The 284,609-nt window shown below is 45.3% G+C and overlaps 7 protein-coding genes, 1 long non-coding RNA gene and 6 gene segments (V, D, J or C); 4 read left to right on the plus strand and 10 right to left on the minus strand.

Moving 5' to 3' along the window:
* The first annotated feature begins 5,592 nt into the window (after positions 1-5,592).
* MMP14 (matrix metallopeptidase 14) lies at positions 5,593-30,032 on the plus strand. The gene is made up of 10 exons (XM_081836592.1): positions 5,593-5,970; positions 15,308-15,456; positions 20,181-20,303; positions 21,184-21,491; positions 21,980-22,141; positions 22,662-22,825; positions 23,500-23,638; positions 24,021-24,171; positions 26,046-26,161; positions 27,683-30,032. The coding sequence occupies exons 1-10, from the start codon at positions 5,872-5,874 to the stop codon at positions 28,003-28,005; spliced, it is 1,734 nt and encodes a 577-aa protein (XP_081692718.1). The 5' UTR covers positions 5,593-5,871; the 3' UTR covers positions 28,006-30,032.
* A 5,492-nt stretch (positions 30,033-35,524) lies between these two features.
* On the minus strand, positions 35,525-39,749 carry MRPL52 (mitochondrial ribosomal protein L52). Of its 2 annotated transcripts, none has more exons than XM_081836622.1 (5): positions 39,601-39,749; positions 38,317-38,401; positions 38,080-38,147; positions 37,319-37,383; positions 35,525-35,685 (listed from the first exon to the last, which is right to left on the minus strand). In XM_081836622.1, exons 1-5 carry the CDS (start codon positions 39,641-39,643, stop codon positions 35,539-35,541), a joined length of 408 nt encoding a protein of 135 aa, XP_081692748.1. In that variant the 5' UTR covers positions 39,644-39,749; the 3' UTR covers positions 35,525-35,538. The 2 variants fall into 2 exon arrangements, with proteins under 2 accessions (XP_081692748.1, XP_081692747.1); XM_081836621.1 differs by lacking the exon at positions 39,601-39,749 and adding an exon at positions 39,441-39,471.
* Positions 39,750-41,465: 1,716 nt separating this feature from the next.
* On the plus strand, positions 41,466-58,229 carry SLC7A7 (solute carrier family 7 member 7). 3 transcript variants are annotated; one of them, XM_081836596.1, is made up of 11 exons: positions 41,467-41,894; positions 42,034-42,269; positions 43,047-43,580; positions 49,331-49,456; positions 49,960-50,104; positions 51,293-51,416; positions 51,752-51,855; positions 53,692-53,788; positions 55,393-55,542; positions 56,425-56,608; positions 57,854-58,229. In XM_081836596.1, exons 3-11 carry the CDS (start codon positions 43,049-43,051, stop codon positions 57,934-57,936), a joined length of 1,545 nt encoding a protein of 514 aa, XP_081692722.1. In that variant the 5' UTR covers positions 41,467-41,894; positions 42,034-42,269; positions 43,047-43,048; the 3' UTR covers positions 57,937-58,229. The 3 variants fall into 3 exon arrangements, with proteins under 3 accessions (XP_081692721.1, XP_081692722.1, XP_081692720.1); XM_081836595.1 differs by lacking the exon at positions 42,034-42,269 and having other exon boundaries at positions 41,466-41,894; positions 43,025-43,580; XM_081836594.1 differs by lacking the exon at positions 42,034-42,269 and having other exon boundaries at positions 41,473-41,894.
* A 1,587-nt stretch (positions 58,230-59,816) lies between these two features.
* Positions 59,817-71,715, minus strand: OXA1L (OXA1L mitochondrial inner membrane insertase). Its single transcript, XM_081836603.1, has 10 exons — positions 71,594-71,715; positions 68,145-68,288; positions 67,813-68,002; positions 66,261-66,404; positions 65,873-65,958; positions 65,329-65,493; positions 63,366-63,470; positions 62,681-62,843; positions 61,496-61,576; positions 59,817-59,951 (listed from the first exon to the last, which is right to left on the minus strand). The coding sequence occupies exons 1-10, from the start codon at positions 71,681-71,683 to the stop codon at positions 59,848-59,850; spliced, it is 1,272 nt and encodes a 423-aa protein (XP_081692729.1). The 5' UTR covers positions 71,684-71,715; the 3' UTR covers positions 59,817-59,847.
* Positions 71,716-76,965: 5,250 nt separating this feature from the next.
* Positions 76,966-109,991, minus strand: LOC309327117 (immunoglobulin heavy constant mu-like). The segment is given in 5 exons: positions 109,842-109,991; positions 107,861-108,079; positions 93,572-93,790; positions 78,285-78,503; positions 76,966-77,416 (listed from the first exon to the last, which is right to left on the minus strand).
* Positions 106,546-107,854, minus strand: LOC309327125. The gene is made up of 2 exons (XR_014150419.1): positions 107,536-107,854; positions 106,546-106,992 (listed from the first exon to the last, which is right to left on the minus strand). It is a non-coding gene; the product is annotated as an uncharacterized lncRNA (long non-coding RNA).
* Positions 109,992-122,584: 12,593 nt separating the features above from the next.
* LOC309327120 (uncharacterized protein) lies at positions 122,585-142,341 on the minus strand. Of its 4 annotated transcripts, none has more exons than XM_081836197.1 (4): positions 142,204-142,341; positions 133,792-133,869; positions 123,886-124,104; positions 122,585-123,028 (listed from the first exon to the last, which is right to left on the minus strand). In XM_081836197.1, exons 2-4 carry the CDS (start codon positions 133,823-133,825, stop codon positions 122,769-122,771), a joined length of 513 nt encoding a protein of 170 aa, XP_081692323.1. In that variant the 5' UTR covers positions 133,826-133,869; positions 142,204-142,341; the 3' UTR covers positions 122,585-122,768. The 4 variants fall into 4 exon arrangements, with proteins under 4 accessions (XP_081692323.1, XP_081692320.1, XP_081692321.1 ...); XM_081836194.1 differs by lacking the exon at positions 142,204-142,341 and adding an exon at positions 136,095-137,958; XM_081836195.1 differs by lacking the exons at positions 133,792-133,869; positions 142,204-142,341 and adding an exon at positions 136,095-136,398.
* Positions 142,342-159,564: 17,223 nt separating this feature from the next.
* On the plus strand, positions 159,565-199,824 carry LOC309327121 (uncharacterized protein). Of its 8 annotated transcripts, none has more exons than XM_081836198.1 (5): positions 159,565-159,935; positions 164,979-165,056; positions 173,447-173,524; positions 197,872-197,949; positions 199,149-199,540. In XM_081836198.1, the coding sequence occupies exons 1-5, from the start codon at positions 159,830-159,832 to the stop codon at positions 199,433-199,435; spliced, it is 627 nt and encodes a 208-aa protein (XP_081692324.1). In that variant the 5' UTR covers positions 159,565-159,829; the 3' UTR covers positions 199,436-199,540. The 8 variants fall into 8 exon arrangements, 4 of the variants coding, with proteins under 4 accessions (XP_081692324.1, XP_081692325.1, XP_081692327.1 ...); XM_081836200.1 differs by lacking the exons at positions 159,565-159,935; positions 164,979-165,056 and adding exons at positions 169,065-169,395; positions 171,428-171,652; XM_081836199.1 differs by lacking the exon at positions 173,447-173,524 and having other exon boundaries at positions 159,572-159,935.
* Positions 199,825-207,651: 7,827 nt separating this feature from the next.
* LOC309327116 (vomeronasal type-2 receptor 26-like) lies at positions 207,652-214,291 on the plus strand. The gene is made up of 3 exons (XM_081836192.1): positions 207,652-210,544; positions 211,624-211,750; positions 212,829-214,291. The coding sequence occupies exons 1-3, from the start codon at positions 210,392-210,394 to the stop codon at positions 213,725-213,727; spliced, it is 1,179 nt and encodes a 392-aa protein (XP_081692318.1). The 5' UTR covers positions 207,652-210,391; the 3' UTR covers positions 213,728-214,291.
* Positions 214,292-231,088: 16,797 nt separating this feature from the next.
* Positions 231,089-235,483, minus strand: LOC309327124 (immunoglobulin heavy constant gamma 4-like). The segment is given in 3 exons: positions 235,000-235,483; positions 233,445-233,581; positions 231,089-232,439 (listed from the first exon to the last, which is right to left on the minus strand).
* A 925-nt stretch (positions 235,484-236,408) lies between these two features.
* On the minus strand, positions 236,409-249,166 carry LOC309327119 (immunoglobulin heavy constant mu-like). The segment is given in 5 exons: positions 249,098-249,166; positions 240,769-241,068; positions 238,973-239,305; positions 237,903-238,226; positions 236,409-236,896 (listed from the first exon to the last, which is right to left on the minus strand).
* Positions 249,167-254,543: 5,377 nt separating this feature from the next.
* On the minus strand, positions 254,544-261,220 carry LOC309327122 (immunoglobulin heavy constant gamma 2B-like). The segment is given in 3 exons: positions 261,005-261,220; positions 256,810-256,946; positions 254,544-255,384 (listed from the first exon to the last, which is right to left on the minus strand).
* A 178-nt stretch (positions 261,221-261,398) lies between these two features.
* LOC309328514 (Ig gamma-2C chain C region-like) lies at positions 261,399-277,289 on the minus strand. The segment is given in 6 exons: positions 277,202-277,289; positions 273,217-273,279; positions 265,809-266,111; positions 263,531-263,863; positions 262,878-263,201; positions 261,399-261,854 (listed from the first exon to the last, which is right to left on the minus strand).
* A 6,685-nt stretch (positions 277,290-283,974) lies between these two features.
* LOC309328515 (Ig gamma chain C region-like) overlaps positions 283,975-284,609 on the minus strand; it is a 6,827-nt gene continuing 6,192 nt past the window's right edge. Inside the window, exon 5 of the C gene segment in view lies at positions 283,975-284,448.

Here is a 284,609-nt window from a genome sequence, read left to right on the forward strand (position 1 = left end):
TTATCTACTTGCACTTTGACGTGCTTTCAAACTGCTAGGTTGGCAGGAGCAGGGACAGAGCAACAAGAGATCACCCCATCGCGGGGATTCAAACCGCTGACCTTCTGATCGGCAAGTCCTAGGCTCTGTGGTTTAACCCACAGCACCACCCGCGTCCCTAACGCAGTGGTGCCAGCTTTGAAAACCTCTCAGCCAGCTAGCTCCACCCCTTTTTCCTTTGACCACACCCACTTAGCACTGCATCACAAGCTTGGCCACACCCTTTCTGCGGGAAGCGGTTGTATATCTGGAAGTAAAGGCAGCCTCTGAGAACACACAGAGTGCCACCTTCTCAGCCTCTGCACACGTATTTGCAATTAACAAGTGGAGCTTCTGGAAGGTGGGAGAAAGTGCTTTGAATGTGCTTTAAGCATGTTCACGCTCCTGTCTCAGTGACGTCTACCCTGGCTTGGTCATGTACACAGAATTGAAGAGGGCAGGATGATCCCCAAGGACGTGCTCTATGGGGGGCTGGCTTCAGGCACCAGACCAATTCTGCGTTACAAAGATGTCTGCAAATATGACATGAGTGCTGGCAATATCAACCTGGCTGTGTGGGAATCCCTTGCAGATGACCACAGAACCAGGAGACAGACAGGCAAGTTGTGTACCTACAGTGACCAGAGGAGGAATGACTGCTGGGAGGAGCGCAGAGAAAAGAGATGCTGCAACAGCGAAACTGGATGTCTTGATCTACCCCGGCTGCAATAAACATGTCTCTCCCGTATTGGTCCCTACAGCCACAACAGGCGCCGTAACTCCAATAGTTTCACAGCATCCCCAAAGGCGCACTTTTCCATTGTCTCCCAAGGCAGACGGACGCCAGCTCTTGTCTGCAGCCCTAGCATTAGGAGAGAGGGAGAAAAACTGCATTTACATCACATTTCTAAACAATACCAGTAGCACTGTAGAACTGACTATATGTGCTGATTTTTACCCTTGGGTTATGAAGGTGATTTCTTCCCTTCCTTTCACCATAGAGCCTCAGGGTGGATTACACGGATGTATAAATGTAATGTTAATATCAGTTAAAAGCAAGTTGCAGGTGAGATAATAGGGTGGGTCATCTATATCCCTATACCTATTTCTATGTAGTTTCCAAGGCCAGAAAAAGCAAAGACCTCCATCTTCGGCATACAACGGAAAGTGCATAATGAAAGGGCCAGGACACAACTCTTTGGGGAGGAAATAATTAAGAGCAGGTGTCAGCAAACTTTTTCAGCAGGGGGCCAGTCCACTGTTCTTCAGACCTTGTGGGGGGCTGGACTATATATTGAAAAAAAATGAATGAATTCCTATGCCCCACAAATAACCCAGAGATGCATTTTAAATAAAAGGACACATTGTACTCATGTAAAAACATGCTGATTCCCGGACCGTCCGCAGGCCAGATTTAGAAGGCAATTGGGCCAGATCCGGCCCCCGGGCCTTAGTTTGCCTACCCATGGTTAGGAGGCTGCCACAGACAATGCCCTCTTCCTGGGCTGCTGCCCTCCCCACCCCCCCAACTTCTGAGGGCAGTGGAACTGCCACCAAGGGCCCAGATCCCATCTAAACTTAGTTCTTGGAACCAAAGTTTCAGCTCAAAGGTGTGTGTGTGTTTCATGTGTGGGTTGATAAAGCGATGCCAAAGTCCACAGCACGCATACCTGGAATTACCCTTCCAAAACAGAGTTGGCTTTGCCCTAGAAAGCAGGGCAGAGCTTGTTTTCCCCTCTGCGGAAAGAGAGACCCTCTTAAAAGAGGCAGAGTGGTGAGAGATGGTGGGATGTGGGCTGCCTCAAATGGGAGCGGCCATCCTATAATCCTCAGGTGTGGTCTTAAGTAGGCACAGGGCAGGCCTCACCGGAGAATTCCCATGCCCAGAATTTGGCAATCGCCCAGTGCTGGCTGGCTGCTGCCACCCAGCGCTGCTGAACAGTCTATCCTTATCAGGAAGGAAGCCCCTAATGACTTCATGTTTCATATCCTCCCGCAAAGCGGATATTAGGAATATCTGGGTTTGTGCAGACCATTCGTGCGTCTGAGTCACCGCCTCTCGTAGACAAGATGCGCCCACCTGTCTGCCCTGCTAATAAAGGCTGCAGTGCAACTTCTGAAATAGACGGTGCTCAAGCAAACCTCCAGGGCAGAGCAGCTGGAGCAGAACCTCGCCAAGTAATCCTCGCATTGTAACATGTTTGTCTTAACAGCTCGGCAGAACACAACCCCAGGAAGGTCCTTTGGCTCCAACCATTTCCTCACTTTCTCTGGAAGCCAAGACCACCGGTTCGCTCAGCCCAGCCCTCCTCTCTGGTCTGAAATCTGGGTGGGGGTGAGCTCTGGCTTGAAGCGCATTGCACCCGGAGGTAGACGCAGAGTCCCAGGCCATAGTAGTTTTTTGTTCACTGGAAAAGAAACCAGCATCCCAGAATCGCAGCGCCAGCTGTGGCTGCAGAGACCAGTAACTCATAACTGCTGCCTCCCACATTGTTTTTACTGTTTTAGCAGCACCCACCGACCTGTTTGGGATGCAAGCCTGGGCAGTGGAGGTCCTGGACTGGCCAGACAACAAGGCACACACACACCCCTTGCCCCGGTCTCACTTTTGTGGTCCAAACGAAAGCAGAGCAAGACATTTGGCACCAGCTTGGCTGCAGGAGTTGCCGGAAGGAGGCATACAAGACATCATCCAACCCCCTTAGGGGGACCACTCCAGATCTGAGTAGGGTTTAAGATCTCCCACAAGACAGAGGGTACGGATTTGTCCTCGGGGTTGACTCCTAAAGCCCTTTCTCTCAAATGTGTATAGACACAAGGCAGCGGAGGTTTAGGATCAGAGTTTTCCTTCTCCTAGAAGGGCTACGTTCCCAGGTGGGCGAGCCCCATCTGCCCCTCGCTTCTCTCTACAAGACACGCAGAAACTGCTTTCTTGACCATTGGACCCACTCTCGGTCTCTCCTCTCCATCCGCCAGAGCCTGTCTTCACCTGCAGAGGAAGTCCCTAACTCACTGAGGACTTGAGACCCATCGGCTACCCTCCCCTGCGGTCACTTGAAGCTGTTTCCTGGGGTGTGGCCACTGTCACCCTGTTAAGCTAACCTGCTCCTCCTGCTCCAACCCTTTGTTCCATAAGTAGAACTTCCTGTCTCACCAGAGTGGCGCATGCTCTGGTTATCTCCCGCTTGGACTACTGCAATGCACTCTATGTGGGGCTACCTTTGAAGGTGACTCGGAAACTACAACTAATCCAGAATGTGGCAGCTAAACTGGTGACTGGGGGCGGCCGCCGAGACCACATAACACCATTCTTGAAAGACCTACACTGGCTCCCAGTACGTTTCCGAGCACAATTCAAAGTGTTGGTGTTGACCTTTAAAGCCCTAAACGGCTCTGGCCCAGTATACCTGAAGGAGTGTCTCCATCCCTATCGTTCTGCTCAGACGCTGAGGTCCAGCTCTGAGAGCCTTCTGGCAGTTTCCCCCACTGTGAGAAGCAAAGCTACAGGGAACCAGGCAGAGGGCCTTCTCGGTAGTGGCGCCCGCCCTGTGGAATGTCCTCCCATTAGATGTCAAGGAAATAAACAACCACCTGACTTTTAGAAGACATCTGAAGGCAGCCCTGTTCAGGGAAGTTTTTAATGTGTGGCATTTTAATGTACTTTTAATCTTTGTTGGAAGCCGCTCAGAGTGGCTGGGGAAACCCAGCCAGATGGGCGGGATACAAATAATAAATTATTATTATTATTATTATTATTATTATTATTATTATTATTATTCCTGGCCCTCTAGCCTAGCATCCTGTGTCACAGCGGCCAGCCAGGTGCCTGTGAGATTGAAGCATGTGAGAAATACCTGAGCGCAGCAACACTCTCGCTTTCTGCAGTTTCAAGCAGATGGGATTCACAAGCATTTACTGCCTCTGACTGGTGGAGGCAGAGTATATAGCCATTGTGGCTAGTAGCCGCTCCACAAATTTGTCTAATCCCCTTTACAGATCCATCCAACTTGGACGCATTCCCTGCCTCCTGTGAGGATCAAATTCCAAGAACTTAACCAAGTGCTGTGTGAAGAAGATCTTTCTTTCCTCAGACACAAATTCTTCAACATTCAGCTTCTTCGGATGTCTGCAAGTTTCTAGCATTATGAGGGGGTGGGGAAAAAGCACCCTCTAACCACTTTTCTCCATGACTTGCATAATTTTACATAAAATTTCGTCTTGTTGCCTCTACTTGCCTTTTTTAAAAATTGAAAAGCCCCACATGCTGCAACCTTTCCTGAGGGGAATTCCAGTCCCCTTTCTAGATCTGAATTTCTTCCTCCCTCTCAAGTAGGTAGAGCATGAGATGCTTAATCTCAGGGTTGTGGGTTCGAGCCCCATGTTGGGCAAAAGATTTCTGCCTTGCAGGGGTTGGGCTAGATGACCCTCGGGGTCCTTTCCAGCTCTATGATTCTATTATTTGATTACCTAATTAATTTCAGAATTTACACATTGCTCTACATTCGGAGAATACCCAAGCTGTGTAAATAATAATAATAATAATAATAGTAATGGCATAACACCACCACCACCAATAACATGATAGAGAGAAAGACCAGAAAGGCAATGTGGGGTAGTGGTTAGAGTGTAGGACTAGGACCTGGGAGACCAGGGCAGGTCCGGATTTAGGTTTGATGAGGCCCTAAGCTACTGAAGGTAATGGGGCCCTTTATATATCCAACTGTCCTTTGTCAACAACAAATTGTCGCTGTTTTTTGTGCTGAATACATGCTACAGTATATGGTAATTTATGGACCTAATAGGTATCTAAAGTAACAAAACAGGAGCCTACAGAACACAAAACACTGTTGCTGTATGTAGGCTTTATTTTGTTTTTTATCTTATATTTTGAAAATGTACATCAAGTTTTTTCCCCTTTAAGTTTTTTTGGGGGGCCCAAGAGAGTGGGGCCCTAAGCTATAGCTTGTGTAGCTTACACAAATCCGACACTGGGCCGGGGTTCAATTCCCCACTCCACCATGAGCCTCAGGAAGTGACTTTGGTTCAACCTCACTCTCTCACTGCCTAACCTACCTTTTAGGATTGTTGTGAGCAGGCAACGGTGACAGCGGGAGCGAACCATAGCTGTCAGTTTTTCCCCTTTTCTTGCGAGGAATCCTATTCGGAATAAGGGAAATTCCCTTAAAAAATGGGGAAAGCTGACAGCTATGGAGCGACCCATGTATGCATGCCGCCTTGAGCTCCTGGGTGGAAAGGCGGCATATGCATGCAATAGAAGTCGCTGCAGTCACATTAAGTTCCTGCCCCGAACTTTAACAGCGTTAAAGTTCAGCGCAGAGGGAAGAACCAGGGGATGGGAAAAGCGAGGGAGTAGAAGCGGGAAAGAGCATGAATGCATGGCATGCATTTCGGCCGCATGTGCAGAGCTCCTCTGCTCAGCAGTTGAGCTCAATAGGCTTTGCTGCCTCCCAGGCGCACGCAAGACTGGAGGCTCCGTGCCTTTCTTTTCCTCCTCCCTCCCTCCTCCCATCTTCTCCCCTCCGAGGGGAGTCTCTCTCTCTCTCTCTCTCTCCATCCTCCTCGCAACCCTCTAATTGGAGCCAGACCCCGCGCCCGACCACGTCTCCACTTTGGGCGAGGGGGAGAGACGGGGCGGAAGGAGGGAGCGAGGGAAAGCAGGGCGAGGAGGGGAGAGGAGAGAGAGAGAGGGAGGGAGGGGCAGAGAAACTCGACACCAGCAACTTTTTTTTCTTTTTTTGCACGACGGGAGAAAGGGAGAGGGGGAGAGAAAAAAAGAAGGCTTTCGGGTGAGTGGGATCGCCGCAGAGCGCCACACTCGGGGGGAGAAGCAACATGTGTCCGTGGCTCGCCCTCCTCCGGCTGCTGCCCCTCGCCGTGGCCTTGAGCGCCCTCCTGCCCCGCGGATCCTCCACCTCCCGCTTCAGCCCCGAGGTGAGTGTCCTCCTGGCCAGCTTTCCTCCGTGCCTCCCTCCTCTTTCTCCCTTAATCTCCCAGGCTTTCCTTTGCCCGACCTGCTTCTCCGTTCCTTCCCTTGCATCCCTCCACCCGCCTGTCTTCCCCACTCCTTTACTCTCTGCTTTCCTCCTCCCTTGCGTTCCCCCCCTCCTTTTCCTTTCCTTACCGGACAGTTCATTCCTCCACGTTCCCGCTTGGTGCGCTTTTGTTCCGGGGAACCTTCATTATTATTATTATTTTTTGCTATGAATGAGACCCATTGGAGAAGATCTCCCCCTTATTCCCACCCCTTCACTTGCTGGCTTTCGCACTCCCTTCTTCCTGCCCTCTGCCTCGCTCTCTCATTCTCTTGCTCCCGCAGTAGACTTCCCCCTTGTTTCACTCTTCTCTCACCTCTCTCTCTCTCCCTTGTTTGCATTCTGCACTCCTCTGCCAGCCCAGGTTTCTCATTCCTTCCTTCTGTGCCTTCCCCTCCTGCTAAGTTCTCTTAAATGCTCCATTCTTCGATATTCTTGTCTCCACTTGTCTGCTGCAGAGATGGCTCCATTCCCTGTCTCTCTCCTTTGCTCTCTCTTTCCCTCGGCCTCTGCCACACTCATTCGCTTTCAGCTTGGCACACATTATTCTCCACTTATATATCAACCTCCATCTAAACAGGATTCGTCCATCTCTCCAATGACAGAGTTTTCACCTCTTCCCATTGACTGGGCTTATATATTGATTTCCCCCCTTTGCTTGATTGCTGTTTGCAGTTTAATATTTCTGCCTTCCTTTTTGCAAATTCCTTTGTATGTGTTCTGCCTTCCCAGCACTCCTTCTTTAGGAAGCTTCTGACATCCACCCTTCCCTGGTGGTCACTAAGGCCTTTCCCAATCACTCCTGATTTCCCCCCCTTTTCTTCTTCTTGAGACGCTCCTTCACGTTCTGAATTTTCCTTCCTGTATCTCCCTTCTGCCAAACTTCCCATCACCTTTGCTCCTATTCTTTTATTCACATTCCTTCTCCAGCTGTTCTTTCCATCTACTCCTCCCTTGCTTTTTCTTTTACCATCCTTTGTGTTCACCCCCTCCCCTCATTTCTTGGATGTGTTCTGCAGCTGGACGGAGAGATGGTGTTTTTTATGCCAAGGCATTTTCTGTTCCATTCGTTCTTTTGCCAACCTTCCCCATTCCCTCACTTCCCTGCGCTTTCGTGTTCCAGTTTTGGATGGCTGTCCCTTTGATGCAAGCTCCCTTTCTTCCTTAATTTTGCCCGTCAGCTTAAACACTTTCATGCCTTCTGCCCCCCCCCCCAATTGATGTCTACCCAAATCCCTTCGTTTTAAGGCCTATATTCTCATTCACAACCTTTTCTCTTCCTTTTTGGAGAAATATTGCAGCTTAAACTCCCCTAAAGTGGATGGAAATCCAGCTTGCCTGTTCCCTTCCCTTCCCTACCCCTTTGTTTATGTACTTTTAAAGTTTTATTTATTTGCATTTATGTACTGGGTTCACACACCACCATTTCCACCCAGACACCCTCGAGGCAGCTTGCAACAGTCCATCAGATTGTCATGTAATCTCTTCCTTCCTTTCTGTTATTTGAACTGGCTCCCTGCTCCTTTATAAATCAAGTAATGTTAAGTCACAATTCATTCCTTGCTTCTGAGCCTTCACCATTCTCAACAAGCAGATAATTCCCTCTTTCATTGTGACCCTTTTCCTGTGCCCACTTTGTTCTCAAACTCCCTCCCTATCTTCCCATATCTATCTGTCTGCTTGTCCGCTTATATCTCTCTCTCCATGCACTGTTTTGAAGGGAGCGTGAAAGAGGGATTGTTACTTGTGGTGCTCACACTCATCATCCCTTTTCTTTCTTTCTTTTTGCCTCACTCAGCCAGACAAAAGAATTATGTGTATACACCAGAGAGAGTGAAGTCTGTCTCAAACCACTTTCAACTCCCTTTAAAAAAAGCTTCCACCTGCCTATCAATCATCTAATCTTATCTACTTCTTAGTCTGCCATCTCTCAGTCACCCATTGAACATCTCTCATCCATATTTCTCCATTTAGCCATACATATCTCAGGCTCCCCATCCATCATTCTTCCATCTTCCTTCCCTCTTTCTTGATCACACTGCTCTCAGTTACGCAATCCTTGAAGGAAAAAAAAAACCCTAAACAAACCACTTTGGTCTCCTTCCAACTTTTCCTTGGCTTTTGACGGCGTGTCTGTTATTGTTACAGTTCCTTTCTTTCTCTTCTTTTTGTTCCTTGCTTTTATTGCCGATCCAAGCAACTTTTGCTGCTGAAACACACACACACACACACTTTTTGTGGTAGCTGGGAATATTTTATGTTAAGGGGGAAGAACCCGAATCAAGTCCTGAAATGTCCTCAGAGGAACAAAGAAGTCTGTGGCCTTGGTGGCTGCTTTGGAAGAAAGAGTTGTGAAGGACTTGGGGATCAATGAGGGCTAGAATGATGGTGGTGGACATCCACTGGCAGAAGATGCAACTGGAAGGGTGTTTTTTACCTTGTAACCTAATTGTTGTGATAAGTTTGGAAGAAAAAATGAATGCAGAGAGAGAGAGAGAGAGGGAGGAATATGGGGGAAAGAACCCAGGCAGGAAAAGGGCAGCTTTTCATGTGGGTGTTCTCAGCCAATTTTACAATTGGGAAAAGAAAATAATAACAAGAAGAAAAGGAAATGGACCCAGCATAGGAAGGCAGAGCAAAGAACAGTTCAGGGAAGTGGCGGTACCAGCTCTGAAAGGGGGTTGGCGGCTGTGACCTTAAGCCACTCAGGTCCGAATGCCAGGAATGAGGATGTGGGGAGGGACGAGACAAAAGAGGGCCTTGTCTGAACCCTCGAGGAAGTTTGCAAGTTTGCTCGGACAAGAGCGAAGGCCCGGGGATGGCTGGGGAATTCACTCTAAGCAAGGCTCTGGCCTAGGATGAAACGAAGGAGGAGGGCAGGACGGTTACTGTACCCAAAGGCTGCGTGGGCAGTGGGTTGTTTGTGTCTCTTTCTCTTCCAAGGGATATTTTTGAGACTTCAGGGATGAGACACGGTGACTTTTTTTAGGGACCGCTCCATCCCGAAGCGAGGGAAGGGAGGCAAGAGGGAGTGCGAAGGGAGAGCAAGCGGAAAAAAGCGGGGGCACGGGGTCTTTTTTTATACCCAACGTTGGCGAGTAGAGCAAGGGAAATTGGGGGGGGGGGAAACGTCATGGACGGATAGGAAGGCAAGAAAATAATTGGCAACGCCCGAGGGTGTCGAAATTTGTCAGGCTCCTTGACATCATCACCTGGGCCTGCTCCAAGTTCTTTTTTTAAATCTTTGCCTTAAGGGGGTGTGTTTCTGGAAAAAAACACGCACACAAGGCCTTTATGTATAGAGTCTGAAATGTATACATAAGCTGCTCACTTTGACCCTAAAGTCCCCATTTCCCTGTGCCCACTTACTTGACTTAACTCTCATAAGTAAGGCCAAATATATCAGGAAATGGTTTAGGCTGCAAGTCTAAGCACACTTACTAGGAGCGAGCCCCATCAAATACTTGTTTTGATTATTTATTAGATTTATATCACACCTTTCCTCAAGGTAGCATGGTTTTTCCCCTTCTTCATTTTATCCTAGGAGATACTTTAGGCTAAGAGACAGTGACTGGACCAAAGTCACCTAATGAGCTCCAAGACTGAGAAGGGATTCGAACCCTGGTCTCCCAGGCCCTAGTCCAACGCTCTAACCACTACACCACCTTACTTTTGAGTAAGCACACATAAGATTGTGCATGCATAGTATTCTTCTTTTGTGGAGCGTGGAAAAGCATCTCCTCTGGTGATGTTAAGAGCTCAAGCAGCTTGGCACAAGAGGAGGCACTCCTGCAGATATTTGAGCCCCAGGCACTTATACAGCAGACGTCGCTAACTTTGTGTCCTCCCAAGTGTTTTGGAGTTCAGTTCCCATCGTCATGCTGGCTGGGGCTAAAGGGTGATGGAGAGCGCAAGCGCCATGTTGGTGAAGGTTGATTTAGGGCAACATTGCCTTGAAATGGTCTCTGTGGTAGAATCATAGAATTGTAGAGTTGGAAGGGACCCCGAGGGTCATCCAGTCCAACCCCCTACAAAGCAGGAATCTCATCTAAAGCATCCATGACAGATGGCCATCCAACCTCTGCCTGAAAACCTCTAAGGAAGGAGAGTCCACAAACTCCCAAGGGAGACCGTTCCATTGCTAAACAGCTCTTACGGCCAGAAAGTTCTTCCTGATGTTGAGTCGGAATCTCCTTTCTTGTAATTTCAAGTCATTGGTTCGAATCCTACCCTCCAGAGCAGGAGAAAACAAGCCTGTCCCCTCTTCCAGGTGTCAGCCCTTGAGATATTTGAAGATGGCTTATCATATTTGGTGAATGGGGAGCCAGCATAGGTCCTTTAGAGTTGATGTCGTATGTCTCTAGATAAACCAAGTAGATTGCTAGCAGGTGAATTCTGTATTAGGGGAAGGTTCTGAACTGTATTCAAGGGCAGCCCCATGCATAGCACATTGTAGTAGTCCAAGCTGGAGGGTGCTAGAGATCAGGGTTGCCAGACTACTGCTATTCAAGAAAGGCTACAGCTGTCAAACCAACCTAAGTTTCTATGTTTCTTAAACCTTAGTGGAGTCGTGTGTGTGTGTTTACTTCAAAGTACATCTCACTGGCTCTGTGTACCCAAAGCACTAAGCCCCAAACCATTGTTTAAGTGGGAAAGAGCAAACAGATTCCTAGGTTGTGGCTGTTTTGTTCCTTCTCTGGCCCAGCTGCTGCTGTTGTGAGTGAAGCTATGGTTTGGCAAGGTGTTATGTCTGATCCCAGACTTGTGGTTTATCCATGAATGGTAAAACCATAGAACAAACCTTGGTTGCATCTCAAAAGGCCATGTTCAGACAGCATGCTAAGCCAAACCATGTCTTAGCAAACAGCAGTGCAGGAGGAGAAGTGGTCACAATCTGCTATCCAGGAAACCTGCATGTTTGTGCATTCGCACTAAACCATGGCTAAGCTGGGTCAGTTGTGTTGTTGTTATTATTATTATTATGTATTGAATTTTTATACCTCCTTATACCAGGAGGTCTCAGGGCGGTTCACAGAACAAAATATAAAACCACAAAATATATAATCAAAATAAAAACAACAACCTAATAACTCTCCCCAGTGGGCTTTAATCAGCTGATGAATTGGTTAAAAGGCAGGTGATTAATCAGCTAAAAAAAACAACCCTCTTGGATTGTTTGACAGCTATTAAAAATAAAACTTGCAGAAAGAGGGGCAGCAGCTGTGTTGTATCATCCACTGTATGAAAAGCCAAAATTAGGGTGTTCCAAGGACAGGGCTGCCAATGGCTACCAGCCATGATAGGAACACCAGAATAGAAGAAGAGCGCTGCTGGATCAGGCCAAGAGTTGATCTCATCCAGCATCCTCTTTCTAGGGGTGTCCAGGAAACTCTTGAGCAGTGTGTGTAAACAAGAATAGCCCTCTCCTGTATTTGTGTCCTTCCAGCAACTGGCATTGAGAGAGGTACACTGTTACTAGGCCTGGAGGTTCTACAGTATTTCATTTGTCAAGGCCAATAATCACAGACAGACCTCTCTTTCCCTCTGGGAATGTGGATGACTGCCCCTCTGATGCCCTCCAAGCCAAGCTGGCCATTGCCATACCTCACTGCTGAAAAATTTGCAAGTTGCACTGTCTGCCCTCTCAGTGGATTTTTCACGCGGTGCCCCTGAGTTCTCTCTTCCAAGAGAGGGAGAAACATTTCTCTCTGTAGCTAAATGACACTTCCATGTGCAGGGGCAGTCTATCTCTGAGTAAAGAACAGGCTCTAGGGATAGATATCAGGAAAGACCTGCCATGCTTACATCTCAGGGTGTTCTTTTGGGGTTGGCTGCTGTCGGGAAATGGATTGACAGGCTAGGAGGCCCTGTTAAATGATCCGGCCATGCAGTTGCGTTTTGCAGAGGTGGGAGAATCGTCTTTGCAAAACCTATCGCATCACAAAGGGTTAACTCTTCTCCTTTCCCCAGCTCTTCTCTCTTGTCTTCCCCACCATAATTCATTTGCTGCTTGTTTCCTGGGTTTCTCCCTCTGAGCAACATCCCTTTTGAATCACCTGATGTTACGCAAGGAGATGATGTATAATGAGTGTCAATCCTGAAGCACAGTTCCTTGTAGAGATGACCCCCCCTTCCCCCTTCTTCTTCTTCCTGCTCTGTTCTTTTCATGCTGCTCAATTCCAGTCTCGCCACAAGAGCAGCTCCCCAAAAGCGTTCAGAGACCAGCATCTGAAGATCTGATCCCAGGCGTCTTAGATCTGAGGAGAGCCTTGCCCAGCCTGCTTTACCAAGGGTCACCATGCCTGAAAATGGCTACAGACAGAGTGATTCACTGTAAAGATCAATGGAAGGGGAGCAGTGGGGCGGTGAGGGGGGAGGAACTGAGACAGCCACAAGGCCTGTGTGCCTGGCAGGAGCTGACACACAAAGCAACTGATAAGTGAAGGAAGCACTTAATAAATCCCACTGAAATTCATGGAACTTTAGGTTGCATTTGATGTTTCCCTGACTGAACTGGGCAGGGGGCAGGGTGTGGGATAAGTTCCCCTTAGCACCAGCCACAGTCATCACAGAATTGTAGAGTTCGAAGGGACCCCAAGGTCCAACCCACTGCAATGCAGGAATCTTTTGTCCCGTGTGGGGCTCAAACCCATAACCCTGATTTTAAGAGTCTCCTGCTGTACTGGCTGAGCTGAAGGGGAAAGCTGGTGCAGACGGACAGGCAGAATAAGGAGAAGGTGTTATTTTGGAGTATTTCAGGGTTTCCCAAACTTCCAACCCTCTTACACGGCTCCCCAAAGTGTACTCCTTTAATTTTCAAAATATATTTAATATTCCTCCCCTGTTGTGCCTTTGTATGAGTCACTGTTCTGGGTATGACTCCTCTTGAGATCAGGTGGTTCTTTGTATTGGGAGCAGTGGAATGAATTTATCATGCCCTGTTCGTCGCTATTGCCTTTCATCCAGTGAAGAATGAGGGGAAGGAGGGCAAGGCGATCACGCAGAGGCACAATGTGTCAGCTCCTGAATCAGTAGGTGCTTTGGGCTCACAGCATACTTTTAACAGATTGGCAGACGGACAGAAAGATGAGTTGAACGTATGGGAATGAGTCGGTGGATGGGCAGCGATTGGGGAGGAAAAGTGGATGGACAGAGAAAGGAAAGAAAGATGGAGTCAATAGATCAGGACTGAGGATGCTGGGGCCAGTCAGGTGTTGTTGGACTACAGCTCCCATGATCCCTGGCTATTGACCATGCTGATGGGAGTTGGAGTCCGACGGCATCCAAAGGACTAAACAGGTCCTCATACCCCATGATAAACTATATATATATATGGAAACAGAAGGAATGCACTGTGAACTTTATTTGTTTAGTTCATAAATTTGATATACTGCTGGATTGTAAAAACGAAACCGCAAAACAATTATGTAGGTGGATAGGTGTATGTGGAGGGGAAGGTTGATAGTTGAGGGGTGTCCTTTATAAAAGATGCCCTACCTCAAAGCAGGCAACAGAGAACACAAAAATGGATTGATATGTAGGGAGGAGTGTGGGAAGGACAGAGATGGGAACATACTGAAAGACAGAAGCACTGAGTGGGATTGAGACCAGCAATTATTGGGCGGTGAGTCTTTGCCATGGATAGTATGGCTGAGCTGACAGTATATGGACATAGATCAGGGGCGGGGGACATGTGGCCCTCTGGGTGTTGATAGACCACAATTCCCATCATCCCCAATGAGCATGACCAGTGGGCAGGGGTGATGGGAGTTGTAGTCTGGCAACATCTGAAGGGGCAACTGGGATAGAAGAAGCACAGAATACCAACAGTGGGGAGCCCCGTGCCCCATTCTCCAAGTCCTTTGTAAATGGATTTGTAATCTATAGAGGGTCCTGAACTTTTTGGACCCTCTGGACATTGCTGCACTCCAACTCCCATCAACCCCATCCAGTGTGGCCAATGGCTAAGGATGATGGGAGATGTAGTCCTGCAAAAGGTCTTGAAGGCCACAGGCTCCCCAGCCCAGTTTGTTTGATCCACCGTCACTCCTGGCAGCCAGCTATTTTGTTTTTCTTGAGCTATCCAGAGCGTGCCTGCATGCGGCGAGCGGAGCTAGCAGGAGAAGGGCTGGGATTTGTGGAAAACCTTGTTCTGAGGCCAGGGGTTGGCCTCTATCTGTGTCTGGTTCCTTCGAACCCTATGATTCTGTGGCTGAGCTCTCACCAAAGCGGTGAGCCAAGACTGGGCTGTACCACTTCAGATGGTCGAAGGGGTGGGCACGTAGGCCCAAACGCCTGTCCATATGAAAATAATCCCCCTGCATAAAATATCAGCACATCAGAGAGGCGGCTGCTCTGATATTCTTTGCTGTGCTCATCTTCTGCCTGAAGGGCTTTTGTTTTAAATCGGGTGAGCCCCCCCCCCCCCCCCGGCAGATTGAGGTGGCACAGTCCAGACACAGGTTTGACCATCTTAGTGAGAATGAAGCCTATAAGTAGAAATGGACAGAGGAAAGAAAAAACCCTGAAACAATTTGCCGTGGCTCAGTCTTCCATTCTGCATTTTTTTGGGTTGTGCACCCTTTGCAGTGATTCCGGCTTCACAAGTGCGCTTGTGACCAAACTCGAGATATATAAGCTAATCGCCAAATGGCACCTCAAACCTGGTCACAGCAATGTAATGTCTAGGCGCCTTTTTTGCGGTAGAATTTATTGTTGTCGTCGTTGTGATTATTATTCATTTCATTTCTATACTGCTTAATATTTTAAAGAAACAATCTCAAAAATTGGTTTCCAACTCATTGAAACATCAAATAAAACAACCCAGAATAAAACAGGTTCAGGCTTCAAAGAAAATATTTCAGATACTTTTCTAAGTGACATTTGGCTTTCCCCATGTTTTATTTACCTACTTAATTTATAGAAGTGCCCCATTGCAGAAGGGCTCCAGGAAGCCAGTGGGCTGGAGCCATTAAGAGTGCCAGGCTAGGAACTGGGAGATCGGGGTTCAAATCCCCACTCGGCCATGAAGGTCACTGGGCCAGTCACAGCCCCTTAATCTACCTCACAAGGTTGTTGTCAGGATTAACTGAGGAGGGGGGTTAACCATGTACTCCTTGGAGAAAAAGTTGGGATATAAATGCAATAAATAAGCAAAACGTGCCTGGGGAATTTCGACCACTGCTTGTCCTTCCTGACACCTGTGCTTCTCACACCCTTCTCCTTTCTCCCCCCAGGCCTGGCTGCAGCAGTATGGCTACCTGCCCCCCGGAGACCTTCGGACACACACTCAGCGCTCCCCACAGTCGCTCACGGCCGCCATTTCGGCCATGCAGCGGTTCTACGGCCTTCAGGTGACGGGCACGGCGGACTCCGAGACCATGAAGTGAGTTCCCTCCTCCCCCTGCTGCTGCTCACTTCCTTCCTGGGTCCACCCAGTTCAGCATTGCCTACACTGGCTGGCAGCAGCTCTCCAGGTTGTCAGGCAGGGGGCCTCGTGGACGCCTGCGTTGCAGTGCTCAGGCTCTGCCACCATGGCCCTTGGTGTGACACATTCTCCCTTTCAAAATCCAGTGGCTACTCTTCTCTGTTTTCACCGCTAAAAGCCTTGGGAACTTTGCTTCACCCCTACCCACAAGAGAAGACCCCCTTTAAAAATCTCTTTTAGACCCATGCCCTTTTGAAGGCAATAACGCTCTTCTCCCTCCCAATAATTTAATTTTTTAACTTTATTTTGGGTGGCGTGGGGGTTTGTTTGGCTGGGAGGTTGCATGTTTCTAGAGAAGGCTGCTGCCTGTTTTTTTTTGTCTGTGTTTTGTCTGTGTTTTCATTCATTTTGGGATGTTTCTAGCTGTTTCGCCTTCTTTTCTTTCTCGAGGGGTTTCTGAGCTTTGCCAATTTTTCTTATGGGAAGTGCATGCTTTTGAGGCTCCCTTACAACAGTTTTTGGGGTTCCAAATGTGCCCCAGGCCCCAAACCATTTGGGACCCCAAACCATTTGGGACCCCAGTTTTAAGGTGTAGCAGTTAAGTAGTAATAATAATTGTTGCAAACCATGCAATCCAAAAAATTGGATTGTATTTACATGGTTCACTGAGGTGCTGTGGCAACTGCAGTGCTTTTGGTACGTGGGGTCTTTTAGTCATGGAGTGGGGGTAAATAAACAAAACTGTTTTGCTTTACTGGGAAACAGTATCAGAGGGGAATTGTATTCCTAAGTACTGAAACCAAGCATCAGTCAAGCAAATGGGGTATATTTCTCACAGGTCCTATCATGGCGACCTTCACTGACCTGCTTCAGCCATTTTGAAATGAGCGTGTGGTCGGCAACTGTGTCCCTTGGTTGCCTGCCGGCTTAAGTTGGGTAAAGAGGAGAATTGAGAACTGTGAGGGCCTTTCTCATTCGGGGTACACGCTTGGTGAGACCCAGCCTTGATAAAGCTCTACTGAATTCGAGGAGCACCTCGTAGATGATAAATCTCGAACTCAGGACAGGCAAGACCACCAGTCCAGGAGCTGAGATTTGTCCCTTGCGAGGTGCTTCCTGCATTCAGAAAACTTCTCCTATCCAAACTTCTGAAGACTTGAAGGCCTACGGGCAGTTTTTCCAACATGCCGCATGGCGTTTCTCAAAGCACTGGTGGTGGGAACACGATATTATGAAACCACCTAAAAGGGCCATGATGTAACTGAGAGAAAGGCTGGGACTGTGGTTGTGGCTGGGTGGCTGGCTTCCAGTTCCCAGCGCTGGCAAGCAGGCAGAACGGCTGAGCGGTATCCTGTCCCGGGGTGGCCCTAGTATTGCATACAGAGCAAGCAGTGTCTGGTGGAGTTAGGGCTGACCAGTGGAACTCCACACCACAAGAGCTTGGCGAGGGTACAAAGAACAGAGGAGGAGGAGGAGGAGGAGAATTTTAAACAGGACTCAGAAGCAGCTTCCGGGTGGGAAATGGTGGGTCTTCTAGTGCCAGATCTACAAATTTTGCAGTGGGGGGGGGCAAATGTATGTACTTCTGCCCCCCCCTTGATTATGAACTCTCTCTCTGTGGGGTGGGGGCTCATCTTTCGTGGTGGCAGTGCGTAGTTGGCAACTGCAATGTGCAACATCGTCCTTTAAAGCACATTAAGTGGTTCCTAAACTATAAGCTAGCAAAAGATTTAATTAACATATTTTTTACGAGTGTTTACCTTTCCCCTCTCCATCCCCTCTCTGCTCCCTCTTTCTAAGCTCCCCCCAACCCAGTTTAGTCTAGGGCTAGCACTTGCCTGTCACATAATTGCAAACTCCAGCCGAAAGAGCAATTTTATTCGCCACGCCTGTTGAGGTATGCCAGGACTGCCCTCTGCTCTCCTCCCCTGCAAGGCCTCAGCCAGGCTCCATCTTGAGTCCTGGCATGGACGTCTCCTGCCTACAAGCAGAGATGTGCACTGCCTGGAACCGGCCTTGCCTTGCTTTCCCCAGCCTTGCCACTGCCAGCCCAGCAAGCTATGGCCAAGCTGAAGGTGGCAGGCCTGGTGTCTTCTCTGCCTTGGTCAACAAAGATTGGGAAAGGGAAAAGTCTCGCACATCTCCACTATGTTTGGCATATAGAGCTAGGTGACTGGCAGCAAATTGGCACCCCTTGGCCTGTATAAAGCTGATAAACCAGTGTAAGAACTCCATGCACATGCTGGATAATGGGATTTGTAGTCCAAGGCATCCAGAGCTGTGGAAAGCTGGTTTGGAGATCCTTTGCCAAAAGGAAGAGTGGGGCAAGAGAAACCCTTTAAAACATGTTATTTGCTTGTCTGTTCTGGCTTAGTGATGATACGGGGAAGGGCTGGGCGAGAGAGTTGATCAGGGATGATGGGGCTTGGAGTCCAACAACTTCGGTGGGGTGGGGCTACTGGTTTCCTTATCCCTGTGCTGAAAGCATCCCAGAAAGGCTTCTTATGCTAGGCAGAATTGTGGGTGTGGAGGAAGGGAGAGGGAATTATGGAATTGGCAAAGAATGACTTAGTGTGCACCCTGGCAAACGACAGTGCCGGAGAAACAAGTTGGCGTGCATATGCCGCTGTTGTTTCAGGCAACAGCCCCTCCTCACAACAACCCTGTGAAGCAGGTTACGCAGAGAGACTGCGATCGGCCTCAGGTCCACCCAGGCAGCTGAGTAGGGGTTCGAAACCTGGTCTCCTAGGTCCTATTCTTGCATGCAAAACTTTGTGCTACTCTCCCACAACACTATGGCTCCTGAAGCAGAAGCCCGAAACGATAGCTCCCCCCCCGCATGAATCCATGGGGGCCCAATCCACCAAAAAGTTACCTCGTGCAATCTTCTATCTAATGGAGCTGTCGTCACCTGCCTCCTGCTCTCAATAAGACCCAGAATCGGCTGTCTGAGTTACGGGCCGGCGGCTACTGGCTTAGCTTCCTCAGTCTATGATGCCACCTCTTGTATTTCTATGTTGTGAACTGCCCTGAGATCTACGGTTGAAGGGTGGTATACAAATTTAATAATAATAATAATAATAATAATAATAATAATAATAATAAATAATAAATAAATAAATAAATAATATCAATGCAGTCAGAGAGCAGAGACAGGGCTTTGGCTCTTTAGGAGTCTTGCTTCTCTTTTGGTCTTCATAGCAGTGGGCATCGTATATGATCACAGCATCATCATCCTGAATCGTTCTCCATCTGTAGTTTCAAGTGGCAGAGGCTGGCTTCTTCTTCTTCTTCTTCTTCTTCTTCTTCTTCTTCTTCTTCTTCATTTATTTATTTATTTATTTATTTATTTATTTATTTATTTATTTATACATACCCCACCCTCCCTGGCCAAAACCGGGCTCAGGGCGGCTAACACCAATAAAATTACAATAAAATGTAATAGAAAAAGAAATAACTGTAAATAACAGTTAATTGAAATACGGGTTAAAATACAATTTAAAATGCAGCCTCATTTTAGTAGTAGCCCATAAATCAAAACCATAAAGGGAGGGAAACATGAGGGTCAGACTGAGTCCAAACCAAAGGCCAGGCGGAACAGCTCCGTCTTGCAGGCCCTGCGGAAAGATGTCAAATCCCGTAGGGCCCTGATCTCTTGTGACAGAGCGTCCCGGCAAGTTGGGGCCAATACTGAAAAGGCCCTGGCCCTAGTTGAGACCAATCTAACCTCCTTGTGGCTTGGGACCTCCAAAGTGTTGTCATTTGTGGACCTTAAAGTCCTCCACTGGGCATACCAGGAGAGGCGGTCCCGTAGGTACAAATACTCCACTGCCCCACCTGCCTGCTTTGCTGTCTACAGTCCACCCAAAGGTGGAAGTACCCTGTCTGCTTCCTCCCCCTTAGTCCCCCTTCCTCCTCCTTAGTCTCAGTGTTGCCTTTCTAGGACCCAGCAGGGAGAAGAATGGCAGACAGAACTAGAATGAGCTGGCTCTGTCTTCCATTGGCTCTGACTTTACCTGATGTTGCGTCCCCCTGTCTTCCATTCTATCTGTCCCGATACGCACCAACCCCCACTAGTTTCAAAACGGCTAGAATGTAGGTAACTATTCTGACAGAAGCAGCGGTAAATGCTGGCCAGATGTCAAGGCATCATCAATCACAGTTTATCTCATGCTTTCTAAAAAGTAAGTCTCAAAGCAGTCCATAAAATATGCAAACACTTCAAACTTTTAAAAGCAAATGCGTCAATAAAATACAATTATTATTTTTTTGCTGAAAGCGCTCCTCCAACAATACTGACCCTATACGAAGGACACATGCTACCCCAGCCTACTAAATGATTAACACCACAGACAGGCCGGAAATCATACAGTAGTATGATTCCAAGAAGGAACCAAGGTAAACAGGAATGACTTAGCCTGGCAACTGAAAGCTGGCCGTGGTGGTGCCAGGCTTTCCACAATTCCACAATCGGGGAGTGATCATTGAAAAAGCTTTTCCCACATTGTCCCCCTCTCTCAGAGGTGGCGCATGAAGAGAGACGGACCTCATGACAAGTTGCTGGGCCCGGGCAGTTTGTCCGCATGGCTAACATGGGGAGGTCGACCTACAGAGACTTTGGTGAGATAGAAATGTGTTTCTCAAGGGCAGCTGGAACCTTAAATGTGTCTTCCTTTTTCTAGGGCTATGAAGAGGCCCCGCTGCGGTGTCCCAGATAAATTTGGAGCGGAGATCAAGGCCAATGTCCGGCGCAGGCGCTACGCCATCCAAGGGCTGAAGTGGTCACACTACGATCTTACTTTTTGGTGAGGTTGGCAGAGGAGACGGCGTGGGGCAGGGAGTCGAAGGGCTGATCTGTGGGAAAGGAGAATTAGCTGTGGGGATGGCTCTGTCAGAAGAAAGACAGGCGATATAGAATTACGGGGGGCAGAATTCTGACTTGTTACTGGAAGAAAATGCAGATATGGGGGTATTTTTATACACATTTCGTGTCGTCCTGATGTTGAAATCAACGCGGGACTTCAAAGGGGGAAACTTTAAGGAGATGAGACAATGAGGCAAAAAGCATGAGTAAAAAGGCAGTGTAGTGGCCTCTTGAGAAAGACCTGGGAGCTACATGGAAGGCCATAGTCTGACTCCTCAAGGCCCACTCTCAATTTCTTGCTCTCCAGCTTCATTTTTGAGTGCCCCACATGTATTCCAGCAAACATCATTTTCGCAAACTAAACACTTCAGATAGGAAGAAATCTGACGGTCCGAATAAGCCAACACGTTTTGCACTACAGATTCTCAGGTTTCCAGGCAACAGAGCAGATTTCTCCCACCCTATTTTTCAGTGCTTTCCCTGAAAGTTTTCCAAAGTAGCTGTCAGAGGAAGGGCAGAAGTCATAACAAGCTTTTGGCACCATTGTCCTGCATCTTAAGAGGGGGAAGCAGCTAAATGGGGTTCATGACTGAGAAAGGAGGGAGAGCTTGGAAGGTCATTTTAGCAGGACAAAAGGAAATCTGAAGCTGATTGGACAGGGATGATTCATTAGGAGGCATCTAGGGATCCTGAGAGGGATGTCTAAGCGATCCCTTTGTGGAAGCAGCGCAGGTTCAGAGGCCTACATGCCTGAGATGGTTGAGGTATCAGGACGGGCCTTTCCAAAACCCTTGGGATTTCAACTTCTGCTTCCGTTCCAGCATCCAGAATTACACACCCAAGGTAGGAGAACATGCCACTTTCACCGCAATCCGACGTGCCTTCAGCGTGTGGCAGTCTGTAACGCCACTGCGCTTCCGCGAGGTTTCCTACTCGGACGTGCGCGAGGGCCGCCAGCCGCAGGCTGACATCATGATCTTCTTCGCCGAAGGCTTCCATGGCGACAGCACCCCCTTTGATGGTGAAGGAGGCTTCTTGGCCCACGCCTACTTCCCTGGGCCCCACATCGGTGGCGACACTCACTTCGACGCTGCGGAGCCCTGGACGTCCCGCAGTGATGACCTTAGTGGTGAGTGGAAGTTTAAGGTGCTGGAAGGACTTGGGGGGGGGGGATAAAATGTCAGGAAGAAGAAGCGTAGATGGTGGCAGACGTGACTGAAAAATCCTTGCGTGGGAATGAGTCACTATGAGTAACAATTGGCGAGAAGAAGGAACCCATCTCTCCTCATCGGCTCGAGACCAGCCAGAACATCACTTCCTTTTTCTAGTTCCCCAAATCTTATAATGAAGTGAGTTCTAGACAAAAGCAGAAGGACTTCTTAGGAAGGAAACCCCCTGTATCCAATTCCTTATTTTCTCCTGAGTGCAGCCTTTGTTCAATTAGAACCGATATCCGTGAAGGAATGGCCCCGTGTCCAGCTATCCTTGACCCAAGTAGTGTTGGCCAAGATTTTCGCACTCCTTGGACCATGTGGTGTCCTTCATCTTGAGGGGATGGTTGACTCTGGCAAACCATTTGCAAAGGACACTGGTAAATCGTTGCTTCCCTCCTTGTAGGAAATGACATTTTCCTGGTTGCGGTGCACGAACTGGGCCACGCTCTGGGTTTGGAGCACTCGAACGACCCGTCCGCCATCATGGCCCCCTTCTACCAATGGATGGAAACGGATAACTTTGAGTTGCCAGAAGATGACCGGCGTGGCATACAGCAATTGTATGGTATGACCCCTCTTAACTTCTGTTGTGACTTCTGACCCCTTGGCCTGATTCCATTTCTACTCTTATATCACTCTCACATGTCAATTGTTCCCTTAGCATGGCCAATTAAGAGAGTGCCTCAAGGGAATGTCGGCCATGTTTTCCTGGCCTGCTTTCAGGCTTTTTGCTTCCAGTTCCACTCAGCTGATTTTCTGACTTTACACTGACAACTAGCTGCCTCCTTTGGAACAGGGATATGCTCCAGAGCACGACGGAGTCATTCATCTCTGTTGTTTGCCCCCTGCCATTTTGTAATTGGCGGAATAGTGCCCTTGAACATGGAGGTTAGATTTTAAGTCGTTATGGCTCATAATTCCTCAAAAAAGGGGGAAATTTCAGGCTAAACTAAAATCACCCCAGTTCTTCGCTGTAACCCTGACTTCTTAGAACTTTCATTGCATGTTTTATTCGCACACAAAGCTGAGTCTAACCCTGCGCCCAAAGGTTTGAGATTATTAACCCTTTCTATCCTTGTCTCCAGGAACCGAAATTGGCCACCCCAGTAAACCTCCGCCTATCCCTCGAACCACTATGAAGCCCCGAGTCCCAGATCGGCCGCCCAAGAACCCAACGTACGGCCCCAACATCTGTGACGGGAGATTTGACACCATCGCTGTGCTAAGGGGCGAGATGTTTGTCTTCAAGGTTAGCCCAGTGCGGGGAGCATAATTAGAGCTTTAGGCTGTGGGGAGGGCAAAGCAGAGAGGGGAGGTGGTTATGAGTTTGTAGGAAGGGCGATAGCCCTGCTTTGGAGCCATCTCTGAAAATGCTATTATCTGGGATTATGTTTGCTACATAAAAGAGATAGATTCATCATTCTGCAAGAAGATTTTTTTTTGGGGGGGAACCCTGAACTCTGCAACCTGTATATGAAATACGGAGATTTAGCAAATCTGCTTATTTTGCGTAATTTATTAAGCCTCTATTAGTCATGGTTGCAGACTAAGGTGTATGTAGGCCTCTAGTGCCCATTCCCTTGATAGCTACTGACATTCTAAGTGGAATCTCCACAAACACAGGTTTAATATTTGCTATGTATTTTCAAGCTTGTCTGTTTAACCTTAAGGGTGGAAAATGTTTTTTTAAATTTAATAGTCAGAATGTAGAAACCAGTACCCAACATCAACTTTCATTAGTAACCAGTGTCAGCCCAAACCCAGCCTGACTGTGGAATTGCAAAAGCGTGCAAGCACCAGCTATTATTGCAACACCCATTAGCATCAATATCCTCATGCATGGACCCATTTATCTAAGTATGCAGGGCAATTTAAACACTGTTTTACATCATTTGACATGTTTGGAAACTCACTGCTTTCCAGGACAAATGGTTTTGGCGAGTCCGGAACAACCGAGTGATGGATGGGCACCCTCTCCCTATCGGCCAGTTCTGGGTTGGTCTCCCCTCAACAATCAACACAGCCTATGAGAGGAAAGACGGCAAATTCGTATTCTTTAAAGGTTGGTGGACTGTTATGAATGGTTTGCTTCTGAAGGCAGCAAGGTGTTCCTCAGTGTGGGATGCCAATACGTTACATAACTAAATATATTATTCCCCCTTTCCCAATTTTTTAATATTATTATTACTGTGATTTATATACCTTTTAATTGCTGAGGTGGGCTGTGCAGCTGTCCTGCCAAAGTCCCTTGCATGGGAAAACAGCCTTGCAGGCCAAATTGGGACCTGTGCCGGGCTAAATTTGGCCTGCAGGTCAAAGCCCCACCCCGTGATTCTTTGTGGTGTTTGAGGGGGGTGGAAGTTTGGTCCTCTGTCTAGGGAATGCTAGACGTGGTTAAGGCTGCTGGTGCATCTTGGGAAATCAGGTGCCCTTCCTTCTTTCAGGGGACAAGCACTGGGTCTTCAACGAGGCCACCTTGGAACCCGGCTACCCTAAGCACATCAAGGAGTTGGGCAGAGGGCTTCCCACAGATCGGATCGATGCCGCTCTTTTCTGGATGCCGAGTGGGAAAACCTACTTCTTCCGGGGAGACAAGTGAGTTACCAATAAGCTGTTGTGGCCCACTAAAGCAGCTCACATTCCGCACCCAGCGAATCAGACTTCTTACCTAGCGAACGGTTGAAATCGTTTCAGCTTCAAGACTTCTAGTCATTTGTTTGTCAGATGAAAATGCGGGAGGATTTGGGTAATGAGCGCCGGCTGTTTTGAGGGAAGAAACCACTGGGTGGTTCGATGAGTCCTTTGTCCCTGCACCCAGGTCAGAAGGGTGATTTGCACGTCAGGACTGCTGCAGAATTCTCTGTGGCTTTGCTCTGCCTGGGCACAGTTCACCATCTCTCATGTCCCTGGACCCACATTCAGGCTCCACCTCCCTGCTCGGCAGGCGAGACAGGCTGGCGGCAACCTTGGGATCCCACTCCAGTCAGCTTCCGGCGGCCCTCCACTGTGCCGCAGGACACCTGTGTCGAGCCTGGGCCCAAAACTCTGCCTGCGTACATCTGCTCTGGCTCCTTGGGACCAAAACAGAGTTGGAAGAGGTTGGAAGTCTCACAGCCCAACCCCTTTTCTTAGTGGTCCCACCCCTATCCATCATGGTCTTTCGAAGCATTCTGTGCACGAGTGTCTGAATCTCATTGCTGTGTCCAGGAGGCCATGTGCAGAGAGGGTTGCCATGCAATGGCAGCTTCCCAGGGCAGAGTGGAGGGAAATTGCTGTAGTTTCTCTGAGCGAAGCAGGTTGCCAGCCAAGTCTCTGGGGGAAGCGAGTGGTCATTGTGAGACCCTTTTTGTGAGCTGGCTGGCAACACAGTCATTTTTGTTTTCCATGCATAATTTTTGGGAATCATTTTTGCAATGTGCCCCGAGCCCTGGAACAGGCTGCTTGTGTAAGCAAATGGACACAGGAGGATAGGAAGTTGACATAGTACTGAGTTAGGCCATTGGGGGCCCATCTTGTTCAGAACTGTCTTCACTGACTGACAACGGCTCTCTAAGGTTTCAGGCAGCCCTGCTTGGATTTGCCAGAGATTGATGCAAGTCAGATGCTGTACCACCAAGCTATAGCCCTTCCAAACAATATGCTACTGTGAGTTGCAGGGGGGAGGCAAAGAGCTGAAGATCAGGGCATGGAAGCAAATTCTGCTCCTCCAGCTAACTAGGAATCTTCCTTGTCCTTCCCTTCTGGGTTCTGTAATTTCACCAGTCAACACCTGCACATTTCCAAGCCTGTTTTCCCATCCTTGAGGGCGAAGAGATTGGCTTTTATTTCAAAAGAACGGCAACTGAGATTGTCAGGATGCTGAACGCTGCACCTGCTCTCAGAATCTCTGCTTTGCGTGATCATATCAAGAGATAGGCCGACATAGAAATGTTTCCGGTTCCTTATTAAACCTAAAGATTTAGCTCTTTTTCAGCTATGGTTGCCAGTTTGCTGCGCAAGTTAGTAGCCCTGCAGACCGCAGAATACTGCCCAGGGCAAAAAGTCCCAAGTCAAGGCAGTGGGATGTTCTTCTGAGTAAATTTAGCTTGGGCTGCACACTGCAGACGTTTTACGAGCAAATCCTCAAGAGCTGTCTTGCTCATTGACACCAAAGATCCAACAACTGCAGGCACGAGATATTCCAGATATTCTTAGATTGCAATTTTCTGCGCACTGGCCATGCTTGCTGAAAGGGCTGGTGGGAGTTTTCCACCTTTGGTCTAACCCTTTCTAAAGGCCCTCTTAGCCACATCATGCAATCTTGAATTCCAATTTAAGGCATTGTCTGGCCACCAGAGGGAGGTTTGATCACGGCTGCTGCAGCTTTCTTGCTCATCCCGTCAAGGGGTTTTGCTACAAAGAGGGAAGCAATTACTTTTCTCTTTCTGCTCTGCAGTCTTTTTAACACGGCGTTCTTTTTCATTCTTCAGATATTACCGCTTCAACGAAGAGAGCCGAACGGTTGAGCCCGGCTACCCCAAACACATTTCTGTCTGGGAAGGGATCCCTGAGTCACTCCGGGGGGCTTTTATGGGCAGCGATGAGGGTGAGAAAGGGGGAGCGGAGGGGGGCTATTGGGTGGGAAGAAAAGGGGGTGATGAAAATGCTCCACTTTCTAACGCAAAGCTAGGAAGGATGCAGCTCACCCGATACTGACTTATGTAAGAAGCAGCTGCCTACATTCTGTGACCAAGAAAGAGTGAAGAGGATGCACACAAATAAAATTGGATGGTGGTGTGCAGATGTGGTCAGGATTTGATACCTAATAGCTGGAGTCCTTGTAGCAGGGAGCTTAATCAGCAGCCACCATATTGCAGCTATGCAGAAAAAGCTGAATTGCTTCACTCTAGGACATCGTTATGCATTCATTGCTTATTATGAAGGGAGTGCACTGTTTCCCTTCACAACTATCCTTGTGAGGCTGATGAGGCTGAGAGACATGGGCTGGCCTAAGGGTCACCCAGTGAGGATCAGGGCTGAGAGAGGGATTTCAATGGGAGTAGGCCCAGCCCTTGTCCAGTATTGCGTCTCCTCACCGTTGCAGTGCCTGCCCTGTCCCCTGATGCTGGCAGAGGGTAGCCTGGCCTCAGCCGCAGGAATCTCCTGAAGAAATGCAATGCATAGATTATGCAAAGAATGCCTGCCAGGTTCTTCTAGTGTGAAAATCAACCCCCTGCACACTCAGCCATTCAAAAGGCGTCCCGTTTTAATGACTAATAATCGTTTGAGCCTTCATGAAAGATGGCTGGTGCGATACCGTTGACCGCCATTGTGGAGTTAATGTTGTGTTCCTAAAATGATTCAGCGGGTTGCAGCTGGTAATCATTTATTAAAACATGAATTTTTCATTATGTGAAATTTTTTTAAGGAGGCTTTACCCTTCCCAACTCTGATCAGGAAGCCATTTTGCTACAATGAAATGTAAAATGCCTTAAAAAGTGATTATAGCTTGAATTGAAACCCAGCCGTAAAAACTTGTTGATCTGGAACCAAAGGTTATTTTTACGAATTCCTAACGTGAAATGAAAGTGAAGATTCAGATAGAAAACATTTTGCTTTCAGAATAATGAAACTACTCAGTGTGGAATACCATTTTTCTCACAAAAAGTCTTGCTTTTATAATTTACACATGCCTTTATAATTAGCACATTGGTGTCCAAATCCAAAGGGAAGGTCTGAAATGAACATTTGGGCCACAAATTCTCCATATGTACTCAAAATATGGGGGCAGAAAATGGAATTCGGATTCCAAAGCTTAATCTGCAAAACACAGGCAGATATCACTTAAATTCCAAATATGCACACAAAATAAAACGTGCTTTGCAAGGTCCTCAACTTGAAACTGAAAATTAACTTTGAAGTAGCCACCAGACAGATCCTACATCCCTGCCTAAGATGGTTTTACAATTTAAAAGTGGGATTCAGAATTTCACAAAACCCATCTCGAATTTTATTGGAAATGATCCCATTGTTGCTCTTGGATATTTTTTTTTTCCCCTTTGCTGTTATAATTGACTCTCATTTTCTTCCCTGTTTCTTGACCACCCCGTATTCCTTCCCCGTATAGTTTTCACCTACTTTTACAAGGGAGACCGTTACTGGAAGTTCAACAACGAGAAGCTGAAGGTGGAGCCAGGGTACCCCAAGTCTGTGCTCCGAGACTGGATGGGATGCAGCTCGGGCGGCGACCGCCAGGAAGACGGCGAGGAGGTCATCATCATCGAGGTGGACAATGCGGAAGCAGGGGAGGTGAACGCAGCCGCTGTGGTGTTGCCCATCCTCCTCCTCCTCACCATCTTTGCCCTAGGGATCGCCCTGTTCATCTTCAAGCGCTACGGCACGCCCAAACGGTTGCTGTATTGCCAGCGTTCCCTGCTGGACAAGGTGTGACAAGGCGAGCTGCCTCGCTGGGCTGGGAGCACCAGGGCACTCCTGTCTCCCTCGCCTTGGCCACCATCTCTCCTCCGGTGCTTCTTTCGTGAACCCTTTTGCCCTAGTCGCCACACTCTTCCTTCTCTGCCTTTCCCCGGTGCTGCCCTGCCGCCATTTTGTCCTCCCTGCCTTCCTCTTCTTGCCTTCGTTCTGCCACTGCTCCTTGCGTGCTACTTCCTTAAGCCATCTCCCGATCTCCTCTTCTCCACTTCCATTTTCTCCTGCTGCATCCTTTGCCCTGGTCCTGTTCTCCCTCCTTCCTCTCCTCTTCTTCCCACTTCTCCTCCTTCTCGGTCTCTTCATATCCCTTCCACCCCCAGCGGGTGCGCTGAGCATGCTCATCATGAGTGTAACTTGAGGAGACAAAAGAGGACCTTCTTCCCCCATGCTGGTTTCGGTCTCCGCCCGACCCCCGTCGCAGTGCACCCCTTGACCTCCGCTCGGGAAAAGGAGACTTCGCTTTGACCTGCCAACCTGCAAGGCAGGGGGATAAGACGGCACACTGTGAACGCCCACCAAAGTTCTCCCCCCCCCCCCGGCGATCTCCCTTGGGTGGGATCGAGGTTAAATTATCACGGCGACCCTCCCAAGTATCTGCTGTCATTAATGCCGCCCAGCCCTCAACCTTATTTCAGAGTCGCATGGGACTGAATGATGGGCAGAAGGATAGGTACCCTCTATTAGGAGTGATGGGAGGGGAGTTGCAGGTTTCAGCCTCGTGGTGGGCGGAGCTATGCAGATGAAATAGGGAAACTGCAGAATTTTGGGGCGGGGCAACGTAGCACGGCATTCCAAAAAGGGAACTCTTTTATCATTCCATTGGGCGTGGCTTGAAAAGGAGGGAGGAGCCATGGCTGACCAATAGAAGCGCTTATGTAGATGACCCAACAGGGAGGGCCCTTGGTGGAAGACAAGGGGCGGGGTTTAAAATGTGGGGCGTGGCATGACAGGTCATACCTTTTGGAGGTGGGGAAGCATCTTAAAGGGCCAAACCTTGGGAAAGTGGAGGTCTCACACACAACAGAGGTGGAGTTGGCCATTGGTACCCTGAATGCAACAGAGAGTGGGGCAAGTTTGGGAGCAGGAGGAAAGGGAAGGGTGGTTGTGGCGGTCGGTCTGGAGGTGGAGGTAGAGGAGGAGGAGGTGTGGAATGGGATGGAGGTGGTCAGCACGGTTCAAAAGTTTTTGCATAAATGTTTACTCCAATGTCTGATTATAACTGCATGAAGTTTACAGTTGTCACTTCCAATCCATTCTGGATTCTTAAAAAAAAAACAAAGCAAAGTAGCAATTTCCAAAAACGGGGGGGGGGGGGAGGAGTGGAAGAAAAATTCCTATTGCACCAAAGAACTGCCTCAAACTGCCTTATCCTCCTTTCTTAGGGAAAACGTTCAATTTTGTTTGTTTGTTGAATATGTAATTTTTTTGAAAAAAGAAAGTTTAAAATAGTGCATTAACAGGGTGGGGAAATCAGAATAGGGGTGGGAGACGGAACCCCCAAATCCTGCAGGCCGGGAACGAGGTATCTAAACTCTCTCCTATTCAGACCATTTTCCATTGGGGGTGGGGGAGGGCGTGTCTGAATTCTGGGTCTTGTGTTTTCAAATGGTCTCCAAACGGAATTAAACTGTGTTTAACGATACATTTGGGTTTGTGGGTGGGTTTTTAATATTGTTTATTGTTTCACTTTATTGTTATTATTATTTTGCTATTATTAATAAACACCCATTCTTTGGGAGGGGAATATAACATACATTGCTGGGGCCTGTAGGCTGTTTTAAATCTGTTATTCCTTTTAACGTTTAGCAATAAAAACCCCCATTTCTGGGTGGAAATGGACTAAAAATGCTGGGAGTTTTCAAACATTTATTTTATTTTATTTTTGTCCCCACACAATTTGTTCATGACTATTTTGTTATTAAAAATAATCACCAGAGATTTTTTTTGAAAAAAATAAATGCTGGAATTTCCCCTCCTTTTTAGTAGTATGTTGTATTAAAGTGTGATTTATATTTCTTTTTTGGGAATTAATATCTAAATGCTCCCGAGATATTTCTGCACATTCCTGGAAAGTTTGCGTGCCATTCCTTTTCATTGACCCAAAGAAATGCTAATATAGAAATGCACAATGTGTTTGGCCCATTAAGGGCTAAGAGCCAAGTTCAAATCTAAGAATAATCACAGAGCTACGCTTCTCAAGAGTGTTTTAACAATCAATCCCTTTTCCCAGGGAGCTCTTGAAAACTGTAGCTCTGTGAGGAATATAGGGCTCTCCTCTTAACAACTTTCAGCAGCCTTAACAAACTACACTTCCCAAGATGCTATAGGGCAGGCACCCCCAACCTGCGGCCTTCCAGATGTTTTGGCCTACAACTCCCATGATCCCTAGCTAACAGGACCAGTGATCAGGGATGGTGGGAATTGTAGTCCAAAACATCTGGAGGGCCGAAGGTTGGGGAAGCCTGCTTTAGCGGAAGCTGCTGTGACTGTTGAAAGTGCTATGATACCCCTTTAAATGTATAGTGCAGAATGGCCCGGAATCAATGGCCACGGAAATGGTCTGCTAACGCTTCCCTGCCAAAATTAGCTGCTCGAAATCATCCTGGGATACTTTGTGGAGTCAAACACCAGAGCGAGGCTTTGGCTGTGATGAAAGTCACAGGGAGAAGATGAATTGCAGAAACACCACACTTCCTGTCCCCCTGGTCCTCTGATCTTTTCAGAATTGAAACTTCATGTTTGGGAAATTTTGTGATGATGCCGCATTTGGAAAAGTGCATCTCATTGTGCAATGTTTGTTTTGAAATCTAGTTTCCGAGTACTGTATTTTGCTTTGCACGTCAACGCCATAATTCTGGGAAATTCAGGGGCGAGTTGTTTGTTGCTGGGGGAGTCAGCTGAGTTGGCACAGCGATTAGGGAAATGCACTCTGCACATGGTCAGGAGCGCTGTGCTCCATTTTCCATGCGTTCTAGAGCTGAACTGCAGACTTCACAGTTGTGCGGCTGAAATCCTGCCGATCACACTTTGGTTCAAAGTGAGCCCTGGACAGCCTCTGGAACAATATTTTGGAAACCGGCTGAAGTTTTAGCAAGTATTCCTTGACTGGGATGAGTGGGATGTTTGTATGTCTTAAGTGAATGCCCATTTATGCCGAAGGCAACTTTTGGACATCTTGGGGACTACCTCTGTAGCAGTGCTGTGCACTTTGTTTAACATACCATAGCCAACCTATTTTGATAGCAGGCGTGTTTGCAAAATGGAGAAACTTACAGGTGCCATGAACCACCCTGTTCTCAGGGCTGCAACAGAATGCTTCTCTCAATCCTGGTTTTCACAGGGACAGGGCTGGAGGGAACCCTGTGGGCACCAAGGAAGCCCCCTGTGGGTGAATGTGCACCCATGGGTGCCATATTGGCAGCCCGCAGCCTAGCGAGCTATAGCCAATTAAAGGAAGGGGTTGTTTTTAAGAACCACGCTTGTGTATGAGAGAGAAAAAAACTATTCTAAGCACTCTCTCCTAGCCATGATGGCTGTTGTCGTCCCTCCACTGCCAGACAGAGTTTACCTGCAAATGCCAGTTGCTGAGAGCCACAAATTCCTGCATTTCCGTGGGTTGGACTAGATGACCCTTGCGGGTCCCAACTCGTATAATTCTATAAAAAGGGTGCTAGACCACATGAGCCATTCGCAGGGCTAGAATGAATGCATTAACACCCCCTCCTCGCCAAAAATACGATATAAAAATCAAATCACCAGAGATATATGCGTGACGCACAGCCCCTGTATCCTGTCTCCTGCATTGTGACGTTGGTATAACCACGGCGGTCCGTCTGTCCCCCCCCTTGACACACATTCAACTGAGTCAGGAATAATTCAATAGATACTGACAAGGGCTGCAGCGAGGCTACAGCTCAACTGTTTTGGCTGCCCCATTGGCTTCATGCACGAAGATGGGTGGGTGGGTGGGTGGGTGACCCTGAAGTAGAGGGGAGCCCTGAGAAAGTGGGGCTGGGAGGGTGGTTTGCCGAGGCTCGGCGAGGGCGGTGTATGCAGCAAATGGCAACACTCTGCACTGCTGTCTCTCCAGCCCCTTGGATGTCCCTGTGGGTCTCGTGCACTTGGCATAGGCCCCAGGCGCTGATCTCATCCATGCTTTCGTGGCTGCTGCATCTGGAAGCAATTACCAATATGGGGTGGGAGGGAAGGAGGGGGGGTGAGAGATGTGTTCAAAACACAGCTGGGATCAGCAAGGCAGAGCTGGCAGGGTTGGGGGGAGGAATGGGGTGGGGAGGGGTAGAAACTAAACACACACACACACAGGGCCTCAAAATCCCGAAGCTTTGGGCTTGGGCTTTGTGTTGTCAGTCGCAGCTAGGGTCACGGGATGGAAAGAGGATTTTTTGGAACGGAGGGAAGAGGGGGAAAAAATATCCCTACTCTGTTCCCTCCCCTGGCTGAGCCACTGACCCAAATTTGGCATCCAAGTTCCTGTATTAGAAAGCTTAAACAGAGACAAATCCAGGGGACAGGCAGGCAGACTTCGCTCGAGACAATGGAAGAGTTTCGCAAAACCACGTCCTCCGGCATCACAGGCGACACAGGCAAACCCTAGACGTGGCTTGTTGCCATTTCCCTGTACCAAACCTGCCCCTGACAGGAATGATAGAATTGTAGACTTGGAAGGGACAACAAGAGCCATCTAGTCCAACCCCCTGCAGTGCAGGAATCGTTTGCCCAAGGTGGGATTCGAACCCACCACCCCGAGATTTAAAATTGCCATGCTCTACCAGCTGAGCTGTCCCAGAAATCTGAAAGCAGATTGTGAGCAGGTGCCAGTACTCTCCCTACTTAGGATTTCCCAGATGCTGCCATCCTGCCTCCGATAAATTTCAGAGGCCGCCGTTTGCACAAATCCCCTGAGGGGAAAAGCCTCCAGGGAAAATCAGTGTCAGGGCCAAAGACTTAACCGTTTTTAAATTATTATGGCACCAATAATTACAAGCATAACCACTTTGTTAAGGTGTCACAATACTGCGATGCTCGCTGCAAAAATGGCTACTGGGTGTGACAGGAAACATTCCACCCTATTAGAAAAAAAAAGGCAATTTAGGAGGGGTAGAAAACCACCAGAATAGATCATTGCGGTAGCGGTGAATGTGTGGGAACCTCTTTTCCATTGGGAAGGAAGTAATCTTTTTGTGTTTGTGTGTGCACACCTCTGCCTTTCAAGTCCCTCATTCTCAGCCCTTGATCCTTCTTCCTTCCTGCAGTGCTGTGACTTCACCTCCAGCAGGCAGTGGTTCCCACGGGGCCAAGAGAGGGAAGGTGAAAAAAATAAAATACAAAGCAGCAGCAGCAGCAGCAGCGAGCCATCTCAAGAGGGAATCTACATGGCAGGAGGGGAAAAGGAGAGCTCCCTTTTCCAGAGGAGAGGGCCAAGATTCCTTCCAGCCTGGCTTACGGCCACCAGGAGGTCTGCAGCCAGGCTGAGATCTCCTCCAACCTAAACACACACACAGTTCCTCAGGCCAGCTGACAAAGGCAGAAAAATATTAAGTGTGTAATCCTGCTGACTCTCTCCAACCCTTAGGCCGTACGTTTCGGGGAGAGGTAGCAGCAGTTTAAGCTTCTCTTGGAAAACCTCCCCGGAGCAATGAGACTCCAAACTGCTAGGATGGTGGAGCAAGGCAAAGCACTTTGCGCATGCTTTGGGATCCTCTTCGAAGGGTTGCAGGGCTCCTCTAACAGCTACAGATTATTTGGGTAGGCCTTTGCACCCTAAATACTTTCCCATATATTTTAATTTTTCTTCCCCTGCCCCCTTTTGCAGATTTTAGATTCTCGAGGTTATTGCCGTAAGCCACATTTCAGAACCTAGATGAAAAGAGGGGATGTGCGGTTTAAAATAAACAAACAACACGGTTCCCAAATTTTTCCATGGCTGTTAAGAGTGATACAACAGTCCTTTAACATGTATGGTGCGGAGGTGACACTAAGATGTGTGACCTCGAGATGAGCTTGTTCCAATGCACCAGCTCCTGCCCAAACCGTTTTTTTAAGCCTAAGCCACACCCCATAAAGCTGCATGAAAAACTGATCCTCTGCCAAACAGTGGCCCGCTGCTGTGCAAAAGGACCACCATTTTGTGCCGCTTCCTCCTTAACCCAAACAAACAGGAGCTACAGGTTCCATTTTCTTTGGACAGGAACGTTCTTGAAAGGCTCTCGATGGAACAATCCGATTATTTCCCCACTGCAAACGTCAGGTGGGCACCAGGGGAGGGAGACAACAATGGAGACGAATGGATGCGGCAACCTTGCCAAAGCTAAGCCAGCCAAGGCCTGATTCTCCTTTGCCCGCTGCCTCATCTCCTTAAGATACGGCACAGAAAATGGCTGCCGAGGCAGTTGGCCCCAAGCGAAGGCTCTAGGGCAGTTCTTGAACTTGAACCACATCGGGAATCTGTTATTCCTCCTCAGGGGCGAAGGAAGGCGGCATGACACCTGGGGCAGGCGTCGCTACGCACATGCGGTGTACAGTGGTACCTCAGGTTAAGAACTTAATTCGTTCTGGACGTCCGTTCTTAAGCTGAAACTATTCTTAACCTGAGGTACCACTTTAGCTACTGGGGCCTCCCATTGCTGCTGCGACGTTGTGAGCTCCCGTTGCTCGGTCCCAGCTCCTGCCAACCTAGCAGTTTGAAAGCACTTCAAAGTGCAAGTAGATAAATAGGTACCGCTCCAGCGGGAAGGTAAACGGCGTTTCTGTGCGCTGCTCTGGTCCGCCAGAAGCGGCTTAGTCATGCTGGCCACATGACCCAGAAGCTGGCTCCCTCGGCCAGTAAAGCGAGATGAGCACCGCAACCCCAGAGTTGGCCACGACTGGACCTAATGGTCAGGGGTCCCTTTACCTTTTACTGCCGCCGCCGCACAATTTCTGTTATCCTGAAGCAAAGTACTTAACACGAGGTACTACTTCTGGGTTAGTGGATTCTGTAACCTGAAGTGTCTGTAACCTGAGGTACCACTGTATAGCGGTTTGCTGCCGCCGCCGCTCCAGAGCTGTAAGGATGGTACCGGGATCCTCCATTTGCGGCTGTAGCGGTGACTGAGGGATCCCGGCACCGTCCGTACGGTGCTGGAGCGGCACCGGTGGCAAACCGCTATACAGCGCATGTGTGGTGTCGCTACGTGCAGCGCATGCGTGTGACGCCGCACATGCGTTGTATTTAGCAGTTTGCCACCGGCGCCAGGATCCTCTGCTCACGGATGGAGGATCTTCCACATGCGGCTGGGGCAGTGTGATGGCTGCTCGCGTCGCCGTGAGCCCCCATGGGGTGATTTCTTGTCACCCCTGCAGACATGGAACCCAGGGTGCACTGTCCCCCCGTTGTGACGCCACTGTTCCTCCCTCCTTGGTATTAAAAAAGAGAACATTAAAAAAACCAACACCACAAATCAAGCGCCAAATTGGAGGGGGGGAAAGTATTTATTTGGGGTCTTGCTCTTGGGAGCTTCCTTTAGGTTGAAGTCTGTTGCGTCGCTTTTCCTCTGCCTGTTGCTTTCGTTCATTCTGCTTAGCTTTCCACTTCTCCATCCCGTGATCCATTTCTGCGGAGATCATGGCTACCCGACGCTGAGGAGACAAGGTGAAGAGCGGAGTGAGCACTGTGCCTGAGGAAATCCTCAGCGGCCATTGGACAGGCGCTGTCTCTGTTGGTCCCATCTGCATTAGACATTCAAAGCAGTATCATACCACTTTAAACTGCCACAGCTTCTGCCTGATTCCTGGGAACCAGTTTTTTTTAAATAACACACACACACACACACACACACACAATCAAGCAGTATATAAATTTTAGGAAATAAATTTTTTAAAAAAGGGTTCTGAGTGTTGTTAGGAAACCACTATTTCCCTCAGAGAACTATCATTCCCAGAGTTCCCTGTGAGAACTGTAGCTCTGCTTGGGTGCATTTGGGGCCCTTTTCAACAAGCGTTTTAAGTGATTCTCTTTATCGCAGTCTCTATTCATATTGGATCTGGAACGGTTTCTACACATGAAATTGCTTTTAAACAGCGTTGTTTCGTTTGTATACATGGAAACACTTTTTAACATATGGAATCTTAAAAATCGCTTTTACATATGGAATTGCTTTTAGTGCTGCTTTTTTAAACTGCGAAATCACTTCAAGGTGTTTTAGGGGGGAAGTGATTCATATGCTGGATCAAATAAATAAATAAAATAAGTACATAATCTGTTGCTGAGGGTACATTACGTTACACCGTGAATTTTAAAACGGGTTTCAAACTGCACTGTTTCCTTCTCAAGAAATCTTGAGAACTGTTCAGCAGTATTCCGGAAGGCACAAAGCTAAAATTCCAAATGTTTGTGGGTAGCGATGGGATTCAAACTGGTTTACGTTCATAGCTTTAATGGAAACCCACCAAGGCTCATGCTTACCTTCCATCCTTATCCCAGTTTCAAGAGGTGAAAGCTGCTCAGCAGTGGGCACTCTGCATATGCTCATAGGCAACCTGCCTCTGGGCATATGCAGACTTAATTCATGGGATCCAGGACTGAGCCTGCCATTAAAAAAAACCAACAGACCTCTAGAGAAAGAACTCCCTGCCTCAGAGCCCACTGGATCCTTTTCCTATAGGGCAACAGCATAGTAATAGCCCCTTGAAGGGGTAAAAAAAATATGGATGTACTGTGCTATATTAGAAGCAAAAAATCTTGTTTTGATGAATTGGGAGAGCCGCAAAAAGATTCCATTGAGTACAGGGATTGATAATATGGACAGATTAGCTACATACGAATGAACTGCATGTCGACGCAAATGAAGAATGGATAAATATGAAGAAATCGGGAATGAATATTTAAGCGATAAGGCGGATAATGGTGGGAGGAGGAGAGAGAGGTGGGAAAATATTGTTAAAAAGGTGTAGTCATAGGTATATCAGTGTATTCAAATCTGAATTGTCAAATTGTGCTATTACTGTCATTATGGTTTTTGTTGTATGTGTCTTTTGCGGTTGTTGTTTGTATCGAAAAAATGATTAAGTAATTTTTTAACCCCCCCCAAAAAAACCCCCCAAACAGCATAGTAATAGCTCCAGATTGACTCATTTCTATCTGTTATTACACCTGTGAGGTTTTCCAGCATTCTGCCAATCCGGGAAGCCCCGCACTCCTCCTTAATGTTATTCCAAAATTCCCCCCAAACCAGGACTCCTAAGGCTCTTAGCCGCTCTGGCTCGCACTTACAGCCAAGTTTTCATTCCTTTCCTTCCGATGGAGATGATTTTTCATTGGTGGGGCTGGCCGCCCATCTGGGGTAGAGAAAAAATAAAAAAGGATACAGATACTTGCTCCTTCCCTGTATGCTCAAAAGTACAAGAAAGTAATCTTAATAGTACCTCACGCCAGGTTGTTAAGGTTATTTCAACACAGATGCATGCTCTCTTCCAGCCTTCCCAAGCTGGTGCTCTCCAGAGGCTGGACTACAACTCCCATCACTCCTAGCAAGGGGCTGATAGGAGTTGTAGTCCAACAACCTCTGGAAGGTGCCTGCTTGCAAAGGATGCTACAGTCACACCCTTTTATTGTGCCCTCAGATCATGGCTGATAGTAACAAGTTTTGTGGGCCATTAAAAAAAAAAATTATAAAGATTTCTTAGTTTACAAAAGTACGTGCAATGTCTCTTTTTAAAGCTGCGTTTTCTACAGATCAGTTTCATTTGCTGTGAGACATTAGTGTTACATTAGGAAGAAATGGGGGAAAGAAGTGGAGGGAGGAATGGTGATTATGGGCCAAATTTTAACACTAAAAGTTACTGCACTTAGCAAAGTACACTGGTTCTCTTCAGAATTAACCGAGCTGTGAGTTGGGGTGGAAGAGGAGATTATAAATACTGACCTAGTTGGATCAATGGTCCGATATTATGTAAAGGCAACGTTATTTTTATTTTGCAAGTTTGCAGCCTAAATACAGTGAAACAAATAATACAAACACCCATTTTTCTTACCAGCGAACGACCAGTCAGGAAGGTCTGTTAAGGGTCCATAATGTGAAGGGTTTATAGGGAAACCGTGCCTGGAAGGAAGTATACAGAGGGCAAAGTCATTTGCAGTGCTGCCAGAAAAGTAGTAGTAGTAATAATAATAATAATAATAATAATAATAATAATAATAATAATGGAGTAAGTAAGATGAAGGATCTCTCTCTAGCTCTGAAGATGCCTCCCTCTATCTCTGGCACTCACTTCACTCTCCAGGCCCCACCAGACTGATCCACAGTACTGCAATGGAAGGTCCTAGACATCGAAGCAATTTTTGCCAGCCGAGGTCCTGCAGGGTTAGAAGGGGAAAGAGAAATTCAGGATTCAGTTAGAATCACGGTGCCTTGTACTCTTGAAACCACTGCATATAGATAAATATACTTTAGGGGACACAAAGCTTTCTAAGCATTCTTCTGGTAATTGTTACAACAACCCTGTTAGGCAGGTCTATACTATTATTAGTATAGTATTAGTATTAGTTTCAATTTCGTTGTTCTGTATGGAACAATGACAATAAAGATTATTGTACTGTATCATATTATTATTATTATTATTATTATTATTATTATTACAAATGCTCCACTGCCCCAAGGCTACCACCAAGTTCATGGGCAGAGGCAAAACCTGACCCGAGAAGTAGAGGAAAGCAGGTACTCATCTGGATTAGCCCCCCCCCCCCATTATGGCAGGAGTGGGGAAACCTGTAATCCAGCATTCAGCAGTTTTCGACTACATTTCCCATCGGCTGTGCTGGCCCAGGCTGATGGCAGTTGGAAGTCCTATATCTGGAGGGTCAAATTGCCTCTTCCTCTCCTTACTTACAGGAACATAAGAGAAGGCTAAAATGATCAGGCCAACGGGTCATCTAGCCATCCTGTTCTCACAGTGGCTGATTAGATGCCTGTGGGAAATCTGCAAGCAGGATTCGAGCCATCTCCCCACTTGCAAGTTCTAGCAATGGGTATTTCATAGGCACAACAGTACAATAGCATAATGCTATAGTCAAAGCCGGAGCATAAATCAGTTATAACCATTATGGGCTCTGGCAACAGGTCGGACTTAAAATGTCAAAAGTCATATTATATTTTCATCGCAACGCACAAGCTAAAAGAAACTAAGCAAAGGCCATTTAGAAATCTTTATATATATATAGCCATTTAAAAGCCATAAAAGTCGTGTGCCCCCCCCCCCATCTTTTCAAAATTTGCTAGAGGAGCAACTGTGCATGTTTCACCATCCGGAATTTGACATGGGTATAATTCTGGAACAGCGACCTGCGATGATAGTAAGAAAATAGGGGCACTTGGGGAACAACAACTCTATTTTACCCCGCAATCCTCCCATGCATGTATACTCAGTAAGGATTCCCCATCGGGTTCGGTGGGGCTGACTCCCAGAAAAGCACAGAGCATCCTGCTTCTGGACAGCCATGCAAAACCCATAGCCCCGCTCCCTTCCCTAGCTCTCCCACCGGTAAGATTTCCGTACCCAGCCTCCGAGCCACGCAAGCTGCCATTTTGACACTAAACATCAGAGAACGGGACCATGCGCTTCCGTTCGCAGAGGTTGTACGGAAAAGCACACACACCTCCACTGGGAGTCGCCATTTTTAAATGAGCGCCGCCATTTTGAGATAATTCGTCAGCGGAAACCACCCACTTGCGAACGGAAAGGTCGCCTCATCCTTAAAAAAAAAAAAAAGGCCAGGAGGGCGCCATATTGTACGGATCGTTTCAGAGTTCTAAGAAAAAACCGTAGGAAAGAGGAGAAAACGCCCGAAGACTCCGTACACCCAGTCAGATATAGCTGCACATTCCCACAGGCCCCGCTCCAGGGCCTTGGGAACGTGAGCTGATCAATGTTCCTAGTTGCCTAAGGGAGATCTTTTTATTAGTGAGAGCAGCCATTTTGGAACGGGGACCCGGATGTAAGTACCGGCAAACGAAGCGCGGCGCCATTTTGTGATTTAAACCGGAAGCTATATCCCCACTCACCGTATTGGTTTAGGGAACACGCTCTGCGTCGCCTTTTCACGTGAAAGATGCATTTCCCTTTCAGAACTAACACCTTTGTCTCTAACACAACCCATAGCCTCAGGAAAGGCGGCGTGCTTGTTTGTTTGTTTATTTCTGGTGTGCCCTGACTGCCATTTTTCTTAAGGGCGGAAAGGGGCTCTTTGGCCATCTTTGAAATGGGCAAGGCTTTTCCGTCGCCATCTTGGCCTTTGGTTGCTAAGGAAGCCGTCGCCCTTGGAAACGGCATAAACAGGAAGAGGAGTCGCAGTGCGGTGGCCTTTGCTGGCAACCTCGGACTCCTGGGTTCCTGGAGGTTGGGTGGATTAAGCCCCCAGCCCCTTGAAGGAACTTGGTCTTTCAGCACGTGTATAACATAGATCTATTAAATTATAGATTTATAAAGCGCACATTTATAAATTGTGAACTGATATATATTGAACAGGCGTGCATGTATGGTTCATGCAAGTGAACTCCTCATGCATGATAACTGGAGCCCAAACCCCCTTGCATTTCAGTGAAGCCAAATCAATGCGTGTTTCTGCCTGGGATACAACTGAAATAAAAAGCGCAGGGGGCACAGCCAGTGAAAAAGATGGCAGCCCTAAATTTAGCCACAGGGGTGGGGTTGGGGTGTTAATTTAACAGGGTGAACCCCTCCCCTGCTGCTCTTGTCCTAATTCTCTTACAGCGCGATCCTGTGTATACTTGCTAGGTCCTCAGTCCCACGCTCTTTATTGAATGGGGCTTGCTCCCAGGGAAGTGTACAAAGGATTGCGCTCTTGCAGTGTAATCCTGTTCGTGTCCCATTGAATTCGATTAAGCTTATTCCCAGGTAGGTGTGCATAGGGTTGCAGCCTGATTCAAAGCCATTATATGATTTGCAAACGTGGAATAATGTGTGGCTCATTTTATCCAGAAAACGACTTGCAAGTAGCCAGGATGCAGGGTGTGTGTTGTGTAGCAATTGTCAAGAGTCGCACAGGACTTTTTCTGTCTGAAGAAGCGTTTGGTGTGGCTTGGAAAGTTGCCATCGCGTGTGATTTATACAGTCTGGGAAAAGATAACATTTGAAGTTTGGGATTCCCACTTGCCATTCACTTGTCAAGTTGTGAAAACAACAACTCCCCTGCTCCAACTCCCAACTACTACTATCAGAAGCGAAGGTTAAGTTCATGGATCACAGAACTGTATAGTTGGAAGGGACCCTTGAGGGTCATCTAGTCCAACCCCCTGCAATGCAAGAATGGTGGCGAGAATTTCCACTTGAACCAATCTGACAGGCTTGGTTGCCTTTAGGGCTGATAACCTTTTCATTTTGAACCATTTGCCCCGGTAGGTCTAGCAAGCTGCCAATTCCCACAGGTCTCTTTGTCTCTGAAGAGGTGCTCTGTGTGACTTGAGAGGCTTGACGTCTCACAGGATGCATGAGCGGGCTGCTGCGGGAAACTGATAGCGCCGTTTGCGAGGGTGCACACGCACAAGACGTTCCTGCAGGAAGCCAATTCTTGGACGGCTCAGCCATGGGGTGCCCCAGAGGCACTGCCAGTCCTCTTATCTCCCATAGCACTCCTCCTGTCCCCACCTGGCACCAGACGGACCTTGGACTCGGTCAATGGCTCACCCTCCTTTACCCCCCTCACCCCGCCCCCAGCAACCCTGGTTAGTTCCTCATGTTAAAAGTGCTGTTCTGGCAGCTTCTGTCTCTTTATTCTTAAGCTGGTGTGGGGATAAGGCGACAGAGCAGGAGGAGGAACTGCGCTGTGGACTGTGAGTATCTGTCAGTTTCTCTTTCCCACCATCCCCATCTATATACTCCTTTCTGTCCCCTAATAATATTGGCTGGGAATCCAGCCCCAGAACTGCTCTCTCGATGCTGAAACCCACCCTCTCTTTTCCTGGTTCCCAGCCCCCTGCATTCTCCACCCCCCAGACACCTCTCCCTGGGCAGAAGAGGAAATCTACAGTGACTAGCTCCCAACCTCTTTAAGATTACCCAACCATTACCTGTTCGGGCTGTTCAGATTTAAGAGATAGTGCCTAGGTAACCTCAGTGCCCCAAACTCGCTTGCTGGACTCGCCTTCCAGAAATGAGGATCAAGGTTCTAGTGCCCATTCTTTGCAGTTCTCCAGGCAAATAAAGAGGTAAGAACCAAGCCCTGGGTCCCAGTATTTGGGAGGCAGAGGGACATCTGCCTGCTTCTAGCACTTGTTTGTCTCCTGGGATAGCATGCTCCCCGCCCCCTGGGAAAGTAGAGGCACTCTTGTCCGGTTTTCTACCTGCCTGTGCATGCCATCTTACGCCCCCTGGAAGAGAACGCCATCTTTTTGGGTGTTGTATCTCCTAGAGCTACTGCTTTATATTAGCAAAATGTGCCATGAGTACAGCAGAAACGGGAGAGTGTTCTTCAAGTTGTTAAGGAGTTTGAGAACCGCTGCCTTTAAAGTGCCAGCGCACAAGTACAAGATGCACCAGAGCTCAAATGCCTCAGGTCCCAAAACATCAGAAAGATTGCTTACATCCTGACCCTCTTAGATGCTAAGATTGGCAGAAGGGGTCGTCTTGGTAGCTCCTTCCCCCTCTGAGGCTGGGGTGTAGGTGGAGTGGCAGGCCAGGAGAGGACATGATCTCTGGTGAACCCCTAAGGCGTGGGTCTTCCTCCCCACAGACGTGGGTCTGGCACCTTCATTATATAGCTGGAGGTTGAAGGCACCCCTCCTTACCCTGGCTTTTGACACTTGAGGTGTACATTTTTATCTATATGATTGTAAATTGTCTCAAATGGTTTTTAATGTTACGTTTCAATGATGCAACCTGCCCTGGGAGACCTTATGGTTGCAGGGCAGGTAATTATTATTATTATTATTATTATTATTATTATTATTATTATTAATAACAGAACCGTTCCTCTTCTTGCCAAGCTATGGCCAAGACCACCCGCTATGAGGCGACTCCTCAGGATGAGCCGCCGGCCAACTCAGTACCCAACGGGACCTCCTCACGCCAGCCCCTCGAGGACTCCTCCGGCACGTCTCCCGACGACTCCATGAAGCTGAAGAAGGAAATCTCCCTGCTCAACGGGGTCTGCTTGATCGTGGGCAACATGATCGGCTCGGGCATCTTTGTCTCGCCCAAGGGCGTGCTGATGTACAGTGACTCGTACGGCCTCTCCCTTGTGGTCTGGGCCGTGGGAGGGCTGTTCTCTGTCTTTGGGGCCCTGTGCTATGCAGAACTGGGCACCACCATCAAAAAATCGGGGGCAAGCTACGCCTACATCTTGGAGGCTTTTGGGCAGCTGCCGGCCTTCATCCGCCTGTGGACTTCTCTCCTCATCATTGAGCCCACCAGCCAGGCCGTCATTGCCATCACATTCGCCAACTACCTGGTGCAACCCGTGTTCCCGTCCTGCGAGGCACCTTACCTGGCAGGCCGACTCTTGGCTGCCGTCTGCATCTGTGAGTGAGACTGCCAGCGGGAACTGTGGGGAGAGTATTTGGGGGAACCCAGCGGGGCTGTGTGAAGTTTGTTGGGGGGGGCATTAGTTGTTGTTTGAAAAGAAAAGTAAAAAAGCCCTGGCAGTGCCTGAGCTGATTCAGCCTCAGGTGGGCTGAAAGGTAGCCCTCCCCCCCCCTTATCTAATCTCCAATTGTTCCTTTATCTTTCTCTGCTGCGACCTTTCCTTCCCAGTTCTGGGAAACTCTTTCCTTCCTTGGCAATGGTTTTGAATCTTCGGCATAAGGGAAGCTTCAGACTTTGTGCTTTGCCAAAGCTCCACCTTGAGCTTCTGGAACTGGGTGTGGGATGGACCCAGGAATTCTGACACCCACAACATGCCTTTAGCTATGGGAGTACCACTCCCCTCTCCACTTTGGAAGGGGCGGCGGGGCAGGGGAGCAGATTTTTTTTGGGGGAAGGGGTTACTGGGTATAACCAATAGATATGGCTGTTATCTCAGATAAGGCCTGGCTTCTAGCTCCCCTTGCCCACAATACATCTCACTCCTCTAGTTAGACATAAAAGATAAAAGTATAATTACCGCCTTGCCAGGGCTCCACAGCCTTTATCAGCTGCCTGTTTGTTAGATGTTAACCTTGCACCTCCAAGATGGAGAGATAGAATCACAGAAGTGTAGAGTTGGAAGGGACCCTTAAGCCCACCCAGCCTCATTCTCCTCTGCTGGAGCTCTAGGGTGGTCTCCAGGGAGAATGAAGGGGGTCCTGAGTCTCTGCTTCCCTCTCTTGTGGAAGATGAGTTGGTTAAAAGCTAAACTGTTTGCATCTGGGCAAGTCCGTGCCTGCTTGAGGCTGTTTGGGATTAGGTTTTGCCACCTGTTGCCTTGGACTGAGCAAGACGGGTGTGTATGATCGGTGGGGAGGGACACTCTGCACATGCTCAGAGTGACACCGCTTTCACATCAAGCCTTTCTGACTCATGGTCTGGTGATCCATCAGTGGTGTCTAAACCTGGCATGAGCCTCTCCTCCGGGGCCTCTCGGCTCTCCGTTCCTCCTAACCCTGTGGGTAATTCTGGGTCTCTCTCAGGAAATGAGTGACTTCAGCTGGGAGACGGGCAGTGTGCTGAGTCGGCAGCTGCTGTCCAGATCCAGCTGGCGAGAAACGCAATGTCAGGCTCCCCGAAACCGCTCCTGTTGCAACACACAGGAATGTGATGGCTGAGGGAGGCACGAGGTCAGGCATGAATGCCGGCGGTGATGGGAAGCTAGCCGAGAGCACCCCATAAGCCCAGTGTGTCTTCAAGCAAAGGGTGCCGGGAGAAGGTTAGAACAGAGGATTATGTGCCACCCCCCACTGCTGCCCAGGTGCTCAGTGCTTTACAAACGCTAACTCTGTAGCAACAGGTCTGTAAATTAGGCCAGTGTAGTAATCCCCATTTCACAGACGTAGAAGCTGAAAGATTCATTAACCACAAACCCCTAAATTTGGGATCCCCCCCCCAAACCTCTTATAGAGCAAGTGAATGGGACAATGTTGGAGTTTATGGGGGATACCCCTGGTTTGAGTATCAATTACTTAGTTTGAGGGGGGCACTACAAACCATGGGGTTCACGCTACAAAACCATGGGGTTCGCACTACAAAACCCAACAAAACGACCATGAAACATTGGCACAGGTTATGTTATGAATCGGGACAACGTCACATTTCTGTGTGTTAACTACGAACCCTGGTTTGATGTACCAATTACTCAGTTTGGGGAGCCCTGCAAAACGTGGGATTTGCCCGACACAACCTTACAAAACGACTGCAAAACCCTACAAAAGGTATGGAGGGTATCTCAAATTTAGGGGTTTGTAGTTAATGTTGTTGAAGCTGAAAATCAGAGATAGAAAGAGAACCTTTCTTAAGGCAGTGCCCTGAGTTTTTATACTGAGATCTCTCGAGGATGCGGTCCTTGCTCAGTGATGCCCTCTTCTTAACAGCTCTTCTTAACCTTGCCCTAGATGTGCTGGGAGCTCACATCCACATCATGGAATCCTGGGAACTGCAGTTTACCCCTCACAGAGCTGCAGTTCCTGGTGCCCATTGCAAACTACATTTCCCAGGATCCTTTGTGTGGGTGGGTAAAACATAATCATTAAATGTACTGTGTGGATGTGATGTATGATTGTCTCCTGGTGTGAGATTCCTACTGGCTTGTCCAGAATGCCATCCTTAAGGCCAGGCTCCTAATGCTAAGACTCAAGTCTGTTTTCAAGAGGAAAGCTGCCTCTCTTTGATGAGGAAAGTGCCCTCTGTTCATGCTCTGTGGCACCCTTGCTGTCAGGCAGCCAGCTGCAAGAAGTAGCAGCCAGCACCCCTGCAAGTGTATTTCTAGGCGGAAGTGGGGCGAACCATTAGACTTCCTTTTCTTAATGGGTTGGAAGAATATTAGGAAGGGTAGTTCTGTCCCCTTCTCCCCCAGATGTGTGGAGCCCAAGGGGCTTGTTCACACACAATGCTTCCATTTTAGGCTGGGTCACATCTAGCCTCAGATGAGATTATTTGGAAACTAGGCTGGGACAGAAAAGGTGGATTTGAGATGGCCTTGGTCCCACCCCCTCCTCTGAACTGGGGAAACTGGGCTGCTTCATGCTTGGGGAATTGCTGGAGCCATGTGCAAGTGAGTGCAGCTCACGGTATGTGTGGTTTTCTCTGTTCAGAGCATGTCACCCGCCTGATAAGAGAGAGGAATTTATGGCCTTGTTTATAAAGAAGCAGAGCCGTTGTTTGCAAGGTGTCCCCAGTTCCCCCCACTCCTGCCAATAGGAAAGCTCCATCCACACCCTGGAGCCAAGGGGAAAAGGTACAAAGTGTGTGGGGGGAACCTTCTCTGAGCCCCCCTGCCCCATGTCTCACATCACCCTTCTGCCGGGTTTGGGCGTCTGGTAGAAAGCCGAGTCCCACACAGCCCCTTGAGTCATAACAACTTGTTCCTGGAATAAACATAAAGATAAAGGTGATCAGAGCATCAGGAGCCGGAAAGGGATAAACAACCAACTTCTCCACCTCCTCTCGAGGAAGTCCCATCTCCCTCCCTCTTAATTCAAACTCTGGATGACCGTTTGTGCATTAGCCACAATCCTTGTTATGTTTGCCCATGTTGTTTGGTTTTGTGAATGTTACCTTTTTTTAATGAGGGGCTAGGATGATGATGGGGTCCCCCAAGCTTCTCAGCCTGCAGAACCACCAGCCCTGCTTTGCATCCTCCTCAAGGATTCATGGTGGGTGCCTGTCTGTGTCTAGAAGCCAGAAGGGAAGGTGGAAAAGGTCCGTCCCCACAACCGAAACACCTGCCTTCAGACATAAAAAGACCAGGAGCTGCCTTATACCAAATCAGGCTGCTGGGATCTGCCTGACTCATTGCGAACACTGACGGCCAGTGACTTTGCGAGGTTTCGGGCTGTTGTAAACAAAATCTACCCTTTTCCCCTTATGGGGTATCCCAAGAGCCCATATAGAGTCCTTACGTAGGTTCCCTATTGGTAGGAGAAAATAACAGAGGCCAACCAGAGAATATTGAGAAGCAAAGCAGCTAGTAAGCTTGATCTTTATTGATCTGTTACAACAGGGTGCTCCCCTCACCTGCAGGAGAGGAGGAGGAACCCAGAAAAATGGTGCGCAAGGCCTTATAAAAATGGTGCGCAAGGCCTTATATTTTGAAATTGCCACCCTGTAGATCAAGACCACCCCCAGAAATATCATACATACATCAGAGAAGGGGTGTAGCTCAAGACCACCCCCCAGATACCTACATCACAGAAAAGGCGGTCTAAAATAGAAATTTGAATGTTGTTTTTCTCCTGTCATTGTTTATCTCCTGTCTGGCAGGTTACTTGATTGGATACCCTGCTAACTTGATTGGATACCCTGGGGAGCCTGGCCAGTCTTTTGTAATGATAAATACTTAGTTCCTGGGCCAGGTCACAGGCTCACACCCTGTTCATATCTTAAATGTGCCCTTAAGACAGGATTTGTGAAGGAAAAGACAATGGGGAGGCTTTTCCATTTTCCTTTGACCTTGCAGAGAAAACATTTGCTCAGTTTGGGAATCAAAATGGTTTCAGGTTAGTCTTCACATGCTTGGTTGGTACACTTATGAACATTTAACATATATCTAAGACCTATCACAGGGCAAAGGTGCATTCTCTCTGTTCTGCCTGGAAATGCCATCAGGGATGGAACCTGGGACCTCGGCAGACCCCACTCCTCAGGACTAGGAATAGGTGATAGACCCTGTGCCCTGTGTCCCACCCCCATCCCCTTTCCATCTTTTGCTCCAACTCTTGGGCGCCATGTATCTGTCAGATCTCACACATGCAGGAAACGAGGGGAATGAAGGTTGCCTTTTAGCTGGGGTAATGCATTCCTTTTGGGCCAAGGCTGTCCCATCTAGCATCCTTGCTAGACTCGTTTGCTGACAAGCCATTTCCCAACGCTTACTTTCGCTCTCTTTTTCGCTCGGTCTTGCATCACAACCCAGGAAGGAAGTAGGACTGGCAGGCCAGGGCTATGATGATTGGATTGAGCTCAGCAGCTGCATTCATTTTCCACGGGAATAAACAGAAGCCAAGCAAGTAGCAGGGTCCAGGGAAACACCTCCCCACCCTTTAAAATCGCAAAGAGTCAGGATTCAGATTTTGTCCCCCAGTGATGTCTCATGAATACACATTCTTTCTCACATCTAGGAGAAGGGGTGCATGTGAGAGCATCATCCTATGACAATGGGAAATGGAGATCGGAGGGTCGTAGTGGGGTGGGGTGTGTGTGTGTCTGTCCTCCTTTGTGCCTGGTCCTAGACTAGAGATGGCTAACCTTTGGACCCGGGGCTGCATTTCCTACTTGAAATTCCTCCAGGAGCACACATGCCAGCCACGCCCTTGTGCATCACAAGACAGACAACACACACCCTTGCAGAGAGGCTTCTGTTAATAGCAACTCACGCCCAAGAGACCCACAAAAGTGGGGCAGTTAAGGGAGCAGGGAGTCCCCTCCTTCACCAGGTCACTCCAAGGGTGCAGCCACCCCTTTTGCCTGAGGATGCCTTGGAAGGTTTGGTCCAACGGCACTAGACTTTTGTATTTTATTTGCTTCTCTGTTGGAGCAACCGAGGACCTCAGTCCCTCCAGGCGAAGTGTGACCCTCCAGGCCTCTCTGTCCAGTACTCAGAACTCTTCCCAAACCACATCCCTCAGCAGCCCTGCTCTCTCTTATCCTTGAGGGCTTTTGGCTGGCTGGATCTTGGCCTTGATCTGCGATGTTTGCCTGGGTAGAGAGAGGTGTGCGTGAAAAACTCTTGATTCATACTTTAGAAGAGTTGCATCTGTTGCTCCACCCACTTTTGCCACTGGCCCCACCCACAACTGGGGGGTGGCCCCCAGGAGGTTCTCTACAGGGAAATGTGGCCTTTGGGCTGGCCCCCCCCCAATGTTTTCGCACCTCTGCACTGAGAAAATAAAATGGAGTCCAGCAGAAAAATTACTGGGCAGCTGCGTCGATTTCTCTCTCTCCTTCTTTCTCTTTTTCCCTTTTAGGAATCAGCCGCTTAGGCATGCATTTATAATTCCGTATTGGATATACATTTGAAATTGGAGAAGGGAAGGATTTAATGGGACTTTGCTGTGTATGTGGATGGTCTAGGGTGGAGGGGGCTGGTGTAGTCCAAGGGCCCCTTGCCATGGGATGACCTCTGGCTTGTTTTCTCTTCCAGGCCTCCTCACTTTTGTAAACTGCGCCTATGTGAAATGGGGCACGCGGGTGCAGGATCTGTCCACCTACGCCAAGGTGCTGGCTCTCATTGCCGTGATCATCGCCGGCGTGGTCCGCATTGGGCAAGGTACTCCCATCTCTACTCCTGGTTTCCCCCCTCTTGCCCTCCCTCCGAATTAAGGTTTAGAACGGACAGACGTGGACTTTTGATGCACATACCTGTAGGCATAGAAGCATTGGAGCCTTCTTGACCTTTACTGTGTTTTGACCTCACAGCCTTTCAGTGTAGGCCTCTGTGCTCGTTCCGCAGTGGGAAAGCTGAGAGTTAGTGGTCCACTCCAGGCAACTCACTGAACCCACATCTGAGGCGAGACTTGAATCCAAAACCCAAACCTAGACAGACTCACAGCCCACTTTCCCTCATCTTGTGGCTTTGTGGGTTTCCGTTTGCACCTGAACAATTTTCACTTGACAGCTGTACACCTCTAGCGATGGCTTACGCGAGGGAACAGTGTGTCAGCACCACAGATGGGACTTTTGCACCTCTTCCAATTTTCCTCAGGCAGGATGTTTTTTCATCGCAACTAGAAGTTGACCGATTGACCGGGATGTGGTTATCTTTCCATGTAGGACATTCGCAGAACTTTGCAGACCCTTTCGAAGGATCCTCCTGGCACACGGGGGACATTGCCCTTGCCCTGTACTCTGCCCTCTTCTCCTACTCCGGATGGGACACCCTCAATTTTGTCACCGAGGAAATCAAGAACCCCGAAAGGTCAGCATTTGCAGAGAAAAGCGTGGCTTTCATCCTCAGCTAGCGAGACCGATGTGTTTTGGCATTTTGTGTGGAATGAGGCTGCAGGGACCTATGGGACAGCGCCTGTGACATCCCTAGGGCCAAGCAACATTGTTCCCTCCTTAAAATCTGTGCTCTGCTTCCAAAGGAATTGAAACTGACTAGCCTTGAGTACCGCCCTCCTTCCCTGCTTTCTGCTGCAGAGAAATGTTGGGCTTTCTGCTGCAGAGAAATGGATGAGGGGCTTCTCCATACTTTGCCTGGAGAGTTGTTTTTAAAACAGCTGAGCGAGAGCTCTCCCTCTTGCGTACTAGAAAGCACATCATACCAGTCTCAAAAAACGAGAAAAGAAAACATGGGTGTGCGTGATGGAGTTGTAGTGGCAGAACCCCAGTGATCCCTTCCATTCTATAAGTAGCTGAATTTCCTTTTAACGGGTTTTGTTGGGCTCTTGTGGAGGCGTTCTGCCATCTAGTTGCCACAGCTGGGCATTGCATCACAGTCCGGGGACGGATGAGAGAGGCTCAACTTGCTTCCTGGGTCCTGCCGTGGGCTTGGCTGTGAAGGGAGACGCTGTGTGAAGCCTAGCATAAAATGTATTGGGTTTTGCAGAGCAAGCTGTAATCTAAAAATCCACTTTCAGCTAAAGAATTGTTTAAAGGGATCTCGGCAGAAATGTTGATTTGATTGAATCAAATAATAGCTTGGCTTAAGAGGAAGGAGGTGGCAGTCTTGAAATTTTCATCACAGCAAAGCGAGCCTGCAGAGTCAAGCACTATAATTTCTGCTTAGCTGGAGCATTTTTTCATTTAACACCCTGCTCCGCTGCCTGGTAATAATTTTCTCAATATTCTTTAGTATAGCAGGCAAATGAAAATAAAGGAAGCCAAGGGTGACACAGAGTTTCTTAGGCTACTTAGGGAGCAGGGGATTCTGGGAGCTGGGTCTTGGGGAGCAGGGGATTCTGGGAACTGGGGCTTGGGGAGCAGGGGATTCTGGGAACTGGGCTTTGTGAAGCAGCTTTCTAGGGCCTCTGGGTGGTAATGTGGGCTTCAGTGTATTCTGCTAGCCCTGGGCATGACCGGGTTGCAGGAATAGTGTCAAGGGAAGTACGAAGCGGGCGGTGGAAGGGAGTTAACATTGTTTTTCCTCACTGCCATTCCTCAGGAACCTTCCCCTTTCCATAGGCATCTCAATGCCCATCGTCACAGTGATTTACATCATGACCAACGTGGCGTACTACACAGTGCTGAGCAAGACGGAGATATTAACAAGTGACGCTGTGGCCGTGGTGAGTAGATCCCGTTCCCTCTTCCTCCCGCCCCCGAATGACTGGTCACTTTGGAATCCAGTTGTCTGGTCCACAGAGGGCCATTAGCGTTGATCATTTACTCAAATGAACAACTTCAAAGGGACAGTAGTACAATGTGAAGTAACGGAGGGGCAATTCATGAACAATTTTGTTGCAAGGATTCGCAATGAGTTGCATTCTTCCCACCTCAGCCTCTGGGAGTACAGGCACACGTAGTCTCTTCTTGAGTTGGGAATGAAGTTTATACTAGAACCCCCCCCCCCCCCGCAAGGCATTCACCAGCTCATTTTTTTCTCATGTTCTCTTCCTTCCAGACCTTTGCTGATGAAGTATTTGGAGTTATGAACTGGACGATCCCGCTTGCTGTCGCCCTGTCCTGCTTTGGGGGCCTGAATGCTTCCATTTTAGCTGCTTCCAGGTAACCTGCATGCATCTCCTGTTTCAAAGATGTGTGTCTGAACCCACATGCCTGCCTGCCACTTGTGTGCATTCCTACACACACTTCTGAGAGGTTTTGGACCTTCCGCTAGAGTTCACATGTGTGTTTGCTACGAATATGTGTTTGCCCACGAGAAGTTCTCGTGCAAGAAAAATAAAGAAAGGTTGGTTTATTACAGGGGTCAGCAAACTTTTTCAGCAGGGAGCCGGTCCACTGTCCCTCAGACCTGGTGCGGGGCTGGACTATATTTTGAAGGGGGAAAAAATGAACAAATTCCTATGCCCCACAAATAACCAAGAGATGCATTTTAAATAAAAGCACACATTCTACTCAAGTAAAAACAGCAGGCAGGCCCCACAAATAACCTAGAGATGCACTTTAAATAAGAGGACACATTCTACTCATGTAAAAACACGCTGATTCCGGACCGTCTGCAGGCCGGATTTAGAAGGCGATTGGGCCGGATTTGGCCCCCGGGCCTTAGTTTGCCTACTCATGGTGAGGGGAAATGTATACCTGTCCTATCGTGACTCCTAGTGTCAGGCTGGTCCTTGACCGTGTAGAGTCAAAAGGGGCTGATGTTGGTGCTTTTAATATCTCACTAACCATTGCAAATCTTAGGGTGTAAGTGCTGTTTTGAGCCAATGCATTCTCAACATTGAGGGGACAGGATTGAGGGGACGAGTGATTTGTTAGATCATCTACATTCCTATCCTGTTGTCTCTCCCTACAGTTTCCTGCCTATTTCCCTATTTTGTTTACTCTGCATAATTGGGACTTGAAAGAACATAATCCTAGTTAGAAATTACAAAACTGGTTATCTTGTTTGTTTCCTGAGTTCCAAGTTTATCTCTTTTTACAGGAGGTGTAAATTAAATTTTGCTGGTAACACCAGATTACTGTGCTAGCCTTTACCTAAAGTATTAAGAAGGTCAGGAAGCCTTACATGACATGTTCGTGATAAGGAGTTGTACCAGGGTCAAGAAAGTTCATAACGGAGATCTCCTTCTATATCAAATTATGCCAACTTTTACTTGTGCCCATGATCTTCAGAAATAAACCATGGAAAACGTTCAGATTGGCCCACGCCAGTCCACTCCCAGCCCTGGGAGTCATTCAAAATGTAATTTTGGAGCTGTTCCATGAATGGATTAACACCTACTCATTTTCACCAGAGGAACCGTCAACCACATTTGGGAGGGGGGAAAGGTCAGCATGCCAGAGAGGCCTAGTTTAGAAACTAGGTAACTTTCCACTTTTGTGCAAAATTCTGTCTTGCATGGAAGTCTTCCCCCATGTGGTAAAGCTTCTCACGTATGAGAAAAAATAAATGCCTGGATTGACCCTCAGAAACTCACCTGGGATCCTAGGGGTAAGGCTGTCAGTGTGGATGCTAGCCTATGACGGCTGTTCTCCACCCACTGTTGGTGGCAAAATGGATCTGAATCTGCCCTAATTTTACTTCACTGGAGGAGGCGTTGTGCCACCCTGCGGGTATGGCAAACCTCGCTGAGTGCCAAATATATATCTGTTCCTCAGAGAAAACCGCACCAGTAAAGTTAAGCAGAGGAAGAGGGACTGCAGGAGTCTGGGCTGTGGAAGTGCTTTGGGAAAGGCCAGTTCCCTTGTCTGAATGGAGTGTCCGTTCTCTTGTTCTTTTGAATTGACACAGTGGATTCTGGGAACTGTGCCAGTCCCCTGGGGGGGGCAGCCTGACCCCTTGCCCTGCCCCTCTGTGGGTCTTGGTCACCAGCTAGGACAATTCTGCTCTGCCTCAGCCAGCAGCTTCCTTACGCTCCCTTGCTCTTGCACCAGGTTGTTTTTCGTTGGTTCCCGCGAGGGGCATTTACCTGATGCCATCTGCATGATCCACGTCGAGCGGTTCACGCCTGTGCCAGCACTGCTTTTTAACGTAAGTCCTGGGTAGCCGGGGAGAACACCCTCGTCTGCATGGCAGGGGAGGAAGGGAAGCCAGTCTTCCAACAAAGCAAAAAGCAAAAAAGGGCTTTTTGTAACTGCTGGCAGCCTTGTGCAGTGGGAGACGACAGACCTCCCCAGGTTCACTGGCTAAAGACTGCCGCCCTGATCTTTTAATCAGCTTAGATGGGATGGGGAAAACTGAATTTGTTGCTGATCAAATATTTTGGAAGGCAAGCTCATTTATTGGACTACTGCATTTCAATTAAAAAACCCCTGTGAATGAACACACACACACACACACACAGAGAGAGAGAGGAACTGTATGCCTATTTATTCAGAATCCCATCCCACAGTATCTGCAGCAGGGGCAGAAAAGGAACCATTTTCATCCTGAGGGCCGCATTGCCTTCTGGGCAACCTTTTGAGGGCCAAACACCGAAAACCTGGAAGCGAATGCTTCTGTTTTCGAACGCACCTCGGAAGTCAAAAGGCAACTGAGGCGCGTTTTTCATTTTTTTCTATTGACCTTGGTTTTCGAACGTTTTGGAAGCCGGACGGACATCCGGAATGGATTACGTTCAAAAACCGAGGTTCCACTGTAATAACTCCCTTCCAAGGCGATGTGCAAGATATAATAAAAACGGTTAAAACAACTGAAAGGCAAATGTAAAACAATATTAACCAGACGTCCCATGACAGCGATCTATTCTTACTGCTGGGAAAGCTTAAGTGAAGAAATTTCCCGAAACTGCAGGCCGTGGGCACCCGTCTTATCTCGACAGGAATGCTCTTCCACGGAATAGGGGCAGCCGCACCAAAAGCCCTGCTCTGAGTTTGTGCAGAGCGGCCTTTCTCCGCAGACCACAGCAGCTTAGATATCGCTCCATCTGTGAGGCGGACAGGGCTGGGTCTTGGATGCGAGGCTGTTCTAGAAACCACCAAGACAGCTGCCCTCAGCTCCAGGAAGGAAGACGGGGGATCAAGCGCCATGAGTCAGCACCCAGAATAGCACAAACCTGCACTCCTGGGAGATCTTGTGGGGAGAATGTGGGTGGCCCTTTTTGGAAGGGCCGAGTTCACGGAGTCACAGTCTTCAGGGAGAGATGTGTCTTTGTGTTTGGTTAGACGGTGGACGCTGTGTTATTCATTGCATTTCTATGCCTCACCTTTTTTTCCAAGGAGCTCAACATGGTTCTTCCCCTCCTTGTTTAATCCCCACAACAGCCCTGAGAGTTAGGCTAGGCTGAGAGAGGCAGGGGCCAGCCCAAGGTCACTCATGGAGCTTCATGGCCGAGTGAGGATTTGAAGCCTGGTTCCCCATGTCCTGGTCTGATGCTCTAACCAGGCATGTCCAAAGTCCATTCTGGGGGCTTAATCTGGCCCACTGGTCGGTTTAATCCAGCCCCTGTGGCAGTTTATTTCTTGGGGTAAAATCCTAAAAGAACCTCAACAACTTCAATCCTAAAAAAAGCTCAACAACAGGCCTTCACTTCATCAAATCTGGCCCTCTTTGAAAAAAGTTTGGACACCACACACTGACTTCCTAGCAGAGCTTATCCCACTTACCATCTATTCCCCCCCCCCCCATCATCACAGGGAGCCATGGCCCTGGTCTACCTCTGCGTAGAGGACATCTTCAAGCTCATCAATTACTACAGCTTTAGCTACTGGTTCTTTGTGGGCCTATCGATCGCGGGGCAGCTCTACCTACGCTGGAAGGAGCCGTCGAGGGAACGTCCCCTCAAGGTAGGGAACCCGCAGCCGGCTGTTTTGTGCTTAAATTCACAAGGCACGATGCATGCTGCCCCTCGAATGCTCATTTAGGCGTTCTGCAGTGCTGATCACACACCCTTTCCTGTGAACGGTGCAAAGCCTTTTACTGCATTAGACCAAAGTCCACCTCGTCCGGTATCCCTTGCAACGGTCCCAGCCAGCGGGAAGCGGTCCGCAAGAAATCAGCCAGCAGTTCTTTGGGCTGCCTTCCTAAAACTAAGCTGCCTCTCTCACAGAGCATATGCATTCTGCCCGTGCCCCAGCATCCTTTGCAACGCGTCATGGCTGTGGGCAGGTAGTTGCCGTGGCCGAGATTCCTGCCAGGAGGGGATGGGCCAGAATGGCTTTAATAGGCAGAGCAGTGAGCTCTGTGCTGGAAATCAATGGCCCCAGACTCCAGGAAAAAGACTGAGAAAAGTTGATGAAAAGTCATTTTTCTCGCTCTGTATAATAGTAGTAATAATTTTATTATTTGTACCCTGCCCATCTGACTAGGTTGCCCCAGCCACTCTGAAAGCGTGCGTGGCAATGACCATTAGCTTGAGATGGCTCCGGAAAGGGGATTGTTGCATTCCCAGTGTGGTTGCTGGGCTGGTAGCTAAGCAGAGCTTCCACTTTCAGGTGCAGTATACTCCCGAGGACTAGTCGGCTGGAGGCAAAGAAAGTTCATGGCCACCCCGTTCATGTCTTCCTTATGATCTCACCCAGCTAGCTGCTTATTGAAAAGAGACTCCTGTATCCGTTGAACTGAGCTTGTTCCCCCTCAGTTCTTTGGAGGAGAGCCTGAAGTGAAGGTTGGGAGGTGGTTTGAGATGCCAAGTGCTTGCTTGACGCCCCTTTTTCTTTCCCCACCAGCTCAGCATCGTCTTCCCCATCATCTTCTGCCTCTGCACTGTCTTCCTGGTAGCTGTTCCCCTCTACAGCGACCCCATAAACTCCGCCATTGGCATTGCCATAGCAGCTTCCGGACTGCCCGTCTACTACCTGGTGGTGAGGGTGCCTGAGCAGAAGAGGCCGCACTTCTTGCGCCGGGCCGTGGGTGAGTCAGAGGGGGAAACACCCCCCTCCATTTCACCGGTGGCTTCTTAGCTCTCCCTGCCCCACTGCTAGAACTACGCTTAAACCGCAGAACAGAAATTAGCATTGGGTCCCGATATCGGAGGGAGCTTTGTACAGTGGTACCTCAGGATGCAAACGGGGATCCGTTCCGGAGCCCCGTTCGCATCCTGAAGTGAACGCAACCCGAAACTGCGCGTCTGCATGTGTGCGGGTCGTTATTTGCCGCTTCTGCGCATGCGTGTGATGTCATTTTGACCAACTGTGCATGCGCGAGTGCCGAAACCTGAAAGTAATGTGCTCTGTTACTTCCGGGTCGCAGCAGAGCACAACCCGAAAGCGCTCAACCTGAAGGGTATTCAACTCGAGGTATGACTGTACTTTCCCCCACAATGTCAATTAAAGTAAACAAATGTGCTCCGTCCCTCCAATAGCCCTTTCAAGTGTTTGAAGAGAGCTACCCTGTCGTCTCTTAAATCAGCTGTCTTCTCTAGGCTAAACATACCCAAACCCGCTGAAGTTCCTATGAGGAAATGCCAAAGGGAGTCTGGTGCATTTAGTTCTGGAGATGAGTAAGAGGGGACACGAGAGTCATCTTAAACTGGGCTGGTTCTCCCTGAAATATTTACAGTGGTACCTTGGTTGTCAAACTTAATCTGTTCTGGGAGTCTGTTTGAAAACCATTTTTTGGCTGCAGGAGCTTTCAAAAAACATTTGCAAACCGGAACACTCACTTCTGGGTTTATGGTGTTCAGGAGCCAAAACATCTGAGTACCAAGGCGTTTGACAACCAAGGTACGACTATATTAAAAATGCAGGAGCCACGTTGCATAATTAGACTGTAATGCATAGGCAGAGTTGGAAGGGGGCAGTTATTATTATTCTAACAATAACCCTCAAAACCACCTGCTGCTTGAGGCTTGGACTGCAGGGGTTGCCAACCTTTCTAGGGCCCATTTGCAAACTGGAGAAACTGTTGCATCACTCACTGACGTAGAGCCTGCAGGATCAGGCCAATGGCCAACCAGATGCCCAAATGAGAAGCCTGCAAGCAGGATCTGAGTGCAAGAGCCCTTTTTCCCCCTCCTGTGTTTTCCAGCAACTGGTATTTTGAAGCATTTATGCCTCCGACCGTGGAGAGAGAAAGCATAGCCACCCCACAAATGCTCCCGTCCTCAACCCTGGCTCTCTGGCCTCGACCTGATGTGTCCCTTTCCTCCCTCCGCAGCCTCCATGACGCGACTCATCCAGCTCGTATCCTTGTGTGTCCTGACGGAGATGGATCCCGACACAGAAGCGAAGGATCAGTGATGCGGACGCTGCCCAGGGGCAGGGGGGAGGCCGGCTTCTCCCCCTCGCCTGCTCCTTCTGTAACAGACTCTTTGGTGACCTCTAATTTATTGTTTGCTACTTGGCCAGACCCATTCGCGTGGAAGTCTTTGGGGACTTTGCCGGGACGGCTGTTGCAGGAACTGAGAGACTCGCTTGCCTATTCTTGTTCTCGTCTGTGAAACGTGGGAGTGTCTGTGTGTCCTTTGGCCCTCAGCAGCTAAGTCCCAATAAACCCTCAGTGCCACAGGCTTGCCTGTGGACGTTTATTCTTACCTTCACGCCTGCAACCTCCGAATTCTTGGGCCTGCTGTCAAATGAGCCTCATGGCAATCTTAAGACACCACCTTAAACAGTCAGACCAATGGCTCACCCAGCTCAGGCCTGCCTCTGCTGACCGGCAGTGGCTTGGCAGAATTCTCTCCCTGGGGATTGAACTTGCGACCTCCCGCATGCTCTAGCTCTGAGCTCTGCTCCTCCCTCTCCACGCTTAGGTTTTACCGCCTCCTTCCTCGAGTCCCTTCCTCGAGTCCCTCTCCTTGCTTTCGTTTCCTACTCAGTGATCCCTTTTCCACAGCCTGACAAACCAATTCCTCCTAGAGTCCACTGGAATGTAAGTATATGCAGAATGTACAGAAGACGAGCCTGGTGGATCAGGCCCATGGCCTATCAAATGCAGCATCCAACCAGGTGGCTTTGGGACCTGAGGGCAAGAGGGCTCTCTCTTCTTCTTTCCAGCAACTGGCATTCAGAAGCAGCGCTGCCCGCAACTGTGGAGGCAGCAAGCAGCCACAGATTGCCTTATCCTCGCCTAATACGCTTTTAAAAACCATCACTGCCTCCTGCGTCAGTGCGTTCCATAGTTTAAGTATCCACTGTGTGAAGGAGAACTTTATCTAAACCTTCTGACATTCCACTCCACTGGGTTTCCACGAGAGTCTAGTGTTATATGAGAGAGGGAGAGAACCTTTTCTCGGTCACCTCTCACCTTTTCTGTAAACCAAGTGCTCCTTCTCCTTGAGGATTTCGGTTGCTCTTTTCTGAACCCCAAAAATCATAGAGTTGGAAGGGACCATGAGGGTCATCCAGTCCAGGCATAGGCAATCTCCGCCCGCCAGATGTTTTTGGACTACAACTCCCATCATCCCTAGACAACAGGACACTAGTCCTGGTCAGGGATGATGGGTATTGTAGTCCCAAAACATTTGGTGGGCCGAGATTGCCTGTGCCTGATCTAGTCCAACCCCCTGCCACGCAGGAATCTTTCACTCAATGCAGGGCTCTTTATATTATTGCCCCAGGCTCATGGACTAAGTTGGTTTTGAAATACTGAAGGTTTGCTTTAATCCCTCTGAAAGTGAGGGCAGGGATCTGGCATGCCAGGACTACAAGACAAGACCCCTAGCTGGATCAGACCAAGGAGTCTGTCGTACTAATCCTGCATCTCATTGAGGGTTGCTTGGATGTTGCCAGGGAGCCAACAAATGAGGCATATAAGGCAACAGCCCCCTCCTGTGTTGGGCTCTGTTCTCGCAGCCCACACTTCCAGTATCTAGAAAAAGGATAGGGAACCCATGTCCCACCTGATGTTTTGAAACTACAACTCCCATCATTCCTGACCTTTAACCCGGGAGGAGTTTAACATCATCTGGAGGGTTCCTCCACCCCAAATTCAGAGGCTTATAACTCCTGCAGGTTCTGTTTGTCTACATTCCCGTGTGTAAACTTTGCGGGAGAAAAAGTGAGCTTGAGTCGGGGAGAAAAATCTGGGAAGCACCAAACGTGGGAGGAGGAAGTTCCACATCCTTTTATTACCTAGTCTCAGAAAACAGAGGAGTGGACCAGGGGTGGGGAGGCCTGTGCAAAGTCTTTTGGTTAGGTGGCGTTCGCCGCTCAGCCTAACGTGTCCTCCCAGGGTCTCTTTCGTGGCAGCGGCTTTGCAGGACCCGGCTGGTGCTGCTCCAAAGGATTGTGGGAAAAGGTCTGGCGCAGCGGCCCTGAGTGGAAGAGAAGCCCACGTTTCGTTAGTTTGTTTCCGCAAAGCGGGCAAGGAGACTTGTCAGCCCCCACCCGTGAACTGCGCCGAGAACAGGATAAACACAAGCAGAGCCGGGCTGAATAATCAGAACAACTGTCTACCCAGCCCACTCACACATCTGGGAGTCCCACAAATAGGGTCTGAAGGCGATGCCCCTCCCTGCTCATGTTCCCTAACAGGATACAGTGGTATTCTGAGTCTGAACCCGAAGGATGGACCAAAGCGGTGGGCAATCTGAAGCCCTCCCCCCAAGTCCTACCATCCCAAGCCAGAATGACTGACAGTATGGAATGAGGGGAGCTGGGAGCCCACTCTGACCTGGTGGGGCACAGATAACCCAGCCCTTGTCTTAGCTACTAGCCCACAACGCATCTTGTGGCAGTGAGTTCCATAAGTTAATCATGCGCTACAAGTTCTTCTGCCTGTCCTGAAGCTACCACAAAGTCAGTTTCACTGGTCTATCCGGAGTTTCTATTACTGTGTGAGAGAGAAACTTGCTCTCCCCAACCCATAATTCCGCAAACCTTGATCACGCCTCCTTGCTCATATCTTGCTGCCATTTTGCTCAGCTGAAAAGCCACAAATACCGCAGGCTTTTCTAAGAGGGGGTAGTTCAGATGAAGCAGCCAGTCCCACTCCCCCAAATGATTTCGGCTGCCCTTTGTGTACGCTCCCTGCCCCACGGTACCATGTTTTTTAAGATGTGGGGGCCAGAATTACATTATGTAGGATCAGAAAGCCCACGTGTAATTTGTAAAACGTATTCTGATGGCAAAAAAGAGGTTCTTAGCACACCAGATTTCTTTTTCCTTTCCTTTCCTTTCTTTTTTTCTTTTCTTTCTGAGCTTCTAGCATTGATACAACCTCAGACAAAATGTACAGGCACTTTCCTCATTTTTTTAGTTATAGATTGGACTACTTCCACCCCCCCTTTCAGTGTTTTTATTTTCCCACTGGGAGAATGTGCCCCTCGCCCCTGGAAATATTTTTGCGGACGCCCATGCTAGCAGGACACAGAATGTTACCCTGGACCTGCCGCGAAGGCCCATTTTCTGCAGGGAATGGGGGGGGGGGGCGCGATCCTGGAACAGGCTGTCCCTTCACTTGCTCCACTTGGCAGGTCAATATTCATATTATGTGTCGCTTCCTCGTGTGGGAGGCCGACCTTCCCAGTTGCTAACACAACTGCAGAGGCCCGAGTGAAATAAATGTCGATTACATGAAGGTGAAGAACCACTAACTTATTAATAGGAGACGTATCGAAACAGTTGAGGACCTGCAGAAAGGGCCAGGAGGGCCGCCCTGAGGTAACTGCCTCTTCTCAAGCGATGAGATGACAGCAGAGAACTGGGAAAGGTGGTGATCTCTGATTTGCACATTGCAGAGCAAGTGGAAGGAACAACCCATCCCAGGATCCCCTCCTCCCTGCAGGAAAAGGATCGCACACAGGCCTGGCGGCTGTGGATGGCGGCAAGTGAGGGCGAGAGGGTGCAGGAGGCTTACCCTTCGCTGCCAAATTCAGGTGGTTTTTGATGCGCCGCTCCCTCTCTTCCAGCTGCTGAGCCATCTGTGCATTTTTCCAGCCTGGAAAAGGGGGGGCATGTGGAGACGCAAGTGAGTTAACCCCGTAGGAGCTGCAGGCCTTTGAGAAGCCCTTATCCCCTCCCTCGCTCACTCGCATTCTCCTCCCAAGTCAGCTTTCTTTTTCTTTTTCTGTTTTTAAGTGAAAATAAAAAGTGGAAGAAAGGGTATACTACATCATTACAAGAGCTACCAATTACAGTTCTCTATATACTTCTCTAAGGGATGAGGTGGCGCCGTGGGTTAAACCACAGAGCCTAGGACTTGCCAATCAGAAGATCGGCGGTTCGAATCCCCGCGACGGGGTGAGCTCCCGTTGCTCAGTCCCAGCTTCTGCCAACCTAACCGTTCGAAAGCACCTCAAAGTGCAAGTAGATAAACAGATACCACTCCGGCAGGAAGGTAAACAGTGTTTCCTTGCACTAGGTTCGCCAGAAGTGGCTTAGTCATGCTGGCCACATGACCCGGAAGCTGTACGCCGGCTCCCTCGGCCAATAAAGCAAGATGAGCGCCGCAACCCCAGAGTCTGTCACAACTGGACCTAATGGTCAGGGGTCCCTCTACCTTTACCTTATATAGTATACAGTCTTTACCTTTTCTGGTATACAGTCGTGCCTTGGAAGTCAAATGGACTCTGTTCCAGAAATCCATTCGACTTCCCAAATGTTCGGAAGCCAAAGCGCAGCTTCTGATTGGCTGCAGGAAGCTCCTGCAGCCATTCGGAAGCTGTGGAAGCCCTGTCAGACGTTTGCCTTCCAAAAATAGTTTTCAAACCGAAACAGTCATTTCGGGTTTGCAGCGTTTGGGAGCCAAAATGTTCAAGAACTAAGCTGTTCGAAAAGCAAGGTACGACTGTATACGTATTATTATCATCCAAATACATATGTTTATTTTTAACCTACTACCATTTATGTTTCACAGTTTTCAAACTCCGTATGTAGTTCAGAAAACATTTCCCTCTGAAAATTTTAATTTTTCCAGCAGTCATATTGATATAACCTGCTCCTTTCTCCCCAAACCTAATAACTGTAGGACATTGTAAAAATGTGCATTTTAAAAAACACCACTATCCTTACTGCATCTCAAACAACGTGCTACCTTAATCACCTTTCTTGAAGTTCTTTATGAAGCCTCCCTGAGCAGGCAGGAGGCTGGGGTCGTGTTGCACCCGCTCGGGGATGCCAAGCCGAGCGCGAACTGCGGGCAACCGCAGAAAGGCCACTTGCACCAGCGAGAAGAGGTTGGATGTCAGCCAGTAGGTGAAAACGGCCTGCAGGGAGGGAAAGAGAGAGCATCAAAAACCCCTTTCCTTGGCCCACCCTGTTGCAACAGGACAGCTGCCCTGTGGCATGAGAGGGGCTGGAGAATTGGGGGTCAGCGGGGAGGAAGTGGGAACAGCAGCCCCACAGGAAAAGGCGTTTTGGGTTCCCCTCCCGGTGATAAAAGTTCAGGAAAGCCCCCTTTGTTCTTGCCCACAGCTCCCCTCTGCCCAAGCAAACATAGCCGGTGGCAAAGAATGATGGGAGTTGTAGTTTGGCAACAACTGGAGGGCAGAATACTCCCTGCAGCGGCCGCAGAGGAACAGATCCAGCTGAGCCCAATGGAAGCTTTATTTACACTTTTATGTTTCTTTTGGACTGTGTAGGCTAAATTGCAGGTTTCTGAATCGAACGGGAGCCAAGGCTGAGACAAAGGAACATGGGTTTGTGCAGGGCAAGTCAGAACTGGCCTCGATACGTTTCGTAGGAAATACGTAAAAAGCAATCGCAATATGTGTGCGGCGGCACCTCACCGTCGGGAAGGAGATCGTGAGAGGCAGGATAGCGAGCGGCATCACCCGGAAAACGGTTTTCATAAGGTGGAGGTTTGGGTTCGACACTCCGGATTCTGCTCCTAGCTGCAGAGAAGGTGGACGCTGTTAACACTCCTGTGCCATTTCCCCCATTTTTCACTGCGTTCTCCTCTCCTACATGAGGTTTTCAGCCAAGCAGGAATTTTGAAATTGTGGGGGTGGGGAAAATTTCTAGCGATGGGCAGGATCCAGAGGTAGCCACAGGCTCGCGCCCTTGGCAGTGGATCCCATCGAGCCAACAACTGGCTTTAGGAGGTTGACTGCAGCCCTGTTATCTAGGCCCCACCCCCCAATTTATTTTGGGATACAGCAAATTCCGAACGTTCAGCTTTCTCCTTACGATCTCCTTTGGGTGGGACAATTTCGGAGCTTTAGGGACAGACCAGAGAAACACTGATCTATTATCTTCACACACTAGTGTCAGGAATAATAATAATAATAATAATAATAATAATAATAATAATAATAATTTATATACTGCCCTCCCCAGCCGAAGCCAGGCTCAGAGTGGCTAACAACAGTAAAAATAACACAGTTTACATCGGCAAGCCGTTTCCCCACAGGTTCTTGCATGAAGGAGCAGACTATAAGCTAAGGAATAATAAAAATAATATGCTGGCTAACTTTTCTGGGAAGCTGGCAACAGCTGTGGTTGTCCTCTCTGGGTGGTGATGCCGGGCCTGCCAGCAGGGCCCTCGTTGTGGTTACTATCTTGTAAACAACTGAAAATGGTCTTTGTCGCTACCCCTGTCTAATACAGACCCATAATATTAGGGGCACCAAACCAATTCACACATCTGGTCTTGTCTAAGCTCTGTTTCAGAGCTCATGAGGCCTCTGGTCTCTTTATTTCCTATTTGTTCTGTGATATGCAGACACCTCAAATTTCTTCATTATTCCACTAATTCAGTTGCCTTCCCCACACCTTCTGCCCCCACAGAATAGGGGCTAGTACCCACAGAGAGGTTTGTTCTTAATCCCCCTGTCATTGCCTCTTGCAGGATCCAATGCCTAACTATGCACTGTGTGGGAAAAAACACTTTCCTTTGTTTAATAATAATAATAACAATAATAATAATAATTCACTTATACCCTGCCCATCTGACTGGGTTGCCCAAGCCACTGTGGGTGGCTTCCAAGACATAAAAACATAATAAAACATCAAACAGTTAACAGTAGCAATCTGATCCAATATAAAAGTCACGATAACTTTAAAATAAACCACTTATATTAAACAAAGCAACATTCAACAATCCCATCAGAAGCTAATAGTAAACAGCAAAATTAAACATCAGCAAATAATAATTAAACAGTTCAGCCACAATAAAGAATTACCAATCTATAATCAATAAAAATAACAGCAAATCACAAAACATAAAATACCACAAAACATACAAAAGGATCAAAGTGAGAAACAAGGAAGCACAACTTATAAAGCTATTATTTTTTTTTTAAAAAAATATATCCCTGAATTCCTCTCTTCCCAGCTACTGCTGCTGCTGTTCTCAAAGTCATCGTCTGTGAAAGGCTGGGTGGGGCAGGGCAGGTGGAAAAGCCATTGCCTGATGAGGAACATTTCTTCCTCACAGTTCTTCCACTGGAGCAGCTCTCTTAGGAAGGCTTCCAGAATTAGAGGTTCAAATGTTCAGCTTTGTTATATGCCCATGAATTCAAGCATTATGGAGAGGGAGAAGAAGGGTCTCCCTAACTTACTTCCTCTACACCGGCGGTGGAGAACCTTATCGGCTCCATAGGCCAGATTCTTAACCCAGATTGGCCACGTGAGGCAAATCTGACAGCAATGTGATGTTACATGTGGGGGCAGGCAGCTGCCTCTAGTCAAATTCCATTGTATCCATGAATGCAGTAACAAAAGGACCTCTGGAGGGACCCAAAGACTTACTTCCAAGATGGCCCACATGGTGACGGTCACTGTCAGGGGCAAGACATAGTAGGGATCGGCAGCTGTGAGATCTGAGAACCACCACAGACCCCCAGTTTGAAGGCTGGGCACAGGGAGCTCCGCCATTTTGCGCAGGGCAATGAAGAACGAGATGAAAATGGGTGCCTGAGAGAGAGAAAGGGAGAGAGGATGAGTGTGAGAAGGGGAGGAGGCAGAACTGGGAGTAATATTCATATACCACACACACAATTTAAATATTTATATTTATTGACAATTCATGGTTCCCCCCACCCCCGTAATTTCTATTTGCATCGCACGAATTGCTTCAGGGCACCCCGGTGTAAAAAGTGGCAAATAAATACAGTGAGAGATAAATAAACGAACAACACAGATGTGAAATTCGGGTGGGAAGCTTCTTTCAACTGACTTTCATATCTGGGAGCTTGCATTAATTGCTGTGGCTTGCCCTGAAGTCTACAGGCAAAGGGCAGGATGTAAAAATAGAACAAAAACAAGCCGGCCTAGCAGTGGGGCAGAGACTCACTTGGACCAGTGGAACAAGAAATCCTCGTAGCGGGTTGACATCGTGGGTTTTCTGGTAAAGGTTCAGGTCCGTATAAGCTTTGGCAACTGTGGGAGAAAAGCGGAATGATTTGCGGGGAAGGCAAAGGAGATTATTGCCCACAGTCTCCTTCTACAAGCCCCTTGCCCTCCCCTACAGATCAGGTCTCACCTGCTGACATAATGTGGGCAACCCTATTCCTTGAGAGCTCCCCTCTCTTGCCTCCCCAGCCCTGTCTCCTCCTATCACCCCAAGCACCACCTCCTCGATTCATTCAATGTGGTCCCTTCCAATTTGGTTTGTTTGCAGCCCCAGCTGTGCCCCTTTTCCTCAGAACCCTGCACTTTGCCCCATACGCCGGCCAACTCACACTCAAATTTGTTCCCCGAGCGCTTGGCCTCGTTCATGCGGGTGGTCAGCTCTGAAATCTGCGGCATGTGGTTGTTGAGCTTCACTGCCTCCCTCTGGCCCTTCACGATGAGCGGGAAAACCACGCAACGGGCCACAATTGTCCCTGAGGAGTTTGGTGGGGAGAGAGGAGGACACCCGTTATTCTCAAGTGCAATGGCTGTGACGTTACCCACAATGCAATGCCAGAAATCACTACCTTACCCAGAATGCACCTGGGTACTTCTGTTTGGAGGCTTGTGCAAAAAGGGTAGGCGGGCGAACTTCTCCTGCAGAGGCTGAAGGCATCATTTACCCAGAAGGCAGTATAGTCATACCTCGGGTTACAGATGCTTCAGGTTGCGATTTTTCGGGTTATGGACCCGTCGAAACACGGAAGTACTGGAACGGGTTACTTCTGGGTTTCGGGGGTCGCGCATGTGCAGAAGCGCTAAATCAGGCTTTGCGCATGAGCGCCGAATCACAACCCATTCGTGCGTAGATGCGCCGCTGCAGTTTGCGAACGTGCGTCCCACATGGATGACATTTGCCACCCGAGCGTCCACTGCAGTGGTGATCATTAGGTTACTAGCCTGTCTTATGAAACCCAGAGGTTTTCTACGTGACATCTCTCCAAGCAAGCTAGAGGACACATTCCAGTCAAGCCAAAGAATGAGAGAAAATGTGAAGCAGGGCAGGCGAGGGTGTGCGGGCTTTGGGGAAGGAGTCCTGAGGGGTGCAGAGAGAAGTCTGGAAAGCTGAATTTGGCCCCAGTGCCCAAAGTTCAGCTGCGGTCTCCATCTCAGAGAAGAGGTTGTACCTTTCCTGCTGTGTTCCTTCTCCGTGGGGCCGAGTCACCGCGGTGAAAGAGCCGAGGATGCTGGCTTAGCACTGCATCCGGCTATTTGTCTATCCAGCCCAATACGGTGGAACCTCGGCTTGTGAATGCCTTGGGAGCCAGAACGTTCTGACTCCCGAACGATCAAAAACTGGAAGTGATTGTTCTGTTTTTTTAATGTTCTTTGGAAGCTGAACATCCAGCATGGCTTCCGATTGACTGCAGGAAGCTCCTGCAGCCAACTGGAAGCTGCGCCTTGGTTCCAGAACTCTTTTGGGAGTTGAACGGACTCCCAGAACGGATTAAGTTTGGGAACCAAGGTCCCACTGTAATGCTTGCTCTGGCTGAAGCAGCCCCCCAGGATCTTTGGCAGAGATGCTTCTCTCTCATCAGCACCAGTGACCTCGTTGTTTTAAGAAGAGATGCTCTAGGCTAGGGAACTGAGCTTGAGGTACAAAGTTTGTGTTTGGGGTGTGTGTATCACCTCATGTCTCTCTCTGGGCTGTGCACAATTTTTGGCAAGAGCGTGTAACCCGCCAAGTGCTAAGCTCAGACTCCACTGCCAAGCTCTGGGCCCTCCCGGCAGCAGCTTGCCCCAAGCCACGGAGCCAAAGTGCCCACTCTGATGACGCTCTTTGCCAGCCCAAAGGTACATCTAAATCTCCACCCACTTCCCAAATGCAGCAGACCCTTTCACCTGCCACGATGGCTCCCCACCATGGTAGCCCTATATCCACGTGGAGGGACTCCAAGAAGCTCTGGATCAGACCCACCGGGGTGTGGGAGCCCAGGCCCAGCTCTGCAAAACTCTGCTCTTGGACAGCCTGGGCAAGGTCCCCTGCAGAGAGAGCGCCCTCTAGTGGCGGAGAGGATACAGGCTGAAGAACCTGAAGAAGGAAGAGGCAGGAAAGTAAGTTAGCACTGATTAATTTGAACGCTCTCAGCCTCCAACTGCTAGGTTCTCTCCGCTACCTTCATCTGCAACCCTCCACCGTCACCTTCCAAATTTCACAGCCATGCTGCTCTTACCTGTGTGCCAGCAGCAGCTGCTGTGCTTTGACATCTGTTTGTCGGCCTCAACAGGAGAACGTGGCAGCCGTTTTGAGGACGCGGGTGAGGGGCAAAAGGAGATTTAACTCTGAGCCACGTCAATGGGACAGACGTTCTGTGGATCTGGAAGGCAAGTTTTGAGAATCAGCATTCTGACAATGGCACTTGCTAGGAAGATGACTACTTCTGTGATATACAGGAATGTGTGCGGAACAAATTCCTCAGATTTGATATCAATGCCGTCTGATTCCGTTTTGGTTTTTTTTGTGGGGGAACCACTTTAAATTTACAGGAAATCAAAATTCAGTTGTAAAACCATTTTCTCTCCTGTGCAAGTTTTAGGGAGCAGGATGTATTCATAGTTGAAAGTTAAAAAATTATTTTGCGTTGGGTGGAGAGTGGGGCAACTTTGGGCAACCAGTCTCTCATTCTAACCTACTTCACAGGGTTGTTGAGAATAAACTGGGGAACATGGGAGAAGCAAGTATGTCACTCTGTGCATTTAATATGTATATTTATATACATATATTAATAATCTATTAATTCTGGACATAGTTTAGAAAGCAATAATACACAATAGGGCAGAAAGGGTGAATCATATTTTGATGGACAGCAGATGTAAATAATATACATAATATAGATAGACCTACCCAGGTGCTTACGAAGTTGAAGCACTTTTAATTCCTCCCCCAAGCATTTTAACTTTTGTATATTTTATAGCACAGTTGTACATTTGTAAACTGCTTTGAGACTAGCGCGTCTTGCGCTTCATAGAAGGAATACAAACATATAAAATGAGATAAAAAGGAGGAAAGAAGGGGTTGCACAAAACCCCTCCATCAATATAGTGCCACATAATCCATGCCATTTTCACATGTTTCACATACATCTGCTAAGGAAGCTCTGACCTATTTGAATTACCCCCCGCCTTTATATCATATGGCAAATTTTTATTAAATACATCAATTGTTCAGACTGTTAGTAGAATAGAATAGAATTTATTATTACGGTCGGAGACAAGCTCGTGAAACACAAATGGAACTACAATCCCAAAAGCAAAACAAACATTTAAAACAATACACAACAATGGATTTTAAGTTTAAAAATGCGGTAGGCATATAAACACATAAAATTTTTAAGACAGATTACCATAGAGAAATGACCCAGAGTCGCCTGTGGATCAGAGTTTGGGAATGTTCTTAACAAACTAGTTTGAATCGGGGGGTGGTCTGTGCCTACAGATCTGTGCGCAGGATCTGGTGACCATCCGGGTCGTCTTGTGATCTTTAACTAACAGAGGAAGATCAAATTTTTGCTTTACTGGGAGGTCAGCAAGCCTCACCATCAGGGGGTCAATGGTTTCTACCACATCCTAAAAGAGATATCAAAAAAATATGTGTTCGGAGCTTCCTATATCCCCCAATGGGCAGGTGCAAATTCTCTGGGCATAGGCTGTATATTGTCTCCCTGCTTATTTAACATATGCAGAATTCATCATGCGAAAGGCTGGGCTAGATGAATCCCAAGCAGGAATTAAGATTGTCGGAAGAAATATAAACAACCTCAGATATGCAGATGGCACAACCTTGATGGCAGAAAGTGAGGAGGAATTAAATAACCTTTTAATGAGGGTGAAATAAAGGTAAAGGTAAAGGTACCCCTGCCCGTACGGGCCAGTTGTGTCCGACTCTAGGGTTGTGCGCCCATCTCACTTAAGAGGCCGGGGGCCAGCGCTGTCCGGAGACACTTCCGGGTCACGTGGCCAGCGTGACGAAGCTGCTCTGGCGAGCCAGCACCAGTGCAGCACACGGAAATGCCGTTTACCTTCCCGCTAGAAAGCGGTACCTATTTATCTACTTGCACTTAAGGGTCTTTCGAACTGCTAGGTGGGCAGGAGCTGGGACCGAAAGACGGGAGCTCACCCCGCCGCGGGGATTCGAACCACCGACCATGCGATTGGCAAGTCCTAGGTACTGAGGTTTTACCCACAGTGCCACCCGCGTCCCTGAGGGTGAAATAGGAGAGCGCAAAATATGGACTGAAGCTCAACATCAAAAAAACGAAGATCATGGCTACTGGGCCCATCACCTCCTGGCAATAGAAGGGGAAGAAATGGAGGCAGTGAAAGATTTTACTTTCTTGGGCTCCATGATCACTGCAGATGGTGACAGCAGTCACGAAATTAAAAGACGCCTGCTTCTTGGGAGAAAAGCAATGACAAACCTAGATAGCATCTTAAAAAGCAGAGACATCACCTTGCCAACAAAGGTCCGTATAGTTAAAGCTATGGTTTTCCCAGTAGTGATGTATGGAAGTGAGAGCTGGACCATAAAGAAGGCTGATCGCTGAAGAATTGATGCTTTTGAATTCTGGTGCTGGAGGAGACTCTTGAGAGTCCCATGGACTGCAAGAAGATCAAACCTCTCCATTCTGAAGGAAATCAGCCCTGAGTGCTCACTGGAAGGACAGCTCCTGAAGCTGAGACTCCAATACTTTGGCCACCTCATGAGAAGAGAAGACTCCCTGGAAAAGACCCTGAAGTTGGGAAAGATTGAGGGCACAAGGAGAAGGGGACGACGGAGGACGAGATGGTTGGACAGTGTTCTCGAAGCTACAAACATGAGTTTGACCAAACTGCGGGAGGCAGCGGAAGACAGGAGTGCCTGGCGTGCTCTGGTCCACTGGGTCACGAAGAGTCGGACACGACTAAACGACTAAACAACAACAACAAATGGGACTTTTTAAAAGGATCTTTCCAAGACTGGCAAGGGCAGAGCCGAGCTTCTGGCAAGTGTAAAAGCCCTTCTTGCATTTTTGGATACAAGAAAAAAGAGATATGCTGCCGGTGCAGCTATAGGTCTCTTGATTACTACAATTTTGTAGTCGGGGCAACTTAAGCCCAGACTTAGAAGGGCTTGAGGGGCAAAACCCAGTTTCTGAAGAGTGTTCAGGACTGCTGTCTGCCAGCCTGACTGGAACTGGTCGCAAAGGATCAGTGGAGCTATACCACGGGGGAGTAGTTTCAGTGACAGCCATTTAAAGATTGATGTTAAGCTGATGTGAGTATATTCACCGAGATCTCTCCAAGCTGCCCCAAAGGCTTTTGACACACTGGCCTCTCTCTCAACCTTGGGTCCCCACGGGTTGTGGGACTACAATTCCCAACATCCCTGACTACTGGTCGTGCTCGCTAGGGGTGATGGGAGTTGTAGTGCACCAACATCCAGGGACCCAAAGAAGGCCTCATCCCCCCCCCCAAAAAAAGAAAAGGTCTCCCGGGTTTCTTCAACAGCTGCGCGGCAGGACGCTCCCCCTCCAAGGAAACTGCACCAAGCTGCTAGTCCCTGGGGTTCCGGCCCGCAAGGTCATGACCCCGAGGCCTGGGCAGCGCCGCATAGGCGTAGCGCCCGCTTCCCTGCATCACCCACCTGCCTACGGAGGCTCCCCGCGAGGGGCATCTTCCCCGGGAGCCCAGACCGGCTCCACGCTCTCCCGAGCGCCGCTGCGGAAGCCGCCATCGCTCCTCGGCCCCACCCCCGGCGCGTCACGCGCAGCCCTCGCGAGGACTGAGGGGTTGGACGCGTGACGCCCGCGCAAGGCTGCCATCTTTGTTAAGGGCAAACAAAACCCTTGGACTTAACGTGAAGGGTCGACATCTTGAGTGAGGGCAACTCGAGACTTTTTTTCGTTTCGGGTGCAGGCGCGATGGGGTGTGTGTGTGGGGGGGGAAGGCATGTAACTGCTGAAAGGGAGGCGCCAGTCGATTCTTTTCATGGCTATGTTAAAAAAAAGGGGGGACTAGAGCAAAGTGGGCTGGGGCCATGTTTAAAAATAGCGATGCTGTTCTTCAATTTAGCAGTGGGAGAGAGGCGGTGTTGCTGATGCGGCCATGTTGGTTCCGGGCAATATAGAAAAAGCGGAAGCTTGGCCATGTTGGTTATGGGCGGTGTGGGGAAAGAGGAAGCGCGGCCCTGTTGGTTATGGGCGGTATGGGAAGAGAGGAAGCTTGGCCATGTTGGTTATGGGCGATGTGGGAAAAGAGGAAGCGCGGCCATGTTGGTTATGGGCGATGTGGAAAAAGAGGAAACACGGCCATGTTGGTTATGGGCGATGTGGGAAAAGAGGAAGCGCGGCCATGTTGGTTATGGGCGATGTGGGAAAAGAGGAAGCGCGGCCATGTTGGTTATGGGCGGTGTGGGAAAAGAGGAAGCGCGGCCATGGTGGTTATGGGCAGTATGGGAAAAGAGTAAGCGCGACCATGTTGGTTTGGGGCAACACGAGAAAAGAGGAAGCGCGGCCATGCTTACTTTGGGCAGTCATGTATCGCAGAGAACCCTTTAGGGAGAAAGTTTTTTTTTTAAAAAAAACAACTATCTTCGCTGATTGGTATAGAGCTTGGTCAAGTTTAGCACGTGTTTTATTTTACTTCATTTTCACAATAATTCTATAACGCTTAATTTAAATACGCGCGCACACATTTAAGCAGTTTACGCAAAACAATATTCAATTCAAATACCAATAAAAAAGTTAAAAACAAGTTGACGTCAAACTGATCAAAATAGAAATAAAACCTGCAGTTTCAAAAGAAAAACATGTACTAAAAGCTCATGTTAAATTTACGTTTTACAAAATCACACTGTTGTTATTATGATTATTATTCTCATCTCAATTTATTGCCCACTGTAATCCCAGGTACGATGATGATTTCACATGGATGCCCTGGAAAAGACCTCATACTGTATTTGCTAATAGCATTATTTGTTACCAGCAGTGCTGAGCTGGAACAAATTCCATTGAGGAACCGGGTGCATTCATCAGAAAGGTCACAGGAGGGCAGCAGAGAGCAAGGTCTGGAGGAGCCCCTTTGCTCCTGACACTTTTATCCAGCTTTCTAAAACCTTGTTGTCCTATTCATATTCTGCAGAGATGGGAAAAGATGGACATAGAAAAACACCCCCTCTTTTAGACTTAGGGACCTGACATCCAAGTCCCGGGGGCCCCACAGCAGAATTAAAGCTGCCCCCTTTTCTTGTTCCCTTTAAAAACAATCTCACCTCCTTCTTCTTTAGTTATATACACAACCCCCCTTTTTCTTATTAATACGTACATTATGAATCATTATGCATCCATTTTTTATTCACTTCTAACTCATTTTTCATCATTATTATTATTATTATTACCCATTTATTCACTTAATCTTTTTTAAAATTCTCATTAAAGAATCTTATTTTACTTTACTTCTTTTTTCTTTGCCCATTTCATCCCTATTTTATCTTTTAGATCTCACAACTTCAACATTTTGAATTTTTGATTTTTTTTGCTTTTTTTTTTTTTAAGTATCTACTCCATCCCCTCCTTCCCCCTTTTTTCCTATTTACTTACTATTATGGTTTCCCCCCTTGTCTTTTCTGAATAAACAAACAAACAAACAAACAAGAATACTAAACAGTATATTTATATGCATATAGGAGGGTGGGTTATTGGGTTGTTTTTATTTTTATTTTAATTTTATATTTTATGGTTTTATATTTTGATTTTGTTCTGTGACAACTGCCCTGAGACCTCTGGGTATAGGGCGATATATAAATTCAAATAATAATAATAATTTATTCCCCCACCAATTTTCAAAAGGACTTTCCTCTCTTTCTTCTTCTCTCTTTTCTTTTTCTTTCCCTTTTCTTTTCTGTCTTCTCCTTTATCTCACACTCTAACTTGAATCACTACCACAACTTTTGATTTTTAAATATAATTACATTAGCCTTTAATTTTTTAAAACTCTTATCTGTGAACTCCCAATCCCATCTCCCACCCTTAACTTGACTCCACCCCCTCTTGTGTGTGTATGGATGTGTGTGCACAAGTCAGTCTACCTGTAAAAAGCCTTCTACTGCCCTCATGTGGACTTAACTATTTACTACAAGTGTCTTAAAAAGCAGGTGGTGCTGTGGTCTAAACCACTGAGCCTAGGGCTTGCTGATTGGAAGGTCGCCGGTTCGAATCCCCGCAACGGGGTGAGCTCCTGTTGCTTGGTCCCAGCTCCTGCCCACCTAGCAGTTCGAAAGCACGTCAAAGGGCAAGTAGATAAATAGGTACCACTCCAGCGGGAAGGTAAACGGCATTTCCGTGCACTGCTCTGGTTCGCCAGAAGCTGCTTCTTCATGCTGGCCACATGACCAGGAAGCTGTATGCCGGCTCCCTCGGCCAATAAAGCAAGACGAGCACCGCAACCCCTGAGTCGTCCGTGACTGGACCTAACGGTCAGGGGTCCCTTTACCTTTACAAGTGTCTTAAAATCAAACCATGTTAATTTGCATGCCAGGCTGTTGCACTCAGGTAGTGCTTGTGGGGCATTTGGTTGGCCACGAGGAGAACATGTTGTTATACCAGGTGGGCCTGATCCAGCAGCCACCATTTTCTTAAGTTCTCTTTCTCTATATTGAAGACTCATGGAATGATAGAACGATGGAGTTGGAAGGGACCCAGGGGTCATCTAGTCCAACTGCCCTGCTACGCAGACATCTCAGCTAAATTGCTGGAAAAAATTGTGGCAAATAGTTCCACTTTTTTGCTGGTTTTTTGCCAGTTCCAGGGACACTGGAAGGTGTGCTATAGCTTACTCACTGTAGCACAATTTAACTTCTTAAAAAATGAACAAAATAGACTTTTCTATTTTTGTGTGTGATGTCCTTCAGAGAGAGGCCACACCTGCATATCAGAAAGGTACACCTCTGCTCTCAGTTTCCTATCTTGAACCAATATGCTTATGTCCCATTGTCAGGGAACTGCCATCAACTCAGAAGTGAGAGATGGAAGGGCAGTTGTGTTATAGGGAGCATTTGAAAATCTTGCGAAGCAGTTCTTCCTCCGGTGAGGAGGAAAGCCCCACTTCCAGTGGAGAAGGGGTGAAGGGACCAGTGGATGCTAGGAAGAGCCTCAACACCGAGCCTGAGCAAACCGGAGAGGCGGAAAGTACGCCCCTGCCAGCGCCCATTCTGCGCAGTAGGCTTCGCGGTATATATATACTCGAGTCAAGTGTGGATTTCATGCTCTTTATTCAGCTCATAGTAGTGAGGAATGAAAGTTCCCCCTAAATATCTGCTTAATATACATTATTTACACAATGGGCTGCACGTGATTGGCTAATTCTGGGATTCTCCTGTAGGTCAATTAGGTTGCGGATTCACTTCCACCTGGAGCTGGATTGGGTGGCTCCTGCGGACCAATCATACTGCTGCATTCTGAATCCTATTGTTCTAGGACCAATCAGACTGCTGCCTTTTGAATCCTATTCAACTCAGTACATAACATTGGGGGTGACGCGACTTTTATGTTGGGGGAGGTACAAAGACCAACCACTCCCAGATTCTGCTAGCGATTGAGCCAGATATGAATTTATGACGCTCTTCACTGTAAATAGTTTGCACCAAGAATAAAGCCTGGAAAAGACAGGTCAGAGTCTTGCCTGTTTACTCTCGAGCAACCACACCAGCATCAGACACCCATGATATAGAAAGAAACATGGAATGGGCCTGACTTAATTCATTAATTAATCTCAATTCATTAATTAACCCCCTTTTATAGATTACCGGTAGTTAAATGAATGGTGTTCACAGCAAATGCTGCTTTTAGTATCCTCAGATATGAACCAGACGGATCCTTGTATTAGTTTAGGTTTTGATAACAACTTTTACCCAGATACGTTTTTTTATATTTGATGTTTGTTTATATTTGATGTAGTTTCATTTTGCTTTGATGGCAGTAGGCTATCCCGAATCAAAATTATAGAAGTTGATTTAGCCCATGATTTATCAAATGAATTTATGTCGTGGCCTGAAGCAGATTGTGGCATTGGACTAAAGAGAGGCCCTCAAGGGGCTTGTGGGTGTTGATGGGAAACTGTGCTAGAGATAGATAAAGCAAAAGTCTTAAGTAATGTTACAGAAGCCTCTTTGCTCTTTTCATCATCAGACACTAAAAGGAGAGCTGAGTATGAGCATGTTGTATGGAGGGAAGATACTGTGAAGCATAGGACAGGATATTGGACTTGAGCCCGGTGGAATGTGACCCAGATTCAAATATGAAACTCCAGTGACTGTTCTAAGGATTACATGTGATAGCCACATATACAGTGGTACCTCTGGATGCGAACGGGATCCATTCCAGAGCCCCGTTCACATCCTGAGCAGAACGCAACCCACGTTTGCTCGTGCACGGGTTGCGATTCGCTGCTACTGCGCATGATGTCATTTTGAGTGTCTGCGCATGCGTGAGTGGCGAAACCTAGAAGTAGCCCATTCCGTTACTTCCAGGTTGCCGTGGAATGCAACCTGAAGCATATTTAACCCGAGGTATGACTGTATACAGAACTCAGAATTCTGATGGACAACAATTCGTATTGGTGTGTTCAAGTTGTTGCAAAGGTTGGGTTTGAAAAACAATATTGGCTTAAAACCTCCCGTATCTTATAGTGTAAACTCTGCACAGTTGCCCCTGAATTAGCTATTTGTTGTTATTGTTTAGTCATGTCCAACTCTTCGTGACCCCATGGACCAGAGTACGCCAGGCACTCCTGTCTTCCACTGCCTCCCGCAGTTTGGTCAAACTCAACCCTGGTGAGGTGGGTTATGTGGATAGACAGTGACTAGTCAAAAGCATTCTAGTGAACTTGATGGTTATGTGCTAAACACACTTTACTTCTACAGTAATCAAACTTCAACATGATTTTGCAGGGAGATTAATCCGTTCCCCACTTCTTTCCAGAACCCACCCACCACCTCAATCAAGTGATCACATCAAGAGATATCTGCGAGTTTGCTCACTTTTATTCAGCCTTAGGCTACCTAATTACATGGATATTATTGAATCTGGGATAGGCTGGGGAGGGAAAACTGAGATAGGTTGAGAAAGGGGTGTGCATCACTTTTCACCCTGGGATTTCTCCTCAGGCCTCTGGGTGGGCTCCACGGTGCCTGCTGTGCGGGTAAACGTACAGGAGTATGAAGTGCCGTTGTTCCAGTCAGAGTAGGGGACTACCACCTGGCTGAAGGCCAAGAGGGAATCCTTGATGCTGCCCTTCAATAATCGGGGATTCACATGGCGACCTTCAAGGAGGGCATTCTTCACCCACTGGACAGAAACTTCACTTGCCTTGGGCCCTATGACCATGCCGGTGAGGATTGTCTGTGCTCGCTGAAGGCTGTTTTCTTTATGGTTGGCGCGATAGAGGTTCTCATGGAGACCGTTCCCTTTGTCTTTTTAAGTTTTGGGGTCCGGAAAGTATGAGAGAAAGGGAGAGGCAACAGCTATTAAGTTTAGACATAATTGATGGACAACATTTATGACACCATTTAGTGCTGATTATTTTCTGCTGGATTCTCTGACAAACATTTTTAATCTGTAGATAGAGGGGAGTAAATCCTTAATGAAAGCTTTAAGGAGCAAAGGGGATTTAACTGAAGTTCTTGTGTGTGTGGACCTGAGTAGGAAGATCTATGGCACATACATGGGGCTTCCTTGACCTGGATGAGGACACAGTGGGATAGTGGAGATTCCAGGAATATTTACACAGCTCCTTTCCCCAACATATATAAAGAAAGCGCCCAGCACAAAAAGCATCCCAGCTTTCCCAGAGAAGGTATTGGTGTATAGGCTGGGTTTGAAAACCAAGGATAGCTAAAAACGTCCCATATCCAATGATACCATCTCTGCACAGTTGCTCCTGGAAACAATCATCCCGCTCCCAAACCATGCTTTTCAAAGGAAATCTAAGTCCCAACGGTGTCGAGAGTTTATACCTTCAGGTTCATTGACTTTTGTTTGGGACTCAGGGACTGATAAGAGATAAGAGGAGAATTACTGTTCAGACCTCCACCTGACTGATTGCAATTTCAAGTTGTGTCTTTCGTCAATACTAGCACTGATATCATGGCAACTGTTGGGGAAAGTCTTATCTCAACAGGCCATAATGGAAAGCAGAAATAAATTACTGAATTAAGGAGGAAGCAGTCTTGAAATGGTCAGTCCCTGAGAGGTTCTTAAGCAATCAAGAAACAATTATCCCGCTTCCAAACTGTGCTTTTCAAAGGAAAACTAAGTCCCAACTGTGTCGAGAATTTTTACCTTCTGGTTCATTGACTTTTGTTTCAGTCTCAGGGAGGGATACTCGACAGACGTAGAGGTCCTCCTCCAAATCGTCTAGTGGTTTAAGGCTGAAGTGTGCTGTGCTATCAGTGCTTGCACTTATGATGCCAGAGGTGTTATCTGATTGGCCACCTTCCTCCCACGTAATCGTCATGCCTACTGGGACAAAGTCATTGACAGTGCACACCAATATTGTTCCTAAGGGAACAAAATAGATAGACAGACAGACAGATGAAATTCCTGGTTTTTTAATGACTTTGTATTACTGCTTTTATGGTTTTTCTGATATTGCTTTACAGTTTTTATGTTGCTTAGTGCACTACTTAAGATTTAAGCAGCTTAGAAACCTCTACTTTTCATCTCCATCCTTCCAGTCGTGCTTTTGTCTGCCATCTGTTCTTCTCTACACCCCTGTGATTTTCCTTCTCTCCGACCCTCTTTCCCATGCATATTCTCTTGTCGTGGAATCATAGAATTCCAGAATAGGAAGGGACCCCAATGCTCATCTAGTTGAACCCCCTGTAATGCTTGCTTACTTACTTCATCAAAACTTTTCTAGGCATTACAAATATAGGGCATCCTAAAACATTTAAAATATATACTGTCAGGGGTTCAGGGAGAGAGGCGCAGATGAGGGAGGAGACAGAGAGCGAGGGGGAAGGATTCCAGGGTGACGAGGAAGAGGACGACAATGACCCAAGATTGTCCATGAGTCCGTCCAGTGAATCGGAGGACTCCCAAAAGGGAGCCCCTCTGGTCAGGCCAAGGGGAGCTAGAGGGGGAAGCAGTCAGGAGCAGGGAAACGAAGGGGGAACCCCCAGTGGGAGTTGGAGATCGGGACCGGCTGCTCCGCCGGAACGGAGTGAAGGGGGTGGAGTGACCAGTGTGTCAGAAGGAGCAGAGCAGGAAGCAGAGAGGGGAAGGAGATCAGGGCAAGACGTCCTGCCGGAAGGGGAGGAAAGTAGTATCGAGGGCAGTGTAACTGTCGAAGGGAAGGTCAGGAGCAACGTACGCGCGCCAAGTTCAAAATGGGAGGCGCGCGGAAGTGAAGAGAGTCCTGGGGAGGAGCCTGGTCCCAAAGCCCGAAGGAGGGGGGAAGAGGCACCAGAGGATTCAGCCTCTGGGGAGTCCTGAAGGGAGAGAACACAGGGGGGCAGAAAGACCCTGCGGAAAAGGAAAGAGAGGAAGAGGTGGACCAGTACAAGCCTCTTAAACTGGTGTAGAGGCGGGACTGACTCAGAGGGGACTTCAGCGGTCTAAGCGTAACAGACGTAGAGTCACGGAGCTCGGCTGTGAAGCTAAGAATGTTCTTTAATAAAAACTTTTGTACATAAGCCGGACTGGACTTTGGTCTCTTGTGAGCTGAGACCACGGGTGACTCTGACAGTAAGTCCCCTCTCTAAGAACGCAAATTTTTTTTTTGCAAAGCTCACGAACGGTAGCGGCCATGAGTGCGGAGGAGCAGCTGACAACACTGCGAAACGCAGTTACAGAACTCACCGCTGCAGTCATTGCATCTCAGAGGAAGAGTGATGAAGCGGAGAAGCGCTGCCAGGACCTGCAAACAAGGTGGGAGCGTGCAAGCAAGGAAGGGTTCCCAGGGTCCAGATCGGAGGGAATTGGACTTGGAAGGCGGGGGGGGGCAGTCTAGTCACCCACTTCGATGGGAACCTAAAGCACTACCCAAGTTTCAGAGCAGACGTCTTGTATGCACTGCATTTGCTTCGTAATGACTTTAAAGATGAAGAGGAGAAAGTGGGGTTTATTGTGTCTCATTTGCATGGGGAGGCAAGAGCTTGGTTGCTCAATTTGTGGCGCGAAGACGGCCCTGCCCGCCGCGATTCTGATGAATTTATTAAAGCGATGGATGCTTGTTTCCAGTCAACCGTGGATCTTGATCTTGCGCGCAGGGAAATGCACGGGCTGCGGCAAGGCAGAGCCACTGTGCGTCAGTATCATTCACGATTTTTCGCCTTACTGACTGTATTAGGCTGGGAGAAGGACTGCAAACCAGTGAGAGATTTGTTCTGGGAAGGTCTCAGCGGCCCCATAAAAGATGAACTTCCCAGGGGAGACAGACCTCAGACCCTGGAGGACGTCGTGCAGAGGGCTCTTGCGATAGGGGTACGGCACGAAGAACGTCCTTGGCACAATGAGGAGGGACACCAGGCGCGTGCACCGGCAAGGACGCCTCCTTTTCTCCCCAGAGACTTCAGCCAGGCACATCCCTCGCCTCTGGCGTGGCAGGGGGAGGAACCGATGGAAATTGGTGGTGCTAAGGCTCAGGCAACAGCCAGAGTCCCAGCATCCGGTGCAGTAAAGGCGAAGCCTCCTAGAGGGAACAGGAAATGTTACATCTGTGACAGTGCACAGCACATGGCGAAAGAGTGCCCCCAGAGGCCCCAGAAGCACACTGCAGCCTTAGCAACAGTGGCAGCAGAAGTGATGCAAGAAGAGCAACCTCAGGGAAACGACAGTGCCTGGCTGGAAGCAGAGCTGCTGGGGCTCAGCCAAGCGAATCTGTAGAGCAGTCCCCAGTGCCTTTGCAACGTACAGACCCTTTACCACCCAAGCCAACGGTGCAGCTCACTGCAACACTCCAGTTGCCGAACGGAACCACCCTGGAAGTCCCCATCACGATCGATTCTGGGAGCAACGCGGACTTTGTGGGGGTGCATTTCGTCAAGCAGCATCACATAGCGCTTCTGCCCACGACAACGCCTCTAAACGTAGTCACGGTTGATGGCAGGAAATTGCTGGGAGGACAAGTTGTGCAACAGACGCCTCCCATGGAGATGCGGATTGGACATCATAGAGAAGTCATTAGCTTCAATGTCACCCGCCTGTCGGACACGCCTATAGTACTAGGCATGAGTTGGCTGGAGAGGCACAGTCCTGCGATAGCGTGGTACCAACGGCAGATCACCTTTTGCTCATCGTACTGTGCTCAACATTGCATCCAGTCCAACCAGGAGGAGGGGGCGGAGCAGCAGCTGCAACTTGGCATGGTGCAGGCAGTTCCTCGCAAGTACGAGAGTTTCCTGGAGGTTTTCTGCGAGAAGGAAGCTGACCAGTTGCCGCCCCACAGACCTTACGATTGCGCGATCGACCTGTTGCCGGGGGCGCAGCTGCCGACTGCGAAGCTGTATTCCATGTCTGAGGACGAGATGCAAGAACTCAGGGAGTTCATAGAGCATAATTTGAAGCGTGGATTCATCCGGGAGTCCAAAGCAGTGGGGGGCAGCCCTGTGTTTTTTGTAAAGAAGAAGGACACGCCCCAGAAAAGACTCATTGTGGATTACAGGGCCGTCAATTCCATGACCAAGCCCAAGGCCTTCCCCATGCCCAAGATTGATGACCTCCTAGCGACCGTGCGGAAGGGGAAGATCTTCACCAAGTTGGATCTGCGTGGAGCGTATAACCTCATCCGTATCCGGGAGGGCGATGAGTGGAAGACGGCCATGTTCACGCCTCTGGGCACGTATGAATACAGAGTTATGCCGTTTGGTCTCCAAAATGGATCTCACGTCTTCCAAGCCTTTATGCATCACGTGCTGGCGGGGCTCCTCTACAAGAAGTGTGTGTGTTTCCTCGACGACATCCTGATCTTTTCGGAATCGCAGGAAGCTCATGAAAGGGACGTGAAGGAGGTCTTGCAGAGACTATGGGAACACAAGCTCTACGCCAAGTTAGAGAAATGCCAGTTTGATGTGACGGAGGTGGATTTCCTCGGCTACAAGCTGTCTGACAAGGGGCTGGCCATGGACAGCATCAAGGTCCGCACGGTGTTGGACTGGAAGAGCCCACGCAATCGGAAGGAGGTCCAGAGATTTGTCGGGTTCGCCAATTTCTACCGCAAATTCATCAGGGGTTTTGCAAAGGAGACGGCAGCAATCACGGACACTCTCAGTTCCAAGAAGAAGAAGTTCGCTTGGACGGAACAGGCGGAGCGCTCTTTTAGGAAGCTTAAAAGCCTCTTCACTTCCGAGGAGCAGCTGCTGCACGTGAATCCGGGCAGACCCATGCGAGTAGAGACCGACGCCTCCGACAGAGCGGTGGGAGCCGTGCTCCTGCAAGAAGATTCGCAAGGAAATTGGAGACCCGGTGCCTTTTACTCCCGAAAGCTCAGCAAGGCGGAGCAAAACTACACCATATGGGACAGGGAGCTGTTGGCCATCCACGCTGCCTTCAAAGCGTGGCGACACTTCCTCATAGGAGCCAAGCACACGGTGCAGGTCCGCACGGATCACAAGAACTTAGAGTATTGGCGCACGGCGAAGCTCCAGAGCCAAAGACACATGCGCTGGGCTGAATTCTTCGCGGATTTCGACTTCAGGATAGAATACATCCCGGGAGATTCCAACGTTATAGCCGATGCGCTCTCCAGGAAACCGCAATATCTCGAGGAAGCGGCGCCAGTGGCAGCCAAGCACATTTTCGCACCGCAGGCGTGGACGTGCGCTGCCATCGCAGTCGACCTGGACGCGGTGCGACGTGCGTTGCAAGTGGATCAATTTGCACAATCCAAGATGGAGGCGCTGCGCAGGGGTTCGCAGAGAGACGATGAGTTCCAATTACGCGACGGGCTGTTAACTCACAAAGGTGCCCTCTACGTACCAGGCGAAGAGCTATGCGCAAGGGTTCTGCAGCAGTTGCACGACGCCCCCAGTGCGGGCCACTTTGGCAAGGAGAAGACAATAGAACTGGTGGCCAGGGACTTTTGGTGGCCCCAAATGCGGGGAGAGGTAGCGGATTACGTCGCCAGGTGTGACACTTGTCAGAGGTCCAAGCCAGTGCACCAGAAGCCAGCGGGGTTGCTGGAACCGCTGGAGACGCCACAGCAACCGTGGGAGAGGGTGGCGCTGGACTTCGTCACTGACCTGCCCAGCTCCAGAGGCAAGACGGCGGTACTGGTGGTGGTGGACCTGTTCACCAAGATGGCGCACTTCATTCCTTGCGCGAAGGTGGCGACGGCGGAACAGACAGCCAAACTCTTCGTCGACCACGTGTTCAAGGTACATGGGCTGCCGCAATCCATCCTGTCCGACAGGGGGCGCCAATTTGTTTCTACTTTTTGGCGGAAGCTTCTAGGTATCCTGCACGTCAAGATCAACCTAACGTCGGCAAGGCATCCACAGACCAACGGCCAAGCAGAAAGGGTCAACGCGATCATGCAGCAGTACCTGAGGTGTTACGCCAATCAGCGCCCTGCAGCGTGGGTGGACTACCTGCCGATGGCGGAGTTTGCCTACAACAACACGAAGCATGCGTCGACGGGGGTGACGCAGTTCTTCGCGAACAATGGCCGTCATCCCAGAACCTTCCCGGGGTTCGTAACACCGGGAGAGGGGGTGCCGCAAGAGGCCGACCAGTTCGCAGCAGACCTGCAAGAGGTGCACGAGGAGCTGCGGAGACATTTGGAGCTAGCCAAACAAGCATATAAGGTGCAGGCGGACAAAAACAGGAGAGTGGGAGAGGACATCCAGGTGGGGGACTGGGTATGGTTAGCGGCCCAAGCGATGCCAGCCAAGTCGTTGGCTAAGAAGAAGCTGGGACACAGGCAGCTAGGGCCATACCAGGTGGAGGCTAGGATCAACCCTGTAGCTTTTCGACTGGCCCTCCCCGAAGGGTCCAGAGTGCACCCGGTCTTTCATAGGTCGGTGCTCACTCCCTACAAGACCCCGCACAGGTTTCAGGAGTCTGAAACAATACCGCACCCACGCACGAAGTCACCCGAGAGGGAGGGGGCACCCAGGGCCGAACCACTCAACGAGGTCACTGAGATCCTGGACTCGAGATGGGGGGTAGAGGGAGTAGAATACTTTCTAGCCAGAGAGGGTACCCCGGCCAGCGCCAATATTTGGGTGCCGGACTACGCTTTAGACGAACCTCTTCTGAAAGACGAGTTCCATGCACTTTTCCCGCATAGACCCATGCCAGCCGAGTACTTTGATGACTGGCTCTTTACGCCCACACTTTCAGACAGTACTTTCAGGGGCTTTTCTTCCGCCGAGGAGAGAACGCCAGACTCAAGCCCGCCCAGGGGATCGTGTTCGGGGGTAGACACAGAACCCTCTTACTGGTGGGACGAGCAACCAGAGGACGACTGGCGCAAGAAATGGCTGACGGGGCCTTGGCAGGCAGCACCAGACGAAGTAGCAATGGAAGAGGGAGCCGAGAACACCTTGGGTGAAGAACCCGCATTCGAACACACATACACCGAGCTGCTAGCAGAGGACATTGAAGCAAACGAACTGTATCCTGCATCTACCTCCGAGGAGCTGAGGCTCCCACGACCTGCCTCCGAGGGCCGGGAGGGGGGAAGGGGGGGCTTCGAGGGGGGGGATGGATGTCAGGGGTTCAGGGAGAGAGGCGCAGATGAGGGAGGAGACAGAGAGCGAGGGGGAAGGATTCCAGGGTGACGAGGAAGAGGACGACAATGACCCAAGATTGTCCATGAGTCCGTCCAGTGAATCGGAGGACTCCCAAAAGGGAGCCCCTCTGGTCAGGCCAAGGGGAGCTAGAGGGGGAAGCAGTCAGGAGCAGGGAAACGAAGGGGGAACCCCCAGTGGGAGTTGGAGATCGGGACCGGCTGCTCCGCCGGAACGGAGTGAAGGGGGTGGAGTGACCAGTGTGTCAGAAGGAGCAGAGCAGGAAGCAGAGAGGGGAAGGAGATCAGGGCAAGACGTCCTGCCGGAAGGGGAGGAAAGTAGTATCGAGGGCAGTGTAACTGTCGAAGGGAAGGTCAGGAGCAACGTACGCGCGCCAAGTTCAAAATGGGAGGCGCGCGGAAGTGAAGAGAGTCCTGGGGAGGAGCCTGGTCCCAAAGCCCGAAGGAGGGGGGAGGAGGCGCCAGAGGATTCAGCCTCTGGGGAGTCCCGAAGGGAGAGAACACAGGGGGGCAGAAAGACCCTGCGGAAAAGGAAAGAGAGGAAGAGGTGGACCAGTACAAGCCTCTTAAACTGGTGTAGAGGCGGGACTGACTCAGAGGGGACTTCAGCGGTCTAAGCGTAACAGACGTAGAGTCACGGAGCTCGGTTGTGAAGCTAAGAATGTTCTTTAATAAAAACTTTTGTACATAAGCCGGACTGGACTTTGGTCTCTTGTGAGCTGGGACCACGGGTGACTCTGACATATACAAATAAACAGCCATGTAAAATATATAATGATGAGGAATTTCATTGGAATTTATCCTGCTAAATAGTGCCATTTAGCACTCCAAGAGATACTATTAACAAAACCTCAGCCCCCCTTGCAGTTAATTCCGGGTTAATGTCAGACATATAGAATCGGATATTTTCATTGTGCCGTGATGTTAGACTACCCAAAAAGGGGGAGGTAGCATGAGTTTGCGTAGCAGGTTGTAAAATGGACAGTAGAAAAGGATATGTTCTACAGTGTCCGGCACATACAAAGAACATCCACAATGTCTATCATTTCTGGAGATGTATAAAAATCTGTCCTTGACAAAAGTTGAAGGAAAAACATTCAGTCGGGCTAAGATAAAGGTCCTGAGTTGGACAGAAATTATTATTTTTGAGAAATGTGACCCTGTTATCTCGGGAGAGCAAATTATATTTACACGTGACTTGATGTTGTATCCTCCCAATGTACCTTAATTTGTTTTGACTATTGCAATAAATATATTGCTCACTCAAATTATACAAGGGTTTCAAAATCTGATTTGAATACCAATAGATCTGATTTTCCTATGTAAGAGCTGGAACTTCTGGATTTATCAGAGTCCGTAAGTAGGTCAGAGAGTAGACTCAAAGGCTGGCAACAAAATGGAAATGCAACCAGTATTTTATAGTGCTAGCCCACACCCAATATTCCATCGTGTGTATACCTAGTTCTGCTCACATTGTCTCATACATGATTGAACTTGGGAGCCCCAGGAGACGTCTCAAGACGGACGTGAGGGTGATCTGACTGAGACATCTGTCACCCCATTGATCGCCAGGGCTGATCTGACTGACCTGGCTGGGTAGGCAGGTGTCCCCATGTTTCATGTGCGTCCCTCCCTAAGCTGCACGCTCGGTGGAAGAGGAAGACTATGCCAGGTAGAAGGAGTGTACCGGTTCTTCAATCAAGGCTTGATGATAGCTGTGCTCCCTGTATAGATAGAACCTCCCTGATAGAACCTCCCTCTGTAATGCAAGAATCTCAGCTAAATAATTTCAGCTACATAGTTTGTGAGCGCCCTGCCTTCTTTGCCCCTATCAGAAGAATGTCTCTTCTGTCCCCTAAACTTACAAAGATCGCAGCACACAGAAACAGGCACTTACAAATGTTAATAAAAGGGTATTTGTTTTGGAACCATGGGATCTGTCCCTTTGGAATGACTATCCTGTTTACTGCTGGCAAATAAGCAGAAAAGTTGGAGGAAGAGAATCCAAGGGTTGTTATTGCTCTGTTTCTAAGGGTGGTCCAGATGCCCAGATTTCAGGTACATGCCTGAGAAGGCTGCCAAGAGGAAGGAAAGAGAAGCAAACTCACCTGTATCAGCCTGGGAAGAAGTCAGTGGCAGGCTGGCCCCGCAAAGGAGTCCCACAAATGGTAAGAAGATCTTGGCCCACATTTTAGGATTCAGTGTGAATGGCATGTGGGCCACCAGGCCTGCTTATATAGCATCCTGGTGAGATATGTTTCCCATCTGTAGCTCCACCCAGACAATCCAAGAAGAGGCTATTAGGTGAGGTTCTCGGAACGTCCTTCCAGGAACTTGAGTGTAATTGGGATTTGTGGGCAATCCTTATAACTATGGGGAAGTTCGCCTATTATTATTTAATAACAATGCTATTTATCTAGTATAGCATCTAGATCAAGGGAAGTAATAGTGCCACTGTATTCTGCTCTGGTCAGACCTTACCTGGAGTACTGTGTCCAGTTCTGGGCACCACAATTCAAGAAGGACACTGACAAACTGGAACGTGTCCAGAGGAGGGCAACCAAAATGGTCAAAGGCCTGGAAACGATGCCTTATGAGGAACGGCTAAGGGAGCTGGGCATGTTTAGCCTGGAGAAGAGGAGGTTAAGGGGTGATATGATAGCCATGTTCAAATATATAAAAGGATGTCACATAGAGGAGGGAGAAAGGTTGTTTTCTGCTGCTCCAGTAAAGCGGACACGGAGCAATGGCTCCAAACTACAAGAAAGAAGATTCCACCTAAACATTAGGAAGAACTTCCTGACAGTAAGAGCTGTTTGACAGTGGAATTTGCTGCCAAGGAGTGTGGTGGAGTCTCCTTCTTTGGAAGGCTTTAAGCAGAGGCTTGACAACCATATGTCAGGAGTGCTCTGATGGTGTTTCCTGCTTGGCAGGGGGTTGGACTCGATGGCCCTTGTGGTCTCTTCCAACTCTATGATTCTATGATTCTATGATTCTAATTTGTATACCACCTTTCATTAGCAGATCACAGGTGAGGATGTTTCACCCCTCCCATTGCAAGAACCTGCTGACAATATTTCAGAAAGGAGGGGGCGGATTTTGCTCATCGCTTCTTCCGCTCCAGCCTGTGGGAGTCTGAGTGTTATCTGTATATAGATAAGGTGACTGCTCAAGCAGCTGTAACTCATGCAGTCCAGCGTCTCCGATTAGTCTTTAGTTAGTTTATGCAGTAGCTGTAGATAATAAAAGAAGTTATACTTCAGAGCTGTCGTTCGTGTGGTTCATACTCTGCTGTGCTCCACTGACTTTTGGAACTGAGTTTGGTGCTCAGTGTTTCTAAGGGTGGTTGCAGGTGCCCAGATGTCAGGTACATGCATGAGAAGGCTGCAAAGAGGAAGGAAAGAGAAGCAAACTCACGTAGCTCCACTCAGACAATCCAAGAAGAGGCTATTCTGTGAGGTTCTCAGAAAGTCCTTCCAGAAACCTGAGTGTAATTGGGATTATTTAATTGTTATTATTTAATTTGTATACTACTCTTCATTAGCTGATCACAGGCAGTTCAGAACATAAAAGTACAACATGAGAACACAAAATATATAATCTTCTTCCCTGATCTTCTTTATTTTATTTTTTTGGGTGTACAACTTCTTTTTATTATTATTAAAGATTTTCTTGTTTTACAGAGGTATGTGTAATGTCTCTTGTATTTTTTCCATGTAACATTTTTACAAATCAGTTTCATTTGTTGAGACATTAGTGGGGGGGAAAGGGGTGGAGGGGGGGAAGATGTGTGGGATTGGGGTGGGGTCGGGTGGCGATGTTTCTATTTTGCTTAATGTATGTAGGGTTTCGTGTCAGCGTTACTCGTGCCGGTTCTCTGCTGTTCATTTGTGTTTCTTTGGTGGTGAGAGAGATTGGGGTTGGTCTATGGTGTGGTTGTTTGTTTGTGATTGGCTGTGGTGATCTTTGTTTTCGTGTGTGAGTGCGGTGTGTGTGTGTGTTTTGGATCAGGTTAGCCATACTGATTTGTATGCTGTTGGTGTGTTATTGTCATTGTCTTGTTGGGCTGTGTATGTGATAAAGGGGAGCCATACTGGGATAAAGGCGTCTTCTTCTGCTTGTCCCCGTGTCAGTTTCAGTTTATTGGTTAATTTTTCTAGTAAGGCTGTTTCCCATACTATTTGGTACCATTGGTCCATGCTTACTCTTGACAGGTCTCTCCAGTGTCTGGTTATGGTGTTTCTGGCTGCTGAAAGTAGGTGGGTTATGAGTTCTTTGTGGTGTAAATGGGCATTGTTGTCTTGGAAGATGTTTAGTAGGGCCAGTTCTGGGGTGGTGTCTAATACTTGCTTAGACAAGAGACTAGGGCCCTGCGGGACCTGACATCTTTCCGCAGGGCCTGCAAGACAGAGTTGTTCCACCAGGCCTTTGGTCAGGGCGCAGCCTGACTCCCTCCTCTGGCAACCTGCACAGAATATTGCTTAATTGGTTGCCACTAATTTGATTTTAATTTTTATAATGAATATTTTGAATGTGTGATTATTTGATTATTTGATTATTGTTAGCCGCCCTGAGCCCGGCTTCGGCTGGGGAGGGCGGGATATAAATAAAATTTATTATTATTATTATTATAGTTATTTTACATATTTCTTGTATGGCTGTTGTCCAGAATAGTTGGCTTTTGGGGCACTCCCACCACATGTGGAGGTATGTGCCTGTGGAGGTGCACCCTCTCCAGCATTTTGGTGAGGTTCCTGGGCGTATTAGCGCTAGTTTTCTTGGTGTTCGGTACCACCTGTAGGTGAGTTTCAGAGTGAGTTCTTTTCTTTTCATTGATATGGATTTAAAGGGGGGTTTAGACCACATTCTGATCCATTGAGTGGGGTTAATCTCATAGCCTATGTCATTCTCCCATTGTTTTTTGATTGCGTCTAGGGGGTTTGTGGGATTTTGGAGTAGCATTTTGTATATTGCAGATACCATCCCTTTACCGTTTCCCTTTGTTGTTAGGAGGAGGTTTTCGAAGGTTGTCAGGGGCCTAGTTGCTGCTGATTTTACTGTTGGGTTGTTTAAGAGGGCGTGTAGTTGTTGTTGTGCTAACCAGGGCATTTGGTGTCTTCTAGTTTGTCTTGTATTTCTTGTGTTGACAAAGGTTTGTTATTTTTATAAAAGTCTATTAGGCGATATAAACCTTTGGTTTGCCAGGTTTTTATCTGGAGGTTTTGTGCTGCATGGCGGAAAAATGGGTGGTACGCCAGGGGGATTGGTGGGGATGGGGTTGGGGATAGTTTGCCTATTTCTGTTTTTTATGTGAGAAGATAAAAGAGTGTAGTTTTCTCTGCCAACTGCGGAGTTGGGTTGGGGGAATCCAGATTGGGAGGGTTTGGAATAGGTAGGTTAGTTTTGGGAGGGTGATCATTTTGATCATGGCTATTTTGTCTGAGAGAGTGAAATTCATGTTGTTCCATCTCTTTAGGTCTTTGTTAATTTGTCGCCACAGGGGCTTGTAGTTGTGGAGGTACAATTTATTGAGGTTTCTGGTTATTTGTACCCCTAGGTATCCGCACTTGGTGTGGCAAAGTTTTATTTTGGTGACCTTTGTGAGTTCATTTTGGGTGTGAGGAGGGGTGTTGAAGCACATAGCTTCTGACTTTGTAAAATTTACCTGTAGGCCCGACACCATTGCAAATGTGTTGAGTTCTCTGATTAGGGAGGTTGCTGTGCTTAAGGGGTCTGGTGTTGTGACCATTAGGTTGTCTGCAAGGAGCCCTAATTTATAGGTTCTGCCTTTTATTTCCACTCCCTTGATGTCTGTGGCTGCTTGGATTTGGATTGCTAAGGGTTCCAGAGGCAGGATAAATAAGAAGGGAGACAGTGGGCATCCTTGTTTCGTGCCTCTTTGGATAGCTATAGTATTAGAATCCATATTGTTAGTTGCTTGGCGAGTTCCTGCCCCCCACCAGGATAAATAAAGACACGAGACACCATAATTAAGGTTAATTGGGCGAATTAGGCCACAACGTTATTGAATTCAGGAATGAGAGGCATTGGCTTAGGCATTGGTCCTATCGACTATCCGGCTCCAGCCCATTTGCTGGAGACACGGGGAAGGGTTAACACTTTATCGGGGGAGTCTCCTGCCAAGGCACGTCGACTAGGAGCTCCCCCAGGTCACCGCTCTGGGGCGTGCCTTTGGCCCACACCTCCATAGGCTTCGGACAGGGCCACGCCCCCCGGAGTCCTTTAACGGACCACCCTTCGCTCACTGGGGGGAGATGATGGCGTTCCTCCCCCCACATCCTCTTAACCCCTTCTTACCAATGCCTACCGCCAATGCCGAAAAGTTGTGACGAGTTGCTACGAGGTAGGCGAAAAACCAAAAGGCTACAAATTGCCAATTGTGAAAAATTCCTACCATGCCCCTTGCGGCGACAGGCCGTAGTCCATAGCAAAGTCAAAGACCTACCTAAAGCATACCCAAAGGGAGGGAGGGTGGGAAAATGTGAGGGCTAGCTGGCGAAAAGAGGGCGAGCCCCCTCTGCGCTGGCCCTAAATAGGGCAGACCTGGCCGGGATTCCCCTGTTCTCGCGGGGGCTGAAACCAGCCCCCGCTCATGTGGGGGTGGGCATGAAGCCCGCAATCCCACCTCCTGGGCAGGCCGGAAGTGGCTTTCTGCATTTTGCTGAGGTTTGGGAGTATATTTGTTTGAGGATTTGTAGGAAGTAGGGGCCAAATGTCATGTTAGTTAGTACTGCTAATATGTATTTCCACTCTAAGCAATCAAAGGCTTTGAGGATGTTTAGGGACATAATTGTCAATGGGAGTTTAGTTGCCTTGCTGTGTTCAATCAGGTTCAGTAGTTTCCTGATGGGGTCTGTTATATTGCGGCCAGGGACAAAGCCAGTCTGGTCTGGGGCTATTAACTTGTGTACAAAGATTTTTAGGCGGTTGGCCAAGATTGATGTGAATATCTTGTAGTCTTGGTTTATTAATGAGATTGGGCAGTATGATTCTACTTTGAGGCTGTCTTTTAGTGGTTTTGGGCCATACCCATGTATTTTACAGGTGTGTCTTCCACTGCCTCCCGCAGTTTGGTCAAACTCATGTTGGTAGCTTCGAGAACACCCTAAATTAGCTATTTAGGGAGGTCTTGAAATGTGTGGACTGGGCCACCAGGGCAAGTGTCTGAACCTTCATCTGATAGGAAATGTTTTGCAGCAGTGGGCAACAGATAAAAAAAGTGACATTGAGGAGAATCGTATGGCAGAGGGAGGGAGAGTGAGAAATGTCCTTATTTTCAAATGAGGAATGTTGGAGAGTATGCATACAGTGTACTCTGCCTCCCCATTTTATCCTCAAAAAACCCTGGTGAGGTGGGTTATGTGGATAGACAGTGACTAGCCAAAAGCATTCTAGTGAACTTCATGGTTATGTGCTACACACACTTTGCTTCTACAATAATCAAACTTCAATATGATTTTGCAGGGAGATTAATCCGTTCCCCACTTCTTTCCAGAACCCACCCACCACCTCAATCAAGTGATCACATCAAGAGATATCTGCGAGTTTGCTCACTTTTATTCAGCCTTAGGCTACCTAATTACATGGATATTATTGAATCTGGGAAAGGCTGGGGAGGGAAAACTGGGATAGGTTGAGAAAGGGGTGTGCATCACTTTTCACCCTGGGATTTCTCCTCAGGCCTCTGGGTGGGCTCCACGGTGCCTGCTGTGCGGGTAAACGTACAGGAGTATGAAGTGCCGATGTTCCAGTCAGAGTAGGGGACTACCACCTGGCTGAAGACCAAGAGGGAATCCTTGATGCTGCCCTTCAATAATCGGGGATTAACATGGCGACCTTCAAGGAGGGCATTCTTCACCCACTGGACAGAAACTTCACTTGCCTTGGGCCCTATGACCATGCCGGTGAGGATTGTCTGTGCTCGCTGAAGGCTGCTTTCTTTATGGTTGGCGCGATAGAGGTTCTCATGGGGACCGTTCCCTTTGTCTTTTTAAGTTTTGGGGTGAGGAAAGTATGAGAGAAAGGGAGAGGCAACAGCTATTAATTTTAGACATACTTGATGGACAACATTTATGACACCATTTAGTGCTGATTATTTTCTGCTGCATTCTCTGACAAACATTTTTAATCTGTAGATAGAGGGGTGTAAATCCTTAATGAAAGCTTTAAGGAGCAAAGGGGATTTAACTGAAGTTCTTGTGTGTGTGGACCTGAGTAGGAAGATCTATGGCACATACATGGGGCTTCCTTGACCTGGATGAGGACACAGTGGGATAGTGGAGATTCCAGGAATATTTACACAGCTCCTTCCCCCAACATATATAAAGAAAGCGCCCAGCACAAAAAGCATCCCAGCCTTCCCAGAGAAGGTATTGGTGTATAGGCTGGGTTTGAAAACCAAGGATAGCTAAAAACGTCCCATATCCAATGATACCATCTCTGCACAGTTGCTCCTGGAAACAATCATCCTGCTCCCAAACCATGCTTTTCAAAGGAAATCTAAGTCCCAACTGTGTCGAGAGTTTATACCTTCAAGTTCATTGACTTTTGTTTGGGACTCAGGGACTGATAAGAGATAAGAGGAGAATTACTGTTCAGACCTCCACCTGACTGATTGCAATTTCAAGTTGTGTCTTTCGTCAATACTAGCACTGATATCATGGCAACTGTTGGGGAAAGTCTTATCTCAACAGGCCATAATGGAAAGCAGAAATAAATTACTGAATTAAGGAGGAAGCAGTCTTGAAATGGTCTGTCCTTGAGAGGTTCTTAAGCAATCAGGAAACAATTATCCCGCTTCCAAACCGTGCTTTTCAAAGGAAAACTAAGTCCCAACTGTGTCGAGAATTTTTACCTTCAGGTTCATTGACTTTTGTTTCAGACTCAGGGAGGGATACTCGACAGATGAAGTTGTGCAGCTCCGAATCGTCTAGTGGTTTAAGGCTGAGGTGTGCTGTGTTACCAGTGTGTGCACTTATGATGCCAGAGGTGTTATCTGATTGGCCACCTGCCTCCCACGTAATCGTCATGTCTAGGGGGACAAAGCCAGAGATAGTGCACACCAATATTGCACCTAAGGGAACAAAATAGATAGACAGACAGACAGATGAAATTCCTGGTTTTTTAATGACTTTATATTACTGTTTTTATGGTTTTTCTGATATTGCTTTACAGTTTTTATGTTGCTTAGTGCACTATTTAAGATTTCAGCAGCTTAGAAACCTCTGCTTTTCATCTCCGTCCTTCCAGTCTTGCTTTTGTCTGCCATCTGTTCTTCTCTACGCCCCTGTGATTTTCCTTCTCTCTGACCCTCTTTCCTATGCATATTCTCTTTTCGTGGAATCATAGAATTCCAGAATTGGAAGGGACCCCAATGCTCATCTAGTTGAACCCCCTGTAATGCTTGCTTACTTACTTCATCAAAACTTTTCTAGGCATTACAAATATAGGGCATCCTAAAACATTTAAAATATATACAAATAAAGAGCCATGTAAAATATATAATGATGAGGAATTTCATTGGAATTTATCCTGCTAAATAGTGCCATTTAGCACTCCAAGAGATCCTATTAACAAAACCTCAGCCCCCCTTGCAGTTAATTCCAGGTTAATGTCAGACATATAGAATCGGATATTTTCATTGTGCCGTGATGTTAGACCACCCCAAAAGGGGGAGGTAGCATGAGTTTGCGTAGCAGGTTGTAAAATGGACAGTAGAAAAGGATATGTTCTACAGTGTCCGGCACATACAAAGAACATCCACAATGTCTATCATTTCTGGAGATGTATAAAAATCTGTCCTTGACAAAAGTTGAAGGAAAAACATTCAGTCGGGCTAAGATAAAGGTCCTGAGTTGGACAGAAATTATTATTTTTGAGAAATGTGACCCTGTTATCTCGGGAGAGCAAATTATATTTACACGTGACTTGATGTTGTATCCTCCCAATGTACCTTAATCTGTTTTGACTATTGCAATACATATATTGCTCACTCAAATTATACAAGGGTTTCAAAATCTGATTTGAATACCAATAGATCTGATGTTCCTATGTAAGAGCTGAAACTTCTGGATTTATCAGAGTCCGTAAGTAGGTCAGAGAGTAGACTCAAAGGCTGGCAACAAAATGGAAATGCAACCAGTATTTTATAGTGCTAGCCCACACCCAATATTCCATCGTGTGTATACCTAGTTCTGCTCACATTGTCTCATACATGATTGAACTTGGGAGCCCCAGGAGACGTCTCAAGACGGACGTGAGGGTGATCTGACTGAGACATCTGTCACCCCATTGATCGCCAGGGCTGATCTGACCGACCTGGCTGGCTAGGCAGGTGTCCCCATGTTTCATGTGCGTCCCTCCCTAAGCTGCACGCTCGGTGGAAGAGGAAGACTATGCCAGGTAGAAGGAGTGTACCGGTTTTTCAATCAAGGCTTGATGATAGCTGTGCTCCCTGTATAGATAGAACCTCCCTGATAGAACCTCCCTCTGTAATGCAGGAATCTCAGCTAAATGATTTCAGCTACATAGTTTGTGAGAGCCCTGCCTTCTTTGCCCCATCAGAAGAATGTCTCTTCTGTCCCCTAAACTTACAAAGATCGCAGCACACAGAAACAGGCACTTACAAATGTTAATAAAAGGGTATTTGTTTTGGAACCATGGGATCTGTCCCTTTGGAATGACTATCCTGTTTACTGCTGGCAAATAAGCAGAAAAGTTGGAGGAAGAGAATCCAAGGGTTGTTATTGCTCTGTTTCTAAGGGTGGTTCCAGATGCCCAGATTTCAGGTACATGCCTGAGAAGGCTGCCAAGAGGAAGGAAAGAGAAGCAAACTCACCTGTATCAGCCTGGGAAGAAGTCAGTGGCAGGCTGGCCCCACAAAGGAGTCCCACAAATGGTAAGAAGATCTTGGCCCACATTTTAGGATTCAGTGTGAATGGCATGTGGGCCACCAGGCCTGCTTATATAGCATCCTGGTGAGATATGTTTCCCATCAGTAGCTCCTCCCAGACAATCCAAGAAGAGGCTATTAGGTGAGGTTCTCGGAACGTCCTTCCAGGAACTTGAGTGTAATTGGGATTTGTGGGCAATCCTTATAGCTATGGGGAAGTTCGCCTATTGTTATTATTTAATAACAATGCTATTTATCTAGTATAGCATCTAGATCAAGGGAAGTAATAGTGCCACTGTATTCTGCTCTGGTCAGACCTTACCTGGAGTACTGTGTCCAGTTCTGGGCAGCACAATTCAAGAAGGACACTGACAAACTGGAACGTGTCCAGAGGAGGGCAACCAAAATGGTCAAAGGCCTGGAAACGATGCCTTATGAGGAACGGCTAAGGGAGCTGGGCATGTTTAGCCTGGAGAAGAGGAGGTTAAGGGGTGATATGATAGCCATGTTCAAATCTATAAAAGGATGTCACATAGAGGAGGGAGAAAGGTTGTTTTCTGCTGCTCCAGAGAAGCGGACACGGAGCAATGGCTCCAAACTACAAGAAAGAAGATTCCACCTAAACATTAGGAAGAACTTCCTGACAGTAAGAGCTGTTTGACAGTGGAATTTGCTGCCAAGGAGTGTGGTGGAGTCTCCTTCTTTGGAGGTCTTTAAGCAGAGGCTTGACAACCATATGTCAGGAGTGCTCTGATGGTGTTTCCTGCTTGGCAGGGGGTTGGACTCAATGGCCCTTGTGGTCTCTTCCAACTCTATGATTCTATGATTCTATGATTCTAATTTGTATACCACCTTTCATTAGCAGATCACAGGTGAGGATGTTTCACCCCTCCCATTGCAAGAACCTGCTGACAATATTTCAGAAAGGAGGGGGCGGATTTTGCTCATCGCTTCTTCCGCTCCAGCCTGCGGGAGTCTGAGTGTTATCTGTATATAGATAAGGTGACTGCTCAAGCAGCTGTAACACTCATGCAGTCCAGCGTCTCCGATTAGTCTTTAGTTAGTTTATGCAGTAGCTGTAGATAATAAAAGAAGTTATACTTCAGAGCTGTCGTTCGTGTGGTTCATACTCTGCTGTGCTCCACTGACTTTTGGAACTGAGTTTGGTGCTCACGGTTTCTAAGGGTGGTTCCAGATGCCCAGATTTCAGGTACATGCATGAGAAGGCTGCATAGAGGAAGGAAAGAGAAGCAAACTCACGTAGCTCCACTCAGACAATCCAAGAAGAGGCTATTCTGTGAGGTTCTCAGAAAGTCCTTCCAGAAACCTGAGTGTAATTGGGATTATTTAATTGTTATTATTTAATTTGTATAATACTCTTCATTAGCTGATCACAGGCAGTTCAAAACATAAAAGTACAACATGAGAACACAAAATATATAATCTTCTTCCCTGATCTTCTTTATTTTTTTTTTGGGTGTACAACTTCTTTTTTTTATTATTAAAGATTTTCTTGTTTTACAGAAGTATGTGTAATGTCTCTTGTATTTTTTCCATGTAACATTTTTACAAATCAGTTTCATTTGTTGAGACATTAGTGGGGGGGAAAGGGGTGGAGGGGGGGAAGATGTGTGGGGTTGGGGTGGGGTCGGGTGGCGATGTTTCTATTTTGCTTAATGTATGTAGGGTTTCGTGTCAGCGTTACTCGTGCCGGTTCTCTGCTGTTCATTTGTGTTTCTTTGGTGGTGAGAGAGATTGGGGTTGGTCTATGGTGTGGTTGTTTGTTTGTGATTGGCTGTGGTGATCTTTGTTTTCGTGTGTGAGTGCGGTGTGTGTGTGTGTTTTGGATCAGGTTAGCCATACTGATTTGTATGCTGTTGGTGTGTTATTGCGTGGCAATACCCACCCCTTCCCCCAAAGATAGTAAATAAAGACACCGGACACCAGAATTAAGGTTAATGGGCGAAAATGGCCACAACTTTATTGATTACAGGTAAGAGCGGTATTGGCTTTAGGCATTGGCCCTAACCGACTATCGGTATAAAACCGTGAAGGGTTAAGCACCGACAGGGGGAGCCCCCGAGATGCACATCCGTAGGTACTCCCCGAGGGATCACCGCTCGGGGGCGCGCTTTAGGCCCTAGCCTCCGTAGGTTTCGGACGAGGCGACGCCCCCCGGAGTCCTTTAACGAACTATCCTTCAGCATTTGGGGGAGGTGATGGCGTTCCTCCCCCCGACCCATTTGCATATTAAATCCCCTGCCAATGCCTAACCGCCAAAACGGAGAGAGTTGTGACGTTTGCTACGAGGTAGGCGAAAAAACCAAGTGGCTTCCAAATACAGCCAATTAGCCAAATGGAAAAATTCCTACCAGGCCCCTTGCGGCGACCAGCCGAAGCCCATAGCAAAGTCCAATGCAAACCTAGAGGGTGGGTGGGTGGGAACCGCTGCTGCTAAAGGAGAGAAAAAGGGGCGAGCTGGGGCTGCCCCTTTTTGTGGATTTGTCATTGTCTTGTTGGGCTGTGTATGTGATAAAGGGGAGCCACACTGGGATAAAGGCATCTTCTTCTGCTTGTCCCCGTGTCAGTTTCAGTTTATTGGTTATTTTTTCTAGTAAGGCTGTTTCCCATACTATTTGGTACCATTGGTCCATGCTTACTCCTGACAGGTCTCTCCAGTGTCTGGTTATGGTGTTTCTGGCTGCTGAAAGTAGGTGGGTTATGAGTTCTTTGTGGTGTAAATGGGCACTGTTGTCTTGGAAGATGTTTAGTAGGGCCAGTTCTGGGGTGGTGTCTAATACTTGCTTAGTTATTTTACATATTTCTTGTATGGCTCTTGTCCAGAATAGTTGGCTTTTGGGGCACTCCCACCACATGTGGAGGTATGTGCCTGTGGAGGTGCACCCTCTCCAGCATTTTGGTGAGGTTCCTGGGCGTATTAGCGCTAGTTTTCTTGGTGTTCGGTACCACCTGTAGGTGAGTTTCAGAGTGAGTTCTTTTCTTTTCGTTGATATGGATTTAAAGGGGGGTTTAGACCACATTCTGATCCATTGAGTGGGGTTAATCTCATAGCCTATGTCATTCTCCCATTGCTTTTTGATTGCGTCTAGGGGGTTTGTGGGACTTTGGAGTAGTATTTTGTATATTGCGGATACCATCCCTTTACCGTTTCCCTTTGTTGTTAGGAGGAGGTTTTCGAAGGTTGTCAGGGGCCTAGTTGCTGCTGATTTTACTGTTGGGTTGTTTAAGAGGGCGTGTAGTTGTTGTTGTGCTAACCAGGGCATTTGGGTGTCTTCTAGTTTGTCTTGTATTTCTTGTGTTGACAAAGGTTTGTTATTTTTATAAAAGTCTATTAGGCGATATAAACCTTTGGTTTGCCAGGTTTTTATCTGGAGGTTTTGTGCTGCATGGTGGAATAATGGGTGGTACGCCAGGGAGATTGGTGGGGATGGGGTTGGGGGTAGTTTGCCTATTTCTGTTTTTTATGTGAGAAGATAAAAGAGTGTAGTTTTCTCTGCCAACTGCGGAGTTGGGTTGGGGGGATCCAGATTGGGAGGGTTTGGAATAGGTAGGTTAGTTTTGGGAGGGTGATCATTTTGATCATGGCTATTTTGTCTGAGAGAGTGAAATTCATGTTGTTCCATCTCTTTAGGTCTTTGTTAATTTGTCGCCACAGGGGCTTGTAGTTGTGGAGGTACAATTTATTGAGGTTTCTGGTTATTTGTACCCCTAGGTATCCGAACTTGGTGTGGCAAAGTTTTATTTTGGTGAGCTTCGTGAGTTCATTTTGGGTGTGAGGAGGGGTGTTGAAGCACATAGCTTCTGACTTTGTAAAATTTACCTGTAGGCCCGACACCATTGCAAATGTGTTGAGTTCTCTGATTAGGGAGGTTGCTGTGCTTAAGGGGTCTGGTGTTGTGACCATTAGGTCGTCTGCAAGGAGCCCTAATTTATAGGTTCTGCCTTTTATTTCCACTCCCTTGATGTCTGTGGCTGCTTGGATTCGGATTGCTAAGGGTTCCAGAGGCAGGATAAATAAGAAGGGAGACAGTGGGCATCCTTGTTTCATGCCTCTTTGGATAGCTATAGTATTAGAATCCATATTGTTAGTTCTGCATTTTGCTGAGGTTTGGGAGTATATTTGTTTGAGGATTTGTAGGAAGTAGGGGCCAAATGTCATGTTAGTTAGTACTGCTAATATGTATTTCCACTCTAAGCAATCAAAGGCTTTGAGGATGTCTAGGGACATAATTGTCAATGGGAGTTTATTTTATTTTATTTTTTTTAAAAAATAATTTTTATTGATTTTACAACATAAACAAAAAACAAATAAACATAACACGACTTCCCCAAACCTCCCCTTCACTGCATCCATATTTTAAAATTTTTAGCAATTCTTCATCCCATTTTTATATTTAATTCTCTTTAAAAAAAAAAATTCTATTTTATAAATTTCAATTTATAGCTGTAATTCTTTGTATCCAATCCCTTGACATCTTAACATTCCGAAATTTTACAACAATTTTTAAGATAGATTTTAAATTTTTTCCAGTCCTCCTCCACTGTCTCTTTCCTCTGGTCACGGATTCTGCCGGTCATCTCTGCCAGTCCCATAAATTCAGTCACCTTGGTCTGCCATTCTTCCAGAGTAGGTAATTCTTTAGTCTTCCAATACTTCGCCAAAAGGATTCTTGCTGCTGTTGTTGCATACATAAAAAAGGTCCTATCTTTCTTTGGTACCAATTGGCCGACCATGCCCAGGAGAAAAGCCTCCGGTTTCTTTACAAATGTCCACTTAAGGATTTTCTTAATTTCATTATAGATCATTTCCCAGTAGGCCTTAATCTTTGGGCAGGTCCACCAAAGGTGATAAAAAGTTCCTTCACATTCATTACACTTCCAACAATTGTTATTGGGCAAATGATATATCTTTGCAAGCTTGACTGGGGTCATGTACCACCTATAGATCATTTTCATTATGTTCTCTTTCAGGGCACTGCATGCCGTAAATTTAATACCTGTGGTCCATAACTGCTCCCAGTCAGCAAACATAATATCATGACCAATATCCTGTGCCCACTTAATCATGGCTGATTTAACCGTTTCATCCTGTGTATTCCATTTTAGCAGCAGATTATACATTCTAGACAAATTCTTAGTATTGGGTTCTAGCAATTCTGTTTCTAACTTTGACCTCTCCTTCTGAAATCCTAGTTTTCTGTCCTGCTTAAAAGTTTCATTGATCTGGAAATAATGTAACCAATCTCGGACTTTAGGTTTCAATTTCTCAAAACTCTGTAGTTTCAACTTTTCACCATCATATTCTATAATTTCACAATATTTTGGCCAATCTGTATCCATGTTCAGTCTTTTTACCGCCTTGGCTTCCATTGGTGACAACCACCTGGGGGTTTTACTTTCAAGCAAATCTTTATATCGATTCCATACATTATACAATGCTTTCCTAACAATATGGTTTTTAAAATTTCTATGTACCTTTACCTTATCATACCATAAATATGAATGACAACCAAAACTATTATCATAACCTTCCAGGTCCAGAATGTCTGTATTCTCAAGAAGTAGCCATGGTTTCAGCCAGCAAAAAGCTGCTGCTTCATAATAAAGTTTTAAGTCCGGCAGGGCAAAGCCCCGTCTATCCTTTGCATCAGTCAAAATCTTAAATTTTATTCTGGGTTTTTTGCCCTGCCAGACAAATTTAGATATGTCTTTCTGCCACTTCTTGAAACAGTCCATCTTATCTAGAATTTGCAATGTCTGGAACAGAAACAACAATCTCGGCAATACATTCATCTTGATAACAGCAATTCGGCCTAACAAGGAAAGTCTCAATCTTGACCATATATCGAAATCTTTCTTCACTTCGGCCCAGCATTTCTCATAATTGTCTTTAAATAGGTTCACATTCTTAGATGTTAAATTCACCCCCAGATATTTTACCTTTTTAGTAATTTCCAAACCAGTTTCTCTTTGAAAACTATCTTTTTCCCCCACCGTAAGATTTTTTTCCAACACCTTTGTCTTATGTTTATTTAATTTAAATCCTGCTACCTGACCAAATATTTCAATAAGTTCCAGAACTCTTTTTGTACTGGTTTCTGGCTGTTGTAATGTCAAGACTAGATCATCTGCAAATGCTCTTAGCTTATAATGTTTAGTTCCGACCTGTATACCTTTAACCAGCTGGTCTCTTCTAATCATATTTAGGAAAACCTCCAGTACCGATATAAACAATAGAGGGGAAATTGGGCATCCCTGTCGTGTCCCTTTCTCTATTGGAATTTCGTCCATAACCATACCATTTACAATTAGTTTGGCCTTTTGCTCAGAGTAAATTGCACTTATACCATTTTCAAAGTTCTTGCCTACCCCCATCCCTTGGAGATTCCTCTTCATAAAGCTCCAACAAATGTTGTCAAAGGCTTTCTCTGCATCCACAAAAATCAAAACAGCTTTTCTATTTATGTCAGTTTCCAGAAGTTCTAAAATGTCTATAATATTCCTCACATTGTCTGACAATTGCCTGCCTGGTAGAAAGCCAGTTTGGTCCCTGTGAATCTCCTCTAACAAAACTTTTTTGAATCTTTTTGCTAAAATGTCTGCAAAGATTTTATAATCCACATTCAAGAGTGATATAGGGCGGTAATTCTTAACTTGATGTTTCTCAGTTTCTGTCTTCGGTATAAGTGAGATGAATGCTTCCTTCCACGATTCGGGAGCCTTTTTCCCTTCCAAAATTTGAGTGCAAACTTCTTTCAATGGTTGTATTAACCAATCCTTCAGTACTTTATAGTATCTCGCGGTTAGTCCATCTGGTCCTGGTGATTTTCCCAGCTGCATATCCTGAATGGCGCTCTCTATTTCTTGATCTGTAATTTTCTCATTCAAACTCCTTCTATTATTTTCAGAGATTTTTGGTAAACCGTATTTTCCAATAAATTCTTCTATCTCCTGTTCGTTTTTTGGCCCTTGTTTGTATAATTTCTTGAAGAAACTTTGAAAACAATTACTTATCTCATTTGGTTTATTAATAGACTTCCCATCTACTTCGAGTGATGTCACTGTATTCAATTTTTGCCTCTTTTTCAATTGCCAAGACAGTAGCTTCCCGCATTTATCTGCGGACTCAAAAGTCTTTTGTCTCATTTGTTTAATTTTCCATTCTATTTCCTGATTCATCAATTCCATATATTGTGTTTGATAGAATTTTATTTCTCTTAATATCTCTTGAGATTTTGGCTTAGATCTCAATTTCTTCTCCCCTTCTTTTATTAGATTCCAAATTTTCTCTTTCTTCTCATTCTGTTTTTTCCTCTTTATTGAATTCTGTTGTATTAGGAAGCCACGCATCACGGCTTTACTTGCGTCCCAAATAACTCTTTTTTTGGTGTCTGATCTCATGTTAATCTCGAAGTAATCTTTAAGTGTTTTTTGGGCCTTTTTGCAAATTTCCTCATCTCCAAAGAGGGTGTCATTCATTCTCCATCTAAAGGTTCCAGCTGTTGTCAGTTTCATTTCCATCTTGACAGCATTGTGGTCAGAACAGGTCTTTGGGCAGATTTCTATTTTTTTAACTTTTGATGCCAGATTACTAGAAGTCCATATTTGATCAATTCTAGTCCATGTCATTTTTGCTTCAGAGAAGAAGGTCCCCTCCCTTTCCAGAGGGTTCCTAGTTCTCCAAATGTCAATCAGGTCCATAGTGTCAGTCAGTTCAAAGAATGTCTTTGGTAGTCTTCCATCATTAGATATTGTTTGTCTTTGGGCCTTGTCCATGTTTGTGGAGACGACTCCATTCATATCACCCATCATTATAATTTTAAAATCCAAAAAGTCCATTAAAGTCTCGTGCAACTTCTTGAAGAATTCAGCCTTCCCCTCATTTGGTGCATAAACTCCAACAATCAAAATCTTTTCTCCATAAATTTGAATTTCCACTGCCAGGTATCTTCCTTGGTCATCCTTAAAGATCAGTTTTGGTTCAAATTTTTCCTTGACATAGATCACAACTCCTCTTTTCTTAACTCTATCTGATGAGATAAATTCTTGTCCTAATCTCTTATTTGTTAAAAGTTTTCTATGTATCCTGGCAATGTGAGTTTCTTGTAGACAGATTACATCTAGATGTTCCTTCTTTAATAGATGAAATACTTGGCCCCTTTTTCGAGGGTGGTTCAAACCATTACAGTTCCAGCTGAAGAGTTGCAGAGACATTTTTGTTACTGGGTAGCTCTTCCACCGACTGCACCAAGTTGTTGTTCCTCCTCGGTCGGTGCTCGGTTCAGTCCAAATGATAGATTTGAAATGTCCGGTACTTCCCCCTCACTAACAGTTCCTTTCTGAAGATCCTCTTGATTTCTTTCCAAAAAGAGTTCTTTATCCTGGTTTGTTTTTATTTTAATTTTCTTCCCTTTAAAGTTAAAGGACAGCCCTTGTGGAAATTCCCACCTGAATGGGATATTATTCTGTTTAAGTAGATCAACTAATTCTTTAAATTGAGATCTAACCTCCAAAAAATATTTAGGAATATCCTTGAAAATCTGGATCTGAGAATTTTTAATGACCAAGGCCTTCTGGAAATGTAGGTTTAGTATTTTGTCTCTTTGTTCCTTTGATCCCAGGGTAATTAAACAGTCTCTTGGCTTCTTCCCTTGCTTTCTGCCAATCCGAAAGGCTGAGGTTATCACAAATTCATCTTCTTCTCCATCTAACTCATCATTCCAAAAGTCTTGAAATTTATCTGTGAGGAATTCCCCAAGCTTGTCCTCTTCCTCTTCTGGAACCAGTCTTAATTTCAGGTTCTTGCTTTTCCTTTCCAGTTCTAGTAGGGCTAATGCTGTATCATGTTCATGTACTTTTTTTGCAATAGGCGCAAATTTTCCTTTGGTTTCTTCGGCAGTAGACCTAGCACTCTCAGCTATTCTCCTTGTTTCCGTAGACTCTTGAACCAAACGGTTTATAGAATCTGTATTAGATGAGATTGTTGTTGTGTTCAGGTCTAGTCTTGTTGTCAACTCCGTCAGTTTCTTAGAGTTCTCTGTAGACTGTTTAGTAAGTTCTGCAGATTGCTTGGTGAGTACTTCTAATGACTGATTTATTTTGAGCAGAGCCTGTGTCATTGACTCCATTGATGCTGCTGTTATTTTTTCTTGTGCAGCTGCTGCTCCTGATAAAGAGCCTCTTTTTTGAGCTTGTTTTTGAGCCTGCTTTGTTTTACTTCTTGTTGAAATCTCTTCTGGCGGGTTGCTCATAACTCAAGGTCATTCACACAGGAAAGTTGCAAGTGGAAAATCCCGCTGGATACACCGTAATACAACTAAAGCCCTCTAGAGGAGGAAATTGTAACCATCCAAAGGCACCCACAACAAAGAAACAGAAAGTCCAAAGGCAAAAGTCCCACTAAGAGTCTTTAATTTGTAGCACTTTACTGTTAAAATTGTAATCCACCAAAGTCCCGTTAATATGTTTCAAATAAGTCTTATTTTGTAGCCACTGTCTTTTGACAGCTCACTTGACAGTTCCTTTTTCAGGCGATCGCTGCTCCGGCAGCCTGACCAGAAGTGTCAGCAGCAGAGGTTTTTTATTCCTTATCCCTTTCTTTTGCAGGTTAAATTAATTCTGTTTCCTCCCCCCCTTCTCCTGCACAACAGGGGGGAGATCCTTTCGATGTCTGGTTTAATAAGAGTTAAAAGGAAAGTCCATTTAAACACAGCTCAGTCTTTTCATTGCTCCGTTAATCATGCAGATCCGGGAGGCTGACTTCCTTAATTTTTGCCTTCCCGTTTTCAGCCAAATCTTCTAAATTTTTAAGTCCCGTTTTAATTTTGCGTTCTTACTCACGGGTATTGTTGTTGCCAATCTTTAGTTTCAGAAAGGAATCGGCGCTCTCCGTTAATGGCGACGCGGCTTCACTCCGTAAGCTGGGTAGCGATCCTCAGCACCGCGCTCACCCCGATGCCGCTCCGGAGCCTTTAAAAAGGCTCTTTCACGATGCCGGGGGGGCGCAAAGGTGCCCACCGAATCTCCTTGCTCACAGGCTTCAGCGCCTGTGATTTTAGGGGTCCCCCGCTTGCCGTAGTGGGTAAGACCCGAACTTACGGAGCAGTCCTGCCTCGGAGCTCGAGGCTAGGACCGCCATCAAACGCTGGCGCCGACCGGAAGTCCCTAATTGTCAATGGGAGTTTAGTTGCCTTGCTGTGTTCGATCAGGTTCAGTAGTTTCCTGATGGGGTCTGTTATATTGCGGCCAGGGACAAAGCCAGTCTGGTCTGGGGCTATTAACTTGTGTACAAAGATTTTTAGGCGGTTGGCCAAGATTGATGTGAATATCTTGTAGTCTTGGTTTATTAATGAGGTTGGGCGGTATGATTCTACTTTGAGGCTGTCTTTTAGTGGTTTTGGGCCATACCCATGTATTTTACAGGTGTGTCTTCCACTGCCTCCCGCAGTTTGGTCAAACTCATGTTGGTAGCTTCGAGAACACCCTATATTAGCTATTTAGGGAGGTCTTGAAATGTGTGGACTGGGCCACCAGGGCAAGTGTCTGAACCTTCATCTGATAGGAAATGTTTTGCAGCAGTGGGCAACAGATAAAAAAGTGACATTGAGGAGGGTCGTATGGCAGAGGGAGGGAGAGTGAGAAATGTCCTTATTTTCAAATGAGGAATGTTGGAGAGTATGCATACAGTGTACTCTGCCTCCCCATTTTATCCTCAAAAAACCCTGGTGAGGTGGGTTATGTGGATAGACAGTGACTAGCCAAAAGCATTCTAGTGAACTTCATGGTTATGTGCTAAACACACTTTGCTTCTACAATAATCAAACTTCAACATGATTTTGGAGGGAGATTAATACATTCCCCACTTCTTTCCAGAACCCACCCACCACCTCAATCAAGTGATCACATCAAGAGATATCTGCAAGTTTGCTCACTTTTATTCAGCCTTAGGCTACCTAATTACATGGATATTATTGAATCTGGGATAGGCTGGGGAGGGAAAACTGGGATAGGTTGAGAAAGGGGTGTGCATCACTTTTCACCCTGGGATTTCTCCTCAGGCCTCTGGGTGGGCTCCACGGTGCCTGCTGTGTGGGTAAACATACAGGAGTATGAAGTGCCGATGTTCCAGTCAGAGTAGGGGACTACCACCTGGCTGAAGACCAAGAGGGAATCCTTGATGCTGCCCTTCAATAATCAGGGATTCACATGGCGACCTTCAAGGAGGGCATTCTTCACCCACTGGACAGAAACTTCACTTGCATTGAGCCCAATGACCATGCCGGTGAGGATTGTCTGTGCTCGCTGAAGGCTGCTTTCTTTATGGTTGGCGCGATAGAGGTTCTCATGGAGATCCTTCCCTTTGTCTTTTTAAGTTTTGGGGTGAGGAAAGTATGAGAGAAAGGGAGAGGCAACAGCTATTAAGTTTAGACATACTTGATGGACAACATTTATGACACCATTTAGTGCTGATTATTTTCTGCTGCATTCTCTGACAAACATTTTTAATCTGTAGATAGAGGGGTGTAAATCCTTAATAAAAGCTTTAAGGAGCAAAGGGGATTTAACTGAAGTTCTTGTGCATGTGGACCTGAGTAGGAAGATCTGTGGCACATACATGGGGCTTCCTTGAGCTGGATGAGGACACGGTGGCATAGTGGAGATTCCAGGAATATTTACACAGCTCCGTTCCCCAACATATATAAAGAAAGCGCCCAGCACAAAAAGCATCCCAGCCTTCCCAGAGAAGGTTTTGGTGTATAGGCTGGGTTTGAAAACCAAGGATAGCTAAAAACGTCCCATATCCAATGATACCATCTCTGCACAGTTGCTCCTGGAAACAATCATCCTGCTCCCAAACCATGCTTTTCAAAGGAAATCTAAGTCCCAACGGTGTCAAGAGTTTTTACCTTCAGGTTCATTGACTTTTGTTAGGGACTCAGGGACTGATAAGAGATAAGAGGAGAATTACTGTTCAGACCTCCACCTGACTGATTGCAATTTCAAGTTGTGTCTTTCATCAATACTAGCACTGGTATCATGGCAACTGGTGGGGAAAGTCTTATCTCAACAGGCCGTAATGGAAAGCAGAAATAAATTTCTGAATTAAGGAGGAAGCAGTCTTAAAATGGTCAGTCCCTGAGAGGATCTTAAGCAATCAGGAAACAATTATCCCGCTCCCAAACCATGCTTTTCAAAGGAAACCTAAGTCCCAACTGTGTCGAGAATTTTTACCTTCTGGTTCATTGACTTTTGTTTCAGACTCAGGGAGGGATACTCGACAGACGAAGTTGTGCAGCTCCGAATCGTCTAGTGGTTTAAGGCTGAGGTGTGCTGTGTTACCAGTGTGTGCACTTATGATGCCAGAGGTGTTATCTGATTGGCCACCTGCCTCCCACGTAATCGTCATGCCTACTGGGACAAAGCCAGAGAGAATGCACACCAATATTGCTCCTAAGGGAACAAAATAGATAGACAGACAGACAGATGAAATTCCTGGTTTTTTAATGACTTTGTATTACTGTTTTTATGGTTTTTCTGATATTGCTTTACAGTTTTTATGTTGCTTAGTGCACTATTTAAGATTTCAGCAGCTTAGAAACCTCTGCTTTCCATCTCAGTCCTTCCAGTCGTGCTTTTGTCTGCCATCTGTTCTTCTCTACACCCCTGTGATTTTCCTTCTCTCCGACCCTCTTTCCCATGCATATTCTCTTTTCGTGAAATCGTAGAATTCTTGAATTGGAAGGGACCCCAATGCTCATCTAGTCCAAGCCCCTGTAATGCTTACTTACTTACTTCATCAAAACTTTTATAGGCATTAGAAATATAGGGCATCCTAAAACATTTAAAATATATACAAATAAACAGCCATGTAAAATATATAATGATGAGGAATTTCATTGGGATTTCTTCTTGCTAAATAGTGCCATTTAGCACTCCAAGAGATCCTATTAACAAAACCTCAGCCCCCCTTGCAGTTAATTCCGGGTTAATGTCAGACAGATAGAATCGGATATTTTCATTGTGCCGTGATGTTAGACCACCCCAAAAGGGGGAGGTAGCATGAGTTTGCGTAGCAGGTTGTAAAATGCACAGTAGAAAAGGATATGTTCTACAGTGTCCGACACATTCAAAGAACATCCACAATGTCTATCATTTCTGGAGATGTATAAAAATCTGCCCTTGACAAAAGTTGAAGGAAAAACATTCAGTCGGGCTAAGATAAAGGTCCTGAGTTGGACAGAAATTATTATTTTTGAGAAATGTGACCCTGTTATCTCGGGAGAGCAAATTATATTTACACGTGACTTGATGTTGTATCCTCCCAATGTACCTTAATCTGTTTTGACTATTGCAATACATATATTGCTCACTCAAATTATACAAGGGTTTCAAAATCTGATTTGAATACCAATAGACCTGATTTTCCTATGTAAGAGTTGGAACGCCTGGATTTATCAGAGTCCGTAAGTAGGTCAGAGAGTAGACTCAAAGGCTGGCAACAAAATGGAAATGCAACCAGTATTTTATAGTGCTAGCCCACACCCAATATTCCATCGTGTGTATACCTAGTTCTGCTCACATTGTCTCATACATGATTGAACTTGGGAGCCCCAGGAGACGTCTCAAGACGGACGTGAGGGTGATCTGACTGAGACATCTGTCACCCCATTGATCGCCAGGGCTGATCTGACTGACCTGGCTGGCTAGGCAGGTGTCCCACTGTTTCATATGCGTCCCTCCCTAAGCTGCACACTCGGTGGAAGAGGAAGACCATCCCAGATAGGAGTGTACCATTCTTCAATCAAGGCTTGATGATAGCTGTGCTCCCTGTATAGATAGAACCTCCCTGATAGAACCTCCCCCTGTAATGCAGGAATCTCAGCTAAATGATTTCAGCTACATAGTTTGTGAGAGCCCTGCCTTCTTTGCCCATATCAGAAGAATGTCTCTTCTGTCCCCTAAACTTACAAAGATCGCAGCACACAGAAACAGGCACTTACAAATGTTAATAAAAGGGTATTTGTTTTGGAACCATGGGATCCATCCCTTTGGAATGACTATCCCGTTTACTGCTGGCAAATAAGCAGAAAAGTTGGAGGAAGAGAATCCAAGGGTTGTTATTGCTCTGTTTCTAAGGGTGGTTCCAGATGCTCAGATTTCAGGTACATGCATGAGAAAGCTGCAAAGAGGAAGGAAAGAGAAGCAAACTCACCTGTATCAGCCTGGGAAGAAGTCAGTGGCAGGCTGGCCCCGCAAAGGAGTCCCACAAATGGTAAGAAGATCTTGGCCCACATTTTAGGATTCAGTGTGAATGGCATGTGGGCCACCAGGCCTGCTTATATAGCATCCTGGTGAGATATGTTTCCCATCTGTAGCTCCACCCAGACAATCCAAGAAGAGGCTATTCTGTGAGGTTCTCAGAAAGTCCTTCCAGAAACTTGAGTGTAATTGGGATTTGTGGGCAATCCTTATAGCTATGGGGAAGTTCGCCTATTGTTATTATTTAATAACAATGCTATTTATCTAGTATAGCATCTAGATCAAGGGAAGTAATAGTGCCACTGTATTCTGCTCTGGTCAGACCTTACCTGGAGTACTGTGTCCAGTTCTGGGCAGCACAATTCAAGAAGGACACTGACAAACTGGAACGTGTCCAGAGGAGGGCAACCAAAATGGTCAAAGGCCTGGAAACGATGCCTTATGAGGAACGGCTAAGGGAGCTGGGCATGTTTAGCCTGGAGAAGAGGAGGTTAAGGGGTGATATGATAGCCATGTTCAAATATATAAAAGGATGTCACATAGAGGAGGGAGAAAGGTTGTTTTCTGCTGCTCCAGAGAAGCGGACACGGAGCAATGGCTCCAAACTACAAGAAAGAAGATTCCACCTAAACATTAGGAAGAACTTCCTGACAGTAAGAGCTGTTTGACAGTGGAATTTGCTGCCAAGGAGTGTGGTGGAGTCTCCTTCTTTGGAGGTCTTTAATCAGAGGCTTGACAACCATATGTCAGGAGTGCTCTGATGGTGTTTCCTGCTTGGCAGGGGGTTGGACTCAATGGCCCTTGTGGTCTCTTCCAACTCTATGATTCTATGATTCTATTATTCTAATTTGTTTTTTTTGTTTTGTTTGGTTTTTTTTTTAATTTTTTATTAAGGATTTTCTTGTTTTACAGAAGTGTAGTGCCTCGTATTTTTTTTTTCCTTCTTCTTCCATGTAACATTTTACAAATCCGTTTCATTTGTTGAGGCATTAGGGGGAGAAGAAAACAGAAAGAAAAAAGAAAGGGGGTGGGGTGGGGAGAGGGAGGATGGATGGGGGTGGGGTCGGGTGGCGGTGTTTCTATTATGTTTAATGTATGTAGAGTTTGGTGTCAGCGTTGCTTGTGTTGTTCACTTGTGTTCCTTTGGTGATGAGAGAGGTTGGGGTTGGCTTAGGGTGTGATTGTTTGCTTGTGATTGGCTGTGGTGATCTTTGTTTTCGTGTGTGAGTGAGGTGGGTGGGTGTTTTGGATCAGGTTAGCCATATTGATTTGTATGCTGTTGGTGGATTATTGTCATTGTCCTGTTGGGCTGTGTATGTGATAAAGGGGAGCCATACCGGGGTGAAGGCGTCTTCTTCTGTTTGTCCCCGTGTCAGTTTCAGTTTATTAGTTAATTTTTCTAGTAGGGCTGTTTCCCATACTATTTGGTACCATTGGTCCATGCTTACTCCTGACAGGTCTCTCCAGTGTCTGGTTATGATGTTTCTGGCTGCTGAGAGCAGGTGGGTTATGAGTTCTTTGTGGTGTAAATGGGCATTGTTGTCTTGGAAGATGTTTAGTAGGGCCAATTCTGGGGTGATGTCTATTACTTGCTTAGTTATTTTACATATTTCTTGTATGGCTGTTGTCCAGAATAGTTGAATTTTGGGACACTCCCACCACATGTGGAGGTATGTGCCTGTGGAGGTGCACCCTCTCCAGCATTTTGGTGAGGTTCCTGGGTGTATTAGCGCTAGTTTCCTTGGTGTTAGGTACCACCTGTAGGTGAGTTTCAGTGTGAGTTCTTTTCTTTTCGTTGATATGGATTTAAAGGGGGGTTTAGACCACATTCTGGTCCATTGAGTGGGGTTAATCTCATAGCCTATGTCATTCTCCCATTGTTTTTTGATTGTGTCTAGGGGATTTGCGGGATTTTGGAGTAGTATTTTGTATATTGCGGATACCGTCCCTTTACCGTTTCCCTTTGTTGTTAGGAGGAGGTTTTCGAAGGTTGTCAGGGGCCTAGTTGCTGCTGATTTTACTGTTGGGTTGTTTAAGAAGGCATGTAGTTGGTGTTGTGTTAACCAGGTCATTTGGGTGTCTTCTAGTTTGTCTTGTATTTCTTGTGTTGACAAAGGTTTGTTATTTTTATAAAAGTCTATTAGGCGATATAAGCCTTTGGTTCGCCAGGTTTTTGTCTGGAGGTTTTGTGCTGCATGGTAGAATAATGGGTGGTACGCCAGGGGGATTAGTGGGGATGGGGTTGGGGATAGTTTGCCTATTTGTGTTTTCCATGCTTTGAGCATGGTCTGTGTGTACCTGTTAAGTGTTGTGGGAATTTTCTTTAGTTTGTTTGGGAGGAGTGGGTATGTTGTGGTGCAGGTGTTTTCAATTGTGTCCCTCTCTAGGTGTACCCATTGTTTTGTCTCATCTTCTAGTATATATGGGATTATATGGCGTATTTGGTTGGCATTGTAATATGCTTCTATGTTGGGGATTCCCCATCCTCCTTCTGAGGTGGGGAGGTGCAGGTATTTGGGGCTTATTCTTGGTTTTTTATGTGAGAAGATGAAAGAGTGTAGTTTTCTCTGCCAACTGCGAAGTTGGGTTGAGGGGATCCAGATTGGGAGGGTTTGGAATAGGTAGGTTAGTTTTGGGAGTGTGATCATTTTGATCATGGCTATTTTGTCTGAGAGAGTGAAATTCATGTTATTCCATCTCTTTAGGTCTTTGTTAATTTGTCGCCACAGGGGCTTGTAGTTGTGGAGGTACAATTTATTGAGGTTTCTGGTTATTTGTACCCCTAGGTATCTGAACTTGGTGTGGCAAAGTTTTATTTTGGTGACCTTCGTGAGTTCTTTTTGGGTGTGAGGAGGGGTGTTGAAGCACATAGCTTCTGACTTTGTAAAATTTACCTGTAGGCCCGACACCATTGCAAATGTGTTGAGTTCTCTGATTAGGGAGGTTGCTGTGCTTATGGGGTCTGGTGTTGTGACCATTAGGTCATCTGCAAAGAGCCCTAATTTATAGGTTCTGCCTTTTATTTCCACTCCCTTGATGTCTGTGGCTGCTCGGATGCGGATTGCTAAGGGTTCCAGAGGCAGGATAAATAAGAAGGGAGACAGTGGGCATCCTTGTTTCGTGCCTCTTTGGATAGCTATAGTATTAGAATCCATATTGTTAGTTCTGCATTTTGCTGAGGCTTGGGAGTATATTTGTTTGAGGATTTGTAGGAAGTTGGGGCCAAATTTCATGTTAGTTAGTACTGCTAATATGTATTTCCACTCCAAGCAATCAAAGGCTTTGAGGATGTCTAGGGACATAATTGTCAATGGGAGTTTGGTTGCCTTGCTGTGTTCGATCAGGTTCAGTAGTTTCCTGATGGGGTCTGTTATATTGCGGCCAGGGACAAAACCAGTCTGGTCTGGGGCTATTAACTTGTGTAGGAAGATTTTTAGGCGGTTGGCCAAGATTGATGTGAATATCTTGTATTCTTGGTTTATTAATGAGATTGGGCGGTATGATTCTACTTTGAGGCTGTCTTTTAGTGGTTTTGGGATGGAGACTATTTTGGAGTGGGTCCAGGTTTTGGGGATGGGGCCCCCTTTTATGATGTCGTTGAATAGGCGGGTCATGTAGGGCATCAAGGGTTCTTTGAATTTCCTATAGAATTCTGCTGTGAAGCCATCTGGGCCTAGGGCTTTGTGTGGTTTCAGGTTTTTGAGGACCGCATCTATTTCCTCTGGGGTGATAGGGCTGTCCATGAATTCCTGTTCCTCATCAGTTAGGGTAGGCATGGTCAGTCCTGCTAGAAATGTTCTGATTTCCTTCTCTGGTGGGTTATGGGAGGTGTATAGGTTGGAGTAGAATTCTGCAAATTCTGAGGTTATTTCTTCGGGGGAGAATGTTATGTTGCCGTCTTTTTTGGTGATGCAGTGTATTCTTGTTTTGAGTGCTTTTTTCCTACATCTATTTGCTAGTAATCTGGAGTTTTTCCCTCCATATTCGTAGAAACGTTGTTTAGAGTATAGAATGTTGATCATTGTTTTGTTAATTTCTAGGGAGTCTAGTTCTCTCCTTTTTTGTTCTATAAGTTTGAGGAGTTTTTTAGATCCTGTTTGTTTATAGCGTGATGAGAGGGCTGTGATGTCTTGTTCTATTTTGCTAATTTTTGAGGAGGTTTGTTTTTTAAGGAATGTTTTCTCTTTTATGCAAGCTCCTCTGGTGACCGCTTTCATTGCATCCCATAGGAGGGGGGTTGTTATATTGTTTACATCGTTTTCCTTGAAGTAGTTTTGGAGGGTTTTTGTGAGACTCTCTCTAATTTGTTTGTTTGTAGTTAGGATGGGACTGAAGGACCATGATGGGGTGGTTTGTGTTCCTTCTCCTATTTTAACGATGACTTCTACTGGGGCGTGATCTGTGATTTTAATGTTACCGATGTTTGTTGATTCCACTGAGGGGATCAGACCCTGTGTGAGTAGAATGCTGTCCAGTCTGGACACTGTATCATGGCGTCCTGATTGGAATGTATGGCTGATGTCTCCCGGGTTTTGCTCACCCCAAATGTCGTAGAGACCCCTGTTTTTTAGCATTTTTAGTAACTTGTAAGAGTTCCTAGTTGTTGGGGGTTTGCTTCGGAGGAAGGTTGCCCATGGGGTTGTGGGGTGGATATCTTTCAGGGATAAACCTTTCATATTTAGATTGAGGTCCCCTCCTAGGATTGCTTCCCCTTCAGAGAAGGAGAGGAATTTGTTTAGTGTCTTCTGGAAGAATTCTAATTGTTTCGTGTTTGGGGCATATATGGAGCCGATTGTCAGTTTGATTTTGCCATCTAGTGTCCCTTTAGCGAAAATGAATCTGCCTTTTTTGTCCTTGAGGACTGTTGTGGCAGTGAAGTTCAGGTCTCTACTGAGTATTATGGCTACACCACGAGCTTTCCCTGAGCCTTGTGCGACCCACTGTTGACTGAAGCGGGGGTCGCTCAGGAGTTTGCTGCCTTTGGGTGGGTTGTGTATTTCTTGTAGGAAGGTGATGTGTGGTTTCATGGTGTTTATGTATGAGGTGATGCGTTTTCTTTTGATGGGGTTTCCCAGCCCCCTCACATTTAATGTAATTGCTTTTAGGTTAGCCATCTTGCTTTTCTATTATGTGGGGCGATTCCCTGCCAACCCGTTCGGGTTGTCTTGTGTCTCTCTCTTCGTGTTGTTTAAAGAACCAGTGGGGTTGCGCTGACCTAGGGTGTGGTGGGTGGGGGGCTAGTGGGATTAAAGTGAGATTTGGGTTAAAGAGTAGGGGGTAAGTTGTAGGGAGTTTCCTATATGTAGTCATATAGGTGTTTGTTTGGGGTATTTTGGGCCATCTGGCATTTAGCCGGTTGGTCCTAGGTCTCAGCTGGTGTGGAAGGCCATGTTCAAGGACAGGCCATCCCCCCTGTTGTCTGCGATAGGGGGTGATCAGCGAGACAGTGTGAAGTGACTTTGTAACGTTGCTGTCAGGTATAAGGTTCGTAAGCAATGTTGCCAATGTTATAAGCAACATTGTTGGTGTGTTGGGGTGGGGATGTGGGTGCTGGTACGCTCTGGTGCCACCATATTGCTGGTTGGGTATCAGATTTTAGCCTGATTGTGGGTTGTGTTATTAAGGTTGGAGTTGTTTTTCCTTAGTATGGAGTATGAGGATGTTGAAGGTGTGGGTGATGGGGAATGTGGTTGAGGTCGTCTAGACTGGTGTTGGGGTGGGGGTTTCTGTGGGGGTGCGGGGCTGGGGGGGATGTTGATGGTGTTAACTAAATCTATGTTTGGGGGGGAGGGGGAAAGGGGGGGGGAGAAATCACCAGTCCTTCGGCTTGTGGGTTTTTTTTCCTGGTTGCTTCATTCAGCTGCGGTTGTTGTTGTTGTAGGGTTGTCCATCTGCGATGAATTGGTTTGGTTAATCTTGGTCTGGTTTCTTGTGTCGTATGGCCGGCGGGACGGTTCTGAGCGTTGTGCTTGCCTGTATTGGTTTGCATTGTTCTGCCGCTTCTGTTGTTTCTTTTTGCTCTGTACCGTCGTCCAGTTGCTTGCTGTTGTTTCCTCGTGGTTGGGGCTGTCACTTGGTGGGTTTGTCGGTTGCCATTCCGGTGGGAGGTCGAGTTCAAGGTTCTTTAGTAGTTGCAGGGCCTCAGGTATGTTGGTAGCCATGTGTTGTGTTGTATTGGTTGTTACAATGAGGCGGAAGGGGAAGCCCCATCGGTATTTGATCACTGCTTGTTGGAGACGCTGGGTGCATGGGCGCAGGCTTTTCCTCCAGTTTAGGGTATCCTGAGATAGGTCCTGTAGGGCCAGAATGGGGGTTTTTCCATATCGAAGGTTGCTTGAGTTTCTGAGGTGGTGCCATATCTCTTCCTTCTTTTTGTAGCGTGTGAAGCATACAATGATGTCTCTTGGGGGGGCGCTGGGTTTTGGCATAGGTTTTAGGGCTCTGTGAGCCCTCTCCAAGTCATCTGCCTCAAGTTTCAGGCTTGGGATTGTGTTTTTCAGCCAGCGTATAATTAGGTCTGCTGGGCTTTTCTCCTCTGTCTTTTCAGGAAAGTTGCGGAAGCGGATGTTACAACGTCTATTGCGGTCTTCAAGGTCGGCTTGCTTAATGTTCATCTCTCTGTGTTCTGCTTCCATTTGGTTTACCAGTTCATCCAGTTTCTTGTTCACACGTGCGTTCTCCTCCCGGTATTGCTCTATTATTTTTTCTTGCATTTGTTTTTTGTTCTCTAGAGCTTTCACTTTGGAGGTTAGATTGTTGATTAGTACCTGCATGGGAGCCATTGTGGCCTTCAGTGTTTCTTCTAATCTTGCTTCCATTTCCCTCAGATCTCGTTTTGTTATTGGGTGGTCATCATCTTGAAGGGGAGTTACCATCTTAGCATTGTTTGCCATCTCCCTGGTTGGTGTCATCTCAGTCTCCCTGATAGTTTTAGTTTGAGGTTGGCTTGGCGTCCACTTGGGGTAGGGCGTGTGGTGGTTAGGAGTTGTGCCAGTGGTGATTCCTGGGTGTTGTTGGGTTGTTGAGCTGATCAGGCTTTGTTGGCTGGTGGCTTTTACAGAGCGTTTGGATTAGGCGGTCATTTGTGTCACTTCTAGCCTGTGTTTTAAGAACTTCTCTTGGGTTTTCTGTAGTTGCCTCAGCGGTGCCACCGAGGCTGGGGGGGAGGGCAGGTAAGCAGAGGTGGGTAGACTAACGGACAGACAGTTCATATAAAGGGAGGGGGGTTAGCAGGTAGAGATGCAAGAGATTAGAGGGGTGGGGCCAGGGGGAATATGTGTTTAGGAGGGGGTTGTATATACCCAAAAGGGGTACTGGAGTCCAGTTAAGGTGGAAATTGGGGTTGGGAGTGCGCTTAGAAACAGAGACAGACAAATAGGCTATATGTAAAGGGTGGAGGGAGAAAAGGGAAGAAGAAGAAGAAGAAGAAAGAGAGAAGAAGGGGGGAGGCGGGGGGAGAGGGGAGATTGGAGTAAGAGAGAAGAGAGAGAGAGAGACAAAAAGAGTTGAAGGAGAGGAGAGATAGTACAGTAATATCAGAGGTATTAGATTGTAGCAGTAGTTTTAGCTATAGTATGAGGGGGCAAATTATGATAGGGTGATATGAATGTGTGTATGTGTTTCCTTTAGGGGAAGGGGGGGATGGAGAGAGGGAGGAGGGAGAGAAAATGAGAGGAGGAGGGGGAAGGGTGGGGGAGGGAAGGAGAAGAAAAGAGAGGGGGAGAGGGGAGGAGGGAGGGAGGGTGAGCTGCTGCAATGGTATGGGGGAAAGTCTTATTTTAAAAGAGGGGGTGGGGGGAAAGGGCTCCCCTCTCAAAAACAAACTGATGGACAGGCTAAAAAGGGGGGGTTGATTTTAAAAAATAAAAGGGATAGAAAGAAAAAATTGGGGATGGAAAATGAAAGGTGGGATAAAGGGAAAAAATGAGGAGGGGTGAAGAGAGAGAGGGGAGAGCAAAAAGGGAGAGAAAAATAAAAGGGGGGAGTTGAGGGGGAGAGTATCAATAACAATAGCAGTGATATAGAGGAAATTTTTGTTTTAAAAGAGAGTGGTGGTCGTAGCTGGGGGCGAAAGATTCCCCCCTCAAGAACAAGCCAACAAATAGAAAAGAACGGGCTTTAAAAAGAGAGGGGGGAAAATGTGTGGGTTTTTTTTTTTAAAAAAATAAAAAAAAAATAAAAATAAATAATAATATTTCCCCCTAATTATTGTTATTATTTTTTATTTGTAAAAAAGTAATTAAAAATGTACCGGCAAAAGATAAAAATGAGAATTAAAGGTAAAAAAAAGGGGGGGTTGTCTTTAGATAGATAGATAGAGCTTTTTATTTAAAAATGAAAATAAAAATGAGTAAAGTATAGATAAAAGAGGATAGGTAAAAGAGAGTGGAAAGTCTGGGGCGAAGTGGCAGTCCCAGGAAATGGCCTGTGATGGTTCAGGGCTGTTTTCTGGGTACTGCCATTTTAATTCTTAAGAGGGGAGTTTGAGGTGAAAATAAAATGAGGTTTAAATTGAGGGTGTGTGTGTGTGGAAAAGTGTGTCTTTAAATAGTGTGTAGGAAAGATAGAAATAAAAATAAAGATTCAAATAAAGGGTGGCTGCAGCAGCAGTGGCCCCTCTTTTAAAAAGAAAAATGATAAAAGTAGGTATATGGGGGGGGGGAATAAAAAAGAATTTCTTTTTTTTTAAAAAAAAGGGGGAGAGGGGTAGGAAGGGGTTAAAAAAAGGATTTTGTTTGTTGGTTGTTGTTGTTTTTTTAGAAAAAAGGAGAAAAGAAGGGGGTAGTTTCTTCCTTTTTGCGATCTCCTTGGTCATGCGGCTTTGCATGGAGGGGTAGGCTCCGGTCGGCTCAGCCACGTGTTTTTTCGCAGCGTCCTTTGCCTTCCCGTGTTCACCTACCTCCCCTCTTCTTTGTCGGCAGAGATGGGGGCGATGGGGGCAGCAGCGGTAAAGTTAGGGCTCCTTCTTCTTTCTTTCTTTTTTTCCCTTCTTCCTTCCCCCTTTTCTTTTTCTCCCTCTCTGCGTTAGCTCCACTGTCTTCCTGGATTTGGAGTTCCTGTCGGCTGTTGGGGGGGGGTCGGGTGCCTTTCCGGCTCAATCAGGGTCGTGGGGGGGGTGTTTTGGCTCCCTTGAAAGACGCCCCGGGCACCCCCGATTCCTCTCCGTTGGCAGTGTTGGCAGCAGCAGACCTGGGAGCCCGGGAATCGGCCAGACAGAGCCTTTCACTCTGGCTGGCTTCAGGAGCTCTTTTCTGCTGCTGCAGCCGCCATGCTGCCTCCCCTATGATTCTAATTTGTATACCACCTTTCATTAGCAGATCACAGGTGAGGATGTTTCACCCCTCCCATTGCAAGAACCTGCTGACAATATTTCAGAAAGGAGGGGGCGGATTTTGCTCATCGCTTCTTCCGCTCCAGCCTGTGGGAGTCTGAGTGTTATCTGTATATAGATAAGGTGACTGCTCAAGCAGCTGTAACTCATGCAGTCCAGCGTCTCCGATTAGTCTTTAGTTAGTTTATGCAGTAGCTGTAGATAATAAAAGAAGTTATACTTCAGAGCTGTCGTTCGTGTGGTTCATACTCTGCTGTGCTCCGCTGACTTTTGGAACTGAGTTTGGTGCTCAGTGTTTCTAAGGGTGGTTGCAGGTGCCCAGATGTCAGGTACATGCATGAGAAGGCTGCAAAGAGGAAGGAAAGAGAAGCAAACTCACGTAGCTCCACCCAGACAATCCAAGAAGAGGCTATTCTGTGAGGTTCTCAGAAAGTCCTTCCAGAAACCTGAGTGTAATTGGGATTATTTAATTGTTATTATTTAATTTGTATACTACTCTTCATTAGCTGATCACAGGCAGTTCAGAACATAAAAGTACAACATGAGAACACAAAATATATAATCTTCTTCCCTGATCTTCTTTATTTTTTTTTTTTTGGGTGTACAACTTCTTTTTTTTTATTATTAAAGATTTTCTTGTTTTACAGAAGTATGTGTAATGTCTCTCGTATTTTTTCCATGTAACATTTTTACAAATCAGTTTCATTTGCTGAGACATTAGTGGGGGGGAAAGGGGTGGAGGGGGGGAAGATGTGTGGGGTCGGGGTGGGGTGGGGTGGCGATGTTCCTATTTTGCTTAATGTATGTAGGGTTTCGTGTCAGCGTTACTCGTGCCGGTTCTCTGCTGTTCATTTGTGTTTCTTTGGTGGTGAGAGAGATTGGGGTTTCGTGTCAGCGTTACTCGTGCCGGTTCTCTGCTGTTCATTTGTGTTTCTTTGGTGGTGAGAGAGATTGGGGTTGGTCTATGGTGTGGTTGTTTGTTTGTGATTGGCTGTGGTGATCTTTGTTTTCGTGTGTGAGTGCGGTGTGTGTGTGTGTTTTGGATCAGGTTAGCCATACTGATTTATATGCTGTTGGTGTGTTATTGTCATTGTGTTGTTGGGCTGTGTATGTGATAAAGGGGAGCCATACCGGGATAAAGGGCCAGTTCTGGGGTGGTGTCTAATACTTGCTTAGTTATTTTACATATTTCTTGTATGGCTGTTGTCCAGAATAGTTGGATTTTGGGGCATTCCCACCACATGTGGAGGTATGTGCCTGTGGAGGTGCACCCTCTCCAGCATTTTGGTGAGATTCCTGGGCGTATTAGCGCTAATTTTCTTGGTGTTCGGTACCACCTGTAGGTGAGTTTCAGAGTGAGTTCTTTTCTTTTCGTTGATACGGATTTAAAGGGGGGTTTAGACCACATTCTGATCCATTGAGTGGGGTTAATCTCATAGCCTATGTCATTCTCACATTGTTTTTTGATTGTGTCTAGGGGGTTTGTGGAATTTTGGAGTAGTATTTTGTATATTGCGGATAACATCCCTTTACCGTTTCCATTTGTTGTTAGGAGGAGGTTTTTGAAAGTTGTCAGGGGCCTAGCTGCTGCTGATTTTACTGTTGGGTTGTTTAAGAGGGCGTGTAGTTGTTGTTGTGCTAACCAGGGCATTTGGTGTCTTCTAGTTTGTCTTGTATTTCTTGTGTTGACAAAGGTTTGTTATTTTTATAAAAGTCTATTAGGCGATATAAACCTTTGGTTTGCCAGGTTTTTATCTGGAGGTTTTGTGCTGCATGGTGGAATAATGGGTGGTACGCCAGGGGGATTAGTGGGGATGGTGTTGGGGGTAGTTTGCCTATTTCTGTTTTTTATGTGAGAAGATAAAAGACTGTAGTTTTCTCTGCCAACTGCGGAGTTGGGTTGGGGGGATCCAGATTGGGAGGGTTTGGAATAGGTAGGTTAGTTTTGGGAGGGTGATCATTTTGATCATGGCTATTTTGTCTGAGAGAGTGAAATTCATGTTGTTCCATCTCTTTAGGTCTTTGTTAATTTGTCGCCCCAGGGGCTTGTAGTTGTGGAGGTACAATTTATTGAGGTTTCTGGTTATTTGTACCCCTAGGTATCCGAACTTGGTGTGGCAAAGTTTTATTTTGCTGCCCTTCATGAGTTCATTTTGGGTGTGAGGAGGGGTGTTGAAGCACATAGCTTCTGACTTTGTAAAATTTACCTGTAGGCCCGACACCATTGCAAATGTGTTGAGTTCTCTGATTAGGGAGGTTGCTGTGCTCAAGGGGTCTGGTGTTGTGACCATTAGGTCGTCTGCAAAGAGCCCTAATTTATTGGTTCTGCCTTTTATTTCCACTCCCTTGATGTCTGTGGCTGCTCGGATTCGGATTGCTAAGGGTTCGAGAGGCAGGATAAATAAGAAGGGAGACAGTGGGCATCCTTGTTTCATGCCTCTTTGGATAGCTATAGTATTAGAATCCATATTGTTAGTTCTGCATTTTGCTGAGGTTTGGGAGTATATTTGTTTGAGGATTTGTAGGAAGTTGGGAAGTTCATGTTAGTTAGTACCGTTAATATGTATTTCCACTCTAAGCAATCAAAGGCTTTGAGGATGTCTAGGGACATAATTGTCAATGGGAGTTTAGTTGCCTTGCTGTGTTTGATAAGGTTCAGTAGTTTCCTGATGGGGTCTGTTATATTGCGGCCAGGGACAAAGCCAGTCTGGTCTGGGGCTATTAACTTGTGTACAAAGATTTTTAGGCGGTTGGCCAAGATTGATGTGAATATCTTGTAGTCTTGGTTTATTAATGAGATTGGGCAGTATGATTCTACTTTGAGGCTGTCTTTTAGTGGTTTTGGGCCATACCCATGTATTTTACAGGTGTGTCTTCCACTGCCTCCCGCAGTTTGGTCAAACTCATGTTGGTAGCTTCGAGAACACCCTAAATTAGCTATTTAGGGAGGTCTTGAAATGTGTGGACTGGGCCACCAGGTCAAGTGTCTGAACCTTCATCTGATAGGAAATGTTTTGCAGGAGTGGGCAACAGATAAAAAACGTGACATTGAGGAGAATCGTATGGCAGAGGGAGGGAGAGTGAGAAATGTCCTTATTTTCAAATGAGGAATGTTGGAGAGTATGCATACAGTGTACTCTCCCTCCCCATTTTATCCTCAAAAACCCCTGGTGAGGTGGGTTATGTGGATAGACAGTGACTAGCCAAAAGCATTCTAGTGAACTTCATGGTTATGTGCTAAACACACTTTGCTTCTGCAATAATCAAACTTCAACATGATTTTGCAGGGAGATTAATCCATTCCCCACTTCTTTCCAGAACCCACCCACCACCTCAATCAAGTGATCACATCAAGAGATATCTGCGAGTTTGCTCACTTTTATTCAGCCTTAGGCTACCTAATTACATGGATATTATTGAATCTGGGAAAGGCTGGGGAGGGAAAACTGGGATAGGTTGAGAAAGGGGTGTGCATCACTTTTCACCCTGGGTTTTCTCCTCAGGCCTCTGGGTGGGCTCCACGGTGCCTACTGTGCGGGTAAACATACATTAGTATGAAGTGCCGATGTTCCAGTCAGAGTAGGGGACTACCACCTGGCTGAAGACCAAGAGGGAATCCTTGATGCTGCCCTTCAATAATCGGGGATTCACATGGCGACCTTCAAGGAGGGCATTCTTCACCCACTGGACAGAAACTTCACTTGCATTGAGCCCAATGACCATGCCGGTGAGGATTGTCTGTACTCGCTGAAGGCTGCTTTCTTTATGGTTGGCGCGATAGAGGTTCTCATGGAGACCGTTCCCTTTGTCTTTTTAAGTTTTGGGGTGAGGAAAGTATGAGAGAAAGGGAGAGGCAACAGCTATTAATTTTAGACATACTTGATGGACAACATTTATGACACCATTTAGTGCTGATTATTTTCTGCTGCATTCTCTGACAAACATTTTTAATCTGTAGATAGAGGGGTGTAAATCCTTAATGAAAGCTTTAAGGAGCAAAGGGGATTTAACTGAAGTTCTTGTGCATGTGGACCTGAGTAGGAAGATCTGTGGCACATACATGGGGCTTCGTTGAGCTGGATGAGGACACGGTGGGATAGTGGAGATTCCAGGAATCTCCTTCCCCCAACATATATAAAGAAAGCGCCCAGCACAAAAAGCACCCCAGCCTTCCCAGAGAAGGTTTTGGTGTATAGGCTGGGTTTGAAACCAAGGATAGCTAAAAACGTCCCATATCCAATGATACCATCTCTGCACAGTTGCTCCTGGAAACAATCATCCTGCTCCCAAACCATGCTTTTCAAAGGAAAACTAAGTCCCAACTGTGTCGAGAGTTTATACCTTCAGGTTCATTGACTTTTGTTTGGGACTCAGGGACTGATAAGAGATAAGAGGAGAATTACTGTTCAGACCTCCACCGGACTGATTGCAGTTTCAAGTTGTGTCTTTCGTCAATACTAGCACTGGTATCATGGCAACTGGTGGGGAAAGTCTTATCTCAACAGGCTGTAATGGAAAGCAGAAATAAATTTCTGAATTAAGGAGGAAGCAGTCTTAAAATGGTCAGTCCTTGAGAGGATCTTAAGCAATCAGGAAACAATTATCCCGCTCCCAAACCGTGCTTTTCAAAGGAAAACTAAGTCCCAACTGTGTCGAGAATTTTTACCTTCTGGTTCATTGACTTTTGTTTCAGTCTCAGGGAGGGATACTCGACAGACGTAGAGGTCCTCCTCTGAATCGTCTAGTGGTTTAAGGCTGAAGTGTGCTGTGCTATCAGTGCTTGCACTTATGATGTCAGAGGTGTTATCTGATTGGCCACCTTTCTCCCACGTAATCGTCATGTCTAGGGGGACAAAGCCAGAGATAGTGCACACCAATATTGCACCTAAGGGAACAAAATAGATAGACAGACAGACAGATGAAATTCCTGGTTTTTTAATGACTTTATATTACTGTTTTTATGGTTTTTGTGATATTGCTTTACAGTTTTTATGTTGCTTAGTGCACTATTTAAGATTTCAGCAGCTTAGAAACCTCTGCTTTTCATCTCCGTCCTTCCAGTCTTGCTTTTGTCTGCCATCTGTTCTTCTCTACGCCCCTGTGATTTTCCTTCTCTCTGACCCTCTTTCCTATGCATATTCTCTTTTCGTGGAATCATAGAATTCCAGAATTGGAAGGGACCCCAATAATCATCTAGTCCAACCCCCTGTAATGCTTACTTACTTACTTCATCAAAACTTTTCTAGGCATTACAAATATAGGGCATCCTAAAACATTTAAAATATATACAAATAAAAAGCCATGTAAAATATATAATGATGAGGAATTTCATTGGGATTTCTTCCTGCTAAATAGTGCCATTTAGCACTCCAAGAGATCCTATTAACAAAACCTCAGCCCCCCTTGCAGTTAATTCCGGGTTAATGTCAGACAGATAGAATCGGATATTTTCATTGTGCCGTGATGTTAGACCACCCCAAAAGGGGGAGGTAGCATGAGTTTGCGTAGCAGGTTGTAAAATGCACAGTAGAAAAGGATATGTTCTACAGTGTCCGACACATTCAAAGAACATCCACAATGTCTATCATTTCTGGGGATGTTTAAAAATCTGCCCTTGACAAAAGTTGAAGGAAAAACATTCCGTCAGGCTAAGATAAAGGGCCTGAGTTGGACAGAAATTATTATTTTTCAGAAATGTGACCCTGTTATCTCGGGGGAAATTATTATTTTTGAGAAATGTGACCCTGTTATATCGGGGGAAATTATTATTTTTGAGAAATGTGACCCTGTTATCTCGGGGGAGCAAATTTTATTTACACCTGACTTGACGTTGTTTCCCCCCAACGTACCTTAATCTGTTTTGACTATTGCAATAAATATATTGCTCACTCAAATTATACAAGGGTTTCAAAATCTGATTTGAATACCAATAGATCTGATTTTCCTATGTAAGAGTTTGAACTTCTGGATTTATCAGAGTCCGTAAGTAGGTCAGAGAGTAGACTCAAAGGCTGGCAACAAAATGGAAATGCAACCAGTATTTTATGGTGCTAGCCCACACCCAATATTCCATCGTGTGTATTCCTAGTTCTGCACACATTGTCTCATACATGATTGAACTTGGGAGCCCCAGGAGACGTCTCAAGACGGACGTGAGGGTGATCCGACTGAGACATCTGTCACCCCATTGATCGCCAGGGCTGATCTGACTGACCTGGCTGGCTAGGCAGGTGTCCCCCTGTTTCATGTGCATCCCTCCCTAAGCTGCACGCTCGGTGGAAGAGGAAGACTATGCCAGGTAGAAGGAGTGTACCGGTTCTTCAATCAAGGCTTGATGATAGCTGTGCTCCCTGTATAGATAGAACCTCCCTGATAGAACCTCCCTCTGTAATGCAGGAATCTCAGCTAAATAATTTCAGCTACATAGTTTGTGAGAGCCCTGCCTTCTTTGCCCCTATCAGAAGAATGTCTCTTCTGTCCCCTAAACTTACAAAGATCGCAGCACACAGAAACAGGCACTTACAAATGTTAATAAAAGGGTATTTGTTTTGGAACCATGGGATCTGTCCCTTTGGAATGACTATCCTGTTTACTGCTGGCAAATAAGCAGAAAAGTTGGAGGAAGAGAATCCAAGGGTTGTTATTGCTCTGTTTCTAAGGGTGGTTCCAGATGCCCAGATTTCATGTACATGCATGAGAAGGCTGCAAAGAGGAAGGAAAGAGAAGCAAACTCACCTGTATCAGCCTGGGAAGAAGTCAGAGGCAGGCTGGCCCCGCAAACGAGTCCCACAAATGGTAAGAAGATCTTGGCCCACATTTTAGGATTCAGTGTGAATGGCCTGTGGGCCACCAGGCCTGCTTATATTGCATCCTGGGAGACTTTGGTGAGATATGTTTCCCATCAGTAGCTCCTCCCAGACAATCCAAGAAGAGGCTATTCTGTGAGGTTCTCAGAAAGTCCTTCCAGAAACTTGAGTGTAATTAGGATTTGTAGGAATTCCTAATAGCTATGGGGAAGTTCGCCTATTGTTATTATTTAATTTGTATATCACCCATCATTAGCAGATCACAGGCAGTTCAGAACTTAAATGTACAACATGAGAAAACAAAATATATATGTCTTTTCCCCTTATCTTCTTTAGAGGATAAGATGCAGAAATCACAAAATGGAGAAGGAACATTGTGACCTTAATTTTCTGCTGCCTTGTGTTGAGGGAGCAGTGATTGGCTAATGTTTGTCTGAGCCCCTTATTCATGTACAACATCCCTACACAGTATGTGGAACTGGCACTTTTACCAGGGCTATGTAAGGTACTGTGATGGTTCTAGGAGTTGCTTGTGCGTAAACCGGCACCACACCTGGCTGGGTTGCCTGAGTGAACCTTTTCTGTCTGGACAGCCACTCGCCCGTGGCTGTCTCAATCGCTGGCAGAATCCGTCAGTGGGCGTTTCTTGAACTTCTTCCAGCAAAGAAGCTCTTTGACGCCTAGTCTCCGCATACTCTCCCTGCGCGGAAGCCTTCTGCGCAAGGAGGGTGTGGGCAGCGGAGGACCCGTGCTCTCCCTGCTGGTCCCCGGCGAGGAGTCATGGGACCGCCTTGCCGATTCTCCCATCTGCCCCCCTTCTCCACTGGTGCTACGCTGATTTCCTTCCCCAGAAGATGGGCTGCTTCTCCCCACCCTGGGATGCTCTCCCCGAATCCCTCTGGAGCCCTCTCTCCCCCTCTGGCTCCAATGGCAGTTCCCTGACAGGTACGTTCTGCACTTGCAAGGAATTGGTTCTCTCTGCAGTCGGCACCACCACTTTCTTGTTTAACTCTGGGATTTCTCCTCAGGCTTCTGGGTGAGCTTCATGGTGTCATTGATTCAGTCAGAGTAGGAAACTATCACCTGGCTGAAGGCCAAGAGGGAAACCTTGCTGCTGTCCTTCAATACTTGGGTGTTCACATGCTGACCCACAATGAGGGAACTAGACAGAGGGCCTTCTCAGTAGTGGCGCCCGCCCTGTGGAATGCCCTCCATTCAGATGTCAAGGAAATAAACAACTATCTGACTTTTTGAAGACATTTGCAGGCATCCCTGTTTAAGGAGGTTTTTAATGTTTGATGTTTTATTGTACTTTTAATTCTGTTGGGAAATGCCCAGAATGGCTGGGGAAGCCCAGCCTGATGGGTGGGGTATAAATTATTATTATTATTACTATTATTATTGTTATTATTATTAATCCACTGAACAGAAACTTCACTTGTATTGAGCCCTGTGACCAAGCCGGTGAGCATTAGCTGTGCTTGCTGAAGACTAGTTTCTTCGCAGTGCAATAGAAATTGGCATGGGGACCATTCACCTTGTCTTTTTAAGTTTCCAGTGGGAGTTAGTATGAGACAAATGGAGAGGCAACAGTTATTAGATTTAGGCATACCTGATGGACAGGCAGCATTTAGGAAATGGTGGTCTTGAAGGAAGGACATGCAGGAGCATCTAGAAAGGGCTATGATGACATTCTGATGAACACAGGAATTCTTGACAGGGTTATTCTGAAGAGTTTGCCTACTTTCTGTATTTTTCATACATGCTTCACAGCAGCAGCACATTGTCCTTTTGCACTCCTTAAGTGTGTTATTTTTAAATATAAAGCAGCTTAAAAATGATTTTAACATCATTGAATGAAAAAATGCCTTGGATTCAAACCTCTGCTTTCCATCTCAGTCCTTCTTGCTTTTGTCTGCCCTCCGTCCGTCTCTACACCCCTGTGATTCCCCTTCTCTCTGACCCTCTTTCCCATGCATATTTTCTTTTTCTTGAATTGTGGAAAAGGGCCCAAGGGTTATCTAGTCCAACCCCCTGCAAAGCAGGAATCTCAGCTAGCTACGTGGCTCCTTAATGTGTGGACTGGACCACCAGGGCAAGGATATGAAAATCTGCCTCCAACAGAACTGCACCACCTGTTCATCTAGGTCAACTGATGCTGGGTAAACATGATCAACAGGCAGAAGACACTGGTCAGCAAAAGGAATTGTTGTCACTCCACTCACCTTTCGTTTTATAAGAAATGCTCTGCTTGGAGGGGGGGGAGAGACAAAAAAATCTGTGCTCGGGGAGAGTCTAAACCCTGGTGAGGAAGGATGGGCTAAGAGACAGTGACTAGCCAAAAGCCCCCCCCCAGTGAACTGTTGGGATTCAGAACTTACAGGGTTAAGATGTTCTGAGTGACGCCTCACATTCTGACGTCAGTTTTGGAAGGTGGGAGGAGTTTTTCCTTACTTGTCTGTGTGTCTTCGAGAGAGACAGCAGCCATTAGCCATGAGTGCTAGAAGTCCGGGAGAGTTTATCTGAGAAATGCTGAGTTGTAAATATTCTGCTGCAATAAAGGACTGATAAATAAATAAACACACTAACGCTTCGTGTGTTTGCATGGATCTGAAGCAACAGTTTTTTCCGCTGTGTTTTTACTCTGCAAGGCGAAACCGGAGAGACGCAGATCGGCGCAGCTGGGCTGAGGAGCGTGCCGGACCGCTATAAACTGCAGCTAATTGGGGTCGTAAACCAATTAGTTAAGCTTAAACATCTAACAGGTTATGGGCCCAGTTACCGTTATAAAACTGTTGCGAAGTGTGCTTTGAAGTCAGCTGGGTTAGCTGGACGTCGCTACCGAAAGCGGAGGTCTGCGTTCGGAGGCAAAGCAGCTGGCTGAGACGCTGATTTTTGCCTGATGCTGAGAGGCAGAGGAGCTGGGAGCTGAGAGCTGAGAGCAGCTGAGAAGACGGGTGCTGGAAAAGCTGTTACGTGAGTAAGCTTGGGGCCCCGGGAAGAAAATGGCAGACAGCCAGGTCCTTGAGGACATTCCGTTTGAAAAGCTCACTTTAAAAAGTTGGGCAACCTGGTCCAGAAGAGTGAGGGCTTGGTTTTTGGTTACTGGGCTTTGGAATGCAAGCCAGAAAGAGCCACTACCCCTCAGTCCAGGAGCGGATGGGACAGACGTTGCAAGCTTTGAGGCTGCGTTGCCTGAAGATAGCCAGCAGAGAATGCAAAGAGAGCTTGGCATGCTGAAAGCATGCGTACACGCATCGCTGAAACCTCACTTGGAGGGTGTAAAGTCAGCAAGGGCTGCCTGGGAGGTGCTGAGAAGTTTGTGTGAAACTTCAACAGGAGGTCCGAGCCCTGGAGAAGCAATAAAGAGCCCAGAGATGGCTGCAGTCCCAGTTCCTGATGAATTAGCCTCAAGGAGCGCTGATGAGCAGGTCGGGGGGGCGAAGAATTCCAAAGGCAAGTTTAAAAAGTTTTCCACTGTGAGTGCTGGAGTGGAGTGCAGTTCCAGACAGGGCAGGGCTGGCACAGAGAGCTCTTCCGGAAGAAGGGGGGCCAGGCCAGCTGAAAGGAGCCCTGGGCAGTGTTTTTCCACTATTCGTCGTTGTTTTATTTGTAATTCAACTGAACATCTGCGTCGCTTTTGCCCCCACAGGAGCAGAGAGACGAGGCAGGATGTTGTCAAGGTCGCTTCACATGGGAACCAGCCAGGTTTCCATGGCAACCAGCCCGGCAAGGGAGCCAGGTGTGGGAATGCCCAAGGCGGACGTGCTAGAGACAATGAGGAACCTTATCAGCTGACAGCCAGTCTTGCAATGTTTGAGGACAGCTCTGAGAGAGGCAATGAACTCTGCTTTGTGATTGATTCAGCAGCTAATCGCAACCTGATTCCAGAGACCCCTGCTGTCGAGATGTGGAATTGCAAGGCAATTCCAGCTGGGAAAACTGTTCTGTTTGCAGATGGGGAAAAAGGAAATGTAACTAATGTTGCAAAAATCTTTCTTTCTGTTTTGCAGGAGCAGTTGGAGGTTTACACTGTACCAGAAGTGCGTCACTGTATTTTATCTGTACCTTATTTGTTGCAAAAGGGGTTTAAGGTGTACTTTGAGAATGATGCTTGTACAATCTACAAAGGAGGGAAGCAGCTTGTCAAAGTTGCAAAGGGGCAGAATGATCTCTTCATTCTTAAAACGCCTCTGGAGGGTGAGGGGAAGGTTGAGAGAGCACAAGCCCTGCGTGCTACAGTTCCCACTCATGTTTCATGTGCATGTGCTTGGCACAAGAAGACAGCTCATAGTTCTCTTGAAGAACTACAGGTGCTACCTGAATGCACCAGAGGCTGTAAAATTTAAGAATGTGGAAGTGCCATGGATTGTAAGACTTGCAGACAGGCAAAAGTAAAAGGGTGCAGTTACCCCAGGGTGGAGAGGGTAACCACAAAACCTTTTGATCTTGTTCACATAGATCTGTTGGGTCCCATGAAGGAACCAAGTCTGGGAGGGGCCAGGTTTCTGCTGACGATGCAGGATAGTTTTTCGCAGAACTCCTGGACTCATGCTCTCAAATCCAAGGAAGATGCAGCACAGCTGATTAAGAGTTGGATTGAGGAGGTGGAACTAAGGTTCTCCACCAAATTGCAAGCAGTCACTAGTGACAGAGGTGCGAAGTTTACTGGGTCTGCTTTGCAGAAGTTCTTTCACCAGAAAGGGATACGTCACAAGGTGACTTCTCCTCAAGAGAGGGGTGTGGCAGAGCTCAGGAGTGAGGCTCTGGTTAAGGCTGCACAGGTGATGCTGTCAGACTCTGGGTTACCTCCAAGTTTTTGGATGGAGGCAATTAAATATGTGAGCTTCACCTGGAATCAGATCTACAATTCAGTGGTAGGTGACACACCTTATTTCTTGTTGCACGGCAGGAAACCCCAGATTCACTTTCTGCGTTCTTTTGGGTCAGTTGCATCTGTGCCGGTGCCTGAGGCTTTGGGAGGGCCAGGTGAACCCAAGTTCCAGAAAATGATCTTCTGTGGGTATGAGCCGGTTTCTTATGCATGGAAGTTTGTGTACCCATCAGGTAATCAGAGTAAGCTGCTGATCAGTAAACACGCTGAATTCTATGAGCAGGATGAAAAGTCAAAGACTCCTGCAAAGCGTGATGTTCTCTCAGAATGTCTTTCTGATTCAGAGCAGGAAGGTTCTGATGAGGAGGAAGGAGAGGCTGAGTCTGCTGGTGACGATCAGCTCACTGACCAAAGTCAGGAACAGGATGGGGCATCTCCACAAGTTGTAAAAGGAGAGCCCAAGAGTGAGCCTAGTTCTCCTGTTAGTGTAATGCAAAGGATTCGAAGACGCTTTAAGTCAGAGGGGGAATCCCGTGATGCAGAGGACACACCTGCTGACCACAGTGAGTCAGAGGAAATACCTGAGTTTGTGCCCAGGCGGTCCAGTCGCACAACGAAGGGTATTCCACCTGAGAGGTATCAGGCCACAGGTGCGTGGGTAAGTTTGGCACAGTGCGAATCTGAGAGTTGTGAGGATGTTCCACAGATGCCTGACAGGAATGCCAGGAGAGGGCGCAAGGCATTGGGGAAGGGATTGATCTCACAGAGGTCTGCAAAGGTACATCCACAGGTCTCGTCAGAATGCTCGGCGAGAGGGGGTGTTGGGATTCAGAACTTACAGGGTTAAGATGTTCTGAGTGACGCCTCACATTCTGACGTCAGTTTTGGAAGGTGGGAGGAGTTTTTCCTTACTTGTCTGTGTGTCTTCGAGAGAGACAGCAGCCATTAGCCATGAGTGCTAGAAGTCCGGGAGAGTTTATCTGAGAAATGCTGAGTTGTAAATATTCTGCTGCAATAAAGGACTGATAAATAAATAAACACACTAACGCTTCGTGTGTTTGCATGGATCTGAAGCAACAGTTTTTTCCGCTGTGTTTTTACTCTGCAAGGCGAAACCGGAGAGACGCAGATCGGCGCAGCTGGGCTGAGGAGCGTGCCGGACCGCTATAAACTGCAGCTAATTGGGGTCGTAAACCAATTAGTTAAGCTTAAACATCTAACATGAACTTCATGGTTATGTGCTAAACACACTTTGCTTCTACAATAATCAAACTACAACACGATTTTGCAGGGAGATTAATCCATTCCCCACTTATTTCCAGAACCCACCCACCACCTCAATCAAGTGATCACATCATGAAATATCTGTGAGTTTGCTCACTTTTATTCAGCCTTAGGCCAAACATGGATACATGGAAATTATTTAATCTGGGATAGGCTGAAGAGGTTGTGATGCTGAGGATGGGGTTTGCATCACTTTTCACCCTGGGATTTCTCCTCAGGCCTCTGGGTGGGCTCCACGGTGCCTGCTGTGCGGGTAAACGTACAGGAGTATGAAGTGCCGTTGTTCCAGTCAGAGTAGGGGACAACCACCTGGCTGAAGGCCAAGAGGGAATCCTTGATGCTGCCCTTCAATAATCGGGGATTCAGATGGTGACCTTCAAGGAGGGCATTCTTCACCCACTGGACAGAAACTTCACTTGCATTGAGCCCAATGACCATGCCGGTGAGGATTGTCTGTGCTCGATGAAGACTGCTTTCTTTATGGTTGGCGTGATAGAGGTTCTCATGGAGACCGTTCCCTTTGTCTTTTTAAGTTTTGGGGTGGGGAAAGTATGAGAGAAAGTATGAGAGAAAGTATGAGAGAAAGGGAGAGAAAGTATGAGAGAAAAGGAGAGCTATTAAGTTTAGACATAATTGATGGATAACATTTATGACACCATTTAGTGCTGATTATTTTCTGCTGGATTCTCTGACAAACATTTTTAATCTGTAGATAGAGGGTGTAAATCCTTAATGAAAGCTTTAAGGAGCAAAGGGGATTTAACTGAAGTTCTTGTGTGTGTGGACCTGAGTAGGAAGATCTGTGGCACATACATGGGGCTTCCTTGAGCTGGATGAGGACACGGTGGGATAGTGGAGATTCCAGGAATATTTACACAGCTCCTTCCCCCAACATGTATAAAGAAAGCGCCCATCACAAAAAGCATCTCAGGCTTCCCAGAGAAGGTACTGGTGTATAGGCTGGGTTTGAAAACCAAGGATAGCTAAAAACTTCCCATATCCAATGATACTATCTCTGCACATTTGCTCTTGGAGCAGCTAACTAGGTACGGAGCTCCTTAAATGTGTGGACTTGGCCACCAGGGCAAGGATATAGAAATCTCCCTCCAATAGAAGGGCACCATCTGTTCATCTAGGTCACCCTAAACTGGGTAAACATTATCAACAGGCAGATGAAGGTTAGAATTATTGTGGGAGACACCTTGGCCCCTGCAACGTGCACATTCTTTCCTTCCCCCATTGTTACCTTCTGATAAAAACATGCATTTAGTATTGTTCAAGAACTGTGAAAACCTTTCTGCAGAGATAAGAGGAGAATTACTGTTCAGACCTCCACCGGACTGATTGCAGTTTCAAGTTGTGTCTTTAGTCAATACTAGCACTGAGAGGATCTTAAGCAATCAGGAAACAATTATCCCACTCCCAAACCGTGCTTTTCAAAGGAAAACTACATCCCAACTGTGCTGAGAGTTTTTACCTTCGGGTTCATTGACATTTGTTTGGGACCCAGGGAGGGATGCTCGACAGACGAACTTCAGCTGAAATTCATCTGCGAAAGTTCTTGTGTTCACCTGCGAAACAGGTAGTACTTCAGCGCTGAGGTGTGCTGTGCTACCAATGCTTGCACTTATGATGCCGGAGGTGTTACCTGATTGGCCACCTGCCTGCCACATAATCATCATGCCTTCGGGGACAGAGCCAGAGAGAGTGCACACCAATATTGCACCTAAGGGAACAAAATAGATAGACAGACAGACAGACAGACAGACAGATGAAATTCCTGTTTTTTTAATGACTTTATATTACTGCTTTTATGGTTTTTCTGATACTGCTTTACAGTTTTTATGTTGCTTAGTGCGCTGTTTAAGATTTAAGCAGCTTAGAAATGATTTAAAAATCAGCTAATGAATAAATGCCATAGGTTAAAACCTCTGCTTTTCATCTCAGTCCTTCCAGTCTTCCTTTTGTCTGCTATTTGTTCTTCTCTACACCCCTGTGATTTTTCTTTTCTCTGACCCTCTTTTCCATGCATATTCTCTTTCGTGGAATCATAGAATTCTAGAATTGGAAGGGACCCCAATGCTCATCTAGTCCAAGCCCCTGTAATGCTTGCTTACTTCATCAGAGCTTTTCTAGGCATTACAAATATAGGGCATCCTAAAACATTTAAAATATATAGAAATAAACAGCCATGCAAAATATATAATGATGAGGAACTTCATTGGGGTTTCTTCCCGCTAAATAGTGCCATTTAGCACTCCAAGAGATACTATTAACAAAACCTCAGCCCCCCTTGCAGTTAATTCCGGGTTAATGTCAGACAGATAGAATCGGATATTTTCATTGTGCCATGATGTTAGACCACCCCAAAAGGGGGAGGTAGCATGAGTTTGCATAGCAGGTTGTAAAATGGACAGTAGAAAAGGATATGTTCTACAGTGTCCGGCACATTCAAAGAACATCCACAATGTCTATCATTTCTGGGGATGTTTAAAAATCTGCCCTTGACAAAAGCTGAAGGAAAAACATTCAGGCGGGCTAAGATAAAGGTCCTGAGTTGGACAGAAATTCTTAATTTTGAGATATGTGACCCTGTTATCTCGGGGGAGCAAATTTTATTTACACCTGACTTGATGTTGTTTCCCCCCCAATGTACCTTAATCTGTTTTGACTATTGCAATAAATATATTACTCACTCAAATTATACAAGGGTTTGAAGATCTGATTTGAATACCAATAGATCTGATTTTCCTATGTAAGAGTTCCTATGTAAGGTTGCCAACAAAATGGAAATGCAACCAATATTCCACAACCAATATTCCATCGTGTGTATACCTAGTTCTGCACACATTGTCTCATACATGATTGAACTTGGGAGCCCCAAGAGACGTCTCAAGACGGATGTGAGGGTGATCCATCTGAGACATCTGTCACCCCATTGATCGCCAGGGGTGATCTGACTGACCTGGCTGGCTAGGCAGGTGTCCCCCTGTTTCATGTGTGTCCCTCCCTAAGCTGCATGTTCAGTGGAAGAGGAAGACCATCCCAGATAGGAGTGTACCATTCTTCAAACAAGGGTTTTGAAGGGATAGCTTCATGTGCGTCCCTGTCTAAGCTCCACGCTCGGTGGAAGAATACAACCATCCCAGTTAGGAGTGTTCGGTCAAGGCTTGATGAAAGCTGCGCTCCCTGTATAGATAGAACCTCCCTGTATAGATAGAACCTCCCTGATAGCACCTCCCCCTGTAATGCAGGAATCTCAGCTAAATAATTTCAGCTACATAGTTTGTGAGAGTCCTGCCTTCTTTGCCCCATCAGAAGATTGTCTCTTCTGTCCCCTAAATCTACAAAGACCTCAGCACACAGAAACAGGCACGTTTGTTGTTTAGTCATTTGGTTGTGTCCGACTCTTCATGACCCCATGAACCAGAGCACGCCAGGCACTCCTGTCTTCCACTGCCTCCTGCAGTTTGGTCAAATTCATGCTGGTAGCTTTGAGAACACTGTCCAACCATCTTGTCTTCTGTTGTCCCCTTTTCCTTGTGCCCTCCATCTTTCCCAACATCAGTGTCTTTTCCAGGGAGTCTTCTCTTCTCATGAGGTGGCCAAAGTATTGGAGCCTCAGCTTGATGATCTGTCCTTCCAGTGAGCACTCAGGGCTGATTTCCTTAAGAATGGATACGTTTGATCTGCTTGCAGTCCATGGGACTCTCAAGAGTCTCCTCTAACAGGCACTTACAAATCTTAATAAAAGGGTATTTGTTTTGGAACCATGGGATCTGTCCCTTTGGAATGACTATTCCGTTTACTGCTGGCAAATAAGCAGAAAAGTTGGAGGAAGAGAATCCAAGGGTTGTTATTGCTCTTTTTCTAAAGGTGGTTCCAGATGCTCAGATTTCAGGTAGATGCATGAGAAGGCTGCAAAGAGGAAGGAAAGAGAAGCAAACTCACCTGTATCAGCCTGGGAAGAAGTCAGTGGCAGGCTGGCCCCGCAAAGGAGTCCCACAAATGGTAAGAAGATCTTGGCCCACATTTTAGGATTCAGTGTGAATGGCCTGTGGGCCACCAGGCCTGCTTATATAGCATCCTGGGAGACTTTGTTTCCCATCAGTAGCTCCACCCAGACAATCCAAGAAGAGGCTATTCTGTGAGGTTCCCAGAAAGTCCTTCCAGAAACTTGAGTGTAATTGGGATTTGTGGGAAATCCTAATAGCTATGGGGAAGTTCTCCTTTTGTTATTATTTGTTAATTGTTATTGTTATTATTATTTGTATACCACCCTTCATCAGCAGATCACAGGCAGTTCAGAACATAAAAGTACAACATGAGAACACAATATATATAATCATTTTCCTTTATCTTCTTTAGAGGACAAGATGCAGAATTAGCAACATGGTGAAGGAACACTGTGAGCTTAATTCTCTGCTGCCTTGTGGCTATTCTCATTAGTGAGAGGGGTTTTCACGGTAAACCTCAAGGAGTAACATGCACCTCAACTGCCTTTAATTTTCTGGGACTGCCAGGGAAGCAATTATCCCACCACAGATTCTTCATTTGTCTGGAAATTTCCAGATTTAAGCTGCTGTTAAAGGGTCAATTGGCTTGCAGCTAGCTTTCACTTTTAGCATAGCAGCAATTTTGCCCATGTCCCTTGTAAAAGTCACTTGGCTCCCCATCTTCCATATGCACCAACCAGTCATTGAGATGGGGGGGGGAGGGGGTCCGGCTTGCATCACGAGTCAATTGTGGTCACCCCTTGCTACCCTCAACGGGGAGCGAGGAGGTTCGGGCAGGGGAAAACCAGGATTTATGAGGCAAAGATTCTGGCATTGTTGCCCATTAGGGTCTATGGAGTTCACTGCATCCCACTGCGCCACTCAAGTCTATGTCTGCTATCTTGAAGGGCAGAACGGGTGCATCCTGGGAGTGTGTCCCTGGCATGGACGTGTCTCTCTAGCATGATTTGTGCTGGGTTCCTTAATCTGTGTCAGGTTTCCGTGAATTCTGACCCTCCCTCCTCTGATAGGAGACAGCCAAGGTTGAATGGACTTTATTTCAAAAAAAATTGGGTTAGACGAGGAGTGTGATGGAGCAATACAGAGCAAGAAGAATGAACGGCTGCTGAATAGATCTGGCAAGATGCTGAATTTGAGAAAAGATTTTGTTTGTCGAGGAAGAACTCCAGAGTGGAATTTTAATGGTGGAGACTGGACAAGTTCTTATGGTCGCAATTCGTACGGTAGTTGGTAAATAGTGGAAGGAATGGAATGTGACCTTGTACCATCCAGATAAACACTGCAAAGAACTGAACAATGGAAGATATTAACTCTCCTAGCACATCAGGTCTGAAACAACAATGTACATTAAGGGTTACACACGTGAAATGCAACAGAGGCGCTGTTTGTAAGGAGGAAATGTGGTCAGCTGCAAGAATGATGTAACTGAGAGTGACAGATGACAACTGGACACTAAAAAAGAAATGATGCACATATGGGAGGAAACGATTGACATATGTTTGCAACAGGAGCAGGAAACCTGATTTTAAGAAATTGTATTAAATTTAAGTAATTTGGTAGGATTTGTAATAACTGGGAAAATTAATAAAAAATATTTTAAAAAGAGAGAGACTTGGGGGGATGGGCTTGACGTCACAACGCACACACGTTGGTAGGAATCAGGGGCTGTGAATGAACTGTGTCTACAAGAGCACCAGCCAGATGCTGGGCAAGATCTATGACTCTCTGCTGGACCTTCCTGTGGACCTGCAGGTGGCCCACACCCTGGTGGTGGTCTCTATCACTATTCTGCCCTGGACCTCCTTGCGGCCATCTCATAAAATACATGGAAAAAAACCCAAAAACAACCAGTGAGAGAGCCAGTGTGGTGTAGTGGTTAAGAGCGGTAGTCTCGTAAATCTGGGGAACCGGGTTCGCGTCTCCGCTCCTCCACATGCAGCTGCTGGGTGACCTTGGGCCAGTAACACTTCTTTGAAGTCTCTCAGTCCCACTCACCTCACAGAGTGTTTGTTGTGGGGGAGGAAGGGAAAGGAGAATGTTAGCCGCTTTGAGACTCCTTAAAGGGAGTGAAAGGTGGGATATCAAATCCAAACTCCTCCTCCTCCTCCTCCTCCTCCTCCTCCTCCTCCTCCTCCTCCTCTTCTTCTTCTTCTTCTTCTTCTTCTTCTTCTTCTTCTTCTAACTGCCCACGTCCAACACATTTTAGAAGGGCATTGGATTGCAATCAACCAAATGTCTGGTTAAAGAGGAACATTTTTGCCAGGCGCCTAAATGTGTATTATGATGGCGCCAGGTGAACCTCTCTGGGGAGAGCATCCCTCAAACAGGAAGCTGCTGCAGAAAAGCCCGTTCTGATTTTGCCACAAAGAAGTGCCTCAAAAGATGATTTCAGGGTCCATGTAGTTTCATATGGAAAGAGGTGGTGCTTGAGATTATTGTGGTCCTGAGCAATTTGAGGCTTTATAGGTCAAAACCAGCAGTTTGAATTGGACCCAGAAAATAATTGGTAGACAGTGCCGTCAAACCAGGTTCGGTGTAATATGCTCAAATTGTCTTGCCCTGGTGAGCAACCTGGCCGCTGAATTCTGCTCTAGCTGAAGTTTCTGAACCATCTTCAGAGGCAACCCTACATGTAATGTATTGCAGTAATCTAACCTTGAAGTTACCAGAGCACAGGCAACAGTAGTTAGGCTATCCCTGTCCCGCTAAGCACGTAGCTGGTACATCAGCCGAAGCTTGATGGAAGGCACTTTGCGCCACTGAGGCCACCTGAGTAACAGGCAAACATTTCCCAAAGCAGTTTCTGTGCCAAAATCGGACCTAAACCCTGACTGAAATGGATCTAGAAAAACAGTTTCCTCCAAGATCAGATCTGCGACCACCTGCTCCACAGCATTGCTCAGGAAAGGGAGATTAGCAACTGGCTGGAAGTTACCATATTTTTCACCTCCAAAAATGAAGGGGAAATGTGTGTGCATCCTATGGGGCAAATGCCCGCTATTCCCCGACCTGGTCTGGAGGCTGGGGGGGGGGGGGAGAAGCAAGCTTGCTTCTCCCCATCGCCAGCCCCACAAGTTCGGGGGACAGCGGGGCAAGTCGCTGCCCCACGGAGGCTAGAGAGGCTGTCCCTGAAGGCAGAAGAGGGAGACGGAGTGCTCCGTCTCCCTCTTCTAGATTGGGGATGGCTGCGCAAACCTGGGGGGGGGGGAATAAAAATTTTCCCTTGATTTCTCCCCCCAAAAACTAGGTGCGTCCTATGGGTCGGTGCGTCCTATAGGGCGAAAAAATACGGTAGTTAGATTTTCCTCAGCCTTTTGGGAGTTGCCTCATATGGCAGAGGTGAAGACCAGGAGTGTTTTCAGAGGCTGCAGAACCTGGCAGGACAGGAGAGGGGAGAGAGCACTTTCAAAATATGAGTCTACCCTGTTGTGAGGGTGCAAGTGGTGTGGCTTTCTCCCCTTCCCTTCATATTCCCTCTCCAAATTCCTCCCCATACTGCATTTTTGTACCTCCTGGCAAACTGGGAATATCCCCTCATGGATGCAGTTTAGGACATTCCATGTCTTTGCTCAGCAGTTTCTTTTTCAATGAGAAAAAAATAAGTGGCTCAACAACAACTTAACAACAACAACATATTATTTATACCCCCCCATCTGGCTGGGCTTCCCCAGCCACTCTGGGTGGCTTCCAACAGAATATTAAAACACAATAGTCTATCAAACATTAAAACACGGGTGTCAAACACAAGGCCCGCGGGCCGAATCCGGCCCACCAGACCTCGTCATGTGGCCCGTGTAGCCGCCGCCGGCCGCCAGCCTTCACCTTTTATTCTCGCTTTTTTTTTGACACAAGTAAGCTGCCTCTTCAGCACATGTGTGGCAGCCTACAAGCCAGAGAACGTCTGCCCTCTAGCGGCGCCGGCCGTTCTACACAGGAAACCTCCACTTTACATGCATTCAGGAAACCTCCACTTGTTTTTATATTGAGCGCATGCCATCCTGTGATGTGACAGATCCAACGGCTGCCTGAACCCTTCTCTCCTGTAATGATGTATGGGGGGGGAGGGGGGTCTGCTTATTATTCTGCTTAAAAGTCTGAGTGGTAAACTTTGGATATACTGACCACTTCCGTGTCACTTTACAGTGGTATAGGGACCATAAACTACAATCAAATAACCCAAAAATGTCCAAGAAAAGAAAAGTTGATGTAGAGGGAAGGCAATTTCAGGAGAGATGGGAAAGTGAATACATGTTTGTGATTAATGGAGACAAGCCGGTATATCTTATTTGCTATGAGGCAGTGGCAGTGATGAAGGAATACAATTTACGCTGGCACTTTGAGACCAAACATGCAGCCAAATTTGCTAACTTTAGCCACCAGGAAAAGCAACAAAAGGTCCAAGAATTAAAAGGTGGCCTGCATTCTCAACGGAATATTTTTGCAAAAATGACAGCAAAAAATGATGCAGCAGTGAAAGCCAGCTATCTTGTGGCTGAAGAAATTGCGCGAGCTTCAAAGTGCTTTTCAGAAGGTGCATTTGTAAAGAAGTATGCTGAAGGTATGTGAACAGGTGTGCCCTGAGCAGAGACAGGCTTTTAACAATGTCAGCTTGTCAAGAAACACCATCACAGACCGAGTCAGGGACCTAGCCTGTATTCTTAAAACAAAGTTGGCTGAAGAGGCATGCAGTTATCTGGCATTTATTCTGACTATGTTTCTGCTTTCAGAGCTAGTTATTACTTACATTATTACAAAAATTTTCTTATTTAAACATTCATCAATTTCTGTACAATCTTGTTTGTTCTCAGTATACAAAATTATATCATCTACCTTGCTTTATACCTTTGTACGTTTCCATCCTCATCTAACTTTTTCTCAAACCCCCATTTGCACCCTATAGCCCTTTGGCAATTAAGTAAGTGTCCAAGTGTTGTTTTCATTCAATGCTTCAATTTCTTTCTTGGCTGCTTCTATCCACTTGGCAGCTTCTTCTGCAGGAAGTTTCTTGATGTCTTTCCATGTGTCAGGTTCACAATTAGCTACTGCTCTTGAGGTGTATGATAGTCGCTCTGCTGACACGCCTTTGTTAATTCGTGATGAGCATCTAATTAAAGGTTCTAATTGTTCTTCCATTTCATCACACACAGTTCCTTGTCCTAACTCTGTTCCCCCTTCTGCTGGTAAATTCTCTGTACTTGGACTAGTTTTCTCTGTTCTTTCAACTTCTGAGATCAGTTTTACTGGAACCTCTTCAGTTACTGAATCAGCATCAGTCTGTTCCTCTTTGTTCTTATTAGGAACACATGCAAAGGATTTCTCTCCTTCTCTAACAGATAGGTAGCCGTGTTGGTCTGCCATAGTCAAAACAAAACAAATTCCTTCCAGTAGCACCTTAAAGACCAACTAAGTCAGTTCTTGGTATGAGCTTTCGTGTGCATGCACACTTCTTCAGATACACTGAAACAGAAGTTTCAGAATGGTCTGGAAACTTCTGTTTCAGTGTATCTGAAGAAGTGTGCATGCACACGAAAGCTCATACCAAGAACTGACTTAGTTGGTCTTTAAGGTGCTACTGGAAGGAATTTGTTTTGTTTCTCCTTCTCTAAAATATACTAGGCTTCCGACTTTTACTTCTCTTGTCTATGGATTAAGAATTCTGTAACCTTTGCAACCCTTCAAATATTCCTAACTCAGTCCTGGTGCTAGGTTTGGTATGTCTTTGTGCTGGCACATATGCAAAAACTTTTGAACCAAAGACTCTAATGTCAGAGATGTTCAGTACTCTTCTAAACCAAAGTTCAAATGCTGTTTTATTTGTAGCTTTTGTTGGCAGTCTGCTCTGCCAATATGTTGCTGTCATCAGTCCCTCACCCCAATATTCAAATGATAAATTAGACTCCGTCAACGTACCCGACCATCTCTATCAGAGAGCGATTTTTTTCTCTTCGCTATTGCATTTTGGTCTGGAGTAAATGGGGTAGTGTGCAAATGTTTAATACCATTTTCATCTAGATAAGATTTGATGTGATATGACATGTACTCACCACCATTCTCTGAAAGTATTGCTTGTGGCTATCTCCCAAATTGATTTTCAACACTTGCATCTCCAATTTCTCAGCAGTTTCTTTTTTTTGTTTTAAATATAAGTTGTGCAGTATCTGGAATAATTGTCAATAAACAATACATACAGTGGTGCCTCGCAAGACGAAATTAATTCATTCCACAAGTTTTTTCTTCTTGCGAGTTTTTCGTCTTGCGAAGCACGGTTTCCCATAGGAATGCATTGAAAATCAATTAATGCGTTCCTATGGAGACCGCTTGCCAGGCTGGCGGTGCAGAGAAGGGCTTTTCTCCCCACCACAAGCCTTCAGGACAGGTACGGGAACAGAGGGGAAGGTGCGCAGCGCTTCTCCTCTGTTCCCGGGGCTTGCAGTGGGAGGAGGGTTTTTCCTCCCTACGCCAACATTCAGAACAGCATTCTGAAAGTTGGCGGTGGGAAGGAAAACCCTCCTCCCACTGCAAGTCTTCAGGACAGCCACCCGAAGGCTGGCGCAGGGAGAAGGTCTCTCCGCCCCACCGTCAGCCTTCGGAGCAGCCTTCCGAAGGCTGGCGGTGGGAGGAGGTCTCTCCGCCCCACCGCCAGCCTTCAGAGCAGCCATCCGAAGGCTGGCGGTGGGAGAAGGTCTCTTCGCCCCACCGCCAGCCTTCGGAGGAGGTCCGAGGACAGTGGGGAAGACGCGCTGCGCTTCCCCGCTGCCCCGGAGATTTCCCTATGGGCTTTCGTCTTGCGAAGGAAGCCCATAGGGAAATTCGTTTTGCGAAGCGCCTCCAAAACGAAAAACCCTTTCGTCTAGCGGGTTTTCCGTCTTGCGAGGCGTTCGTCTTGCGGGGCACCACTGTACTTACATTTCCTATGAGACATTGTTTTTTTTTTAAATATATTTATTAAAAGTTTTTAATTACAATACAAATAAATAAAACACAGTAATACATCTCATAACACATTTTCTTATCATCTTTGGACTTCCTCGCATCTCCCACTCCTGCGTTCTTAATTTAAAAATTTGATCCAGCAATTTATCACCCTGTTTCTATTCTTTAATAGCTAATCTCCAGATGTTGTTTCACACATTTTATCTACACTTGTTTGAAATCTTAAACAATTTTAAATTTAACCTAATCATTATCAAATTTGAACTTCTCTTCATAAATCACATCATCTATTTTAATGGTGCCAAGTTGTTTATGATCTAGCCTCCAGCTTAACATTCATACAGTTTATAATGTTTTTGCAAGTAAGTCTTGAATTTCTTCCAGTCCTCCTCTACCGTCTCCTCTCCCCAGTCTTGGATTCTGCCAGTCATCTCAGCCAGTTCCATGTAGCCTATCAGTTGCGTCTGCCATTCTTCCAGTGTGGGTAAATCTTGGGTTTTCCAATGCTTAGCGATGAGTATTCTTGCTGCTGTTGTTGCATACATAAAAAAAGTTCGGTCCTTCTTTAGCACCCTCTGGCCGACTATGCCCAAAAGGAAGGCCTCTGGTTTCTTAGTGAAGGTATACTTAAATACCTTTTTCAGCTCATTATATATCATTTCCCAGAAAGCTTTCACTCTGGGGCAGGTCCACCAGAGGTGAAAGAATGTTCCTTCGTTTCCTTTACATTTCCAACATTTGTTATCAGACAAATGGTATATTTTTGCAAGTTTAACTGGGGTCATGTACCATCTATATATCATTTTCATAACATTTTCTTTCAAAGCATTGCATGCAGTGAAATTCAACCCAGAGGTCCACAACCTTTCCCAGTCCTCAAACATAATATTGTACCCAATGTCTTGTGCCCACTTTATCATAGCTGATTTTACCATTTCATCTTGTGTGTTCCATTTTAACAGCAAGTTGTACATTCTTGAAAGTACTTTGGTTTTAGGCTCTAACAATTCCGTTTCCAGCTTCGATTTTTCCACCTGGAATCCTAACTTTTTGTCTAGTTTAAACACTTCTTTAATCTGAGCATAGTGTAGCCAATCTCGCACTTTATCTTTCATTTTCTCCAAACTCTGCAATTTCCAGTTATCTCCATCTTTCTCTAATATTTCCCAATACTTCGGCCATTTGGCCTCCATATTGAGTCTTTTCCGGGCCTTAGCTTCCAATGGTGAGAGCCACCTTGGAGTTTTATTTTCCAGTAAGTCTTTGTATTTTGTCCAGACATTAAACACTGCTTTTCTGACAATATGGTTCTTGAAGTTCCTATTAATCTTAACCTTGTCATACCATAAATATGCATGCCAACCAAAAGCGTTATCAAAACCTTCCAAATCCAGAACATCAGTGTTTTCCAGAAGCAGCCAATCCTTTAGCCAGCAGAAAGCTGCTGATTCGTAATACAACCTTAGGTCTGGCAGGGCAAAGCCCCCTCTTTCTTTCGCATCAGTTAATATCTTAAACTTAATTCTGGGCTTTTTGCCCTGCCAGACAAATTTAGAAATGTCTCTCTGCCACTTCCGGAAGCACTCTGTTTTGTCCACAATCTGTAATGTTTGAAACAAAAACAACATTTTTGGCAATACATTCATCTTTATAGCAGCAATTCGGCCTAACAAGGAAAGTTTCAGTCTTGTCCAACTTTCTAAGTCTCTTTTAATTTCTGACCAACATTTCTCATAATTGTCCTTAAATAGACTCAGGTTTTTTGCTGTAATGTTTACCCCTAGGTATTTTACTTTTTTAACCACATTTAACTCTGTCTCTTTCTGAAACCATTCTGACTCTGAATCTGTCAAGTTTTTCCCCAATACCTTAGTTTTCTGCTTGTTTAATTTAAATCCCGCCACCCGACCAAACTCTTGAATCAATTGTAATACTCTTTTCGTACTAGATTCTGGCTCCTGCAGGGTCAAAACTAGGTCATCTGCAAAAGCTTTAAGTTTGTATTGTTTCGCTCCGACCTGAATTCCTTCAACCAACCGGTCCCCTCTAATCATATTCAAGAGCACCTGCAGAACCGAAATAAATAACAGTGGGGAGATAGGACAGCCTTGTCGTGTTCCTTTTTCAATTTTAAACTCTTCTGTTACCACATTATTAACTATCAATTTAGCCTTTTGTTCTGAATAAATTGCGTCAATCCTGTTTTCAAAACCCCGTCCCACTCCCATCCCTTCCAAATTTTTCTTCATAAATTTCCAGGAAATATTGTCAAAGGCCTTCTCCGCATCTATAAAGATCAACACTGCTTTTGTATTGATATTTGTTTGCAAAAGTTCCAAAATATCAATAATGTTCCTTGTGTTAGCAAACAAATGTCTACCTGGGAGAAAGCCTGCCTGGTCCTTATGAATTACTTCATTTAAGACTTTTTTAAATCTACTTGCCAAAATATCTGCAAAAATTTTGTAATCCACATTTAAAAGGGAGATGGGGCGGTAGTTCTTCAACTGTGTCTTTTCAGTTTCTGATTTTGGTATCAATGTGATAAATGCTTCTTTCCACGATTCCGGCGCCTTCTTCCCCTCCAGAATTTCGTTGCTGACCTCCATCAGTGGTTGTATCAAATAGTCTTTCAGTGTCCTATAATACTTGGAGGTAAGCCCATCTGGCCCTGGAGATTTGCCCAGTTGCATGTTCTGAATGGCTTGTTCAATCTCTTGTCGTGTTATTTTACAGTTCAGGATTGATCTATTTTCTTGTGACAATTTTGACAGTCCATTCTTTTTCAAAAATTGTTTTATCTCATCCTCGTCTTGCGGCCCTTGAGTGTATAGTTTTTTAAAATATCTCTGGAAGCACTTTCTAATCTCCACAGGGTTCTGAATGTTTCTTCCTTCAATCACTAGGTTTGTAACTGTGTTTAGTTTTTGTCTCTTCTTCAACTGCCATGCTAGCAGTTTCCCACATTTATTCGCCGATTCAAACGTTCTTTGTTTCATCAATTTAACTTTCCACTCTATTTCCTGGTTGATCAATTTAGAATACTGTGCTTGATAAAGTTTAATTTCTCTCAAAATCGGCTGTGACTTCGGGTTTGATCTTAACTTCTTCTCTAATTCTTTAAGTTTCTCCAAAATCTTGTCTCTTTTCTCATTTTGTGTCCTTTTCTTTACAGCATTCTGTTGTATCAAGAACCCCCTCATCACGGCCTTGCTTGCATCCCAGATGATTCTTTTTTCCACCATAGTGTTCAAATTTATCTCAAAATAATCCTTCAAAACTTTTTGGGCCTTCTTAATGATCTCCTGATCTCTAAACAAATTGTCATTCATCTTCCATCTAAAGGAGCCGGTTGGTAGTAATGTCATGTCCATCTTTACTGCGTTATGGTCGGAGCAGGTCTTTGGGCAGATTTCCACCTTTCTGGTCTTGGGTGCCAGACCTCTAGATATCCATATTTGGTCGATTCTTGTCCATGTCAGTTGAGCTTCAGAAAAGAATGTTCCCTCTCTTCCCAGGGGGTTCTTTATCCTCCATATATCAATCAAGTCCATATTGTCAGTTAGTTCAAAGAAGGTCTTTGGTAGTCTGCCATCTTTTGTCACGTTTTGACTTTGTGACTTATCCATGTTGGTTGATACGACCCCATTCATATCTCCCATCATAATGATGTTGTCATAGACCAGATAATCCAGCATGCTCTCATGCAACTTCTTGTAAAATTCTGATTTCCCCTCATTTGGTGCATAAATTCCTAATATCAAAATCTTCTCTCCTTGGTGTTGTATTTCAATTGCCAGAATTCTCCCTTGCTCATCTTTGAATAAAAATTTAGGTAACAGGCTCTCCTTTGCATAAATCACCACTCCTCTCTTCTTCACTCGATCCGAAGAAATAAATTCCTGGCCTAATCTTTTATTTATTAACACTTTTTTATGGAGCCTAGTCACATGTGTTTCTTGCAAACAAATAATGTCCAATTGTTCTTTTTTCAATATGTGGAATATCTTCCTCCTTTTTCCCGGGGAATTACATCCATGAATGTTCCAGCTCAGAAGTTGCAGAGACATTCTGAATAAATCTGTTATTTATCTGGGGGTGGTATCTTTTTCTCTGGGTCTTCAGGTTCCAAGGGTAGAGGTGCAGTTGGTAGTTCAGGCCCTGAAGGTGTTTCAATCCCTTTTTGAAGGTCCTCTCCGTAGGCGATTAGAAATTTGTCTCTATCTTCAGGTGTTTTAATTTTGACCTTCTTCCCTCTGAAGGTGAAGGATAGTCCCTGGGGAAATTCCCACCTAAAGATGATTGAGTTACTTCTTAACAGTCTAACCAATTCAAGATAGGTGGATCTAAGGTCCAAGAGTTGTTTCGGAATATCTTTGTAAATTTCAGCTCTCCTGTCCGAAATGTCTAGAGGTTTTTCGTAGTGTAGGCCCAATATCTTGTCTCTTTCCTCCTTCGATCTCAGAATTATCAAACAGTCTCTGGGTTTGTCTTTCCTAGCAAATTTTCCAAGTCTGAAAGCCGACACGATTTTAAAGTCCTTTTCTTCCTCCAAAGCCCAGTGTTTAGAAAATTCTTTGGTCAGGAACTCACTTAGATTTCCTTGTTCAAGCTCTGATATTGACCTTAAGCTTAAATTATTCTCCCGGTTCCGAAGTTCTATCATAGACAAATATGTCTGTTGCTCACCAACTTGTTTATGGAGAGGTTTTACCTCTTGTTCCAAATTTTCAACTTTCTGAGCAGTTGCCTCAGCCAATTTGCGATTTTCAGCCGTGTCCTCAGCTAATTGTCCAATTGATTTTACATTCAGAGCCACTTGTTCAGATATTTTATTTAGGCAGGTTGTATTATGATCAATCTTGGCCATTTGTTCATCCGCTTTCTTGTCCAGAGATTCCACTCTCTTGTCCAAAGATTCCAATTTTTCGAAGATTTTTTCTAAAATTGAAGCAGTTGCTCCTGCAGCCATACCTTCCAGCAATAATTGTTCAGTTTCCCCTTCCCCTGCCGGTGGAAAAAAAGGCACAATTTCTTCTTCTCCTGCCGGGGGCAAAATAGGCACAGACGATCTACGTGTCTGTAAGGCTGAGGCTAAAGTTGTTTGTCTGGTTCTTCTTGGTTCCTTCTCTTTAGACTCCTTTTTTCTTGCGCCACTCATACCAACTTTATCTACTAGTCAAGGTCAATAACTTGTTCCCATGGGAATACAACAGCCCAGAGTATAAACAGTCACACAGGAGGAAGGAAAAGAAAAAAATGCAGTAAAATCCTCTAGAGGGAGCTCAAAATGTCTTGAGGGAAGAAGGCAAACCAAAATAAGTCTATAAAGTCCAATTCAATGTCCAGAAACCTTCAAAAAGTTAGAGTTTAGCAGAGTTGGTTTAAAAAATTTAAGAAGTTACACTGTCTCTGATAAGTGCCAATTGATGTTTCAAAGTTGCAGATCTATAAGTGCTCAGCCTGTAACCTATCTCAGTAATCATGTAGCTAAGTCAGCAAGCTGATAGTTCTATTGTTCAGGCAGCCCGAGCACTGGGGTTTCACAGTAAAAAGTTTATAGTTCCCAAAAGAGGAGGATTAATACAGTTCCAATAAAATAGATCACAAAAATAACTTAAATCTTCACTTTGCCACAGACCCGCTTCAATGGGAGCCAAAGACAGTTAATTTTAAAGCTTCTTTAAAGGCACCATGCATCGGAATCTTTGCTTTGATGTTGCCGCAACAGCGGAAGACGGACTTCCTTTTTAACGTCTCTCCGCTTTCAACCAAATTTCTATTTTTGCTCAATTTTAATGCAGTCTCAGCTTTACTCACAGATTGTTGCCTCTTGTAGTCAGTTTTTCAAGGAAAAAAGGTCAGCGCTCACCGGCAGCAGCTGCGCGGCTTCACTTTGCAGAATAGCGATCAACTCACAGCGCCGCGACCCCCTCCACTGTCCGAGGCTCCTTACGGGGTCTCTTCACAGTTTTGAGAGCCGCTTCTGGCGCCCGCCAAGTCCCACGGCCGCAGACTCTTGCTGCCTGCGGTTTTCCCGATGTGGGTCTCTGCTTTGCCGTAGCAGACGACCCTTTTCTGCCAAGCTTCCTCCTCAGCACTAGAGGAGGACCGCCATTGCCGTTCGCGCCGCCTCCGGAAGTCCTGGAGACATTGTTTGAATTGGACCACATATATCAGTATAAATAAGTTGCAAAGGCTCTGTTGAACTTCTATGGCTTTGCTTGGGGACAGAAGGTCTTCTTCCCTTCCCAAACAAACAATATTCACATATTTCACTTTTCAGGTCAACTTTACAAAGTTTAAAGTTCCGTTCCTCTCACCAAACCTTTCTTTGGCAGGTCTGCTATTATCCTGAAATTTCTATGCCCAAGCCTTTTGTGCCACAGTTGGACACAGGCTGCACTTGAATTCTTCTTAACCGTATTTCTTGACCTGGATCTAGCACAAAGACTCCATTATTTGTGGTTCAAGGACCCGAACCCCGCGAAGTGAAATGAAGACACAGGGACATGTGATATAAGGTTAATGGGCTAGAAAAGGCCACAACTTTATTGATTACAGCAATGAAAAGGTATTGGCTTAGGCATTGGATCGCGAAACAAGTGGGTTTAATCACCAGGGGTTCATCACCTGTTGATGCTAATCCAACTATAGGCTCACCCCTGATGTCACCGAGGGTCGTGCCATGGCCTCCCGCCAAGCAGGCTTCGGACGGAATACATGACCGCCAGATTCCTTTAACGGAATACCCCTAGAAATTGAAGGCATAGGCGATGGCCACACCTAGCACTTCGACACACCAAAACACATAATTCCAATGCCTAACCTACCCACCAATACCACAAAAAGTTGTGACGGTTGCTACGAGGTAGGCGAAAAAACCAAAAAGCCTAATGCCAAATGGAAAAACTCCTACCAGGCCCCCCGTGCAACCGGGGCGACCAACCTAAGGTCCATAGAAGGCCAATGACCTAAGCCCTAACTCAAAGGGAGTGGAGGGTGGGTGACTCGCACAGGACGACAAAGAGAAATGAGGCCGGAGAGAGGCTGGCACTGCAGCATAAAGGCTGCTGGACACCCCCCCATGGCTCCTGGTTGGACAGCCACCGGGGGGGAGCGTGAGCGCCAGCCAGGTGAGCTGGAGGCAGGGGGCAATGCCCCCTGCTAGGAGCGGTGTTCGGGCTCCTGCCCACAACCGCTCCCCTCTCTTTCAGGGAGGAGAGTCTTTCCCAAACCTTATGCACACAAAACTCCATCTTTGGTAATCACACATCTGTTGCTATTAAAATTTACATTAAAACCACGCTTGGTCATAGTTGACACACTCAGAAAACCGTCTGTTAATTCTGGCAAGTAAACTACATTTCTCACTTCACTACAAACCATTTTTCTGCCTGCAACACACTTGAGCGAACCTGCTCCTTTTCCTTTACACAGAAACTTTGTGGCCATTTACAGCTGTAGCTGTCTCTGATGAATTTTCATTTAACTCTCTGGGGAAAAGAACCAGCATCACACGACATGTGCATTGAAGCTGCTGAATCAATTAACCAACTAGTAGAATTGCTGTAAATAGCACCAGTTTTCCTGCTAGATAGTTCTGAATAACTGCAAAAGCATTTTGAGTTTGTTTTCTGTTGCCACCCTGGAACTTTTCTTTAATCATGCCACTCTGTTTTGTACAATTCAAGTTGGAAACGGAGTTGTTGCATTCTAAAGTTTAAAATTTGTCTAAAATGTATAACTTATTGTTGGAGTGGCATACAAAAGATGATCAAGTTAAATCAGTGATGATAGACTGGGCAAGAGATGTGGGAGATAACATAATATTTGAAGACTGGGAAAGAATGTGGAAGAAAGGGGTCAAGTTCACTGCATGTACGGGGTTAAAGGAAAATATAATGGAAATGATGTATAGATGGTATTTGACTCCTGTAAAATTAGCAAAGATTTACCATAACAGTGATAATCTATGTTGGAAATGTAAAGAGAAGGAGGGTACTTTCTATCATATGTGGTGGACCTGCCCCAAGGTGAAAGACTTCTGGGAGAAGATTTATAATGAATTGAAAAAAAATGTTCAAATATACATTTATTAAGAAACCAGAGGCCTTTCTTCTTGGAATAATAGGTTTGGAATTGCCCAAGAAAGATGTTAAATTATTTTTGTATGCCACAACCGCTGCTCGAATGCTACTAGCGAAGAATTGGAAAATACAAGAAGTTCCACCAGTGGAAGATTGGCAGATGAAGATGATGGACTTTTCGGAGCTAGCCGACCTGACTGGAAGAGTCCGTGACCAGAAGGAGGAGGATTACCAGGAAGAATGAATGAAATTTAAAGACTATTTAGTTAAGTTAATTTAACTGGAAAAACTTGCAAATACCAGATAGGCTTAGGATTTAAATATGTAATGTGATGAATTAATATGTTTAATGCTGAAAGAAAGATGTTAACTGAAATTCAACCAGGGGGGATACAAGGAAGTAACTTAGCAATGTTACTAAGTTTGGTTTAAATACGGTTGAGATTTATGTTTGTTTGTTTGTTTAACAAATTTTCTGGAAAATTAATTTTTTTTGGGGGAAAATTAATAAATAAAGTACAAGATGCAGAGCTGTGCCAGACAGCGAATTCCTGGGCTGGCTTATGCAAACCAACCTGTCAAAAGAACAATGGAGGACCATTAACAATGCAAGAAGACTCCTTCCCCTTGCCCTGAGGCATGAACAGAGACCAGTTTCAGGTGATGAGGGTTGTTTGAGGAGACAGGAAAAGGCAGTTTTTGAGCAAGGTTTGCTGGGAAGAAGCAGCAGGAGAGGAGCTGAGCTCCATCTTGGGCAGGCAGGCTAAAGGATGCCTGCGCTGCTGCCTTGTGAAATGACCATGCCGTAAGATCTGGACTCCCACTATGCAAACTGAAGGTGTAAATAGGTGAATAAAGCATATTTCTTAAAGCTACAAGAGTCTCCACTGTGTTTTCTATTCTCCAAAGGGACACAGGCCCTTTTTTACAACTGCCACAGACTAGGTTTGACATCTTAACTGAGGTATCTACCACAACCTCAGGGTCTCATTCTACGTCAGTCACCACCAGTTCATACATTACAAGTGTCTATGTGAAATTAAGCTTTCTTGCTCAGTCATGCCTCTTGTTACTCTTGTTTACACGGAATTGCATTTGCCATTTTACTGCTCATTCACTCACTTTGGAGAGGTGAATTTAGAAGTCAGTGGTATGTGTGTGCATGTAATATTATGCAGAGGATCCTTTTCTTCTGTTGTCATTGAAGACTATGCAACGGGGATTTTGGAATGCACTAGATGGGCCGCTCTCCTGCCGCATTTTTGCCTGTAATACTGCTCGTTCCCTCACTTTGCAAAGGTCCTTTTGGAACTGTGTGATAGCTTTTAGCTTAACTGACCTTGAACAATTTAGTGTCATCTGCAGACTTGGTCATCTCGCAGGAGACCCCCAACTGCAGGCCTCACAAGCTGAAGCCGGGCAGTTAGGAGTCTGACTTTTGATGGTTCTGCCTCCATTTCCAAGTTTCCGTGCCTTGGGAGACACGGCCATTTCACAGTCTCAAACCTGCTTACAAAACAATAAGTTATTTGTCATTGCCATTTCATCCACTTTGTTCTTTACTTTGATTGAATTTCTGATTGGAACATTTCCTTCCTTTTCACATTCTCATTAGAGCACCATGCCCTGCAGGGACTCTGGGAAGCAACACATGTGGCTGCAGGGATCTGTTTTAAATGAAGGGGTTCCTATAAGCCACTCTTCGTAACCCCAATCCGGTTTTTCCAGCTCATTGAATGGGCTGATTCAACACCTGGTTGGCCATCTGCCAGACACTCAACTGTCATATTTTCAGAGTAAGAGTCAGAGGCAGAGCACAACAATATTGCATCTAAGGGAACATAAAAATACACCTCTATATATCTTTATATATCTATATATAATCCGTCTATCTATCTCTGTAATTCCCAGTTTTCACATTACTTTATATACTCAGCCCTCCAGATGTTTTGGGATTACAGCTCCCATCATCCCTAGCTAACAGGACCAGTGGTCAGGGATGATGGAAACTGTAGTCCTAAAACAGCTGGAGGGCTGAGTTTGCCCAAGCACCCACGGCCCCCTGCAGTTGGCTCCTATCATTGTATATCTCCTTCTCATTCATGATCTTGTGCCTTGCAGGTGCTATTATGATACCCCACACAGGGCCATGCCCTTGTATTTTTACAGGTTTTCAATTAGCGTCATTTTTTTTATTTGAGCCAGAACACAATTCTGCCATATTTGTAGGTGAGAAGATGGGAAGGAGGAGATTTCTGCAATTTTTTCAGCAGGAGAGAAATTTTTTTTTTCAGCAGGAGAGAAATTTTTTCAGCAGGAGAGTGAAATGGAGGATCTTGCTGGCTGTAGCGGAAGCAGGCGGAGGGAGGGGTTACCAGCTGGCTGCAGAATCTACACAGAAGTGGTCTTCCGTTCTGCATCAGTAGAGACATGTTGGGGACATGGAAAGAAGGGCAGGGAACATTGCAATCTCACAATTTTTTCTTCATATGAATGAAGCCCCCTTTATTACAAGACAGGTACTTCTGGATAATGCCTACCGAAACCACGCCATGGACATGCAGGAAAATCCGTAAGGAAAGATGCCCAGGACATAGACATGACATTCCCTTGTCCAGAGTCAGGATAGCAGCAACAACAACCAGCTTCTCTTTCATTTCCTGTTGTGTTCGGAGTTCCCCCTTTCTCAAGGGAATGTGCTCAGTATTCCTTCATTTCATTGCTTGGCAACAGTGTTTCAATTTTCAAGTCCTGTTATGCTGCCTTTAAAGCCCTAGCAAGTAGCTTCCACATTTTGCTTTCAAACTTCTTTCATAGATATCTGATAGCCATACTTTTTTAAAAAACGTCAGTGCTAAGATTCTGCCTCCCTCCTCCTTCACTGGCCTGAGTGACATATGTCGACTGAACTGCCCTCTCAGCAGCCTGTAGATCCAAGCTGGATCTACACTGATATGAAAAACGCTATTTAAAACACTATAAAAATATAGCTGTCAATGTAATTTATCACTGATGATGGATCACTGCTTTGCAGCATCCTCCGGTGTCACATTTTATGATGCATTTTTAATGTTATAATTGACCATTGTAGCTGTCCATAGTCTTTAAATGAGGATTATACATGAAGTGTTCCAAAGGACCACTGGGCAATAGATGGTAGGTGGAAGTACAATCTTACAGTATAAATCTCTTAGCCATCAGTATTACTTAATGGCAAAGCATTACATGGCATAGTAGCACTAATATTCTTCATTTCACCAGACATCTTGCCTAATGGAGAATTATGTGAGATTTTGCAAACCGCACCTGGCGCTTTGAAAATGTTGATGCAGTAATAATGCATTCAAGGACAACGCTAGGCACAAAAAGTTGGCATAACTAAAGCCCAGTATATTAAGCTGGTGTAAAGTTAAATCAAATCCAAACCCAACCAGCTACCACTTCCTTGACTTCTTCCTTACAAGTGCAGAGTGTGGCCCTGCTGGTCTGCTTCCTCCTCTTCCACCTTCTGCTGGACTAGTTTTAACCAGCCATGTCATTTATTTAAAACATTTTAATACTACTTTATCAGTCATAGCTGCCCCCTCCCTTGAAGGAATTCTGTGAACTGTTGCTTGTGGAGCAAAGCAGGTGGAAAAAGCCATTGCCTGATTAACATTTTTGCAGACGATGGCTCTGGCAGACCAGCAGATGGGGACAGGCAGAACAAGCCACTGCCAAGTCCCGAGACTTTCCCTTTGGTCTCTGGGTCCTCCATGCAGTTGGAACACCCAGCTCCGGAGATGGCAGCAAGGAGGCCCAGAACAGAACAGAACAGTGATAGAGACCACCGCCAGGGTGTGGGCCACCTGGAGGTCCACAGGAAGGTCCAGCAGGGAGTCGTAGACCTTGCACTGCATCTGGCTGGTGCTCTTGTAGACGCAGTTTATTCACAACCCCTCGCTCCTACCAACGTGTGTGTGTGTGTGTGTGTGTGTGTGTGTGTTGTGACATCAACCCCTCCCCCCCATTTCAATGACAGGTCGGCGCCCATGGAGATGAGGAGCCAAGTGACTCTTAAAGCGGACATGGGCCAAATTGCAGCTACGCTACAAAGTGAAAGGTAGCTGCAAGCCCATTGCCCCTTTAAGAGCAGCTTAAATCGGGACATCTCAGGGCAAAGGAAAAATCTGATTGTTTCCATGGCAGTCCCAGAAAATTTGAGGCAATTGACGTATATGTATATTGGCAGTAAACCTTGGGGTTTACTGCCAAAATCTTTTTTACAAATGAGCTTAGTCACAAGGTGTCAATGAAGGAAGGATCCTCACATAAGGCAGCGGAGGTGGAAGGTCGGAGTGTTCCTTCTCCATTTTGCTAATTCTGCATCTTGTCTGCTAAAGTTTGAGGAACAGGATTATGTATTTTGTGTACGTTGTACTTTTTATTTTCCAAATTATTTCAAATCCAACCAAATTACTTTAATTTAATACAAATTCTTAAAATCAGGTTGCTCCTGTTGCAAACATAAGTTGATCGTTTCCTCCCATATCTGCATCATTTCTTTTTAGGTGTCCAGTTGTCATCCGTCACTCTCCGTTATATCATTCTTGCAGCTGACCACATGGTTCCTGAGCAGTGGGGTTCCTTCCAACTCTAAAACTCTATGATTCTCTGAAAATAAAATATGCATGGGAAAGAGGGCCAGACAGAAGGAAAATCACAGAGGTGTTGAGAGGAACAGATGACAGACAAAAGCAAATAACCTGTGGCATTTAGTCATTTGTTGATTTTTAAATCATTTCTAAGCTGCTTTATATTTAAAAAAATCTTAAACAGTGTACTGTAAAGCAGTATCAGAAAAACCATAAAAAGAGTAACATGGTCATTCAAAAACTAAGAATCACATCTATCTATTTATTTGTCTGTCTGTCTGTCTATTTGAATATTTATGTTCCCTTAGATGCAATAGTGGTGTGCACTGTCGCTGGCCTTTACCCTGAAGGTACGACGTTTGAGTGGCTGACAGGTGGCCGAAATTAATGGTTGGATTTTAAATTCATTTCAGTGAGTCTACTCTGAGTAGGACTAGCATCGGAGACAACCATATATATATCTATATATGGTTGTGTAATATAAATTTGCATAGCAGAAGGGGGCGGGCAAGATCAGAAAGGAGCCAAAAGGGCAAAAATCGCTCCCCCAATTAGTCTTTCCAGGGTAAGAAACGGTTTCTTCAACAGACAGTTCGTTTTCTCTTTCTCTCTCCTCTTCTGCTTCCTTTAGCCAGCAACGGTGTGTAAAAAGTAAGCAAATGCTCATGTATTAATGCATTAATGGGAGTTTTTTCTGGGTAAATATAGGCTCTTTGTTGATGCTGCAAACAGGGCGGCTTCTCTGGAAATAAACGGCGTAGTACATTATTACTGACTTAACCGCAAATTTAAGATACCAGAAAATGCAAAGGAAGACAATGGGCCTTGATTTTTATTAGTCCCCTCATTGCTTTCCTTTTTGTGAAGGGCTTGGAGAACAGGTTGAGGTTTTTTACTGCCGGTAGACCAGGTGTACATGCGAGACGTGTACCCTTTTCTTGCACATGCAAGTCTTCTGACCAGTGTCTGATGATCATTGTGACTTGGCATCTGGCAAAGAATGAGATGATCCTTGGACTGTTCATTGCCTTTTGCTCTGCTGCATGCTAACTCTGCTAGATTGGTATCAAATATTAATAAAGCAATATTTGTTTTGGAACCAAGAGACCTTTCCTTTGGGAATGACTATCCCAATCTTCTTTAGAGGACAAGATGCAGAATTAGCAAAACAGAGAAGGAACACTCTGACCTTACACCTCTGCTGCCTTGTGACTAGACTCATTAGTGAGAAAGGAATAACATACACGTCAACTGTCCTGAATTTTCTCAGGCTGCCTTGAAAGCAATTAAATACAAAAAACATGGCGTATCTGCATAAGCTAAAGCAAAATAACAAAATGTACACGGAAAGGCTGATTTGAAAATTTAATTTATGGGAATGGCAGTGTATTCAGCATCAAATGTTATTGAGTAAAACATAGATGGAATAGCTAGCCTATAGCATGTCTTTCCAACATACGTTGTATCAAAAATACTCCAAAAAATACTATTGCCACAATTAGGTCACTTGAAATGATAAATAATTGTTGATCACCAATCTTATTATCAAACAAGCTTCACTGAAAAAAATATTTTCAGGTGCCCTGATCTCAATATGAAATTCTATTCTATAATAGTTATACCAGAACACAAAGTCTGTTGGTTACACCTGAAACACACCTTAAAGGTATACTGTTACCATTCATACTGGAAATGTTGCCAAATACTGCTTAGTTAAATGTTACGATACAAATGCCCATAAAAGGGGTTAAGCTGATTAAACAACCTTTAAATATAAGAACTCAGGTCAAGATGTGAATTTAGACCTGAAGGAATCATTGTCTTTGAACGGTACCTTTATATGTAAGGTTCCCTTGGCCGTAATCTATGTTCAGTATTTACAATACAACTTTTATTGTATTGATGGAATTGATTATTTATATGAGCAGGGTCTCATGGTTTGAAAAATGTTTATAGATCGTATATTGAACAGACAGCAATATTTATTGTGTGTTTGGCTTTTGTCAGGTCTGCAGGCATGTATGGAAGCTTCTGATATGAATTAATGAACCTCCGACAGGTTTGTAGTCCATTTATTTACAATAACACAGAGAGAGTGGCATCGAGCCAACTTCTCTCAAGACACCAGTTGCTCAGTCTGAGTCTCCTGCCCTTCCGCAGCACTAAGCGCCAGTTCCCCATCATCCTGCCCCTGTGCTTCCCTTGCTCCTTAACCCTTTCCTGCCTCCTAATCCAAGGGGAAGGAGCAGCATCACCGCTGCTCTCAGAGGCAGAGCCTTCCAGACACTCCCTCCCTCCCTCCTGGTTACCTAGCAAAGTTCTCAGGGCTGTCTATTTCCCTCAACCTCCAACTGTGAGACTTCTGAATCTGCTATTCTCTCTGCTACTGGGAATCTTGAAGGAAGGGCCCCCCCAGTTCTTCTCTTCCTCCTCTGTTAAAGGCTGCTCTGTCTGGGACTGTCTTTCTTCCTGGTCTGAGTCAGACCAGTCTCTGGCATCCAACGCTGGCCAGCCCCTGACAGCTTTACAGCAGTACACTGATGAAGGAAGTATTTGGAAACGGGTGTTTCATGCTAGCTACTCCATGTTTTTGCTCATTAGCATATGTTGCTGAATACGCTACTATTCACATAAAATGAATTTTCAAGTCAGACTTTTTGTGCATGCTTTGTTTTGTTTTCGTTTTTTGCTTTATGGAAGCAATTAACCCATCACGGATTCTTCCTTAAGCTGGTCTTAAAGAGGCAATGGGCTTGCAGCTACCTTTTACTTTGTAGCGTAGCTGCAATTTAGCCCACGCCCCTTTGAAGAGCCACTTGGCTCCCCATCTTCCCTGGACACTAACTTGACATTGAGATTGGGAAGGGGGCTTGACATCATGAGGGTGTCACTGGGCATACACTGAAAGATTGTCAGTGAACTACCCTGCATGAGGGGACATGGGGTGGGCTGCCTGCGTACACATGTGTCTTGCGGGGAACCCCCATATCCCATTTACACTGAGGAGGCCCACCCTGGTCTTCTGTAGAGATTTGAAATGTCAGAGAATCTAACAGATAATAATCAGCACTCCTGCCAAACTGCAAGCCCCCATGATTCTCTGGGGAGAAACCATGACATTTACAATCCTTTGCAGGGATTGTAACCTGGATATAAAAGAGAGAGAAGTTAGAGTTATTGAGGAGGCATACAAATTCATTTTTAAAGAAAGGAGGCACGTCCTTCGGAATAACCCTGCCATGCTGAATACATCAGTTGCTTAAAGCATGGTGCAGATATGGCCCAGGTGGAGTTCCCGCCAGCTCCTGCACTTTGAATTGGCCAATGAGAAGCCTGCTCAGGTGAGAGGGGATGCCTCGCTGCTGAAAGGCCATTGGCTGCCCACCTGCCAGGGCAGAACAGAGCCTGTTCAGTCCTCTGCTGCACTGGTTTTAAGTAAGAAGACAGGCCCAAAGAAACCAGTCTTCTTTCAAAATCCTTGAACGTTAAACAAGAAAGTGGTGGTGCCGGCTGCAGAGAGAACCAATACCTTGCAAGTACGGAACGTACCTTACGTAGCACTGGTAAAAGTGTCAGTTCCACATATAGGGATGTTGTACACGAATAAGGGGCTCAGACAAACATTAGCCAATCAGTGCTCCTTCATCACAAGGCAGCAGAGAATTAAGGTCACAATCTTCCTTCTCCATTTTGCAAACTCTGCATCTGGTCCTCTAAAGAAGATAAGGGAAGAAGATTATATATTTTGTGTTCTCATGTTGTACTTTTATGTTCTGAACTGCCTGTGATTTGCTAATGAAGGGTGGTATACAAATTAAATAATAACAATAGGCGAACTTCCCCATAGCTATTAGGATTTCCCACAAACCCTAATTGCACTCAAGTTTCTGGAAGGACTTTCTGAGAACCTCACAGAATAGCCTCTTCTTGGATTGTCTGGGTGGAGCTACTGATGGGAAACATATCTCACCAAAGTCTCCCAGGATGCTATATAAGTAGGCCTGGTGGCCCACATGCCATTCACACTGAATCCTAAAATGTGGGCCAAGATCTTCTTACCATTTGTGGGACGCCTTTGCGGGGCCAGCCTGCCACTGACTTCTTCCCAGTCTACTCCAGGTGAGTTTGCTTCTCTTTCCTTCCTCTTTGCAGCCTTCTCATGCATGTACCTGAAATCTGGGCATCTGGAACTACCCTTAGAAACAGAGCAATAACAACCCTTGGATTCTCTTACATCAACTTTTCTGCTTATTTGCCAGCAGTAAACGGGATAGTCTTTCGAAAGGGACAGATCCCATGGTTCCAAAACAAATACCCTTTTATTAACATTTGTAAGTGCCTGTTTCTGTGTGCTGCAATCTTTGTATGTTTAGGGAACAGAAGAGACATTCTTGTGATAGGGGCAAAGAAGGCAGGGCTCTCACAAACTATGTAGCTGAAATTATTTAGCTGAGATTCCTGCATTACAGGGGAAGGTTCTATCAGGGAGGTTCTATCTATACAGAAACACAGCTATCATCAAGCCTTGACCGATGAACGGGACACTCCTTCTACCTGGGATGGTCGTCTTCTTCCACCGAGCGTGCAGCTTAGGGAGGGACGCACATGGAGCTATCATCAACCCTTGATTGAAGAACGTTACACTCCTATCTGGGATGGTCTTCCTCTTCCACTGAACATGCAGCTTAGGGGGACACACACATGAAACAGGGGGACACCTGCCTAGCCAGCCAGGTCAGTCAGATCAGCCCTGGCGATCAATGGGGTGACAGATGTCTCAGTCGGATCACCCTCACATCCGTCTTGAGATGTCTCCTGGGGCTCCCAAGTTCAATCATGTATGAGACAATGTGTGCAGAACTAGGTATACACACGATGGAATATTGAGTGTGGGATAGCACTATAAAATACTGGTTGCATTTCCATTTTGTTCCCAACCTTTGAGTCTACTCTCTGACCTACTTACGGACTCTTATAAATCCAGAAGTTCCAACTCTTACATAGGAAAATCAGATCTATTGGTATTCAAATCAGATCTTGAAACCCTGGTATAATTCGAGTGAGCAATATATTTAATGCAATAGTCAAAACAGATTAAGGTACATTGGGGGGGGGGGAACAACATCAAGTCAGGTGTAAATAAAATTTGCTCCCCCGAAATAACGGGGTCACATATCTGAAAATTAATAATTTCTGTCCAAAGCAGGACCTTTATCTTAGCCCGGCTGAATGTTTTTGCTTCAGCTTTTGTCAAGGGCAGATTTTTAAACATCCCCTGAAATGATAGACATTGTGGATGTTCTTTTAATGTGTTGGACACTGTAGAACATATCTTTTTCTACTGTCCTTTTTACAACATGCTACACAAACGCAAATGCATGCTACCCCCCCCCCCTTTTTGTGTAGTCTAACATCACGGCACAATGAAAATATCCGATTCTATCTGTCTGACATTAACCTGGAATTAACTGCAAGGGGGTTTGAGGTTTTGTTTATAGTATCTCTTGAAATGCTGAATGGCACTATTTAGCAGGAAGAAATCCCAATGAAAATCCTCATCATTATATATTTTACATGGCTGTTTATTTGAATATATTTTAAATGTTTTAGGATGCCCTATATTTGTAATGCCTAGAAAAGTTTTGATGAAGTAAGTAAGTAAGCATTACAGGGGGTTGGACTAGATGAGCATTGGGGTCCCTTCCAATTCTAGAATTCTATGATTCCACGAAAAGAGAATATGCATGGGAAAGAGGGTCAGAGAGAAGGAAAATCACAGGGGTGTAGAGAAGAACAGACAAAAGCAGACAAAAGCAAGACTGGAAGGACAGAGATGAAAAGCAGAGGTTTTAACCTATGGCATTTATTCATTTGCTGATTTTTAAATCATTTCTAAACTGCTTAAATCTTAAACAGTGCACTAAGCAACATAAAAACTGTAAAGCAATATAACCCCCCCCCATAAAAACAGCAATATAAAGTCATTAAAAAACCAGGAATTTCATCTTTCTTTCTGTCTATTTTGCTCTCCTAGGTGAAATATTGGTGTGCATTTTCTCTGGCTGTCCCCGAAGGTATGATGATTACGTGGCAGGCAGGTGGCCAATCAGGTAACAACTCCAGCATCCTAAGTGCACGCATTGGGAGCGTCAGCATTGCATTTCCAGACTTTTCGTGGGGGAACAACTTCGTCTGTTGAGTATCCCTCCCTGGGTCCCAAACAAAAGTCAATGAACCTGAAGGTAAAAACTCTTGACAAAGTTGGGACTTAGTTTTCCTTTGAAAAGCGTGGTTTGGGAGGGGGATGATTGTTTCCAGATTGCTTAAGATTCTCTCAGGGACTGACCATTTCAAAACTGCTTCCTCCTTAATTCAGAAATTTATTTCTGCTTTCCATTATGGCCTGTTGAGATAATAAATATCAGTGGTGACAGTGGGCAGCCCTGTCTGGTTCCGTTGCTTATTTTGCACTCCTCAGTAATTCTTCCGTTGATGATCAATTTTGCATATTGTTCCGATAGATGGCATTTATTCCTTTACAAATATTTTCTCCCAGTCCAATTTCTTCCATTAATTTTTTCATAAACTTCCAGGACACGTTGTCAAAAGCTTTTTCAGCGTTCACCAACCTAATAGCTGCTGGTTTATCAATTTTAATATCCAAATATTCTAATACATTAATCACACATCTAATATTGGATTGCATAAATTGTCTGGGAAGAAATCCGGTTTGATCTTTATGAATTATCTCTTTCAGCACCATTTTTAATCTATTTGCAAGAATGTCTGCAAATATCTTGTAACCGTTATTTAGCAGTGCAATGGGTCTGTAATTGGCCATGTTTGAGGCATCTGTTCCCTGTTTGTGGATAAGAGTAATAAAGCTGTCCTTCCAGGTTTTCGGTAGCTTTCCATTTGTCAGAATATTATTCATTAGGTCTTTCATGGGAAGAAATAATGCTTGTTCTAACTTTCTATAGTAATTAGCTGGGAGACCATCTCAGCTAATTAGGTGTCTTTCCTAATTTTGATCTCTGTATAGCTTGTTGCACCTCCATAGCTGTTATTGGTGAGTTCAAAAATTCAGTTTTTTCCTTAGGTATTATTGGTAGTTTATTTTTTCCCAAATAATCAATTATTTTTTCTAGAGTCTCTGGACCTTCTTTATATAGTTTTCCGAAAAAACTAGCAAAGTTTTTACTAATTTCCTTCGGTTCTTGAATCCATTTGTCTTCAATTTTAATTTTATTGATAATTCTATCTTCCTTTTTCTTCTTTAATTGCCAGGCCAGAAGTTTGCCAGATTTATTTGCAAACTCAAAATTTCTATGTCTCAACCATTTTATCTTCCATTCTATCTCTTTGTTTATTATCATGGAGAATTGCGTCTGTAAAATTTTTATACTTTGCTTAATTAGTTCATAATCTGGTTTTTGGAAAAGGATCCTTTCCTTTTTTCTAATTTCCTTCCAGATCTCCACTTTCTTCTTCTCCTTTATTTTCCTTTGGAATGCATTTTGTTGGATAAAGAAGCCTCTTATGATGGCTTTACTCACGTCCCAAACCGTCTCTAGATCTACTCCTTGATTTAAATTAAACTTAAAATATTCTTCTAAGATTTGCTTGGCCTTCTGTACAGTTTTTTATTCATTTAACATACTCTCATTAAGTTGCCACCTTTTAATCTTTTCTTCTTTTCCTTTAAAGTTAACCCAGACTGCGCTGTGATCTGAAATTGTCCTTGGGTGGATTTCTGCTTTTGTAATATTATTTAATAAATGCTTTGTTGTCCAGTTCGCATCGATTCGTCGCGCCGATTTATGTGGCTCTGAATAATGTGTAAATTCTTTCTCTGTTGGATTCTTAAACCTCCAAGCGTCAAACAAATTCAGGAGTTCTATTAATTGGAAAAATGTAGTTGGGAGTTTGTTCTGCCTCTTTTCTTTCTTCTTTATTGTTCTCCATTAAAATCTCCTAATAATATAATTCCCTCCCCCTAAATATTCTATGACTCTTTCTTCTAAGAATTGATAGAATTCGGATTTTCTCTCATTTGGTGCATAAATTCCAATAACTATCACTTTTTCATTATTGATCTTAACTTCTATAATCACTGTTCGACCTTTTTCATCATTGTAAAGCAGTTTGGGCTCCAGCTGAGGTTTTACATAGATTACCACACCTCTCTTTTTTTCTTTACTTGATGCAATAAACTCAAGCCCCAATCTTTTATTTATTAATACTCTTTTATGTTTTTCCGCTACATGGGTTTCTTGCAGACAGATTAGATCATATTTTTGCTTAACCAGAATATGTTGGTGGAATTGCTTCTCAGTTAGTTTACCATTCTCATGAAGTTTCATTCAGTGAACATCCTTCTCAGAACCAGCTTGATGTTCCAGAGTAAGAAATTGCTTCGTTTGCTCTGCATCTTTTGTAGCTGCTCAAATAACAAATATATTTTTTCTGTAAATGACAGAATGTTAAGTGTGTGTGTGTGTGTGTGTGTAGGTTATTCCAATCCCCCCCATAGAATCTATTAGAAATTACCAACATTGTGATATGATAGCAAGAAACATACTCATTATACAAAGGGATCAACAAATTCTACCTCTATATGCAGAATGGTGACAAAATTCTACCAGCACATCCTTGCTTTGGCATTTGCTGTGAACAAAATCAATGACAATCCGAAGTTCCTACCCAATGTCACACTTGGATTCCATATCTATGATAGCTACTACGAAGCAAGGATGACTTATCGTACCACTTTGGGTGTGCTCTTCAAAACAGATAAATTTGTTCCCAACTACCAGTGTGACAGACACAAAAAGCTCACGGCTATCATTGGCGGACTTGGCTCTGATACCTCAAATCAGATTTTCCTACACAGGGCCACGCGCCCTGAGTATTTCATTATATATTTTACATGACCAAAGCAAGACTGGAAGGAGTTAGATGAAAAGCAGAGGTTTTAACCTACGGCATTTATTCATTTGCTGATTTTTAAATCATTTCTAAGCTGCTTCAATCTTAAACAGTGCACTAAGCATCGTAAAAACTGTAAAGCAATATAACCCCCCCCATAAAAACAGTAATATAAAGTCATTAAAAAACCAGGAATTTCATCTGTCTGTCTGTCTATCTATTTTGTTCCCTTAGGTGCAACATTGGTGTTCACTGTCTCCGGCTCTGTCCCCGAAGGCATGATGATTATGTGGCTGGCAGGTGGCCAATCAGGTAACACCTCCGGCGTCATAAGTGCGCGCATTGGTAGCACAGCATACCTCAGCCTTGCACTACTAGATGTTTCGCAGGTGGGAGGGGGCAAAGAGAGAGAGGACAAAGTTAAGCCACACAGGCAAATCCTGAAGTTGGGTTAAAAAGAAAAAGGGTGGAGAGCTTCCTTGTTCTCTGTCTCTCGACAAGCAACCTTGGGTGGGTCTCCCTAACTGGTGGCCTCTGCTTGCTCTACATGGGCAATTTGGTGGGTGGGGGAGGACACACATGCCTGCATGGTCTAAGGAGGGTGAGAGGCACCCATTGCTCAAGGCAGTGGTTCTCAACCAGTGTGCCGTGGCACGCTGAGGTGCCTTGGATTGTGGGCAACACTGGCCTCTCTCCCTCTTTCCTTCCCTCACACCTATGATGTCCTCTCACATTTCTGACTCTCAAAGGCTTGCACAGCTGTTTGTTGCAACCCGAATACAAGGGAAAGCTGCCTCTGGGGCTGGCCATTGGGTGCTGGTTGCCAGGAGGTGAGGCGGCCTTGAAGTAAGCAAGCAAGCGGGCGAGGAGCCAAGCCGGTCAGTCTGCCAGCCATTGCAGATGGGAATGGACAGACAGGTGGGAAGGTGGGCAGGCAGGCACCATGCTGGCTTTTATTGTGCTTGCTGTGTGCAATGCCTGCCTGGAAGCTGAGTGCCCAGTCCTGAAGGGGAGCCTTTCTTCCATGCAGGCCTGGCAGGGCCCACTGCTGCCATTGCTGCTCCCTGGGTAGCACTCCCTGGGTAGTCCCTCACTTTCACCTTTGGCCAGTCTCCGTTGGGCCACCAAGTCTGGGGACATCTTCTTCCCAGGCCCCCATGGGGCTGTGTGAGGAGGCACCTCTCTTCAGGGCAGGAGGGGGGCAGCTCTGAGACCAGGAGCAGTGGCAGCGGCTACCTGCAGTTCTCCCTAGGAGAGGAGATAGGAGAGGAGGCTGAGAGAACCCTCCACCATGGAGGGTGTGTGGAAAAGGGTGAGAAGCTGCCAGCTCTGCAGGCAAGGGTGACATAAATGGGCTTCTGAGCCCCACAGGGGTGCTGCAGAAATCATGCAGTTGGTGAAGGGAGCCATGGACTCAAAAAAGTTGAAAACCTCTGGCTTAAAGAGAAGGCTCAAAGAAGGAGAGGGTGGATGTGTAGGGAAAGGGCGTGAGACATGGTGTCTCTTCATTGGGGGGAGCAATCAGTTCGTTTTCTTTCTCTCTCCTCTTCTGCTTCCTCTAGCCAGCAACGGTGTGTATAAAGTAAGCAAATGCTCATGTATTAATGCATTAATGGGAGTTTTTCCTGGGTAAACGTAGGAATGTGTTGCATTTTTAAAGCATCCCGAGGCTCTTTGTTGATGCTGCAAACAGGGCGACTTCTCTGGAAATAAACAGCGTAGTACATTAATACTGACTTAAGTGCAAATTGAAGATACCAGAAAATGCAAAGGAAGACAATATGCCTTGATTTTTATTAGTCCCCTCATTGCTTTCCTTTTGGTGAAGGGCTTGGAGAACAGGTTGAAGTTTTTAATTGCCGGTAGACCAGGTGTACATGCAAGACGTGAACCCTTTTCTTGCACATGCTAGTCTTGTGACCAGTGTCTGAAGATCCTTGTGACTTGGCATCTGGCAAAGAATGAGATGATCCTTGGACTGTTCATTGCCTTTTGCTCTGCTGCGTGCAAACTCTGCTAGATTGGTATCAAATATTAATAAAGCAATATTTGTTTTGGAACCAAGGGATCTTTCCCTTGGGAATGACTATCCCAATCTTCTTTAGAGGACAAGATGCAGAATTAGCAAAACAGAGAAGGAACACTCTGACCTTACACCTCCGCCGCCTTGTGACTAGACTCATTAGTGAGAAAGGAATAACATACACGTCAACTGTCCTGAATTTTCTGAGGCTGCCTTGAAAGCAATGAAATACAAAAAAATGGTGTGTATGTGTAAGCTAAAGCAAAATAAAAAAATGTACGTGGAAAGGCTGATTTGAAAATTTGTGGGAATGGCAGTGTATTCAGCCTCAAATGTTACTGAGTAAAAGATAAATGGAGTAGCTAGCCTATAGCACGTCCTTCCAACATAAGTTGTATCAAAAATACCCCCAAAAATACTATTGCCACAATTAGGTCACTTGAAAAGATAAATAATTGTTGTTCACCAATCTTATTATCAAACAAGCTTCACTGAAAAAATATTTTCTGGTGCCCTGATCTTAATATGAAATTCTATTGTCTCCTAGTTATACCACAACACAAAGTCTGTTGGTTACACCTGAAACACACCTTAAAGGTATACTGTTACCATTCATACTGGAAATGTTGCCAAATACTGCTTAGCTAAATGTTACGATACAAATGCCCATAAAAGGGGTTAAGCTGATTAAACAACCTTTAAATATAAGAACTCAGGTCAAGATGTGAATTTAGACCTGAAGGAATCATTGTCTTTGAACGGTACCTTTATATGTAAGGTTCCCTTGGCCGTAATCTATGTTCAGTATTTACAATACAACTTTTATTGTATTGATGGAATTGATTATTTATATGAGCAGGGTCTCATGGTTTTAAAAATGTTTATAGATCGTATATTGAACAGACAGCAATATTTTTTTTGTGTTTGGCTTTGTCAGGTCTGCAGGCATGCACGGAAGTTTCCGGTAAGAATTAATGAGCCTCCAACAGGTTTATAGTCCATTTATTTACAATAACACACAGAGAGCGGCATCGAGCCAACTTCTCTCAAGACACCAGTTGCTCAGTCTGAATCTCCTGCCCTTCCGCAGCACTAAGCGCCAGTTCCCCATCATCCTGCCCCTGTGCTTCCCTTGCTCCTTAACCCTTTCCTGCCTCCTAATCCAAGGGGAAGGAGCAGCATCACCGCTGCTCTCAGAGGCAGAGCCTTCCAGACGTTCCCTCCCTCCTGGTTACCTAGCAAAGTTATCAGGGCTGTCTATTTCCCTCAACCTCCAACTGTGAGACTTCTGAATCTGCTATTCTCTCTGTTACTGGGAATCTTGAAGGAAGGGCCCCCCCAGTTCTTCTCTTCCTCCTCTGTTAAAGGCTGCTCTGTCTGGGACGGTCTTTCTTCCTGGTCAGAGTCAGACCAGTCTCTGGCATCCAACGCTGGCCAGCCCCTGACAGCTTTACAGCAGTACACCAATGAAGGAAGTATTTGGAAACAGGTGTTTCATGCTAGCTACTCCATGTTTTTTGCTCATTAGCATTTGTCCAGGGGGTCACGAAGAGTCGGACACGACTAAACGACTAAACAACAACACCACCACACTACCATTCACATAAAATGAATTTTCAAGTCAGACTTTTTGTGCATGTTTTGTTTTGTTTTTGTTTTTTGCTTTATGGAAGCAATTAACCCATCATGGATTCTTCCTTAAGCTGGTCTTAAAGAGGCAATGGGCTTGCAGCTACCTTTTACTTTGTAGCTGAAATATACTCAGAGTAGCGTAGCTGCAATTTAGCCCACGTCCCTTTGAAGAGTCACTTGGCTCCCCATCTTCCCTGGGCACTAACTTGACATTGAGATTGGGAAGGGGGCTTGACATCATGAGGGTGTCACTGGACATACATGGAAAGATTGTCAGTGAACTACCCTGCATGAGGGGATATGGGGTGGGCTGCCTGCGTACACATGTGTCTTGCGGGGCACCCCCTTATCCCATTTACACTGAGGAGCCCTAGTTCCCCCGGCTGGGGGGCTGGGAGGGATACATGCCCAATGCCTTAGCCAAGGCTTCCTATATTTGAAAGGTTAATAAAGTTGTGGCCAAATTTCCATTCCATAACACGTTGTCATGAGTCATTATTCCTTTCTGGTTGTCCCTGGGAAGGTCGCCACCTAGTCAGGCAATGTTTACCCAGCCTAGGGTGACTTAGATGGACAGGTGGTGCACTTCTATTGGAGGCAGATTTTTCTTTCCTTGCCTTGGTGGCCCATTCCACACATTTAAGGAGCTACCTAGGTAACTGTGCAGAGGTTATGGGATATGGTGTGGGATGTAACGCATCAGTACAGTCAATTACAACATGCTTTGCTTCCTAGAGTGGACACTGTCAGGCGGGTGTTGAACTTCCTGTTCCCCCTGTAAGTGACTCAGCCGATGGGCATGATTCTATAAAAGGGCAAGTCACGCAGTCATCTTGTCTCAGTTAACTCTCAGTTCATTCTCACAACCATTTTGTTGTCTGCTGGCTCTCAGGCAGCATCACTTGGGCCCATCCTCACAAAGGATGTAAGCCACGTTCTATATTTGCAGCCTGAAGCTTAAAGCCTGCCTTCTAGGATGTGTACTGTGAACAACTTGTGAGTAAACTTATTGCTATACTTTTAAAGACAGACTTGTGAGTCTTTATTGTATTTTAAGAGGGAGAAAAGGAGACAACAGGAAAAAACCATCTAGGCAAGCCAGATTGGATTAGTCATCTTGTAGAGATTCAAACAAATCTACTGAAATATACTCAGAGTCAAGTGTGGATTTCATGCTCTTTATTCAGCTAATAGTAGCTAGGAATGGAAGTTCCCCCCCAAACGTCTGCTTCATATATATTATTTACACAATGGGCCCCACGCGATTGGCTAATTCCAGGATTCTCCTGTAGGCCAATCAGGTTGTGGATTCACTTCCACCTGGAGCTGGAGCTGGAGCTGGAGCTGGGTGGCTCCTGTGGACCAATCAGACTACTGAATAATGGATCCTATTGTTCTAGACCAATCAAACTGCTGCATTCTGAATCCTATTGTTTTAGGACCAATCAAACTGCTGCATTCTGAATCCTATTGTTCTAGGACCAATCAGACTGCTGCATTTTGTATCCTATTCAACTCAGTACATAACATCTACCAATTAGCTTCTGGGAATATAGAGGGGATTTGCTCTGCTACATCACTCACTAGTGTGAGCGAAGGAAGGATATTACTTAACAAATATTTCCTTGCCTATTATAGTGGTACCTCGGGTTATGTACTTAATTTGTTCCGGAGGACCGTACTTAACCTGAAACTGTTCTTAACCTGAAGCACCACTTTAGCTAATGGGGCCTCCTGCTGCTGCCACGCCACCACCGCACAATTTCTGTTCTCATCCTGAAGCAAAGTTCTTAACCTGAGGTAATATTTCTGGGTTAGGGTTAGCGGAGTCTGTAAACTGAAGCGTATGTAACCCGAGGTACCACTGTCTCCTAAACATCCCCACAAGGGGGATGTTTTTAGCTCTCCTTGGTTTACGAACCCAGCCTGTGCAGCAACCTGAACATGCCAATACCTTCTCTGGAAAGGCTGGGATGCTGGGTGTCTTCCATATAATGTTGGGAAATGGAGGCTTGTTCCTTCCTCCGAGTGGGTGGCTGTTGCAGATCCTCGTGCTTGGTCGCCGTCCCCAAGCAGCCGGAATGCAGATGGTGAGGTAGCCATCCAAGAGTTCCCCATGACACCTGGGGAGCTGGCAGGATAAGAGGCCTGCTTGGGTGAGAGGGGATGCTTTGCTGCTGAAAGGGCACTAGCGGCCCACCTGCCAGGGCAGCCACTGAGACATAAAAGCCCACAAAACCTTCTGCCCTCAATAAATTTATTTCTAGAACCTCCGCTATCTGACTATGTCCTCATCCAGCTCATGTAAGCCTAACAGGCCACAGATTTTCCTACTCAGGGCCACACGCACAATGACCCCCAGTCTTCTGTAGAGATTTGAAATGTCAGAGAATCTAAGAGATAATAACCAGCATTCCTACCAAACTGCAAGCCTCCATGATTCTCTGGGGAGAAACCATGACTTTTAAACCTCCTGCACTTTGAATTGGCCAATGAGAGGCCTGCACAGGTGAGAGGGGATGCCTCACTGCTGAAAGGCCATTGGCTGCCCACTTGCCAGGGCAGAACAGAGCCTGTTCAGTCTTCTGCTGCACTGGTTTTAAGTAAGAAGACAGGCCCAAAGAAACCAGTCTCTTTTCAAAATCCCCTTGAACGTTAAACAAGAAAGTGGTGGTGCCGGCTGCAGAGAGAAGCAATTCCTTGCAAGTACGGAACGTACCTTACGTAGCCCTGGTAAAAGTGCCAGTTCCACAGACTGTATAGGGATGTTGTACATGAATAAGGGGCTCAGACAAACATTAGCCAATCAGTGCTCCCTCATTACAAGGCAGCAGATAATTAAGGTCACAATGTTCCTTCTCCATCTTGCTAATTCTGCATCTTGTCCTCTAAAGAAGATAAGGGAAGAAGATTATATATTTTGTGTTCTCATGTTTTACTTTTATGTTCTGAACTGCCTGTTATCTGCTAATGAGGGGTGGTATACAAATTAAATAATAACAATTAAATAATCCTAATTACACTCAAGTTTTTGGAAGGACTTTCTGAGAACCTCACAGAATAGCCTCTTCTTGGATTGTCTGGGTGGAGCTACTGATGGGAAACAAAGTCTCCCAGGATGGTATATAAGCAGGCCTGGTGGCCCACATGCCATTCACACTGAATCCTAAAATGTGGGCCAAGATCTTCTTACCATTTGTGGGACTGCTTTGCGGGGCCAGCCTGCCACTGACTTCTTCTCAGGCTGCTCCAGGTGAGTTTGCTTCTCTTTCCTTCCTCTTTGCAGCCTTCTCATACATGTACCTGAAATCTGGGCATCTGGAACCACCCTTAGAAACAGAGCAGTAACCAACTTTTCTGCTTATTTGCCAGCAGTAAATGGGATAGTCATTCCAAAGGGACAAATCCCATGGTTCCAAAACAAATACTCTTTTATTAAGATTTGTAAGTGCCTGTTTCTGTGTGCTGAGACCTTTGTAGGTTTAGGGGACAGAAGAGACATTCTTCTGATTCAGGCAAAGAAGGCAGGGCTCTCTCAAACTATGTAGCTGAAATTATTTAGCTGAGATTCCTGCATTACAGGGGGAGGTTCTATCAGGGAGGTTCTATCTATACAGGGAGCACAACTATCATCAGGCCTTGACCGAGGAACAGTACACTCCTATCTGGGATTGTCTTCCTCTTCCACCGAGCGTGCAGCTTAGGGAGGGACACACATGAAACAGGGGGACGCCTGCCTAGCCAGCCAGGTCAGCCAGATCAGCCCTGGCGATCAATGGGGTGACAGATGTCTCAGTCGGATCACCCTCACATCCATCTTGAGACATCTCCTGGGGCTCCCAAGTTCAATCATGTATGAGACAAGGTGTGCAGAACTAGGTATACACACGGTAGAATATTGAGTGTGGGCTAGCACTATAAAATACTGGTTGCATTTCCATTTTGTTGCCAACATTTCAGTCTACTCTCTGACCTACTTACGGACTCTGATAAATACAGAAGTTCCAACTCTTACATAGGAAAATCAGATCTATTGGTATTCAAATCAGATCTTGAAACCCTTGTATAATTCGATTGAGCAATATATTTATTGCAATAGTCAAACCAGATTAAGGTACATTGGGGGAAACAACTTCAAGTCAGGTGTAAATAAAATTTGCTCCCCCGAGATAACAGGGTCACATATTTCAAAAATAATAATTTCTGTCCAACTCAGGACCTTTATCTTAGCCCGACTGAATGTTTTTCCTACAGCTTTTTTCAAGGGCAGATTTTTATACATCCCCAGAAATGATAGAAATTGTGGATGTTCTTTGAATGTGCCACACACACTGTAGAACATATCCTTTTCTACTATCCATTTTACAACCTGCTATGCAAACGCATGCTGCCCCCCTTTTTGGGTAGTCTAAAATCACGGCACAATAAAAATATCCGATTCTATCTGTCTGACATTAACCCAGAATTAACTGCAAGGGGGGCTGAGGTTTTGTTAATAGTATCTCTTGCAGTGCTAAATGGCACTATTTAGCAGGAAGAAATCCCAATGAAATTCCTCATCATTATATATTTTACGTGGCTGTTTATTTGTATATATTTTAAATGTTTTAGGATGCCCTATATTTGTAATGCCTAGAAAGGTTTTGATGAAGTAAGTAAGTAAGCATTACAGGGGCTTGGACTAGATGAGCATTGGGGTCCCTTACAATTCTGGAATTCTATGATTCCACGAAAAGAGAATATGCATGGGAAAGAGGGTCACAGAGAAGGAAAATCACAGGGGTGTAGAGAAGAACAAACGGCAGACAAAAGCAAGACTGGAAGGACTGAGATGAAAAGCAGAGGTTTTAACCTACGGCATTTATTCATTTGCTGATTTTTAAATCATTTCTAAGCTGCTTAAATCTTAAACAGTGCACTAAGCAACATAAAAACTATAAAGCAATATAACCCCCCCCATAAAAACAGCAATATAAAGTCATTATAAAACCAGGAATTTCATCTGTCTTTCTGTCTGTCTGTCTATCTATTTATTTTGTTCCCTTAGGTGTAATATTGATGTGTGCTGCCTCTGGCTCTGTCCCTGAAGGCATGATGATTACCTGGCAGGCAGGTGGCCAATCAGGTAACACCACCGACACCCTAAGTGCACGCACTGGTAGCACAGCATACGTCAGCTTTGTACAAGCATTACTTGCAGTGTCGAACGAGTACGTCTGTCGAAAATCCCTTCCTGGGTCCCAAAGAAAAGTCAAGGAACCTGAAGGTAAAAACTCTCGACACAGTTGGGACTTAGTTTTCTTTTGAAAAGCATGGTTTGGGAGAGGGATGATAGTTTCTAGATTGCTTAAGATCCTCTCAGGGACTGACCACTTCAAGACTGCTTCCTCCTTAATTCAGAAATTTATTTCTGCTTTCCATTATGGCCTGTTGAGATAAGACTTTCCCCACCAGTTGCCATGATATCGGTGCTAAAGACACAACTTGAAATTGCAATCAGTCAGGTGGAGGTCTGAACAGCAATTCTCCTCCTATCTCTGCAGAAAGGTTTTCACCGTTCTTGAACAATACTAAATGCACGTTTTTCTCAGAAGGTAACAATGGGAAAAGGAAAGGAAAGAGTGTGTACCCTGCAAGGGCCAAGGTGTCTCCCACAATAATTTCCACCCCCATTAAAAACCATTCCCACCTCCAGCCAAGGACCCTTCTAACCTTCATCTGCCTGTTGATCATGTTTACCCAGCATAGGGTGACCTAGATGAACAGATGGTGCCCTTCTATTGGAGGCAGATTTTTATATCCTTGCCCTGGTGGCCAAGTCCACACATTTAAGGAGCTCCGTACCTAGTTAGCGGCTCCAGGAGCAACTATGCAGAGATGGTATCATTGGATATGGGAAGTTTTTAGCTATCCTTGGTTTTCAAACCCAGCCTATACACCAATACCTTCTCTGGGAAGCCTGAGATGCTTTTTGTGCTGGGCGCTTTCTTTATATATGTTGGGGAAAGGAGCTCTGTAAATATTCCTGGAATCTCCACTATCCCACCGTGTCCTCATCCAGCTCAAGGAAGCCCCATGTATGTGCCACAGATCTTCCTACTCAGGTCAGCACACACAAGAACTTCAGTTAAATCCCCTTTGCTCCTTAAAGCTTTCATTAAGGATTTACACCCCTCTATCTACAGATTAAAAATGTTTGTCAGAGAATCCAGCAGAAAATAATCAGCACTAAATAGTGTCATAAATGTTGTCCATCAATTATGTCTAAACTTAATAGCTCTTGCCTCTCTCTTTCTCATACTTTCCCCACCCCAAAACTTAAAAAGACAAAGGGAACGGTCTCCATGACAACCTCTTTCACGCCACCCATAACGAAAGCAGCCTTCAGCGAGCACAGACAATCCTCACCGGCATGGTCATAGGGCTCAATGCAAGTGAAATTTCTGTCCAGTGGGTGAAGAATGCCCTCCTTGAAGGTCACCATGTGAATCCCCGAGTCTTGAAGGGCAACATCAAGGATTCCCTCTTGGCCCTCAGCCAGGTGGTAGTCCCCTACTCTGACTGGAACAACGGGACTTCATACTCCTGTACGTTTACCCGCACAGCAGGCACCGTGGAGCCCACCCAGAGGCCTGAGGAGAAATCCCAGGGTGAAAAATGATGCACACCCCATCCTCAGCATCAAAACCTCTTCAGCCTATCCCAGATTCAATAATTTCCATGTATCCATGTTTGGCCTAAGGCTGAATAAAAGTGAGCAAACTCACTGATTTTTCATGATCTGATCACTTGATTGAGGTGGTGGGCGGGTTCTGGGAAGAAGTGGGGAATGGATTAATCTCCCTGCAAAATCGTGTTGAAGTTTGATTATTGTAGAAGCAAAGTGTGTTTAGCACATAACCATGAAGTTCACTGGGGGGGCTTTTGGCTAGTCACTGTCTCTTAGCCTATCCTTCCTCACCAGGGTTTAGACTCTCCCGAGCACAGATATTTGTGTGTCCCCCCCTCCCCAGCTGAGCATGTCCTATAAAAAGAAAGGTGAGTGGAGTAACAATTCATTTTGCTGACCAGGGTCTTCTGCCTGTTGATCATGTTTACCCAGCATCAGTTGACCTAGATGAGCAGGTGGTGCAGTTCTGTTGGAGGCAGATTTTCATATCCTTGCCCTGGTGGTCCAGTCCACACATTAAGGAGCCACGTAGCTAGCTGAGATTCCTGCTTTGCAGGGGGTTGGAATAGATGACCCTTGGGCGCTTTTTCACGATTCAAGAAAAAGAAAATATGCATGGGAGAGAGGGTCAGAGAGAAGGGAAATCACAGGGGTGTAGAGATGGACGGATGGCAGACAAAAGCAAGAAGGACTGAGATGGAAAGCAGAGGTTTGAATCCAAGGCATTTTTTCATTCAATGATGTTAAAATCATTTCTAATCTGCTTTATGTTTAAAATAGCACACTTAAGGAGTGCAAAAGGACAATGTGCTACTGCTGTGAAGCATGTATGAAAAATATAGAAGGTAGGCAAACCCTTCAGAATAATCCTGTCAAGAATTCCTGTGTCCATCAGAATGTCATCATAGCCCTTTCTAGATACTCCTGCATGTCCTTCCTTCAAGACCACCATTTCCTAAATGCTGCCTGTCCGTCAGGTATGCCTAAATCTAATAACTGTTGCCTCTCCTTTTGTCTCATACTAACTCCCACCGGAAACTTAAAAAGACAAGGTGAATGGTCCCTATGCCAATTTCTATTGCACTGCGAAGAAACTAGCCTTCAGCAAGCACAGCTAATGCTCACCGGCTTGGTCACAGGGCTCAATACAAGTGAGGTTTCTGTTCAGTGGATTAATAATAATAATAATAATAATAATAATAATAATAATAATAATAATAATTTATACCCCACCCATCAGGCTGGGCTTCCCCAGCCATTTTGGGCAGCTCCCAACAGAATTAAAAGTACAATAAAACATCAAACATTAAAAACCTCCCTAAACAGGGATGCCTTCAAATGTCTTCTAAAAGTCAGATAGTTGTTTATTTCCTTGACATCTGATGGAAGGGCATTCCACAGGGCGGGCACCACTACTGAGAAGGCCCTCTGTCTAGTTCCCTCCTTGAGGGTCAGCATGTGAACACCCAAGTATTGAAGGACAGCAGTAAGGTTTCCCTCTTGGCCTTCAGCCAGGTGATAGTTTCCTACTCTGACTGAATCAAAGACACCATGAAGCTCACCCAGAGGCCTGAGGAGAAATCCCAGGGTGGAAAATGATGCACACCCCTTCCTCAGCATCACAAGCTCTCCAGCCTATACTACATCATTCTCTTCAGCCTATCCCAGATTCAAAGATTTCCATGCTTCATCTATAGATAAATAAAATCTCAATATCTCTCAGCTTAATGTACATCACAGGGGTTCTGTAATGATAATATAGAGAGGCATAGTAGTGTGTATGCTAACTTCAGCTCTTTGGAGAAACAGTGGGATACAAATCAACACTAGATGAAACATATTCTACTGTATCCATCCCATCTGGGGGCAAATTTCTGGTGAATGGGGAATGGGCCACCTGTCACTTTTTAGATTAGCAAATGGAATGTCCTGTATTCTTCTTATTCTGCCATAGTATGATAGAAAGCTTAGGCCATTCATATATAATATTAAAAGGGTAGTTGCAAAATGCCGCCCTTGAACATGTTGATTTCTGTTCCTTCTGTTCCTATGGGGATCTCTTAGCCACCTGCTACTTATTATTATAATGCTGCAAGGAACAGGGAAGAGTCATTATCAGATGTCGAAAAAGGAATTAACAGATTTGCTTTGGGGGTGGGGTTGAGGAACAGCACTCAAATGGTAAAGGGCTAATCACTGGCCTCCTAGGATCATGGAAGCCCCTATAATTTGTTCCAACTGCACAAAGCTCCAAATACTTGCCAGAGGATACTAGAAAATGATCAACCAGTAAATCTGAAAATTGATATAAATACCCACCCCCCGAGCAATGTACACCCGAGAGTAGGTGAAAAGGTGGGCAGGGCTCTGTCACTTTCCTTTCATACGTTTCCCCTTTTATTCCACCTTACATCAACAAACCTTGCTAGCACTTAAGGCATGCATTGATGTCTCAGTCAAAGACATAGCTGATGTATTTCTCTTAAAAGATGTGTTAGCAGAATTATCCACCAAAATAGGAGATTCTCAATCTAGAGATGCTTTGCTGATTGGATGTTGTGGCTTCTGATAGCTCTACCTTTGTTGCTTCCTATGGGGTACAAAGTAGATACTCTGGAGTGTCCCAGAAATGATCCCCACCCTGTTCCACATGAGTGGTTCCAGCCAGGAGCTCTCTTCATTGGTGGAACTGCTTCTCAGTGAGTTTACCATTCTCATGAAGTTTCATTCAGTGAAGATCCTTCTCAGAACCAGCTTGATGTTCCACAGTAAGAAATGGCTTCGTTTGCTCTGCATCTTTTGTAGTTGCTCAGATCACAAATATATTTTTCTGTAAATGACAGAATGTTGTGTGTGTGTGTGTCTGTCTGTCCGTGTGTGTGTGTAGGTTTGGCTAATACCCCCCCCCAATAGACTCTATTCAGAATTACCAATATTGTGATATGATAGCAGGAAACATACTCGTTATACAAAGGGATGAACGAATTCTACCTCTATATGCAGAATGGTGACAAAATTCTACCAGCACATCCGTGCTTTGGCATTTGCTGTGAACAAAATCAATGAGAATCCTAAATTCCTACCCAATGTCACACTTGGATTCCATATCTATGATAGCTACTACGATGCAAGGATGACTTATCGTACCACTTTGTTTTTGTTTTTTTTAAAATATATTTATTAAGGTTTAACAATTACAGAAAAAAGAAAAACACACAATAATAATACAAAAAAGATTACAATACTTCAAAAATAAAGGAAAATACAATACTAAAAAGAAAAAAGAAGAAAGAGAGAGAAAAAAGGAAACCCCAAAACAATACAGTTAAACAATAACATTTAAAAACACTATCATCCAGTATTTTCATATCTTTATCTTTCATTTACTTATTTCCTTGACTTCCTTGACCTCCCTTTTTATATTCTAATTCATAATTGTTTCAGCGTCCTTTCCCTCTTTCTCAGATTTTGTTCCATAATTTAACTTAACACAATTTAACCTTAAATTTTACACTTTAACCCATTAACAATCCATTTTAACTTAATTCTTTACAACCTTTCTGCTAAGACCATGTAAATTCATTCCAGCATCTTTCTAACATTCATTGATTTTACAATATTTTTAAAAATATACTTTACATTTTTTCCAATCTTCTTCCATCGACTCTTCTCCCTGGTCTCGGATTCTGCCAGTCATTTCTGCCATTTCCATGTAGTCCATCAGTTTCATCTGCCATTCTTCCCTGGTAGGTAGATCTTGCGTCTTCCAATACTTTGCAATAAGTATTCTTGCTGCTGTTGTGGCATACATAAAAAACGTTCTATCTTTCTTTGGCACCAATTGGCTGACCATGCCCAGAAGCAAGGCCTCTGGTTTCTTCAGAAAGGTATATTTAAATACCTTTTTCATTTCATTATAGATCATCTCCCAGAATGCCTTAATCTTTGGGCATGTCCACCAAAGGTGGAAAAAAGTACCTCCTTACATTTCCAGCATTTATTATCAGGCAAATGGTAAATTTTTGCAAGCTTGACTGGTGTTATGTACCACCTATAGATAATTTTCATTAAATTCTCTTTTAAGGCATTGCATGCCGTAAATTTCATACCAGTGGTCCATAACTGTTCCCAGTCAGCCAGCATAATATTATGTCCAACATCTTGTGCTCATTTAATCATAGAAGATTTCACCGTTTCATCTTGAGTATTCCATTTCAACAGCAGGTTATACATTCTTGACAAATTCTTAACTTTAGAGTCTAGCAGTTCTGTTTCCAATTTTGATTTTTCCACTTGGAAGCCTATTTTTTTTGTCCAAATTATATGCCTCCATTATTTGATAATAATGGAGCCAGTCTCGCACTCTGTTTTTTAATTTTTCAAAGCTCTGCAATTTTAGTCTGTCTCCCTCTTGTTCCAAAATTTCCCAATACTTCGGCCATTTAGCCTCCATATTGAGTTTTTTCTGAGCCTTTGCTTCCATTGGTGACAACCATCTTGGGGTTTTATTTTCTAACAAATCCTTATATCTTATCCAAACATTAAACAATGCTTTTCTAACAATATGGCCCGCACAGCAGGCACCGTGAAGCCCACCCAGAGGCCTGAGGAGAAATCCCAGGGTGAAAAGTGATGCACACCCCTTTCTCAACCTATCCCAGTTTCCCCTCCTCAGCCCGTCCCAGATTCAATAATTTCCATGTAATTATGTAGCCTAAGGCTAAATAAAAGTGAGCAAACTCACAGATATCTCATGATGTGATCACTTGATTGAGGTGGTGGGTGGGTTCTGGGAAGAAATGGGGAATGGATTAATCTGCCTGCAAAAGCGTGTTGAAGTTTGATTATTGTAGAAGCAAAGTGTGTGTAGCACATAACCATGAAGTTCACTAGAATGCTTTTGGCTAGTCACTGTCTATCCACATAACCCACCTCACCAGGTTTTGAGGATAAAATGGGGAGGCAGAGTACACTGTATGCATACTCTCCAACATTCCTCATTTGAAAATAAGGACATTTCTCACTCTCACTCTCTCCGCCATATGACCCTCCTCAATGGCACGTTTTTTATCTGTTGCCCACTCCTGCAAAACATTTCCTATCAGATGAAGGTTCAGACGCTTGCCCTGGTGGCCCAGTCCACACATTTCAAGACCTCCCTAAATAGCTAATTTAGGATGTTCTCACAGCTACCAATATGAGTTTGACCAAACTGCGGGAGGCAGTGGAAGACAGGAGTGCCTGGCGTACTCTGGTCCATGGGGTCACAAAAGTTGGACATGACTAAACAACAACAACAAATAGCTAATTCAGGGGCAACTGTGCAGAGGTTACACTATAAGATACGGGAGGTTTTAAGCCAATATTGTTTTTCAAACCCAACCTATGCAGCAACTTTAAATCACCAATACCAATTGTTGTCCATCAGTTATGTCTAAACTTAATCACTGTTGCCTCTCCTTTTCTCTCATACTCCCCCCACCCCAAAATGTAAAGAGAGAAGGGAAATGGTCCCAGGATCCTAACATTTCTTCATTTCTTGGGTTTAGGGGGATCCCCACCACTCATAGCTGTCAACGTTTCCCTTTTTTTAAGGGAAATTTCCTTATTCCGAATAGGATTCCTCGCAAGAAAAGGGAAATGTTGACAGCTATGCCACCCAGTGGCGTAGTGTGGGGGGGGCAGGGGGGCCCCGGCCGCACCGGGCGCAACATCTGGGGGTTAGGGTTAGGGGGCACTAATCCACGGGTTAGGGGGTGCAAATTACTTGCCTTGCCCCAGGTGCTGACAACCCACGCTACGCCACTGATGCCACCACTAAATCTATAACAATACATTCAAAGTTGCATCATGTGATTTTAAGCAGTCCCTGGACATCGCACACACAGTCCCTCCACCGCCCTGACAAAAAACCTTAGTCCCCATTTTGTTCTATTTTATTCTTTGGTAAATTTACACAGACAAACACAAACAAACCAATAAATATTTTTTTAAGAAAGGGGCAAGATTAAACAAGCTCCAGTCCTCCTTTCGTCCCACCCAGGCCGGCCCTACCCTCCGCCTGCCCCTCAGAGCTGGTGCATCCCACACAGGGCTGGGCCTTGCTGGTGGCAGTCTCTCCTCCTCTTCGCCTGCCCTCTGGCAGCTGCTACAATCAGCAGCATGTGATATTGCAATGTTCCCTGCCCTGCTTTCCACGACCCCCAGAGTGTCACTTCAATCCTGTTTGTCTTCACGTGGCTGCTGTCCTTTGAACCAAGTTCTACTCTAGAGCCATGCTCCCAGGCCACGGCCATCCACCAGGGTAGCACAAAAGCCCACTTCTGTGTAGATTCTGCAGCCAGCTGGTAACCCCTCCCTTCATCTGCTTCCATAGGCGCCGACTCCATGGGGCTTGAGGGGGCCCGAGCCCCCTCAAAAATTCGTTTGGGGGGGCTCCGCCCCCCCAATAATCTCCGGCGCCCCTCCAGCAGAGCGCCATCGCCGCCCCTCCCCCAGCCCAAAATGCACAGGGAGGGGCGGGCTGCATGCCTCCTGCCCTCCCTCCCGAGCAAAAGCTCCACTCAATTTCCTTTGGAGCTGATTAATAGGCGCAGCACGCTCTCCCCTATTCGCTCACGAGGAGGCGGCGCCACTTTATTTGCATATTCATGAGCTTATTTATTATTCATGAGCTTTCCCAGGCCCCCCCAATATTTTTTATAAGTCCGCGTCCCTGTCTGCTTCTGCTATAAGACCCTCCATTTCACTGGCATTTCCCTCCTGCTGAAAAAATGGCAGAAATCTCCTCCTTCCCATCTTCTCACCCACAAATATGGCAGAATTGTGTTCTGGCTCAAATCCAAAAAATGACACTAATTGGAAACCTGTAAAAATACATGGGAATGGCCCTGTGTGGTGTATCACAATAGCACCAGCAAGAATGAGAAGGAAATATACAAGGATAGGAGTCAACTCCAGGGGGCCGTGGGTGCTTGGGCACCCACAATAATGTACTTTGCAGGGACTGGGCACCCACAAAGTCAATGAGCACTATGTGCAGACGTGTGCGTGTGATGTTGCACCTCCATGTTACGGCTGTGGGCACCCACAATCCTGAGGGCAAGATGGCACCCCTGTATACAAGCCCACATCCTGTGTCCTGACTCCATGCATTGCAGCTTGAAGAACCGGATTGGGGTTAAGAAGACTGGTTGCTGGGAACCCCTTCATTTAAACCAGATCCCTGCAGCCACATTAGGAAAAGAACTGAAAATAAAACAGCCAATATTGTAATGCTGTTATACAAATCTATGGTGTGACCTAAAATATTGTTACAAAAGTTGAATGCCTGCCCTTCTCTTTGCCGAGTGGGGGCAAGAACCCATGGGGTCCCTGGCACTGACACAGGGTCTGTGTCCCTTTGGAGGAATAGAAAACGCAGTAGAGACTGTTGCAGGTTTAAGAAATATGGTTTATTCACCTATTTACACCTCCTGTCTGCATGGTGGGAGTACAAATCTTACAGCGTGGTCATTTCATGGGGCGGCAACACAGGCATCCTTCAGCCTGCCTGCCCAAGATGGAGCTCAGCTCCTGTCCTGCCGCTTCTTCCCAGCAAACCTTGCTCAAAAACTGCCTTTTCCTGCCCCCTCTAACACCCCACTCCCTCACCTGAAATCCCTGCCTCTGTTCACACCTCAGGGCAGGGGGGAAAGGAGTTTTCTTGTGTTGTTAATGGCCCTCCATTATACACATGGAGGCACCAGGCAAAAATATTCCTCTTTAACCAGATCTTTGGTTGGTTGCTATCCAATACCCTTTTAAAACGTGTTCTGGCGGGATTATAAGGTTATTTTCATTTTCATTTTGCTTATGTATTTGGTGTTTTTCTATTGCGATTTTATCCTATGAACCACCAAGCCCTGCGAGTATAGGGGAGTATAGAAATCTTAACAACAACAACAACAACCATCACAAAACTAACAACAGACCACGCAAAAGGATAAAATGTTCCTCAAAGCACATGCAACTTACAAAACCCTTTCTAAAAATAATATCTCTGAATTCCTATTTTCTCTTCCCAGATGCTTCTACTATTCTCAAATTCAGGGTCTGGGAAAGGCTTCTAGGGTTGGAGGGTGGGGCAAGGCAGGAGAAAAAAGCCGTTGCCCGATTAAATTTTTTACTGATGATGGTGCTGGCAGACCAAGAGATGGAGACAAGCAGAGCCAGCCACTCCCAAGGTCTGAGACTTTCCCTTCGGCCTCTGGGTCCTCCATGCAGTTGGTGCACCCAGCACTGGAGATGGCAACAAGGAGGTCCAGGGTGGAATGACCACAGAAACCACCACAAGGGTGTGGGCGACCTGCAGGTTCACAGGAAGGTCCAGCAGAGAGTCGTAGACCTTGCCCTGCATCCGGCTGGTGCTCTCATAGAAGCAGTTCATTCACAGCCCCTAGCTCCTACCAGTGTGTTGTGACATCAACCCCCTTCCCAAACTCAATGACTGGTGGGCACCTATGGAAGATGGGGAGCCAAGTGACTCTTAAAAGGGACATGGGCAAAATTTCAGCTACACTAAAAGTGCAAGGTAGCTGCAAGCCCATTACCCCTTTAAGAGCAGCTTAAATTGGGACGTTTCAGGGCAAAGGAAGAATCCATGGTGGGTTAATTGCTTCTATGACAGTTTCAGAAAATTTGGGGCAGATAGGGTGTATGTTATTCCTTGGGGTTTACTGCCCAAGCCTTTCACTATTGAGTATAGCCACAAGCAGTGCTTTTTCATGGGGGGGGGGACACAGGGGTACACAGACCCCTAAACATTTTGTGAATCTTTGTACTTTTGTCCATTTACTATATTTATTTTCCCCGATTTGAACTATAAAATCGTGATTTTCTTGAGTCAAACTGAGAGAACCCCTAAACTTTTTTTAAGGGAGGGAAAGCACTGGCCACAAGGCAGAAGAGGTTTCAGGTCAGAGTGTTCCTTCTCCATTTTGCTAATTCTGCATCTTGTCCTCTAACGAAGGTCAGGGAAGAGGATTATGTATTTTGTGTTCTCATGTTGTACCTTTATGTTCTGAACTGCCTATGATCTCCAGATGAAGGGAGGTGTACAAATTGAAATAATAACAATAGAACTTCCCAATAGCTATTGGGATTTCCCACAAATCCCAATTACAGTCAAGTTTCTAGAAGGACTTTCTGAGAACCTCACAGAATAGCCTCTTCTTGGATTGTCTGGGTGGAGTTACAGGGATTGAGTGGGAAAGTATCTCACCAAAGTCTTCCGGGGTGCTATATACAGTAAGCAGGCCTGGTAGCCTACATGCCATTCACACTGTATCCTATAATGTAGGACCAGATCTTCTTACCACAGCTGTGCAAGCCTTTGAGAGTCATAGATGTGAGAGGACATCATAGGGGGGAGGGAAGGAAAGAGGGACAGAGGCCAGTGTTGCCCGTGGCAGCCCTGACCACAATCCAAGGCACCTCAGGGTGCCAGGGTCCACTGGTTGAGAACCACTGCCTTAAGCAATGGGTGCCTCTCACCCTCCTTAGACCATGCAGGCCTGTGTGTCCTCCCCCGCCCACCAAATTGCCCATGTAGAGCAAGCGGAGGCCACCGGTTAGGGAGACCCACCCAAGGTTGCTTGCCGAGAGCCAGAGAACAAGGAAACTCTCCATCCTTTTTCAACCAAATGTCTGGTTAAAGAGGACATTTTTGCCAGACGCCTAAAGGTGTATTATGATGGCGCCAGGGAACAGGAAGCTGAGTGCCCAGTGCTGAAGGAGAGCCTTTCTTCCATGTAGGCCCGGCAGAGAACAAGGAAACTCTCCATCCTTTTTTAACCGAATGTCTGGCTAAAGAGGGACATTTTTGCCAGGTGCCTAAATGTGTATTATGATGGCACCAGATGAACGTCTCTGGGGAGAGCATCCCTCAAACACGAAGCTGAGTGCCCAGTCCTGAAGGAGAGCCTTTCTTCCATGCAGGCCCGGCAGGGCCCACTGCTGCCATTGCTGCTCCCTGGGTAAGATGCTTCGCCAGTCTCTGTTGGGCCACCAAGTCTGGGGACATCTTCTTCACAGGCCCCCGTGGGGCTGTGTGAGGAGACACCTCTCTTTAGGGCAGGAAGGGGGCAGCTCTGAGACCAGGAGCGGAAGCAGCAGCTACCCAGAGTTCTCCCAAGGAGAGGAGATAGGAGAGGAGGCCGAGGGAACCCTCCACCAGGGAGGGTGTGCGGAAAAGGGTGAGAAGCTGCCAGCTCTGCAGGCAAGGGTGACATAAATGGGCTTCTGAACCCCACAGGTGTGCCGCAGAAAAAATGTAGTTGGTCAAGGGAGCCATGGACTCAGAAAAGTTGAAAACCTCTGGCTTAAAGAGAAGGTTTAAAGAAGGAGAGGGTGGATGTGTAGGGAAAGGGCGTGAGACACAGTGTCTCTTCATCAGTGGGGAGCAAACAGTTTGTTTTCTCTTTCTCTCTCCTCTTCTGTTTCCTTTAGTCAGCAATGGTGTGTAAAAAGTAAGCAAATGCTCATGTATTAATGCATTACAGTGGTACCTCGGGTTACATACGCTTCAGGTTACTTACGCTTCAGGTTACAGACTCTGCTAACCCAGAAATAGTACCTCGGCTTAAGAACTTTACTTCAGGATGAGAACAGAAATCGTGCTCTGGCGGCGCGGCAGCAGTGGGTGGTCCCATTAGCTAAAGTGGTGCTTTAGGTGAAGAACAGCTTCAAGTTAAGAACGAACATCCGGAACAAATTAAGTACTTAACCCGAGGTACCACTTTAATGGGATTTTTTTCTGGTTAAATGTAGGAATGTGTTGCGTTTTTAAAGCGTCCCAAGGCTCTTTGTTGATGCTGCAAACACCGCGACTTCTCTGGAAATAAACGGCGTAGTACATTATTACTGACTTAACCGCAAATTTAAGATACCAGAAAATGCAAAGGAAGGCAATGTGGCTTGATTTTTATTAGTCCCCTCATTTCTGTCCTTTTTGTGAAGGGCTTGGAGAACAGGTTGAGGTAGACCAGGTGTACATGCGAGACGTGAACCCTTTTCTTGCACCTGCAAGTCTTGTGACCAGTGTCTGAAGATCATTGTGACTTGGCATCTGGCAAAGAATGGGATGATCCTTGGACTGTTCATTGCCTTTTGCTCTGCTGCATGCTAACTCTGCTAGATTGGTATCAAATATTAATAAAGCAATATTTGTTTTGGAACCAAGAGACCTTTCCCTTGGGAATGACTATCCCAATCTTCTTTAGAGGACAAGATGCAGAATTAGCAAAACAGAGAAGGAACACTCTGACCTTACACCTCCGCTGCCTTGTGACTAGACTCATTAGTGAGAAAGGAATAACATACACGTCAACTGTCCTGAATTTTCTGAGGCTGCCTTGAAAGCAATTAAACACAAAAAACATGGCGTGTATATATAAGCAAAAGCAAAATAACAAAACGTACACGGAAAGGCTGATTTGAAAATTTAATTTATGGGAATGGCAGTGTATTCAGCATCAAATGTTATTGAGTAAAAGATAGATGGAGTAGCTAGCCTATAGCATGTCTTTCCAACATAACTTGTATAAAAAATACTCCAAAAACTACTATTGCCATAATTAGATCACTTGAAATGATAAATAATTGTTGCTCACCAATCTTATTATCAAAGGAGCCTCACTGAAAAAATATTTTCTGGTGCCCTGATCTTAATATGAATTTCTCTTGTATCAGAGTTATACCAGAACACAAAGTCTGTTGGTTACTCCTGAAACACACCTTAAAGGTATGCTGTTACCATTCATACTGGAAATGTTGCCAAATACTGCTTAGCTAAATGTTATGATACAAATGCCCATAAAAGGGGTTAAGCTGATTAAACAACCTTTAAATATAAGAACTCAGGTCAAGATGTGAATTTAGACCTGAAGGAATCATTGTCTTTGAACGGTACCTTTATATATAAGGTTCCCTTGGCCGTAATCTATGTTCAATATTTACAATACAACTTTTATTGTATTGATGGAATTGATTATTTATTTGATCTGGGTCTCATGGTTTTAAAAATGTTTATAGATCATATATTGAACAGACAGCAATTTTTGTGTGTGTTTGTCTTTTGTCAGGCATGCACGGAAGTTTCTGATAAGAACTAATGAGCCTCCGACAGGTTTATAGTCCATTTATTTACAATAACACACAGAGAGTGGCATTGAGCCAACTTCTCTCAAGACATCAGTTGCTCAGTCTGAATCTCCTGCCCTTCCGCAGCACTAAGCGCCAGTTCCCCATCATCCTGCCCCTGTGCTTCCCTTGCTCCTTAACCCTTTCCTGCCTCCTAATCCAAGGGGAAGGAGCAGCATCACCGCTGCTCTCAGAGGCAGAGCCTTCCAGACGCTCCCTCCCTCCTGGTTACCTAGTAAAGTTATCAGGGCTGTCTATTTCCCTCAACCTCCAACTGTGAGACTTCTGAATCTGCTATTCTCCCTGTTACTGAGAATCTTGAAGGACGGGGCCCCCAGTTCTTCTCTTCCTCCTCTGTTAAAGGCTGCTCTGTCTGAGACTGTCAGACCAGTCTCTGGCATCCAACGCTGGCCAGCCCCTGACAGCTTTACAGCAGTACACTGATGAAGGAAGTATTTGGAAACAGGTGTTTCATGCTAGCTACTCCATGTTTTTTGCTCATTAGCATTTGTCCAGGGGGTCACGAAGAGTTGGACACGACTAAACGACTAAACAACAACACCACCACACTACCATTCACATAAAATGAATTTTCAAGTCAGACTTTTTGTGCATGATTTGTTTTGTTTTTGTTTTTTTGCTTTATGGAAGCAATTAACCCATCATGGATTCTTCCTTAAGCTGGTCTTAAAGAGGCAATGGGCTTGCAGCTACCTTTTACTTTGTAGCGTAGCTGCAATTTAGCCCACGTCCCTTTGAAGAGCCACTTGGCTCCCCATCTTCCCTGGACACTAACTTGACATTGAGATTGGGAAGGGGGATTGATCTCATGATGCACACATGATGGTAAGAGGGTGTCACTGGCCATACACTGAAAGATTGTCAGTGACCTACCCTGCATGAGGGGATATGGGGTGGGCTGCCTGCGTACACAGGTGTCTTGCGGGGCACCCCCATGTCCCATTTACACTGAGGAGCCCTAGTTCCCCCGGCTGGGGGGCTGGGAGGGATACATGCCCAATGCCTAAGCCAAGGTCCTCCTATATTTGAAAGGTTAAGAAAGTTGTGGCCACATTTCCATTCCATAACACGTTGTCATGAGTCATTATTCCTTTCTGGTTGTCCCTTGGAAGGTCGCCACCTGGTCACGCAATGTTTACCCAGCCTAGGGTGACTTAGATGGACAGGTGGTGCACTTCTGTTGGAGGCAGATTTTTATATCCTTGCCTTGGTGGCCCATTCCACACATTTAAGGAGCTACCTAGGTAACTGTGCAGAGGTTATGGGATATGGTGTGGGATGTAATACATCAGTACAGTCAATTACAACATGCTTTGCTTCCTAGAGTGGACACTGTCAGGCGGGTGTTTAACTTCCTGTTCCCCCTATAAGTGACTCAGCATGATTCTATAAAAGGGCAAGTCACGCAGTCATCTTGTCTCAGTTAACTCTCAATTCATCCTCACAACCATTTTGTTGTCTGCTGGCTCTCAGCCAGCATCACTTGGGCCCATCCTCACAAAGGATGTAAGCCACGTTCTATATTTGCAACCTGAAGCTTAAAGCCTGCCTTCTAGGATGTGTACTGTGAACAACTTGTGAGTAAACTTATTGTTATACTTTTAAAGACAGACTTGTGAGTCTTTATTGTATTTTAAGAGGGAGAAAAGGGGACACCAGGAATAAACCATCTAGGCAAGCCAGATTGGATTAGTCATCTTGTAGAGATTCAAAGATATCTACTGAAATATACTTGGAGTCGATTGTGGAGTCGTTTATTCAGCTCATAGTAGCGAGGAATGGAAGTTCCCCCCAAACGTCTGCTTTATATATATTATTTACACCATGGGCCCCACGTGATTGGCTAATTCTGGTATTCTCCAGTAGGCCAATCAGACTGCGGATTCACTTCCACCTGGAGCTGGATTGGGTGGTTCCTGCTGACCAATCAGACTACTGCATTCTGGATCCTATTGTTCTAGGACCAATCAGACGGCTGCATAATGGATCCTATTGTTCTAGGACCAATCAAACTGCTGCATTTTGTATCCTATTCAACTCAGTACATAACATCTACCAATTAGCTTCTGGGAATATAGAGGGGATTTGCTCTGCTACATCACTCACTAGTGTGAGCGAAGGAAGGATATTACTTAACAAATATTTCCTTGCCTATTACAGTGGTACCTCGGGTTATGTACTTAATTCGTTCCGGAGGACCGTACTTAACCTGAAACTGTTCTTAACCTGAAGCACCACTTTAGCTAATGGGGTCTCCTGCTGCTGCCACGCCACCACCGCACAATTTCTGTTCTCATTCTGAAACAAAGTTCTTAACCTGAGGTAATATTTCTGGGTTAGGGTTAGCGGAGTCTGTATGTAACCCGAAGTACCACTGTCTCCTAAACATCCCCACAAGGGCGATGTTTTTAGCTATCCTTGGTTTACAAACCCAGCCTGTGCAGCAACCTGAACATGCCAATACCTTCTCTGGAAAGGCTGGGATGCTGGGTGTCTTCCATATAATGTTGGGAAATGGACGCTTGCCCCTTCCTCTGAGTGGGTGGCTGTTGCAGATCCTTGTGCTTGGTCACCATCCCCAAGCAGCCAGAACGCAGATGTTCAGGTAGCCATCCAAGAGTTCCCCATGACACCTGGGGAGCTGGCAGGATAAGAGGCCTGCGTGGGTGAGAGGGGATGCTTTGCTGCTGAAAGGGCACTAGCAGCCCATCTGCCAGGGCAGCCAATGAGACATAAGAGCCAGCAACACCTTCTGCCCTCAATAAATTTATTTCTAGAACCTCCGCTATCTGACTGTGTCCTCATCCAGCTCAAGTAAGCCTAACAGGCCACAGATTCTCCTACTCAGGGCCACACGCACAATGACTTCAGCTGAATGCACTTTAACAGGAAGGAAAGAGAAGCAAACTCACCTGGAGCAGCCTGGGAAGAAGTCAGTGGCAGGCTGGCCCCGCAATAGTCAAACCAGATTAAGGTACATTGGGGGGGGGGGGAACAACATCAAGTCAGGTGTAAATAAAATTTGCTCCCCCGAGATAACAGGGTCACATATTTCAAAATTAATAATTTCTGTCCAACTCAGGACCTTTATCTTAGCCCGACTGAATGTTTTTCCTTCAGCTTTTGTCAAGGGCAGATTTTTATACATCCCCAGAAATGATAGACATTGTGGATGTTCTTTGAATGTGCCGGACACTGTAGAACATATCCTTTTCTACTGTCCATTTTACAACCTGCTACGCAAACGCATGCTGCCCCCCCCCCCACTTTTGGGCACAATGAAAATATCTGATTAAACCAGAATTAACTGCACGGGGGAGTGAGGTTTTGTAAATAGTATCTCTTGCAGTGCTAAATGGCTCTATTTAACAGGAAGAAATCCCAATGAAATTCCTCATCATTATATATTTTACGTGGCTGTTTATTTGTATATATTTTAAATGTTTTAGGATGTTTTAGGATGCCCTATATTTGTAATGCCTAGAAAAGTTTTGATGAAGTAAGTAAGTAAGCATTACAGGGGGTTGGACTAGATGAGCATTGGGGTCCCTTCCAATTCTGGAATTCTATGATTCCACGAAAAGAGAATATGCATGGGAAAGAGGGTCACAGAGAAGGAAAATCATAGGGGTGTAGAGAAGAACAAACGGCAGACAAAAGCAAGACTGGAAGGACTGAGATGAAAAGCAGAGGTTTTAACCTACGGCATTTATTCATTTGCTGATTTTTAATGACTTCCTTTAATTTGAACCCTATACAGGAACAAAACCCGGCGGCCTGTCGCCCACGTTACCTTCAGACGGTGGCTGAGATTAATTTGCCTTCAATCAAGGAAGCCCAGCACACCAAAGAGAACACTATACCACCGCCAATAAGGAGAACCATCCCCAAGGTGAACTCACCAGGCTCTTGGGACAAGATGAGGTACCTAGACGAGGCAGAATTAGGCCACAATCAGGCACCGGAAGAACACCTACAGAATGAGATAACACACTTCAAAGGCCCGGTGACCACTAATGTCAGTACTCAACACTTACCAGCCGAAACTATAGAACATTTGGCCAGTTTGCCATGCACGGAGAACAATGGGCCAGCTCATAAAAGAGCAATCCCTAAAAGTTCCTTGGGAAATAATTGACAAAGATCAGACCAGAGGCAAACACCAGCCGGCTCCCTATCTCCGCGGAAATTCGACACCATTAGAAATAAACAGGCTCAATCCTTACCCACAAATCAAGCAAAAGTAGTTCTTCCCCTGAAAGGCGCATCCAACCCACCCCAGAGCCTTAAAATTGTCTCCTGGAATGTTAACGGCTGGGCGACAAAGCAAATGGATCCTGAGGCAATAAACTTCATCTCTTCTTTTGACATTGTGTGCCTCCAAGAGACCTGGTCCCAACAAAATATCGCTCTCCCAAATTATTGTTCCTTTAGCTCCTGTGCTCGCAAACTGGCTAACAGGGGTCGCCCTCAAGCTGGCCTCGCCTGTCTTATTTCAACCAGCTTATCCCTCACTATCTGCGAGGAACTCAAATCTTCCCCTTACTTTCTCACTATAAAGATCCACCTTCCAAAGACCAAAAGCCCATGGTTGATAACTACAGTATATCTGCCTCCAGCAATTAATGATTCCGACCGTAATGAAAGGTGGTCTGAACTTTCGTCTTGGCTCCATGATCTTCAAACAACTAACCCAGGACTTCCTCAAATCCTCTTAGGCGACTTTAACGCAAGAATAGGTCCCAACGACGATGCTATATTATCTTCCGCAGCACTCCTGGACAACCCCCTGCAGCCTCCTTGGGGAAACAGATGCTCTCTTGATCCCATAACAAATGCGTCGGGGAGGCTGATGGCCCAATTGGCCATCGAAAACGATCTTTGCATCGCAAATGGCAACGTTACTCCCTTGTCCTCGCAGCAATTAATGTGCATATCTTCCCGGGGAACCAGTGTTGTCGACTACATTCTATTGACGCCGGAGCTATTCTCAATCTCTACAAAAATGGAAGTGGCTGAATATTTTGGTGGTGACCACCTTCCATTGACTCCCCTCAAACTATAGTCCCACGGCACAAAGCTACCCTGTATACAAAACAAAGAAATGGACAAGCCTCAGCTCCTCTCTTGCCCTGGACATACAAAAATCATTGGATATGCCTGCAGTTCTTTCTGACTCAATTCTGCCCGCTGACCAGTATCGGAAATTAATTGGTGCTTTCTCAACAACTTACATAACCACCACCTCGCCTACCCACCAACGCTTCTTCTATGAATCACCCTGGTTTGACAAGGAATGTAAAGCCCTAAGAAGGCGAATTAGGAAAATGGTCAGAATCATCAAATTTTCCAACGACCCCCAAACCTGTGCAGAGCTTCCAGATATCAAAAGGACATACAGAAACATGATTCATTGCAAGAAACAGCAACACATCCTTGAGGCTTGGTCCACTCTTCGTTCGGCTGTAGAGAGACATGACTCCCGCTCCTTCTGGCGCTTAGTTAGGCCCTCGGCACCATTTAATCCAGCTACCCTGATTTCCGCTGACGAATGGATCGCCTATTATTCAGCCAGTTTTGCTTCTCCAAATCATCTCACAGATCACCTTCAATCCCCGTTGGACCTCTGTTCCTGTTCTCATAGTACCACCTCCTCAGTAAATTTTACCTCAACCCGCATCTTCAACATCATAATGTCCATGCGAAAGAACAAGGCCCCCGGCCCAGACATGGTCTTGTTGGACCTTTTCCTGACTGACCCTCTTTGGTGGAGTGAACAGTTGACTCCTGTATTCACCGCTATCTCCTCCGCCCTAGACATCCCCGACTCCTGGAGAGAAGCCACAATAGTTCCGATCTTCAAAGGCGGCCAGCCAAACATCCCTAGGAACTATCGCCCCATCAGTCTGCTATCCATTCCGGGGAAAATATTTGCCGCTGTTTTACTGGAAGAACTTCTTTCATGGGTCCATGAGAGAAACATTCTACCGCCAGAACAGATTGGCTTCCGGAAGTCAGCATCAACCATGGACCACTGTCTAACTCTCTATCACCTTGCCAGTAAATACACTGCACCAAGGCAAGGCCACCTGTTTGCCGCCTTCATGGACCTGGAGGCCGCCTTTGATTCCATTCCTAGGCAGAGATTATGGTCCAAACTTGCCCATCTGGGAATTGACCCGCACCTCCTCTCCCTAATTATTTCCCTTTATTCAAACACCACAGCTCGCGTCCGAATTGGTCCCAACGGCTCCCTTACTACTCCATTTCCAACGGCCAGGGGCGTCTGACAAGGTTGTCTCTTGGCCCCTTTACTATTTAATCTTTATCTTCATGATGCTCTTTCCCCTTTGAAGCTAGCAATTAAGTATCCTCCCCACTTAGCAGGCCACCCCGTTGCTTCCCTTTTCTATGCAGACGATGCCGTCATCTTATCCAGAACAGCTGCGGACCTAGCAAATGCAGTTAATGCATTTATCGCCTATTGTAAGGCGGAAGCTCTTAATATTAATTATAAAAAATCGAAAGTCCTTCACTTCACTCGTTCCCGCAAACTCAAGCTGGAGCCGATTAAGATCACAGGTGGCTACTTAGAAAAGGTAAAAGCCTTTAAATACCTAGGCTTAATATTTACTTATAATCTCTCCTGGACCACCCATCTACAATCTGCTTCTCTTGCTGCTACCACGACCTCTAATGCCATTGTCCGATTTTATCACCAGAAGGGCGGCAAACACCTTCCAGCAGCAATTCAAATATTTAATGCCAAAGTTGTCCCTAAATTATTATATGGCTGCGAAGTATGGACTACAGCAATATCAGGCAACTTGGATCGCCCACTTCACATGTTTCTGAGATCTCTTTCTGGCGTCCCGAGATGTGTCTCAGGTGCAGCCCTACGACTTGAGTTTGCCCAGCCCTCAATTGTAAAACGAGCATGGAGTCGAGCCATTTCCTATAGCTCCCACCTACTAGCCTCGGATGCTCGAATTAGAGGTGGTTTCTCCAATCTGATCCTAAGAGACATTCATAATTCTCCTTGGAAAACTACAATTAATCTCAAATTCCGCTCTCTTCTCAATTTGAAGTGCAAAACTGTTTTTAACTTAGAGTGTATTAGCCCGGTGGCCCTACCTCTAATCAAAAAGAAGCTCCAACAACTTGACTTCTCTAACACAGCTTCCCATGCTAGAGGGCCGTGTTCAGGCTTAGCCCTAGCTATTCCACCCCCTGAAAGGATCCCTCTATACTGCTTCACAATTCCTTCGGAGGCTAAGCGAAGGGCCTTTACCTGTGCCCGTCTCAACTGTTTTCCTACAGCAGTTCTGTCGGGTCGTTACTCCAGAGTTCCCATCGCAAATAGAACATACACCTGCAATGACACGGCTCTGGAGACTATGGAACATGTAATGCTCTTCTGTTCCAACTGGACAGATGAAAGATCTCGGTTTCTAACTCCTCTCGTGAACAAGCTTCATCTCCCAATCCAGCCTTGGATAGTGTCCCTTCTTCTGCAGGATTCTGACTGTTGGATTACCGAGATGACAGCTAACTTCCTGCTTAGTGTGATGAAGAGGAAAGCGGCACCAACTTCTTCTTTAATACCACAGATGTAGTCGATTCGTCGCACACTCGAACCTGTTTTTGTACTCTCTGTCACTCGATGTTTTAAATCCCGTTACTTTTGTTACCCCCCCTTTTTTCTTTTTTTCTTTTTCCTTTCAAAGTATTTCGCCCAGGACGACATCCACTTTTATTTCCCCACCCCATTTTATCTTGTTATTTCTATGTATATTATGCTATGGCCACGGCTAATGCAATAAATCGATATCACAACTCCTTAAAGTTACTGAATATTTACCACCTGACCCCCGGTCTTCTGTAGAGATTTGAAATGTCAGTGAATCTAACAGATAATAATCAGCACTCCTGCCAAACTGCAAGCCTCCATGATTCTATGGGGAGAAACCATGACATTTAAACCTTTGCAGGGATTGTAACCTGGATATAAAAGAGAGAGGTGTCAGAGTTACTGAGGAGGCTTACAGATTCATTTTTAAAGCAGTTTTTCTACCACTACTGATGAATGTGAATGTTACAAGACAGGGGCTCCTCTACTCCTTGGGGAACATGTGTCATTGAGAGGAGCAATATTTCCTGACCAGAAAGCAGAATGCAGGTAGATTCTGGGAAAGCCTCATGTAGTTTCAGATATTATGATCAACGAGTTGGGATAAAGTTTGGGGACGTATTGCCGCTGTGAAGCTAGTGTGAAAAATAAAGAAAGGAGGCACATTCTTCGGAATAACCCTGCCATGCTGAATACATCAGTTGCTTAAAGCATGGTGCTGATATGGCCCAGAACGTACCTTACGTAGCACTGGTAATAGTGCCAGTTCCACATATAGGGATGTTGTACATGAATAAAGGGCTTTTGTGATGTCATGTTGTACTTTGATGTTCTGAACTGCCTGTGATCTGCTAATGAAGGATGGTATACAAATTAAATAATAACAATAGGTGAACTTCCCCACAGCTATTAGGATTTCCCACAAATCCCAATTACACTGGAAGGACTTTGTGAGAACCTCACAGAATAGCCTCTTCTTGGATTGTCTGGGAGGAGCTACTGATGGGAAACATATCTCACCAAAGTCTCCCAGGATGCTATATAAGCAGGCCTGGTGGCCCACATGCCATTCACACTGAATCCTAAAATGTGGGCCATGATCTTCTTACCATTTGTGGGACGCCTTTGCGGGGCCAGCCTGCCACTGACTTCTTCCCAGGCTGATACAGGTGAGTTTGCTTCTCTTTCCTTCCTCTTTGAAGCCTTCTCAGGCATGTACCTGAAATCTGGGCATCTGGAACCATCCTTAGAAACAGAGCAATAACAAGCCTTGGATTCTCTTCCTCCAACTTTTCTGCTTATTTGCCAGCAGTAAACGGGATAGTCATTCAAAAGGGACAGATCCCATGGTTCCAAAACAAATACCCTTTTATTAACATTTGTAAGTGCCTGTTTCTGTGTGCTGCGATCTTTGTAAGTTTAGGGGACAGAAGAGACATTCTTCTGATAGGGGCAAAGAAGGCAGGGCTCTCACAAACTATGTAGCTGAAATTATTTAGCTGAGATTCCTGCATTACAGAGGGAGGTTCTATCAGGGAGGTTCTATCTATACAGGGAGCGCAGCTATCATGAAGCCTTGATTGAAGAACCGGTGCACTCCTTCTACCTGGCATAATCTTCCTCTTCCACCGAGCCTGCAGCTTAGGGAGGGACGCACATGAAACAGGGGGACACCTGCCTAGCCAGCCAGATCACCCCTGGCGATCAATGGGGTGACAGATGTCTCAGTTGGATCACCCTCACATCCGTCTTGAGACGTCTCCTGGGGCTCCCAAGTTCAATCATGTATGAGATAAGGTGTGCAGAACTAGGTATACACACGATGGAATATTGGGTGTGGGCTAGCACCATAAAATACCGGTTGCATTTCCATTTTCTTGCCAACCTTTGAGTTTACTCTCTGACTTACTTACTTATAAATCCAGAAGTTCCAACTCTTACATAGGAAAATCAGATCTACTGGTATTCAAATCAGATCTTGAAACCCTTGTATAATTTGAGTGAGCAATATATTTATTGCAATAGTCAAAACAGATTAAGGTACATTGGGGGGAAAACATCAAGTCAGGTGTAAATAAAATTTGCTCCCCTGAGATAACATGGTCACATATCTCAAAAATAATAATTTCTTTCCAACTCAGGACCTTTATCTTAGCCCGACTGAATGTTTTTCCTTCAGCTTTTGTCAAGGGCAGATTTTTAAACATCCCCAGAAATGATAGACATTGTGGATGTTCTTTGTATGTGCCAGACACTGTAGAACATATCCTTTTCTACTGTCCTTTTTACAACCTGCCACGCAAACTCATGCTGCCCCCCTTTTTTGGGTAGTCTAACATCACAGCACAATGAAAATATCCGATTCTATCTGTCTGACATTAACCCAGAATTAACTGCAAGGTGGGCTGAGGTTTTGTTAATAGTATCTCTTGGAGTGCTAAATGGCACTATTTAGCAGGAAGAAATCCCAATGAAATTCCTCATCATTATATATTTTACATGGCTGTTTATTTGAATATATTTTAAATGTTTTAGGATGCCCTATATTTGTAAGGTCTAGAAAGGTTTGGATGAAGTAAGTAAGTAAGCATTACAGGGGGTTCGGACTAGATGAGCATTGGGGTCCGTTCCAATTCTAGAATTCTATGATTCCACGAAAAGAGAATATGCATGGGAAAGAGGGTCAGAGAGAAGGAAAATCACAGGGGTGTAGAGTAGAACAGATGGCAGACAAAAGCACGACTGGAAGGAGTGAGATGAAAAGCAGAGGTTTTAATCTACGGCATTTATTCATTTGCTGATTTTTAAATCATTTCTAAGCTGCTTAAATCTTAAACAGTGCACTAAGCAACATAAAAAATATAAAGCAATATCAGAAAACCATAAAAACAGTAATATAAAGTCTTTAAAAAACCAAGAATTTCATCTGTCTGTCTGTCTGTCTGTCTGTCTATCTATTTTGTTCCCTTAGGTGAAATATTGGTGTGCACTTTCTCTGGCTATGACCCCAAAGGCATGATGATTATGTGGCAGGCAGGTGGCCAATCAGGTAACACCTCCGGCATCATAAGTGCAAGTATTGGGAGTGTCAGCATTGCATTTCCAGACTTTTCGCGGGTGAACCACTTCGTCTGTCGAGCATTCTTCCCTGAGTCCCAAACAAAAGTCAATGAACCTGAAGGTAAAAATGCTCGACATGGTTGAGACTTAGTTATCCTTTGAAAAGCATGGTTTAGGAGCGGGATGATTGTTTCCAGAATGCTTAAGAACGTCTCAGAGACTGACCACTTCAAGACTGCTTCCTCCTTAATTCAGAAATTTATTTCTGCTTTCCATTATGGCCTGTTGAGATAAGACTTTCCCCACCAGTTGCCATGATATCGGTGCTAGTATTGGCTAAAGACACAACTTGAAACTGCAATCAGTCTGGTAGAGGTCTGAACAGTAATTCTCCTCTTATCTCTGCAGAAAGGTTTTCACTGTTCTTGAACAATACTAAATGCATGTTTTTATCAGAAGGTAACAATGGGAGAAGAAAAGGAAAGAATGTGTACCCTGCAGGGGTCAAGGTGTCTCCCACAATAATTTCCACCCCCATTAAAAACCATTCCCACCTCCAGCCAAGGATACTTCTAACTTTCATCTGCCTGTTGATAATGTTTACCCAGCATAGGATGACCTAGATGAACAGATGGTGCCCTTCTATTGGAGGCAGATTTTTATATCCTTGCCCTGGTGGCCAAGTCCACACATTTAAGGAGCTCCGTACCTAGTTAGCGGCTCCAGGAGCAACTGTGCAGAGATGGTATCATTGGATATGGGACGTTTTTAGCTATCCTTGGTTTCAAACCCAGCCTATACACCAATACCTTCTCTGGGAAGGCTGGTATGCTTTTTGTGCTGGGCGCTTTCTTTATATATGTTGGGGAAAGGAGCTGTGTAAATATTCTTGGAATCTCCACTATCCCACCGTGTCCTCATCCAGCTCAAGGAAGCCCCATGTATGTGCCACAGATCTTCCTACTCAGGTCCACACACACAAGAACTTCAGTTAAATCCCCTTTGCTCCTTAAAACTTTCACTAAGGATTTACACCCCTCTATCTACAGATTAAAAATGTTTGTCAGAGAATCCAGCAGAAAATAATCAGCACTAAATGGTGTCATAAATGTTGTCCATCAATTATGTCTAAACTTAATAGCTGTTGCCTCTCCCTTTCTCTCATACTTTCCCCTGCCAACCATAAAGAAAGCAGCCTTCAGCGAGCACAGACAATCCTCACCGGCATGGTCATAGGGCCCAAGGCAAGTGAAATTTCTGTCCAGTGGGTGAAGAATGCCCTCCTTGAAGGTCGCCATGTGAATCCCCGAGTCTTGAAGGGCAGCATCAAGGATTCCCTCTTGGCCTTCAGCCAGGTGGTTGTCCCCTACTCTGACTGGAACAACGGCACTTCATACTCCTGTACGTTTACCCGCACAGCAGGCACCGTGGAGCCCACCCAGAGGCTTGAGGAGAAATCCCAGGGTGAAAAATGATGCACACCCCTTCCTCAGCATCACAACCTCTTCAGCCTATCCCAGATTCAATAATTTCCATGTATCCATGTTTGGCCTAAGGCTGAATAAAAGTGAGCAAACTCACTGATATTTCATGATGTGATCACTTGATTGAGGTGGTGGGCGGGTTCTGGGAAGAAGTGGGGAATGGATTAATCTCCCTGCAAATTCGTGTTGAAGTTTGATTATTGTAGAAGCAAAGTGTGTTTAGCACATAACCATGAAAGTTCACTGGGGGGGCTTTTCACTAGTCACTGTCTCTTAGCCTATCCTTCCTCACCAGGGTTTAGACTCTCCCCGAGCACAGAGTTTTGTGTCCCCCGCCCAGCAGAGCATGTCCTATAAAAGGAAAGGTGAGTGGAGTGACAACAATTCCTTTTGCTGACCAGGGTCTTCTGCCTGTTGATCATGTTTACCCAGCATCAGTTGACCTAGATGAACAGGTGCTGCAGTTCTGTCGGAGGCAGATTTTCATATCCTTGCCCTGGTGGTCCAGTCCACACATTAAGGAGCCACATAGCTAGCTGAGATTCCTACTTTGCATGGGGTTGGACTAGATGATCCTTTGGGCCCTTCCAACTCAATAATTTCACAATTCGAGGCAAAGAAAATATGCATGGGAGAGAGGGTCAGAGAGAAGGAAAATCACAGGGGTGTAGAGATGAACGGATGGCAGACAAAAGCAAGAAGTGAAGGAGTGAGATGGAAAGGGGAGGTTTTAATCCAAGGCATTTCTTCATTCAATGATTTTAAAATCATTTCTAAGGAGTGCAAAAAGACAATGTGCTGCTGCTGTGAAGCATGTGTGAAAAATACAGAAAGTAGGCAAACCATTCAGAATAACCCTGTGAAGAATTCCTGTGTTCATCAGAATGTCATCAAAGCCCTTCTAGATGCTCCTGCTTGTCCTTCTTTCAAGACCCCCGTTATTAGAGGTAGGTCTAACTCTAATAACTGTTGCCTCTTCTTTTGTCTCATATTAACCCCCACCAGAAACTTAAAAAGACAAGGCGAATGGTCCCCATGCCAATTTCTATTGCACTGCGAAGAAACTAGCCTTCAGCAAGCACAGACAATGCTCACCGGCTTGGTCACAGGGCTCAATACAAGTGAAGTTTCTATTCAGTGGATTAATAATAATAATAATAATAATAATAATAATAATTTATACTCCACCCATCAGGCTGGGCTTTCCCAGCCATTCTGGGCAGATACCAACAGAATTAAAAGTACAATAAAACATCAAACATTAAAAACCTCCTTAAACAGGGATGCCTTCAAATGTCTTCAAAAAGTCAGATAGTTGTTTATTTCCTTGACATCTGATGGGAGGGCGTTCCACAGGACGGGCGCCACTACTGAGAAGGCCCTCTGTCTAGTTCCCTCATTGAGGGTCAGCATGTGAACACCCGAGTATTGAAGGACAGCAGCAAGGTTTCCCTCTTGGCCTTCAGCCAGGTGATAGTTTCCTACTCTCACTGAATCAATGACACCATGAAGCTCACCCAGAAGCCTGAGGAGAAATCCCAGGGTGAAAAATGATGCACATCCCTTCCTCAGCATCACAAGCTCTCAAGCCTATACTATATCTTTCACTCCAGACTATCCCGGATTCAATGATTTCCACGCTTCATCTATAGATAAATAAAATCTCAATATCTCTCAGCTTAATGTACATCACAGGGGTTCTGTAATGATAATATAGAGAGGCGTAGTAGTGTGTATGCTAACTTCAGCTCTTTGGAGAAACAGTGGGATACAAATCAACACTAGATGAAGCATATTCTACTGTATCCATCCCATCTGGGGGCAAATTTCTGGTGAATGGGGCATGGGACACCTGTCACTTTTTAGATTAGCAAATGGAATGTCCTGTATTCTTCTTATTCTGCCATACTATGATAGAAAGCTTAGGCCATTCATATATAATATTAAAAGGGTAGTTGCAAAATACTGCCATTGAACATGTTGATTTCTGTTCCTTCCTGGAGTGCAGTTCCTATGGGGATCTCTTAGCCACCTGCTACTTATTATTATAATAATAATAATAATAATAATAATTTATTATTTGTACCCCGCCCATCTGGCTGGGTTTCCCCAGCCACTCTGGGCGGCTTCCATAAAAACCAGAAATACACTAAAATATCACAGATTAAAAACTTCCCTGAACAGGGCTGCCTTAAGATGTCTTCTGAATGTCAGGTAGTTATTTATCGCTTTGACATCTGATGGGAGGGCGTTCCACAAGGCGGGTGCCACTACCGAGAAGGCCCTCTGCCTGGTTCCCTGTAGCTTTGCTTCTCGTAATGAGGGAACCGCCAGAAGGCCCTCGGCGCTGGACCTCAGCGTCCGGGCAGAACGATGGGGGTGGAGACGCTCCTTCAGGTATACTGGGCCGAGGCCGTTTAGGGCTTTAAAGGTCAACACCAGCACTTTGAATTGTGCTCGGAAACGTACTGGGAGCCAATGTAGGTCTTTCAAGACCGGTGTTATGTGGTCTCGGCGGCTGCCCCCAGTCACCAGTCTAGCTGCCGCATTCTGGATTAGTTGTAGTTTCCGAGTCACCTTCAAAGGTAGCCCCACGTAGAGCGCATTGCAGTAGTCCAAGCGGGAGATAACTAGAGCATGCACCACTCTGGCGAGACAGTCCGCGGGCAGGTAGGGTCTCAGCCTGCGTACCAGGTGGAGTTGGTAGACAGCTGCCCTGGATACAGAATTGACCTGCGCCTCCATGGACAGCTGTGAGTCCAAAATGACTCCCAGGCTGCGCACCTGGTCCTTCAGGGGCACAGTTACCCCATTCAGGACCAGGGAGTCCTCCACACCAGCCCGCCCCCTGTCCCCCAAAAACAGTACTTCTGTCTTGTCAGGATTCAACCTCAATCCATTAGCCGCCATCCATCCTCCAACCGCCTCCAGGCACTCACACAGGACCTTCACCGCCTTCACTGGTTCTGATTTGAAAGAGAGGTAGAGCTGGGTATCATCTGCATATTGATGGACACCCAGTCCAAACCCCCTGATGATCTCTCCCAGCGGCTTCATATAGATGTTAAAAAGCATGGGGGAGAGGACGGAACCCTGAGGCACCCCACAAGTGAGGGCCCAGGGGTCTGAACACTCATCCCCCACCACCACTTTCTGAACACGGCCCAGGAGGAAGGAGCGAAACCACTGTATAACAGTGCCCCCAGCTCCCAGCCCCTCTAGACGGTCCAGAAGGATGTTATGGTCGATTGTATCAAAGGCCGCTGAGAGATCCAGCAGAACTAGGAAACAGCTCTCACCTTTGTCCCTAGCTCGCCGGAGATCATCAACCAGCGCGACCAAGGCAGTTTCAGTCCCATGATGAGGCCTGAATCCCGATTGGAAGGGATCCAAATGGTCCGCATCCTCCAGGCGTGCCTGGAGTTGTTCAGCAACCACGCGCTCAATCACCTTGCCCAAGAATGGAAGATTTGAGACTGGGCGATAGTTGGCCATACTGGCCGGGTCTGAAGATGGTTTTTTAAGAAGCGGTTTGATGACCGCCTCTTTCAGCGGATCTGGGAATGCTCCCTCACAGAGGGAAGCATTCACCACCCCGCAGAGCCCATCGCCCAGCCCTTCCCGGCTTGCTTTTATTAGCCAGGATGGGCAAGGATCCAGGAGACAGGTGGTTGGTTTCACGCGTCCAAGCAGCCTGTCCACATCCTCGGGGGTAATGGATTGAAATCGATTCCATGCAACTTGACCAGACAGAGCTCTAGCACTCTCCCGCCCCAGCCCTGCTCCCACGGTGGTGTCTAGCGCCTTCCGAATATGAGTGATTTTATCTGCAAAAAACTTTGCAAAATCGTTGCAGGAGATCTTGGGGTCTTTACAAAGCCCCGGTGGTAAAGGTGGTTCCGTTAAATTACGAACCACCTGAAAAAGTCTCCTGCTACTATTTTCTGCAGATGCAATAGAGGCGGTGAAGAAAGTCTTCTTCGCCGTCGCTATCGCCACTTGGTAGGCTCGACGTTGAGCTCTAACCTGTGTCCGGTCAGATTCGGAGTGAGTTTTTTGCCACCGACGCTCTAGCCGTCTCAGCGATTGTTTCATCGCCCTCAGCTCCGAAGAAAACCACGGAGCTGTCCGGGCTCCATGCAATCGGAGAGGGCGCTTCGGAGCCAGACAGTCGATAGCCCTGGTTAACTCCGCATTCCAGCGGGCCACCAGGGAATCAGCTGAAAGGCCATCAACATGGGATAAGGCATCCCCTACCACTCTCTGGAAACCATTTGGATCCATTAAGTGGCGGGGGCGGACCATCCGAATTGGTCCCACCTCCCTGCAGAGGGGAAGGGTCGCGGAGAAGTCCAGTTGCACCAGGAAGTGATCTGACCATGGCACTTCTTTTGTTTCACTTTTACTTAGTGTCAGATCACCCACGTCACTAGAGGTGAACACCAGGTCTAAGGCATGTCCATGACTATGAGTTGGGCCAAACTTATTCAGGGACAGCCCCATGGAGGCCATGCTTTCCACGAAGTCCCGAGCAGCCCCTTGTAAGGTCGTGTCGGCATGGATGTTAAAATCCCCTAGGACAACCAAACTAGGTGTCTCCAGGAGAAAATCCGCCACGACCTGAAGCAGCTCAGACAGGGAATCCTTGGTGCAGCGGGGAGGTCGGTACACCAAAAGGAATCCTGTACTGCCCCTATTGCCCAACTTCCAGAACATGCACTCAGAAAACTGGATCTTCCCAGTAGGACGCCTGGTGCAAGCTAGTGACTTCCTAAAAATCACTGCAACCCCCCCTCCCCGCCCACATGACCTGGGTTGCTGTGCGTAAGAGAAACCTGGTGGGCAAGCAGCGGCAAGGACAGGCCCATCTGCTTCCTCCAACCAGGTCTCTGTCACACATGCCAGGTCAAGTCCTCCATCCACAATCAGGTCGTGGATGGCAGTGGTTTTATTCCTCATTGACCTGGCATTACACAGCAACACCTTCAGGTCATGTAGGTTTCCCCTGTTGATTCCAGTATCCATCCGGTCAAGGCCAGACCCGGAGGCAGGGATAGTCTTCAAACAACGACTAAACCTGCCTCCTCGGTAATGACATGGTCTGGTCTTAGCGTAACTCCGCCTCCTGCCCATGATCACCGAGATCGGATGTCCCAGTGCTTCCCCCCCTGTGGAACTTGTCCAAGCCATCGTGATGACTGGGGCCCCACTCCCAGGCAGCCCTGGTCTAGCCCCTTCAAAACAAAACATAAACTATACAGAACCAATAAAACAACAACAACAACAAAAAGGAACAGAACAATTATAATAAAATTAATCCCCAACCAAATATCCATCCCACCCACCCCCAGCAATAGAAAAAAAGAAATAAAAATTTAAATTGCCACCGACTGCTTGAGGACATTTTAAAGCACATTAACCCCCTGGAACGGGAAGCAATGGCAGAACACTTCCCACCCTTCCCAAGAGTTTGTTCCAAAAGTTTGTTCCTGGGCCACGCCCCCTGGGCCAGTTGGAAAAGGCCCTGGAAGGGAGCAGGCCCTGCAGTCCTCACCCAGCCGATGGTCCGAGGCCTCACTGCAGCAGGAGTCCCTTTATAGCCAGGAGAGAGGGTCTGGGCCACGCCCCCTGGGCCAGTTGGAAAAGGCCCTGGAAGGGAGCAGGCCCTGCAGTTCTCACCCAGCCGATAATGCTGCAAGGAACAGTGGAGAGTCATTATCAGATCTCGAAAAAGGAATTAACAGATTTGCTTTGGGAGTGGGGTTGAGGAACAGCCCTCAAATGGTAAAGGGCTAATCACTGGCCTCCTAGGATCATGGAAGCCCCTATAATTTGTTCTAACTGCCCAAAGCTCCAAAGACTTGCCTGAAGTTACTAGAAAATGATCAACCAGTAAACCTGAAAATTAATATAAATACGCCCCCAAGCAATGTACACCTGAGAGTATGTGAAAAGCGGGCAGGGCTCCGTCACTTTCCTTTCATACACTTCCCCTTTTATTCCACCTTACATCAACTATCCTTGCCAGCACTTAAGGCATGCATTGGTGTCTCAGTCAAAGACATAGCTGATGTATTTCTCTTAAGAGATGTGTTAGCAGAATTAGCCACCAACCTATGTAGACTGTTAAGTCTGGTAGTTTCTGCTTCTGTACAGAGGAGATTCTCAATCTAGAGGGATGCTTTGCTGATTAGATGTTGTGGCTTCTGATAGCTCTACCTTTGTTGCTTCCTATGGGGTACAAAGTAGATACTCTGGAGTGTCCCAGAAATGATCCCCACCCTGTTCCACATGAGTGGTTCCAGCCAGGAGCTCTCTTCATTGGTGGAACTGCTTCTCAGTTAGTTTACCATTCTCATGAAGTTTCATTCAGTGAACATCCTTCTCAGAACCAGCTTGATGTTCCAGAGTAAGAAATTGCTTCGTTTGCTCTGCATCTTTTGTAGCTGCTCAGATCACAAATATATTTATTCTGTAAATGGCAGAATGTTAAGTGTGTATGTGTGTGTGTGTGTGTGTGTGTGTAGGTTTGACCGATCCCCCCCATAGAATCTATTAGAAATTACCAATATTGTGATATGATAGCAGTAAACATACTCATTATACAAAGGGATAAACAAATTCTACCTCTATATGCAGAATGGTGACAAAATTCTACCAGCACATCCTTGCTTTGGCATTTGCTGTGAACGAAATCAATGAGAATCCGAAGTTCCTACCCAATGTCACACTTGGGTTCCATATCTGTGATAGCTACTACGATGCAAAGATGACTTATCGTACCACTTTGGATGTGCTCTTCAAAACGGATAAATTTGTTCCCAACTACCAGTGTGACAGACACAAAAAGCTCATGGCTATCATTGGCGGACTTGGCTCTGATACCTCTAATCTTATAGCAGATATTATAGGTTCCTATAAGGTTCCACAGGTAGGAATTCTCCCTGTACACATGAGATTGTGTGTGAGAGTGATGTAGGCGCTTCTTTCTTATGTGGAACTTGATTTTGTAGTTTCATGATATTTTATTTATTCTTCCCTTATTACTTAACATTTATTTTTTGGCTCTTAGTTAACTGTGGCCTCCTTGAGTGCGTGTGGTGTTTTAAGTCTGCCTTTTAAAAATAGGGTTGTCTTTTAGATTTTTTTTATTTGTTTTTTGTGTGTGCTGGTTTTTGTTTATACAGTAAAAAACTATAGAGAGACCTGGTTTGAATAAAGACATTGGATTCTTATCTCATTATACATGACAAAGCCATTTTTCACCTTCTCACCCCTTGCTTTTTCCTGTTAGACCTATTGCAGTCGTTAAGAGTCGTCAACAGGCTCATCGCAGCTATCTGCCAATCACCCATTCCCACCACCCTTCTGAGTAATACCCCTCCCCACCTTCTCACTATATAGAAAGGTCCGGTGACTTCTGTTTCAGTGTATCTGAAGAAGTGTGCATGCACACGAAAGCTCATACCTAGAACTAACTCAGTTGGTCTTTAAGGTGCTACTGGAAGGAATTTTTTTATTTTGTTTTGTAAGTCATTTGAGTTATGTTGGTAATGAAGCGACCGATAAAACAACAACAACAACAACAACAACAACAACAGAGATGAGGGCAGTGTTGGGGAGCTTGGAACAGGAGGGGGCTCAGAGTTTGGTGAGGGCAAGGGTAATGGGACAATCAAGATTTCAAACAGAGTGTTGCCCCAGTGAAACAATCCAAATTGTACCCAGGATGGTGTGAGAGACTGTGCTGTGTAGAGTTTGGGGTGTCAGACTAACAGGGCCTAGGAAACCCAAGTTCAAATCTGTACTTGGCCATAAAAATCTCATTGGGTGACCCTGGGGGCCAGTCACTGCCGCTCAGCCAGTATACCTGAAGGAGCGTTTCCACCCCCATCGTTCTGCCCGGACACTAAGGTCTAGTGCTGAGGGCCTTCTGGCAGTTCCCTTGCTGCGAGAAGCGAAGTTACAGGGAACCAGGCACAGGGCCTTCTCAGTAGTGGCACCTGCCCTGTGGAATGCCCTCCCACCAGATGTCAAAAAGAAAAACAACTATCAGACTTTTAGAAGACATCTGAAGGCAGCCCTGTTTAGGGAAGCTTTTAATGTTTAATAGACTATTGTATTTTAACATTCTGTTGGAAGCCACCCAGAGTGGCTGGGGAAACCCAGCCAGATGGGTGGGGTATAAATAAATTATTATTATTATTATTATTATTATTATTATTATTATTATTATTATTGGCCTACCTCACAGGGTTGTTGTGGGGATTAAATGCAGGGAGAACCATAAACGCCACCTTGAGCAGCTTGGAGAAAAAAAATCTCACTGGAGATAGAGATGCAATCAATCAATTCTCTTCTCTCCTGCCCAACATTTTGCTAATGAACATTTGGTACAAATGTTATTCATGCTTTAGTTGTGGTTCCTGCATTGCAGGGGTTGGACTAGATGACCCTTGTGGGTCTCTTCTAACTCTACAATTCTATGATTTTATGATGATGAAACTGTATGCTTTATATACTTGGGACATTCAATCAGATGTGCTAAATTTAGCTCTAGGCTCCTAACAACTGTTTATATATATAATTGTTGTATAATCAGGAATATAAAGGCATTCCTAACTTTGCCCTGCAATATCTGCACATTATTATTTTTTCCAGCTCACATATGGCTCATTTGCCCCACAGGGGAATCGTATCACTCAAGGGCCATCCTTTTATTGTCTGGTCCCAAATGAAACCCAGCAGTATATGGGGCTTATCCTGTTACTCCAGTATTTCAAATGGACATGGGTTGGAATTCTTATAGATGATGATAACAGTGGAGAACATTTCTTGCAGACACTGGATTCATTGTTTTCTCAGTATGGGATCTGTTCAGCATTCACCCAAAGAATCCCACGCATAAGCCATTGGGATAACTTGGAGAAACTTATTGATATAGCCACAATTTTTTATGCACATTACACAGATTATACAGTGATTACATTCATTATATATGGAGAATCTTTGACTATTGCATGGCTTAGGGCTATTATGTTTATACGAGACTCTGGAAACAAGGAGACTCCCTCAATGAGAAAGGTGTGGATTACAACAACCCAGATAGATTTCATATTAACTGGCATTCAAAGGAGCTGGGGTCTTCAAATGTTCCAAGGTGCAATTTCCTTTACAGTTCACTCCAAAGAGATTTCGGGGTTTAGGGAATTTATTGGGACCATAAAGCTTCACGGGGCCCAGAAGGACAGTTTTCTGAAGGACTTTTGGGAGCAAGCCTTTGACTGTGTACTTCCTAACCCCAATGTGGCAATGGATGTTGACCAAACATGTACTGGAGAGGAGAGACTAGAGAGCCTCCCTGCACCACAGTTTGAAGTGCTCATGACTGGTCACAGCTATAGTGTTTATAATGGTGTTTACGCTGTGGCTCATGCTTTGCATATTATGGGCTCTTCTCGATCCAAGCTGAGAACTAATCAGAAGGGTTTTAGCGCTGAACTTCAAGATCTTCAGCCCTGGCAGGTAATGTCCCTACAACAAAATATTCTTTCATTTCAATAAACAAAGTACTGTCAAACCTCCTTTTACGTAACCCTCTGGTTATGTAAACTTCGGGATGCGCATGCGGCAAACCCGGAAATATTCCTCAGGTTGTGGAAACCTCGGAATTGAGACTATATTCAGCTTTCTCCTGCATGAATCACTGAGGAAATGAAATTGGCCATCTTATTGGTTGAGAGCATTTTATAGGTTTATATTTCTTTCATAGGCTGATGGGAGGAACCCCAAGGCTCATCTAGTCCAACCCCCTGCAATGCAGAAATCTCAACTGAAGCATCCATGAAAGAGGCCATTCAACCTCTGCTTAAAAACCTTCAGGAAGGAGAGTCCACCACCTTCTGTGGGAGTCTGTTTCAGTGTTGAACAGCTCTATTAGAAAGGCCACGACAGTCCTGCTTTATTGTGTCACATTCCTCCAGGGAATTATCTCCTGCATCATTTCCCATCCTGCTACTGTTCTCAATGCTACTGTCTTTCCATGTTTTAAATTTAAAAATTGTCTGCCACTGGAAGTCCCCTCCGTTTCCAAATTTTCCTATTGCACTATAAACTACTTAGGATTTGTCATTCAGGATTTCAAAGTAGAGCAGATAGATAAAACTCTTGAGCATCACAATCCTTGTTCCACCAACAGCTTTGATCCTGAAAATCTGATTTGGCTGCTGAAAGGGATTAGAGGCCTGGGAAGCATTCCAGTTGAGGCTCCTCTGGAAAGCTTGCCTGTTTCTTGAGACAGGGACTTCTCATCCTTCCTCCCATTTTTGAGCCCTCCCAGTGGTGATGGGCACTCCTCCATAGACCACCCAGCTTTTCCAAGGGCAATGGTGACATCAAGGTTGCAAGGATTCCTCCAGAAATGCTCAGGATGATTCAACACTCCAACCAGTAGTCTGACTGCAAGGTGTTGAAGTGCACTGTGCTCTGATGGGGCCTCCTTCTGCTCCTGCACAGTGACCCCACTTCAGCTTTCCGGGCTACTCTCAAGCTCTCAAGCCCAGTGGTGCTAAAAATCCACACACAGACCCAGCCATAAAAGAGAGAAGTCAGCAGACTCTTCAGCCTAGGGTGGTGGAAGGTCTTCCTGTTGGTTGCCTTTCCATTTCCTGCTTCCCAGAGAGTCTCTCCTGGGTCCTCCAACTGGAGTCAGAATATCCAATGCAGGAAGAATTCCCATAATCCCCATTAGCCATGTTGAGTGCTTGGTAACTGTCATCCAACAGCAGTGGAAATCACTACCTGACATAAATGGTAGTAGTCAGAAAAGATGAATTTTCTGATTTATTGATATCCCTCTTTATTATACCTTAGCTCCATCACTTTCTTCATGGGAATTCCTTTAACAACTCAGCTGGGGAAACCATTTCCTTCAATGATAAATGGGAAATGCGAGCCGGCTTTGACATAATGAACACGATCATATTTCCAAATAACTCTTTTCAGAGAGTGAAAATTGGTAGGATTGACATAGATGTTCCCAAAGGTGAAGAATTCATAATTCATGAAGATATAATTGTCTGGCACAGCGGTTTCAACCAGGTATGGATTCTGGCGTGGCTGGATGAAGACATAGGCTGAAGGAGCTGCAGTCAATGGCATTATAGCCTAGGGTTGCCTTGCTGACTAGTCCAGGCAGTATTCTGGCCAGTATAACCATGAAGAAGATAATGCTCATACCACCTTTAATGTTTTTAGACAAAGACTGACATAACAACAATGACTGGTCACAGAGCTAACTATAGAGATAATACATCCATTATCTGAATAAGGGATTCCTTGGTTCATTTTGAATTCTTCTTTGTTTATTTTTCTTTTGGTTTCCCTTAGTGATTAGTATCAAGAGGTTGGAGAGTGGGAAACGAAAGCTAGAATTTTAGTATAGCTGTGATTGGTAGTAGTATATATAGATTCAAATCTAATACAGCAACTATCAGAAGTGTTAAGATACTTTCTGGTTCTTGACATACATACAGACACACTTATTTCTGAGTGTGTAAACATTTTAAAAAATATTCTATGAACGCAATAAAGTCAACCATAATAATGTAGCTACATTGAGGAGTTGGTGCTTTGGTTGCAATTTTTTAACCATTTAATTAGGATTAAGCTGTACTGAAATCAAAGGAACTTAATTATGAGCCAAGATAAACTGGATTGCACTCCTATATTTTGACTGCCTATTCAGCCTGAGCTCAGTCTAGCTGCTTCATTTTAACTGAGCAACCTGAAAAGTATTCTCTGGCCATTCAGCATGATGATTCCCGTACTCCCTTTCTTGACAAGAGATAGATCCCCATTACTGATTACCAGTCCAGATTTTTCACTGACCCATCATCTTTGCCATCTTCTCTGAAGATTCTCTTTGTGTTTGTAGATGTGGAATCTTAACTAATGGTGACTCACTCTCTTCAAATACTCGTTTGACTCAGTCTTTATGAGTTATCTGCTGGCTAAACTATGGGTATTACCAGAGCTGTTCCCCTGCTTGCCCAAGAAGGATGCTTTTAGGTCCTTAAAAGGTCTGGCGCATATGCCAAGATCAACATCAGAAGTATCTGTCTGTCTATCTTTCTATCTATCTCCATTTCCCTTTTGTAACTCCTTTAATGTCTGGATAGGCGATGCCTATTTCTTTGTGTAACGACTACTGCCACCCTGGCAATGAGAAGAAAAGGAAAGAAGGGAAGAAATTTTGTTGCTATGATTGTACTCCATGTCCAGAAGGGAAGATTTCCAACAAGAAGGGTAGGTCAATGTTTTGATCCACACAGAGTAATTTAAAAGAGTTGTGCCAGATGGCTATTTACAAGTGGAAACTTACTCCAATGTGCATGCTGTCATGTGATTAGCTAAATCAATGCGAGCATGGAATTTGCAGAAGAGCGAAGGGAATGTATATCCAAATATCTTCTAAGGGTGACACCATCCTGGTTCCAAGCTTCACAGCAGAATATGACTCTATCCATGCTTTACATTGCAAGCTCATTCGGAGGTGTGCTCAGTCGATTACTACACCCCTCCTCTGCTGCCCCGTATTTCAAAGGGCGAAGCCTAAGGAGCACTCCTGTAAACACCTTGATGCCAGTCAGTGATAAATTGTGAATATGGAAGAATCCCTTTACCAAGCTGGTACTTCGGGGTGCTCATTATTTTGGCATAGTCTGCCTTGCACCCACTCCCACAGCCATCTTGCTGTGACAAAAAACGAAGCCAAAGAAACAAAAGCCTAGCAAACAAGAGGTGCTTGGAGTAGTCTAAAATAGGCGATTCCTCAGCGAAACACCCCAAATATTCCTACTCAGTCCCTAAACAGGCGACCAGTTATTTCTGTGCTCATCCACAGGTGACTGGATTGGTTTTAGTCCCTGACAAAGAGGAAAAGGAGTAAGCTGTATTTCAGCTTGTACATTGTTTTGAAAAGTGCAAATTATATAAGCTCACATTTAAACGTACCTTAATTTTTATCCCTAAATCTTGAGTGTTTCATATATGTCGATTCACTTTTTGAGACAAGAACTATATTTAAAAAATAGGAGAGCTCTGAAAGCTGGGTGATAATCTTGCTCCAATCTTCTTCCAGTCTATCGGGGGGAATCCTATGGAAAGATCCACCAATGGTAGAGAGAGATCTCTACATTCTTAACTGATGTATGAGAGGCATAGCTGCCAACTTTTCCCTTTTCTTGTGAGGAATCCTATTCGGAATAAGTGAATTTCCCTTAAAAAAAGGGAAACGTTGACAGCTATGATGAGAGGTAGAGTGGAGAACAATCCATAGGTAACAGGTAATTAATGCTGAAATGATAAATTTACTCTTTTTTAGATATGGCTGACTGTTTCATGTGCCCAGAAGAGCAATTTCCAAGTAAGGACAAAGATGAATGTGTGCCTAAAGTTATAACCTTTCTTTCTTATAAAGAACCATTAGGAATCACTTTAGCCTTTGCTGCTGTTTTTCTTTCCATTCATGCAGTCTTGGTGTTAACAATTTTCATTAAGCACAGGGATACACCCATTGTCAAAGCCAACAACCGAGGCCTCACCTATATCCTCCTCATCTCCCTCCTGCTCTGCTTCCTTTCTTCATTGTTTTTCCTTGGCAAACCTGGAAAAGTGACCTGTCTTCTCCGACAAACAGTGTTTGGCATCATCTTCTCAGTGGCTGTTTCTTGTGTATTGGCCAAAACCATCACTGTAGTGATAGCTTTCATGGCTACAAAGCCAGGATCCAGCATGAGGAAGTGGATGGGGAAAAGACAGGGACATTCTGTTGTTTTTTCCTGTTCCCTCATTCAAGCAAGTATTTGTACCTTGTGGTTGGCAACCTCTCCGCCATTTCCTGATTTAGACATGCACACAGTAACTGGAGAAATCATTGTGCAATGTAAAGAAGGGTCAGTCGCCATGTTTTACTGTGTCTTGGGTTTCATGGGCTTCTTGGCCATTGCCAGCTTCACTGTGGCATTCCTAGCCCGCAAGTTACCTGATAGTTTTAATGAAGCCAAGTTCATTACCTTCAGCATGTTGGTCTTTTGCAGCGTGTGGTTATCCTTTGTTCCAACCTACCTGAGCACAAGAGGGAAATACATGGTGGCTGTGGAGATTTTCTCCATCTTAGCCTCCAGTGCTGGGTTACTGGGTTGCATCTTTGCCCCTAAATGCTACATCATTGTGTTTAGGCCCCAGCAGAACAGCAGAGAGCTAATTAGGAGAAAGTTTTAAAGATTCTGCCTTGCTTTCTTCTACTACACTATTAATGTACTATTAATGCATTGGTAAGGATTACTAGAGAATTAGCTATGATTTGATGAGTAGGTGAGGAGCCTGCCTCGAAAAACATCCCAGAAAAGGTACATTATGAATTTTCAGGAGCTGACTTTTGCACAATGGTTGAGATCTTTGGATAAAGGGTAGTATGTAAATCAAATAAAACAATAATTGCAACTCTACTGCTTAACAGTTAAATGCAAAGCAAGCTCTTAAACGGAGAACTAAAACCAAGAGAGGTGGTTAGATTTCCAAAAGATTTCCAATAGGACAGTGACAGAGATAGACTGTGTTTGTACCATGAGAAGCGAAGTTACAGGGAACCAGGCAGAGGACCTTCTTAGTAGTGGCCCCCTCCGTGTGGAACACCTTCCCTTCACATGTCAAGGAGATAAAGAAATACACAACTTTTAGAAGACATCTGAAGGCAGCCCTGTTTCAGGAAGTTTTTAATGCTTGATGTTTTACTATGTTTTTATATATGCTGTAAGCTGCCCAGAGTAGCTGGGGAAACCCAGCCAGATGGGCGGGGTATAAATAATAATAATAATAATAATAATAATAATAATAATAATAATGTGAGCATAGATATCATCATAATAAATAAAAATATTAAACAAAATATCATATCTATCCCATTAGGGGGGCATCCAAGGTCTGTATGCGTGTGGCCAGTGCCGGATTTACGTATAAGCTAAACAAGCTATAGCTTAGGGCCCCACTCTCTTGGAGGCCCCCCCCAAAATTAAAGGGAAAACAACAACCCTGGATGTACATTTCCAAAATATAAGATAAAAAACAAAATAAAACTTACATACAGCAACAATGTTTTGTGTTGTGTAGGCTCCTATTTGTTATGTGCAAATGACTTTAGATACCTATTAGGTCCATAAATTACCATATAGCATATATTCAACATAAAAAACAGCGGCAATTTGTTGCTGACAAAGGACAGCTGGACATACCCTTTCCCCCCGAAAATAAGACAGTGTCTTGTATTAATTTTTGCTCCCAAAGATGTGCTAGGTCTTATTTTCAGGGGATGTCTTATTTTTCCATGAAGAAGAATATGGTACACATTTATTGTTGAACAAAAAAAAAAGGAAATTTATTACCTGTATACGGTACAACGCCTTACAGTAGCTTCGGGGGCCTTATATTCAGGGGTAGCCTTATTATCGGGGAGGCCTTATATTCGGGGGAGGCCTTATATTACAGTAAGAGGCAAAACTGGAAGTAGGTCTTATTTTCGGGGGGATGTCTTACTTTCGGGGAAACAGGGTATAAAGGGCCCCATTACCTTCAGTAGCTGAAGGCCTCATCAAACCTAAATCCGGCCCTGCTCCGGATGAGGCATCTGATCAAGGCCTGTATTTTAAAATGAGCTTAAAGATTTTCAAATGTTTTATGCCTGGCAGATAAACATCTGCCTAAGTACTTTGGCAAAATGTTTATCTTCCTGGCCCCCCTGATTTATAGCAGAAGACAAAGTTCTCAAAGTTGTAAAAGGGAATTACAGGCTGAGAGCAAAGGTTACTAGGTTACTGATCCTACAGAATACAATCACGCTGCAAAAACACAATTAAAATTGGTAAATAGTAAGTTAATACCATGTGCCTCCTAAGGTTAAAGGGCAAGAGCTAATGGAAAAAGCAGCTGGCCAGAAAAGGGGTGGGTGTAAACTGAAGAAGTTTATTTTGAGGCTGTAAACTGTTCCTTCCTTTTTACTTTGAGAAGGTTTATTCTTCTAAAAAGCTATCTATGTTAATGTATGAAATATATTGGCTTAAATGTAATTATGCAAAGGATTTAGAAAGTAAGAAATGTTAGATTCTTATGTTAGATTCTTATTTCATTGATGATGTGTGAGAATGTGAACCCAAGATCTCTGACATCTGTTTAAGATAAAAATTTAAAACCATTAACCATCTGTTTTGGAGGGCAATAGGGCAAGGAGGGCAAGAGGTGAGCTGGTAATTAAGGTTCCTTGTTGAGGCAAATGTAAGATATATGACTACTTATTTGCCATTTATGGATAGAAGAATATATAGCTCTTTGTCTCCCATAAAAGGCAATAGGAAATGGGTGTATCTTTTATGATTGGTTCTAGCAAACAGCCAATAGGAATTTCAACCAGGCTGATTGGACAGAGGCAGCCAAAGGAGGAGCAAGGGGGCTGAGCTGAGGAAATATAAGCGCTGACCATCAGGGCTGGAGTGGGGAGAGCTTTGGTAACCAATACCACTGTGTCTCTCATTTATTTGTCTGACAAATAAATTATTATTTTAATTTCTCTATTGCTGTGTTGAATATTTCATTCCAGCTAAGTGTTAACCACAAGCAGGGTGCTACAAGGAGGGTGCTCTCCTTTTCATACTAGGTGCTGCTATAAAACTAATGAGGGATATCGATATATAAGTCTCCTCCAGAGAGTTTATGCTGCTAGTCTCCCTCAGCTTCCGCAATGCCCATCAACTGTCACCTTCGGCCAACTGCCACTCTCCCTCACAGTAGTTCCACCCTAGGCCTCAACTGCCTCACCAGGCCGCAGTTCCTCAGCTCCAGGACTCAACTGACAGCAGGCCTCAGCGCTTTTAATATCTGGAAATTGGTATAGAATAAATAATAGGAAAAGAGGCTGCAAGGCATAGTCCCAACAAGCAAAAATGAAGTATTTTATGATATTACAATGAAGTTGCAACAAGAGCAGAGCAAAACAATACTTCACGAGCAGCTGAAATAAAGAGCCATACATTTAATGTAGAAGAGACAGGGGATGTCGTGACACACACAAAAATGACAGAACATTTGAAGAACAAATGATCCCCCATTACTTTTCTTCTTTTTTTAAAAAAAAAAAGTCAACCCCAAAGACCTTATTTTATGGGACGAATGGTTTGGGAGACGATTTGTTGCCTTGGAAACTGAAGACCAGAGGGAGCAACTGTTTATGAGCAGTTGGAACAGATCATGGGATATTATTATTATTATTAATTTAAACAGTGGTTTTTGTGTGTGTGGCTTCTTTTATTTCTTATATTGTATTTTATTATATTACAATTTGAATTCCATAGGATACCGTATAAAGCACAATGATAATTAACAAAATACAATTTTAACACTAATATAATATAATATAATATAATATAATATAATATAATATAATATAAATATACAATATGAGAAATAAAAGGAGTAATGAAGATTCATTTACAAATCACAGAACAGCTAGCACAGTATATTACAATGGCTACAGCAGGCAGAAAAATCATTACGTAGCCAGAGGTTACTGTATTTTTTGCTCTATAAGACTCACTTTTTCTCTCCTAAAAAGTAAGGGGAAATGTGTGTGCGTCTTATGGAGCGAATGCAGGCTGCACAACTATCCCAGAAGCCAGAACAGCAAAAGGGATTGCTGCTTTCACTGCGCAGCGATCCCTCTTGCTCTTCTGGCTTCTGAGATTCAGAATATTTTTTTTCTTGTTTTCCTCCTCCAAAAACTAGGTGCGTCTTGTGGTCTGGTGCGTCCTATAGAGCGAAAAATACGGTATGTTCATAAACAGCACCACAACAGGTCAGGTTAAGGAATGGCCTTGTTTACTGAAAATCTTTTATAAATGGAAAGTTAGGGATATCTGGAGTGAGCCAAATCCTACAAATCAGGACTGAACTCTCTGCACTTGAACTGACGTCTGTGTTTCAGTCCTGCTTTGTGCAGGATTCGGGCGTACAGGTTAAGTTCCTAGTGGGAACTTAATTTTCACATGCTGTATTTATTAGAAAAATGAAGTAATACAAAAGTATGACGTATACTAAGCAGAAACACCAAAACAACTCTCATAAGTTACATAATTTATAACGCCTTGATGAAAATGGCCACATTACTGTATTAAATAAGAAGAAGTTGAAAAGGTGGACAATAGGATCCATTGGAGGGGAAAGTGGGAAGTCCAGAGATTTGGGGGAATGTCTAAATGTGGATATGTAATTTGTACTGTTATAATCAGTGCTTTTTTTGGGGGGGGGGAGAAATGCAGGGGTACGCATACCCCTAAACATTTTGTGAATCTTTGTACTTTTGTCCATTTACCGTACAGTATTTATTTCCCCCTTTTCCTTTCTTAGATTGAGGTAAAGTTTGCAAACCAGGACACTACTTCCAGTTTGGAAGAGTTCGTAAACCGAATCGTTCGTAAAAAGGGCTGTTCTTAAACCGAGGTCCCACTGTATTTGTAAAGCCAAATAAAAATTATTTCAAAAAAGAGAGAGACAAAAATGACCACATGATGGCAGCAGAGAACTACGAAAGGTGCTGTGGTTTTTAGATCTGTGAGGAGGGACAGGCAATTTATCAGAAATTAATGTGAAGAGAACATACTGCTCTTCTTCTTTTTCCTGGGTGTAAACACCCAGCTGGTATGCAGTGAAGTGGGAAGTAGATTGAGCATCCTTGGTCAGTGGCTTATAGGAGTTTCAGGTGATTTAACCTCAGTGGTCCAGGAAGGAACTGGGAGTGAATACATCTCACAACTTTCCCTCCTGACTTTTGAACTATATTCTCAAACTATACAGATACTAGCTGCCGGCAGGCCACAATTTTGCATTTAATTTTTTTTTATTTACCCCAAATGCTCTTGGATGAAGCTGGTGATATGGGCACATTTCAATCTGTGCCCTTCAGACCTGGTTTGGGGACTGATCACCTTGCTTGATGACCTTTGCTGGGGGAGGCGCGGATCTCTCAGTGACATGCAGTGCCACCAGCCATACAAATCTTTTGAACTTAGGCCAGGAGGTCTGGCATTGTGATGGCTCTGGCCTCACCTGTGGGATAAGTTCAGAAAGGCTTAGTGCTCAGGATTCATCCTTGCCTCCCATTCTCTTAAACAACCACAGAGGGTAGCGGTGATGCAGTATGCAGAAAAGCAAGAAAGCAGGTTGCAGAAGTTGCTAGCAATGTGGAAATAACTAAAGAATTGAGGTCTCCAACCACTGGGGTTATGCATTGCACATTAATATGGCTACAGGTAGGTAGCCATGTTGGTCTGCCATAGTCGAAACAAAATAAAAAAATTCCTTCCAGTAGCACGTGAGAGACCAACTAAGTTTGTTATTGGTATAACAAACTTAGTTGGTCTCTCACGTGCTACTGGAAGGAGTTTTTTTATTTTGGTTCGACATTAATTTGGGTTAGTAAAGGTAAAGGGACCCCAGACCATTAGGTCCAGGCGACTCTGGACGACTCTGGGTTTACGGCGCTCATCTCGCTTTATTGGCCGAGGGAGCTGGCGTACAGCTTCCAGGTCATGTGGCCAGCAGGACTAAGCTGCTTCTGGTGAACCAGAGCAGCGCACGGAAACGCCGTTTACCTCCCTGCTGGAGCGGTACCTATTTATCTACTTGCACTCTGACGTGCTTTTGAACTGCTAGGTTGGCAGGAGCTGGGACCGAGCAACGGGAGCTCACCCCGTCACGGGGATTCAAACCGCCGACCTTCTGATCGGCAAGTCCTAGGCTCTGTGGTTTAACCCACAACGCGACCCACGTAATTTGGGTTACCTTGAAGTAAAATGCTTGAGTTCTGAATATGTCCACATGAGGGCAGCAGAGGATTTGGTATGAATCTAGCGAGTTGACGCTTTTATAGGAAGGTGTTGGTCATTTGCAGAAAGTTAATGAGGTGCCAGGCAAAAATATTCCTCTTCTACCTGCCTTTGGTTAATTAAACAATCTATGGCCTTTTAAACTGTGTGTGTGTGTGTGTGTGTGTGTGTGTAGCATTATTTTTGTTTGTTAATATGCCATATATTTTTGTGTTTTTATATTGTAAAGTGCCCCTTAATCTTCGGAAGAAGGGCAGTATAGAAATTTAATTAATAATAATGAAGTGAATATAAAATGCTTCTGTTTGCTATCCTAGGTGCAAGAAAGGGGCAAGTGAAAGGAATCAATGGTATTGCATTCTAAATGGATAGAACTTTGCCTCTGTGTGCTGCAAACTAATTAGTATTGACTTTAAGAGGGTGCAGTACTCAATATGTCCACATGGCTGCAGCAGAGGATTAGAAAAATTTAAGTTTAGCTGGGAGGGAATTTCTTGAAGGGAAATTAATAGAAAAGGACAGATTATTGTTTTAAGCTTCAGTAAGCTAGTTAATGGAATTTTGTTACTGTATTTTTAAGTATATTATGCTGTAAGTCACTCTGACTAGAATGTACAAGAGTGAGATATACATTATAAAATATTATCATTTCCACTCCCACTTGTGATTATAGATGTGATTCCCCCCCACCTTCTTATGCAGAAAGGCAAGTAACGGAAGGAAATAGAGGTTTTTCCGCTGTGCTGCAAATAATTCTTTTCTTGACTTCAAGAGGTTGCAGTACTCAATATGTCCACACGAGTGCAGCAGAGGGTTTGGGGGAAAAACCCTAGCAAATTCAAATTCAGTGGGGAGGGGTAGGAATTGTGAAGACAAATGCATGGGGTGTGGAAATTGCTGCTTTAAACTTGAATTATTCTATTGACAGTAGTTTATGACTGCATTTTAAGTGTTTTATTTACATTATGCTGTAAGTCACTCTGAGTATGAATGTAGAAGAGATATAAGTAATAAGTATAATAAATTCTACTTGTGAACATAACTGGGCTCCCAGCACCTCCCTATGCAGAAAGCCCTCTTGCAACAGATCCACTTAAAAACAACAACAACTGGACTTTTTGCCGTTTCGAAAGTAATGGGCAAATGCATTGAAAAGTGTGGGATGAACAAATGAACAAGCGATTAATGGAAAGGGGTGCATTAGCACCGCGCCGGCAAATCTCATTGTCATGCAACTGCCCCAGAAACAAATCTTATGCATATTATGCTGTGAACCACTCTTGAGTAGAAATTTAGAAGAGTGAGATGTAAATGATAAATTATTATCATTTACGCTTCTAGTTCTGTGACCCCTGCCCTACATCCTTAAGGAGTGCTAGCACACTTGCAAAGCTAAGCAGGGTCCAGTATTGTTTCAAATTGAGTGAGGGCCCGTGTGCTATTCCTGAATTGCAGGGGGTTTTGCCAGATGATCACTTCCAATTCAACGATTCTATGAAATCGAAGTTTGTGTCTGTGCACTGCACATTAAATTTTGACTTTAAGAGGGTGCAGTACTGAATATGTCCACATGGGTGCAGCAGAGGATTAGGAGAAAAACCTTAGCGAGTTCCACGTTTAGTGGGGAGGGGCAGGAACTGTGAAGACGAACACATTGGGGGGGGGGGGAGATGGAAATCACTGTTTTAAGCCTAAATTATTCTATGAACAATGTATTACTGCATTTTTAATGTATTATTGATATATATCCATTTGTCATGGATGCTTTAAGTGAGATTCCTGCATTTTAGAGGGTTGGACTAGAGGATCTCATAACTTTACAATTGTATGATTCTATGATTATGCTGTCAGCCACTCTGAGGAGATAAAAGTGATTCCTATTTTGACTTCTATTTGTGAGTGCAGGTGTGACTCTCTACTGCAGCAAACCCCACATATATAATTAAAGCACCTGGACATTTAACAGTTTTTTAAGCCAATGCATTGAAAAGTGATTAATGGGAAGACGTCCCAAGCACCCCACAAGCAAATAAGGATGGATGCTGCATAAACAGCTCATCTGTTTGCATTCCATTTGATGTATTAACAATTAATTGATTTTAAGGTACTGTCACTCAACATGTCCAGGAGAGGGAAGCAGAGTATTAGGAAAGAGTCTAGCTAGAAGGTTCTGGTTTCGTGGGGAGGGGCAGGGAACTTGCAGAGAAATGAAGGGAATACGACTTTTGACATAGTATTGTAGAGTTGGAAGTGCCCACGAGGATCATCTACTACCAACGCCCTGAAATGCAGGAATCTTACACCCAACGTGGGGTTCAAACTCATGATGCTGAGATTAAGAGCTATCCCTCAGATATCCTACTGCTATTTCATTTATTAAATGTATTCTCCCCTCCTTCCTCCCAACACACTGATGATACAACAATGCGAGAAAGAAGAACATATTTAGAAACAATTAAAGATGCTTAGAAACAATTTAGCAGGTAAAAACAATTGGAACAATGGCACCTAAAACACGTTTTGTGAATGCCCTGTAATATACAGGAATGGTGGAAGTGAACTGAGCGTTTAGGAACTGGGAGCGTCTGTTTAAACCATTTCTGCTGCATGCCTGGAAGTGACCTGCAGGTGGCATAAGGGAGGTGGGTGTTTTGGGGTGTATTTTAGTTTAATTCACACATCAAGCCTTTTGAGTTCACAGATCCATGGCTGTGTCCCCTTGGATGGGGGTTGCAAACTGGGCACAGTTGTGCCTCCCTTGCCACATTTCACTTTCCTTGGTGGTTGCTCCCCTAAACTTTTTTAAGGAACAGGATTCCAAGCTCTATTCCAACCGGCAAATAATTTCAGCCATGGCTGCTGCTCTCAAGCTGTCGACCAGCAGGTGGCGTTACAAGGGCCTGGACCATCTCATGCCCATAGGGCCTTCCAGACATGCTCTGAAAGCCCTTGGTCAGATATATTAGAAGTGACCAGATTTATTGAGTAAACGTACAACTGTAAAATAAAAACAGCCCAAATTCCCCTGTGAAAGAACAAACGTTTGCGTCGGCTAACCCCTTGCCAACGTCCCCTCAGGAATGGCGGCAAAGGCTTTCACTGGAATCATATAGAGATGCTCAGTAATTAAAATACTGTATTAAAACTGAATTTTCTAAAATGGATTCTGAGGTTGTGCCTGTGCCAGTATAGCAGGACAGGGGTGCCCATGTGCTGCTTCAGGATGCAAGTGTGTCCACTATGTCCCATGGTCCCTTTAAAAAGTCCTCAGTAAATGTCCCCTCAAAACTCCAGGACATATGAGGTCAGAGGGCCTGCCCCCACCATTTTTTGTTCTTGTGTTATGCCACACCCCTGCAGCTGCCATTTTGTGTCATGCCACATACCTATGGCAGCCATTTTGTCTTGTGCCACATACAAAACAGCAGCCATTTTATATTGTTACACACACACACACACAGCAGCCATTTTGTCTTGTGCCCCCCCCAAACAAACACCACAGCAACCATTTTGTCTTGTGACACACACACACACACACACACACACACACACACACACAAACACACACACACACAGCAGCCATTTTATCTAGTGGCACCCCCCCCCAGCAACCATTTTGTCTTGAGCCACACATCCACCACAGCAGCCATTTTGTGACTGGTACCCATGGCACTTTCTCAAAAACCCAAATGTGCCCCGTGTGGTAGAGGAATTAGATGCTAACTGACCCTACTAACTGTGACGACCAGTTAGGCCTTGGGAAGGGGATAGGGACATTTAGGCACCGGAGGTTTAAAAAAACTGTCATTTCAATTGTTGTTTTTGGATACAATAACCTTGCAAGAGATTTCTTGTTGCATGTTTCCCTCGACATGCTCCGGGGAGGAATATGCATTTAATACAGAAATATAAACAACTAACTCTGGAGGCTCAGAAGGGTTTTTTTGGCTGAGCCCTCATCCAAACTATACATTTAAAGCACTATGATATCTCTTTATACACTCATGGCTTCCCCCAAAGAATCCTTGGGATTGTAGTTTGCTAAGGGTGCTGAGAGTTGTTAGGAGACCCCTTTATGCAACGACAGCTGTCAGGATGCTTATAGCAAAAAATTGGAAAGGGAGAAAAATTCCATCAATGAAAGAATGGCAAATTAAATTTTGTCAATATATAAATCTGGCAAGACTCACAGCATTCATAAGGAGACAATCGGACCAGAAATTAGTAAAAGAATGGGGATGTGCTAAAGAGTATATGAAAAAAAAACATTGTTCTGGAGTAAGCATATCGGTATGTAATGAATGATGCTTTGCAGGGTTAAAGAAAAAGAAAAATGGTGTAAAAAGTATAAAGATAGAAGTAATCTACATTAGACACAACAATTTAGAAAGAGTAAATTTTTTGAGGTCTTAGAACAAAGGAAGTCAATATGTGTATATGTATGTAATGACTAGATTAGAATAAAGATATGGTTTTATTTGTAGATGTGTGCTTTTTATTTTTTAGTGTTTTGTTTTTCTTTCTTGTTTGTATAGTTTTATTTTGGATTCGATGTTTGTAATTTTGCATTGAAAATAAAATTTATATAAAAAAGGGAACCCCTATTCCCCTCACAGAGTTAGGGGGTGGGTGTGCTAGGTGTTCATCTGGGGTGCTGAGCTGAGCTCAGTGGCTGGGCTTCTCCCCATGTACTGTCTGCAGTGAGCTAAGGTGCAAAAACCAAATGACTGCACTGAGCTGAGGAGGGAGCCAAGTTGCATTTTTTGAGTTTGTTCTCAGAAGTTCCCGCATAGCTCAGTCAGTAGAGCATGAGATTCTTAATCTCAAGGTCGTGCATTGGGCAAAAAAGTTTTGGGGCACTTGTAAAACAAAAGAAGGGGGGGGGAGCAGCAAGGGAAGAAGACTGAAGTGGATGCTACAGCTTGGGAGGCTAGTATATACCAGAAGAATAAGAAATCAAGATAACAAACTTTTTATAAAAGAATGAAAATGCCTCATTGAATATTTACAGATAAATTGCAAACAGATTAAAAACACTGGCAGGGTTATAGTAACAACCTGCAGTTTCATAAGGCTATTTATTTAAAGTGGATAAATAAATGAGTAAGTTAAATGAATTTGGATATGCAGAAGATGTTAAAAAAATAATTTAAGGGACAGCAGAAAGAGGGGGAAGGAAGTCAAACTTTGAAATGTTAAAATGATTGTAAAATTAATGAAATGTGTAAACTTGAAAAGTATAAATAAAAACTTTTTAAAAAGTATATAGTGATCATTTTATTTGCATGCTGCTTTTCCATAGTTCAAGCCATGCCCAAGGCAGCTTATAACATGGAAAAAGTTACACAATTACAAACATAATAAAAGTTGTCATAACAATGAATAAAACAAAGTACACAACCGAACTGAAACAATTTCCACATAAATCACAAGATCTAAAATAAAGATGCGAAACATGAATATCCGTAACAGCAACAACCCCCATAACGAAAAGAAACCTAAAAAGTTCCCCAGCCTGAGAGTCTGTCCCTTTAATGCTACTGATACACAAGACTAATTCCTGCGTGATATTAAAGTACAGGTTCTTGTTTAAATAAATAAAAAGATTTCTCTATATTGCACATAAATGGAAGACTAGTTATAGCACTCCAAGAGGGTGCCTACTTGTTGCAAATGAGTAAGGGAGTGTTGGTGCTCAGAGAGGAGAACTTGCAGGAGGAGCCATTTTGTGTGTGTGCAGAACATAATAAAGCACATTGGCCCATGACTCCATGAGAGTAATCCTTTGAGAGCCACCCCACAAGATGAAAGCTTCCCTGGGGATCCTGAAACTGTAGGAATGCACTGAAAGCAGAACAGTGCAAAGAAGAGGTAGCTCAGTTTGTGGAGACCTTCTCATAGACACTGCAGGGGAGGGGGGAAGTCTGGGAGAAGCAGGCTTGTTTTGCAATCCTGCACAAGCCACACAACTTGGTAACGCTGCAAAGCTGCAGACCTGCCTGGAGGGGGCAATTTGGGGGCCCGCACAAACCAGGGTTCCTTGGTTCCTGCATATACCATTGACCACCAATGGTGAGTGAGCACCTAAGATTTCCAGGCATGTTGCCACTGGAGAGTAATTTTTCTGTGGCCACAGAAAAAGGCGCATTATTGGTGTGAGGCCAGGCCTTCCTTCTTGAGAAGGCCACAGCCAGTAAGACCTATGAGGCTGAGTGCTGTTGTGGCAGAAAGAAGCTCTGCTACAACGGGGTTGGGATTTGGAGGAGGTAGTCAGGGTGAGGAGCAGCCGCAGAATTTGAAAATTTGTCGTCCGTGAATGCAGTGATTATTGCATGTCGGCCTGAGCTTTTGTGCACGCATGCATGGGCCCTTGTAGGGGTGTGGCAGCAGAAGGGCCCCAAAGATCACACCTGCTCCAGGTGCCATAAACCCTTTGGAAAGCCGACCAGGCACTCCTTGCCCAGGGCGCTGTTTCTCCAGGGCTGGCTTTGCTTACAAGTCCCCAAGTGGTTTGATGATCAATCTCCAGTGAAATCTGGGAATTGTAGTTCAGTGAGGGGAATAGGGGTCTCCTAACAAGTCTCAGTGCCCTGAGCAGACTGCAGCTTCCAGGAATCATTCGGGGGAGCTATGACTGTTCAGCGTTGTACCGTAATGCTTTGAAGGTAATTTTGGCCAGTAATCTCAGTCATTTAGCACTCATTGGCTAGAGGACCTGGGTTTGAGTTTGAGTTCACTGTATTGAGGCAATAGTTAACATGGTGGTTTTGTGACGAAGTAGTTGCAACAAACAACAGTTCTCTGCTGGAGTCCTCTCAGCCATGCAGTGGGTACACTTCCACTATTGTTCAGGCATCATCTCCAAACTCCCACCCTAATCCCTCTTGTAAAGATATGTTTGCAAATCATTACAATCACTCCAGGCAGAATGTTGTTTGCAGATTTCCCTCCTTATATATCTATAAGAAAAAGGACTAGAGGTTGATACTGTGTACACACCATACACTTCAAGACATGCACCCCCCCGCAATAATCATGGGAACTGTAGTTCACCCTTTCATAGAGCTACAATTCCCAACACCCTTAAACTACAACATATTCTGGAAGGAGCAGGCCACTGAGTATCAGTAATGATTAGTATAAACCCAAAGTGTTCTTTACAGGGGTGCTTTTCTGGCAAAAACAAGCAGGGAAGTGAAACTGAGGACAGGAGTCATTTCGAGAGTTTACAGTGCTGGTAAGGAGTTTGCACATGGTGAGCTAAAGTTTGTTGTTGCATGCTTGAAGCTGACTCCTGTGCAGGATTACTTGGAAATAAACCCCTCTGCATTTGGAGCGGGGTGGGGCTCACTCCCTGTTCCATGTAAGTGTGCATGGTGCTAAGAAGCCATAGACGGCAAGCTCTCATGTAAACAACAACAGCCCACTAAACTTTAGGGGTAGTTAACATATTGTCCAGTATGGCCCTTACTTCCAAGCAAGCGTGCGTAAGATTGATCTGTTAGGGTAATGATTCCCCAACTGTGGACCGTAGACTGCCAGTGGTCTGCAAGTTTCATTCAGATGGTTCATGGTGTGTCTTCAAAAATACAGTTTCAAATCACACAGCATCTAGCCCAGTGTATTTCAACTGATACAACAGGTAGAAAAACCGTTAGGAAGCCCCCTAAGACTGTCCGCAATTTTCAAATGGTTCATTGCATGTGTGTATGCATAGAGGGGTGGGGGGAGTTTGGCAACCATTGTGCTAGAGTTAATCCACACCAACTGTGTAGATCACCCTCATACCACTCTGACAGTCATGGCTTTCCCCATAGAATCCCGGGAACTGTAGTTTGTTAAGGCGACTGGGGATTCTCCTAACAGCGCTCAGCACCCTTAAAAACTACAGTTCCCAGGTTCTTTGGGGGATGGGGGTAAGCCATGACTGTCAGTGGTGGAAGAGTGCTTTAAAAGGTATGGCTGTGAGCTTTTGTCTCCTAGAAAGTAAAGTTTGGAGCAGCAAACCTTACACCCATTCTGAGGTGATCGTGGGTGGCTGTGGAAAATCTGCTATTTTGGGGGCTTTCCCCATGTTCATTTCTCTTCACACGATCTGCGAATGCCGTTATATATTTGTGCCTTGCTTTTCTTCCCAGGATCTCAAGTCTGTGTCCATCGCCATCTCCTTCCACCCTTTTATCTTCACTTGGCAGATTAAACTGAGTTAGTACATGTACCCAGGCATAGATTGTCTTTCCCACAGATTGCCTGTTGGGATGGTGGGGAGAAAGCACGACACCCCCCCAGTACACATACAGTGCAACTGGCCCGAGAAAACCTGTTAGCAGGATTGTGCGGTGCAAAGTGTGGTGTGTGTGGTGCAAAGACCTGCAATTCACACCACTCTTTCAAAGCACATTTTCCCCTCTCAAGGAATTCTGGGCACTGTCCTGCGTTAAACTGGACAATGAGGGAGAGAGTGAGTTAGGACAGTGCCTCTCCTTTACAGCCAGGCATTCCCGAGTTTAGCTTGTTGTTTATCTGGTTTATAACAAAGTAAGCAGGCAACATTTTCTAATTGCGTGCTTAGATGTGCTGTCTGCCCCCTATTTGCTTACTGTAGATTGGGTGGGGGCGCAAGGTCAGAGCTCAGGAGCAGAGCATCTGCTTTGCCCGCAGAAAGTCCCTGGCTCAACCCAGCTCTGTGGCAGACCACAGAGGTCTCCTCTCCTTCAACTGGGGGCAGCTATTCCACCAGACTGCCTCAGTAGGGGAGATACGGGAAGCAGAGCTTGTTCCACCAGTTTTGCCAAAAGCACCAGCTCCATCAGGCACTTCTTACCCCTGAACTGTGCCAGCTGGTTGTGAAGAAAGACAGTCAGTTAGGATTACCCCCGAAATCCTAAAAACTGTTTGTGAACCGTCCCCCGCAGCCAGGCCTCAAAGCTTCACCTCAAGCATTTTTAAAACTGCATTTCCTCTAAGACAAAAAGCATTAGCTAAGCATATTCCTCTTGCTGTAACTAAAAGACTGCAACAAAGGTAGAGAACAGAGTCCATTGTTTTCTCAGAGCCTTTTTGTTTCTCAGGCCTTTGGCCTTGCTAAAACCAGATTGCAACTTACTTTCTCTCCGGGAACCATGCCAAAGCAGGAGAATGAAACATAACTGGAACACTCTGAAACCCCCTTGGTTTCCCTTTCCTGGGAAGGGCGCCAAGAGTCCAAAAGAGTCCCAAGACAGGGGAGCTTTCTGTTCATGCTCAGAGGAACTCATGGGCAGGACTCTTGAAGAAGGAGGAGAAAGGGGGAGGAAAGGGGAATATATACTCTGTGCAAATGACTGTGCTCGTTCTTGTTTGTGAACTATCACACTTGCTCCTTCTACCAGTTCATGGATGGTAGAAATAAAGCTTTTTCTCCGAAACTATTCCTTGAGTGTCTGTTGACTCCCATTTTCCCTTTCCTGGGCGCAATATTTTTCCCACCCGAGGGCAAAGCCTCATAAGGCTACAGTTGCAGAGCAGGTCCCTAAGTTTGATTTCCCCCCCTCTTCTCTCCCTGTCCCTTTCCCCTTGTGTGCCTTTTGTTTTAGGTTGAATGCCTGTAGGCAGGGACTGTCTTGTTTCTGCAGGGCAAACAGAAAATACAGTGGTACCTCTGGTTAAGTACTTAATTCGTTCCGGAGGTCCATTCTTAACCTGAAACTGTTCTTAACCTGAAGCACCACTTTAGCTAATGGGGCCTCTTGCTGCCGCCGTGCCACTGGAGTACGATTTCTGTTCTCATCCTGAAGCAAAGTTCTTAACCCGAGGTACTATTTCTGGGTTAGCGGAGTCTGTAACCTGAAGCGTATGTAACCTGAGGTACCACTGTACACACCACAATTTCCTCACTGTGTAAATCATGTTCAGAATACCACAACACACACGTAACTGGCTGTAAAGTAACATAACATTAACATTATATATAATGTTTTATATATAATAAAACTGTAATCTAATCACATCCAAAATTATATGATGATTAGATTACAGTTTTATTATATATAATGTTATGTTACTTGACAGCCAGTTATGTGTGTGTTGGGGCAAACCGAAAATGGCTTGGACCCTTTGCCTAGAGAGCATGGAACAAGCGGAAAACCTCTCGGACTCATGCTTTGTAGACACAGGACAAGTGAATTGTGGATGAGCCCTTGGTATAAGGCAGCTTCCTCTGTTCACACAACCTATGCTGACACAGTCCTTGGGATGAAGAGGTCTTATTCAATTGCCATTCATTCAATTTAAAACATATGCAGAAGACCCTGTGACTGAAAGTTAGGACAGTGATGAATGTAATGGTATTAGTTGCTTTGAAACCCACCCTGACCAGCCTGAGACTTCCATTTCTCCTCTGCATTCATTCCTCTGGGCCCTCTGATATATCTCCTGGCTTGGGTTGGTTATGGGGGAGCATGCAAACCTCTCAGTTGCTGTGATATAAGGGATAAAAGACTACACACATTTTTTATGAATCAATATTGGGCAAAACAAAACTTCTCCCATCCAGTATCTGTGACAGGCATTTTTTTTTTGGGGGGGGGGGTGCCTCATGGATTGTCACATTTGTTGAAGTAGTTCTTTTTCACTCATGCCACTGTGACCACTTTAGCTGAGAGCAGTACCCAGAATCCTTTGCTGGTGCCACTGCTGCGTGCGCCACTTGCTCCTCACTGCATGGCCGCTTCTGCGATGCAAATATCGCTCTCTCTCACATGCTTAGAAGATGTTTACCGTACACCCGGCCCAGCTGGATCCCACCCAGCCCCCAAGGCCCTGCTCCTCCCCTCGCGGTTTCACACTGTGGGGTAATTATAGCCTCGTGTTGGTGAGTTTTGAAACCGAGAGGCGCTAAGAATAGCAACAGAAAAACGTCCTGCAAGATGGCGTTTCCTGAAGCTGCAGTTTCTTGTATCTCACCTCTCACCCTCTCCTTTTTCCATTGTAAAGGTCTGCTCTTTCCAGCCTCCTCTGCTTGGCCAGAGTCATTCCATTCACATGAGCTTCCTATTATGGGCCTGGTCCGCACACGTGGGTGTAGTCAAGGGGGGGGGGCAGGGAGGGACATTTGCCCCCCCCCAGTCAATGAAAATGCATAGCAAACTAAGATTCTGCCCCCCCACAAGGGCTGTCCCCAAGTCTGCACATGTAGTATTATGGGGTGGGAGGATACTGAAAGTGGTTGCATGGACTTCCCTGGGGTACCCAATATGGTGCCCTCCATATCTTGTGGACTGCAGCTCCTGGTCATAGATCAGGGATGATGGGAGTTGGAAGTTCACAGCATCTAGAGAGTACCACATTACCTACTTTTGGACTACCCATCAGATTATAGGTGGTGGATGCCATTTTTAAACACTTTGCTTTGTTCAACCAACCAACCAACCAACCAACCAACCAACCAGCCAGCCAGCCAGCCAACCAACCAACCAACCAACCAACCTACCTGTAAATCAAAAGCTAGCACAACAGGTTGGACCTGGAACTTTTCTTTCCAATTGTGCTAGCAGAGAGCCCCCCCCCACTTCCATCTCTTGTAAGAGAACAATGAAAACGTTATCTTCCACCTCATCCCGACCTCATTCTGCTTCTTGTGCGGGCCCAGACTTACTCCTTGGAAGCATCATATTGTGACTCTCGCTCCAGGTCTCTGATGGGTCTGTTTCATTGGAATAAGGTCACGGGAGACTTTTCCCAGTTTTGTGATGTATGGTTTATTTACATGCATATACAGGGATTGGAAGGTTCACATCATTAGCACTTCTTGCATATTGTTTCTAGGATGCTTGTGCACTAAAAACAGTAATGATCGCAAAAACTGCATCAACTAGAAAGGCCCTCAAAGGATATCTAGCCGAGCCCCCTAATGGTGCAGAAATCTATTGCTGTACAATCCCAGATAGGTAGCTATTCTCTGCTTAACAACCTCCAACAAATGAGTATGCAATATATTAAGGGATGGGTAGTCACTGGTAGTTTGAAGACCATAGACTGCATCCTATGCTAGACTTACTCAAAGTAGACCTGTTGACGTTAATGGGCATGCCTACCTTAGTTTAAGTTGGTCTTATCTGAGTAGAACTTGGCTGGCTACAATCCTGTGGTAGTAAGGAAATGGTGTGTAAGAGATGGGTAAAAGAGCTGGCTTATTTGAGCGTATCGCATAGATAAGGATATTTACTTCATATGGTTAAAGAGGCCTGGCAAAGATACTGGAAAGTGGAGTTTCACATCTCTGAAGTTAGAAGCCAGATAGTGTCAGGCATGTTGGAGCTAGAGACACCAGACATTCATTCGTTTAAAAAAGCAAAAGCTGCCAGGACGGCATGCATCTCAAACATGAAGACTAGATTCAAAAAATTGAAATATTTAAAAGCATACAATAAGATATATATATACACACACATGCACACTAAATCTAAAATAGTAAAAAAAAATGTTTAAAACCCTCCACAAAATAAGAGCAGTAAAAGCAACAATAAGAGTAAAACTACCACTGCTTAAAAGCCTGGGAGTAGAATTTATTATGCACCTGTTAGTATTTATTCACCTGTGCCAGCAGAATATCTCTAGGGAGACCATTCCACAACAGGGGCACCACCACTGAAAAGGCATATTTTTATTTGTGGGGGTGACTGTCCTTTGGTTCTTTACTGGGTGGAAGAAGCAGATGTTTCTCTTGGTGGAAGCAGTTAAGATATCGGGCCCCATAAAAGTGTTTCCTCCTGAAGGCACTGTCCCAACACATGCCATTCAGGATAATTGCCTCCCCCTAAGACAATCGCTGTGCTGAAAGGGCCTCATCACTTGCCAGGAGAGAAGTAGGAGCTGAATAAGATAGGAAATGAGAGAAGGCCTTGGATGTTGACATGGGAGATGAAGCTGCAGGTCCAAACAGTGGCTTCCTCTTTGCACCTTTGAAAATGGAGGATGAGATTCCTAGGAAAATGCTCCTAGAATGTCTGTGGGATGACATTCTTGTATTCAGGGCCTACAGGCTGCTTCTTCAGGTCTGCCACAGTGGAGAAAATCCATTTTACCTGTTGGGATGGAGGGTGAAGAGTGGGGGAGAGAGGACAGGGGTGAGTGTTGAACAGGGCTGGGGAACCTTTTTTGGCTGGTGGACCAGATCCTTATCTGCACACCCCAGAAGGCATAATTTAACAGGTAGATGGGGGCTCCCACGTGTCAGTCACCTGATGTCTTAGGTACATCAGGTGATGCTGCATTTTGAAACACTGACTGTTGGGACTTCAGACAGATTTACAGATGATAGATAGAAAGAAAAGAACTTTACAGGGTTTTTTAAAGCCCTTTTGCAAACAGCCTTCTTTGACACTTCAAAAATGTCGTAACTTGCCTACGTTAGCAAGAGGTTATTTAGAAGCAAAACTCTTTCTGCCAACCAATGGCTGAAGGAATGTTCAAATGCAGTCAGTGTAAAAAGGACTTTTACCTAAGTTATCTTGAATGTACTGTTATTACACTTTCCCCATTTTAAGATATTTCTTTTCTTCCACATTGAAATACCACATAAAGAACATTTTCCTCAAACAAATGCAGTGTTTTGTTTTGTTTTTTAATTACAGCCCTGTGCCTTGAGCCTTTCAGACTCCACTTATGATCCAGAGTGGTAGCAGATCCTTGGAAGTTTCCACAAGTTCTGGACCCTATAGAGGTTTGTTAAAGAGGAAGGAGAGCAGGTTAGGAGGTTAAAGAAACAGGATGCCTACACACCATACATTTAAAGCACACGGCTTCCCCAAAGAATCATGGGAACTGTGGTTTGCTAAGGCTGCTGGGAGATAAATAAATGTGAGGAATAAATGACAGTTCCCAGAATTCTCTGGGGGAAGGGCTTTAAATGTCTGGTGTGTGTGCAACCTATATTCTACGCCCCTCTCTCCTCCCCAGCAAGCAGCGAATGATACATATATTCTAAACACTTATCTCTTGGGTTTTAGTTGTTGCTTTCTTCCTCCTTCGGGCTCTCTCACTGCCGAATGCAAATGCTGATATGTGTTTCCCCCTTCCTCTCCCCTCACCTTGAAGAGTGTCATTGTGGTGCTGTAACACACACTGATGAGGAAGAGAATGAAGAAAACCAAGATGGTGGTCCATAATTTTTCCAGTTCCTCTTCGACTTCGTCGCTAAGATCGACCTCTGTCGATATTATTATCACTGTGGGGAAGAAAGAGATGCCATTCTCAGTGTTCATAAATATAAAATTCCCCAATATGAATAGTCCATCTATCTATTGACCCACAAGTATAGCCATCTACTTCTGAATCCCATCATTCTGCATAAATATGGAGCCTGCTTTCCCCTAGAATACGATTGTACAGTGGTACCTTGGTTTAAGAACTTAATCTGTTCCGGAAGTCCATTCTTAAACCAAAGTGTTCTTAAACCAAGGTGTGCTTTCCCATAGCAGTGGGGGACTCAATTTACAAATGGAACACACTCAACAAGAAGCGGAGCATGTTCTGCTTCCAAGGCAAAGTTCACAAACCAAAACACCTACTTCTGGGTTTGCAGCGTTCTTAATCCAAGTTGTTCATAAACTAAGCTGTTCTTAAACCAAGGTTTCAATGTACTTAACTCTTATGGAGGGTCATGCAAATGTTTGTTCCCATCTAGTCTTATCTTTAATGTTATACAGGTGTCAGATAATCCTTTTCATCCACACTTCATTCACAGTCATGCTGCATCATGGATTCAGTATTATTATTTTAGTCTGATGGCAACTATGAAGCCTATGATGCACTCTGAGTATGAATGAAATGCACAAGTGTTGGTTTGTCTCCAAATTCTACATAACACGAACTATGATCATTTAAATTTTGTACTGGTGGTTTGGGGAACACATCTGTTCACCCCATGTGACATTTAGGCCAAGGCATATAAAGTAGGTATAGGGAATGACAGGATGAAATAATCCTGTGGAAAACTTGTGATATTTGGAGACAGCAGGGATATCTTAATTCAGCCTTAGTAAGCTTATTTTATGAGGGAGCGAGTTGTTTTAGAAAGGCCACGCAGTGAGCTTCATGGTTGAGCAGGGATTTGAATCTGGAGGCCTAGCCACCAAACCCAACACCAACAAGTATACTAAACATGACAGTGGTTAACCTTGGTGTAGAAGTAGCCAAGCATTTGGTGGGGACAGTGTAGAAAAAAGAAGAAGTTTGCGAGTCTCTGTATGTTAAGTCTGTTGGAAATGCATGACTTGAAGGCGTTGGTTCTGCTATTAGTCTTGGTGACAGCAGACTCTGGAGATTCCTGTCATTTGGGACTTAGCTGTCCATGAGAAAGGCAGCTGAGATTTGACAGCTGGAGGAGAGGTAGAGATGCATGGTTCTGAAGGCTTCCCCCCACTAGCTGAATAGATCTGACCTAAGAAAGACAAATCTCTCTGTTTTATTTCATAAACTGGTTTTGCCCTGTTTACCTCAGTACAGTATTATCTGTCTCCTTTCTCTCTGAATTCTCTCTGCTTTATTCCAATCACTTTGCTAACAAAGTCAAGAGGCCACATATAAGGCACAAATATCCTATGACTGGCTTAACTTTCGTAATGCAAGAAACACATATCTTACAACTGCGGCTTCTAAAGAGCTGCATCAAATAAGGGCTGGCCACTTTCTTTCCACATGAGGGCATAATGAATTTTGTGTGCACATGTTCATTTATCCATGCTCTTCTCTATGGGCATGTGGATATTTTAGGTTGGTTTTGTGCCCCCCATCTCTTTGTTTGCTCTGTTGGCCCTAAATAGTTTTCTCTTATACATTCAAATGCAAAAAATTTGCCAAAATCCCTAGGTACCAGTGTCAAGCTGTTACATCTCTTACGATGTTTCTAGCCTTGTTAGGTGAACAAGGGCACACTCTGTGCTTGAGGTCTTGTGTCTATTCCTGAGTCATTTTTTAAGGCAGTATCTGAGGCAAAGTTCACAAGCCCCTTAAGTCAAAGGAAATGTTACTTTCAATTCTTTCACTCCGCAGTATGTGAGCACTCCATTCATCTGGCCTGGATGCTTTGTGAATTTGGATTTCCTTGCTTCCTACAAGAGGTGCCTCCAGACTGTCACTGGCTTGCGGGGGTTAGGGGGTCAGGGGAGAAAGATGCCTCACTTTCCCTATAAGACTCCTTACACACCCACACCCATTTCCAAATTCTACTTCTTCTAACCTTTACCACCACCAATATTTCACAAAGAAAATGTTATCCAGTTATTTTTTGGCCAACCTCTGACGCCAGCTTTTACATCATATGCTATGTATCTGTTTGATGGGGGAAGTGGGATGAGGGAGGAGATATCAGAAAACATAATTTTCTGTTGCCCTTCCTCTCTCTGTAAATAGATGCCAAGAAAGTGACTATACTGACCAAAGCTTGCCTTTAATTTTTTTTTTTTTTTAGAATATGACAGGAAATTGTAAAATACATCTGTTTCTCTGCCATTTTGTCTCTTATTTTTTAGTGTTTCTTTTATATAAAAAATCCTGTGGTGTGCATGTGTGTCTGTGTGTTCCTTTTGAGACCACGCAATGCATCTTTATATGTCCTTGCAGTATGACCGACTGAAACACTTTAGTCTGGTTTTGCTCTCCCAAATGGAAAACACGTGTGCCCTTCTGAGCATGTGCAGAGGGTAGGCAGTGTGGAGCAGTGAGCAGAGTGTTGGGACTCGGTGCGGGGAGATGTGTGTGAGGCTTGGCGAGTCAAATCGCCACTTGGTAATGAAGATTCACTGGGGGGCCTGGGAGAAACCATGCTTCCTCAAGGCTGTGGTGAGGCTAGCTTGGCATTACCTGATATAGGAAGGCCTGGGCTCCTTGTTGGAAATAGGATACAACTGTGACAGTGATAAACACATTTTCCCTCTGCTGCCAACCTTAAACATTTGGCATTTGTTTTTGAGAGATTAATCCCATTTCCCCATTAATCCCCCCACAAGCCACTTTCTCTCCTGGAAGAGCCACAATAATAGATATCTATGACAGTCTTTGGATGAGTTCTTTTTTTTTTATTCAGCCATTGGGTACATTTTTGCATGGAGATTTTTTACACAGGGTTGGTCTAACAATCTTGAGAGGAAAAAAAATATGGGGCCATAGGGCGAAGGGATCACAATGCTGGCTGAGGGCCGTTTTCATTTTTTACCCCGGGATTTCTCAATGGTCTTCTGAATGAACTTGAGGGCCAGACCTTCATGGACAACCATGCAGGAATAGGCATCACCTCTGTTCCAGTCTGCTTTGGGGACTTTCAGCTTGCTGAACAAGAAATATAAACCAGCGCCATCACTGTAGACTGGGGTGCTGAGATAGTCAGCTTCAGGCAGAGGGTTCCCATTCTTGAGCCATTTCAGGGAGATGTCACTGGGCTTGAACCCTCTCACCAGGGCAGTGATGGAGACATAACGGCCATTAGACCTGAGCTCATCATCGTGGGGGCGGAAGAGATACACACCTGGAGCTTCTTTGGTTTCTTGTTATGCATAGGGAAACAGAAAGAGAAAAAGAAAATGACTATTCAGTTTAGGTCAAATTAGTGGAAACCATGTGGGGAGCTGGGGAACGGAGGAGATAAAAAGGCTTCTGTGCCAGGTATGGGCAACCTGCAGCCTCCCAGATACTGCTGAACTACAACTCCCATAATCCCTGGCCATTTGTTGATGGGAGCAGGGGTCCAACTACATCTGGAGAACCACAAGTTTCCCATCCTTGGCTTAGGGAAACATGGTTTGGGCTATGTGTCTTGAATGGTTCAGAAAACCCCCTGACATGTTGGGCTTCTCTGGTGAATGAACAAGACACACCACTAAAGTGCCATTTAGAGGACATTCACATCACCCCTTTTCTCAGGTGTATACAGAAATTTCGTAGCACACAAGGACCCCCCAAACTGCCCTGAGACAGAATCAGGAGGCTGGTTCTCTGACGCTGCCTCTCTAGAGCTGTCACTCAAGCAGCTGCCTGTAGAGCAGATTAAAGGTGCGAAATGGGCCTTGGTTACAATGATGTTTATAACTTCATTGTACATAATAGCAACAATAGTCCATCTACGTCAGGACATGTTGCACAACTATTATTATTAGTCAGATGGAAAGTTATCACATGGAATAGAGACTTCATTTTTATGGGGGTGGAAGCCAGTATGCTAGAGGCATCATTTCCCATGTGGTACAACTTTTCTTGGCACAAGTGTCAAATCATGCTATAGAGGTTTTTTAAAGCACTGCATGTGGGCTGAGGTGATGGTGGGACGGTTGTGGGGACCTCAAGCAACTATGCCCCCCTCAAACTACTTGCAACATGTTGAATTTTATTTTTTTTGCGTTGCCAGATCTCACTGCCCACACTGGTATCTTGTGTTTGTTCTAAATGGTGCTACATTGATATGCATTTCCAGTAATCTCTTTCCTGCTCAGGAGGTTGGAGGGAAATTAGGGACACCAGTTGCAGGGTGGAGAGCAGACCTGCTTCCCGCTTACCTTTCTTCTTGCTAATCTCTCTTGTTTTCGGTTGAGGCAGGGATGGGTGTTGCACTGTGCAGATAAAAGTCTCCCCTGACAACCAGTCGCTTGCGGAAACGATCACAGAGCTGGATGCGGTGAAGGTGTTATTAACCTCCTCTCTCCATGCAAGTGGCTCAGGGGTTAGACTTCCTGCTGTCTGCCGTGACCAGGTCACTTCCAGTTCTTCCTCTTCGCTCTCTAAGTTGACTATCATGCAGCTGAGTTTGGGTTGCTTATCCATGTAAAGGTCGTTGGGGCTTGGGGGTAGGATGAAAACTTTGAGGCGAGTTCCTGAGGAGTCTGGGAATGCAAAAACCCATGTCAAGTCCCACGTCTCCTCCCACCATTTCCCTCCCAGCCTGCTCACAGAATCTTATCCTGCTCTGCTTGCTTCTCTTTCAGAGTAGCTCTACAGCTAAGTCAGTCCAGGCTCCCCATTTGGCTCACCTGAGAGTTCCTGTCAGTCCCTTCCCTTCCCTTGAACAACTCCAGCACCTTCTGCCATTGCTGAATAATCCCAGTTCTCTGTTGTTTTTGGAACTTGCACCCCTTTAACTAGTGTGTTTGCCCATTCCACAGATTCCCCAATGGATCACTTTCAACACCAGTGTGCCATAGAGACATTTACAGCTGGTGGCACAAGTAATCAAGGCAAACTGCCTCCAGCAGAAGAAGAGAAAGTGTTTTCTCAACTCCCTGACAAACATTTACTCTAAACTGGAGAAATCTGAGTGCGCGAAAAAGCCCACCTATCAACATTTTTCAAAAGAAAACTGGCTTGGTGCCCTCCTCTATGACACAGAGTCCTGCCTCCAGTTGGTTCAGTCTCTCAAGTTCCAGATAAATGGAGGTAAAACCTCAGATAAACCAGTAGGGCAAAAGGTTGGAGAAAGCCATTCCAAATAGCAAAGGACCATGATGGATGTATTTCTGGGTCATTCCACCATAAAATGGAAGTAGCCCCTTGCTCTTGGCCTTTCTGTTTTTCAGTCCATGCCCACTTCATCCGAACCTAACCAAGTCAGAACTGAGTCAAGAGTTCTTACCTTCACAGATCTTGGCTTTGCTTCTCACAGAAGTTTGGGTTGCTGTGTGGGACACCTGGCAGACGTAGACATTCCCATCTTCCCAGTCTGCTTGGCTAATGTTGACTGTGCTGATGGCACTGAAGGTGTACCCATGGGTGTCTTTCCAGGGCTGCTCAGTGAAAGAGGGTTGCGACATAGGTTTCTCACTCACCAGCCAATTTACCGTCACATTATTGGGGTAGAAGTTGGAGATAACGCACATCAACTCAATGGTGGCATCTCTGGAGCTGGCCTTGCAGGAGGAATGGAGCAAGCGGACCTTTGGGGCTATGGGATCTTTATTTTCACAGGCTGGAAGAATAGGAAGTATAAGGTATCATGAATACCTGTATTTTAATGATGTACGGTGCACCTAACCACCTGTCTCATTTCCCCAAACTTAAATTCAGTTCTCCGCATGTCTACATTATTTAGTTGAGAATTAGCCAGGATTTTAGTACAAACTGTGCTTAATATTCATGTCTTGTATGCAGTTTTGCTGAATAAATACACAATCTGGAAACAACTTTCCTGAACATAATACATTTGTGTGCACTGTTTTTTGGTGAATATATGTATTTTTTGTATATTTTTGCACACTTTTTGGGCAGGGGAACTGCATCACAAAATTCAGAGAACCACGAATTTAGGAGAATGGGCTTTCTGTTTGTGCATTATTCCAGGTAGTGTGAATTAGTTTGTATTGAAATGCAAACTGAACTGAATCCCCCCCCCCCAATTCCCTAAATGTGAGTGGCTTCTAATTCACCTGCCATTAGTTCCTTTGGTTCCTGTATTCACTTCCCTCTCTCCTTATGCTAGCCTTTCCCAGAGAAGGTAGAACAGCCTCACTCTCTGTGAATCAAGCTCATTCCTCTTTCTCCTCTGAATCCCTGCACTAAACCCACTTCTTTTCTTAAACATCAAATTTCACTTTGCTGCGCCCAGTGCCAAGGAGGACAATGGAGGGCAGTTCCCTCTTCTGTTTCATTGTCGGTTCTAAGTAGGCCTAAGGACCACTAAGAGGGCTGGTAAACTATGTATAAACAGTTGAAATGAGATCACATATGTTAAATGCACCGTTCCTTTTGTTGTTGTTTTTTAAAAGACTAATTTAAGAAAGTGTGTGTGTGTGTGTGTGTGTGCGCGCGCGCAGAACATCCTGTGTTGCTAATATTCTCACAAGAAAAATGAAGAGGGTGTTTTTGCTGAATTTTGACACCTATTGCTACAATCTGTCATGGTGCAACCTGACTTTCCCTAAATTTGAATCACTATTAACTGGATAATTCTAAATCCTTTCTTCCCACTGCTGTCTTGTCTATCACAGGCACATGTGGGGAACCTTTGGCTCTCCAGATGTTGTTGAAATATAACTCTCATAAGTAAGAATGGTCAATTGGGAGTCTTAGTTCAGCAAATCTGGAGGGCCAAGGATTCCCTACATCTGATCTCACTGGGTTGTATCTCTTGGTAGTCATACTTACAGCAGACCCACTGAAATTAATGGGTATGGCCGATTTAGGTTCCTTAATTTCAATGTGTGGGTCTACTCTGGATTAGAATTTGGTTGGATACAACCCACAATATTTGTGAGTGTTCTCTGAAGTGCTCAATGTGCTTCTGAGGATACAAAAGTCAGATGGTAGGACCAAAAATATTGCAATCATTACCCATCCCTTCACCCACACAATCCATATTTCATTTCTTTCTGCTCCACCCAACAAACACTGAAGGAGGAAGAAAGCAGATAACAAAGGCTCAACCAGACTCACGTCCAATCTCTTTGTTGATTGTGGAGCTGGTAGCTGTGTGTACAATATGGCATTGAAGCTTCTCTGATTCCCAAGTGCTGGTTGGGATGGTGAGCTGGCTGCTGAGAGTGTAGTGGCCACTGGATGAATCCAATAGAGCAGGGAAGGTCCGGATGTCAGACGAGGATCCTGAATTCCACTGTACTTTGACTGGTTCGGGAAAGTAGCCAGAGACCAAACAGCCCACGGTAACCTGGGAGGCAGTGGCGAGGTCTTGGCAACAGGGGGACAATGGGAAGACGACTGGGGCTGTGGGAGATGCTACAAATGAAGAAAAAGATGTGATGACAACCTGTTCCTTGGGCAAGCATTTGTGTCTCCTTGCCAAGAGTGGGAAACAAGATATTGTTCACTTCCATGCCATGTGAATCTGGTGTTCAGTCCTGGTCAAAAGCTTTGAAGGCTACCTGGAATTATTGCATAATTTGACTTGCGGTTTCTTGTTATCCCAGGGACAAGGAAGCTGCTGAGAAGCATATTCAGCACCCTTAAGCCATCTTCCAAGATTTGTTTCCAGGCACTGCCCAACCACTTTCAAGCTTATTTTTACAGTTGTGAGGTTTGAAAACCTTACAGTGCTGAGTTCTATGGAGAAAACACTCAGACCTGATTAACAACCATTGACAAAATTATCTGCCTTGGAGGACAAACCTATGCTGGACTAGAGCCATTGGCCTCATCCAACATAACTCTCCCTATGTTCTAAACTAATCCATTAAAAAGCCACTCATATACTCTCACACATGTAGAATACATGACCCAACCTTGAACAACCACTAAACTTTAAGGCCGCATACACTTCCCAAAGGATCCTGCACACACTTCCCAAATGAATAATCCTCACTGAACACAGTGGGTATTACTTCTGAGGAAACATGCATGGGATTCTACTATAATTTGATTTGACATCCATTTACAGTGCAAGCCTATGAAGGCTCACTGTGAAGTATACCCCACAGAGTTAATTAGTTGACACCAAGTGATTGTGCATAGGATTGAAGCTTTGTGTCAAGGTAAAATATCTCCCCCTAAGCCATCATATTAGATTAAATACGGGAGACATTTTATTTTGTATTTCACGGGTGCCCAAGTGGGTGGGGTCCTGCCTGTGAGAAAAGGACATGCTTCTGTGGCAATGCGGAAGGATCAGTGGGACATTAGGGGGGGACACGGGGGGACCCAGAAGGTTGGGTTACAGGAAAGGGATGTGTTTCTGTGACCAGAGCGTGACTTTAATTCTGAAGAAGAACCTTGCATGGCTCAATAGCTTCTAAATTATAAACAGCTAGAGCCACCACACGAACAAAAATATATAATTTTTACTTAGAGCTCCCCACCTTTTTAAAAACTGGCCCTGTTCCAATGCCAAATACTAGGAAATTTAGCAGACATGGAATTAAAATTGTGGCAAAAACATTAGCTGCTGCTGCTTCTCTCTCTCTCTGTGTGAGAGAGAGATAGAGAGAAAGAGAGAGAGAGAGAGAGAGAGAGAGAGAGAGCGCCCGTGCTAGCTTTTGAAAGTTTTACTGGGTGCATTTTGATTCTTATTGTAATTGTTGCTCCTTTTAAAAAGTTTTTAATGACATTTTATTGTTTACTGCTAGACTCCAACACCATACATTTAGGGGACATGATTACTCCCAAAGTATCCTGAGAATAAGTTTGTTAAGGGTGCCTGGAATTGTAGTTCTGTGAGGCCAAAGTTCCCGGAATTCTTTGGGTTAAGAGTGTGCTTTAAATGCATGGTGTGTATATACTCTCACTGAATTCTTTTGAGGAGATAAAAGTTGTTTAATATTTTTAATTAATGTGCAGAAGAAGAAGAGCAGACACAGTGCTTGGTTTCAAAAGCACATTTCCTACGATCATTTGGGCCCATAAATGAACTGCAGATGAAGATCCAGATATTTGTCCTAGGTAGCATTTTTACTACCATCAACCAGGTCTCAACATTCATGGCCTGTTTTAGCTCTGTTTTCTGTTTCACTTCCTCTTATTTCAGCACCATCTGTATCTGCCCAGATGTCCTGCATCCTGTTTACCACCCTCTTGCATTCAGTAAAAGGTAGAGCAAATAGAAGCATTTAGAAGAAAATGGAAAAACTGTTCAGCAGAATTTTTTTAAGAAGAAAAATGGAAAAAAACAACAAGCAAACGGAGGTAGAGAACATCTGAACTGCACCAGCTGATGGCGATACTAAATACTATTACTAATACTAATAATTAATTGTACAATCAATTTCAATCTGTTCTATATTATTCTCAACATTTTGAAGATTCCATGCAAGTTATCAACAACTGGAGTTTTACGGGCCCCAAATATCCCAGAAATAATGGTCTTTTGGGCAGCCCAGGGACCAGGGCCTTCCATATGTCGCTGGACTCCCAACTCCCATCAGCCCCAAAGGGCAGGGGTGATGGGAGATGTAGTCATCATTATCTGTAGGACCACAGGTGCCCCATTCTTGGCCTAGCATTTTCCTTCTAGTGCAGTCTTAGCCAGCCTAGTTTCCGCCAAATGTTTTGGACAACAACTTCCATCAGCAGGGCATAAGTTCAGCAGGTGAAGTTTTCCCCACTGCATGCAGATGCAGCAATGATGTAGCTGCACTAATGAAAGGAGCTTCGTATTTTCTCTTACTGTTTGCCATTTTGGTCACACCCAAGCTATACATTTAAAGCATATGACTTCCCCCAAAGAATCCCGGGAACTTGGATTCAATTCTGTGAACCACCTGATAACTCCCCACTTGAATTGTTAGGCTCAGCCGATTTTTTCCCCAGCTGCAGAGCCCTGTAAAAAAAGTTGGCTATTGACCATAGTTTTCCTGCTGACTCATACCTGCCACCCCATAATACTGACACATGCCTCCTTCAGTTCATTGCGGCTCTCATTCCCTGTTCTGGTCCCTTTGATGGCTCCTTATTTGACCCATCAGGCTCAGCTGAGTTTTGTACAAAAAAGAAGAAGAGTTTGGATTTGATATCCCGCCTTTCACTCCCCTTCAGGAGTCTCAAAGCGGCTAACATTCTCCTTTCCCTTCCTCCCCCACAACAAACACTCTGTGAGGTGAGTGAGGCTGAGAGACTTCAAACAAGTGTGACTGGCCCAAGGTCAAACAGCAGCTGCATGTGGAGGAGCGGAGATGCGAACCCAGTTCCCCAGATTACGAGACTACCGCTCTTAACCACTACACCACACTGGCTCTTAATCAAAAGAGTTTGATTAAGTCTGCTCAAAAAGGAAAGCTGAGATGTGTGTGTGTGAGGAGGTTAACAAGCCAGGGGCCTGTCTTTGTAACAATCAGTCAATCTGCAGGCATTACTGATTTTCTGCCAATTAGGTGGCTGTTAAACAACAGCAAACCAAGTTTTTCCTCCCTGATTGGTTGGAAACCCCCTCCTTGTTAGTATTAACTTTATATTCTTATTAGCCTTATATTATTAACTCACACAATCTAAAGTTAGAAATGAACTTCTCAGTAGGGGAAAGCATTGGCTTAAACTATATATTGGGCTTTTTCCTCCCCACATTTCAATGTAAAGAAACTACAGAGCAACGACAGCAGGTCTTTTCTGCCCCCTCTTTGCACTGCTTGTGTCCCACAGCTGAAAACGAACTTTCCTTTCTCCCTGGGGTTGGCACATTTTTTTTTTTTTTTGGTCTCTAAAGCCTGACACACACAAAGCACAATTTAGCAGGAGGAAAATTTGATGCCAGGATACACTTTCATTGCAGAATTTCTGTGCCTCTCAGACTACTGTTACAGGTACAGAAGTAGAGTCAGAAAAGCAGGCGGCAACCCTAATCCCCACCAGTCCCTTGCCCTCCTGCTGGCCAGCCAGATCCTCACTCCCTGGCAACGTTGCCCCTGCCAAGTCTCACTGCCAACAAAAATTCCCCCTGCTGAAATCCCCTTTTCTAGGCAATCATAAACAGCGCAAGAGCCCTGCCTCTTTTGTACCTGGCCACTTGAGGATTGATTGATTGATTGATTGAATTTCTATCCCACCTTTCCTCCAGCAAGCTCACGGTGGCATACATAGTTCTGATCCCCATTTTATCCTCTCAACAACCCTGTGAAATAGGCTGAGAGTGAGTGACTGGCCCAAGGTCACCCAATGAGCTTCATGGCTGAGTGGAGATTTGAACCCTAGTCACCAAGGTCCTAGCAAGACACCCTAACCGCTACACAACACTGCCTCTCACTGAGGAGTCTCATCAACCCACATCCCTCTCAACTCCATTTTCAGACTCTGGCTTCTCAGTGTGACTTTCAGAGCTGGCCCTAAATCCTGGTTCCCAGCTCACTTGGCAATAACTCATTGGAGCAGAGGCCAGACAGTCTGGCTTGTCTGTGCCCAGCCAGCTGATCTGCTGTCCTCCACTTTATCTCTTCTCTACCAGTTTGCACCAGGACCCTGGGGTCCTGGCTTGCACACCCTCCCTCAACCCTCCAGCTCTCAGCCATCTTTTAGAACTCAGGAATGCTTCTTAGGAGAACTCTCCTCTTCCCAAGGCAAACCTACTCTGTTGGCTAACCTTCCCTGTGAATGCTGCAGATAGAAAGCAGGAACCCAAGCAAACTTTGTACTCCATTTCCCTTGAAGGTGTGGAAGGGACTCCTCTCCAAGCTGAAGCATCCCAACTTTCTGTGCAATGGTTGGTTGAGTCCTTAGGAGCACTCTAAGCCATTAAATCCCCCCCCCTTTCCTACTAAGATGTGATCTGAACATCTGAGCCATCTGCCTAAACAGAGCTGCCAAAAACTTGCTCTAAGCTGCCTTGCTCTAAACCATTAGGCAATGCTGGTGCTTTGTAACCCATTGCAACCTAGTTGGTTCAGGGAATCTCTACTTACAACCGGGAAAGAAACCATGGAGAACCACTGCCGGTCGGTTTAGATAGCCCTGGACTAGGTGGATCAATGACCTGACTCAGTATAAGGCAGCTTCCTATGTTCACATAAGAGCTTAGGCGGAGTCCCAATTCCCTGCACACACAAAACACGCTCCTTGCAAAGCTTGGGCTTCCTTTTATTCTAGACTGCCATAGCTAACTTTCCTTCTGACCCACAGCTGCTGGGTCTCAACACCCCACTGCTATGGCTTTCTAGGGCCCTTCAAACACAACATAGGAAGCATACTCCTGGACTGGGCCAATGGTCTATCTAGTGCATCATCCCATTCCAGATGCTCATGGATATCCCACAGACAGGACCTAAGTGCAACAGTGCTCTCCCCACTTGTGATTGCCCGGCAACTGGCATTCAGAGCCATGCTGCCTCTGACAAGCTACAGACAAGCCTTCTGGAAATGTCCCCTTCCTGCTTTATAGCTCAGGAAACCTCACTTAGATAGGGATGGAACTTGAAAATTCTGGGTCAAAACAAAGTCCTTCCCACCCTTGCCCAGAGCTGAGGACAGAACCCAGGAGCCCTGGCTCTCATCTGCTCCAGCTTACCTTTCCTTTCCAAAGCTGGGGCTTCAAATTTGTTGCTCCACACCCCTCCATAGGCACAGGAGCCAATCCTACTCCTTCTTAAATGCATCCCAGTCCTGCTGTTGCTCTAAACCACTTGGCAACACTACCCTCCCCAAGCTAAAACTAGATTGTTTCCCCTACCTGTTTTCCTGGGAGTAGGAATAAGTCAGCTATGGAGAGTTTAGGCTTTCAGAAGTGCCCTAAGTTGTTTTGTCCCACTCCCCAGTTCACTCCAGCCAGAATCCAGGGGTCCTGCCTGCCTCAGCTCTGACAATGCTTGGGAAGGGGTCTTTCTCCTCCAAAAGGCACCCCCCGACTTTTGGAGCAGAGAGCAGGACCCAGGAGCCTCGGCTCCTCAGAGCCCTCCTTCTTCAACCTTCTGGTTCCTTGATTGTGCTTGCTGTTTTGGAGTTAGCCCAGGGTTGCTTCCAAAGACTTGGGAAACATTGCTCCCTGGTGACTCCCCTAAAGCCACGCTGGGGGACAAGCAATTGCCTAGCTGAGCACCAGGCCGGCTAAGGTAGAGAGCCTTTTTCTCCAAGCCAGATTCTCCAAAGCCTATCGCTGAGCCACGTGAATCTTTCAGTTAAAAATCATTCTTCCAGATATCCCTCCCGGCTTCCCCTCCAGGAAGCTACCTTGAAGCATACTGCAAAGGCGGGTGGCCAGGATTCTCACAGCTGAGTATCAGGCTCCCGGCAAGCTTTCAGGTAGCCCCCTCACTGCCTTCCCACTTCACTGAAGCCTGGGACTCTCCTGGGAGGTCAGAAATCTTTCGGCTGAGCATCATGCTTGCAAAAGACTTTCTGGTATCCCCCTGGCTTGCTGACAGCTTTGTGAAGCCAGTTGCTCACCTGGGAGGGCAGGAATGTCCCAGCTGAGCTCGGGCACCTAACCTGCCCCAGGTCAGGTTTCTCAAAGCTGAAAATCCCAACTAAGCACCAGGCTTAGGGCAGCTTTTTGTGTAGCTCAGCGAAGCCTGCTGTGCTCATATAGGAGGTCAGGCAAGCCCCTTCCACTCTGGCAGCTTCTTGGAAACCTGCCACTTATCGGGGGAACTCGGCGATCTCCTAGCTGAATGTTAGGCTTGGGGCTGACTTTCAGATATCTCCTGTACTCCCTGTCAGCTTCCTTGAAAACAGTACTCATCTGGGAGGATGGGGTGGCAACAGTGCACCTGAACACCCAACTCCAAGAAGACTTCCAGGGTCCTTTTGCTCATCAACAGATTTTTACATGCATCCTGCTCAGCTAGGAGGGGAATAATTTTCTTTATAATTTATAAGTTGGTCTTTAAGGTGCTACTGGAAGGAATTTGTTTTGTTTTGACTATGGCAGACCCACACGGCTACCTATCTGTTTCTTTATAATTGTCAGCCTTCCGGAGAGGTTGCTACCTTTTTCTCCAATGGCTACACAGAACATTATGCTCACCCAGGAAGTGAAAAACCTCCCAAATGTGAGGATAAATCTGGGGAAAGCTTTTAAATTAGCCCACTTTTTCTGCCTCGGGTTCATTGAAGCTCACCTACTCCACACTATTAAAAAATTCCTTCCAGTAGCACCTTAGAAACCAACTAAGTTTGTTATTGCATGCACACGAAAGCTCATACCAATCAGAAACTTAGTTGGTCTCTAAGGTGCTACTGGAAGAATTTTTTCTTTATTTTGTTTCGACTATGGCAGACCAACACGGCTACCTACCTGTAACTACTCCACACTAACTTTGTTGAAGCAAGCCGCTGTTTTGCCAGGGAATCGGAGATCTCTTGACTGGGATAGCTTGGTTGGTTAGAGCGTGGTGCTGATAACACCAAGGTTGCAGGTTTGATCCTCGTATGGGACAGCTGCATATTCCAACACGATCCTCAGGGTCCCTTCCAACTCTACAGTTCTATGATTCTATGAACCAGGCTTGGTCCAGGCTTTCAGGTGAAGCTCTTTCCGCACCACAAGAGCTTCCATAAGCTTAAATGTGTAATGGAGAGGAGGGAAGCACTTAGGGTAGGGTAAGATGGCAAACAGCTCCATCTGAGAAGGCCTCTTGCTCTGAGCTTCCCTCAGTACTTGGATCAGGTTCACGTGCATCTGCTCTCCCTGAAGCATTCACATGCCAAGTTTCTGGTAAGTAAACCAGACACTCCTTGCTTATCTCCAGGGAAGCTGATGGGATGGATCTAAGCTACCCTTTCAGCCTGCTCCAACTGACTGACGTTAAGCTGGTGCCTGATTTGGAGATGCCCAGCTGGAGGGTGGAGGCAAGCAAGCCTTACGGTTCAGTCTCAGCTGGGAGGCCTGAATATCAATACAAGACACCTAAAACACAAATATTTATTTATCACGTTTATGCCTTACATTTTATCCGAGGTTGGAAGCCCACTGAGAAATGCTAGTCCACGTTCCTAGGCTTGTTTTCAGTCACACTGTGCCTGGAGACAGGGATTGATTTCGGAAATTCCCTTCCTCTGGCTTATCTATGTTTTGATCTTTCCAGAGCCCCCAAAGTATTATTGATTGAGTTATAATGCTACTTACCTGCCCTTCACCTTAAGGTCCCAATGCGGGTGAAAACAAAAAAGATACGCACTTCTAAAACAGATAAAACCATTACAATGATAAAACAGGTAAGGCAAAAACATCAAGCAAAATGGAGCAATATAAATCCCACAAAAAGGTGAGTCATAGAACCATAGAATTGTAGAGTTGGGTCCCTCAAAACAAAATACTTTAAGTGTAAGGATGCTGGATGTATTTCTGTGCGGAGCGAGTTCCAAAATACACATAATCAAACCTTTTCTTACTCACCCAACCAAAGTCTGGAGCTGATTGAAGCAAGTGGTCCTTTGACACTGACCTGCCACCTGTTTCCCTTTGGATGTCATTTCTGTTCTAATGGGGGCTTCAGAGATTTTTCCCCTAATCATGCTCTCAGAAAAGAAGCCAAAAAAAGAAATTACAGTTATGACGTCCTTGGAGCTGACATGAAGTTCTGAAATAATTTTTTTAGCATGGTTGAGTGAGGCCTAGGGGCTATAATTGGGATCCAAAACTGGTCATATGAAACATTCATCCGCACACAACTTCCCCTCCCCACCCCCGGTTGTTTGTGTTGACTTGTTGACTTGTTTTCAAAATCCAGGCATTTATTTCCTGAGATACATATGGCTGTGAAATGGCAAAAATTGATGCAGTTAACCTTGCCAAGGAAAAACTCCAGCCATTTGTTTTCACTTACTTACCTAAATCTTAATTAATTAAGGACCTATTAATTATCAGTTAATTAAACTTAATCATGTTTTTCTCTATGCTGCAATGAGCTAGGCCATGGTTTGGCTTAATCTTACGCGTGAACCATCTTGCTTTATAAGATATAAAGATATTAAACAATGAAACTTTTGCCTACACACAACTTCCCTTTCTCCCCGCTCTTATTTGTTTGTGTTGACTTATTTTCTTGTTTTCAAAATCCAGACTTTCAGCTGCTATGAAGTAGCAAAATTTGGAGTTAACCTGGCCAAGGAAAAGAATTCCAACCATTTGTTTCTATTTACTAACATGCTTCATAATTAAACCAATCATTTATTAGTTACCAGTTAATTAAATTTACCACCTTTCTCACCGTCACTGATTGTGCCTCTTTCTCAGTAGCTGTCACTAAGAACCACTGCAACACAGGCTTGTGGCGTCATAACAAAGCAAGGCCTACAACTCTGCCACAGAGGTTGTTTAACATTTCTTCATTATAAACATATATGCAGAGCTTTGTCACTGAGTCAAAAATATCCCCCATTATTGCTTTGCAACCAAAGCGTGTTCTCCTTCATGGAGAGCATGTGTTGCGGTGGGGGCCGCCAGGACACTCCAAAGTTGGGGGGCGGGCTAATTGATCATTGGCCACTGATGTGATTGGGGCTTCCCTTGTTGTTGGGATGAAGTTAATGTTGCCATTTGTTGATTGACAGCCAGAAATGCTAAAACTCCTTGCACGAGGCTAGGGCTTCCTCTTTTCGCCTGTGCATCGGATTGCCCGTCCCCCCCCTCCCTAGAATTAGGGTTGTTTGCTTTGACCTTGCTATGCCTGTCATGGGGTCGTCTGCTTTGGAGCGGGGGCCCGGTAGGAATTTTGGCCATCTAGCTGATTGGCTGGGGCCATTTGGTTTTTGCCTACTGCGTAGCAAATCGTCACAACTTGTAAGGTTGCGGTTAGGCATTGGTTTATGGTTTGGTTAGTTGAGGGGCATGGATTGGCTGGGCCTGCCCCTCTAATGCTGCTGCTGCAAGGGATTCCGTTAAAGGAATCGGGAGCTAACTATGGCTTGTCCACTCTGTCAAGGGGGCTCGGGCCATAGCAATGAGCTCCTGGTTGCATTTGGGGAGGGCTGAGGGCAGGTTCCCTGCTCCGACGCTACCCCCAAGTGTATTCCCCTATTCTGACTTCATGCAGAATGTCAGTTTGTCCCCCATGGTGGGAGCAGATAGTCACAACCAATGCCTAAGCAACCACTCACCTTTTTTGTATTTTAATAAAGTTGTGGCCAAAATTATGCCAAAAACCTTAAACAAAAATTCTGTGTGATGCGTGAGTTATTGGGGTGGCCCTGGGGACCTCGACACGCAATGGGAGTTGCATGTGTTTTAAGTGCTCTGTGGTGTTCTGTGGTAGCAGTCTTCTGCCTTCCAGATGTTGCTGGATTGCAACTCCTATCACCCTTCTCATGCTGGCTTGGGATGATGGAAAATGCCAGTCAGTAAAGAGAGGGCTGTGGGGTTTTATTTGGAAGTCTCTGATGGGATTAAAAAACCCCACACGTTTTAAAACCAGCTTTCTTTAACCTGGTGCCATCCAGTTGGTTTTGGCACCTGTGGAAAGTATGGAAACTTCCTGGTAGTTGTGAATATATGGAATGATATCCCTTAAATAGTAACTAGGTAATTGGCACTTGGCAGAATACAATCTTCCTTTGGGGCATTTTTGAGGGCTCAAAGGACACTGATTCCCACCACTGCGTCGGTGGGACTAGAAACTGAGAAATGCAGAGAGTGATAGCAGAGAAATGCTCAAGCTAAGTTTGTTTCCTGAAGCTGAATACAGTGGTACCTCGGGTTAAGTACTTAATTCGTTCCGGAGGGCCGTTCTTAACCTGAAACTGTTCTTAACCTGAAGCACCACTTTAGGTAATGGGGCCTCCTGCTGCCGCCGCGCCGCCGGAGCACGATTTCTGTTCTCATCCTGAAGCAAAGTTCTTAACCTGAAGTGCTATTTCTGGGTTAGCGGAGTCTGTAACTTGAAGCATATGTAACCCGAGGTACCACTGTATCATAGTTTTACTCCCTTTTCATTGTCCCAAATGATCACCAAGTGTTCTGCAGGTGAGGGCTGCCTGTACAGACAATTTTATTTGGAGATTCATTCCATACGATATAAAAAAGGGACATTTGTGAGGTCGTACGTATCTACCCTTTGGACTTTCTTTCCATTACATATTATGATAGGGCACCCAAGTGCTTTCTTCTTTCAATAAGCCTTTTAAGTAGAAAGGTTTATCCCAGGCTTCATGTGTGTTGGAAATGTTCCATCAGGTGAAACAAATCATGGGTTTGTTTTCTATTTGCACCACAACAGAAGCCTGTCAAGGCTTCATCCCAGTAGTAAAGGTGGCATAAATTTACAAAACAAGAGTGAAGGCTTTTAAAAACATCTTTTTCTCCTCTAGTATCTGGCTTCCTCTGAGTCTGGGATGAGCCTGAAGGGCCAAAGGGGTTTAGGGAAAAGGTGAGCTTTGAGAAAGCATTTGAAGGTGCAAAAGATAGAGGGGGGTTTGCCCTGCCGGACTTAAGACTTTATTATGAATCGGCAGCTTTCTGCTGGCTGAAACACTGGCTACTTCTTGAGAACACAGACATTTTGGATCTGGAAGGGTACGATAATAACTTTGGCTGGCATGCATACTTATGGTACGATAAGGCAAAGGTGTATAAAGGTTTCAAAAATCATATTGTTAGGAAAGCATTATATAATGTTTGGATCCAATATAAAGATCTGTTGGAAAGTAAAACTCCCAGGTGGCTGTCACCAATGGAAGCCAAGGAGGTGAAAAAACTTAATATGGATTCTAAATGGCCAAAATATTGTGAAATCTTAGAATATGATGGTGAAAGAGTTAAACTTCAAGTTATGAGAAATTAAAGTCCAAAGTTCGAGATTGGTTGCACTATCATCAGATAAATGAGACATTTAAACAGGATAGGAAAATAGGATTTCAGAAAGAGAGGTCAAAATTAGAAACAGAACTGTTAGAACCCAATACTAAGAATTTGTCAAGAATGTATAATTTGCTGTTGAAATGGAATACACAGGATGAAACGGTGAAATCAGCTATGATTAACTGGGCACAAGACATCGGTCATGACATTATGTTTGCTGACTGGGAACAGTTATGGACCACTGGTGTTAGATTTACCGCATGTAATGCTTTGAAAGAAAACATAATGAAAATGATCTATAGGTGGTATATGACCCCAGTCAAGCTTGCAAAAATCTATCATTTGCCCAATAATAAATGTTGGAAATGTAATGAGACTGAAGGTACTTTTTACCACCTTTGGTGGACCTGCCCGAAGATTAAAGCTTTTTGGGAAATGATCTATAATGAAATTAAGAAAGTCCTTAAGTGGACCTTTCCTAAGAAACCTGAGGCTTTTCTCTTGGGCATGGTTGGCCAATTGGTGTTAAAGAGGGACAGGATTTTTTTTTATGTATGCTACCACAGCAGCAAGAATTCTTCTGGCAAAGTATTGGAAGATGCAAGAACTACCTACTCTGGAAGAATGGCAAACAAAGGTGACGGACTTTATGGGACTGGCTGAGATGACTGGCAGAATCCGCGACCAGGGGAAGGAGACAGTGGAAGAGGACTGGAAGAAATTTAAAATATATCTTAAAAACTGTTGTAAAATTGAGGAGTGTTAAGATGTCAAGGGGTAAGAAGCAGAGAATTACAGCTGTAATTAACAAATTAAAGAAAACTTAATGAAAGGGAATTATAGATAAATTGACTAAAGGGTTGCTAAAGAATCGTAAAACAAGGATGCAGTGATGGGGAGGTATGGGGAAGTCGAAGGAAAGAAGGTGCATGAAAATAAGATTATGAAGTTATACATGTTTAAATGTTTTGTATGTTTTTGTTTTGTGTTTCGCTTGTCTTTATTATGTGTTTGGAAAATGAATAAATATTATTATAAAAAAAAAAAGAGAAAGCATTTGAAGGAACAGATGGAAGTGGCTCTGTGTAGGAGTCCAGGCAATCCAAGATGTAAGTAAAGGGTGAGGATGTCATTGAAATTCTACTCAATATGATCCAGAGCAGAACTCCGACGTATAGTTAGCAGAGTAAAACCTTAAACACGTTGCAGGATTCACAGAAAATAGACCAGAGACGATGAATATTTCATCCAGCAGAGCTTTACTACTACTGAAGGCAAATGAGCGAAATGGTCACAAATCCAATACATTCAGACTTGGCACTGACCATAAGAAATCTAGTTGCAGCAAACTTGACTGAAACTTACAATAACTTATAATAAGTCTAAGCCTTAACACTAAACAGAACCCCATACTGTACTTGGAGAAAAAGAGGTAGAAAGTGAAAGTGAAACCTAGGCTCCTTCTGGTCTATTTTTATAGTCAGCATGACCCTGACAGAAAGAGATAAGAGAACCAGTTTAAGCCAGCTATACTCAGCTATACTGAGCCCGGCTTTGGCCGGGGAGGGCGGGATATAAATAAATAAATTATTATTATTATTATTATTATTATTATTATTATTATTATTATTATTATTATCCGAAGGTATAACCCAAACATCATGAACCTTCTGCTTGCTTCTTTCACACAGAGAAGCTTCCAGAACCCTCCTGAATTAATTAGAATAGGAAAGATCTCTACACATCAGATCAATACTTTCTGCACTAAGAAATGTAATCTGGCAGAGGAAACTATGGTCCTCCAGAAGTTGTTGGACTACAAAACCCATCATCCTCAACCTTTGTTATTTTGGCTGTTACTGCCGGGTCCAACGACACCTGGAGTCTTCAGGTTCCTCTGCCATTGATTTTATGGGAATGAAGGACAACAGGCAGAATTTTCAAAAGAGGATGAAATTCCTTTCTGAAAGTATGTGAAGGAGGAACAAAAACCAACAAAAACCTTCAGAAGACGATTTTCTTTATTTGTGTTTTTATTATTGTCTAGTAAATATATTTATGACCACAAAACATGCAATACATTATATGAAAAAAGCAGAAATGTCCTCAGTGCTAGTCGTGGGTCTCATGAAAAACACAGTAGTGGGAGGTGGGTCATAAAATTGGTTTGTTTAAGTATATGGAAAGAGTTTTAGGATGTTTATTTACTGTACATAAGTGGATCTGACTATAATAGATCAGAGACTCTCATGGCTTCCTGAGGCTGGAAGCCTGCTAGTGAAGCAGGGACATTGGATGAACAGGCACAGCATAGGATTTCACATGGGGTGGAGAGGAGGCCTGAAGCTCTGAAATGGGGAGGTTGCAGTGGAAGTAAGGACCGAGGGTACTCAGTGTAGCTCAAGACACTAAGGCTGAAGTCCTATGCACACTGAGAAGTTCATCCCATTGAATTCAGTAGGATTTACTTCTAAGTCGACATGCCAAAGCACCTTTCTCAAGGCCTGTGTGTCTGCCTCCATGCTTTACAATCGCAGGTCGGGTGGGAGAACTGGCTCTACTCTCCTTGACTGTGGAAATCAGATATCTAGGGAGTGCAGTGCTCTAGCCTTTAGCAAAATTGCCTCTCTCACACGACAAGTCCCTGAGTGGACAGGGCTTCATATCTACTTGCCAGGGAAGAACTTGGGCTGTTACAGAGAAACTTAAGGTGTTTATACTGGAGATGGAGTCCTGTCTCCAGCCAGTGACTTCTTCTTTGCACCTCCCAAGGTGTAGGGCAAGCTCCCAGGAAGATGCTTCTAGGCCACTCGTTGGATCACATTCTTATAGTCAGGGCCTGGTGGCTGCTTCTTCAGCTGCAGCATCCTAGAAAAGAGCCATTTTACCTGTGGAAGGGAGTGGGGGTGGGGATAAAGAGCATGGAAGAATCAAAATATGCAAGTTCTATTTGTTATTAGTGACCAATCAGATGCCCCCGTTGGAAGCCTCAAAGCAGGACTTGAAGGTGCTATACTCACAAGTTGTTCTAGGAGGCATGCTGCCTTCAACAATGAAAGTAAAACATTGTCCTTGTGGGTATTAGTCGGTCTTAACCTTATCCATTAGTTTGTCTAACCCTCTTTTAAAGCTTTCCAAGCTGAATGGCCAACATTGCCTCTTGTGGGAGCAAATTCCATCGTTTAACTATGAAGAACTACGTCCTTTCAGCAATGTATAATAAAATCTTTCCTTGTCATCTTTTCCCCATCCTCCGATTCCTCAACTTGTCTTTCCAACCAGCAAGTCAAATCTTTTTCTTCATCCATTCTTCTGATTTTAATGGACTGTTTGACACAGTGTAAAGGTATTTGCTAAGTCCTCCACAGAACCATTCACTAATTTACGATAAACAGTACAAATATTTCAGCCTTATGCTAGGACCGCCTCTTCTGGTATGCCCCACGGAGGACCTTAAGGTCCACAAATAACAACATTTTGGAGGTCCCAAGTCGCAAGGTGGTTAGATTGGTCTCAACTAGGGCCAGGACCTTTTCAGTATTGGCCCCGACTTGGTGGAACGCTCTGTCACAAGAGACCAGGGCCCTGCCATCTTTCCGCAGGGCCTGCAAGACAGAGCTGTGCCGCCTGGCCTTTGGTTTAGACTCAGTCTGACCCTTATGTTTCCCTCCCCTTATGGTTTTGATTTATGGGCTACTACAAAAATGAGACTGCATTTTAAATTGTATTTTAACTCATATTTTAACCTGTAATTTAATTAACTTTCCCCCCTCTATTATGTTTTATTGTAATTTTACTGGTGTTAGCCGCCCTAAGCCCGGTTCAGGCCAGGGAGGGTGGGGTATAAATTTTTTAAAAAATATTATTTATCTTAAGAGTTCTGCCTGTCCAGTGCGTTTCCCTGCGCAGAAAGCACTGCTTTCCCTCCGCACAATCTTCTGGGAAAAACTTCACCTAAGGCAGAGTAGCAGAGTAGCAGCGGTTGCCTTCATGTGTAAGAAGAAGGAAAAGAGAGTCCAAACACTGTACTTCTATTCTACAGTGTTTATTTACAAGCAAAGCAGCAAACTCCATCAGAGCTAGAATACATCGTTGCTCTCTCCTCTCACTCTCAGAGAAAAGTAAAAACACACAGACAAAGGAATTGCGTGACTTCCCGCAGAAGTCCCTCCCAGGCACAGGGCATACCAGAGGTTAACCCATTAACCATCAAACTCCACAATTTATTTATTATTATTTTGTCTCCCCCCCACTCTGCAGTGTTTATGTAAGATGCAAGTGTCGATATGTAGTATCGCTTCTCCTCTACTCACTTTGAACAGTGTCACGGTGGCACTATAGCAAACACTGAGGATGAAGAGAAGGAAGAAAACAAAGATGGTCACCCACAAGTTGTCCAGTTCCTCCTTTTTCTCATCACTATAATCAACATCTGCTGACACAGTCGTCTCTGTAAGGGGAGAAAGAGACGTCATTTCTAGTGTTCAACATAAAATATCCCATAACTTCAGCCATTCCTTCACCCATCACTCATATTTCTACGCTTTGTCATCAACCCATGCTGCAAGAATCCGAAGGCATCTGTTCCTAAATTTGCCTGTCATTGTAGTAATTGCAATTGCAGGTAGGGATGTAGGAAACCCACATGGTAGGAATTCTGTCACGGTGCAATTCCACTATGACAATTCCTTACTTAAAGCCAGGCTATGGGTTGCCACTTAAAAATTCACACTGCCCAGTGGATTCTACTTGCTACCATTTGTCCTGCCCTTAATGATATAAATGATAGAATTATGCTGAATCATGGGTTCTGTACTACTACTGCTATTACTATTATTCCTCCTTTTTCTTCCAGTCTAACATAGACTACAAAATCCATTATACACACCTGCAAGATCATCTATGGCCTCTATAACAATTAATATTATCTAAATTTTGCAATAGTGGCTTGGTGTAGGATCTTTGGGAACCCTCTCTGTTCTCCCTGTTGTAATGTTTGTGCCTAGCCCTACAGAGTAACTTCACTCTGTTGGGAGAGCTCTCTCTCTCCCCTTCTCTCTTTTCCAGCACTCTGCCTAAAGGACCAGTTCATCCAATTCTTATCAGCTTGTTTCTGATGAACTTGTCGTGCAATGTGGTTTAGAAAGGCCACACAGTGAGCTTCATGGTTGAGGAGGGGTTTGAATCTGGAGTTCTAAGCACCAAACCAAACGCTAACCAGTACGCTAAGCAGACCACCTGCTAACACTGAAGCAAGGAGTAACCAGGGAGTAGGCGTGGGAAGGAAGTTGGTATGTGTTCATTTCATATGTAGAGAGCTGAGGCCGCACCCTGGCAGCATAACTGGACTAATACCTGCTCCTGCTTAAATAAGGGGTCTCTTCTAATTCTGATGAGAGAGGTAGGACATTCTGGAATGTCTTCTGTTACTCTCTTCCTTTGTTTCACTGGATGGAAACACTTTTATCTAATACTGGGTTAACTAAACTGGAGTTAAGTTGCCAGTACCACAATTTTTGATCCACCATCTTCAAAAACTGTCAAGAAGTGCCAGTATGTCAAATATTTGTTGGCTCTGATGTTGGCTCTAGCAATTTATATGAATGTGCATATAAATTTGCAATTTTCTTTGCATGAGGGCTTGTGATTGTATCTACAGTGGTACCTTGAATGTAATCCGTTCCGGAAGTCTGTTCGAGTACCGAAAAATTCTAAAACCAAGACGTGGCTTTCGAATGGTGCAGGTGCCCCGGAAACAATAGCCGACAACCACATCAGATGTTTGGCTTCTGAAAAATGTTCAAAAACCGGAACATTTACTTCTGGGTTTTCGGTGTTTGGAAGCCGATTTGTTCGTCAACTAAGCCATTCGAGAACCAATGTTCCACTGTACATTCATTGCTGTCCTTTGCTTGTGGCAGTGATTTCTTCTATCTATTCTATTGAACTCCTGCCTGCTCACTTCTCCATCCTTCCAGTGTTATCAGCAGGGAAATTCTTACACAAGCTGAGAGAAAAATGTGAGTCTTGCAGCATAACTAGAGCAGGAGCAATTGAATGGAGACCTTGGCACTTGTAGTTTCCAAAAGCAGGAATGTCTGGGCTCAAGTGTGCTTGGACAGTTGATTTTCTTCCGTCATTGATTTTCAAGATCATCATCCAAAATGTGAAACTTGGAGTCAGCTCATCATTTTTTGTGTTTGATTGGGTAGTTATGAGGGGATCTCTTTGGAGAACATATCCCCACTCTGCAACTTTGGGCACTGCCATGCACACGATGCAAACTCCTTCCCTAACATATCTCTCTCATATCCTCACCTGACAAAGTACAGTGGTACCTTGGTTGTCGGAGATTTCTGCAGTCAATCGGGAGCCATGGAAGCCACGTCAGACGTTCAGCTTCCGAAAAATGTTCGCAAACTGGAACACTCACTTCCAGGTTTGCAGTGTTCAGGAGCCGATTTGTTCAGGAGCCAAGCTGTTCGACAACCAAGGTACCACTGTATGACTAATCCATTCATGTGGCCTGAATATTTTGAGAATCTTTCATGGCCCCTCATCCATCTGATCTATGAACCCATCTATCCAGGCTTGGCTCAGTTTGCTCGCCCATCTCATTCATATTTAGAGTCAAACTAGGTTTATTACCACTATTACTATTACTGTTGTTGTTATTATTATATTAATTTATTTATATCATGCCTTTTCCCCAGGCCTGGACTCAGGGCAGCTTGTGCAATTTAAAACAACATTGATAAAGCATAATGTTAGGTTAAATGTGTTATTTGAATTTGACATATTTCTGTTTTTAAGTAGTAGATAGCCACTTTGAGGGCCAAGTTTTGTTAAGGACCCTTGTGCAAAGGGAGGTAATTTTATATGCAGTCCTGATGAACGCAATCATTCCTTGTGGTTGTAATTTGCCATAAGCTTCTATAGATACCATGGCAGGAGTCTTTGAAGGAGGAAACCTCTTTCTGTGCACCACACACGTCAGCCCCCCACCCAATGCCCGACTTCCCATGGTATCACTTTTAGTTTGGCCCTCAGAAATTAACTGTTTTTCAGGCGATGCAGGTGTTGTGCATTCTCTGCTCTCTCGCTGAAATACACAACAATCCAGACAATGTGAATTGATGGGAGGGTGGGTATATGTTTCAATGGTGAGTGTGCATGTCTGTTGCACCAGACGACGGCTGACTATTTTCTGGCCCTATGCCTACTTTGCTGCTGCTCTCCATTGAGCTAACTTCCCACAGGATGCTTTGCCTACACCTGTGCTTCCACCTCCATCCAGATGAGCTCTGTACCTGCTGTTGGACTGAGGTTCTAGCTCTGAGGTAGAGAGTGTACTTTGCATCAGTTTCACTCAATACTAGTCCTTCTCAGAGCAGACCTGTTTTAATTAATGGCCCTAAGTTAGTCATATTCATTAATGCCAATGGGTCTGCTCTGAGCATGTGAACAGGTGCATCCTTGATGAAGGATCTTGTCTAAGCAAGTCCAACAGTGGCCGGTCTGGTGCCACATGAAGACCTTCACCCTCCACTGTCAGTTTGTCTTCAGCAATTGGCATTCAGAGGCACAGCGCCTCTGAAAAGGAGGATTTCAAATAGTGATCACGGCCAACAACTGCAATGAGATCTATGCCTTTGTCTCAGCGTCTCTTAACTCCTTCTATAAGAAGATTTAAGGGGAGCTCGAAGAGCTTGTCAGAGTGACAAGCATTAGGCTGAGAAGGAGGGCAAATGAGGCTCAATAAAAGTCAGCTTCCCACATCTTGTAAGACATTTCCTGATTTGGGGAAGATGGAGAAAAGGGAGGGCAATGCAAAATAATTTCTCACTGATCTTCTAATATGGGCAGATCTCTCCATATTATGTGTATATTTTCATATGGAGAAGGCAAAATTAGCAGACGAGGCTTTGGCTATATTTTTGGGTGAATGTTTCAGATTTAAAATTATTATTGGTATATGTTTAAAAATGCATTTAGCTCTTGTTTCTCTACAATCATGCCCGCCATTCCCCAGCCTTTTTATTTTCACTCCCTTGTTTTATATATATGGGTTCATGTTTTTCCCACGCATGCTGCAATGTATCTAAATCTGTCGCCTCTGTATGAGCTACTTGAGCTTTGTTAGCATCTTGCGCCTGCTTTATTTTCTGCTCCCCTTACTCTGTTGCTGCTTCTTCTTTGCTTGTTTATACTGTCCTTTACAGCCTCTTTTCCTGCTGTATATTATATATCAGCTTCTAATACATAGAACACTGAGTTATAATACTGTTTCTGGGCCTGCAGTGAACACTGCAGCCTCTGCCATGATTGGATGGTTTGAACAATAATTCCAATCAGGAACTGATGGGGCAGTTGAGGCCGGGGCAAAACTACTGATGGTGATGGTGGTGATCGGGTTGAGGGAGATCTGTAACAGAATCTTTGTGGGAGAGACGGGTACATAAATATTCCTCTTTAATGTTACAACAGCCTCTTTGTTATTTTCAGCACCAGACATTAAAAGGAGAGCAGCTTCCTGTGTGTGGACAAGTGTAGATGGAAGTCTGAGTGGAGCAAATGACAGGATGCTGGACTTGAGTCCGGTAGAGTGTGACCCAGATTCAAATCACCACTTAACTAGATGAAGCTCACTGAGTGTCTTTGGACCAAATCATTCTCACTTCTGGGACATAGCAAGGGCCTGTTGTGAGCAGTAAAACTACACATGTACTGACCTTTGCAACCTCCCTGCTCCTCATGGCATAGCTCTGATAATGGCGAATACATTTTGCTTCCAATATCATGAAGACCCCCCTTAATCCATTCTCTCCTTGCATTCCAGAACCCACCCCACCCCACCCCAGTCATCGATTCCCCTGCAAATGACCACAACATGGGATATATCTGAGTTGGTTCTCTTTTTATTCATTGAAATTATTTACACAGGGTTTATCTAACAATGCTAGAGAAAAAATCTGGGAGAGGCTGAAGAGGTTGCAGTGCCGTAGGAGGGACGGTCATCGTTTTTTACCCTGGGTTTTCTCCACGGTCCTCTGGGTGAACTTCATGGGGAGGGCTTCGTGGATAACCATGCAGGTGTGTGAAACTCCGTTGTTCCAGTCAGCGAATGGGATTTTCATGTGGCTGTATAGAAAGTAGGAGTCGTTCTTGTTGTCCTTTATGACTGGCGTGTTGACATGATGGTCTTCAGGCATGGCATTGTGATTCCTCAGCCACTGGATAGAAACTTCTTTTGGGGTGAATCCTGTGACCAGGCAGGTGAGGGTCAGCATTGCTGGCTGAGCGTTGATTTCCTCGTGGTGAGGGGGGTAGAGGAACACTCCGGGAGGTGTTCTCGTGCCTTTTTGAAAGGAGGGGGCGAAATGTGTGAGAGAAACGGAGGAAGCAACAATTATTAACATTAAGCCAAATTAGTGAAGGCAATGTTGAGAATGAGGGTCTTGTAGGGAAAGACTGTGATTTTGTTGTCTTGAACATAGGTACTCCAGACAGGGTCATTGCAGACTGTCCACACACACTTCATAGCAGCAGCATGTTCCCAATAATTACCCTAACTGGCCAATTATATTATCTGAACTACATGAGATATCAGTGATTTAAGATTTCAACAGCCCTGCTTCCCAATATATATACGGATATCATGCAGCACACAGAATCCCAGCCTTTACTGAGAAGTTATTGGTATGCTCAAGTTCCTGCATGGCTGGGGGTCGAAAGGCAAGCATAGTTTAAAATCTTGCAATGCTCATGCAGCAACCTCTGCACAGCAGATACCCAGGTAGCTCCACAATGTGTGAACCGGGCCATCAGGGAAAGGGCATGAAGAACTGCTTTCAACAGAATCGGCTCAATCTTTCATCTAGGTTCAATCAATGCTGGGGAAACAATATCAATAGAGTGGAGATGGCAATAGTCTTATGGGAATGAAAATTGTTATGTGAGAGTCACTGAACCCTGTGGGGGATGCACCCTTCCCTCCCCTTGGTCCAAGAGTTGCCTTCTAATAATAATAAAAAAATGCATTGCAGGTCTTTCAAGTACCATAAAAACCTGTGAGCAAAGGGGAATGGTTTTCCAGACCTCCTTTGCCACTGCAAAGTGTGTTTCCAGTGTGAATTGCAGATGAGCCAAGTGGTGTTGTTGTGTTTTCAAGCACTATAAAAACCTGTGAGCAGAGACAAGTGTAGAATGATTGTGCAAACCTGCACAATACCCCCACCAGACTGTGTGAAATTGCAAAGTGTGTCCGCAGTGTAAATTGCAGATGAGCCAAGTGGTGCTGTGTGTTTAAGTATTCTCTTTCCTGCTGGAACACAAGGACACCAGCCCCATGATGGGAGACCCACTCTGTTTCCCCCCTTACCTGTTGTCTTGGCAATGGTCTTAGTGATGGGAGCAGTCAAGCCTGGATATTCCACGTTGCAGGTGAATTTCTCACCCTGCAGCCATGTTGTGACAGGGAGGGAGCTGGTAGCAGTGAACCTTCCATTACGTTCTTCTTTCACTTCCAGTAGTTCTGGCCTCACGGGTCCAGAATCCGCTCGTGACCAGGTGACTTTCAGCCCATCTGCGTTTTCCAGATTCTCCACCACACAAGTGAGCTTGGGGTCATTGTTTACGTACAGGTCTTGTGGCGTTGGGGGTATGATGTGCACATTAATGCCGCTGGAAGGGCATTCAGCATTATCTGGAGACGCAAACTTCATGTTAGTTCTCTAACCAACCCCCACTTCTCTGCTGTTTCAGCGGCTTGCCTGCACCTCTCAACAAGTACACTCCTTGCGGCAGTGTAGAAATGGAAAACAACAACACTATCAGTAAGGTCAATTAATGGGCCTTAATTGAAAGCAGCTATATATACACAAATTAGGGAGGAGGCTGTTTTGAAATTATTATCACATGCATGAGAGGATTCTCAATAATCTGGAAGCAGTTGTCCTCCTCCCCTTTGCATTCCAGTCCATGCCCACCAAAACAGAGGAAAACACAAGTGCCAGCTCAGTCAACCTTTCCTACCTTCACATATCTTCGCTTTGCTTTTCACTTTGGTTTGGGTTTCTTCATGGAACACCTGGCAGTAGTAGGTATTCCCAGCCTGCCAGTCTTCTTGGCTGACGTTGACTGTGCTTGTGGTGCTGAAGGTGTATCCGTGGGCATCTTTCCTGGGCTGCTCAGTGAATGAAGCCAGCAGCCCAGCTTGCCCACCCACCAGCCATTCCACTGTCAGCATTTTGGGGTAAAAGCTAGAGATCACACACAGCAGCTCAATGGTGGCATCACTCGATCTGGGTTTGCAGGAGGAATGGAGCAGGCGGACTTCTGGGGCCACTGGAGGTAGTGCGATAGAGCCTGGAAGGGTATAATCCATGAGAAGTAGGGATGGGTAAAATTGTCAGTTTCGGTTTCCTCTTAGTTTCTTAGTCTCCCAGTTCTCCACATCAGTTTGCAACTATTTTAAAAAACAAGGTCTTACTCGTGTGCATTTTAATCCAAATTTCTCCTAACATACAAACCTTTGTATGCAATTTTGCATAACATAAACATTTTTGCTAAGCAGTGCTCTCAGTATGATGGATTTTTACGTTATTCATACCATATATTGGTTTGGGGGCACAATTCCCCCTAGTTGATGCATTTTTGTACATATTACAGTGGTGCCCCGCAAGACGAATGCCTCGCAAGACGGAAAACCCACTAGACGAAAGGGTTTTCCGTTTTGGAGGTGCTTCGCAAAAGGAATTTCCTATGGGCTTGCTTCGCAAGACGAAAATGTCTTGTGAGTTCCTGCGTTTTTTTTCCCTCCCCCCCTTTTTCTAAGCCGCTAAGCCGCTTATCTGCTTATCCGCTAAGCCGCTAAAAGCCGCTAAAAGCCGCTAATAGCGCTAATCCGCTAAGCCGTCAATGGGCTTGCTTCGCAAGATGAAAAAACCGCTAGACGAAGAGACTCGCGGAACGGATTAATTTCGGCTTGCGAGGCACCACTGTACTTGGCTGGAGAACTGCTTTGCAAAATCCAGAGAAGGACAGATTTGATAGGACGCCACTTGTCTACCACTCAGGGTAAGCCCTGAGACCCAAACAGAGGAATCCGCTTAGTTAGAAGACTGGGGGGTAGTGGCCATTAGTTCGTCTGCCATTGACATATTTTGGTTCTCCTATTACTAGTCTTCCCTCCTTTTGATATCATGATCCCAATGTTTTGAACACTTACTCAGAAGTGCACTGTTTTCCTACTTTGTATCCCTATTCAAAGCTTGCCTCCCCCCTGTAGCTACCATGCTTTGCCTTGCCTGCTTCAGCACAAAGGATAGCACAGGGTGATCAATCCTAGCCATTCCTTCCATCATTACAAGCGATTGGGCCTCAGGAATATCCACCCCCACCCCCATTTCTTAATTCACTCCACTGCATCTGCAGCTTGACAACTCATATAAGATATTAAAGGTGGGGGTCATGAATGCCCACGGCAGCAAACACTGTGGGTACACTACTAATATTTGTAACTTTGTTCCCAGAATAAAGCAGCAAAAACAGAATTTAAAAATAGCCACGAATCATTGTAAATTCAACAATCAAACCTTGAAATGTATTCAAAAAACTTGCCTCTGGGTGCTTCTCCAACTTGCCCCTGACTTTTGAACCTGCTTTTTCCTTACCCCACGTCTGGTACTGAATGAGCAATTCCAAGCTTTCTCTCTCTGTCCCCCAACCCGCACATTTCAGTTGTAAGCCATGTTGGGCAGAGACCATTTCTTGCGCTGCCTGCTTAATGTGCCTTGGTACCAGACAATAAAGTAAAGGTATAGGGACCCCTGACTACCAGGTCCAGTCTTGGCCGACTCTGGGGTTGCGGCGCTCATCTCGCTTTATTGGCCAAGGGAGCTGGCGTACAGCTTCCGGGTCATGTGGCCAGCATGACTAAGCCGCTTCTAGCGAACCAGAGCAGCACACGGAAACGCCGTTTACCTTCCCGCTGGAGCGGTACCTATTTATCTACTTGCACTTTGAGGTGCTTTCGAACTGCTAGGTTGGCAGGAGCTGGGACCGAGCAACGGGAGCTCACCCCATTGCGGGGATTTGAACCACCGACCTTCTGATCGGCAAGTCCTAGGCTCTGTGGTTTAACCCACAGCGCCACCCGCATCCCTTACCAGACAATAGCGCCACCCAAAAATATTGCATCTATTCCCCAACTCTCTCCACCAAAGTATTTCGCTTTCCTTTCTTTCACCATATTGAGTGTCCATTTGAGGGTCAAAAAGAAAGCATATAACGATGGCCCAGCCAGACTCACGCTCAATCTCCTTGGTGATTTCAGAGCTGGTAGCTGCATGGGCGACTTTGCATTCAAGCTTCTCCGATTCCCAGGTGCTGGTTGGGATGGTGAGCTGGCTGGTGAGAGTGTAGAGGCCACTGGATGAATCCAATAGGGCAGGGAAGGTTCGGATGCCGCTGGAGATGGCTCCTGAATTCCATTGCACTGTGACCGGTTCAGGAAAGTAGCCAGAGACCAGACAACCTATGGAGACCTGGGAGACGGTAGAGGAGTCTTGGCTACAGGGAGGCAATGGGAAGACCGTCGGGGCTGTGGCACTTGCTGCAATGAAAGAGAAAGACATGTTGAGTATACGCTGTCCAGCCAATGTGGATGCTTGTGTGTTCCTGCAATACAGGGGGTTGGAATAGATGCCCCTTGGGGGTCCCTTCCAATTCTACTTTTCTATGATTCCATCAGCTGAGTGTGGGTTACAGGATCTCATCGTCTCATTTGAGGTAGAGCATTGTCCTGAAAGATTCTCGGGCGTGCCCAAGTTCATGGAGAGTTCTGCCGTTGTCAACCATTTCCAGTCCTGGCTGGATTTAAGAATGCTGCAGGATTGATCTCTGCTATTTGTTAGAGGAAGGGACAAGGAGATATATGTTGTGCTGATGTATCACTTTCAAGCTGATTTTCTCAGCTATAAATGTTCTTTTAAAATAAGCTTAGGATTCTGAATTCTTTGCAGAATACATGCAGCCCTGTTTTAACACCCACTGACAGACCGTTTCTCTCTGAGTTTTCCTAATACTTGACTTATGCCATTCAGCTGCAATTGCGCTGTTATTCAGTGAATAATTAATTTCAACTTTTTGGCCTTAAGTTTGTCAGTTATCTAAACATGCAGGAGACATTTGCGTTTTGCATTCTACATTGATTAAAAGAGAGAGAGAGAGCTGTGAGCTAGTCTTACAGCCATGAGAAGGCAACACCCATTCATGGCCAAAGGGAAGGAATGTGGGAACTTGTGTGTGGTTTGGTAAAAGCAATCAGAAGAAAGGGTGTAGTTTTGGCCTTGCCGTCCCTGCATCTGGCCTATGCCTGAAGGAAACTGGAAGTTGGCAGGAAAAGGTGGGAAGCCATGGTAGCCTGAGTGCCACATTCTGCTGCAACCAACTTTCTTGGGCTTCGTGCCACTGACAGGCAGAACCAAAGGCAAAAGCAACACAGGTGAGCAGAGCAACAGATGCAGTTCTTACCTTGGTACATTCTACCTGTAGAAAAGTCGGAGGATTTAAATGCACACATCTCCCCATTTCCCCATCCAAGTAGGCAAAAGCCATGATCACAATTCATATTCCAACCAGGCAAAAAAACATTCAAGAAATGGTACAGGGTAGGTCTGGGGACAGTTGTAAAAGGCAGACAGAGGGGCTTGGAGGGGCACATTTGTCACCTGAACATGAAGCTCCCCACCTTCCCCCTGTTCACTAGTTTAAAAGAGTGCTATTTAAAGATAATGCAGGGTTTTTGTTGTCTTTAAATGAAGGCGCTTATGCTATGTTTTACCACTCAGACATACGTTCACCACCCCTGTGAGCACAAGGTCTCTCTGTCCACTAGGAGGTGTGGAGCCTTAGGCCAAGATGGTGCTGTTGGACTTCTGCTTGGTGAGAAAAACTTCAGCAGCTTGCAGATTTCCTGCCACAGTGGGAAAAGCATTAACTGTGGAGCTACCCCCCCTTTTTTTTGCCTTGGTGTTACTCTTGAACCAAGGAAACAACCACTTCTCTTTGGTGGCTGACGCACCACCTACCTGAGACCAAGTCGTTAGATTTAAGCTCCTTTCATCTAACCGAAACCAGTGGGATGAAGAAATCAAGATTTGAATTCTGGCTCAAGATCTATAGCTGCATTCCTGAATGCACTTGCCTTGGAACACAGTCACACCCACACCATCCACTTAAAGTGATCTTACATCACCTTAAAAGTCATGGCTTCCCCCAAAGAATGCTGGGAAGTGTAGCTCTCTGAGGGGTCTCCTAATGGCTCCCAGCACCCTTAACAAACTGCAGTGCCCAGGCTTCTTTAGGGGAAGCCATGAAACAGTGGGGCAAGAGTGGTTTAAAAGTACAGTGTGAATGTGTCATAGCTTCCTTGAACATTGATAGACTTATATCTTGAGTCAGCGCATGTTTCTCACTCTCTCGGGTGGCGTTTTTTGCTGGGATTGCCCACACCTCAAAAATCCAGGCCTCCTTTTAGTTGTGCGACTTCTCTCACTTCCTCTTTGTTGAGCACCAGCTGCAGGTTGCAGGTGTCCTTCTTAGTGCCCCCTCAAATACAAATTTGACTGAAACTGGGTAAGGGGAGAATCAAATCGCAGTGGTCAACAGAAGAAGAAAAAATGGAAAGGCATGCAAACTGTGATTAGAGAATATTTGAACGTCATTAGCCTGCAGTAATAATATGAAGGTGAAGCCAAATCAGTTTGTACAGCCAATTGCAACTTGTTTGGATTTCTAAGTGTGTAAGATTATCTATTCTACGGGGTATCAGCAGGTGGTGGTTTACGGGGCCAACCTACTCCACAAATGACAAAACATTGACCTGATAATTTCCTCCTACTGGTTAAAGTGGATGTTCAACTATTCAGCTTATGAGTAATAAAAAAAAATTCTCCCAGTAGCATATGTTATAAAATAGACAAAATTAAAACCAACCATGCAACAACTCAGTAAAATGATTAAATCAAGAAGAGACGAATCCACAACAGATAAAATCCAGCCATAGAATTCCACAGTCTTTGGGGCCATGCCGCACCCTGTAGTTGCCACAACTTAAGCATTTTTTTAAGGTCCTCAAATGGCACTTGCCTCTTGGGTTCTCCTCATACAGCCCTGCTAATGTTCCCTGATCTTAGTCCATAGCTAGGGATGCCAGCTGACCAGGGTGAAATAGTCTGTCCAGCTCCTCTTCCTTTAACAGTATGGTAGCTTGAAGAAACCAGGAGATTTTATGCCATGGTGGCCAGTATTATTATGACCAGTAGAGATCTAGAGAATCTCTGGATACCTCCCCACTTGAGCTGGACCACTGCTATGCTCTGCTGAATTTTGCAAGAAGAAGAGGCTGAGGCCCCAAGTCTGCCTGAAAACAGACAAGAGCCTCCCCCCTTAACCTCATGTATGTGTGGACAGACTGACAAGTCTAAAGGTTAGGGATTTACTTTGAGTCAGCCTCTGACTGTTGCACTCAGAGTAATTTTGCCCTGATGGAGACCTAAAGCCGCAAGTGATTTTGTATTACTTCCTATGGTTGCTGTCACATATTTGGGGCATTTTATATTAATCACCGCAGCTACACACACACACACACACACACACACACACACACACACACACACATTCAACAAAGGAAGGTTTTTCCTCTTGCTCTTTTCCAATGCCAGGAATAGTTTCCCTTGCTAAATAAGTGAACCTCAGACTGCTGTTAAAGGCATAGGAGCACGTACAGGAAAAATGAGGTGGCAACCCTATATCCCAGCCTTTCTGGTGTGGTTCCTTTCCCCGGCCAAGTCCCTTGAGCCTTTAATGTATCCCCAACAGGCAGAAGTTCAGCAGGTGCAGGAGTGGAAAGGTAGTGGTGGGGACAGCTTCACTGCTTGATTTTCTGCCTGCTAGACTACTGTTAAAAGCATGGAAGCTCTGCAAGAAAAAAGCAGCCAGTCTGCCCCACTGTGTTACCTGCAAGTGCACTCTGCTAACCTAATCTGATAAAACCTCAACTCCCACCACTACCTCCTTCCCCAATATGGGGAAGAATCAGAATAGTCAATAGTTGTTTTTTCTTGCTTTCTACCAAGCCATCGGCAATAGCTTGATACAGAATGCTTATTTCCACATTCCTGACAATTTCTGCACTGAGCTGGCAAAGGTGAGGCTGTCCCTCCTGGTCCATATAGAACCCTAGACAGAATATGGTGGCTAGGGCTACCAACTCTCTAACCTATCCAGTCCATTCCAGCTTCCTGAAATCCATTTGCTCTAAAATCCACCACACTTCCAAAGCTAGCAACAAGTCCCCCAAAACTTGGCTGCATCTGCTTCCCACTTAGTAACCCTGGAATCTTCATTTGAAAAATCCTGGTGTTTGTTACACATCTATTTTCCCTTCCTCAGCCAGAGCTAAGAACGAAACCTGGGAGTCCTAGCTCTTGCTGACTCCAGCTTGCAACCACTAGACACCACTCCTAATGCTGAGACTCCATGCTTGTTTTAAGCCATTGTGCTCCCTTCCCATCTCCCAGGAGTATGCGGTTCCCTAGAGCTGCATTTCTCAGGTACACCAGATCCCACTTTCCTCCTTCTCTGAACCACTAAATTACACTACCTTCCTGTGGCTGGGTGCAGAACCCAGAAAGTTGTCTTTCAGTGGGTCTCCTGAAACTCTTCCTGAAAATTACAATGCATTCCCCTGCTAGCAGTTTTGCCAAGCCTCCTGTCCTAACCAGCTCAACCCACTCAGCAATAGCTGCCCACTGCAGAGAGAAGCCCGGGCTCCTGCCTGCTTCAGCCCTTGCAACCCAGCAAAGCTTAGAGATCGTTTTGCTCCAAAGAATACTTTCTGAGCAGGGAGCAGAATTTCGTCTCCTCAAAGCTGCTTGCTTCCTAACCCTCCTGTCCCTTTGCTGTGCTTGCTGCTTCAGGCCTCTAATATGAACCCCCAAAGCTGTGCACCATACATAGCTCCAGTATCAGGCATTGGGCAGGCATTCAGATAGCCCTGTGGCTCCCCACTCCAGCTTCCTTAACTTTGCAGTCTGATGGCTTCCCTGCAGCCAGATGCTCAACTGGGAGGCAAGCAGGTTCCCAGCTGAGCATCTTCTTTGGAGCAGGTTTAGACAGCCTCCTTGATACAATACAGCTTCTTGCTGCTCCAGTAGGAATTGGGGGATCTCCAGCCTGAGCTTCAGGTCTTTCCGCATAATCTCTCTTTTTTCGCCCAGCCCCCATGAAGTCTGCTGCTCATCTGGATAGTCTGGAATCTCCCAATTAAGCATCGGGCTTGGACCAGACTTTTACAGCGTTTCTAGCTACCTAGCAGCTCCCTTAAAGCTTGCTACATCTTAGGGCTCAGGAACCTGTCATTCTAAGCTGCTAGCACTCATCCTGTCCCCCCTACCCTGGCTGCTCCCTGTGAGCTTCCTTGAGGCTCAGGAAGGTTATGAGTCATTAACATGGGGCTTGACATGGGCTTTAAGTTAATTCCTTGCTTCATAACACCTTATCTGAAACATGCTGTGGATCTGGGAGGCCAAGAGCCTCACATTGGAGCATCAGACTTGGCGCAAGCTCACAGGTAGCCCCTCCTCCCTTTGGCAGGCTGAATCCTGCTGCTCATTGCGGGAGGGAGGTGTCAGAAATCTCCCAGTGAAGTATCTGCCTGGGTAGACTTTCAGCCACCTTCCTTGCCAGAGGATGCCTAAGGTTCTTCTGGTGGTCAGGAAGCTCCCAGAGGGTGTTAGGTTAGAGCAAGCAGCCCTGTTGTATCCTGCCATCTTCCTTGAAGTCTGCTGATTGTCTGATAGTATCTCCCAGCATCAGGCTTGGGGTTTTCTACCATTCAGGCAGCCTCCCTCCTGGCTGCCCCACACCAGCATTTGTGAATAATAAGCTAGGTGCTCAGGCATCTCCAAACTGTGCATCAGGCTTGGGGAAGCATCTGGGCAGCCCCTTGGCTGTTCTCCATCAGTTTCTGTGCCTCAGCTAGCACTCAGTTAGGTGGTCAAGAATCTCCCAGCTGAGCATTGGACTTGGGGCAAGCATCTGGGCAGCCTGCCTACACCAGCATTTGTGCTGCTCCCCACCAGCTTTTCTGGGTCTTAGCATGCAGCTAGGAGGTCAGAAATCTCTCAGCCGAGCATTAGGCTCACAGCAGAGGCAGCCTCCCTGGCTGCTCCCCAGGACCCAGAATCCTCACACTGTGGGCTGGCTTCAGCTTTGCTACTTGCTCCAGGGTTAGCTTCCTTGAATCCTGGTTCTGAACTAGGTATGGAACAATGTCCCCGCTGAGTGTTAGGTGAGAAAGAGCTCACATTCCCCTCCAGGGTTCACGGAGTGCACTGCTTGTCCAGCTGAGCAAGCTTGTTTTAGCTTAGTATTCAGCTGGGGGCCAAGGATCTCCTAGCTGAGGCATGGGGCAGGCTTTCAGATAGGCTTATGGGAAGCTGGTGGGAAGTGAGCTAACTCTCCTGCTTTGGCAGCAGCTGTCTACCAAAGGAACCTTAGGTTTGGAGCAAGCTTTCAAGTACTGCCTTTCCATGCTTGAATCCTGCTGCTGATCTGTGAGATCAAAAATTTCACAGCTCAGCATCTGGCTGTGTCAGTCCCCCCACTGCCACCTTATCAGTTTCCATGAAGACCAACCTTCATCAAGGAACTGCTAGCTGGCCATCACATCTGAGCAAGCTTTTAGGTTGTCCTCTTGTTCCCCAGCTACTTTCTTGAAGCCCAACACTCCTCTGGGAGCCTAGAAGTTCCCAGTTCAGCATCAGCCTTTAGCCAGACTGCTGGGTCTCTTGCCCTCCTCCAGCTTCCTAGCATAATCCATAGCTTGGAGGCAAGAAGCAGCTTGGCAGGTAGCCCTTCTGAGACACAGCTGTGTAACAAGCTTGGGAGGAGTTAGCAAGGAGCCCTGGGGCTTTTCTCACTTACCTTCTTTCGGCCTCTCTCTTGGCTGAGTGGTGGGAAGCTTTCAAGCCGAACATGATGCATGGTGAAGGTTCATGTGCCTATGTTCCTCCCTCTCAGCTGTTGTTCTGGCCTGGTATCAGAACATAGGAAGCTCAATATTGCCTACACTTACTGGCAGCAGTGGCTCTCCAAGGTTGCAGGTGGGCTTCTCCCCCAGCCCAGAAGGTCCCCAGGAATTGATCCTGGGACCTTCCTCTTGCAGAGCAGATGTTCTACCACTGATCTTCAGCTTTTCCCATTTGGCTCTGATAACAGGAGCTAAAGTGGAGCTTCTGGAAGGTTGACCAGTTGCTCTTTATCCTTGAAGTTCTCAGCTCCAAGAGTCAACTGAATGCTGGACTATAGGGAAGCTGGTGGAATACAGCAAGGCTACCTTGCAGCCTTCTCCAAGCCTCACATGCAGCGGCTCCAAGCCCCATCTACTCCCCCAGCCTCCCTTACATAAAGATGCTCAGTTGGAAGATGGTAGCAAGGAAGACTTGCAATTCAGCATCAGCTAGGAAGCCCAAGAATCAACAGGAGACCCTTGAGTACAGGATAAAAATGCTTTTCCATTTCTCAGGCATTGTATCCTTCTCTTCCTTCCCGGAACGTATAGGACATTCCATCGAGTCCCTTTTCCTTTGGGGTATCTATGTTCCTATCTTCTCAAGAGCCATAACATTAAGAACAAACCCTCTTTTACTTACCGATCCCAAGGCTGGAGTGGATTGAAGCAACCGGACCTCTGCTGAACAACCCACCGTCTGTTTCTGTTTGGGGCTATTTTCTGTTGCAATGAGGCCTTCGGAGTTTTCCCCTAACCATGCTCTTATGAAGTGCCTTAAAAAAGAACACTGCACGTTAGTGACGTCCTGAGAGTTGGCGTGAAGGTGTGAAAAAACATCATGAGTTTTAAGTTCAAGGGATATAATTGGGGGCAGCCAGAACTTCCCCCTTTTTTCTGACCTTCTCATAACCCCAAAATTCCATTGTTGAGAAAAACAGGACTAGATGAAATACAGAATTGGGGTGAATCTGGTCTTCCGAAACTCAAAACATGTGCTTATACTCACCTACTTCCCTCCTAATTAATTAGTTAATTCAACTTAACAGCCCTTGTTTGTTTTGTCCAGGGCGATGTATAAAATCAAAACAAAATAAAAAAAATTCCTTCCAGTAGCACCTTAAAGACCAACTAAGTTAGTTCTTGGTATGAGCTAACTAAGTTAACTAACTAAGTTAGTTCTGGGTATGAGCTTTCGTGTGAATCTGAAGAAGTGTGCATGCACACGAAAGCTCATACCAAGAACTAACTTAGTTGGTCTTTAAGGTGCTACTGGAAGGAATTTTTTTATTTTGTATAAAATCAAAATTACATAAAGACATTAAGCATTACAGAGTTAAATAAACTGAGGCTGCAATCCTATATGGACTTTGCAGGGGCTTCAGTCTATGGTTATTCACTTTGTTCACCACAATCACCACTGGCTTCCCAGTCCCATTGAATTCAGTGGGGATTACTTCTGAGTAGTCATATAAAGGCTTGCACTGTCAATCCCAGTGAACTTTCGTGATGGCATAGTTGTTGGTGAAGCTTACTACCAAGTGTAACAATGGCACTCTCGTTCAGACTTGAGTGCAAAACTAGGCCTTCATCTCATATATTGCTATTAACCATTTTCATATCACATTTCATTCCCGCAAATGGTTTTGGATTCCTACTTCATGCAGCTGTGGGATAGATTAAATTGTGAGGCCAATGTGGGCACTATCTGGTGCAGACAACTTGTTGTGCAATGGAAGTGCATTTGTGCAACAGGACTTGCACTTTCTCTTCTTCACCCTCCAACAACCCCCATGCCTCCTCAAGTTTGCTCTAGAGCAGTGGTTTCTCAAACTTCTTCTGAAAGTGGGCCACGACTGGGGAAGCTTGCCCACAGTAGCTCATGCACTGGTTACTTCAAGAACGGAGCGTTGCAATGTGTTGCTGCAGCGCGATTGCTGACAGGAGTGAGACCTTGTCAACATATAACTTCTGTGCTCAGAGTTCTGCACTGGTTTCCGATCTGCAACCAGGTCAAGTTCAAGGTGTTGCTATTAGCATGCAAAGCCCTTAACAGCTTGGGACTGGTTTACAGTCGTACCTTGGAATCCGTTCTGGAAGCCTGTTCGACTTCCAAATGGGTTGAAAACCAAAGTGCAGCCTCTGATTGGCTGCAGGAAGCTCCTGCAGCCAACTGGAAGTTGCGAAAGCCCCGTCGGACGTTCGGCTTCCAAAAATAGTTCGCAAACCGGAACAGTCACTTCTGGGTTTGCAACGTTCAAGAGCCAAAACATTCGAAAACTAAGCTATTCAAAAAGCAAGCTACGACTCTACTCTTTTTGGTGCCTGATAAAAACATTTTTGTGTAGACAATCTGACCCAGATATGTAGAATGCTGAGGTGTTTTTAATTTATTGCCACTTTAAATTTTTTGAATGATTTATTTATTTTTACTAATTAATTTATTGCTTTATTATTTTTGTAAACCACTTTGAGGTTTGTTTGTTTGTTTTTACAAATGTGTACACATTTCCTGACATAAATAATACATTTTTAATTTTTTTTCTTTCTAAACCAAGTTTTCTAAGACATGGTTTCACTTCATTGCAGTACATACGTTAATGACTAAGATTGGGCACTCTGACCTCTGACATCCCATTTTTTTCTTTTGGTTTGATTCACTGATTTCATCCAAACCTGCAATTTCAGAGTGCTAATGGCCTCTCACCCTTCTCAGGTGGGCAGCAGTTGTGAATTTTACCTCTGTCCACCACCCAAGAAGCTAGGGCCCATGTGTCTTGTTGGCTGTTAGGGGAATTCCCCGGCTGGCAGAATCTAGGAGTGGGGCTTCCCCATCAAAATGATGGCTTCAAATGGGCAGTGGCCTAGTTGACTGGCTGGGCATTAGCTGTGGGCTGTGTCTGGTCAGCTGGCAACTCATAAAAGCTGACTGCACCCTCCCCCTCCCCCTCCACAGTGAAGCATGCCAAACAGCTAACAATTTTTATTTTTGCCTGTAGCCATCATTGTTGACCCCATTTTTCTCATGTTGGTGTCACTATGCTGACTTTCTACTACATTCTTGTTTGTGTATTTGTGGGGAAAATTCAATAAATACTTAAATTTTAAAAAATTAAACATATAACAGCCAAACAACACATGAAATGCCTTTTCACAGGTCAGACCATTTAGCCCAGTACCGCCCACACTGACTGGCAGTGGCTTTCTGAGGTTTTAGACAGGGGTCTCTCAGCCCTATTTCAGGATACCAGAAACTGAACTGGGGACTTTTGGCGAGCTTTTGCCATTCCTGTAAAAGTTTCTGCTCTTCATTTCCTCAGACCTACCAGCACAGAAAGACTGGTGTAAGAAAGATTGCCTTCATTCTCAGTTAATGTCTCAGCGTGCTCAATGACAGCTCCATTTTCTTAAACATTTTAAGGGAGTTGAAAATGATGCAACAGAGGCACCATTGCCTATTACAATAGCACATATTATTTTGACCCATCAGGTAAAAGAGTTTTTTAACACCTGCCAAGCCTTTGTCCCAGTGGTAAAAGGGAGATAAATTTACAAAACAAGAGCAGTGAAAGCTCTTTTAAACAGCTTTCAGCTCTTTGAAAAGCAGCATTCGCTCTTCTAGTACAGTGGTACCTCGGGTTAAGAACTTAATTTGTTCTGGAGGTCCGTTCTTGACCTGAAACTGTTCTTAACCTGAAGTACCATTTTAGATAGTGGGGCCTCCCACTGCCGCCACACTGCCACCTTGCAATTTCTGTTCTCATTCTGAAGCAAAGTTCTTAACCTGAGGTACTATTTCTGGGTTAGCAGAGTCTGTAACCTGAAGCATCTGTAACCTGAAGCATCTGTAACCCGAGGTACCACTGTACCTCTGAGTTGGGGATGAGACTGAAGGGCCAAAATGCTTTATGGAAAAGATGAGCTTTGAGGAAGCCTGAGCTTTGAGGAAGCCTTTGAAGAAACAGAGAGAAGTGGCTCTATGTAAGAGTCCAGGTAATCCAAGATGTCAGTAAAGAGTGAGGAAACTGTGGTCCCCCAGAGGTTGTTGGACTACAAAACCCATCATCCCTGACCATTTCTTATGCTGACTGTGGCTGCTGGGAACTGGAGCCCAATGACACCTGCAAGTCTGCAAGTTCCCCCAGCACTGATTTTATGGGAATGAAGGACAACAGGTGGAATTTTCAAGAGAGGATGAAGTTCATTTGAAAGTATGTGAAGGAAGAACAAAAACACACACCCCTTGCCAAAATAAAAACTATAGGTAGACTATTTCATTTTGGTATGTTCTTATTGTTGTCTAGTAAATATAGTTATGACCACAAAACAGGCAATATATGAAAACAGCAGTCAGTGCCAGTCATGATTCTGATGAAGAACATGGTGGTGGTCTGGGTGGGTCATAAAACTGATATATTTAAGTATTCAGTAATAGGAAAGGAGTTTAAGGACATTTGTGTACTGTCCTTAGGTGGATTTGGCTACAATAGGATAGGTCTGAATCAGAGGTGGACTTTGGTAATACGATGCCCTGAGAGAGGGCAATATTTGGCGCCCTCCAAAACTAGTTCTTATTTTCACAATAATTCTTTTTAGTACTGTTACATTTTAGTGGGTCTTCTTAGTACTAGTATTAGTATTATTTTGTGCCCCCTTGGTGCTGTCAGAGTCTCCCACAGCTAGGGTAGACTGGATGCCTTTGAGCGAAGGGGGCATGTTGATGAACAGGCACATAATGCAACAGCACATGGGGGGGAGAGGAGGCCTGAAGCCCTAAAATAGGGAGGGTGCAGTGGACGTAAGGACTGAGGGTACTCAGGCTCCCGTCCTATGCAGTAAGTCCCTTTGAACCCATAGGGACGCGGGTGGTGCTGTGGTCTAAACCACAGAGCCTGGGCTTGCCGATCAGAAGGTCGGCGATTCGAATCCCCGCCATGGGGTGAGCTCCCGTTGCTCGGTCCCAGCTCCTGCCAACCCAGCAGTTCTAAAGCACCTCAGAGTGCAAGTAGATAAATAGGTACTGCTCCGGAAGGAAGGTAAACAGTGTTTCCATGCACTGCTCTGGTTCGCCAGAAGCAGCTTAGCACATGCTGGCCACATGACCCGGAAGCTGTACACCAGCTCCCTCGGCCAATAAAGTGAGATGAGCGCTGCAACCCCAGAATCGGTCACGACTGGACCTAATGGTCAGGGGTCCCTTTACCTTTACCCTTTGAACCCAGTCAGAGTTGACATGCCGAAGCTCCTTTCTCAAGGCTTGTGCATCTGTCTCCAAACTTTATAAATCACAGGCTGGGTGGGAGAGCTGGTTCCTCCTTGCTGTACCCTCCCCAGCCCAAGCCCACCACTTAGGAGCAAGAGGGTACTTTAGTTTTGTTCCCCTTTTGCTTGGTAAAGGATTTCTCACCCCCACCAACTGCTGGGTTCCTATGTGCCTTATAGGGTTATGAGCTCTGGACTTCCAATGCCTAAGACAATCCCCCATAAACTAGTATTCTGCTGCCACCTTATCAATACTAATGCCCTTTGTCCCAGCCTTGATAGCTTAGCCAAACATGAGACATGGTGTGAACAAATCAAAACTTTATTAAGGCAGTAAAAGCTCAATGTTGACAGGTACTTATACGATGTTGCACATAACAGAGCCTGGATATTTTATATCATGTGTTTATACTTCTATTAATAGCCTATCCTGCCCATTCTACCCATTGCTCCTCAGCTCCCAAACCAGCCACCCTTCATCATCCCTCTCCAAAATCCCAAGACACACACACACACACACACACACACACACACACACACACGTTCTAACTGTCACACTTCACCTTCAGCAAATCAGCATAAAAAACATACCAGCATTCCTTCCCTCCCTCTCCCTTTCTGCACATCTTACCTTATATAGTACAAAAAAAAAATCCCCCCTACAGAATATTTACCAAGTAGTATGTAAAATACAAAGCTGTACAGTTCAGTTACATTGGAAAACACCACAATCTTCTTTACAGTCACTGTGGAAGACATGTTTAAAGGACCAGTAGAAGGGCTTCATCTCCACCCGCCAAGGAGGAGAAGGGGCCGAAAGAGAGAAGATTGGGGCGTTCACACTGGAGAAGGAGCCCTAAATCCAGCCAGCGACTACTTCTTTGCACCCCATGAGGTGCAGGGAAAGAGTTCCCAGGAAAATGTTTCTAGGCCACTCTTTGGCTAACGTTCTTATAGTCAGGGCCCAACGACTGCTTCTTCAGGAGCATCACAGTGGAGAAGAGCCATTTTACCTGTGGGAAGTAATCAGAGTGGGGATAAAGGAAGACATACACCAGGAATGAATACAGAAGAAAAATATGCAAGATCTACTTGTTCTTAGTTCCTTTCCCCTTCCTATCTCCTGCCAGTCACGGTTTGCAAGGCACCGTATTTTTCGCTCTATAAGATGCACCAGACCACAAGACGCACCTAGTTTTTGGAGGAGGAAAACAAGAAAAAAAAAATATTCTGAATCTCAGAAGCCAGAACAGCAAAAGGGATCGCTGCACAGTGAAAGCAGCGATCCCTCTTGCTGTTCTGGCTTCTGGAATAGCTGCGCAGCCTGCCTTTGCTCCATAAGATGCACACACATTTCCCCTTACTTTTTAGGAGGGAAAAAGTGGGTCTTATAGAGCAAAAAATACGGTATATTTATGTGTTTATTTACACATAACAACATGTCAAAAGAACAATGAGAAGAGTCTTGCTGGAGCAAGCCTTTAACAACGGAGGTAGAACATATCCATTGCAGTTAGTAGCCACTGATAACCTCATTTCCCATGAATTTGTCTTTTAAAACCTTCCAAGTTGATGGCCGTCGCTACCTCTTGCTAGAGCAAATTCCACATGAAGAACTATGGCCTATGGGCAATGAACCATAAAACCATTCCTTGCCATCTTTCCCCATCCCATTACCCTTAACTTGTCTTTCCCACCAACAAGTCAAATATTTTTGTCTTTCCCACCAACAAGTCAAATATTTTTGACTTGTTGTTCTGATTTTAGTGGGATATTGAATGGACTGTTTGACACAGTATACATGTAACGGTATAGGCTCATTCTTCTACAGAACCATCCAGTAATTTACAACTAACAGTACAAACATCTCAGCATTATCCCTTTGTCTTTTCTCGTCTTTCTATCCCTGATTTGTTTATGTTGCCTCCCTTCCTCCACCATTTAAATGCAAATATCGATATATAATATCCCTTCCCCTCTACTCACTTTGAATAGTGTAATGGTGGCACTATAAGAAACACTGAGGAGGAAGAGAACAAAGAAAATGAAGATGGTTCGCCACAGGCGGTCCAGTTCCTCCTCCTTCTCATTGCTGTAATCATCCATTGTTGACACAGTCACCTCTGTGAGGAGAGAGAAAGAGACGTCAATCCCTGTATTCACCATAAAACATCCCCAAGCTTCACCCACCACTGATGTCTATACCCTTTGTAATCAACACAGGCTACAGAAATCTCAAAGCTACCTGTTCTGAAATTTGACTGTAATTGCAGGGAGAAATGTATGAAACCCACAGGGTGGGAATTCTATCATAGTGCATTGGTAAGGTAATTCCTGACCTAATGCCAGGCCCAGTATACCTGAAGGAGCGTCTCCACCCCCATCGTTCTGCCCGGACGCTGAGGTCCAGCGCCGAGGGCCTTCTGGCGGTTCCCTCATTACGAGAAGCAAAGCTACAGGGAACCAGGCAGAGGGCCTTCTCGGTAGTGGCACCCGCCTTGTGGAACGCCCTCCCATCAGATGTCAAAGCGATAAATAACTACCTGACATTCAGAAGACATCTTAAGGCAGCCCTGTTCAGGGAAGTTTTTAATCTGTGATATTTTAGTGTATTTCTGGTTTTTATGGAAGCCGCCCAGAGTGGCTGGGGAAACCCAGCCAGATGGGCGGGGTACAAATAATAAATTATTATTATTATTATTATTACTATGGGTTGCCATTTAAAAATCCACTTTCCCCATTAGATTCTATCCGCTCCCATTTGTCTGCCAAGTCTTCCCTGTCCATAGTAATATAGATACAAGTGGCAGGTATTAGCATGCATGCACACTTCACTTAGAGTTATACAGACTCATAGGTTCTACTCAGTAGTACTGATGTACTATTCTTATATTTCTTCTTATTCTTACAGTCTAACACGGACTACAAAACCCCAAAACCTATGACACATGAACTGCACATCTGCAAGATCATCTATCATCTACATAACAATAAATATCATCTAAATTTTGAAATAGAGGCTTGGTGTTAGAGTTTTGGTAACCCAGCCTGTTCACCCCAGGTAATGTTTGTGCCTAGTTCTTCAGAGTAACTTCAGCCTCTCTCTCTCTCTCTCTCTCTCTCTCTCTCTTCTGAGGGCCATATAGAAAGGCCACACAGTGAGCATCATGGTTGATGGGGGCTTTGAATCTGGTCTTCTAACCACCAAAACCGAACACTAGCCAGTACGCAAAGCAGGCCACCTGTTAACATTGAGGTATGGAGTAACCAGCGAGTAGGTGTGGGTAGGGAATTGTGTTCATTTCATGTGCAGGTGGCTGAGGCCACAGCATTGCAGCATAATTGGGGCAAGAGTCAAAACAAAATAAAAAAATTCCGTCCAGTACCACCTTATAGACCAACTAAGTTTGTTATTGTTATGAGTTTTCGTGTGCAAAGTATCTGAAGAAGTGTGCATGCACACGAAAGCTCATACCGATAACAAACTTAGTTGGGCTCTAAGGTCTTAATGGAAGGATTTTTTTATTTTGTTTCAACTACGGCAGACCAACACGGCTACCTACCTGTAACTGTAAACTGGGTGTTTGAGTGGAGATTTGGGCTGCTGGACCCAAGTGTACTTAGAAATCCTACCCCCCCAATTTTTAAAATCACTGCCCAAAATGTCAAGAGAGTTTGAGGCAGCTTATCTTTTTGTGTGTACAGTGGTGCCTCGCAAGACGAAATTAATTCGTTCTGCGAGTTGCTTCGTCTTGCGGTTTTTTCGTCTTGCGAAGCACGGCTATTAGCGGCTATTAGCGGCTATTAGCGGCTTAGTGGCTATTAGCGGCTTAGCGGCTATTAGCAGTTTCATCTTGCGAAGCAAGCCCATAGGGAAATTCGTCTTGCGAAGCACCTCGAAAAACAGAAAACCCTTTCGTCTAGTGAGTTTTTCGTCTTGCGAGACATTCGTCTTGCAGGGCACCACTGTATGTGTTTGACTGGGTGGTTCTGAGGTGATCCCAGACTATATCTCTGAGGGGGGAAAATACCCCCCATTGTATACCTGCGTGTCATGATTAGGTCAAAGCACCCTCTCTAACATATTATCTCTCACATCCCACCCTCAATGTAAGGCCAGTCCAGTAATATGTCCTGAATATTCAGTGAATTTGATTTTCTCTCATGGCTCCTCATCCATCTGACCTATTCGCCAGTCTATCCAAAGCTTGGCTCAGTTTGCTCACCCATCCCAATCAGATTTAGGGTCTATTATTATTATTATTATTATTATTATTATTATTATTATTATTATTTGCTATCAGCATTATCATAATTATTAATTTCAATTTCTCACAGATGGGATGCTAACTGTCACTTGATTTTTTTTATATTTAACAGCCACTTTGAGGGATAAGTTTTGTAGGCACCCGGGTATGTACAGTAGTCCTGATGAAGATCACCCTTCCCTGTGGCTGTTCCTTGTCCCTGTTATCACATTTAGTCCGGCTCTTACAGACTATTCTTTGCTCTCAGGCAATGCAGGTGTAGTGCATTTTCTTAGTTTCTTCTGCTGCCTCCCTGAGATGAATAATCTGGACAATGTGAGTTGATATGAAGGAAAGCTATATATTGTCGATGGTGAGTGTGCACGACTGTTGCACCAGATGACTGCTGGATACTTTCTGGCCCTATGACTCCCTTACTCCTGCTCTCTGTTGAACTATCTTTCCCCAGGATGCCTTGCCTGCTCCTGTACTTCCAGCTCCATACAGATATCTCTGTCCTTGTAGCAGAGAACATACCTTGCACAGATGGTAGCCAATGCTAGTCCTACTCAGAGTAGAGCTATTGAAATTAATGGACAAGTGGTAGTCTTATTCATTAATTCCAGTGGGTCTGCTATGAGTAAGGCTAGCACTGGATACAGCCAATATCTGTAATTAGAACTGTCATTCATGATTTTATCTTGGTTTCTTTTGAAAGGATTCATGAAACCGTTACGTAGAGTTTGAAGAGCTGGAGCTGGTCAGAGTGACCAGCATTAGGCTGAGAAGGAAAGCTGATCAAGACTCAATAAAAGTCAGCTTCTTACATCTTATAAGATATATCCCAAACAGGAAGACAGAAGAAGAGAAGGGCAACATAAAATAATTTCCCACCAGTCGTCTGCAATGGGCAGAATACATATTCATATCAAGAAGGCAAAATTAGAATATGAGGCTTAGGCCTTGATTTTTTGGGACTGTGGCAAATTTAGAAATACATTTTGCTCATTTCCCCAGCCTTTTTATTTTTACTCCCTTGGTTTGTGCTTGTGTTTGTGTGTGTGTGTGTGTGTGTTCCCAAACATGCTCCCATTTCTAAATCCATTGCTTCTATTTGAGCCACCCAAGGCTTGTTAGCATCTTGGACCTTCTTGACATTCTGGTCCCCTTGCTCTGCTGCTACTTCAGTTCTGCTTGTTTACACTGTCCTCCACAGCTTCTTTTCCTGCTGTAATATTATCTATCAGCTTCTAATACACAGAACACTGAGTTATAATACTGTTTCTGGGTCTGCAGTGAACTCCACAGCTCTGCCACAATTGACTAGTTTGAACCATTGAGGAACAGAGGCCTGGTGCCAGTTGACCAAAGGATGAAGCTGCTGGTGGTTGCGATGGGAGAGGTTGAGGGGGATCTGCAACAGAATCTTTGTGGGAGAGGAGGATACATAAATATTCCTCTTCAATGTTATAGCAGCTGTTTTCAGCACCAGACATTAAAAGGAGAGCAGCTTCCTGTATATGGACATGTACAGAGGGAAGCCAGTGTGGAGCAGATGACAGGATGTTGGACTTGAGCCCGGTGGAATTTGACCCAGATTCAAATCACCATTTATCTAGATGAAGCTCACTGGGTGTCTTTGGACCAAATCACTCTCACTTCTAGGACATGGCAAGGGCCTGTTGTGAGTAGTAAAACTTCACATATACTGACACCAGACCTTTGCAACCTCCCCACTCCCCATGGCATAGCTCTGATAATGGCGAATACATTTTGCTTCCCATATCATGAAGACCCACTTAATAAATCCATTCTCTCCTTGCTTTCCAGAACACACCCACCCCACACCAGTCATCGATTCTCCTGCAAGTGACCACAACATGGGATATATCTGAGTTAGTTCTCTTTTATTCAGCCATAGGCCAAACATGCATGCATGGAAGCCCTTTACACAGGTCATCTGACAATGCTAGAGGAAAATCCGGGAGAGGCTGAAGAGGTTACAGTGCATAGGAGGTATGGCCATCATTTTTTACCCTGGGATTTCTCCACGGTCCTCTGGGTGAACTTCATGGGGAGGGCTTCGTGGTAAACTATGCAAGTGAAAGGGGTTCCATTGTTCCAGTCAGAGAATGGGATTGTCAGCTTGCTGTAGATGAAGTGAGAGTTGTTGCTCTTGTCCTTCATGACTGGCGTGTTGACATGGTGATCTTCAGGCATGGCATTGTTATTCTTCAGCCACTGGATAGAAACTTCTTTTGGGGTGAATCCTGTGACCAGGCAGGTGAGCGTCAGCATTCGTGGCTGAGCACGGATTTCCTCGTTGTGCGGGGAGAAGAGGAACACCTTGGGAGCCTTTATGTCGCCTTTTTTGGGGGGGGGATGGGGTGGGCGAATGTATGAGAGAAAAGATGTGCCAGCAGTGATTAAGATTAGAACCAATTAGTATATGCCGCAGTACATTCCCAATAATGATCCCAAAAGGCCCGTCATACTATGTGAAACTGCATGAGGATTTCCCCAGAGA

This window comes from Podarcis erhardii (genome assembly GCF_964252035.2).
Source record: "Podarcis erhardii genome assembly, chromosome: 13".
In the NCBI taxonomy this organism is placed as follows: domain Eukaryota; kingdom Metazoa; phylum Chordata; class Lepidosauria; order Squamata; family Lacertidae; genus Podarcis; species Podarcis erhardii.

Excerpts from the sequence above, each read along its gene's own strand:
- MMP14 (XM_081836592.1), top strand. The coding sequence starts at position 5,872 with ATGTGTCCGTGGCTCGCCCTCCTCCGGCTGCTGCCCCTCGCCGTGGCC. Across the intron at positions 22,826-23,499 it reads GCGAGATGTTTGTCTTCAAG|GACAAATGGTTTTGGCGAGT; the intron begins GTTAGCCCAGTG and ends ACTGCTTTCCAG. Across the intron at positions 26,162-27,682 it reads TTTTATGGGCAGCGATGAGG|TTTTCACCTACTTTTACAAG; the intron begins GTGAGAAAGGGG and ends TTCCCCGTATAG.
- MRPL52 (XM_081836622.1), bottom strand. The coding sequence starts at position 39,643 with ATGTTTAGTGTCAAAATGGCAGCTTGCGTGGCTCGGAGGCTGG. Across the intron at positions 38,402-39,600 it reads TTGCGTGGCTCGGAGGCTGG|GACCTCGGCTGGCAAAAATT; the intron begins GTACGGAAATCT and ends CTAACCCTGCAG. Across the intron at positions 37,384-38,079 it reads TCCTGACTGGTCGTTCGCTG|ATGGGCGGCCAGCCCCACCA; the intron begins GTAAGAAAAATG and ends TCTCTACCCCAG.
- SLC7A7 (XM_081836595.1), top strand. The coding sequence starts at position 43,049 with ATGGCCAAGACCACCCGCTATGAGGCGACTCCTCAGGATGAGCCGCCG. Across the intron at positions 55,543-56,424 it reads CGAGGGAACGTCCCCTCAAG|CTCAGCATCGTCTTCCCCAT; the intron begins GTAGGGAACCCG and ends TTTCCCCACCAG. Across the intron at positions 56,609-57,853 it reads CTTCTTGCGCCGGGCCGTGG|CCTCCATGACGCGACTCATC; the intron begins GTGAGTCAGAGG and ends CTCCCTCCGCAG.
- OXA1L (XM_081836603.1), bottom strand. The coding sequence starts at position 71,683 with ATGGCGGCTTCCGCAGCGGCGCTCGGGAGAGCGTGGAGCCGGTCTGGG. Across the intron at positions 65,494-65,872 it reads TTCTTGTTCCACTGGTCCAA|GCACCCATTTTCATCTCGTT; the intron begins GTGAGTCTCTGC and ends TCTCTCTCTCAG. Across the intron at positions 63,471-65,328 it reads CCATGTGGGCCATCTTGGAA|CTAGGAGCAGAATCCGGAGT; the intron begins GTAAGTCTTTGG and ends CCTTCTCTGCAG.
- LOC309327120 (XM_081836194.1), bottom strand. The coding sequence starts at position 136,176 with ATGTGGGCCAAGATCTTCTTACCATTTGTGGGACTCCTTTGCGGGGCC. Across the intron at positions 124,105-133,791 it reads GCAGGCAGGTGGCCAATCAG|GTGCAATATTGGTGTGCACT; the intron begins GTAACACCTCCG and ends TTGTTCCCTTAG. Across the intron at positions 123,029-123,885 it reads AAAAGTCAATGAACCAGAAG|ACAAAGGGAACGGTCTCCAT; the intron begins GTAAAAATTCTC and ends AAACTTAAAAAG.
- LOC309327121 (XM_081836198.1), top strand. The coding sequence starts at position 159,830 with ATGCCATTCACACTGAATCCTAAAATGTGGGCCAAGATCTTCTTACCA. Across the intron at positions 159,936-164,978 it reads TTCTTCCCAGTCTACTCCAG|GTGCAACATTGGTGTTCACT; the intron begins GTGAGTTTGCTT and ends TTGTTCCCTTAG. Across the intron at positions 173,525-197,871 it reads GCAGGCAGGTGGCCAATCAG|GTGAAATATTGGTGTGCACT; the intron begins GTAACACCACCG and ends TTGTTCCCTTAG.
- LOC309327116 (XM_081836192.1), top strand. The coding sequence starts at position 210,392 with ATGCGAGCCGGCTTTGACATAATGAACACGATCATATTTCCAAATAAC. Across the intron at positions 210,545-211,623 it reads GGCACAGCGGTTTCAACCAG|GCGATGCCTATTTCTTTGTG; the intron begins GTATGGATTCTG and ends ATGTCTGGATAG. Across the intron at positions 211,751-212,828 it reads GAAGATTTCCAACAAGAAGG|ATATGGCTGACTGTTTCATG; the intron begins GTAGGTCAATGT and ends ACTCTTTTTTAG.